Source organism: Carassius carassius, chromosome 33 (genome assembly GCF_963082965.1).
Source record: "Carassius carassius chromosome 33, fCarCar2.1, whole genome shotgun sequence".
In the NCBI taxonomy this organism is placed as follows: Eukaryota; Metazoa; Chordata; class Actinopteri; order Cypriniformes; family Cyprinidae; genus Carassius; species Carassius carassius.
The window spans coordinates 22,086,931-22,375,288 of record NC_081787.1 but is presented as its reverse complement, the minus strand read 5'-3'; the positions used below and the strand labels follow the sequence as shown (position 1 = coordinate 22,375,288).

Genomic DNA, 288,358 nt, shown 5'->3' with positions numbered 1-288,358 from the left:
GGTCCCCCTTCTTAAAAAGAGGGACCACCACCCCGGTCTGCCATTCCAGAGGCACCGTCCCCGACTGCCACGCGATGCTGCAGAGGCGTGTCAGCCAAGACAGCCCCACAACATCCAGAGACTTGAGGTACTCAGGGCGGATCTCATCCACCCCCGGTGCCTTGCCACCGAGGAGTTTCTTGACTACATCGGTGACTTCAGCTTGGGTGATGAACGAGTCCACATCTGAGCCCTCAGCCTCTGCTTCCTCAATGGAAGACGTGACAGCGGGATTGAGGAGATCCTCGAAGTATTCCTTCCACCGTCCAACGACATCCCCAGTTGAGGTCAACAGCTCCCCACCTTTACTGTAAACAGCGTTGGTAGGGCACTGCTTCCCTCTCCTGAGGCGCCGGACGGTTTGCCAGAATCTCTTCGAGGCTGACCGATAGTCCTTCTCCATGGCCTCACCGAACTCCTCCCAGGCCCGAGTTTTTGCCTCCACAACCACCCGGGCTGTAGTCCGCTTGGCCTGCCGGTACCTGTCAGCTGCCTCAGGAGTCCCACAAGCCAACCAGGCCCGATAGGACTCCTTCTTCAGCTTGACGGCATCCCTTACTTCCGGTGTCCACCACCGGGTTCGGGGATTGCCACCTCGACAGGCACCGGAAAGCTTACAGCCACAGCTCCGAGCGGCCGCTTCGACAATGGAGGTGGAGAACATGGTCCACTCGGACTCAATATCTCCAGCCTCCCTCGGGATCCGGTCGAAGCTCTGCCGGAGGTGGGAGTTGAAGATCTCTCTGACAGGAGACTCGGCCAAACGTTCCCAGCAGACCCTCACAGTACGTTTGGGTCTGCCTAGTCTGTCCAGCTTCCTCCCCCGCCATCGGATCCAACTCACCACCAGGTGGTGATCGGTTGACAGCTCCACCCCTCTCTTCACCCGAGTGTCCAAGACATACGGCCGGAGGTCGGATGAAACGACCACAAAGTCGATCATCGACCTACGGCCTAGGGTGTCCTGGTGCCACGTGTACTGATGGACACCCTTATGCTTGAACATGGTGTTCGTTATGGACAAGCTGTAACTAGCACAGAAGTCCAATAACTGAACACCGCTTGGGTGCAGATCAGGGGGGCCGTTCCTCCCAATCACGCCCCTCCAGGTGTCACTGTCGTTGCCCACGTGGGCGTTTAAGTCCCCCAGTAAAACGACGGAGTCCCCAGTCGGAGCACTTTCCAGCACCCCTCCCAGAGACTCCAAGAAGGCCGGGTTCTCTGCACTGCCGTTCGGCCCGTAGGGACAAACGACAGTGAGAGACCTATCCCCGACCCGAAGGCGCAGGGAAGCGACCCTCTCGTACACCGGGGTAAACTCCAACACATGGCAGCTGAGCTGGGGGGCTATAAGCAAACCCACACCAGCCCGCCGCCTCTCACCATGGGCAACTCCAGAGTGGTGAAGAGTCCATCCTCTCTCGAGGAGTGTGGTTCCAGAGCCCAAGCTGTGCGTAGAGGTGAGCCCGACTATCGCTAGTCGGAACCTCTCAACCTCACGCACAATCTCGGGCTCCTTCCCCGCCAGTGAGGTGACGTTCCACGTCCCTAGAGCTAGTTTCCGTGTCCAGGGATCGGGCTGTCGAGGCCCCCGCCTTCGACTGCCGCCCGATTGTCTAAGCACCGGCCCCTTACGGTCCCTCCTGTAGGTGGTGAGCCCACGGGAAGGCGGCCCCACGTCGCTCCTTCGGGCTGAGCCCGGCCGGACCCCGTGGGGAGAGGCCCGGCCACCAGGCGCTCGCATACGAGCCCCAACCCTGGGCCTGGCTCCAGGGTGGGGCCCCGGCTGCGCCATACCGGGCGACGTCACGGTCCTTAGATTTAGTCTTCTCATAAGGGGGTTCTGAACCGCTCTTAGTCTGACCCGTCGCCTAGGACCTGTTTGCCTTGGGAGACCCTACCAGGGGCATATAGCCCCGGACAACATAGCTCCTAGGGTCATTCGGGTACTCAAACCCCTCCACCACGTTAAGGTGGCAGTTCAAGGAGGGTTTTTTTTTTTTTTTTTTTTTTTTAAAGATCAATATTTTATTTTATTTTTTGTATTTGGTGTAACAGAATATGTTGACATGCTTTAATGTTAAAAAAAACACATTGTTTTTCAAATACTGTACATTATTGTAGGTCCTCTATGCCCAGCTTCTCTCAAACACATATTTTCTACAAAGTCCCTCCTTCTGACAAGCGCAGTCTGCTCTGATTGGCCAACTGACCCAGTGCACTGTAATTGGCTGTACACAGTAAGTGCTCATCGTTATGAGCTTTATCTTTCAAAATAAATTTAAAGACAGTTAATAATGTCCTACAGTTTTACCATCAGTTTAAGCCCGAAAGAGAAACAGAGTCGCATGACAGACACAAAGATGAAGCTTGTATGTGTTTGCAGTACACAGGCCACGGACGGTTGAAACAGCTGACTCCACTGTGTGACCATCACTCTCACACACACACACACACACACACACACACACACACACACACACACACACACACATTGGGCTTCATTACACAAATATTTCCACATAAGCCCCTTTCACACAGCACGTTGGACCCGGAAAATTGCTGGAGCATTGCCGGGTCGTCTTCAGTGTGAACGCAAACACGTCCCGGGATTGATTCCGGGATTTATCCCGGGTCGGGGACCTACTGTAGTAACATTGCCGGGTTCAGTTTCGGAACGAGCACTGTGTGAACAAAAGCCAGAACTAATGCCGTAAAGGGTGTGTCGTAGTGATGATGCGCATTATCTCGTGACTCTTTTAGCGAGCTTTTTGAAGTGAGAGATCAGCGTTCGCGAAAAAAAAGGTGCAAACTGTAATAAAGCAGAGATCAGTTAGTTCCTCACTATCCGTGCTGAATCTGAGATCGTTCGCCAGCTTAAGTGAAAGTTAACGTGCCTAGCATTTTCACCTCGTACAATACACGTAAAATCCTGATGTCGTATGTCTTTACAGGACCTTTACGGGTTGTTTGTGAACGCACGCACATATTCCGGGTAATTACTGGCAGTGTGAAAGAGGCAAATCTAGCAACCCTGGAACACATTACCTGTGTATTTTCCGGAATTACAGTGTGAAAGGGGCAATAGTTACATAGACATGTGGGGGGCGTGTTTAAACGAGCTGTTTTAGGGGGGTGTGGCAGAGTCTTAACTTTAATAAAGAATATCTCTTTGGATTTGAGACTTTAGTCTTTGCAATTTTACAGATCTTCTTCATGCACCAAGAGCTTGTAACTTGTAACTTGTTGAAAAATTGAAATTGCATCATATGACCCCTTTTATACACTACATTTCTTGGACATATATCAAGAAGTTGGGAGAAGGAGGATGCGGCTCTGTCTTTGAAGGGACCCACTGTGAGGACAGCCTTCAGGTGGCTGTGAAATTCCCAGCGAAGACAGAAAACAAGTCATACCTCAGCCTTGTAAGTAGACTGTGCTCTCTGTGTCATCTCCTCTCAGTCACTGTTCGCAATGTATAACATCTTAGATTAACGTAAAAGACAGAGTACAAATATTTCAATAAACAAACAAACTGAGCTAAATCCTTATTTGAGCAACCACTTCCATCTGACCATCATAAAAATTAGTCTTTCTTCTAGCCTGACCATCCCAGTCCAGTTCCTCTAGAGGTGGCTCTGACTGTCACGGCCAACCAAGACCCCCACTGTCACCACAACACAGAGCTGCTGGACGTGCAGGACCATCCTGACCACTATATCATGGTCTTTGGGTGGCCCTCGCCCTGCATGGACAATCATGATCATTGCAGGATCTTCAGTGAGGCATTGGTGCATCATTTAATGCAGCAGGTGATTGACGCTGCTGTTGTTTGCTGTTCCCGGGATCTTCCATCGGGACATCAAGATGTCCAACCTCCTGGTCAACACTGAGACTATGGAGGTCTTGTGGAACTACTCACCGAGGGATGTGAGTTAGTTTAGTCAAATTCTGCGCCATCCAATCATATTTTTAATAATGGAGTCACCCAGAGCGTTCCAGAGTTCCCTGTTATGCCCTCTTCACAAGTTCCTCTCTCTGCCCCTGGTGTCCTGTCATTGCTGCTCCAGAAGCTGCTGAGGCTAAACAAAGGTTCCTCACTTGAAAAATCCCAGGATGCCAATTTCACAACTTCTCTGGTCCCAGAGGTCCCTCACATTGCTGCTCCAAAAGTTCCTGCCATACTTTTTCTCAAAGATCCTGTCAGAGCAGCTCCAGGAATAAATGTGAATGGCCCTCTAAATGCTGCTGCTCCAGAAGCTGCTGAGTTCAAAGAGGTCAGTGTAACAGGCACCACAGATGTCACTCAACAGGGTTCCATATCACAGCCACTCCAGTGATCCACAAGTCCCAAATCTGAAGGTTCCTGCTGCCGCTGCTTCCCCAGGATCCACTATGGTTCCAGAGCTCATAGCAGCTCCAGTTGTAAAGCTTCCCAGAGGTTCCTGCCATGATTGTCTGGGTCACACGGATGCCCATCATGTCCAGGCAAAGTTTCCTGTCAGGATGGGAATGAAGCTGGTGTCCAAGGCAGCTTCAGTCCCAGAGCTCCTCTCTCATCCTCCCTGATCCCAGAGGTTCCTGCTAAAGCCGCTCTGGTCCAAGAGGATTCTAGACAAACCTCATTCTTTACATGGCTGTGAGAGCAGAAAATGCCATCTTCACTTATAACATCACCATAAGTATTGGCTTCTTTTTCTTCGTCTGGGGGTACCTATAATTCTCGTCGCTCACCCCATCTCAGTTAACGCACTGGGCGGACAACTCCTGTCATCGGTCACCCACTCCACCGGACCTGTGAGTCTGATCACATCAGGTAACCACGTTGAGGAGATTCAATTTCTCCTCATTGACTCAGCATTGGCTCCTGGCATAAGAAATCTGTCATGTCTTGGAGTAAGATCTTGTTCGGTGTCTGCATGTTCTTCTGTGTCTTGTTCTGTCTTGCAGGATGAGCAGACAGATCTGTCTAACCTACGCGGGGAGTACCTCGACCTGAAGGAAGTGTTCAGTAAGTCCTGAGCTGCTTCTCTTCCTCCGCACCGTCCTTATGACTGTGCTATAGACTTATTGCCAGGTACATCTCTGCCTAAGGGCAGATTATACTCTCTTTCCACTCCGGAGAGGGAGGCCATGGAGAAATATATTTCTGATTCTCTGGTAGCCAAACTCATCCGTCCTTCCTCTTCTCCTGCAAGGGCGGGATTCTTCTTTGTGGGCAAGAAGGATGGTTCCCTGCGTCCTTGTATTGATTACCGAGGGTTGAACAGCATCACTGTAAACAATACTTATTCTTTGCCACTGATGTCTTCAGCTTTCGAGAGGCTACAGGGTGCTTCTTGGTTCACCAAGTTAGATCTACCTAACGCCTTTCATTTGGTCCGCATTAGGAAGGGGGATGAGTGGAAAACCGCGTTTAAAACCCCCAGGGGGCACTTTGAATACTTGGTTATGCCTTTCGGTCTTTCCAACTCCCCCACGGTTTTCCAGGTACTCGTCAACGATGTGCTGAGAGACATGGTTGATCAGTTCGTATGTTTACCTGGATGACATATAGATTTTTTTCTGTGTCTTTCCAGGAACACGTTCAGCACGTCAGACGAATGCTTCAGAGGCTGTTGGAGAATGGGCTTGTTGTCAAGGCAGAGAAATGCGCTTTTCATGTACAGTCTGTTCCTTTTTTAGGATATATTGTGTTGTCTGAGGGGGTGCGCATGGATCCCAACAAGATTCAGGCAGTGCTTAATTGGCCAACTCCAGATTCCTGCAAGGCCCCTGCATAGGTTTCTGGGCTTTGCCAATTTTTACCGGCGTTTTATTCACAACTATAGCCAACTAGCCACGCCTCTGACAGCCTTGACCTCCACCATGACGATTTTCAGGTGGTCTAGTGCAGCTGATGTTGCATTCTCTAAACTCAAGAACTGCTTTGTTTCAGCCCCCATTCTTGTCACTCCTGATTCCTCTCGTCAGTTTGTGGTGGAGGTCGACGCGTCAGAGCTGGGGGTAGGTGCGGTTCTCTCCCAGTGCTCCTCTGTGGATGGCAAGGTTCATCCGTGCGCTTATTATTCTCATCGTTTGTCTTCTGCTGAACATAATGACGACATTGATAATAGAGAGTTGTTGGCAGTCAAGTTAGCCATGGAGGAGTTGGGTCATTGGTTGGAAGGTTTGAGGGTACCTTTCATTGTTTGGACCGACCACAAGAACTTTGAATATATCAGATCCGCCAAACGACTTAACTCTAGGCAGGCTCGGTGGGCACTTTTTTTCGGTCGGTTCGATTTTTCCATTTCCTATCGTCCAGGTTCCAAGAACATCAAACCTGATGCATTGTCCCGCATTTTTGATCAATCTGAATGCCCGGTTTCTCCCGAGTCCATCGTTCCACATAATTGTGTGCGGTCCAACGTCATCTGGTGGGGTCATTGTTCCAAGGTGGCGTGTCATACAAGATTCAATCGTTAATGGTTAAGACCTGTTTGTGTATATTAAAATAAATAAATAAATAAACCATTAAAAATAATCACACAGTGGTGATTTGGGCAACTTGGTGTCCTAGTAGGCCCATATGTTGGAATATATTGTGAAACAGAGCCAGTGACAAATTCTCACGTTTCCAACTTTACCTTCCTTCACTCCAGTCCTGCAGAGTGACAAATAAAGTACAAATATTCAGTGTAGTGTCTCAGCTGATGTGACATTATCTGATGTATGTCATCATCACAGGGCACTAGTGAAACTGAAGTTTCATTTCCTTGTAATGGTTAACGGAGGATCCAACACAGCCTTTCCTCCAGCCATTAGTTATTCTAACACGCACACACATACACACTCATGCACACTCATGCACAACCACACACTAGCTGACTTTACAGCGGAAGTCTTTGTCTAAGTTGTCTTCCCTTCCATCAGAGGACAACGGCACCTTTGAGTTTGACAGAAGCGTGAAGGTAACTTGCTCTACTGACCACTATCTCACAACTGATTGCGTTTTTCTGTAGTTATACTGTATCAAAGATGATTCTGTGGTTAATGTGCATCAGTAAATAGGGTTTAATTCCAAATCCAATACATACTTTAGGCTACACATCAGTAAATACTAAAGTGTCATGTACTGTATATTGTGTCATTCAAATGAATTTGCTTTTAAAATGGCACTTGTTTGGTAACAGAAACAGGATTGACATAGAAATACATTCGACATCAAACATGACATCATGTTTCTGGATGCATTTTTCTCTCACACATGCATAGATGTCTGTTAAATCAGACCATAGCAAGGATGAGGAGGGTAATCCTGTGCCGGAGGTCATGGTTGTGGAGACGAACCGCTTCGGCTTCATTATAGGGAATGGAGAAACTGACAGGTCAGTGTTGATGTCTGTTTGGGTGGAACCTGATTTAAGTGTTTTTGACTGTATTTGTAAGCCCTAGTTGAGCACAGTGCATGCTATTAAATATTTATTCTGTAGTCAAATCATTTTTGTAATGCGCTTCTAATACCGTATTACCAATATTTATAATTGTTAACTCACGATTATGTTACAGTTACCTTCCGCACCTCTTACTCTTATTCTCTCCTTCTCAACATCCTGTCATGTTACCATAGTGACTTCTAGCCTGTCAGAGTGTGGTTTCCTGTTTTTTTGCGTGTTTGCCTCTTGTGACACTCATGCTTTGCTCTGGTATAGGGTGCTTTAGTGAGTAATTTAGGAAGGAGGGTAAAGGTGTGTGATTTTCTGCTTCAGTGGAAAGTATCGTTCACACTGACTCTACAGTGATGGTAATAGTGAAGTTTGCTGCTGTACTGTATGTGTTGGGTTGCTGATTGTGTGTGTTGTTGACAGTGATGCTCCATGTCCTGAGTTAGTGAGACACAGAGAGTCCAAGTGGCTCAACCTCATCACTCAATGGGAGCAAGTGATGGAGAAAAAGAGCAACAAGGTGTGTCTATCATGCTATTGTATACTTGTGTGTAAAACTGTATATAAAATCAAATATACATCTGGCACATTTAAAATATTAACTTGTGGCCCCCATCCATATCGAGGGACCAGAATATCATTCAGACGTTTATTATTTATTCAAACATGGAGTCCCAGCAATATCTGAGCACTATAATCACACGGAACAGCATCTGTCAGGCCAACTCTAATGTTGTTGTGGCAAGATTGGCATGGACATACAACGCATTTCATTCAAAAATGCTAAATCTTTTTTTTTTTTTTCATCATGCAATGATAAAATTAGAAATGTTTTGCCAACCCCTTGTGGAAATGCAAGTACACTTCAGCATACTTTAAAGAAAAAAAGGTTCATTTTAAATCTATATTAAATGCAATTAGATGAAGTTTAGACTTCAATAAGACTTCTAAAATTTATGAATCAATAATCAGTTAATGAATTAGAGATGTGTAAATTACCCAGATGTTTCACAAGCTGCCATTGGCTCAAGCTGACCATAAAGAAAATAAAGTCCAAACCATCAAACTAGTTTTGAAAATAAATGTATTCAGCTGTTTATGATCCGGTTGTCTGCTGATTTTTGTGTGAGACCTCATATATCATTGTCAGTCGGCCTACATATGATACAGGATGTTGAATGTCAAACACCGCAGACTGAGTGCCAAATTCTTCTTTATGTACCTTGATCAATCATACATTTTTTTTTGGATCATTATATTTAATGCAAAGGTAATTAATAACAAAACGTTTTATCCAACATGCTAAAATTACCAATAATCTTCCAAAGGTCATCTGCAGGTCAAAACATCTTTCATAGTCTTAGAACAGCTGACTGCATCGCTCAGCTCTTTCTTTGTCTCAGGTCAAAGGTCAGTGTCAGAAGGGCATCCCAGCATCCGTCAGGGCAAAGGGCTGGCCACTGCTCTGTGGAGCTAAGGGTAGAAAAGAAAAAAGTCAAGGACTCTATAAAGTAAGTGATTGGGTCATATTTGTATCCTATTTTGAATATACTCTTATAAAAAGCCTGTGTTTCCTCTGCGACTCGTCTAGCGTTTTGTCACAGCTCCAGATCATCAGGGATGGACCGATATCATCAAAAGAGACACAGACAGACAATTTCCCTTCCATGAGATGTTCCAGTCCAAAGACGGTCATGGGTACTAATACTGCCTTTCCCTTCCTGTTCAATGCGCTCTGCAGCATTATAATTCACAAGATTAGTCATAAAGCTCCCGTTCTCATTCGGTGTCTGCTTGCTCTCTCAGTCAGAAGGACTTGCTGGAGGTCCTGAAAGCGTACACTCAGCATCGTCCAGACGAGGGCTACTGTCAGGCGCAGGGTCCAGTGGCTGCTGTCCTTCTGATGAACATGCCTGCCGAGGTACCGCTTCTGTCATTATTATTTACTTGGTTATACAGTAAATAACAAAGAGTTATTAAAGATTAAACAACCAAATAATATGCAAAACCTATGTTTATAATGTACACCACCATTCAAACATTTGGGGACATTTTTTGAAACGAAGTCTCTTATGCCCACCAACGCTGCATTATCTGAGAAATAATAGTAATATTGTGAAATATTTTTACAATTGTAAATTTTAAATGAGTAAATGTACAATATATTGTAAAATGTAATTTATTCCTGTGATCAAAGCTGAATTTTCTGCATCATTACTCCAGTCTTCAGTGTCACATGATTCTTCAGAAATCATTCTAATATGCTTATTTATTGCTCAAGAAAAATGTATTATTATTATTATTATTATTATTATCAATGTTGAAAAAAGCTACTTAATATATATATATTTCTTGAAAACCGTGATAATTTCTTTTCAGAATCCCTTGAATAGAAAAAAAAACATTTTCAAACCTTTTGAGCAATTTAATGCATCCTTGGTGTATTAAATTATTTTTTAAAAATTTACTGACCTCATACTTGAAACTTTTTACCTGTCGTTTTTTTTTAAATAGCATGTGAAACAAATTATGCAATTTCAGACAGTCATTTACTACCATTTATTGCCACATGACCTCAATATTATTATTTAAAGTCCAATATATTATATATTCTACCCAAAATATATAGTCCATATATATAGTCCACCCAAAAAGTCCATATATATAGTCCACCCAAAAATGAAATGTTAATCACAAAAGAACATATTTTGAAGAATGTTGGGAAACAGACAGTAGCCAGTGACTTTCATAGAAGAAGAAAAAACACTGCGGAAGCAGTAGCTACCTGCAGCTGTTAGTGTTACCAATATCAGAATATCTTCTTTTGTGTTCAACAGAAGAAAGAAATTCATACAGGTTTGAAACAAATAGAGGGTGAGTAAATGATGACAGAGTTTTCATCTTTGTGAGAACCGCCCCTTAAATATTTAATTCCACGAGTGGTGTCCAGCTATTATAGCTGAAACTGTTATGTATTGGCTACCGCAGGAATAGTTTGATTGCTCGTATCCTTGATGCTTAATATGGCCTAATTGCTTGCTTTGTTCAGGAGGCGTTCTGGTGTCTGGTGCAGATTAGTGAGCTCTACCTCCCTGGATACTACAGCCCTCTGCTGGTAGGGCATCTTTACAGTAACCATGAAAACAGCTGTTAAATATGTGTGAAAATGATAATAGGCTTTTATTTCTGTTCAGGAAGGTGTATTATTCGATGCTGCTGTTCTCTCAAGTGTGTTAAAAAAGCAGTGTCCTGCCGCACACAAACACCTACAGAATCAGGGGGTGGAGCCTCTCATGTTTGCCACAGATTGGCTGATGTGTCTGTACAGCCGTCACCTGCCCTTCGACACTCTGCTCAGAGTCTGGGATCTCTTTTTCTGCTGTGGTTTGTTTTTCAACTACATATTTGCATGATTTAAAGGTGCACTAAGTAACTGTTGGTTTGATTGTGGTCTTGGACGTTCTACTGACACCTATTGGCTTGGATGTCAAATCATGCAAAAATATTCAGATACTGGATGCCACTGTTGCAATATTTGTCACCATTTGTTAAGCAACAGTAAGTGTCCGATAGTGTTTGCTTACTTCCACTGAATAGTGTGAAACAGGCCTTGTGATTTCAGCAGGGTGGTAAGCACAGCACAACTTGCATTATGTAAAATAAAACATTTGCTAGGCCACTAATACTTAAGTCAAAAGTACCATCCCTTCTTAAGTTGTATGCTGAGTGCACCTTTATTACACCTCTTGCCATGTTGAGCTGTTGTTGAAGTCCATGCATTGACCACAGCTTGTGTGTGTTGCAGGTGTGCGTGTTTTGTTTCAGGTCGCTGTGGTGCTGGTGCGCCGCTGTCTGGGAGAAGGACGACTGCGGAAAGAGTGTGACGGACAGATGGAAACCCTGGAAAGACTGCGAGGTGTTAAACAGCGTGTTCAACATGAGCAGGCTGATGCCTTTATCCATGAGGTAATATTACTGATTATTTCAACTCATCTGAATGAAGGCCTGTTCACACCATAATGTATCTCTGTATGGTTCGATCGATGCATCTGTGTAAGAAAAATTTCCATCGCTGCTCTCTCATGAAAGCGAGTATGAATATGGATATTTTTCTTACTCAAACACAATGGGGCTCATTCATGAAACACGAGCAGAACTAATTTTTGTGTAAATCGTGTGTAAAGTGGTTCTGGCGTAAATTCTCGGATTCATTAAAATCTTTGAATTTTCCAAATGTTAGTTGGTACGAAAGAAATCTACACCTACTCCCAGCCACGCGTAAATAGACTGCAATTTTTGCAGTCAAGCTTCATGTCGTACCATTTTCTTTTCACTTCGGGAACTGTTCGATTAACAGATGAAACTCCATCGACAGCATCTGTAATATGCTGCCTTTTTTAGGACCTGATACGCCACTACGTATGCTTGAAAATACAATTTGGTGTTTTGAATTAACTTCTGATAATAAAACTTCAATTTCTGCATCTGAGAAATGTTTCTTTTTCATTCGCTTTTGAGAAGACATGTTGAAATCCTTCGTTTGGTGTCTTAACATAATGCCCATATATAGTTGTCAGTCGGATTTAATGGGCGGGACTTATGGTAATTGAGAATGAGCGTGCATGCGCGTCCTATTTACGACTGATTGGAATTCATTAACACACACATTTCACCCTCAAATCTGACGTTTACGAAGTATTTGTGAATCAGGAGAAGAGTTTTCAGGAAAATCACTCACATATTTACTCGTATATTTACGAATGTTTCATGAATGAGACCGATTGATTGTAGTTCGTCACATGTATTCAATTCATTGACCAACAGAAAACTGCTTGGTATGAAAGTGACTTCACATCACTACACTATTGACAATGGACCCACATCTAATTTTGCCAATGCAACCATGCAAAAGCTTTCATTGTGTTGGAGTGAACAGGCCTTAATTCCTGATAGACTTCTTTACTCTAAACCACTGTTATACCCTCAGGTATGCTCGGTGTCCCTGTCCTGGGCGGACCTGCAAAAACAAACTGAGAAAGAGCTGGAGAAATGGAAAAAAGAGAGACCAAACTCGACCTTTGACCCGCGAGGGCGCTGTCACGGATACCGAATGGCATGGGAGAGAGCGCAGGACAAACAAAAGGAACATGAAAAGAAGGAGCGACCGAAGGGGAGCCTGACTCTTCCTCTCGTGCGCTCACATTCTTCTCTTTCTCCTTCAATTCTGCGCAAGAAATGGAGGAAGAGGAGCAGTAAGACTGACACAGAGGAGTGGGACGGAGGGGGGAGAAAATTCTCGCAAAGTTTGATGGAGGAGAGCGACGAGGAGGAGGTGAGGAGGAGGAGTGTGTGCGGTATCGTTGGGGAGCAAAGGGCCAAAAGGGACAGGCTAGCAGACGAACTCTGCACACACAAAGATCACAGCACACATCCCAGCATCTCAGTGGTGGTGTCCTCCACTATTGACTGTGATGTTTTTGAGACAGAGCATACAGAAACATCTTTGAACCAACGACAAGATAATTCAGAAACAACACGAGGTGAAGAGAAAGACAGGACCACTGGGTGTGAGGTTGAGGAAAGCATACAGACACATCATCACATACAGGACACAAATCAAGATGTACAGTGTACAGAAATGCAAGGACATCAGGTTGAACAGAATATAGAAAAAGAGAAAATTCAAGATGATCAGAACACAAATCAAAATGAACAGAATACAGACAAACAGACGTGTCAGGATGAACAGACTGAGAGAAATTTAGAGACAGGTGGGGAAAGTACATCACAGGAAGAAGACCCACAGACTGACTCCAGTAAACAGGAAGAGGAAATACGAACAGAATACTGCAAACAAGAAGAAGAAACTGAAGATGTGTTGCCAAACATCATAGTGACTGAAGAAAATGAGGAAAATATCCCAGAGAAAGAGGTACAGATACATGCTGTCCAGGATCAAACATCTAAAGATCAACATGAACATTTGGAAAGGCCAGAAGACAGTTTGTTCATCCACACAGCTATAGAGGAAGCTGAGGAGACTCTGCATGTTTGTGAAAACCGTGCTGATGCAGACAAGGAGGAAGGGATTCAGCAAGAGTTTGATGTTCTCCCTGAGGAGACCGCAGAGATTTCAGACCCGTTAAAGATGTATGAGGAGAAAGATGACAAGATATTGGAGGATGACAGACAAGATATAAGCTTAGAAGAGAGTGACAATTCCTCTCATAGTGCTGGTAAAGAAACATTGCACCCATCTGAAGCAGCGCTAACATCAACCTCTTTAAAAATAGAACAAGAAAGTGAAACCGAGCATCTGGAAAGATCAGCAGATCCTCTACAGCAATCCCAATGCGACCTAGAGCACAGTGACATGGATGCTACTGTTACTTTCGAAGAGATGGAGCATTGTCCAACAGATTCCACAGTGGAGGATGCAGTAGGATCTGGCAACCCAGAGCAAAGTGAAGTGGATTCTGCTGATGGCACCATCATCCTTGAACCTCAGGAGGAGGATGTGTCAGTAGCATCTACACACTCTGTTGCCACATGTAGTAATAAAGAAATAATTGAGATCAATCCCAAAAATAGTGAAGTAAATGAATCACTTGAAGCTGAAAATACAGCATGTTGTGAAGCCAATACTGATGAATCATGCAATCGCACAAACAATGTAGAGGATGATATTTGTAGATCGGTTTATGCAGAAAGCAACCAAATACATGCTGCACCTGGATCAGGAAACCCTGAATGCAACAGAATAGACATCACTGCTCAATCTGGCAACCCAGAGAGTAACAGTGTGCCTGTTACAAGTGAATCTGGCAACCCAGAGAGCAACGATGTGCCTGATACAAGTGAATCTGGCAACCCAGAGAGCAACGATTTGTCCGTTTCAAGTGAATCTGGCAACCCAGAAAGCAACGATGTGTCCATTTCAAGAGAATCTGGCAACCCAGAGAACAACAACGTGCCTGAATCAAGTGAATATGGCAACCCAGAGAGCAACAATGTACCTGAATCAAGTGAATTTGGCAACCCAGAGAGCAACAATGTACCTGAATCAAGTGAATCTGGCAACCCAGAGAGCAACAATGTGCCTGATACAAGTGAATCTGGCAACCAAGACAGCAACGATGTGCCTGATACAAGTGAATCTGGCAACCCAGAGAGCAACAATGTGCCTGATACAAGTGAATCTGACAACCCAGAGAGCAACAATGTGTCCGTTTCATGTGAATCTGGCAACCCAGAGATCCACAATGTGTCAGTTTTAAGTGAATCTTGCAACCCAGATGATTCTGCTGTTGGCAACCTTGAAAACAATGATGTGCATGTTACAACTGGATCTGGCAACCCTGAATGCAAAATGACAGATGTTACTACTGAAACTGAAAAACCAGAAAGCTATGGCATGGAAATTGCTGTTGGATCTGACAATTCGGGGAGCAATATAGTTGGTTCTCCTGTTGAAAACCCAGAATATAATGATGTGAAAGTTACAACTGGATCTGGCAACACAGACAGCAATATTGTGGATTCTGCTGTTGAATCTGGCCACCCGGATCACAAAGAAGTGCATGTCACAACTGAATCAGACAACTCAGAGACCAGCAGAGAACATGTATCCACTGGATCTAGCAACCCAAAACACAATGAAGTTCCTTCTACAAGTGAATCTGGCAACCCTGAGAACAATATAGTAGATTCTGCTGTTGGATCTGGCAACCCAGATTACAAAGGTGATCATGTCACAACCGGATCTGACAACTTGGAGACCAGCAGAGAGTCCCTCTCTTCAATTCCATCTTCAAAATCCCCAAATGTCCCACCAGCTCACCTCTGTGTGCGCAGGACTTCCAGCTCGAGGGTTTTCTATCCCACAATCCTCTCTGAGGACACCTTCAAAGAGCCCCAGCAGCAAGAACTCACACATTCAGAACAGACAACAGACACACCAACACAAGACCCACACGCTCAGCCCAACCCACTGACAAAGGCAGGCACCCCAAAACGTCTGGGTCTGTTTCGCCGTCTCCGAGGGGAGACCAATAAAGCCCCAGTCCCCAAAATCCTCATCCAGGACTTCAGCGATAAAGAGGAGGGGCTGACCGCGAAAGAGAGGAGGAGGAAAAAGAGAGAGAAAGAGCGAAAAGAAAGAGAAGAGAAAGACAGAAAGAAACAAGAGAAGGAAATGGAAAAGGACAAAGATAAAGAAAGGAAGAAGCCTCAGACAAGAGGAAAGAGCTTCCAGGTGCTCAGCAGGAAGGGAGCTGATAATGCCGTGTCCCCCGGGAACAGTAACTCTCAGACATCTCACGGCAGGAGAAACTCTGCCCCTTTTTCTGATGGTTATTTTTAAATAATCAGAGACTCGATCACATGTTTGTATTTCGCAGTGGGAGTGAGATGTTTTAATGTGACTTGTGCAATGATCTGATGTGGCTTGTTATATTCACTGCTTCATCTATTAGTTTAAAACCATAATTATTTTCACAGAAAAATAAAATCAGGAGGAGACATCTGTGTGTACATGTATACAGCAGTCTTTGTGAGGTTAGATGTGGGAGTGTTTTTTCCACATCCTTTACGTCTGAGTTCAGTCGATGGGCGGTTATGATGTTTCTGTCTGATTTTCATCTTCACTGTCGCTTGCGAGCACTTCCTGGCTCTGCATCGTCTGATTGGGAAACTGAGAGGGAGTGGGCAGAACTGAACCGAAGAAAAGCGAACAAAACTGAAAGGAAAGAAAGCAGGGACTGAATATTGGGTTTTATAGTTTTAAACAAATGACTCATTTAAATAATTATTGCACCTTTTTGTTGGGAGGTCCGTCTGCAAGTGCTTGCTCGTCCTGCTCCTCCTCAATGAATGAGTGCTTTCTGTTATTGGTGGGCCGTGGTGGGGATGTGGGTACATGTGACGGTCCAGGAAGTTCACTGGTCTCCATGGCAATGAGAAACGAGTCCATGTCATCGCTCATAAAGTCATCAGGTGGTTGTTCTGTGTCAGGGCTATGAGAGAAGTAGTATAAAAGTAACAAATATAAGGTTTTTAAGATTATACTCCATATTTTATGATTTTTACTTACTGTTTTGTGTCGGAGTTGACGTGATTCTTTGGATGCGAGTCCTCTGACAGTGTAGCGAGGACAAAATTTGCCTCCAGAACACTGTCTGCTACACTCAGGATAACTGGACTTAAACACAACCACAGACACACACAAGTGAGAATACACCAATACACTGCGGTTTAAAAGTTCAGAGTAAATAAGATTAGTTTTTAATAAAGATGAGCTTTTATTTAGCAAGGATGCATTAAATTGATCAAAATTGACAGTGAAGACATGTTACTAAATATTGAAATGAATGCAGTTCTTTTGAAATTTCGATTCATTAAAGAAAGGAAAAAACATTACGCAGAAGGCTGTTTTCAACATGGATAACAATAAGAAATGTTTCCGCGTTGTTGGGGACGTTTTCGTCCACTAGGGGGTAAAGTTGAGTCTTATTTTGGCCACAACTTTCTCTGTGTTTGAGCTAATGGAATGATTTTTGGTGACAAATCTGAAATTTGAAATTTTTCAAAAACTCAACGGTATACAATGGAATAAATTCACTACCCTTTCGTTATGTTCGTGGATGAAAACATCCACTAAATTAAACCGCTGTAAAAATATTTCTTTCAATTTTTTTTGCATAAATCTATTAAATCAACCTCAGTCCTGATCAAAACTACCAAATGTTTAAAAAAAATCCAAGATTTTAATTCTTTAATTACCAAGTTCATAAATGATGTCACTGATTTGGGAAAAAAAACAAAATTACATATTTTCAATTTAAAAAGTGATTGTGGACTGGATATTTTTTTTACCTTTTATCACAGTCTTGGGTATGTCAAAGATTAGTAACAAGATTGGCTTTGATGCATTGTTAGTTTTTGTGCAGCATTAGATTTTAATTTTTTCTCCCTCATTTGTTGTTGGTGGCTGTTTTTGCCCCATTGTCTTCCATTATAACGACATTTTTTGATTGCAAAGCCATGGCACCATATAATCATGCATTCTTGATTGTTTGTGGTTTTCCCTTTTGGGAAGAGGTCAAATTTGTTATTTTTACAGTTGATCACTAGTTGGGACCATTAACCCTTTAGATAGGCCTGTGCAAAAAAAGGCTTAGTTTCTGGCTTGTATATGGAGTTTTATGGAGTATAACAGCAAATTATAGTGTTTGTGTGTGTCTGAAATTCTTGATTGTTGGTGGTTTTCCCTGTTGGGAACAGGTAACATTTGTTATTTTTTTACAGTTGATCACTAGGTGGGACCATTAACCCTTTAGATAGGCCTGTGCAAAAAAAGGCTTAGCTTCTGGCTTGTATATGGAGTTATATGGAGTATAACAGCAAATTATAGTGTGTGTGTGTGTGTGTGTGTGAGAGAGAGAGAGAGAGAGAGAAAGAGAGGGTGTGAGAGAGACCTTTTCGATTACCTTGATGTATCTGAAAAAATCTAAATATGCACCTCATGCTCTCAGAACTACATGGAGTAAACAATAAAAAAAGAAGTGTGTTTATGCACCTGCTGCCTTTTGATGGTGAAAAGTACGGATGGTCTATGTGTGAAATGCTTGTCTTTTCTTGATGGTAAAGCCAGTTTAAAACCTTAAAATCCTGTAAAAAAATCTACTTTGCATCAAATTTATGAACATAATGTATTATGAACCAAAATGCAATACCAACTTCAAATAAGCTGCAGCTCGCTGGAGGGGTCAAGCTGCATAATCATTTCTAAAACTTCAGTACAAGTCAAGCCCTTTCTCGTGTTGCCTGCTGCTCTTCTCATCATTAAATGACCAGCAGGATGGCATGCAAGTGTTTAAATCCACATACTTTGCTTTTGTTTAGTCTATACTTATCACCACCATCAAAAGGCAGCAGGTGCATAAATACACTTTTGTTTACTCCATGTAGTTCTGAGAGCTGAGGTGTACATTTAGATTTTCTCAAATACATCAAGGGAAGTGCGCAAAGGTCTCTCTCACGCACTCTCTCTCTCTTTCTCACACACACACATACATACACACACAATATAATATGCTGTTATACTCCATATAGCTTCATATACAAGTCAGAAACTAAGCTTTTTTTGCAAAAGGCCTATCTAAAGGGTTAATGGTCCCACCTAGTGATCAACTGTAAAAAATAACAAATGTTACCTGTTCCCAACAGGGAAAACCACCAACAATCAAGATTTTCACACACACACAAACACTATAATTTGCTGTTATACTCCATATAACTCCATATACAAGCCAGAAACTAAGCCTTTTTTGCACAGGCCTATCTAAAGGGTTAATGGTCCCACCTAGTGATCAACTGTAAAAAATAACAAATTTTACCTCTTCCCAAAAGGGAAAACAACAAACAATTAAGAATGCATGATTACATGGTGTCATGGCTTTGCAATCAAAAAATGTCGTTATAATGGAAGTCAATGGGGCAAAAGCAGCCACCAACAACAAATTAGGGAGAAAAAATTTAAATCTAATGCTGCACAAAAACAAAAAATGCATCTAAGCCAATGTTGCTACTAGGGTTGTGCCGATAGACGATAGTATCGTGTATCGACGATCGTCAGAGATATCGACATAAGCAGAATTCTCTGTCGATAATCAAGACGATATTAGGCTCATTTTCCTATTAATGTATTAAATTATAATAATAATAACTATTATTTTTATTAGGCTGCTTATTATAATTCGGCTTTTAAACTGCCCAGCTATTTCACTTAATTTCACTGCCCGCATTTCACACACACACAGGAGGATTAGAGCATGTAGTCGGTGAAGTTGTAACGCTTTGACTCGGATAATTCGTTAAATCCATGAAATGAAAGAGATAGAAAACGACGAGTTGGTGTCCCACACATTTAATGGCTGGTATACGGCAACGCGCTCTTCTCATACATGAGAGATTAACTCTTTCTTGGTGTCACAAATAAAGTAAAGACAAAATAATTAACAAGGCGGCAGAGCGAATTTATCATCCATAGTGGTTCTCACGTAGTCCTTTTCTTAAAGACTGATCACTTAACTTATAAAACACACTATGTGGTGATGACGTAGAAGGACTACGTGAGAATCACGGATAATAAGTTCAATCTGCCGCCTTGTTATTATTTTCATGCACACCGCACTATAATGTGATGCATGCAAAATACATAGTTTTGGCCGTTACAAAGTCTCCATCCTCAAACAGACGTACATCGTCTGCAGATATAAGGTATTTCATTGCACTTTAACAAGTAATCTAAACGGCCTATATACTGTATGTGCTTGTGCAATATATTAAACGAGCCCTCACTAACTGAGTTTAATGCCACTGTTATGTTAGAATGCATCACATTCTTGTTTCTGTGACGGTGCGTCAGACTCGTCATGAGGCGCGCGGACTGGAGCGCTGTATGACTGATGCATCAGTTCAATTCAACTTTACTACAAATATATCAACTTACCTGTTTTAAATACTTTATATTTAAATGTTCGTTTATGCCCAATATTAGTGATAAACTGTTGGACTTTAAATGAAATCTGCTCTTGATTTTCACCGTTGACTGATTTTGCAGAACATTTAGACTGATAACTTCCCTGCGCATGCGGACGTGCGATATGACAGTTGCGTCCGACTATGTATGAACTAGCTGTTTTAAATAGTATTTTTATATTTAACTTTAGTTAAATCAGTCAGTATGTTTGAAAGTATTTTTTTTTATTATTGGTGACTCCATAGGCTCTCTCTCGCGCACCTGCGCGGTTTAAAACACCAAATAGTTATGCTATGACAAGAACAAAGAGTCTCTCTCTTGCTCCACCCATGCTCGATAATATTGTGTATCGTCAATCTCACGGGCTGACGATATGACGATTTGAAAAATGACCATATCGCCCAACACTAGTTGCTACTAATCTTTGACATGCCCAAGACTGTTATAAAAAGTAAAAAAAAAAAAAAAAATCCAGCCACAATTACTTTTATATTGAAAATAAGTCATTTTGTGTGTTTATTCCCCCCAAATCAGTGACATCATTCATGAACTTGGCAATTAAAGAGTTAAAATCTTGGATTTTTAAAAAACATTTGGTAGTTTTGATCAGGACTGAAGTTGATTAACAGATTTATGCAAAAAAAATTGAGAAAAAATGAATCTGACACATTTTTACAGCAGTTTAAATTGATTGCATGTTTTCATCCCGAACATAACGAAAGGGTAGTGAATTTGAACAATGCACAAGGGTTAAGCAGCAAATCAGCATATCAGAATGATTTCTGAAGGATCATGTGAAACTGAAGACTGGAGCAATAATGCTGGAAATTCAGCTTTAAATAACATTTAAAATTGTAGTAATATTTAACAATATCACTGTTTTTACTGATCAAATTAATGCAGCCTTGCTGAGGCATCTTTCAAAAATATTTGCATATCCAAACTTTGAAAATAAGCTATGTGAACAAAAAGTTAACTTGGACTAGTTCATAAGCAAATAGAAACTAACCTGCCTGGCTCGTCAAAATACATAGAGACTGGAAGACCAGATGAGTCCGCAAATACAAGCAAACCCTGATGGAAAACCAGACAAAGAAGAGACAAAAACAGTAGTTTTAATGCTATAGCATTCTATGGTTATTTTCATAGCAAAATTAAGGTTAAAATATATTCACATATAAAACAGCTTATAACCTATTTAATATGTTTAAGATCCATTCTTATTCATTCTTTATTTTGCAACCCTCTACAGAAAATTAAATTAAATTTGACCCCATTTATGTTTTTACTGTAACAAATATCCTTTATTTTTTTAAACAAATGTTAAAAATCCTTAAAAAAAATTTGGCTCCAAAATAACATTTTGAAATAATTGTTGTACATAACACACACACAGACAGACAGACACACACACACACACACACACACACACACACACACACACACACACACACACACACACACACACACACACACACACACACACACACACATCAAGCAGAATAGCGAGCTGTTTTGTACAGATAAAAGTAACTGGATACAGATGAAACCGAAGTCTCAACACATTCAGCTTACAAATATATACTTTTACGGTAAACATAAGTTTGATGTTGGGGCCTTAAATGTCGTTTCAATCAGATATTTGTCAAATTGTGCTAGATTTGTTGTCTTTAAGGCCTGTCTTTGTTAGTGAATATGTGTGTGAGAACACACTCACCCTGAGCTCTTTGAGGCAGAAGGTGACACTGGTCTGAGAGCCGACGGAAAAATGATCAAACTCCTCCGAGCTCAAACACAGTTCAGTCATCATTGCTCTGAGAGAGTCTGAGAGAGGAAAACAGTTTTGACTTGATTCATTTCATGCACATCATAAGAATACAGACTGACATGACTGATACCTGCATCATCCTCCACGTGGTTCCTGAGCCACACGCGATCACTGCTCACTGACAGATTCACCTCCTCCAGAGACGGAGGGAAGTGCAGAACTGTGTCCACCATCAACCTACAGTGGACATCGAAGTACAACAGAAAAATGATTAAACAGACTCTGAATGGGAATGCAAATTGCTTGATATTAACATTGAGGTGTTAAAATGAATGTAAACCTGGGTTGAGCCTGCAGCACGTTTGCACAGCTCTCTTTATCAAACACAGCCTGCAAACTCTCACAATCCTGAAAGGACAAATTGTGTGTTTTCAAGAGCCCTGCAACAAACACACAAAGTTTAGGCGAAAATACTGTAAAAAATGTCATTTCAATGCAAGATTTTGAATCTATTTAGAAAAAAATAAATGTATTACTGACTGATTACTATGCCATAATAAAGGTTAATCAAGTCAATTTTATTTGTATAACACTTTCATAATTCTCACTTCAAAGCAGCTTTAGAAAAAAACATCATAATCATATTTAGCAGATAAGAACTGGCCGAAAACATAGTAACACTCTGTGATGATATAAACAATCAAGCATTTGAGATTTCTCGCTTTATGTGAGTATGCTGTATTCTTGCAGACAAAGTTGACCCCTTGCATATTCAACTTTATATAGAGAGCTGTGCGATAACATATATTTACATTTAATGCTACTAACAAAAGCTGTTTTTACCATGTTTACAGTGCAGAGTTATGGTCAGCCGACTCTTTTCACTGTTCAAATGAATACGGCATTTTTCTACAGAGCGATCCAGAGACGCCAGGGACTTGAACACAGCCTGAACGCTCTGAAGAACACAAAACAAACACAGACCAGCAGGAAAACAATCCCATCAAGACTTTGCCGTACATTAGTTTACAGTTTAGCCTGACTGAAAAAACAGCACAAGGAATATATAAACAACATTGTAGTCTATAAGTGATGCATGAACAGGTATTTAGCTTATTAAAAACATAAAGAGGAACTGCAGGGATGGAATGAACAGGACCAGGAAATGTCACCTTGATGGGCATCTTGCAGCGGAAGCTCTGATCTGCAGGAGCCTGATATCTCTGGAAGAAGAGAGGAGACAGCAAGAAGCAGGCGAAGGCTGATCGGGATGAGTTGACAGACCGCAGGGCCAACTGAAAACACAGGACACACACACATTACACATCATCTCAACACCTCACATCTGGCTACACAATCACAAACACGTACCCCATCCTCCCCAGACTCCAGATACAGCTCCTCTCCGATTCTTGACAGGGAATGTATGGCTTTGGCTAAAACTACAACAAGTGTGGATCAGTATTCTTCTATGCATAAATTCATTTGATAAACATGCACGAGAAGCCTATTTTACACCATTTTAAGTTTATAATGCAGCTTTGACGTCGGTTATTACCTTTCACGTTTCCTCCGGTAGCAACACAATCCATTATGTTTTGCTTGTGAACAATATTACTTTTAAACAGAGTTTACATAAAGTTTCCAGCGCCAGGAGCAGAAGTTTTAATGACGAACCACGGAATCGTCCACATTGCGCCAGTGGCCATTATAACGCAGGAAATTAATCGTGAAGAAAAGTTAAGAGCTGTTGTCTCTTATCGCGTAACTGATGGTACACCATTCAGACAAAAGTAAATTTATTAAAAGCGGATATTAATTCAAGGATTTGGCAGGTGTGCGCCACTGTTTACTTCGAATCCGACATGAGGCGCGTATTTTCTGCTCTGGCCAATCAGCGCGAGGGATCGGATAGACGGCGTTTGCGTCATAACGAAGCGCCCACGTACGAAAGTATACGTACATGAAACGAGCAGCATACAAATCTATGATAAAAATGCGTAAAGAAAGAGTTTAAATATGAGATAACAGGTTCTGCCTCTCAATTTTAATCATAATACAATTCATGTGAAAGCAGCACCATCTCACGATTCATATTGCTTATGTTAAAACATTAAATGAGGCGCTTTCTCACTTTACAATAAACACCCGTTCAAAATTTGCTTAGATTAAGGGTCTTTTACGCCAAATTATACTCTTGCATAGTACATAAAATTTTTTTTTTTTTTAAAGTAATAGTGTGTATTTTAGTTTAAGTTAACATGATATTGTTTGATGTGAATATGAATTGTTTGATACAACACCTGTTTATCTAACTTAAGGTTACATAATTTTACATCATGAATCTGATGTGTGATTTCAGATTACCATAATTATTTCATTGTAACTACACTTCATTCTTTTTTACTTTCTATAAATATGAAAGTAAATCTAGAGTGATCCACCTAAATACCATATTTACTACAATTAATTGGTGTACTAGTTTAGAATTTGCATTTGAGAATTGCAGTTCGTTGACTGCTTAAAAGAAAATGGGTGACCAATTAAATGAAATTACTTAACATTCTGAAGCAGTGACTTCATATTAAGATGTCAAAATGTTCTCAAGAAGACAGAGTGTCTCAGTCATTTAGCGGCTGGTCAGAGGGAATGACAAAAATACTAAATGTTTCATCCTGATACACTTGTCTTACCTGTCCATCTGGGTGTTGGACACACCTCTTTCTGGCTTTTGCACTTTTGTTTATGACACTCTTTCCTTCTGCAACACTCGGGAAAGGATCAAACAGTTTTGAGAGCTCACATGACGGATGGAAAACAAGAGGATCTGAATGACTGATGGACATAAATACTTGTGTGGACTAACATGAGGACATAAATAAAGGATATATGGAACTGTACAGCTCTACCAATAACTATCATGGGTGAAAGTCTGCTTGTCATGAGTGAGTCTGCTTGAATGCGTACACTTACCTAATATCTGTGAATTGTCTCTACTCATGGGTGCGCATGTGGTAGGCCTACCACAAAGCCCAATGGCAGTATTGAACCATGTCTCAGACTCTCATACCTTACTGGAATCTATGCTTCAGAAGTTACGACTGAACTCTCAGACCAACAGAAGCTCATTCATTGATATACAAACATGGAGTCCGTCTGGAGAATGTAATGCTAAACCAGTGGAAGATTCATCTAAGACAACTTATCAGTTTGGGTTTTCTTCCAACAGTAAAGAGCAGGATGAATTCACATCAGTCTGGAATAAATGGGAGAAGCCTTGGACTCAACAATCTTCTCATGCATTGACTTCTGTTCTTAAGCAACCTGTCAAAAGGATCAGTAAGCACAACTCAGGATTCTCTGGTAAACCTAAACGCCCACCATTGATTTGGGGGGAACACAATCGCTTCACATCAGAGAGGACAGGTGATGTCACTTCCTGGGTTGGAGACGATCAGATGCCCGGGCCAGAGAAGAAGCAACATTTTTCTCTAGAAGGGGAGACCAGCTCGAATGTGCCACCATTATACAAAACAGAATCCTTCCAAAACCCTCCTGATCTTTTAGCTCCAATGCTAACAGCACCATCTCCAGTGCAGGAAAAACCAGAGGTCAGAGGTCAAAGTGACACATGGAGTTGGGGTACTGGGACTGAGAGAAATGAAAGCACCAGATTTAATGAGCAATCAGGAAATACGCCAAAGACAAGTAGAAAGAAGTGGGGGGATGCTAAAAGGTGGGCTCAGAATGTGAAAGAGAGATGGAGAGAGAGACACAGAAACACACTGACCAGACAAAGAGATGATGGAGAAAGACAAGTGCAGAATGATGTACAAGTGAGTATTGGAGTCAGTCAAGCCAGTTTGGTACAAGTTCTTTGTCTATTAGTGGTGCTTACTTACATTAACATTAATACAGTGAGCCAAGCACTGCAAAAATATTAAATTAGCCTCATGTATCAAGACTATTAATGGGATGACCGAATGCTCAAAATCTGTTTGGCACATTGGTGTACGCTTACAAATTGCACTTGAGACTAATTAAACTCAATAATAGTGCCAGAGCCACAGTGGACTGATGTGCAATGGCTGGTGGGTAAATTTCCTTCTCCACTTCCTATGTAGTGATATATCAATGTAAGCTTATTCCCTATGGCCTTCAAACTAAACACATTTGCTCCCTTCAGACTGGAATCTCACTTAAGATGACAAAATACTCTAAGTCCACTTTGAAGTCCACTTACATTCAAATGGAACACACCTACTGTGCTAAAAACATCCAGAATACCTTAGGAACCACCTAGCAATACCCTAGCAATTAATGCTAAAACCACCATGAATGCTTTAGCAACCTTACAACAATGTGCCAGCATTCAGTCACTCAATCAGTTCAGCATAAGGGCAAGCACAAGTAAAATCTAGAATTGTTTTAAAAGTGATTGTCCTTTATGCTTATATTCAGTATAATCGCTCTTCTTTATTGGTGCCCATCCATGTGAACGACACACCTAGAGCACTCACTGAGATGACAGAAATCCATCATGAAGAGATGGGTGAAGATGCCCCCGGTTCACTAAGCTACATAAGGTAAACACATCAGCCAATGACATTAAAAATATGCATCAGACATAGTTATCATTCCACGTGTGTGATCCATTAATCACTTTCTATTTCATGAGAAACTGTCTCATCGAGAAAGAATGTATGACCCCCCTAGGGCTAAAAGAGTAAAACGAATTTTTGTAACTATCAAAGCCACGTACTGGTTCAGGTGGTTCTCATTGGTCGTATTTGGCATTCTGCTTACATGATCTTTCATTCTTCTTGTCAGTGTAAGTCTGTTCTCGTTTAGAACTACTTCTAATTTAATGGAGGAGATCTTCAGTGGGACGGAGTGGGCTCAGTTTCTCTCAGTTAACTGTGGCAAACCGGAGCAATCAAACGAGTTAACACACACTAATAACCAATCACACGAAGAAGAATTGCCAAGTAAACAGACTCATAAAGATGCAAATGATTCTCATTTAGGTTTGACACAACTGTCACTAGAGAGCTTTGCACAAGACATGGTCTCCGATAAACAGAGGCATCCCAAATGAGTGTTACTGATCTCCTCACAAATCCACTACAAACTTCTGACCTGTTACAAAAAAACAATCTGAACCCCAACAGATCTCATAACAATGAGCAATCAAATGGACAATCACAGTTTTCCCAGCTTGATCCGAATGAATCAAAGACAACTGATCATAGTGATCAACAGCCGACATCTAATCGCGTGTCCGGCCCCAGTCATAACCAGCCACTAGATGGGACAAAGGATTTTGTACCCCTCACTGACCCTTCAAATGTTAAGGTGAGAGTATAAGCATTATAAGCAGTAAAAATACTTTTTTTGTGTGTTATTAGTATTACAAATGTTCTTTCTTGTTTCCTTTCCTTCTTTTCCCTCAGTCAATGAAAAGTTTGTCCGTAACATCCCATGGATCTCTGATCCGAAAAAGAGAGCACTGGACAAAAAGGAGGGAACCGTTTGAACACACAACACAAGACATGGAGGACGAGGAGCAAGGCAGCTCTTTCACAGCTGCACAGCCTTCAAACCCTTCATCTGCAACTTCCCTCAACTCCTTCTCTCAAGACACTTTGGAGACTGCGGTCAAAAAGGTAGGATGTGCTTTATGTGCGTTCTGATAAACCAGTTTTAACAACTGACTTATCAATATTAAGATCAGGTTTTGGTTTTAAACATAAAGGGAGTTTGTTACTACAGACTACAGAGGTAATGTGTGTTACTACAGTATGTTAAGATGCTTGTGGTTTGTGCCTTTGTTGAATTAATTGTTGGGTGGTGTTGCATTTTCAGCTTGTCATGTGAATGAGGTTATTATGGTGTGCGTCACTAAAAAAATATGTTTTCGGACATGCCGGTCATACTGTGTGATTAAAATGTGACACAAGAACACTGATAATAATATTACATGTTTCTCAAGCAGCAAATCAGCACATTAGTATGATTTCTGAAGGATCATGTGACACGTAATGATACGTAAAATTCAGCAATCACAGGAATAAATTACATTTTATGTAAACAACTAATATATTGTTTCCAATAGAATAGTTTTTTTATTTGTGTGTGTGTAATAATATTTCACAGTGTTACTGTTTTTACTGTATCAAATAATTGCAGCCTTAATGAGAATAATAAGAAACTTGTTGAACAGCATGAACAGGCCTGCAACAGCTGGTCATTTCAAATGGCAATTCTATTCAGTTGATGCATCTGTTGTAAACACATTCTATCATTCATGAATCAATTATAATCATATCAATGTCCACAATTACAATCCATCAAGTCATTGTTTCTCCTCTTCTCCCAGAGGAGGATGGAAGATACTCGGCGCGTTCAATTCTCTGAGGAGGTTATCATCTTATCACCCAGCTATTTGCCAGAGCCTGATGATGATAATGTTGATGAAAACAATGAGAACGTCTGGGAAGAAAAGCGTTCTCCTCGGCCTGCTTTCCCTAAGTGGATTGGGTCTTTAAAATCCAGAAGAGGAAAGTACAAATTTTAACTCTCTTCACATCTGCCTCCACCTCTGAAATTCTGCAGCTCACACAAACAGAGACTGTACTTCCAGAGTTGAGAGCGACACAGAAAATGATCATTATTACATTCTGAAAAACTTTTCTTCTTTTTTTTTAACGAGACTGCCATATGCCAGCATCATTTTGATATGCCCTTACATTACACTATTATTATTTTGTTTTAAATAAAAATTAAGTAAAATGTAATAAGAATGCAAAGAGGTTGTGCAATTTATTTTACAAGATAACATCACTTACAATCTCAAGGGCATAGTTCAAGTAAATAAAGTCAAGAGAATGAAAAACAAGCTGATTTAGAGAAATATTTCACATGAGACACATAAAATATCCATATACTCCCATATCATTATTTTCTTTCTTCGTTCATTTTACATGCTCAAAAGATGAACTAGTACAGTATTTAATGAATGAATTGCTGTTCTTTCTATATGTAATTTAATTTACTCCTGCTGTTTGTGTATACACTTGTCAGTCAAAGGTTTGATTAAAGCTCTCACTTTTTACATGAAGCAATTTAAAATGAAATTTTGTAGACAAAAAAATAAATAAGTAAATCGTGAAAAGTTGTGTATTTCTTGTGAAAATGAGATGTAAAGCACTATCCATTATATATGGAAAATCAGTGTAAAGCTCAAGAGATAAGATGTTTTTATCGGTTAACGTTTTTGGTTACTATGTAACTCTCATACATTTCTGTTATTTCATAGTTTCGATGACTTGGTTATTATTCTAAAATCCAGAAAATAAGAATATTCTTTGACTGGTATTGTATTTGCATAGATGTGTGTTTTCTCATGTTCAGGGTTGACAAAACATTTTTATGATTTAAACTCTTAAACAAATCCAGCCCTAGGTTCACAGATTTAAAACAAACTATTGCTAAAAGAAAGTGCAAATAAGCACAAATCTCGAAGTAGGAATATTATTTGAAAGTCTCATTGAAATTACGGGTCCTGCCGTCCGAAAGAAAAGGTCCCGGAGTCGTTTGAGCGCTTCTCCAATGTTTTGATTGACATCTGGCTTCCTATATAGAGTCTGTTGTGTGCTGAATCGGACACAGCGCCTGATACCTGTCAGAGGATACAAAGATAAGACACCGCTCTGCTTATCTCTACATACTTACATCAGGAATCTCTGGCACCTCTTCAAATTTCTTTGCTTTGTACTTGTCCGCCCCTTTATGAAAGTTGAGAAGGATGATGTCACACAACACTGTAGCCTGCAAAAATATACATCAGTCAGATATTATGTGCCTAAAACCAGCAGTTTTGCCAGCATTAATGTGTCACAACTGTCTTACCAATCCCACTGAAGTGAAAGCTGCCACCAAATTAATCAGAAAGGGCACAGTGCTAAACTTGCCTGCCTGCGAATAAATAAGCAAAATGAGACACTCACAAGTCCATATGTCACATAAGCTGCTTTATAGCATTTAGGGCTATACAATCTACCCACATTGCCAGACACGATTATTACAAAGCGGATGGCTTTAGCTTTATGAAGTGTTCTATGCTCGGTCCCATCTTCGGACTGATAGTATTTAGCAAACCTGGAAAGGAGAAAAAGAAGATGCTGTTGCAGAAAAGAAGAATGATGTATGAGTATGTGTGTTAATGTGTTACCTGAAGTTATATCCTTTAGAGGCAACACTGTTCTCAAAAGCAGCATCCAAGCGTGTGAAGAAGTAATTGGGATTGCAGTACATCACATTATAATCCAGATTACAGTTCCAGTTGATGTTAATTCCAATGTCTCCCCCCTGACAGACAAAAAAACACACACATCAAACAACACAACAACATTGTTAACTTCATATATACATATCATATATATCTATATTTTTCATTTTCACCTTTGAAGACATGCTTGGGCATTTAAAAGGAGGTTTCATCAGATTTAACTCATGTCTGGGGACAATTCTGTCCCAGAAGTAAAACCTCCCCATATACAGTGTCATTGTGTGTGTCACAAAACCTGTGCTAATATAAAGAAGACAATATGGCAAAAATATTGAATCAAAGATTTAGTGATTAATATAGCATAATGAGAGATTTACAAACGATTTTTCAAAAGGTCGGTCATAATTAAGGTGTGTTAAAGCAAAGTCATACAGTATATCAGTAATAAACACAGTTTCAAAAGCAGAGCCATGCAGCGTAAACATGATTTTTGTGTGAAAGGCTTATTAACCTTCCAGTGGAAGATTAAAATTGCTGTCATGTCATTGATGGACATTAGAAAACAAAAAAGACATGAGCACTTGAGGGGGAAAGGAGGCTGTTTGTCTTGTAGCTGCAGCCCGGGACATGTGTGAATACAGACCTCTCCATGTAGTGTCTCTTCTTTAAATAGCTCATTTGTGGCTGTAGTTTTCGTTTACGGCCATACCACCCTGAACACGCCTGATCTCGTCCGATCTCGGAAGCTAAGCAGGGTCGGGCCTGGTTAGTACTTGGATGGGAGACCGCCTGGGAATACCAGGTGCTGTAAGCTTTTGCCTATCATCCACTCGTCAGCTAATACACTTCCTCATTGCTCAGTATTGTAGGTTGTTTCCTTTATCATATTAAACGGCCTGCTTCTTTTATTTTCTTTCATTATGTTTTCTCTGTGGCTTCTGTCTGCTCACAGTTTCTCTCTCGGCCGCTTCATTCTTTTTTCCTCCTCCAGGGGGCGATCGAGAGGCTTTCCCCCTCTACAGTAAATATCTAAGCACTACTTGTTTTTCAGTAACTGATGCTTCTCTGGTGTCATTTAATGGGCATGTACAATTTAAAATAAAATCTTTAGTTTTGTTTTTTAATTGATTACATTATTATTATTATTATTATTTCATTTTTTTATTTTAATTATTTTGCCTATTTCGATTTAAACAGCGACACAACATTTCTTTTCAAATATTCAAACCCCTTGGCATTTAATATGTTAAATCCTGTTTATAGCCTTAATTTTTGCTATTTTTTTCAAAATGTTGGAAACTGTACAACTGTGTGTATAAAGAAAGGTAACCTAGCACACATCGTGCTCCCAAAACACTGGGTGACACACTTGGTTTTTGAGGATTCAGCAGATTTTAGCTTCAACCCTTTTATTAAATGCACCTGATTGAATCAAGCAGCTCATCAAGGCCTTCGATTGTAAACTACATATCTGTTATTGGAGCATTTTTAACTTTGAAGACATACCTTGGCATTCAAAGGTAGATTTTTTTTATCAGATTTAGCTCACTTCTGTTTTGTCCCAGAAGTAAAACCTTCCATATAATAAAGCATCACTGTCTGTATCTCTGGAGAAAGTGAATGTGAAATACTGTAAAGTCTTATGAAGGTCAGTCATGTTTTGGATCCAATAGAAGACAATGGATATAGCAGTAAAATGAATCGTGCCTGTCGTCCTCTTTTAAAAAAGTAATAATCACCGTTTCAAAAATAGAGCCATGAGATGTAAACGATAGGCTTGTAAACATGATTTTTGTGTAAAAGGCTTATTCATTTTTCTGCCGTAGAATACGATTCCTAAGCTGTGTCTATGATGGGCATAAAAATAACTTGAAAAGTCAAATAAATAGACTAAGTAAATAAACAATTTATCAAAGGGTTTTACAATGTATTAATGCTTTTCTTTCTAGCTTTTGTTTTGTTTTTATTTTTATATTTGATTATACATTATAAAGAGCAACAACTCTGAACATGAAAGAAGTAGTAATACAAACAAATGTTAATGTTCCCCCCTCAGAACATGAGGGGGGAAAAAAGAGATGGTTCTCACTGCAGAATACAAGATCCAGAGGTCATGGTCGGATCAAGATCCAACTCCTCCTATTTTACATATACCTAAACCTACCAGACTCCACCCCCTGATCCCTAAATCCACCCATCTCCACCCCTAAACGTACCAGTCTCCACCCCCTGATCCCTAAATCCACCCATCTCCATGCCTAAACCTACCAGTCTCCACCCCCTGATCCCTAAATCCACCCATCTCCACCCCTAAACCTACCAGTCTCCACCCCCTGATCCCTAAACCCACCCATCTCCACCCCTAAACGTACCAGTCTCCACCCCCTGATCCCTAAATCCACCCATCTCCACCCCTAAACGTACCAGTCTCCACCCCCTGATCCCTAAATCCACCCATCTCCACCCCTAAACGTACCAGTCTCCACCCCCTGATCCCTAAACCCACCCATCTCCACCCCTAAACCTACCAGTCTCCACCCCCTGATCCCTAAACCCACCCATCTCCACCCCTAAACGTACCAGTCTCCACCCCCTGATCCCTAAACCCACCCATCTCCACCCCTAAACGTACCAGTCTCCACCCCCTGATCCCTAAATCCACCCATCTCCACCCCTAAACGTACCAGTCTCCACCCCCTGATCCCTAAACCCACCCATCTCCACCCCTAAACCTACCAGTCTCCACCCCCTGATCCCTAAACCCACCCATCTCCACCCCTAAACGTACCAGTCTCCACCCCCTGATCCCTAAACCCACCCATCTCCACCCCTAAACGTACCAGTCTCCACCCCCTGATCCCTAAATCCACCCATCTCCACCCCTAAACGTACCAGTCTCCACCCCCTGATCCCTAAACCCACCCATCTCCACCCCTAAACCTACCAGTCTCCACCCCCTGATCCCTAAACCCACCCATCTCCACCCCTAAACGTACCAGTCTCCACCCCCTGATCCCTAAACCCATCCATCTCCACCCCTAAACGTACCAGTCTCCACCCCCTGATCCCTAAATCCACCCATCTCCACCCCTAAACCTACCAGTCTCCACCCCCAGGGGTTGCTGTCGGTGTATCTTCTTTAAATAGTTCATTTGTGGCTGTAGTTTTCGTTTACGCCCATACCACCCTGAACACGCCCGATCTCGTCCGATCTCGGAAGCTAAGCAGGGTCGGGCCTGGTTAGTACTTGGATGGGAGACCGCCTGGGAATACCAGGTGCTGTAAGCTTTTGCCTATCATCCACTCGTCAGCTAATACACTTCCTCATTGCTCAGTATTGTAGGTTGTTTCCTTTATCATATTAAATGGCTTGCTTCTTTTATTTTCTTTCATTATGTTTTCTCTGTGGCTTCTGTCCACTCACAGTTTCTCTCTCAGCCGCTTCATTCTTCTTTCCTCCTCCAGGGGGCGATCGAGAGGCTTTTTTTTCACCTCTAGGTAAATCTCAGTTATTTTGTTATTATTTGTTTGGTTCTCAAACTGTTTTGTCAGCCAAACCCCTGAGATTTTTATTAAGTATTTTAATAATTTAACGATACATTTGCATATTCACGGTCACATGACATGCAAGTTAGATAACATATTGAATATTTTTTAGGTATTTTGTTGTGATCAATTACATTATTGTTATTATTATTTAGATTATCATATATGTATATGCGATCTTATTTAACCTTACATTCAAACCTTTTTGTTTATATGTTAAATCCTGTAGCATTTATTTTGGTTCACAAACCCCTATTTGAGAAGCCCTGCTCTAGGGGTTTCTTATGTTAAGCTGATCTTGATGGCTCTGCGATAACTACTTTTTGGTTACAGAACAGACTGTTGTTGTGTGACACCATGCCAATCACGACAAGACATTTTAACTTTGGCCGTCGATTAAATGAATGGTTGATTGTTTATCAAAAATAATGAAATGGATGTCTTTGTTAAACTGCAAATCTAATGAGTGATCAGATGAGAGGTAAAGCTGAATGGACCTACTTTGTTAGTAATGCTGTCCAAACTTTGATTGATTTGTCTCAGGATATCTCCCACTTTAAAAATCGGACAGAACGGATTGTTCACCGAGTCATAATGACAGCTCTGAATGTAAGACTTGTTTAGGCTTGAAGGGAAATTGCCTCTGTGAAGGGAAGAGAGGGAACCAGGACATCAGTATGAAGCAATATTATAAATAATAATAATAATAATATTTTAGTTATTATTATTCTGGCTATTTGAATTTCCTTTGTTTCAAAGGGAGAATATATTAATACAATTCAGGGGGCTTGTCCATTGATTAGATTACATTTAGAAAAAGAAAAAAAAATAAGAGAATGGCTTCTCACAACGGTAAGGTTTTTGATTCTAGTACAGATGAAACTCACCTAGTGACATTAAACAGAGGGAAGCGAATGCTGTTCTTGATGAAGAGGGTGAAGTTCTCCACCTCTTTCATTGGGTTTCTAAGAGTGAGCAGATGAATTAATGCATCTAGCATTAAACCATGCTTAATCCAGTTTATTCTGGTTTAAAAGATAACAGCAATTGTGTACAATATCTGAATTAGAAGTCCAAAAAAACATCTTACTCTAAAACTGTGTCATCTTCTGCAGGACACCAGCCTTCAATTTCACACCATCCCTTTGTGTTTCTCTCATAATTATTGTTCAAGCATGTGCCTGTTATAATACCTGTGATAAAGGAGAGAAGCATCTGAAGCATTGTTGAAGCATGTTTCACTGCTAATAATGCAAAAACTAATTTTAATAAGCATTAGTAGACTTGATAGTGATGTCAGCCTCTGAAGACTAGAAGACAATGAACTCACCATTTCCTAAATTTGAGCCCAGTTTTTTCATGCAGTCTTCATCAGTAGTGCATTTAAACTTAGGATCAGTCTGACAAACAAGAGAAGAGAAGAGAGTGAGTGTTTGTGTTAAAATACACAAGAGAGCATATCAAGTCAGCCGTGGTTTATGTGTCACCTCAGGGCATCGTCCTTGTGTCTGGTTGGCTGTGATGACCATGCTGGTGATGACAGAGAACGAAGAACCACCCTAAAAAAAATGTGCAGAAATGTTCACCTCCAAGACCAAGACTTTACAGAGAGACAGGGTGAATGGTTTCATAGTTCAGCATTGAGAAAAGTACATTTGCTGACCTGTGGGGGAGCTACATAGTCTGCTACGTCCATCACACGGTTGTTAAATCTGCCCAAACCTTTCACTTTGGACATGACCGCAGATTCGATTCCCGTATCCCGCTGCTGATATCCTTTTTCGTGCATAAACACCCAGCTGAAAATACAAACATGCACACATAACATGTCATCAAGCATGTTCATTATTATGGTCATAAAAAAAGAAGAAGAAAATACTTTTATGATTATTTGATTGGCTAAAAAGATAATCTTCATGAATAATAAGCAGGCTAATATCAATTAATCCCATAGTTATGAAAATCAAACAATTTATCATGACTATAATTTTATAGATAGATAGATAGATAGATAGATATCATGCTTGCCGTGATAAGATGTACTTTTTTCATATATTAATATTTTTTCATATAGATAGATAATTCTATTACATCATGATTGCCATGCATGAACACTTATTCATTTAGCAGATGCTTTTATCCAACGTGACACATATCGGTGATAAAATGTATAATGTACATACATTTTTCTTCATATTTTGTTAATTCTGGTGCACATACACCCATTTGCAACACAATATAAACACATTTCATCCGTTCTATTAATCTGTAAGTTCCAGCTCATTATTTAAAACATTTACATTCATCATAATCAAAGTTGAACTACATCTTTTGCTCTTCAATCTCAAACAGCCCTTCACTTCATTCATTCCCCAGTTAAACTGCAACTATAATGTTTAAAACGAGTTTAAATTTATATTAGCAATGAGGAAATAATCAAAGCTTACCAGATGAAATACAGAATAATTAACAGCTGGACCACACGGTTGATGATTCCAACAGACCAGCTCTTCACCACAACAGATTTGGCGGTTTCATAGACGAAGAAGTCAGCGATGAAGTGCGGGACTCTGTGAGCCATAGTAGAAGTGTGTTGTGTAGAAGTGCAAGCCGAAGAAGCTTTGAGCTGAGATCCGCTGCAGGATAAACCAGTGTTCCTCACTATTGTGCATCTGCTGAGTGAAAGAACTGGAATAAAACCTTGACCACATTTTCCCTCCCCTTTTCGTGTTCTTGCCTTTCCTCTGTGGCCCCCAGGGGCCTTGACTATCCATTTCCCTAATAGGCCGCTCATTTGCTAATCTCTCTCTCTCTTTTTTTTTTTTTTACAAACCAAACCTTTTATTAATATAAACACATTACTATGTGTAATTATAACAGATGATTTGTGAAAGTCAATGACTTTCGCCAATCCTTCAGCTCCACATGGGTCTTCCATCCCTCTGGCTCTGCCTTGGTCCTCATTCCCACTGGTCCTGGCTAAGTCTTCTGAATGCAACATATCTTCCAGGTCCACCTTGATCCTTCCATCTTTTGGCTTCACTCTGGTCTCTATTTTATCCGGATCCACCTCATTTTTTCAATATCTCCATTCTGCTGGCTCCACCATGGTCTCCTACTCCTTGTGCACACCTGTTTGTTATAGTTCTCATTATTATGTGTATTTATAGCCCTATATTTCAGTTCTCTTTTGCCTGATATTTTCTTGAAAATATCTTAAATATTGAAAATGAAATGAAAATGATAATGAAAATATTTAAAAAAATAAATTGTTAAAATAAATGTTGCATTTTAGATCCCCACTTCATCTACTTCTGTGCTCGCAAAACCCTGACATTAAACCAGGTAAAAATATCTCCTTAAGGTAACAGTTGCAGGTTACTACTTGTTACAGTGCATTTCAATGTAAGCATTTTAAAGGGAAAATGCTTGAAATGATATGCACTGTACAAACTTAACAGTCCCATTTTGTTCAGATGTTTTTGGGTCCCATAGAAATATATGTGTAGTGTTTAACACTCGTTCAAGTCGCACAAATACAAAATTGCAACCTCATTATTTAAACCCCGTGAGTTGTTTGCCATTACACTGCGTTCCATATTTACTGATTCACTGGTCTACTAGAACATTTCTGGAGTCATTTGCAAATTGTGTACGCTTAAAGTGAAGATCGCATTTCCTAATCACTAAAGTGAGCCCATTATGTTTGTGGTCAATTACGTCGTCGCGTCATCTCCAACTGGAAAGCTTTCAGAGAAGCGTCTTTAAGTGGACACAACTTCCCATAAATTAGAGATGCCAGAGTCATGAACATCTTTAGCACTGGCATTATCCACTCTCACACATGGCACAAAATGAATTATCCTTCAAAGAGGGCATACAGTGGCACCCAGGAGACAAAAGAGCAGCTTGACAGAGGATGGGTGGGATAAGATGGATTGTTTTCTGTTCGATTTTATGTATATTTATATTTACTTTTATACACGCGTATTGGTAAAGATATATTTTTTTACATATTATTTTAAATTGTTGAGATTATTTCAAGGAGGACAGAAATATTACATTTCACTTTACATCCCACAAGCTATGAGACTCCACTCATCTCTCTTACCCCTCTATCATATTAAAAACCACAACTTCTTTTCATCTTCCCTTTGCTTCTGACAGACCACATCTCTTGACCATGAAAGTCATACTGTATTAAAAGCCACAAGCTCTAATTGTAGGCCATTACTGGTACTTTATACCTCTGGTGGGGGTTATTTACTTGCCTTTTAGTGCTAACAAAGCCCTTTTGCTTGAATTTGGAAAGAAGGGGCAATTGGTTGACTCATCGTAGATGTTTGAGAGCAGGGCATGTGTCCAGACGATGCCTTAGGAATTTCTCAAGTGTGTTTATTAAGATCATAATGGGATTTAATTTCCCCCAATTACAGGAAAAGACACACTGAAAAGGGAGTAACAATCCTCAAACCTTTAAGCAGTTAAAAGATCTTCCTGGGTTCAATCTCTATCCACAGTTTATGTGACACTATTTTTTTAAATGAGTGTGATATATTTTTATAACTGCCCTCTCACAAGCTAACTCAGACTCGCAGGGAATATGTTTTGTTTTTTGAAGGAGTTGGTGATGTTGAAGGCATGTGACTGCGGTGTAGCAATATATGGAGCAATAAATAAGGGAAGCCATGAAAATATTTTGTGTACTACAGTTTTGTAAAGCTTAAATCACATGCTTCCACATAGTCATTTCTGCACCTGCCGCCATATTATCAAGTTTTTCTGTATGAGAAAATACAGAATATACATCTAAATGAGGCCAGTTTTTGTATACGTTTATCATTTTATAAAAGCATTTACATTAATTCCTCTAATAAAACTGTCAAATTATTTGAGCTGTAATTCTGTTTAAATAATTCTATTGTTAGATTTATGTTGTCTTAACGTTGTAGAAAGTTTCCATGACAACTTACTGATGTTGATAACATCTTGGAGTACAGATTGACCTTTCACTTCCAATTAATTTGCTTAATTGAAAATGAACTTGTCACGGTTGGTAAACCATGATCTCAGGGTGTTTACACTTTGTGGTGAATTCTGTGTGTTCCGCGTCTGCACTGATTAGTTGTGGGCGTCTCCGTTAATTGTATCAGCACCAGCTGCCACTCATTACTCCACTATCCCACTAAACTATAATCCACTATAATATGGCTTGTCTCACGTCTTGTGTTTGTGAGATCGTTGTCTTATGTTCGATGTGGTTCCCCTGTTCGTTGGCTCTCAGTGTTGTTTTGTGTTTGGATGTCTGTGTTTTCCCTAGAACCTCATCCACTCTCCGCACGTTCACTCAGCCACGGAAACTTACCTTCGGCTCTGTTCACTGCAGTTCCTGTGTCACTCTCTCCTGCTGCCTACACGCCGACGTCATCCGGATTACTCACCTTCTCTCCGTCCTCAACTGGATTCCTCACCTCTTCACCATCACCATGGATTATGGTTGTCTCATCGTCCCTGTTTGTTTGTGTACTCGGATTCATATCATATCATTAAACTTGTTAACTCGCATTTGCTTCCAGACTGTCCTTTCACCCACCATCACATAACGATCTCACCACCATGGAAGCAGCGAGCACCAATACCCTCACCGACTTCATGCACCACAGTATCAAGAGAATGGATCAGCAGCAGGAGAGCATCTCGAACACCGGACGTGTTGTCCAAGCGCTGGTGGCACAGGTGTCCGAGCTCACCCAGCAGATCGATCAGCTCACGTCTCCCACTGCGCCCATCGCACCGCCTGTGCCGTCCGTCCCCCGGGAGATTCCCCAGGACCACTTCCGGCAAGAGCCGCGACTTCCGGCACCGGAGAACTATGAGGGTGAGCCAGCGTTTTGTAGAACCTTTCTAACCAAGTGTTCGATGCATTTCGCCCTACAGCCCCGCACCTTGCTACTGAAGAGTCTAGAGTAGCGTTCACGCTCACACTATTATCTGGCAAGGCTGCCTTATGGGGGATGGCGGTGTGGGAGAATCAACACCTGTGTTGTGCCTTGTTCCACGCTCTATCAGAAGAGATGAGGAGAGTCTTCGACCGGGCTGCGACCGGCAGGGAGGCCGCCTATCGCCTCTCGGAACTCCGGCAAGGATCTTTCTTCCATCACCGACTACTCCATCGAGTTCCGCACCCTGGCGGCCGCGTGCCAGTGGAACGAGGCGGCGCACTGGGATAGATTCCTGCATGGGTTATCCGACCATGTTCAGCAGGAGATCTACCTCCTCGAGCTGCCCCCTACTCTCAATGGATTAATTGAACTGGCGTTGCGAGTTGACGCAAAGTTTAATCGCCTGGGCCGCCAAACCAGTCCTTCCAGATCTACCATCTCTCCTGTTAGGGGCGCTTGAGTCGAGAGAACACGGTCAGTCCTGTCGACGATCACAAGCCCATGCAGGTGGGTAGAGCTCGGCTGTCCCGGAGGGAGAGGGAACGGCGGAGGTCCCAAGGACTGTGCTTGTACTGTGGAGGCTCGGCTCATAACACTTACTCATGCCCAGTAAAAGAGCCAGCCTGATAGTAAATCTGAGGCTACTATCGGGTGGGATCTCCGCTGAGAAGTCCTCACCAACATCATCGACCCTCCTTCCGGTGAGACTGCGGTGGAGGAATCAACATCATGAGTGTCAAGCCCTTTTGGACTCCGGAGCCGAAGGTAATTTCATTGATTCTTCACTTGCACATCACCTGAACATTCCTGTGTCTCTCCCCATCCATGTCACCGCACTCAACTGCAAGGAACTGCCTCACGTCACGCACCATACAGAATCCGTCACACTGATCACATCTGGAAACCATCAAGAAACCATATCCTTTTTTCTCATGGACTCCCCTGTTGCTCCCATTGTTTTAGGTCACCCCTGGTTGTTCAAACATAATCCACGAGTGGAATGGGGTTCTAACACTGTCACATTGTGGCGTGAAAGCTGTCATGAGTCTTGTCTGGTTTCTACTTGTCCTGTTGTTCCTGTTTCTGTCTTTCAGAAGGAGACCATGGTTTTGCCAAATGTGCCCGTTGAGTATCTGGACCTGAAGGAAGTGTTCAGTAAGTCCCGTGCTGCTTCTCTTCCTCCGCATCGTCCCTACGACTGTGCCATAGACTTAGTGTCAGGTAAGTCTCCGTCTAAGGGCAAGTTATACTCTCTTTCTATTCCTGAGAGGGAGGCCATGGAGAAATATATTTCTGATTCCTTAGCCTCTGGGTTCATACGTCCTTCCTCTTCTCCAGCGAAGAAGGATGGTTCACTGCGACCTTGTATTGATTACCGAGAGTTGAACAACATTACTATTAAGAATACTTATCCTTTACCACTCATGTCTTCAGCTTTCGAGAGGCTGCAGGGAGCATCTATATTCACAAAATTGGATTAACATAATGCTTTTCATTTGGTCCGCATCAGGAAGGGGGTTGAATGGAAAACCGCCTTTAACACCCCTAGAGGGCACTTTGAGTACTTGGTGATGCCGTTCGGGCTCTCCAACTCGCCCGGGGTTTTCCAAGCACTGGTGAATGACGTGTTGAGAGATATGGTAGATCAGTTTATATATGTCTACCTGGATGACATACTGATTTTTTCTTCATCTCTCCAGGAACACGTTCAACGCGTCAGACGAGTGCTCCAGAGGTTACTAGAGAATGGGCTTTTTGTCAAGGCGGAGAAGTGCGTATTCCATGCACAGTCTGTTCCCTTCTTAGGGTATATCGTTTCGTCCGAGGGAATACGTATGGACCTTGACAAAGTTAAGGCTGTGATAGATTGGCCATCTCCAGACTCCCGTAAGGCCCTACAGTGGTTTCTGGGGTTCGCCAATTTCTATCGACGTTTCATTCGTAATTTCAGCCAACTAGCCTCACCTCTGACAGCCTTGACCTCCCCCAGTACTCCGTTCAGGTGGTCGGACGCAGCTGAGGCTGCGTTCACTAACCTCAAGAACCGCTTCATTTTGGCTCCCATCCTTGTGGCCCCTGATCCCACACGGCAGTTCGTGGTGGAGGTCGACGCGTCAGAGGTAGGGGTAGGAGCAGTGTTGTCCCAACGTGCTGCTTCGGACGATAAGGTACACCCTTGTGCGTTTTTTTCACATCGATTATATCCTGCCGAACTTAATTATGACATTGGCAATAGAGAGTTGTTGGCGGTCAAATTAGCATTAGAGGAGTGGCGCCACTGATTGGAGGGTTCAGGGGTTCCCTTTATTGTTTGGACCGATCACAAGAATTTAGAATACATTAGAACTGCCAAAAGACTCAATTCCAGACAGGCTCGGTAGGCACTTTTTTTCGGTCGTTTTGAATTTACCCTATCATACCGCCCGGGTTCCAAAAACGTCAAACCCAATTCTTTGTCACGTCTTTTTGATCCCTCCGCCCGTCCCGTTACTCCTGAGTGTATTTTGCCTGAGAAATTAGTGGTCTCAGCACTTGTATGGGAGGTCGAGTCGAAGGTCAAGACGGCCTTAGAAGGGGAACGCCACCGTCCGGTTGCCCACCGAACCGTTTATTTGTGCCGGAGGAGTTAAGGTCCGAAGTTGTCCAGTGGGGTCATTGTTCTAATGTGGCTTGTCACCCAGGAATAAGTAGAACTAATGGGTTGGTTAGACAACGATTCTGGTGGCCACGTATTGATCGCGATGTCCGCGATTTTGTTTTGGCTTGCTCAGTTTGTGCCAGTGGTAAGTCATCTAACCGACCTCCTGATGGGCTTCTTCAACCACTGTCTGTCCCTTCGAGACCCTGGTCGCTCTAGATTTTGTTACCGCCCTCCCGCCCTCTAATGGCATGACGGTCGTTTTGACCGTAGTGGACCAGTTCTCGAAGGCGGCACATTTCATTCCCTTGCCTAAATTACCGACAGCCAAGGAGACAGCGGTCACTGTTTTAGATCACGTCTTTCGGCTTCATGGCCTCCCAATAGACGTGGTTTCGGACAGGGAATCTCTGTTTATATCCAAATTTTGGAAAGAGTTTTGCAAATTGTTAGGGGCGTCAGTTAGTTTGTCGTCGGGTTATCACCCCAAAAGCAACGGACAATCTGAGCGAGCCAACCAAGATTTAGAGAGGACGTTGCGATGTTTGGTCTCCAAGAATCCTTCTTCCTGGAGTCAACAACTCTCTATGGTGGAGTAAAAGTGTGGCTTCAACCAGTAACATTCCTCTGCGATCCGTTTCTAATAAATTAGCTCCCAAATTTATCGGCCCGTTCACTATCACCAAAATCATTAGTCCAGTGACAGTCCGCCTCAAACTACCTCCTGCGTACAGGAAAATACACCCTGCCTTTCATGTGTCCAAAATTAAACCCGTGTTTTATGCACGTATTAATCCGCCTACTCCGGTTCCCCCGCCGCCGCGTCTCTTAGATTGGGAACCGACATATTCGGTTAATCGTATTCTGGACTCGAGACGGAGGGGACGAGGATTCCAGTATCTGGTGGACTGGGAAGGTTACGGTCCGGAGGAGAGGAGTTGGGTACCTGCAAGGGACATACTTGATCACTCCCTTATTGATGACTACAATCAGCAGGTAGGCCCTTCTGGGAACTCCAGGAGGAGTTCTTAGAGGGGGGGGGGGTACTGTCACGGTTGGTAAACCGTGATGTCAGGGTGTTTACACTTTGTGGTGAATTCAGTGTGTTCCGCGTCTGTACTGATTAGTTGTGGGCGTCTCCGTTACTTGTATCAGCAACAGCTGCCACTCATTACTCATCCACTATAATATGGCTTGTCTCACATCTTGTGTTTGTGAGATCGTTGTCTTATGTTCGATGTGGTTCCCCTGTTCGTTGGCTCTCAGTGTTGTTTTGCGTTTGGATGTCTGTGTTTTCCCTAGAACCTCATCCACTCTCCGCACGTTCACTCAGCCACGGAAACTTACCTTCGGCTCTGTTCACCGCAGTTCCTGTGCCACTCTCTCCTGCTGCCTACACGCCGACGTCATCCGGATTACTCACCTTCTCTCTGCCCTCAACTGGATTCCTCACCTCTTCACCATCACCATGGATTATCGTTGTCTCATCGTCCCTGTTTGTTTGTGTATTCAGATTCATATAATCTCATTAAACTTGTTAACTCGCATTTGCTTCCAGACTGTCCTTTCACCCACCGTCACAGAACTCCACTGGAGCCATCAAATGAGCATCAATTGTATTGCAAGCACTTCCTCACCGCTTGTTCTCTACAAGTATGTTTCATAATGTCTTCAGTCAAGTGACCATCACTGAGGGTCTGATTAAATTTAAATTTAAATGATTACTGATCACACACACACACACACACACACACACACTCACAATAGTAATCACTCACTGAAATTATATTGTAAAACAGTGATTAATATTTTGATAACCTGACGTACACCACACATTATCGAAATACCCAAAACATTCAGTGAAGTGCATTCTTTCCATTTAAAAAAAGGGCAAAACCCTCTACAAGTAGGTCTATCCACACTTCCCTGAATCATGCCGGTCTACCAAAACTGAAAAATGTCCAAAACAACAAATCAAACCAAAAGAGCTTTACTGATGTCGCTTGCAAAGGAGGGAAGAATATTACATGTTTTTTCTCAGTCTGAACGGAAAAATGCATGAAAATGTGTTCATGGCGAAAGTAGGTAGTCTTAGTCTGAGTAAAGATAAATTATTGACAGTGAAACCTGAGATGTGACATCAGAGAGTCCTGACTGCTGTGGACACAGCTTCCTCTTCTTTCTCCTCTTCATTATCAGAAGCCTGTGATAGATAAGCCAGGTTAAATGATTAAAACTGAAATAATAAGTTCAATAAACCCAGGAGGAAAGGCATCAGTCACACACCTTGCGTTTGCTGCCTCTGTCGTGGTCAGATTCAGATGAGCTCTTCTCGATGCAGATAAACTCTTTACTCTTAAAGCTGTTTTTCCACCTTATTTCTTTCTCTCCTTTTCTCCTCCAATCTTCTGCTAAACTTCCACCTTCCCTCCTTTCGTTTTCTTTTCTCCAAATGCAGAAGTCATGATTGTGTCTTTGTAAAGCAGGACTGCAAGTAACAACCATTGCATCATTCAGTGAAGTGTGAGAAAGAAAATCTGCAAGGATGCGTTTAAATTGATCAAAAGTGATAGTAAGGACATGTATAATGTTACAAAATTCTGTCATTCTGTTTCAAACAAATGGTGTTCTTTTCATTTCTATTCATCAAGGAATCCTGAAAAAAAGTAGGCTATCACAGTAGTCTTCAGCAACTCTTTCGAACATTCATTATAATCATAAAAGTATCTTGAGCAGCAAATCATCATATTAGAACGATTTCTGAAGAATCATGTGACACTGAAGACTGGAGTAATGATGCTGAAAATTCAGCTTCACATCACAGAAATAAATGACATTTTACAATATATTCAAATAAAAAAAAACAGTTCTCTTAAATTTTAATTATGTCACCATATTGCTGTTTTTACTGTGTCCTTAAGCAAATAAATTCAGACTTGATGAATATATTATAAACTGCATTGTATGATTATTTTGGTGACTTAATGATTTCTTTGATGTAATCTAATATATCTTACCCAGTAATATAATTGTAATATAAAGTATGTGTTTGATAGATCTGTTTGCTCACTTAGTAACAGATGCCACTTCTCCTCCACTTGCTCTGTACTCTTTCATGGCTTTCTCATATTGTTTTTTAGCCTGTTCTGCTTTTCCGTCCCCCTCCTGCGAAACACACAAGAGACATTAAGCTGAAAATACTGATGAATCAAATAAACAAATCTGTTGACTCAATAACAGCACAGCATCAGGAGTTTATGCTTTAGTCATCTGAGGCACAATAAAACAAACCACAGACAAATAATTCAGTACTTGGTTAATAAATGTATTCAGTGGTCCAGCAGACATTTGAAAGAAAAAAAAAAACTATATGCATAAAATATGACATTTGCCACAGAACTAATATCCATAAACAATATGTTTTTGATTCATGAAAGAGTCAAAATGACATATATTAAATTACAATCCCTCACAATTTCCTGCTATGAATTCAGTTCAAACATACAGACACAGTTTCAGTTGTGGATGTGCAATCATTGTTTACATTTTTTTGCCAACTTGTATGAAATGCATGTTTTAGTATGTCCACCAGTGATGTCACCGCGATAATTGCATACTGAATTGTGGCTTTTACTAACATCGAATCATGGGTTACTGATGGAAAGTCATTTGAATATCTGTTAATTAAGTGTGTTTTGTTTCGGGTTTCACTTTCTGGACTGTTGAACAGATGCCAGTAGATGTATTAAGGTATTACACTGTGTTGCTAATTTTATGCCATTTTAAGACAGTAACAAACAAGAATGATGTCAAAAGCACCAGTATGCATCTCTCTGATGCATTTATTCTAACAGATATTGATATGTAAATACTGAGAAGCATAAAAAAGTACAATACCTCTTTCTGTGGTTTTTTCTCTATGTTCTCCTTCACCACTTTCTTGGGCTTCTTTTCAGCTTTTTACCAAAGTTGTGATCTGGCCCTCTTCTTTCATTCTTTCCAGGTAAGCATCATGCTGGTCTTCATCAGAATCGCTGTAGTCATCTGCTTCTTTCATGCCCTAACACACACAAACAGTTCGATAACTATTGTCAGTGTAACCCATTACTGCGTATGCATCTGTGCTGTCCACAGAAAGTTAATGTAGTAAAAGTGTGTCGCAGTCTGGGGCACTTTAGTATAAACACACACAGAGTCTGGATCATAGAATTAGAGCGTCAAACGCTCTTCCTGCTTATTCCCATGAGCGCAGATCCATCAACAGAATGGGTTGTTTATTTAGTTAAAACCAGCTTCAGATTGTGTGACCATCCGTGCTTGAACACGACATGCATGTGCATTTGGGTGTGTCCGGAGAAAAAGCTCCTTACGTAATCTATTTGGTTATAAATCAGACAGCATTTGGAAAAAGACATGATAGTCCTCTGTGGGAAAGAGTAAGAGAAAGGATACAAGTGAAAGAAAATAAAATTATTATATGGACAATGGATACTGCACACATTAAGGCTGGGCCATGTGACATAATTTGACTTTATAATGTTATTAACCACCACAGCGAATAATGTGATCATTTTATGTTTTATGAGAGAAAAGACCATTATAATTTTATATATGTAATTTATTCCTGTGATCAAAGCTGATTTTCTGCATCATTACTCCAGTCTTCAGTGTCACATGATCCTTTAGAAATCATTCTGATATTCTGCTTAAGAAACATTTATTGTATTGTTAACGTTGAAAACAGATGAGCTGTTTAATATTTTATATATATATATATATATATATATTGTTTTCAGGATACTGCATTTACTTGAAATAAATTTTTTGTAACATCCTAAATGTTTTTTTTTGTTAAACTTTTGAACAATATAATCTATATAAAATATTTTTTTCTTGTGTTGACCTGGAACACACAATGGTAAGTTCACATGCACTAATTTACATTAAAATAAAATCCAACCTGATTTTACATTCAGAATGTTCTATGAATCCTGAATTGCAATTCGATTCACATATTTGTTCACATGTTCATTTCATGTAAATGAAACAAAACCCATCTTGCCGCAATGTCACCGAGCCCACAGCCGGACAGTAACGGAGTACATTTACTTGAGTACAGTACTTAAGTACAATTTTGAGGGATCTGTACTTTACTCGAGTATAATTTTTGGGTAGTACTCATGACTTTACTCAAGTACATTTCTATCCATAACCGTAAGTACCCATTACTTCTTCGGCCCCGTCCACACAGAGGACTAGCTTAATCTTTTTTTCCTCGTCTCTCAAGAAATATCCTTGTCCACACGAAACCACAAAGCGATGTAGTATACATGCCAGACCAGACCAGCATGTGGCGCTGTAATTCTGCACAGACATACACTTAAAACGGAGAAGAAGACATGGACTTGCTCATAAACCTTGCGCGTGGTGGGTTGTGTGTCGTCATATATATCACATACACAAACGATGTGTCGTCATATATAATATCACATACACAGACGCAAAGAAAAATGTAATTCATTTATTTGACAAATTCAATTCCTTGAGGCCTCTCCTCAGGAGGTTAGACCCTAATTTGTTAGCTACTGTAAATGAAGAGATATGAAATAGCTAGATCTTATCAATAAACATTTATTAATTCATAGCCTAATGCAACAATTACATAAGTAAACTCTCAAAACATTATAATTATGACATTTCATTTTTAAATTTTCATGTAACAGTCTAAAGCTAAATAAATAGCTGTTCTTGCCTTTCATTTCAGACGTCTGCTTCTAGGGGCCGTTCACATATCGCATCTTTTTCGCGCTCAAGGTCGTTATTTCAACCGTAGGTGCGCGGCCGCGGTGAGCACGCTCATAATGGAAGCAACGTGGTGCGCTACTTTTTCCAGGCGGGTTTTTCCTTCTCATCTCCAGAAATATATCTAGTAGTAAAGCTAATGCGAGCCGAGGTGAGGCTAGAAATCAATTAATCCTTTGCTGATACTTCTTCGTCTTCATCATGGAGAGCGCAGTTTGGTTGCATAGCAACGACAGACGCCATGGGAGCGCAAGCGTTTGGTCTAAAACGGCGCCCAGTGACGGATGGTGTAGCAATATTGTTGTCCGGGTGGAAATCGGGAGAAATTCGGGAGAAAGGTCGGTCCGGGAGATTTTCGGGAGGGGCTTTGAAATTCGGGAGTCTCCCGGAAAATTAGGGAGGGTTGGCATGTATGTGTCTGACTAGGGGCGAGACGTGGGCTGATGACGTCACCGTTTCAGAAAATGTATGGATTCTCCGTCCAAACAAAAACGCAAAGGCGGCGTTTTCAAATGTATCCACTCTGGGACCCGGTTTCAAAAAACATCGCTTTCACTATTCCAAAACGGCGGATCCGTGTGGACGAAACGCCTATCCGATAAACAATTTGTGCGTATCCACAGAAACGCGTCTCCGTGTGGACTGGAAAAAATAAAAAACTCGGAAACCCTATCAAACGTGGATTGTGCAGACCCCACTGATTGGGACAGCCTATCAGCAATCACCTTCAGCTTTCCTCCAAAGACTTCATGACATTTGATTGAATTGAAGTACAGTACACACACACACACTGACAACACAGAGAGTTGTCACACATAGATTGTGTATGTGAGAATGGTGTTATTCAGCTGAAACCATTTTCTTTTGCCTTTGCCTGTATGTCATTGCTTAATACTGTCACGCAAATTAGCTGAATTTAATTTTTCCTTTGTACGCTGACCTAAACACAGCTAATTAGCAGATTTTCTTCAATCATTATTATTCTCTCTTTTTCTATGCTGCGTGTGTATAACATGGTTAGGTTCAGAGATGTGTCAGAACATTGCTATATTGCCTTCTTTGCTGATTTAGGTTTATTGATTTGATTTTTGAAAAAAACAGAGAAACTCACATGTACCCCCAATTGTTTGCTGAATTTTCTGAAATTATACATTAATGTAAGCTGAGAATTTGCATTGATGTTCTTGAGTATGCGGTGTGTTTAACAGTCAGGTTCAAATGTGGGAGCAAAAATCCATTAAAACTCTAGCAGAGGTTTGTCAGAGCGTTGCCATTCATTGTGCCATTGCCTTGTGGGCAAGTGAGAAATGTTAAATACAGCAACATGGTAAAAAGATGAAAATGACTTGATTTTACTTTCAATTCCTTTTACATTCTCCAAGGTATTAACATTAACATTTTTCATAACTCCATGTAGGACGACTCTGTACATAAATGTAAGCACTAGAGCCTGACCGATATATCGGCCGGCCGATATTATCGGCCGATATAAGCTAATTGCATTTAAATCGGCATCGGCATTTATAACGGCCGATGAAACATGAGAAACAGAGTCTCATGCTTCACTCATGTTATGAGTGTTGCAAAGTGTGCCCACCAGAGGGAGCTCTGCAGCTCCAGAGTTAACAACAGTGCCAGAAGTCCACTACAGAAGAAAGCGATCAGCCAAGCCACGGAGATGTAACTTACTGTTTTGACGGTGAGTCTGTCGTTCGTCATGTGAAATGATTGTAGATTTAGTTCATACCCTGTATATAAAAACTGTGTGGTAGTTCTAGCTAACGGTCCTATCATTATCACTTCTAAATATTCTGTAACATCACTTACAGCCGCTAATGCATTGCTATATTAGATTAGCCACACAGCTAATACCATGTTTATCAGTGGAAGAGCGCGAACGTTAATAGGAGGTCAAACTATAACGTTAGCGTTTAACTTATTCTTATTCTATTGCGGTGTGTTTCCCACATAATGACCGCGTAATTGGGCCTTTCACACAGGACGCGGTATGCACGGCGCTTGCCGCTGGGTTCAGTGTTGCCCTTCAGATACAACGCGATTTGCGCTGCGCTATGGCGTAGGCGGAGTTTTAAAAACGTTTAGCGGGAGCTCTTTCATATTCTGTTGTTCCTCCTTTCAGTCAGCAGCAAACATGTATCTGTCCCGTTGTAAGAAGCGAGTGATAGCGCTAGTCCTGCTGATGAGAATTAAGAGAGAAGCAAGGAAGAAGAGGCTACCCTCAGGTCCAGAGAACAATTTGGTGAATTCAGGCTGGTTACGTTACTCTAACGCTAATAGCTTCCTTTTTAGCAGGCCCCTTAAATGCTTGCTATTAACTTGTTTGAAGGTGGTTCTTCTCCAAATTGACAGCGGTGTGTTCATGACACTAACGTTAACCATTCAACTTCGAATTGATTCCGTAATCTTCCGGTAATAGAAGGCAAGACTATGTTCTGTGAGAGCAAATATAGTGTAGTTACAGTAACTACAGTAGGTGCGTCAGGAATGATGAAATGTGAGCTGAACTAGCGCTTTTTTTTATTTTTTTTTTACATATTGTTTCAAAGCAGCTTTACAGACATAACAGGAAAATGTTGAAATAATATTGTTAAATATAAGTAGGTAATACCTATTGCTTGACAAATAAAAAAAATATATATATTTCTCATTTTTGCCTATGTAGGAGATCCCAGTTTATTATTATTATAATTCTAATGATGACATGAGTAATGATACATGGTGATATTATTAATACACATGCTTATTCTTTCTCTGTCTCTCTTTCTGCCTACAGATGGCTGGAAAAGGTGAATGCTGTAGCAGCAAAGTGTGGGACTACTTCTGCAAATACTTTAACTTTAGTATTATAATTTATTTACAGTACACACATAGACTGTTAAAACCAGCTTCAACTGGAAGAAAGTAAAAGTGTTAAATGTTTAAAACCAGACTGTTTTTTGATCATTAAAAATATATACTTTTGATGTGCAATTGTTTAGTCATTGAGACTGTAATCTAAGGCTTTTTTTTTTAACAGAATCCATTCTGGAAAATGGTTTATACAGCCCACATACATAGAACAGGCAGATATTTTGCTATTGAATGTTGTGTAAATGCAGTTTATAGGAAATGGGTCTAATATCCAGATTATTTTTTTAAATCAAAATATCGTCTTATAAATCGGCTCTTTTCGAGTTAATATCGGCATCGGCCCCCAAAAATCCATATCGGTCGGGCTCTAGTAAGCACTGTGGCAGTAGTAATGCAATATTCAGAAAATTTACTCTTGTACTCTTGATACTCAAGTACTTTTAAAAACAAGTACTTCAGTACTTTAACTTAAGTAGACGTCTGACTGTAGTACTTTTACTTGTACTTGAGTAAAATTTAGCTAGGGGTATCTGTACTTTTATTAAAGTATTGAAGCTGTGTACTCTGTCCGCCTCTGCTGAGCTAGCATTCGTTTTATTCGTTAAGTTATAAAAATCTGGTTCTGGTCCTTGTGTGACAGCAGAAATAGATGTACACCGCATGGTGATGTAAGAAGGGATCTTACAGTCTAAAGGTAAACGTGCAGGTGCAGGAAGGTGGGCTATGTACGGATATCATACCTGAAAAATAAATAAATAAAATACTTACTCATTCAAACATGATGAGTCTTAAATATAAACCGTGTGTATGTAAGATTTTGAGAGAAAAAACACTGTATTACTTGATGTGAAACGATTTCTTTCTCTTTCTTTTTGAACAGATTGACAGACTTGTGCTGATAGAGACCTCGTGTGGTGATCTAGAGTAATGACAGAGGTTTCATCATTTCAGCACAAACTGAGCTTCTTTATCAGGAAAAATGTTTTTACAAACTGCAATAATGAGTGAGAGCTTATTTTAAAAGCACGTACTATGTTTAAAACTGACATCATAAATATCCTTATTACAACTGGTTATTTTTTTTCCCCTCTATATTTGTCTCACACTGAAAGGCAATTTGTCTCTCATATATTTCATTCTGTGGTGTAAAGTGAGGAATATAATAATAATAATAATAATAATAATAATAATAATAATAATAATAATAATAATAATAATAATAATACAATACTTTAGATATCCGATTATCTTCTGATGGTCAATTTTCCAGTCGAATTAACAGGGAACATCATCGATTATGATTTTGTACCAGAACTGGTGGATTTAAACTTGAGTGAAAATTGATAGAAGATGTGCAAAACATGGTAGACATTTTCTTCAGTAGATGTTTGTTAGTCAGCAATTAATTATAGCCAAATTTCACCTGTGGTCGATGCATGTTGAGTATTCATTATGAGCCTTGCCGCTGTAACAGAAACAGCTTATTAACCTACTAAATAATGTCTTTGTAAACATTTAAACTTTATTCATGTAAATAGAATGTGTATACGTTTGGTCTTGGCGGACTAGATCTGCTATGCTACTGCTGCTGCTGCAGAGTGAGTAAAATTGCTTCTGCTAAATGCTCAGGTCATGGAATTAAAAGAAAACATGCTGCTGTTGCTAGAAACAGGAGGATTCCTGCAGTGGATCTAGGCACTTGGTGCTGGGGAGGTGTGTAGACATAGCATTCATTGAATATGTCCTGGTTATATTGGTAAACAGTAATGAGTACTGATTGACTGATTGATGTGTTTTTGTTGTTGTTTTCAGTGTGTTCAGTGTCTGTGGTGTTTGTGCTTGTCTGGTGTTTTCAGCTGATGGTTCTATTTGGTCTTTTAGGAGGGTTTCACATCTACATAAGACACGTCCGGTGAGTGACACTTAAGATCATCATTGTGCATTTGACATGCAAATATTAAGAGAGTTAATGATAATGTGGTTTAGGAAAGAAACTGAGAATGGGAAGATTTAGAGAATGACATGAACACACATCAGAAGATTCATTAGACCAGCAGCAGATCATTACATCACAAATGACTTCGTAATCTCACAGATTCTTACCTGTACACAGCCGGAGATCAGTATAAAGCCAGAAGACATTTTCTACAGTTTAAGTAATGAAGCTCTTCTTTAATTTCAGAGTTTTAGAAAAAGCCCTAGGGTTATGCACGCATGGCCCATTTATGACGGCCTTCAAAGCTACTACTTTCAGTGTGGCAGGTTGGCCCGATTGGGCGATTGGACAACTTCCTGTCACAGAGGTTCCTGCCACTCACGTTCCTCAGTACCCTATGCAGGAGGGTCTTTCACATCCATATCGTCAAGATACACAGGAAGCTCTTTAGGGTCGCTTTAGAGGGCGAAGCTTACCAATACCGTGTTCTTCCGTTTGTACTGTCTCTAGCTCCTCAAACGTTCACAAAGAGGCTGGATATTTTAATGAATATAGACAGAATCTGTATCTTCCATTCCAACCTCTCCCACCACCATGGACAAGACCAAAGAACTGTCAAAGGATGCTACAAGATTGTAGATCTGCACAAGGCTGGAATGGGCTACAAGACCATCAGCAAGAACCTTGGTGAGAAGGAGACAACTGTTGGTGCGATTATTCAGAAATGGAAGAAATACAAAAAAAAAAAAAAAAATCAATCTGCCTTGGTGGGAAAACTTGCAAAATCAGCAGGGGATCAAATAAATATTTTCATCTTGGATATTTAGGGAACAAGATAATGCGATGCTGGCCATTCCCGTACCTGCGATAGCACTTCCTTCGTAATTGTGGAAATCTGATGAATTTTGAGCATATGAGCCTACGTGACGTACAGTCGTGGCCAAAAGTTTTGAGAATTACAAATATTAGTTTTCAAAAAGTTTGCTGCTAAACTGCTATTAGATCTTTGTTTCAGTTGTTTCTGTGATGTACTGAAATATAATTACAAGCATTTCATACGTTTCAAAGGCTTTTATCGACAATTACATGACATTTATACAAAGAGTGAGTATTTGCAGTGTTGGCCCTTCTTTTTCAGGACCTCTGCAGTTCGACTGGGCATGCTCTCAATCAACTTCTGGGCCAAATCCTGACTGATAGCAACCCATTCTTTCATAATCACTTCTTGGAGTTTGTCAGAATTAGTGGGTTTTTGTTTGTCCACTCGCCTCTTGAGGATTGACCACAAGTTCTCAATGGGATTAAGATCTGGCGAGTTTCCAGGCCATGGACCCAAAATTTCAACATTCTGGTCCCCTAGCCACTTAGTTATCACTTTTGCCTTATGGCACGGTGCTCCATCGTGCTGGATAATGCATTGTTCTTCACCAAACTGTTGTTGGATTGTTGGAAGAAGTTGCTGTTGGAGAGTGTTTTGGTACCATTCTTTATTCATGGCTGTGTTTTTGGGCAGAATTGTGAGTGAGCCCACTCCCTTGGATGAGAAGCAACCCCACACATGAATGGTGCCAGGATGCTTTACTGTTGGCATGACACAGGACTGATGGTAGCGCTCACCTTTTCTTCTCCGGACAGGCCTTTTTCCAGATGCTCCAAACAATCGGAAAGGGGCTTCATCGGAGAATATGACTTTGCCCCCAGTCCTCAGCAGTCCATTCACTATACTTTCTGCAGAAGATCAATCTGTCCCTGATGTTTTTTTTTTTTGAGAGAAGTGGCTTCTTTGCTGCCCTTCTTGACACCAGGCCATCTTCCAAAAGTCTTCGCCTTACTGTGCGTGCAGATGAACTCACACCTGCCTGCTGCCATTTGAAGCTGCTGGACAGGCAGCCCCTGCCCTGCATGCCATGGCCCTCCTGCAGGTCTACCAGGCCAAGGCATTAAAGCAGCTGCACGAGGGTAGTTCTGACCCAGGTGTAATGCAGGAACTGCGCACCATGACCTTGCCCTATGGGCGACGAAAGTCACGGCGCGGTCCCTGGGTCAGACAATGTCCGCCTTGGTTGTCAAGGAACGCCACCTTTGGCTTACCATGGCAGATATGAGAGATGGCGCTCCCCAGACCATCTTGCTGGCTCACGAGAACCATCAGACTCGGCTATGCGATTCAGTTCACCTGGCATCCTCCCAAGTTCAGGGGCATATGGTTCACCTCTGTGCTGGACAAGGATACTCCCGTCTTGTGAAATCGCTGTCCTTCTGGCAAAGGATGCGATAGAGCTGGTCCCTCCAGCCAATATGAAGTCGGGGTTTTACAGCCCGTACTTCATTGTACCGAAGAAAGGCAGTGGGTTACGCATTCTCAACTACCTTGATGACTGACTCATACTGGCCCAGTCCCGAGCTCTGTTGTGCGCACACAGGGACGTGGTGCTCAACCACCTCAGCCAGTTGGGGCTTCGGGTCAACTGGGAAAAGAGCAAACTCTCCACTGTGCAGATGCCCAGACCTGTGGAATCTCCACGTATGGTCTTTGGACAGGACGCGGAGGTTTTAGGTGGTTTACCTCCAGCGGTAGTAAACACCATCACTTCAGCTAGAGCACCCTCTACTAGGCACACCTACGCGCTGAAGTGGAACCTGTTCGTCGATTGGTGTACTTCCCACTGGGAAGACCCCCGTAGATGCCCGATCGTGGTTGTGCTCTCCTTTCTGCAAGATGGGCTGGAGCGAAGGCTGTTTCCCTCCACTATCAAAGTGTATGTTGCCGCTATTGCCGCACATCACGAAGCAGTAGAGGGCAAGTCCGTTGGGAGGCACGACCTGGTCATCAGGTTCCTTACGGGGGCAAGGAGTCTGAACCCTCCGCGCCCTCACCTGGTACCCTCTTGGGATCTCCACTTGGTCCTGATGGCCTTTTTAGCAGGAGCCCTCCGAGCTTCTGCAGTCAGTAGAGTTTAAGTTTCTGTTGCTGAAGACAGTGCTCCTCACTGGATTTGCTTCGGTCAAGAGGGTTGGGGACCTGCAGGCATTTTCAGTCGACGATACGTGCCCCAGATATGTGCCCAAATTTCCCAACATGCCCTTCCGGGATCAGGTGGTGAACTTGCAAGTGCTGCCCCGGGAAGAGGCAGACCCAGCCTCCACTTTGCTTTGTCCCGTTCGTGCCCTCAGCATTTACGTGGACCACACACAGAGCTTCAGGACCTCATACCAGCTCACAGACTGATCCCTGTTATGCAGCTTTGGGACACAAACTCAATCTGCTGATGGTGCTGGACGCTAGTAAATATGACATGAAGATAAAAAAGAGAATAAACAACAACAGCAGAAATGATCCAGTTTGTAGAGTTAAATATGGAAGGATGAAGGATTGTGATCTTTATAGTAAGAGACCTGAAGTTGCAGTAATTAATGGCACTCTGATAATAAACCGTGTGATCAGAGCAGATTCAGGGAATTACACATTAACACTCTCTCGCTCAGACGGCACAGAAACATCTACAGATCTTCAATTGAATGTTGAAGGTACAGAAACTCATGCTCTCCAAAGACCTCACTGTCATGTACATGAATCACTTCCATAAGATAAGATTATTTTTAGAGTGAAATATCAGCATGTTACTTATTGTACACTGCATACTGATGACATATGAAAGCATTTCAAACAGTCATTTGATACATTGTTGTCACATGACTAACCTATTGTACGCTGCATGTTTAATTAAGTCGCGCTTTCATCTCAGCAATACATTTATGTTTAGTAATGTCTTGACATGACGTTGACTCCTAATGAGTCGAGAACGAGTCATGTGACTGTCACGTGTCCCTCCCTCCAGCTCCTGTTGGCTCAGTGGAAGTGTTCATCAGCTGCTCCTCCAGTGGGGCGAGGAGGGTGTCCTGCTCCTCGGAGGGCGATCAGCTCCTCTACAGCTGGACTTTGAATGGAGATCCACTGATGGATGGCAACTCCAGCATTGATCTGGATGAGGGAACTGATGGAAACATCACCTGCGGTGTGAAGAACCACGTCAGTCACAGACAGATGACCATTAGTCTGAAACCCTGTTCTGGTGACCTTTAAATACATGAATGTCAATGAATTTATAAAAACAACAGCAACAGCAACAGCAACAAGAGTGATGAAGATGAGTGAATCTCACAAAACCTGTCAAGAACATGCCAAACTCACACTTCACCATAAAATCCTCTTATGCCAGAGTGCAATATCTGAGTGCAATGTGTATTCTGATGGACTGTAATGGTTTTACCTCCTCTGGGACTGTTTACTTTTTAGTTGATTCGATTTAATTTTTTTATTTGATTCAAATTTAATAATTATCTCTGCAGTAATTTATATTGAGGGAGAAAAGGGGTGATTCTGCAATGAATGCAGCCTTGCCCACAAAGCCCTGCCGCCTGGTGGGGTTATCCACGCCTCCCGTCAAGGGCCTGTAAGTTCTCGTCGGCACTGACGGCCAAGGCTTATGAAGCTGCTGGACAGGCAGCCCCTGCCCTGCATGCCATGGCCCTCCTGCAGGTCTACCAGGCCAAGGCATTAAAGCAGCTGCACGAGGGTAGTTCTGACCCAGGTGTAATGAAGGAACTGCGCACCATGACCTTGCCCTATGGGCGACGAAAGTCACGGCGCGGTCCCTGGGTCAGACGATGTCCGCCTTGGTTGTCCAGGAACGCCACCTTTGGCTTACCCTGGCAGATATGAGAGATAGCGCTCCCCAGACCATCTTGCTGGCTCACGAGAACCATCAGACTCGGCTATGCGATTCAGTTCACCTGGCATCCTCCCAAGTTCAGGGGCATATGGTTCACCTCTGTGCTGGACAAGGATGCTCCCGTCTTGTGAAATCGCTGTCCTTCTGGCAAAGGATGCGATAGAGCTGGTCCCTCCAGCCAATATGAAGTCGGGGTTTTACAGCCCGTACTTCATTGTACCCAAGAAAGGCAGTGGGTTACGCATTCTTAACTACCTCGATGACTGACTTATATTGGCCCAGTCCCAAGCTCTGTTGTGCGCACACAGGGACGTGGTGCTCAACCACCTCAGCCAGTTGGGGCTTCGGGTCAACTGGGAAAAGAGCAAACTCTCCCCTGTGCAGATGCCCAGACCTGTGGAATCTCCACGTATGGTCTCTGGACAGGACGCAGAGGTTCTAGGTGGTTTACCTCCAGCGGTAGTAAACACCATCACTTCAGCTAGAGCGCCCTCTACTAGGCACACCTACGCGCTGAAGTGGAACCTGTTCGTTGATTGGTGTACTTCCCACTGGGAAGACCCCCGTAGATGCCCGATCGTGGTTGTGCTCTCCTTTCTGCAAGATGGGCTGGAGCGAAGGCTGTCTCCCTCCACTATCAAAGTGTATGTTGCCGCTATTGCCGCACATCACGATGCAGTAGAGGGCAAGTCCGTTGGGAAGCACGACCTGGTCATCAGGTTCCTTACGGGGGCAAGGAGTCTGAACCCTCCGCGCCCTCACCTGGTACCCTCTTGGGATCTCCACTTGGTCCTGATGGCTTTTTTAGCAGGAGCCCTCCGAGCTTCTGCAGTCAGTAGAGTTTAAGTTTCTGTTGCTGAAGACAGTGCTCCTCACTGGATTTGCTTCGGTCAAGAGGGTTGGGGACCTGCAGGCATTTTCAGTCGACGATACGTGCCCCAGATATGTGCCCAAAGTTCCCAACACGCCCTTCCGGGATCAGGTGGTGAACTTGCAAGTGCTGCCCCGGGAAGAGGCAGACCCAGCCTCCACTTTGCTTTGTCCCGTTCGTGCCCTCAGCATTTACGTGGACCACACACAGAGCTTCAGGACCTCATACCAGCTCTTTGTCTGCTTCGGTGGACACCAGAAGGGAAAGGCTGTCTCCAAACAAAGACTTGCTCACTGGATAGTGGAGGCTATAGTCTTAGCATATCAGGCCATCGTTTACCATGCCCCCTTGGAGTGAGAGCACACTCTACAGTACAAGAGCTGTGGCCTCCTCCTGGGCTTTGGCATGGGGCGCCTCGATAGCAGACATCTGTAGAGCTGCCAGCTGGGCGACACCTTACACGTTTGCGAGATTCTATAATCTCCGTGTAGAGCCTGTGTCCTCTCGCGTACTCGCCCCAGATGGCCTGTAATGCTGGACCAGCTCGGTGTCAATCAGGCTTGCTGCACCATTCCCCTCCAAGGACCGGATAAGTGTGCCTAAGTGCTTCTCAGTTCAGTTTCCCTTTTGGCGAACCCTGTTGAAGTTCCTCCTGCACCCTCGGCAGTTAGGCGTGGTGGAGCGCCAGATGCCAGGTCCAGCACTTGTGCGTATGCCCAAGGTCAGCCCTTGTGCTGGGCTAGGTGCCTGTGTATAGTGATTCCCCCTTTTTTTGGGTGATCCCACATGTGTATTCTTCCACGGTACGGCTTCCTTCACGGTGAACCCGTGTCTTTCCCTGGCAGAGGTCTCCATATGTAGCACTGCCCTACAGCCAGTCCATATGCGTAATTCCACATGTGACCTCCTATGCGCAGGATGTGGTTCCGCAGTGTCCCCCTATTTGGGTACGCTTTCCCAGTGTTATCCAATTCTCACTGTACGGAACAGCATTGCGGGTTCCTCTGCCTAAACCCTGGCCATTCTTCCACCCCAACAGTGGGGGAATTCATCAGTCACTGACGCAACGTCAGTGACTTGAACGTGACTGACTGAAAGGGAATGTCTTGGTTACATTTGTAACCCTCATTCCCTAAAGGAGGGAACGGAGACGTTACGTTCCGTCGTCACAGTTGCTGTACCACCGCTGTACGGCCGGGACACACCGTCTCGGCTCCTCAGCGAAAAACTGTTTGTGCGACTGTACGCGCTCTCCTTTTATACGCGCTGCATTGGCTCGTTTTGTTAACACTCGGAGGCGATTCATCTCTCTGGCGAGATCCCCAATTTCGTCAGCCACTGAGGTAACGTTTCCATTCCCTCCTTCAGGGAATGAGGGATACATACGTAACCGAGACGTTTCTTTTCAGACTGCAGTTTCTTTTCACATTCACATTGGTTGGCATAGTAATGACACTAATGTGTAAAGATTCAGTTCATTGTGAGTCCAACAAATCTGATTTATAAATTGACTGTTAAGATATACATTTTGCACCATTTATCATTTGTAATACCATGCATGTATAGCCCTATATAAAATATATAAACAGGTTTGTGCAGTCCCTAGTTCCTAAGAAATTATCATCACACATAAATTCATTTGATTACATTTGGATACATGTTTAGATATTATCAATGGCTGCTTCTTGTCTTTATCTGTTTTTGTTTAGTTGTTTAAATTTTTTTGTGTGTCAGTTTTTGCATTATAATTTCAGTTAAACGTATAAAACTCTTTGTTAACCCAAACTACATATAAAAGCTTGATCAGTCACATAAACGTAATCAGAATCCAGCTACGTATTCCTTTGTTACTCATTGTCAAGTAATTTACACAATTAGTCATTTAACAACCCTTTCCCACTTGCTTCTTCTAAAACAAGATTTTTTTTTTTACTTTTCTGAAAATGTGCCTGAAAAGTACTTATTTTTCAATCTTTCTCTTAGTTTCACTCACTTGTTTTAGATGTAAGATCATCTGCCTTCCCCTATAAAAGGAAGCTTCCTCTTTCTTCGGTGAAGGGTTCAGATATTTTCTCATGTGTCAGTCCAGTCTGAGTATCGCTGTGAACAGAGACGAACAGAAGTCCAGACACTGGTGTCACGATCTGAAGCAGCATTTCACTCTTCTGCTGGGATTGGGCTCTTCTGGAAACTAGAGAAATGATGCTCCTCTTTGCACTGATGCTGCTGCTGCTGCAAACTGCTGAATGTGAGTCACTTTCACATCAAACTCTTTTATGATGCTGTTTAGTCAGATGAATCTCTATTTTAAAATATTTGTGTTTTGTAAAAGTAAATTCTGTCAAGCGCAAGGTTGGGGGTTTGATTCCCCAGGAACACATGATAGGTAAAAAATGATAGCCTGAATGCACTGTAAGTCGCTTTGGATAAAAGCCTCTGCTAAATGCATAAATTTAATTTTAATTTAATTTAATTATATAGAGGACTCATCAAATAATGTCTGTCCATTAAACATTATGTCAGAAAGACAAAACATTATTAATAAAGAGAGAAATGTCACAGATTAATGGAACTGAACAGAAAGTGCACGACAAAGACAAAAAATTGTGCATTATCAGAATGCCATGTGTTAAAATGCATAAACTGTTTTTATAAAGTTAAAGCATGGTAGTTTGTTTTAATAAAATCAACATTTAGATTCGCTTTTTGACTTTTGGCATACAGACTAGCTGATATTATAATGCTTTAAATCAAAATAAAAAAAATGTTTATTACACAAAATTTTAGTAAATCTGTCAAGTGATATGACTTTATTTAGTGTATAAGTTATAAGTCAGGAGAGACACATATTACACTTTCCTTACAGAAAAGAGTTAAGCATCTCTTTATAACGAAGATGAGCATTATTTAGATCATATGTGTGAGATCATATCAAGAGTCTGTCAGATGTTTCTTCTGTTGAACTTTAAATCTGTAAATCTTTGTGTCATTTATGTCTGATTTTATTTCATAAAGGAAGACATATTTATATACTATTATCTGTGTGTGTGTTGTTCTTCAGGTTTCTGCTGGTTAAATCAGACTGATCCCTGTTATGCAGTTTTGGGACACAAACTCAATCTGCTGATGGTGCTGGACGCTAGTAAATATGACATGAAGATAAAAAAGAGAATAAACAACAACAGCAGAAATGATCCAGTTTGTAGAGTTAAATATGGAAGGATGAAGGATTGTGATCTTTATAGTAAGAGACCTGAAGTTGCAGTAATTAATGGCACTCTGATAATAAACCGTGTGATCAGAGCAGATTCAGGGAATTACACATTAACACTCTCTCGCTCAGACGGCACAGAAACATCTACAGATCTTCAATTGAATGTTGAAGGTACAGAAACTCATGCTCTCCAAAGACCTCACTGTCATGTACATGAATCACTTCCATAAGATAAGATTATTTTTAGAGTGAAACATCAGCATGTTACTTATTGTACACTGCATACTGATGACATATGAAAGCATTTCAAACAGTCATTTGATACATTGTTGTCACATGACTAACCTATTGTACGCTGCATGTTTAATTAAGTCGCGCTTTCATCTCAGCAATACATTTATGTTTAGTAATGTCTTGACATGACGTTGACTCCTAATGAGTCGAGATCGAGTCATGTGACTGTCACGTATCCCTCCCTCCAGCTCCTGTTGGCTCAGTGGAAGTGTTCATCAGCTGCTCCTCCAGTGGGGCGAGGAGGGTGTCCTGCTCCTCGGAGGGCGATCAGCTCCTCTACAGCTGGACTTTGAATGGAGATCCACTGATGGATGGCAACTCCAGCATTGATCTGGATGAGGGAACTGATGGAAACATCACCTGCGGTGTGAAGAACCACGTCAGTCACAGACAGATGACCATTAGTCTGAAACCCTGTTCTGGTGAGCTTTTAATACATGAATGTCAATGAATTTATAAAAACAACAGCAACAGCAACAAGAGTGATGAAGATGAGCGAATCTCACAAAACCTGTCAAGAACATGCCAAACTCACACTTCACCATAAAATCCTCTTATGCCAGAGTGCAATATCTGAGTGCAATGTGTATTCTGATGGACTGTAATGGTTTTACCTCCTCTGGGACTGTTTACTTTTTAGTTGATTCGATTTAATTTTTTTATTTAATTCAAATTTAATAATTATCTCTGCAGTAATTTATATTGAGGGAGAAAAGGGGTGATTCTGCAATGATGTTTTATTACAGGGCCATCTACTGCATCTGAGACCTCAACAGTAAAGGATTCAAAATATGGTATGAGTTTCTCAAAAGCTGGTGAATCTCACCCATGGAGTGTTTCTTTCATCAATGTGTGTTAAAGCAACAGAAAACACTGCAAATTACAAATAAACCTAATAATGCTGGTTTTGAGAGATCTACAAGGTCTTTTAACTAATTTACTGTGCTATTAATTGTATGTTTTTGTTAAAGTTGTTCTTGTTGCTGCACCAATACGAATGAACTTTTCTAAGCAGTTTTGTAGTTTGATTTAAATGAGCTTGTGTTTCTTTCTTCCATAGTTTTACATTCCTCTCTGATTGCTTTGGGCTGCGTTGCGCTGATCCTGATTCTGCTGTTCATACCTGCATATCACACTTACAAGAAAAAACAGGTCAAGTCGACAGGTCAGTTCATTTTGAATCTGTAGTTCATATACGTACTTATAAAAGTTCAAATTTACAGTAGTACTACTCGATACCAAGCCAAAACACTGGTTAATACACATTCAAATCTTGAGTGGATTTGTGGCTTATTTGTTATATATTCTGAATGGATTTGTTTAGTCATTGCAATCCCTTACAGACAGTTTTAAAGGCAACTGCACCAAAAGCCAAAAGCAAAAACATTATATATGTGGTGATGAAGATGATCCAAGCCAATTTTAGTTCAAATAAAATAAAATACAAATTGCTGGGATTAACCAATGCAAACTGGTGTAAATTTTGAGAAATGCTCTGAAACAACATTGTTCTTCGAATCCCACGAATATGTAGAAAAACAAAATCTTGAGTATAAGCCAGTTTGATTGATTAAAAAAAACATTTTAACCATTAATTTTATAATTTCATTATATAGTTTAACTATGTTATTTTGGAAGGCACCTTTTATGCGTAGTTTACTTAGAATTTACTCATATTTTTAATTTCAATAAATCTAAGATTAGAGAAGATGTGATCTCACTTCCTGTGTTCTGTATTCACTTTTTTCTTGATTTTTCGCATGCAAACAGTTCGATATAAAAACATGAATCAGCATGATCTGAGGATTATCTGTTATAGACCTAGTTTTGAAGCCAATACTTTAATGATTGAAATTAGATTCTAGTTTATCTGTTGCTAATGTCAGTGTTTTCCCATCAGCCACTGCTGCCAGTGCGGACATCATATATGCTGATATCTCTCATAAGAAAAAGGGTGCAAAGAAGAAAACAGGTAGGAAACTCAGTGAAGCTCAGAGGTCTGCTGTACTCTTTAAAAGCACACAAGACTCTATCAGTTTGTGGTCTATTAGTCTCAATCATTGAATTAGTGATGGTACTTCCTAAACTCAAAGTCATACGGTCACTATCACACACTGAATACAAAAGCCTTTTTCACTTTAGATTCAGACAGTAGTTTAAAAATCACATACTTAACATTTGAACACTGCATTTTTGATTAAGATAATGTTTGCAAACTCTGAATCAAATGGAACAGCTTTAAATGTCCATTCATCATTTCTTCTTTCTGTTCAGAATTACTCCCGGCTGCTGATGTGGAATATGTCGAGGTCAAATGGCAGAAAAAGAGGAAGGAGAGAAAAGAGAAGAAGGAGGAAGAGATTACGTACGGCGAGGTGATGTTCACTCTGAACCGCTCAAACGCTCTCCTGCAGCCTCAGCATGAGTGTGTTTATTCTCAGGTACACACACAACAAGAGCTGTGCAACATCGCACTTTCCCTGGGAAATTAAGTGTGTATGTTCAGTTATGTTCACTTTGGGAGATGTACAGTTTACATAAAGCACATATCTCTTTGCATATGCACTGTGAATTATTTTGTGTAATAAGTTAATGATGTTACTGTAGGAAGGTAGAGCTTGAGCTTTAAAGGGATAATTCACCCAAAAAAAGGAGCTTACGCTACTTCTACGTCACCCGCAGGAACGCATGTAAGAGATTACGGTTTATAAAGTTTTAAATATGGATATTTGTCTTACACGGATGCATCGATTCACTTCAGAAGGCCTTTATTAACCCCCCGGAGCCGTGTGGGGCAATTATTATGATGGATGGATGCACTTTATTGGGCTTCAAAATCTCAACATGGGATGGGAAGAGCCAGGAGATTTTTTTTACTTAACTCCTACTGTATTTGTCTGAAAAAGAAAGCCAAATAGGATGAATTGAGGATTGATTAAATCATGGGGTAATTTTCATTTTTGGGTGAACTATCCCTTTAATGTTTGTGTGTCTGGGGCTGAACTGTGAGATGTTGAGTAAGCGAGACAATGGAAAAAAGGAAACCAAATGCATGTTATTTTCCATCAGACAAGCACTACTGTTTTTAATGCTTCTCGTGTTGTTCTGCTGGCGGCTCAGATCATATGACGGCGAGAAAAAGCTTTAGTGAAAGTCAGCTTTTAATCATGAAGAAATTCATGCTCAAAAGTCATGAAAACACAGTAATCGGGGGATTTTGAATTTTTTAAAAACATTTACAGAATGTTTCTGTTAACAGAAAAATATAGCTGTAATCATATCTTAAATTTCATAATTTCCACAAGTACAGGGAACAGCCTGAAAAAAGTCAAAGAAATATATATGCAGTCATCTTTGTTGCATCTCTGCTGCTTTCATTAAAAATGAAATGTATTCATCAAAAGGAATTAATTTATATTATCCCCCAGTTCTATATTTAAGTATATCCAACTTTATTTGCATGCATACAGAATACTCACATAAAGTGATATATACTATATAGCAAATCTCCACTGTTTTAAGTATATAGTTAATATAGTTAAGTAAAGTATATAGTATATAAGTACATAGTTAGTATAGTTAAAATATAACTATATTATCATCCAGCTCTAATCTTGTAAATGCGACATGAAGATGTTGAGCTATTATAAACATTAACATCATGGTTTTTTGTAAAACGGTTTTGTAACAATGTGTATGGTCAAAAGTGCTATATAAATGAATTTGACTTAATAAATAAAGTTTTTAGAGTGAATATTATTGAGGCTTATTATCTGGGCTGATTGAGCATGTGTTTCTCAGTCTGTAAGAGTTGAGTTACATCACTTCCTTCAGCTTGAGTTATGTTAATAAATGTGAATTTGTTTTTGAGTTTTTAACCCTTTGACATGGTGGATTGGGAAATTGATACTAGTGCTTTAGAGAGTCGGTGGTCCCAGGTGACCACACACACACATACACACACACACACACACACACACACACACACAAACACACACAGACACACATTTTGGTGTCTGTATCACATACATAGAAAGCATATTAAATGCAAATGTAAACTTTAATGTTTTAATTCAATTTTGTGAAAATAAAATGTCAAAATATGGGTGAAATAATGTTCCAACGTCTTTCTGCATAACCGATATATTTATGTTAAAATGAAACAACATACTTATTTTGACTTAAAAAAGAGTGCTTATACAAAATTCTATTTTAAGTATTCAAAACTTATTTGACAAATTCTTGTTCTAAATAAGCCTGACAAGATTTGTGGTATACATATTGTTACACTGAATAACACTTCTTCTGTAACTCATGGTAAAAATATATGATAGTCATCATCTTTGCTCATTAAAAATATTATTGAAAAGGCACATTTTGTTTTTTTATTTATTTATAAAAAGTCATAAATATAAATATAATTTCAAGTGACTGGTTTTTCCTAAATAGCCTATAGATTTTTGGGGCTTTACAATAATAAATAAACAGATTTAAATTAATTAATTTAGTATTGTAAAAATATCTCTAATAAGATGGATATGTCTTATTAATGTCTTTTTTTGTTTTTGTTTTTATATTAAAAACCCATATTTGTTTTAATTTTAGTTAAATTTTAGTAAACTTTAGTTTAAACTTTTTTTTGTAATTTTAGTAATTTTTAATTATTATTTCTATATAGTTTTTATGATATATTTTTATTTAACTTTTTTAGTTCTTTAACTTCTAATCATGGGAATTAGAATTCTTCTTTTCAGGCAACTGGCTGAATTAATTTTTTAACAAGAGAGTAATCTCTTTATGGCTGAATATGTTCAAAACAGCAGAAAACTGAAGTGAGGATCTATTTTTAAAGCATGATCCATGCAGGTGCAGTTATATGTGGATGTATGAAATTTACAGTTTTTCTTCTCTATTTTATTAAAAACCCCGACATGTGTTTGCATATATTTATATATTTTTTACTCAAATGCTCTTGAAACTGAATACTATCTCAGTACTCAACTATGTTTCTGAGGTGTGTTCCACTGAATAACAAGAGTTATTTTGTGTTGTCGTGTTAAATATCTTATTTAAATACTTACTCAATAAATAATGTAATATTTCTGAGTTATAAGATTTTTTAATAATACTGCTATGTCATAATTATTCAACCCCTGTTCAACATTGCTGTTTTTAAATCACTTATTTGCATGGTGGGGAATAAAACAGTCTCAAAACACAACTTTAGAAACTCTATTAAAAACAGAATTAGCTTGAGCTGTTACACACACATACAGTTTGGCCCATGCATGTGCTGAAGTTGAGTAGCAAAAATGTCAACAGAGATCTCACAAAAGCTAAAGAGAATAAATATCGTAGTACTTTAGAAAGTCTAAGGCTATATGAAGACTTCCAAGACATTGAAAGTTCCTAGACACAGCTCTCAGCCTTATTTCTTAGCTTAAAGTGTGTTTTACCAGAAAACCTTTGAGGGTGTTGAAGAAAAAGCACAATATCATAAAATGTTTAATCAGAGCAACTGAGAAAAACCTGCAATGTACAGCCAAAGACTTGCAAGATGACGCGATGAAAGAAGGAAAACCATTTCATGACTGTATGATCTACAGTAAATTGTGTTTCACAGAAGAAGAATAGTATTGTTTTGTTTAATATCTTAAAACTAACTTAGTACTTGATTATGTTTTCAAAGCAGAATTGTATTGTTCCATAATAATTTACTTATACTTTTTTAAGCTCCCCAAAATTTGACTTTCACTTAAAACAGCGTTGAAATTATATAGGTAAAATATAATAGGACATTATTGAATTATAGTACTTTATCCCTGCATCACAACAGTTTTTTCTTCACTGTATAAACAAATACAGTTGAAACATTCTTATTTGTGTTCCACAGAAGAAGAATAGTATTATTTTGTTGAATATCTTACTTAAATACTCCAAACTGAAGACCAGCTCTTGATAATATTTCAGAGGCAGAATCACACTGTTCCTTATCATTTCCTTGTAAGCCAATGAAATTAAATTCAGCGTCAAATATAATAAGACATGACATAATGACAGTAAAGCAATTTTATTTAGAACTATTTCTGAAGATGGAATTTTATTTGACTGAAGTGTGACTTCTGACACACATTTTGACCCGGTCGTCAAACTCAAACGTATACTTTTGATAAATGTGCTTGCATTCCTTCAGATGAGGTCAACGGTGACATTGTGAAACCGATCAAACATTAACAGTTCAGACGCATGATCTTGAAGGACAGGAGATGAATGTTACTGGCATCAGGTCTTTATTGGCTCTTTAATTGACACAAATCATCTGACCGAGCTGCAGAAACAGACCCCATCCGATGGCGTCCGTGCGGCCCGCCGCTTCTCCTCGACCTCTGGCTTCTCTGTCAATGATCGACTTCACTGAACACACACTCCAGCTTCTGTTTTTATCAATAAGCTGCGTTTGTTTCCTTGTGTTATCACGACTTATGATCCACAGGGCTCATTGTGATCGGTAAACACTCACACACAAACTGGTTTCCACCCTCTCAAAGTACAGCGGGATTTAGAGCTTGTCACTGAATGATTGAGTTTAATCTGATCAGCATGTCAAGGTCATATTTGCCAAAAAAAGAGCATTGTTTTCCCAAATAAAATATATAAACAAAGGAACACTTTTATTAAAGCATTTATATATATATAATACATAATAAAAATATTTTTAATGCATTAAGTATAGCTTGTAATGCAGCTTGTATGATCCTATATAAAATCGAAATTTGCATTATAATGCATTGCACTTATGGATTCATATTAGATCTTTTGAACATATAATGCACGAAAACACACGACAAACAAGGAATCTGCAAATATTGCATTTTAATTCTGTTTATAATTACTTACGAAAAGATATAATGTATTATAATGTAAATTATGAATACCTTTATAATGCATTATACAAAAAAGCTTCAAGTGTTACCAAACTCTAAAAGGTGCAAAAAATATTTTAATAGATATTATTAACATATATTAATTAAATTGTGAAGTATTTATACAACTCTATTGTATTTTATTTGTACTGAAAAAAAAACAAAATATTTTATGAAAAATGAATTACTGTGCTGAGAATCGTCATTGAGAATAACGGCACCTAAATAAAACTCAAAAGTAATAATTCTCATCACAATATAGAGAATTTGGAGGAAAATGTTATTAATTGTTGTGAAAATAGTCAAAATGCAAAATGCAAAAAAAAAAAAAAAGATAATTTTTCTCCTCAAATATTATTTTTTTTATTAAAATTATGCACTGTTTACAAATGAATGATTACACAGAGGCACCAGTTCAAAAAAGAAGTAATTTTTCCATCATCCCGCGGGTGTAAAATATTTAACATAGTAAAGCAAAGCAGTAGTGATACAAATATAGTCATCAGATCATCATTAGTAGCTTGTGAGGTCATATCAAAAGTAGTTTAGACATTTAGAAACCATTATGACGCGTATCTTCAGTCGTTCAACATACTCTGAGATTTTTTACAAAAATTGAAATACTGTGCGCGTTATTCACAATAAAACGTGTTTGCGTGTCTTTCATGTAGTGCAATATGAACGCTCCACTCAGTGTCACTGAAACAGTGTAAACATGTCCTGTTTATCCTTCTGTCTGGAAGAGTTTTCAGTATTCCTCTTTGATGCTGGTCGATATATTGTCTGTCATCAAGCTGTTATTGGTGCTGCTGACCATGGCGGTGTTGGCGTGGCCGGACAGACTGACCGGTGTAGACGTGGAGCTCAGCTGAGACTGCTGGAGTCGCTTCTTGTTCATTTTCCTTTCTTTGGCTCGTCTGTTTTGAAACCAGATCTTCACCTGTGAATCACAGAGATTCAAAATGATTTACAACTGATGAGGCTTCTAGCTCTACCAGACACATCCTGTATGAGAGAATTTTTTCATATATTCATACATTTTTTCAATATTCAGCATATTGCAATACATGCATCTAATTCTGTACAGGGACATCATGTCCTTTCACAAGAAACTCTGGTATAATTAGACGAATATCACCGCATAATCTCACAGGTTTGTTTAACGTCCTCTTTGCATGCTTAATGAACCTACCTGGCGTTCTGATAGGCTCAGGGCCCCGGCGAGCTCCGCCTTCCGTCTGATGGTGATGTAGCGGCTGAAATGAAATTCCTTCTCCAGCTCCAGACGCTGTACGTCACTGTACACCACTCTGTACTTGTCCTTCGTCCGTGTCTTTCCTCCTGCCGTCACAACAGGGTTACTTTTCATTTCCATATTTTTAATAGTATTTAAGACAAGACACCTCAGGGCAATAGGCTAAAGAAATTTAAAATTTAAGAATTGAAAATAATAAGAATTCCATGCATTTTTTTGCAGTGTTATGTTTGTTTTTTCTAAATAAATATGCCCAATGTCCATACATCTGCAGAGTAGAAATGGATAAAAGTTAAAGGTTTTTATAAAGGGGATTTTGGATCTCTCCTTGTATCACTCCAAAAATCAGAAAACACCATCAAGAGACATAAAAACAAAATTTTCACCATGTTTTTAGGAATAAAATGTTATATAAATCAGGGTGAATGATATAAGAACAAACGCCTCAGTAAAAATCTTCAGAATATAGATAGGAATAAAACTAAGTTTGGTGCGTGTGCGTTCTGCTGGTGAAAAACTGAAATTTTTACTGTGCACAAAGAGCAATATTTGAATGTCCGATAGAAAAATGCACAAAGCAATTCCCATGACTTTTAATAAGCTGACGATCCCTTGATATTTTCAGAATTTGCACAACATTTGAATCCTTGGATTTTAGTTATAGTTAAGATTTGTGCAGCTTGGATTTTAAATCCCATCTAAATCATTAATAATTTCAATAAAAAGGGCACTTATACACTTATAAAATAGAAATAGAAAGAAAGATGTGTATCATTTGTGACGTCGTTTTTATAACCACCATGCAGAACAGGCCTTGTGCTAATATTAACATGAATATTCCTCTACAGAGGCTGTGTGGTAAACCTCTTTCTTAGTCGTCTCACACTTTTGGTTTATCTTGAGATGTTCTGTTTGCCTGAACAGATGAGCGTTTACCACATGACCTCATCTGAACCCGCTAAATAAAACTCAGAATTGTAAGTCAATGAACATGTGTATTGCATTACAGTTACAAAGCAAGTGTCTGAATCTGCTCAACAACTGCAGGAGCTTTTTTTAGATCAACTTCACTTTTCCGAGCCTTTCTTTGCAATGACCTTTAAATTAAAGCAAACATTTAGTGGGTGAACAAAGCATTCAAATGAGTCCATTTTGTACTTCTGTCCTTTTACTTTTAAAATGTATTTAATGTTGTGGCACAGAAAGATTAAATTCACTCATTAAAAAACTCATCCCAGCATGGTTTTTTCTGAGTTTCAGACAGGTATCAAAAACCTCTAAAGTAAAAGTATGAAATGTTGTGCAAAAAACTTTTTTTTTTTAGCTTTACAGATGTTTTTTTATGCAATTCACATGCCTCACAGAATATCCTCTTTTTTATTAAAATTATCCATTTTAAATTAATATTTACATATATACATACACATATATATATATATATATATATACATACATATATATATATATATATATATATATATATACACATACATATATATATATATATATATATATATATGTATGTATACAGTATATCAGCTAGATGCCCAAACAATATTTCTCACTTTGACTTAGTTTAACTAAATAAATCTACTACAATTATGGAAGTCTGTTTCTGCCATGAAAAAAAAAAAAGGTTATGACTTTATGATTCTCAAAATTATGAAATTATATCTCACAATTCTAAAATTCAGAAATGTGAAAAAAATCTTTTTTTTAATTTATTTTTTTCATTCTGTGCTAATTTTTTTTTTATTTATTATAATATTCGATATGGATATTCAATATATTTTATTAGATACGTAAAAAATAATAATGAATAAAACGTAAAATGTAAAATTAAAACATAATTTTACTATTTAAATACTACAAAATCTATAATGGTATTACTGAAACTTTAACTAAAATTAAACTGTAAAATACAAAAATATTTAACGTTACTTTTTAAATGCATATATATATATATATATATATATATATATATATATATATATATATATATATATATATATATATATATATATATATATATATAGCATCTCAGTGATACTAAAATAACACTGAGGCACAGACAGACACACACACACTGTCTGGGTTGTCTTTCCTGTAAAGACCCTGAATGCAGTTTTCATAGACTGAATCTCTTTCTCAAGTTTTCTTCCCTTTTCTTCAGCAGCTTAGCTGACTTGTGTAAACACACACACACACGTTTGTTTTTGTGAAAAGTAGGCGTAGGCGTAATGGTTTTTATACTGTACAAACTGTATATTCTATCGCCCTTCACCAGCCATACACTTAACCCTAACCCTCACAGGAAACTTTGTGCATTTCTACTTTCTCAAAAAAACTCATTTTGTATGATTTATAAGCATTTTGAAAAATGGGGACATGGGTTATGTCCTCATAAGTCACCCTCTCCTTGTAATACCTGTGTCATACCCATGTCATTATACAGAGTTGTGTCCTGATGACACAAAAACAAGAGCACACACACACACACACACACACAGAGTCTCGTCCCCTTATCAGTGCGCTCTGGTCCTCCCACACAGCAGGGTGCGGCGCTGCCTCAGACTCGCTGGCCTCTGCTACTGTTAGCTTTTCACAAAATCTTTCACTTAGTTCGACTCTTAAGACGCCTTGTGTTTGGAAATGAGGACAAATGATCGAGCGGTGAACATTAGGCAACACCTTCACACACTGTTTCATCCGGTGTCACACACGGCTGACTCGCTGTGCCTCTCTATGATGGCGCCCTCGTTTATCTCTTTCCCTAAACTAATACATACGTCTGTGACATTACTAATGTGTTACATGTTTGGTAAAAGTCCTGGCAAGAGCGATTATTTGTCCAGCGATTGCAGAACCACTGTCTTGAACTAACAGAAGTTCATGTTAAGAGGGTTAGTTGAGTAGTTCTGTATTAAATGGGTTTTAAATGGATAACTGATTTTAACTGTGGTTTATCTCTTCAAAGCTGTTCTGAGAAGGCAAAAAAAAACAATTGTATGCACTCATTAAATCAGGGTTTACAGTGTTTAACCTCATCACACACACACACACACACACACACACACAAAATCAACACAGTCATATGATGGGTTGTAATAAACACAACATAAAGAGATAAAGACAGAATGTGTATCAGCAGATGCCTGTCCAAACTTTAGTGTGCTGCCTAACTAGACTGCATTTCACAGCATCGCAGCCCAGTTATTTTAGTGTCACTGAGATATTTAGATTTTTATTAATATTTTCAATTAGTTTTTTTTATAATATTTACATTATTTTTGTGTTCATGTTTTAGTTCATTTAGTTATTTTAGTTTCTGTTAATTAGTTTCTGTTTTTTTATATAATGTTTATATAGTTTACACATTTTGGTTTTAAATTTCGTTATTTTAGTAGTTCAAGTTAAACTAAATGGAAATTAGAAATGCTTCCTTTACATCTAAGCGAAATAAAATGTTTACATTTTCCTTAATATTTTATTTTTAATATTTTAAATTAGTTTTTATTTTTGTATGTTCTGTTTTAATTTTCTTTACAGTTTTAATTTGGTTCTTTTTTTACTTTTAATTCATTTTGTATTGTTTATATAGTTTTTATTCATTTATTTAAGTTTGAGTTATTTTATTACATCAAGTTAAACTAAATGCAAATGAGAAATGTAGCTGATATAAAATAAGTTTAAATTCTATTGTTTAATTTTTTTTATTTACATTAATTTCATTTCAAGAAACTTTTTTTAAAGGTTTTAGTTTTATTTATTTTAGTACATCAAATTAAACAAAATTAAATTACAAATGTTGCCTTTGGAACTAGCTGAAATACAAAAGCTACTTTTTTTTTCAGTTCATGCTTATTGCATTTCAAGTAATGAGAACGTGTTTATGGTTTTAGATGTACTTTACTGTAATAATAGACTATTCAATTTGTGCATGTGTTTTTTTTTTTGCCATAAATGTAGGATCATGATTAATCATCATTAATTGCATCCGAAATTAAACTTTGTGTTTACATAATATATATGTGTATATATGTAATATATGTTTAAATTTATATATAATATAACTCATATATAAATATAAACACACACATGTATGTATTTAAGAAATATTTACATGTATATTATTTTTACACACACACACACACACAAACACACACACACACACACACATACACACCCACCCACCCACCCACATGGATACATCTATTTATTAGCAACATCAAACTCTATTGATCTAAAAAAAAATAAGGTTTGTAAGGTTCGATTTCAGTAGAGATGCTCCCTTAGTAGCTGACTGTAGACAGTAAGAAGCTCACTAGTGTGTTTTGTCGGCAAAATACAGCACTGAGTGAAAGAGATCTGATTCAGTCATAGCAGGGACTTTGATTCAACAATAAACAGAACATTTAATGAAGTAAATGTGCACATTTGAATTGTCTCCAGTGTTTAATGTATCCATTATTAAATATATATCAAAATGAAGTCATATTTATCACAAACACTGGTTGTATGTCACTGTTTTCCAGTAGGGGGCAGCAGTGGATTGCATTTAAAAGAGTGAAAATTACTCATTTATAAAATAAAGCTAATAATGTAAATAAATCATGTGTTTTCTAATGCATTCTTTCAAGGTAAGGTATGGATCTGGATTAGTTTGTTGTCAAAATTAGTTCTATATAAAAACAATAGATACTGTACTTTCCTATAGAGATAAGTAGGCCATTCAGATAAGTTAGGTGAGCCAGGTACTCGTGCGTTTCTCAAGGAAATTGAACAGCGTTTCATATTTTCAGCAGTATTTCCTGAACATTCTCATCTATGTTTGTTTTAGTCACATGATGCATAATCGCCGCTCATGTGATGATATCAGAGCGTTTGAACAGTCAAACACAGTGACCGCATTTGCATCTTGACCAACTGTGTTAGACAACGGTCCTTTGAGAGCTTCAGTTCCTCCCTTGGGACTGTTTAGGATATACGTCCAATTATTACTAAAAAAATATCTGATGAGTTTGAAATTAATTGAATCAAACGACAACAACAAAAGCAACAAATCATTAAAAAATATCAAAAAAAGAAACTAAGATGCTTCTGGAACTAAATCTCCTTGTTTCTGTCTGAGCTTTATAACTTCACCGGCCTGACTGTGTGTGACATATTTACCCAAATATTCCCTGAAGAGATTAGTTTATCACTCGGTAAACTATTAGCCACAATGCACTTCCGATAAGGCCACAAATATCTATTATCGGCTGTTCAGCTGCATGCTCCTTCATATCTCTGTAGATCATCAAAGATCAAACTGCTGAATTCTGCTCGTATTTTGATCTCTCAGATGTAACGACTGATTCATAAACTGATCTGTGTGTCGAATTACAAAACGCTGAATATTTTCCACAACAGAAACAGAACTCTTAAATATTCTAAACATTTTTCAAGTGTAACATTCACTTTCTGCACTTTTGAAATGGTTCATTGAATGTTATCAGTTGATTATACTGGGCAATACTGTCTGATATAACCCATAGTGTATGATTTCCATATTGATATACCATGGCTTTTAGCTGGTACTCCAGTGGTTTTACATGTTTGTTACGGTATTACCAATCTTTTTGTCCAATTAACTTATTACTATTTAAAAAAAGCTTATAATAACATGGTACATAAAAAACAAAATGTATTACATGATCCATGTCCAAAACATGGCAGTTCCATTTGTATTGTGCAAACAAACAAACAACAAAAAAACTCCAACAGCATCAATGTACTGCTATTATATATTTCCAAAAAGCATGAAATCACATGGAACATGTCTAAAAAAACATGGTATTACCAATCTTACTACTATGGTATATTATATAAAAACATCAAATTACATGGTATCACCACAGTGTCTGTCTAAGAAACATGGTATTACCAATGATATTGCCAAACAAACAAAACTACTACTATAGTTCATTTCATAAAATCATTACATGGTATGTCTAAAAACATGGTATTACTGATGGTATTATCCAAAAGTGCAATGCTACTATGGTATATTTGATAAAAGCATCAAATTATTACCATGATGCATGTCCAAAAAACATGGTATCGTATAAGAAACGTGGTATTACTATAAAAAATGTCTAAAACGTTATTACAAATGGTACTTTCTTAAACTGTACTTTTATGGGGTATTATGGGGTAAGTATCAAGTTACACGGTGCATAAAAAACCCTCAGTGGTGTTACCATGATGCATGTCCAAATAACATGATTACCATAATTCTTTTTTGCTAGTGTGGAGTAAGTGAAAGCGTGTGCTGTGCGTCATTAGAGGGCTCAGAGAGGTGCTGATGTCTCACCCAGGTTCACTGGAGCCGTGGTGCGTCTCATCCAGTCCAGCGGCTCTTCTCTGTCCACCGGCGCGCTCGGAGCGCCGCTCAGCAGACCCTGGTCCACGGGCGGAATGACGCTGACCTCCACGCCGTTCGCCGGGAGCGAGTGGCCCGTGCCGTGACCATATAGCGGCGGCCAGTCCTCGCGCGAAATCGGGTCGAACCCGGGACTCCACGAGCTGCCGGTGTGATGCAGGTCATTCCCGAGGGCCGGACCCGGGTGGTATCCGCTGTAGTCCGGGTACGGGGCAGAAGGGTAGACGTTCAGGTGAGGCTGGCTGAGGTTCAGGTGTCTCGCGGGGTTGCCGTACATGGCCGCGTCCAGCAGGAAGCTCACGGACATTTTCCTCGCGAGCTGAAAAGTTTTACTTTAACTGAACTTCACCTTACCGGAGCGCTCGCGTTTGTTTGCCCAGCGCTGACGTCACGCCTGGGACACCCACCTGAGCCGATTTATGACACGCGCACAGGTGCCGCTGTCAGACCGGAAGGGCGCCAGATCACCGATGAGATCAACCGAGAGGCCGCGATCGAGGCTCGGCTTCATGCCTTTATCTTTGGCGCGTCTGTCACGTTAAGAACATTTACAACAAAACTTTGCATTAAGGTCGAAAAACTGACCTTTTATATGATGATGATTACGATGAACATGATATGATATGAAGTGATGAAGATCATTATGATGATGGTAGGCTATGTCAAGGAACGTTTACACTGATGAAGATGATCGCATCTAGTATGATGCTCTAAGAGCCAGTTTAAAGTGGTTGATGAAGTTCATGATGATGATGTTTGAGGTGATGAAGGCCGTGATGATGATGATATCTAGCAGTGATGAAGTTCATGATGATGATGTTTGAGGTGATGAAGGCCGTGATGATGATGATGATGATGATATCTAGCAGTGATGAAGTTCATGATGATGATGTTTGAGGTGATGAAGGCCGTGATGATGATATCTAGCAGTGATGAAGTTCATGATGATGATGTTTGAGGTGATGAAGGCCGTGATGATGGTGTGGTGTTGGTTGGTTTTCAGGGAGCCAGAGCGGCGCTCGTGGCTCTTTACATCAGAAAGCGCTCGTGCATTTCAAAGGGTCTCGCGCGCCGCACATCAAAGAGCCGCAATAAAAGCGACAAATGAACGCCACTGTAAATCAAGGCCAATGTATTCAAATGATGATGACACGCGTGACAGGCGTGAGAAACAGAGGACACGATCAGTGCGCTAGAGCCGCTCGTACTGCAGTAATGCTGCTGCTTTACATTAACACTTCAATGCCTTCTGTCACTCACGTACAGCACATTACTACACTATTTATTATCCTGCTGTATTATCTACACCTTATATTGATTTTATTGGAAAAATATTACAATAGCTATATCATGATTTACAATATTGCATTGATTACCTACTAATAAACACCTAGACTATTATATTTAAAATAATTGATGGTTTTAATTACTCTTCGGGTTTAGTTCTTCTTATCATAAAATGTAAAGATTATTAAATATATTGATTATTAAAAATAGCTTTTAATTGTATTCTTACTTAGGGGTGAAGATGTTTTACATATACAGTCACAGTTTTGTGACTCTTCATGTGCTTAATGGGTTTTTACTGTATAATCGTTATTTTCAACTCCCTTACCCTAACCCTCACACAATACTTTCTGCATTTTAACATTTTTAATAAAAAATGATTTAGTAGTCCGTTTTAAATGATGAGTATTCAGGAAATGTCCTTATAGTAATAGTAGTAGTAGTAGCCCTTTATTGTCACTAGTCACAAGTACCAGCGAAAATTAGCCATCAACCTGTCCATACATACATACATACATACAATATGACAAGGGGGTAGACAAGGACAGGAAGACAGGAGATTGAGGAAGAAATACAGCATAACACCAGGAGAGAGGAGGAGTAAAAAAAACAACCCCCAGACTATGCTCCTTTGGGAGTACAGTGTGAGAACAGGAAAAACGCCTCAGCAACACAAGCACAGAATCAGTACACTTAACAAAAAACACGTAAATGTTATTAAACCAGTTAATAACCTTTTCATTATACAGATGTGTTACTTTTATTACTTCTACTGTATTTAACTTTTGAATCAGATGCTAATTATACAACAATAAATCATCGTTAAACAATTTTTTAATAATTGTAATTAATTTAATTGTATTAGTTCGTTTTTAATCAGTTTATTTATTTTTTTCCCTCATTATTATGATATATGCTTATATATAACTTAACTGTTTATATACAGTACAGACCAAAAGTTTGGAAACATTACTATTTTAAATGTTTTTGAAAGAAGTGTCTTTTGCTAATCAAGCCTGCATTTATTTGATCAAAAATACAGAAAAAACAGGAATATTATGAAATATTATTTAACTTAAAATAATAGTTTTCTATTTGAATATACTTTAAAAAAATAATTTATTCCTGTGATGCAAAGCTGAATTTTCAGCATCATTACTCCAGCCTTCAGTGTCACATGTAACATCCAGTCTATCACATGATCATTTAGAAATCATTCTAATATTCTGATTTATTATGAGTGTTGGAAACAGTTCTGCTGTCTAATATATTTGATGAATAAAAGGTTAAAAAGAACTGTATTTATTCAAAATAAAAATAAAAATAATAATAATATATATTCTAATAATATATTTTATATATAAATAAACAAACCACTTCCTGTGTGTCTGTGTTTGTCCTCTAGGGGGCAGTAATCAACTGTCAGACATACACTAAGGGAATTTTTTTTCTCATTGCCACAATCACTTCCCAGTCACTCTCAGGACAGAAGCTTTATCATGTAATGACACCGAAATATGACTCATCCTTTTACCAGTTTAATTATAAAATTATTATATATAGTTATTTAATATGCCATGAATTATTAAGCGAATCGTGACATTCATTAATGATAGATAAAATACTACAAATTACACTGAAGTGAACAAACACTTAACTATTTCTCTAACCCATCTGCAAGAAATAGTCGGTCATTTAAAGCCGTCTTAAATGTTATGGACAATTATAGACCAGTTTCAAATATGCCTTTTATTTCTAAGATTTTGGAGAAGATAGTTCTGAAACAATTGCAGAGTTTCCTGGATGAAAATAAGGTTTTTGAGCTTTTTCAATCAGGTTTTAAAAAATTCCACTCAACAGAGACTGCACTTTTGAAAGTCCTAAACGATGTTTTAATAGCTGCCGACACTGGGGTTTCTACTGTATTATTACTACTAGATCTGAGTGCGGCCTTTGATACGGTGGATCATTCTATTCTTCTTGCTCGTCTGGAGCATTGGGTGGGTTTTTAAAGGTCCTGCCTTAGAATGGTTTAGGTCTTATTCGTCAAATAGGAAGTTTAGCGTTAACATTGGGGAATATTCGTCAAAGGCTGCTTTTCTGTCTTGTGGTGTTCCGCAGGGATCCATTTTAGCTCCAATTCTTTTTTCGCTATACATGCTTCCATTAGGGTCTATTTTTTAGGAAACATGGGTTGTCGTTCCACTGCTATGCGGACGACACTCAAGTTTATTTACCCCTAAAATCAAATTGTGATGGACTGGAAAAAATTAGGGCCTGTATATCTGATGTGAAAGCTTGGTTATCTCTAAATTTTCTTAATTTTAATGAAAATAAAACCGAAATGATAGTGTTTGGCTCATCAAATACTCTTACTCAAATAACCCTAGGTAATGTAACACTGTCTGCAAAGACTTGTGTAAAGAACTTGGGTGTTGTGTTTGATGATGGTTTGAAATTTGACAAGCAGATAAGCTCAGTGGTCAAATCCTGCTTTTTCCAGCTCCGTCTTTTAGCCAGAGTAAAAACAATTATATCTTTTAATAACTTTGAAAGACTAATTCATGCATTTCTGACATCGAGACTTGACTATTGCAACTCATTGTATTATGGGATCAGCCAATCAGCTTTATCCCGGTTGCAGATGGTACAAAATGCGGCGACGAGACTTCTAACAGGTACTAAAAAACGGGACCATATTACTCCAGTATTACGTCATTTGCACTGGTTACCTGTACGATACCGTGTGGATTTTAAATCTTTAAATGGTGTGGCCCCTACTTATCTTTCGGATCTACTGGTAGAACATCGTCCAGCTATGTCTCTCCGGTCGTCAAACCAGAGATTATTGTGTATACCGAAATCAAAGCTGAAAAGCAGGGGTGATCGTGCATTTTCAGTGGCCGCTCCAAGACTGTGGAATGCGTTACCTTTTAGTATTAGATTTGCTCCATCCTTGTCTGTTTTTAAATCTAGGCTAAAAACCTATCTTTTTGATTTAGCATATGGCTAAAGATGAAATGTACTGTTTTTGTATTGTTTTTATATTTGTATTTTGTATTGATGTAAAGCACACTGGTCAACTGGTGTTGTGTTTAGTAGTGCTATAGAAATAAAATTGACATTGACATACAGTATTAACAAAATAGTGCATGTCATGAGCTCTTTATTTCAGAAAAAAAAGACAAGAAATATTTATACCTTTACAAAACATTTTATTTCTTCAGAGGACAATGAAAGTTATACAGAATGTTATTCTAAACTTTATATTTATGCCAGATGATAAAATAACACTACTTTCTATAAAAGTAACACAACTAGTTACTCTTCTAGGGAGTAAGACAGTATTGTAATGCATTACTTTTAAAGTAACTTTCCCAAACACTAGGAGAGTGCTCCAAATCTAATGGTCAACAGCCTTACAAGACAGCTGCCCATGTAGACAGCTAAAATAAGTCTAGTTTGTGTGTGTCTGTTTCTGACAGTGTGTGACAAAGACATTCTACGTTTTACAGACTTTAAAAGGAAGCACCTCCTTCTCCCAAAGGACTATCTCTCTCTTTCTCTCTCTCACACACACACACACACACACACACACACAGAATCTGACCTGAGGTCAGCTCGCAGATGCTTAAACGAGCCAATGAAACGAGTCAGAGACACATGAAAACTGATCCTGGTTCAGTGTTTACGTGTGACGGATGTAAGAATCATGATGTAAGAATGTCTTGGACAAACATGCTGCCAAACACTCATTTTATGCTCATATTATGGACATCAAATAGTGTTTTATGTTAATTTCTTCAGCATAATTTTTTTTACAGAGACAAAAGTGAGCTGATAACTAAAGTTTTGAATGACAAAAACTATGAATAACTTGTTAATTCACTCTGGTTTTTGCATTAAAGTGACCGCAGCTTCATAAACCTGCTGCTGTCTGTGCAATTAATGTTAATCAAACAACATAAGAAAAATAAAAAAATCACTCAGTGCTCTTGACTAAATTACTTTAGTTGCTTTAATAAAGATTAACCTATAGGCTATGTAGTTTATACACTTAAATGCTTGAAAGAATGAAGAATGTGGTATGAAAATTGTAAAAAAAATAAAAATAAAAAAACAATAAAATAAAATAAATGCATATATAAACACTGGTCTTTTATTGAAAAGAATATCGATAATGTTGTTGTTTCTTTATGAGAAATGGGTTTATTTCATTTTAAGATAATAAAGAGATTTTATGTCACAACAGTCCAATCTGTGATGGTGTTGCATGTTGCAACCTTAATATCATTCCTATTAACAGGTTAATAGATGTTTTCTCCAGTAATGCTATATTTTGGAGAAATGCTTAATACGTTACAGTTACAATGATACTTTATTTAATAAAATATGAATATAATAAAATATAAAGATAATTTAAAAAAATACAATATACACAGACACATAGCCTATACATACTGTATATAGTGCTTAGCAAAACAAAAGACTAGCTAAAACTAAAAAAAGTTCAATAAATGTCCAGTTCGTGGGTCACAAACATCATAAACACAGACCGTATGTGTCACACCCCTGGACTCCTCCTGTCTCCTCCCTCCCTCCGTCCTCTCCTCCCTCCGTGGTCCCTGTCTGATGGCCCCCTCCCGGGAGTCCGTTCTCTACCGAAATCTCCTCCCAAGTTCCCACCCATTCCCCCTCCCCTGTTGTTCCACGATGCGAGGTCTCACCTTCCGGGAGGGGGGAGTAATGTCACACCCCATTATGGTGTGTTTTCCATTCCCCATTTTGTCTGTGCAGATAAATCGATGTTATTACTAATGTTTATGTACTTGTTCATCATTGTGTCAGTGTTTTATTCGCAAGAACAACAAAAGTTACGAAATGTGCTCAGTGGAACAGTTTGTCCATTTAGGGCTACTGTAGAAACATGGAGGCTACTTCTGTGTAAGGGGACCCGTGGTGTATATAGATATAAATTTCTCAATCTAAGGTAATAAACACATGACGGCTCATTAAGTAAGGTCTTTATACACCTCAGAAAACATAGTTATGTATATTGACTGAATTGCCTAGGCTAATTTATAATTTTCATTCAGTTATAATTTAATTTAAAATGTATTTGTTTATAATTTATTTGATTTATTTTAAGTTTGTTGAATGCTATTCCTGGCAGGTTGAGAAAACGCACTTCAACTACCATCTCTGACAAGCATCTGTGGGTTAAACACTAGTTTCTTAGATTATTTATAATACAGCTGTCAAGCTGTCAGTTCGTCTTTCTATACGTAGCTACCATGATGTACGGAAATGATCGAAACACGACATCGTTGAAAATCCACATCAGCATTTATGCAAATGTCGACAGTTTATGCGCATATCAAGCGTTGTCTTTATTGATTTCTTAAGTGCAAATATAAGAAATCACAAAAATGGTTGGATGGAAACTATGCAATAGGCCAACAGCTGCAGGACTGAGCAGCCATGAATAAATCTTGATGTGGATTTGAGATGTCAGACAGAAGAACTGGGACAGTGACAGAGGATAGTTTTCATTCAGATGTGAAGATGAGAAACACAGGAAACTGCAGTTTAACCCAGATGAGGGGAAACCAGATGTTTAGAGAGCATTTAAAAACATCTTCACTATCTATCTATCTATCTATCTATCTATAGTTTTTTGAACTACTAACCACTGTATTGAACTATACTCAGGCAATATCAGTCAATATACATCCTGATGGTCCTTGTTCCATATTTCTCCCAATGCTATACAGACTCTGATGAGTTTATTAATATTACTACTATCATTATCATAATCATCATTTGAAGTAATTGTGCATCATTTGTCTGTCAACTTTGTCACATAAATTGTAAGGAATTTTTGGGGCATTTTTAGGTAGCCTACTTCCTCTCATTTTACGTAGCTAGTTCTCATTAGTAGCAACAATAAAAGAACAACGAAATAACTGCAGCATTTATTACAAATGTCATTTGGTACTCATATTTTTACAAGCCTATGCTGAAAAAAAAAAAAAAACCTAACCCCAGGAATGTACACTCAAAAAAATGGATTTGTGGCACTGTTCGTTTTACACAGATGTTTTGTTAAAACAACACAAGTATATTTAGTTTTCTGCCAAAACACAATTGTATTGTGCTTAATCAACTTAAAATGTTTCATTTTCAATTTTACTTAATTATCAATCGTTAAACTAACGTAAAGTGTTTAATTTTGTAATTAAAAAAAAAACCCGGAAGTGACGATTTCCAACGCATTTGATGACGGTGTGAAGGAGAGCAAGAGGTACCAGTCAGGTAAGAAAATCTAAAGTTTTTCTTGTGTTAAGTCAAAAGTCTTTAATTTCTCTTAGAGTTTCTGTTTTGGGGTGCTTTTGTTTTGCAGTCTAGTATTGTGTAATCGGTTTACTCCACCATTAATAGATGATTTTGAGCAGTTGGGAGATGTGAAAGCGCACGACTCTCTGTAAGGTATTGACTTGAGTATATATATATATATATACTTGAAACAATTAGTCGACATTATCGACAACGTCGACGATAAAAAAAATTGTCGGCAAATGTTTTTGAGTAACGTTAGTTGTTTGATCTCGTATGCCTAATGTGAAAGCCTCCAATAATGCAGTTTGACCAGTGTGGCGCTGTAGCGCAAGATTGTAATACACTCTCCTGATTCAATTCAAAAGAAGAAGATAGCACTTCAGTTTGAGCAAACCGAGCCGATCCGAACCTTGGATGAATATTTAAATATATACTGCACGCCTTGCTCTCAATAACTGCATAAACACAACAAAAACTGACCGCGATGTAAAAGCAGCTCTTAAGAACATATTTGATTACAGCGATGTGGATGTTTGCACGAACTCTGAGGTTCTCCAGCCACTCCAGTAAAGAAATGTCCAGTCACGTTTATTTATATAACAGTCCTTATGCAATAGATAGCTTTTCAATATTAAACATGAAAATACAGAGTCAGTGTCGCTAGAATTATAACTTGATTTCATGTTATAAAGCAGCTCTCCAGTGTGGAGCCAGCTAATCATTTATTTTATAATTGTGGGAAATATTTCATTAAAGTTTTAGTTCTGCGCTAGATCAAACCAAACTGTTTTAAAAATCATAACCCAATAAGGTATTTTAAGAGAGATTGTATTTATTAGTAAAATGTTTATCCAAAAATAAAACGTCCTATCACTTACCTTTACTTTTATTAAACATATGGCTTACAATAAGAGATGTTAAGAGGCAGAATGATTTGTCTTTCAGCTACTTCCTCCTATAGCTAATCAAATGGCGAATAGGAGTTTCTGTCTTCTCATTTTGTGTGCAAAATATATTTATTTGTATAAATTAATTGTATACTAGTAATACATAATGACTTTCAAAAGCGGAAGTAATTCCCTTTATTTGTTAGAATATGTATATTTTAACTAATTGCAAAAAGCTAAATAATAAATAAATGTCTAACCATGTAATGTGACCGAGTTTGGAGAGCCCTGGCTCAGCACAGTGAAAGTATTTGAAGCTTTGTTTATGAACATGGCGGTGTGGTCATACAATGACTTTAAACCGGACACTACTCTGAGCTATTCACATTATACAAATGCTCCAGATATGTAATCAGGTTCACCCTTTTGGAATGGTAAACATGACACTATTCATCACTCGCACAAATAAATCACTTAATATTTTGATAATTGAATTGGTTTTTGCTGTTAAACCGTTTTTTTTTTGTTTTTTTTTGTAACACATTGCACTTCATGTGTTTACAGATTTGTGCAAAATTTGAGACATACAGAATTGCCATAGGCCCATTAGAATCAACAGTCTTTGCCAAACTGGATCCGCACTACAGAACTTGAAGATGAAGATGTTTGCATACTGAAGAAGAGTGCTTGGACAAATACTGAAACCCTCTTGGTGCCCACTACACTGGTAATTACAACTGCACTCAACACAACCTCGTATTAAAACATTCTCTCACTGGCCACTGACAAAAAGGGACAGATAGATTAAGATTAGGTTTATTAATACAATAAATACAAAATATGTGGTATTACTATAAACTGACAGATTATGAATGAATTTGCCTCCCAAAAACAATTCATTTTGAGTCAAGGCAGGGGTGTCCAGACCTGCTCTAGGAAAGCCAGTGTTCTGTGGAGTTTAGCTCTAACTCACCTGCCTGGAACTTCTAGTAATACTTTATTGTTTTAAAATTCCCAAGAACCTTGATTAGCTGGTTCAGGTGTGTTTAACTGGCTAGGTCACCCAAAAATAAACATGTCATTAATTACTAGGGCTTTCACTTTTAGTTCGAAAATCGATTGCACAATCGATCGGACCAACCAAAAAAAGTTTTGAAAATGAAAATAGGGAATCGATTTTAACCAAATATGTACACTATTCATTTTAAAATAATTAAACAATTAAAAATATAGATGTAACAAAACTCACAAACAAGCAGAAAAAGAAAATAAAGAATTCCGAAAGTGCAGTATGCGTTGCGAAAGCTAGACAAAAAATACCAGCAATTTTACGCGCCTATAAGACCCAGTGACGTCGAAAGCGACCTCTTATGCTGTGTTCACACCAAACGCGAATAGAGCGTCTGGAGGTCTCGCGGCGCGGTAGACGCGAACTCGCCTCATTCGCGCTTCTAGTTACAGGAGATTCTGAGTTATGATATAGCAAGCTGACAGTGACCAGCTTCTGTGGTGGAGAATTGCGCAGCTGTACCTGAGTGTCCCTGGGACATCAGTGCGGTCGGAGCGCGTCTTCTCAACAGCTGGACATATAGTGAATAAAACTATAAAACTATAAAACAGCCGTCCCCTCTGCACATATATTTTTTGCTGTTTGTTATTCTGCACGAAACTTCATGCCAATAAATAAGAAATATTGCTGCCTTGTGCGTTTCCAGCACTCTCTTTACGTTCGTCTGTTATTTGACGTTGAAAAAGGAAACGTCTTATTTTTTTGACATGGAAAATCGATTTTACAAACGATTCAATGAACACTTATGTCTTAAAAATCGAAAATGATTTTTTTCACAAAAGTGACAGCCCTATTAATTACTCACCCTCATGTAGATGTAGTCTGAGCACGCGGACGCACTTCCGGAAAAATCGGCCGAAAAAAAGGCCAAAGACCGGCCGATTACCAATCGTGTATTTTAAGCAAAAACCGTCCGGTTTCCGATTGATGGCGGGTCAATCGGTGCATCCCTAATATTTTTATGAAAATGCGAGAGATTTCTGAACCTCCATAAAGGCTGCAATGCTACTGAAATGTTCCCAGAGTCATAGTAAGGACATCAGTAAAACAGTTCATGTGACATCAATGCTTCAACCACACTTTTACAAAGCTACAAGAATACGTTTTTGTGCAGAAAAAACAAAAATAGCGATTTTATTCAACAATTCTTCTTCAAATCAAATATGCCGCCATTATGGAGAGTAACAAGAGGCATGAACATTGCTTTCTTCTGCGTGTAATCAAGGTTCAGCGCATGCGTGTTCTAGGTCAGCAGCACCATGCCCATGCATTATTTACGTGCTGTTGATAATGGTGGAAGATGCGATTTGGAGAAGAATTGTTGAATAAAGTCGCTGTTTTGCTTTTGTTTGCACAAAAAAGTATTCTTGTAGCTTTGTAAAATTATGGTTGAACCACTGATGTCACATGACTGTTTTACTAATGTCTTTACTATGTTTCTGGGTCTGGGAACATTCCAGTTCTGTTGCTTACCGTGCAGGGTCCAGATGTGTGTACCATTTTCTGCTTGCCTGTATTTCCCATAAGGAGATGAATGACTGACTTTTTTTTCATGTAATTTTAGGGGGAAAAAAACAAAGGCTAAATTTTGTTGTTTTCATCTTCAGACTAATGAAATTGAAGTATCCAAATGAAGACCCTAGCAGTATGGAGTATATGGTGAGTTTTTTTTTTTTCAAGGTTAATAAATGATTTGTTAAAGTTAATACACAAGAATTTGAGTTCTCCATGCTTTTAAATACTTCTAGGATACAGACGTTGGCAGCAATCAGGAGGTGATCCAGAAGACTCGTTGGAATCTATTTGAAGCTGCAGTCATTGAAGACAGTTCAGCAGAAGTTGGAGTTTTAAAGGATAAAGTTCTTCAGGACCTACCAGTTTACAGTCTGCAAAACCATGTTGCTGGGACTGATATATGGACTGAACTTGAGCAACCCTCCTGAACTCAGGTACACATTTGGAGTACTGAAGAAGTTATTTCTGGAGCCAGTTCCTGTTCCTGGAATAAGGTTTAATTGGTTACCCATGAATGTCAGTTAGAAAATGAGTAGTTTGATATTTCTGCTATTTTGTGTAATTTTTTTGTAATTCTGTAATGTGGTTTAAACTGTATTTACTGTAACTGTGTGTAATTATTTGTTGCTTGTTTAACAAATACACTTTGATAATTTGTGAAATCTTGTCTTTTGACTCATTACAAGACAAATCACACAAAAAATGCTTTGTTGAAGTGAGTAACTTTAAATAGAAAATATTTAGTTAAAGTAACTAGAACTAATTGTGTGGAACCACTGTCCATAATTGAAATGAGTAATTTGAAACAAACAAATATATTCAACAAATTCCATTAATGTTATCAAAACACAATTTGGTTGTGTGGAACCACTGTCCATAATTGACTTAAGTAAGTTTAAAGATTAATTTTTTTGAGTGTACAATAACAAACTCTCTGTGAAAGTTCTTTGGCACAGAACATTTTATTCCTGCACCTTTCTTTTTCATTCAGCTCTTGTGTGTCTGTTCAAGGCCTCTAATGAGTCTCTGTTGATCTGGACATTTTGTGTTCATTCACACAATTACAGAGCGTATGCCAACAACTTTGTGGCGTGTTGGAGTTAGGGATGGCGTCTCACACACTGCTGATCCAGCATGGGATCAGGTGTGTCACTCAGGCAGGTGTGCCTGTAGAGGATGTGTTACTGGACGTGGCAGAATGCGTGGGCCATAAGAATCAGTCTCAGCGTCTAGGATGAACAAGGACGTAGTGATATTTTTGAATGAAGAAAATCTGGTTCATGCTTTGATCAAGAGTGGGATTTCGGTAAGTGGCTCATTTGTTCCTGTTCAAGCTTTAGCTTCAATCACAATGAAGGTGACGGGTTTTGCTTTAAAACATGTGTTGTCGTTTAGGTGACAGGTGTACATGTCTTTAAATAAACCAACGCTGAATATTTCCTTTCGATGTGTTTTTGAAAGCAAGTCGTACATGTTGTACGCGAGCACGGGAGAGATGCGGTGTTATGATTGCAGGTCTATTGGACATGTTCGGCTGTCTTGTCCTCATAGAGTTGAATCTGAGAATGAAGCAGGCCCTAGCAATACTTCAGACAAGATGGAGGAAAATGAAGTGCAAAAGAGTATTGTACCAAAAGAAGCAGCAGCAGTGAACAATGAGGATCAGAATGTGGATTCAAATTTAAAGGAAGGAATGATAATAAAAGATTTGTTCGCTAATAATGAAAAAGATACAGAGGAAGCTCCTGGTAGTTAGACAAAATGGGGAAAAATGAAGAAAGTTAATGTTGTAACTGATGCAACTGTTGAGAGCATTATTGTGGTACAGGGGTCTGAGCAGGGTGAAAGTGGGGAGAGTTCAGACTCAGTGAATACAGGCCAGACGGAGGATGATGCAATCAGTTTGAAAGGTGAAGTTTTGGAAAGAGGAAGGATAGTATCTTTGATTAAGAAGGTGCAATCAGAAATGGTTAATGAGGAAATGGATGATGATGATGATGATGATAATGGTGGTGGGTTGTCTGATTTTCCAAATGTGTCAGATGTTTAAAAAAATGCTGCGAGCAGGTTTATTCACTAGATGAAAAATAAATTCTTGGATGAACCCTTTGGAAAATCTGTTGATGTGCGGAATTATTTTTCTGATCTGAAGAGGTTTGAGACTTCTGTACGTTATTGGCAGAGGAAGGTTGGAGAAGATGAATTCAGTCAGAGAAAGAGATTGTTTAAAAAAGTTTGTTGCAAAACTGCGAAGGGATAAAACCCCTATAAGACGTAAATTCAAGTAATTGAATCATTGGTTTATACATCACTCAGAATGACTTTACTATACTCTTTATTTCTTTCTGTCTCTCTTTTCTATCTCTTTATATTTTCTATGGAGATGAGAAGGGTTGCCTCTTTAAATACAAACTCGATTCCAAAAAAGTTGGGACACTTTACAAATTGTGAATAAAAACAGAATACAATGATGTGGAAGTTTCAAATTACAATACTTTATTCAGAATACAACATAGATGACATATCAAATGTTTAAACTGAGAAAATGTAAAATTTTAAGAGAAAAAAAAGTTGAATTGAAATTTCATGGCATCAACACATCTCAAAAAAGTTGGGACAAGGCCATGTTTACCACTGTGTGGCATCCCCTCTTCCTTTTAACAGCAGTCTGCAAACGTCTGGGGACTGAGGAGACAAGTTGCTTAAGTTTAGGAATAGGAATGTTGTCCCATTCTTGTCTAATAAAGGTTTCTAGTTGCTCAACTGTCTTAGGTCTTATTTGTTGCATCTTCCTCTTTATGATGTGCCAAATGTTTTCTATGGGTGAAAGATCTGGACTGCAGGCTGGCCATTTCAGTACCCGGATCTTTCTTCTACACAGCCATGATGTTGTAATTGATGCAGTATGTGGTCTGGCATTGTCATGTTGGAAAATACAAGGTCTTCCCTGAAATAGACGACTTCTGGATGGGAGCATATGTTGTTCTAGAACTTGGATATACCTTTCAGCATTGATGGTGCCTTTCCAGATGTGTAAGCTGCCCATGCCACACACACACACACTCATGCAACCCCATACCATCAGAGATGCAGGCTTCTGAACTGAGCTCTGATAACAACTTGGGTTGTCCTTGTCCTCTTTAGTCCGGATGATATGGCGTCCCAGTTTTCCAAAAAGAACTTCAAATTTTGATTCGTCTGACTACAGAACAGTTTTCCACTTTGCCACAGTCAATTTTAAATAAGCCTTGGCCCAGAGAAAACCGGCAACGGTGAATGGCACGGTGGATTGTGTTCACTGACAATGTTCTCTGGAAGTATTCCTGAACCCATATTGTGATTTCCATTACGAAGATCACGGGCATCCAGTATGGTTTTCCGGCCTTGATCCTTACGCACAGAGATTTTTCCAGATTCTCTGAATCTTTGAATTATATTATGCACTGTAGATGATGATAACATCAAACATTTTGCAATTTTTCTCTGAGAAACTCCTTTCTGTTATTGCTCCACTATTTTTCACCGCAGCATTGGGGGAATTGGTGATCCTCTGCCCATCTTGACTTCTGAGAGACACTGCCACTCTGAGAGATTCTTTTTATACCCAATCATGTTGCCAGTTGACCTAATAAGTTGCAAATTGGTCCTCCAGCTGTTCCTTATCCTTATACATGTAACTTTTTTGGCCTCTTATTGCTACCTGTCCCAACTTTTTTGGAATGTGTAGCTCTCATGAAATCCAAAATGAGCCAATATTTGGCATGACATTTCAAAATGTCTCACTTTCAACATTTGATATGTTATCTATATTGTATTGAGAATAAAATATAAGTTTATGAGATTTGAAAATTATTCCATTCCTTTTTTACTCACCATTTGCACAGTGTCCCCAACTTTTTTGGAATTGGGTTTGTATTAACGGAGGGAGAGACAAGAGCAAGAGTGCTTTGGTGGCTGAATTAATTAAAATTAAGAATGTAAATGTTTCTTTTTTGCAAGAAACATACAGATTGTAAAAATGAAGTACAGTGGTGTAAATGGTGGGAGGGGGAGAGCGTCTTCAGTCACGGTTCAAATTTGAGTGCTGGAGTAATCTTTTTTCAAAGAATTTGAACTTAAAATTTGTTAAATTAACTGAAGAAATAGAAAAGGGTAGAGTTTTAATGGTTGCTGGAGAAATAAATGATTTAAAATGTATTTTCATAAATGTTTATGCTCCGAACAATGGATCAGATCATGTGGAATTGTGGAAAAGTTGCAGAGTGCATTAAGAAAATGTGATTATGATTCTTGCATAATAATGGGTGGGGATTTGAATTGCACCATAACTTTTCTTTTAGACAGGAACAGAGAAGAGTCTCATCCACTGTCTAGTAATGCTCTTCAGAATATTATTAAATAGCTTGAGTTGATGGATGAGTGGAGGAATATGAATAAGAGAAATAGACATTATACATGGGTTAAAATACTGGACTCTAATGTAACTGGAGCAAGATTAGATAAAATATATATATATATATATATAAGTAAAACAAGTATGAATAGAGTATCTAATGCTAATATTTTCCCTAGTGTTTTTTCGGATCATCATATTACAACCATAGATTTTCAACATTACTACTTTAGAACGCCCCAGGTTTTATTGGCATTTCAATCCTAAATTGCTGCAGGATAGGTCTTTTTGTGAAATATTGGAAATATTGCAACCTGGGGATAAGAAAAAGCTTGACACCATGATCAACCTTAATGAACTTTCAGAAGCAGTTCAGCAACTGTCCACAGGGTGTGCGCCAGGAATAGATGGTTTACCTGCTGAATTTTATAAGACTTTTTGGACTGTTTTAGGTGAAGATTTTTATGAAGTGTGTTGCAAATGTTTTGAAAAGGGAATGTTACCAACTAGCTGTCAGAGGGCTGTGATCTCTCTTTTACCAAAAAATGGAGACCTAGGTTTTAAAAAAAAAAAATTGGCGCTGTGTTTGTTTGATGTGCTTGGACTTTAAAATATTGGCAAAAGTTATAGCCAATAGGTTAAAAACATATTTACATATTGTGGTCAAAGGAGTGCAAACATATTGTATTCCAGGTCGCTCAATTATGGACAATCTGTTTTTAATAAGAGATGTTATTGATGTGTCTTGTGATGAAAATTGTGACGTTGGATTTATGTCTGTTGATCAGGAGAAAGCTTTTGACCCGGTGGGCCGTGAGTATATTTTTAAAGTCTTGGAATCATTTGGGTTTGGGAATTGTTTTATTTCATGGATCCAATTGTTGTACAAAGGGGCTTCAATAATGCCTAAGATGGGGAATGGTTTGACTTATCCTTTGCCGGTGAAAAGAGACATTCGACAGGGATGTCCTCTCTCAGGGCAACTTTACAGCCTAGCAATTGAGCCCCTGTAATGCACATTAAGAAATGGATTAAAGGGTTTCCTTACCTTTCGACTTCATTCCACCAATCCATGCTAAAAGTGTGGGACATTACTTTTTCTATGACTAGAGAGACTTTGCGACCACAGGACTGGATTATGGGAGAACCACTGTTTCATAATTCTTTGATACAAACAAACATTTTGTCTTCAAGCAGTGTGAGGAACTGTTTGGTCAGAGCGGGATGTAAGAAGATCAAACATCTAAGGGATGACAATGGGTGGAAAACGGCAGATTCAATTCAGCACAAGACAGGAATATGTTCTTTACGTCTCTTGGATCAGATGTTGGAGGAAGTACTCTCAGCGCTGCCTTGAGCCTGCAGAGAAGCATTGGGAATGCCTTCGCAGGGATGGAGCTATAGTTTTCCAACAATTCGGGTCTCTGCTGCATAGGAAAGTTCGGATAATGAAGATACTTTTGTGACCTTTAAAACTCCAGAGTTGGGATTATTTCAAGACATTGGCAAAAGGGCATTATACATTGTGTGTGATTTTGAGAAGAGTTAAAGCATAGAGGTGGAGAGAAGTGTTCGGGCCAGACTTCAGAGGATGCTGGAGATCTCTGTACAAGCCTCCTATTGACGTACAGCAGATTAACAGTGGAGACTGATGTATGGTATAATAGCTGAACAGACACGTGGTGCACCTGAATCCAGAGGTAGGGAGGGAATGTCTTTTTTGCGAAACCATGTTTCTTCCATGTTGAACATTTGTTTATCCAGTGTGAGAGGTTAAGAGGTCTTTTTTATTTTTTAGAGGTTTGTTTTGAAAGTATGGGTGAGGAATTTTCCTATGAAGTTTTTATTAGTGGTCCAAAGTACAAAGTCAGTAATCGAAAAAATAAATGGTTTTGTTAAATTAACTTTTGGGAACAGCCAAGATGGCAAATTGGAAAACACGGAAAAATAGGATCTCGGGAACTGGTTCAATTGATGCAGAGAGAGCTCTGAAGGGGATGGTGGCTGCTCGAATTAAAATTAAGTTTGCTTATTTCAATTTGGTTAATCATATTATAGATTTTTCTGCAATGTGTCCAGTGGGGAGTTATGAGATGAAAGGGCTGTAATCTGTATTGTATTTTTTTTTTTATTATCACTATTTATAGTTTTGTAGATTTTTGGATGACATATTGGAATGAAATATGATAAATGATCAAATAAATATGATTTAAGCCTCTCTCTCTCTCTCTCCCTGTAATAAAGAGAAAAAGGTCTTACTCAGCTCTTGGACGTTTTATGAATTTGCAAGCTGTTTATGTGTATGTGTTGAGCTCTCAGCACTATATGCCACTATAGACACACCTTCCCTTCACCAAAACCACACTTTATTCCATTACATTTTCCATTTCTTCACTTTGGCTCGAGCAATTCTCTGCTCTGAAAACAGCTTTCTCTCTTGTTTCTCTCTTTTGTTTTTCCTTCTTTTCTTCTCTTCAGCTGGGCGCCTCATTGTGAGAGCTGCCAAAGTCCTTCTCATTTCCCTGTGGCTCGTGTTTTCAGCGAAATAGAAACAGGCGACTGTTGCTGAGGAGTTCTGGCTGGGCTCGTGTTTTTGTGTTTCTTCAGGTCTGGTGAACCTCTGGAAGACAGACACCGCTGCGTTGAGCCTCGTCCTCAAGAGTTCTCCACACGGTACGGCTGCTTTTATTTTCAGGAAACTGTCATTGCTCTTTCATAGTTCAGCAACTGCCATTTAAAGTTTTGGGGTCGGTAAGGATGCATTAAATTTAACAAAGGGCAAGATCGCAAATCTGAGCACAGTTTGAGACATTGTTGAAATTCTTCTGAAACTCTAGTAGAGATACATGCGAGATAACCAGGAGACATCTATATAAGCTTGTTTCTGGAGAAAAAAATTAATTGTGGGAATCGTCAGAATTGTGGGATAAAATGTTGCTTTTATCGTTTTTATTCTCTGGCAAAAAAAAAGAAGAAAAAAAGAAAAAGAAAATGAAAGTCAGATAATTTGTGAAAAAAGTTGCAATTACATGTATTTTATTTATTTATTATTCTGGAAATTGGCTTTTATAGACTTTAGTCTCCCTTAGCAGAAATAATTGAGACAGTATAATATTTTACTTACACCATCTTTTAGATCGTTCTTGCACATTCTGTCACTAAGTTGCTTGTTTTCATCCAGATGTTGGCGAAGATAGACGTACGTTTGATGTTTTGAGAGGGATTAATTTGATCTGAGGGAGGCCTTATGTCTTTTCTGTTAGCTTTTGTTTAGGAAGGGATGATTTCTGTTGTTTGTTTCTGTGAGCTTTTGTTTAGGAAGGGACGATTTCTGTTGTTTGTTTGTGTTGCATTTAAACGAAAATGAAACAAGAACAAATGAATCTGTGATTTACAGTCTGTGTTTGAACACCACATGGTCAAGACTGTAGAATTGTTTGCTTTCTTGTTTTGCAAGACTTGTGTTTGAATGTCTCTCCTGTCATTTAAACACTGACAGCATTCTTGAATCCATTTGTTTATGATTGTGATTTTTATCATTTGCTGATTACAAACATTGTGGTAAAATCGTAAAAGCAAATGTCAAAGAGTTTAGATCACTATGACAATCCTTTGTCCCCAAATAAGCCCAAATAAGGGTATACAAATATGACAGTATGTACCTCGGTTTTGACGCCATGGTTCGGTATGGCTTCCATACAGCAGGGGAAAAAAATATATTTCGATCAGTCTGGTCTGTAAGTCACACAGATGTTCAGCAGCTGATCTCTGTTTCTCTCGTATGTGAATGTGCTGGTACAGAAAGTCCCGTTACTCATGAGTTTCTCCTGCAGCTCATTGTTGTGTCTTGAGGAGTTTTTTGTGCCGTTCATCTAGAACATGCGGTTATTAGTCACACATGAGTAAGACATGAGCGATATCTGTGATGGGACTGTCAGGAGTTAAATCGAGTGGTTCTCGTTGGGACGGACGGAGCCCCTGCTGCATCACCAGCTGTTTCCTGATCCCCTCATCTGGCCCCCCTCATCATACCAGTCCCCTGAAAAAATCTGCTCCCCATTAGCAGTGGAGGAGTGGAGCTCATGAACAGCGTCAGACAGAAACGCAGAGACCCACAACATCACAAACACCTTAAAGAAAGCATGGTTTAGAACGGTTGGTTACTTAAAGCTATCTTGTGCAATTTATTTATTTTAATCATTTAATTCGGTTATTGTTTATTTGAAAGGGACAGTACAGAATAACTTATAAATTAATCACATTTTTTTTTAAATTTTCCTTGGTTAGACTTTTACTAAGAACTTAAGAAATATAACAACCTACAAATAGTCTCTCTCACAACAAACACAGAAGAGAAGACAATGCTGAATAAAGTCGTAGTGTTTGCTATTTTTGAACCAAAATGTATTTTCGATGCTTCAGAATATTCTAACTGACCCTCTGATGTCACATGGACTACTTGAAGATGTTTTTCTTACCTTTCTGGACATGGACAGTATACTGTACACACAGCTTCAATGGAGGGACTGAGAGCTCTCGGACTAAATCTAAAATATCTTAAACTGTGTTTGGAACGACATGAGGGTGAGTTATTAATGACATAATTTTCATTTTTGGGTGAACTAACACTTTAAGGTTGAACGACTGCAGTCAAATTCTCTATTTATATAATATTTTTCTACCTTTCTGGACCTCAAAAGGTGCACTGTCGTTGCTGCCTTTTTGTGGATCAGAAACCCTTGGATTTGACCAAAAATATCTTAATTTGTGTTCTGAAGATGAACGAAGGTCTTATTGGTTTAAAATGGCATGAGGGTGAGTAATTAATGACAAAAAATTCATGTTTGGGTGAACTAACCTTTTAAATCAGTTTTTGGACAAGGTACACTTGTTATAGTTCTTAAGGTAACTTTGCATGCAAGTTTATTTTAAGAATTTTGCAGATATTGCCATAGTTTTTCTTGATTTAGGCGGTCTCAGTTTTATCTCCAGGGGTGTGATTCTTCTGGCAAAATCTGGAAATCCGTCTTTTCTGACCTGGAAATTATGCTCTCATAAATCATGCAAAAAAAAAAAAAAATGTTTGGGGGCTTGTTGCTGGTGGGGTCGGGGTGGCGATGGGTAGTGTATTGGTAAACATAACGACCGCTCGACCGCTCACCGTCAACGTTTTTTGTGCCTCTGGACTACTTGCGGAGTGACATGACGAAATGAATCAATCATTTGTCACGATTGAAGTTCAAAGTGTACGTGCACCGTTATGAATGTGCAAACAGCCAACCGAGCCCAACCATCTACTCACGTGAACAGCTTCAGTTGACTGACGAAGACAGTGAACAAGGATGATTCAGGTAAGCAAATCCAATATATTGTCTTTAATTTTTATATGCAGGTCTAGTAAAATTTTACCAAATCTATTGATCATTTTTGATCATTCCATAACATGTTAATAATGTTAAACAATTCTGGGCTAACTTAGCAAAGTAACGCCATGTTGTTTATTGCTTACTTCTAGCAAGAAAGCTTAGCAGCATCTACAAGGCTCGAAATTGCCAACATTTTTGTCTCATATGCTCCTGAAATTTAATCGGTGCGACCTAAAAATATATTTGGGATTAACGTTATGGCTGCATCCGAAAACTTAGGCAGGTGACTTGCTGTCTAATCAGGCATTGACTTTGCAGGCAGTGTTTTTGCCCGAGGGCACCTCATGAAACTGATTTCAGACAGGCTTCTGAGGCGGAGTAATGGTTTAATGATCTACAGCAAAATATAGAGAGCTTTGGTGATAACTAAGTGGATATTTCATTACTGCAATATTAATTTCTCACTAGAAATTACATAAAAAGTGGAAAACGTTGTTCAGAAACATACAACTACACACAAACTGACCACCGACCGCAACTTTCAGATGGCATCTTTATTTTTTGGCTTAACTGTCACAAAATGGAACGCACAGGATTGTGGGATATCAAAGGCAGCGAAGGATACATCTATGCTGCCTTCAAAAACAGGCCAGATGAAGGAATCTCAGGAGACAGGAAATGAAGCGGACATTGATTTCGGACGTGCCTTGATGCCTTCCTACCTTGGAATCTGACCTCCGACGGTAGCATTTTTCAGTTTTCGGATACAGCCTATATGTACGGAGCATATGAGCATATCTGTCCACTAATGACACGTCCGATTTGCGAACTAACGACTCCTTTGAACGATTCACTTTAATGAATGCTTAAAACTGATCTGGGTCGAGTTTCCCGATAACGATGTATCTTAGAGCGCTCTCTACGTGCAAGGTTACAAATGCTCGCCACAATTCCACGTGCTTTTCCCAAAAAGTTTACTTGACATGCACGCGTTCTACGTGCTACTTAAGAGTCACTGTCCATTCGTGAAATTCGTGCTGAAATATAACCTATGGAATCGTATTCTGAATGTTCAACCTAATAATCGTCATCTGTGGTGGATAAGCAATCATAGAAGTCTATAATAAAGCATATACCTACAGGCGGAGGCACTGACAAAATGGCTGAACAAAAACACAAGAAATCATGCAGGCCAAACCAATTAAGCAGCCTTAAATGTGGAGAACTATGAGGCCTGTGAAGTTGTAAAATATCAGCTGAAGGCCATGCAGGTCTCAGCAATTCAGCACTACACCAGGCCGTCAAGGGACAGCCCTATCAACCCATCACTCGTACAAAATCTCAAACTGTTAAGACGCAGATACAGGGCAGAGAACAAAAGGAGGGCAGAACTTCATGCTCCCAATCCAGCCCGAAAGAAGGGAGCCAAAGAGCGGAAAGACTTATCAAAAGCTGCAGCTGAAAGCATTGCAAAAGCTTGCTGCCAAGAAACAGAAGTAGTCTAATTCAATGTGCGCTGTTTTGCACTGTTTTCAATGTTTTCATTAAATGTATATAAGTTATGTCACTGTGTGTGTGCGTTTGTACATGGGGGGGTGGGCTGTCGCCACATCATGGTAAGTGCACCATATAGTTTCCTGCTTTTTTGTCCTTTGCCAATCACACCTGTGTATCTCTTTCTTCGTGTTATAATAGACAGACTCAGTGAAATGTGAGACCAGAACTTCTGTGGAGCACCAACTGTATGACTCCATGTGCATACAAAAATCTCACTTGAATATTACAAATAATGGCAGAATGAATGTTTTTCAAAAATGTTTTTTTTTAGGATGAAAATACTAATGTGCCTTACTGTACACATAAGAAGTCAAAAATAAATTAGAATTTATCTATTAATGTACCTGGTAGGCTTCAATGAACTCCTCAGATGATTCTCTCAGGTAGGAAAGCAGGCACTGAATCACAGCATCTCTCTTATCTTCAACTTGCTGTTAAAACAAAAGAAAATTGCAGCGAACATTAAAAGTGTACAGTTCCAAAAAAATATCTATAAGGTCAGGAAGCAGCAGTATATCAAATGTGTATTATATATATTTACCTGGCAGAGTGAATCTAGCACACTTCTAATTTTTATGCCTGTATGCGAGAGGTAGCGGGATCGGTGCCTGCATTCTCCACCACTGTGACGGGAGGAGCACAAGACAGACACAGTGGGCGTGGCGTCAGGCCTCGGAGAGGCTTTTATTAACAGAAATCAAATAAAACAGGGGATAAAAGTGGCTAAAAAGGGGAAGAGTGTCCAAAATAAACAGGGAATCTGGTGTCCTCGTCGTGCTGCGGGGCTCGTGTGGGTCGGGCAGTGTTCATGGAGGAAGGGTCCAGGTAAGGGGCGAAGTCCGGCGGCCGCACGCGCTCCCCTCTTCGGTCCGGGGCGCGAGGGGCGGCGGCTTCCTCTAGCGGCCGCATCTCTCTCGTTGGCCGCGGCGCTGGCGCTGGAAGGGGATGGACGGCCTGGCATCCTGGCCCAACGGCCGTGTAAACGGGTGCGGTTCCCATCCGGATCGCGGGTCCGGCAGCTCACGTCTCCAGTGGCGCGGGAGTCCCCTCAACGCACCCTTCCTGGACCCACGAGGACACCAGTGTGCATGCACGGGGAAGAAACCGGTCTCCCGAGGAGAGGCGCGTTGGGCTTTTAAACAGCGGCGGTGATGAGGCTACATTTCCTTCAGGTGTGCCCCATCACACGCCCCCAGCCCTGACTCGTCCAGCGCCCCTCCTCTCACACACCCACTGCAGTCGGGAGCCTGGTGAAGGGCGGCGATTTAGGACGGGGTGCTCGACTGCTGACTCGTCACACCCACCCTTAATTTTAAACAAATCCAGTAGCATAGAGGTCCAGTTTTTGTGGAAAGATTGGCTCCAGGGAACTGTGGTTATCCTTCTGAACTCATTCTTAATCTAGGACAAAGAAAATAAAATGTAACATATATAAGATTTAGTTATAATAAACACAATTTTGTTTTGCCAAAAACTCACACACACACACACACACACACACACACACACACACACACACACACACACACACATCATGCTATATTAATGAAATTAAAATATTTTATTGTTTTTAATTAATGAAATATGGGTTACACTTTATTTTACAGTACATGTACTTGTGCATTACCTCCTACAGATCTTTTTATGGAAAAATGAGCAGGTATCAAATGTGGACGATTTGTTTGGTCCCTCCACTTATGAGGGAACTTTTGAATGCAATAATTGAGCTCCTCAAGAGAAAAATATTTCTTCTTGATAAAGGCTTGCAATGACAGTGATGGTTCTACTTGAACAAGACCTTCAAGGTCATGTAATGCATCTGGTGGATAACCAGATGTTACATGAAAATTATTTACTATTATTGTTAAGCTTGTGCATTGTCCCGCAAGACTGGTTTCTCAAATTACTCTTTTCTCAAATTTAATTTAATTTAATTTAAATTATTATTATTATTATTATTTTATTTTTTTGTATTTATGTTCTCTTGCATGCTGTTGTTTTGTTGGGATGCTCACCGTGAGTAGATGCCAGTGAAGATTGCTGTTTTCTGTGGCTTTGAGGCGAATCAATCCTGTGTGTTTTTTTTTTTTTTTCGTCTGTAGAGTCTAAACGTGTCCTGCTCTGGACGGCAGCATGAAGAGTTTCAGCATTTCCCAACTGACTGCCATGACAACAGGTAACAGACTAAACAAACCTCAAAATAATGTTACATTCAAAATCAAATAAACTCAAACCTAAAGCTCAGTATTTTCAGCACTTGACTTGTTTAATGTAACTCAAAAGACTTTAATCTATGGCTTATTTCACACATTCTGTTATTAAAAACAAACAGCCAGGAGATAAAATTTTCTTAAAATTTTGTTCAGTTGTAATTTAAATCTACAGATGCATATAGATGAAATGTGGTAAGATAAAACACTTAAATGTGTATTTTTAATGTTTTCTTTCCACTGTTTTGAACGAAGACATGTTATAGAAGCAAAATAGTTCCAAAACTTGAAATTAAACAATGCATGCAAAAAAACTAGTGTCTCACCTTAAATATCTTAAAAATATATGAGAATAAGGTTTTAATTAAAACCAAAAAAGCTAAATGTTCTTCCCAAAATTCTCTGGGTGGGAACCTGCATTTGTTTTCCCCAAATTATTTTGCACATCTTGAGTTATTGTAGAGCAGTATTGTTTGAGTGCGTGGTATTAATCTCAGTGCTGGTTTGTTTGCAGGTTTGCTCCTGCTCTGTCTGGGTAGTTCAGGTCTGGAGCTCAATCCCGGCGTCATTCAGGTCGTCCTCTCCATCAACTCCTCCTTCAGCATCACCTGCTCCGGCGGGAGTAATGTCACCTGGCGCTTCAAGCGGGAGGAGAAAGTTCCGGAGTTCCACACCGAGAAGCAAAGTCCCTCCTCCAGCGTTCTCCGTCTGGAGCAGGTGACGTGGAGACACACAGGAGTCTATGTGTGTTCAGAGAGCGGGACAAACAAGTCCAGAGAGGTGGCTGTGTTTGTGCCTGGTAAGAACTCATACAAATATGGTCACACTTTATTTTAGGGTCCAAATCTCACTATTAACTAACCATTAACTATGACTTTTGCCTCATTTAACTCCTTATTTGCTGGTTATTAATAGTTTATAAGGTAGTTGTTAAGTTTAGGGTACTGGGTAGGATTATGGATGTCATGCATTATATGTACTTTATAAGGACTTATAAACAGCCAATATGTTAATAATAGACATGCTAATAAGCAACTAGTTATTAGTGTGAATTGGATTCTGTACTAAAGTGTTACCGCAAATATTCAAAACTAATTAACTTATACATTTCTTAATTAATTGCTTAATTACTAGTAGGGTGAGTTTTAAAAAATGCATGTAAAAACAACAGATATTCTATATCTGTAAATTTTAACAATTTAATGTTTTGTGAATTTTATTTTGATCCATTTTCTCACTTCCATGTTCATTCATTTGTTCTTTCATTCACTTGTGCATTCAGTTATTGGTCTTCACATTGATTCTTTTGTTCATTCACTCGTACATTCATTACTTTATTGATTCTCACATTATTTGTGCATTCGTTCATTTATTATTTCTTATATTAATTTATTTTTGTTCATGCACTTATGCATTTATTTATTTAATTCTCACAGTGATTTCTATGTTCCTTCACTAATGCATTCATTTATTTGTTGATTCTCACATTCATTTGTTTGTTTATTCCATCATGCATTCATTTATTTTATTCTCACTGTGATTAATTGGTTCATGTACTCATGTATTCATTCATTTATTGATTATCACATTGAAAAATGTATTTATACATTTTCTCACACATTAATTCATTAATTCTCACATTAATTTCTTTCAGTTGTTTCTTGCTTCTTACATGAATTCATTCATTCACTTATGCAGTCATTTATTTATTCACACATTCATTCATTTGTTGATTCTCACATTATTTCCTTCATCCACTTGTATAGCGAATGTAGATTCTACAGCGTCTAACACTTCAGTTTCATCCATCGCACCCAAAGATAAACTGCAGTGCTTTACAACTATAGGACAGGAAGAGCTAAATAAACTTATCACTGTATCTAAACCAACAACATGTTTATTAGATCCTGTACCCACTAAATTACTAAAAGAGCTGTTACCTGTAGCCGAAAAACCGCTTCTCAATATCATTAACTCGTCGTTATCTTTAGGTCACGTCCCAAAACCATTCAAGCTGGCGGTTATCAAGCCTCTTATTAAGAAACCAAAACTAGATCCTAGTGTACTGGCAAATTATAGGCCTATTTCAAATCTTCCATTTATGTCTAAAATTTTAGAAAAAGTTGTGTCTACTCAACTGAGCACCTTCCTGCACAAAAATGATCTGTATGAAGAATTTCAGTAAGATTATACATGTTGCCCCTTGGCAATATTATTAGAAAATACGGAATTAGCTTCCACTGTTATGCTGATGATACTCAGCTATATATCTCAACGAGACCAGATGAAACTTCCCAATTATCTAAGCTAACAGAGTGTGTTAAAAATGTAAAAGATTGGATGACAAATAATTTTCTCCAATTAAATTCGGATAAGACAGAGATATTAATTATTGGACCAAAAAACACCACACAGAATCTTGTAGATTACAATCTGCAACTAGACGGATATACTGTTACTTCCTCTACAGTCAGAAATCTGGGTGTTATATTAGACAGCAATTTGTCTTTTGAAAATCATATTTCCAATGTTACAAAAACTGCATTCTTCCATCTTAGAAACATTGCCAAGCTACGAAACATGTTATCTGTTTCTGATGCAGAAAAGCTAGTTCATGCATTCATGACCTCTAGACTGGACTATTGTAATGCACTTCTAGGTGGTTGTCCTGCTTCGTCAATAAACAAGCTACAAGTAGTCCAAAATGCAGCAGCTAGAGTCCTTACCAGGTCAAGAAAATAAGATCATATTACCCCAATTTTACAGTCTCTGCACTGGCTACCTATTAAGTTCCGTATCAGTTACAAATTATCATTACTTACCTATAAGGCCCTCCTGCGTACCTAACTAGCCTTCTACCACGCTACAACCCATCACGCATCCTAAGGTCACAAAACGCTGGACTTTTGGTAGTTCCTAGGATAGCAAAGTCCACTAAAGGAGGTAGAGCTTTTTCACATTTGGCTTCCAAACTCTGGAATAGCCTTCCTGATAATGTTTGGGGTTCAGACACACTCTCTCTGTTTAAATCTAGATTAAAAACGCATCTCTTTCGCCAAGCATTCGAATAATGTATCTCTTAAATTGTGAGTGTAGTTGCATCTGATCAAATGATTAGTGATTCTTATTCTTTAGCTTGGGTTAAACTAATTAATTTTACTTTGTTGGATCAGCAGCTATGCTAATGATGTCTCTATTTGTTTCTATGTTTTCCGTGGTAACTAGGATTTACACAAGCTCCAGTCTGGATCCAGAACACCTGAGAAGAGATGATGGTGACCCTCAGAGGACCTCAGATGATGCTAACCCTGAATCAACAACAGAACTAACAAATATTGCTACAAGTGTGACTGCATCATATAATAATTAATAATTAATAATATTAATAATGTTCATCGTCTGGCTGACTACGTCTTGTATTAAGTTTTCTAAAAATCCTGTCATACGTGCACAAACTGACAGTCACCACTTATAAGCTATTACTAAATATTGTAGAAACATAATTTTCTGTAAAGTTGCTTTGTAACGATTTGTATTGTAAAAAGCGCTATACAAATAAACTTGAATTGAACTTGTGCATTTATTCTTTCATTATTATCAAACTTTTTTGAATTTATAGATTTTTTTTATTCATTCGCTCACTCTCTCATGCATTCATTAATTTATTAACACCTTACCTTATTTATTCATTCACTGAATTGTTGTGACATTGATTCATTCGTTCATTTGCTCATGCAATCATTCACTTATTGATTAATTCGCGCACACACTGATTCACTGATTCTGTTCTCCTCAGATCCTGAGGTGTGGTTCCTTGAGAACGATCTTGTCATGGTGACTAAGACGCGAGTGGAAGGCACCATCCCATGTCTGGTAACGGATCCCTTGATAAACGTCAAGCTGTATGAGATAGACGCAGAGATAAAGGTGGAGGGGTCGTACAACCCCAGCATGGGCTACACCGCCGCCCTGGAGGACAAAACCTACAAATGCAAAGGAGAGCTGAACGGAGAGGAGAAAGAGTCCATCCCCTTCTACGTCTTCAGTATATTTGGTACTTTTGAATTTTGATCCAATGCTCTTTTTATACCATAAGAAGATGTCTTCTATTGCTCGGTAGACTTGCTGGGATTTCCAATTGTGCTTTATTTACAGTTTTATTTTTCAATTGCTAGCAAGTGTTTACCAATACTTAAAGTACTTTAACAGAACAATACACCTACATCACACAATTAGCAAATAGTTAATTTACATGCTAATTACCTTTTCCTACATATACAAACTCTATCAAAACACACCAAACCCCCAAACATTTGCACTAATTTTCTGTCCAACTGGAAAATGTAGTCAGTCATATAGCACAGTGACTGAATTGAATTGCTAACAGTTGATGGCTTTACAAAAACTGCATTACTTCAGTTCTACCTCGTGAGCAACAAAGAACCAGCTCAAACCAGCTGCCATGCTTCAAAACATACCGAACCAGCATATGCTAGTTTTTTAGCCAACAGAGCAGTGGGTATAGAAAAGAATCAACTCCTTTAAAACAATCACATTTTATTGTTTTGTAGCCTGAAAACTTATAACATCCAAGTGAAAGATAAAACACTAACATGTCCAAAAAAATAAAATAAAATAAAAACATTAAAAAAAAGTTGGAAAAAGGATCAACCCCTCCTAAAAAGGACTTGTAAACTAAATCAGGTGCAGCTAATCACCTTCTCAACTGTGATCAGCTGTGGTGATTTTGATTATCTCAGCATGAAAAGAGATTTCCTGGAGCATTTCAGTCTTGGTAGTGCAACTGAAGCAAACAATCAACTATATGGGTGGCAAGACACTGTCAAAAGATCTCCGAGATAAAGTTGTGGACAGGCACAAATCAGGAGACAAAAAAAAAATCATCAATTCCTAGAAGTCTATTATTAAGAAGTGGTAGGTACTTGGTATAACTCAGAGCCTCCCTGAACAGGACATCACTCCAAACTGGATGAAAGAGTCAAGAGGAAACTGGTCAGAGAGGCAACTAAAGGGCCTACAGCAACTCTGAAGCAGTTGCAAGAATTTATGACAGAGTGGTTATTGTGGTCAATTCTCCACTAATGTGGCTTGTATGGGAGGGTTGCAAGAAAAAAGCCACTCCTCAAAAAAGGATGCAGTCAGACTGAGCTTTGCCAACAATCCTCCAGTAAAGCATGGAGGTGGTAATATCCTGTTATGGGTTTTGTCTGCAGCAGGGACTGGAGCACTTGTCAGGATAGAAGGGAAAATGGATGCGTAAGCTTTGGTGAGAAGTGACGGACGCGACTTTAGTTATGTTGAAGCATTCCAGATATACACACGAACACACAATTTTAGGACTAATAAAACATAGAGTATGGCTAAATCAATTCACCTCTTCACATGGTATTTATGTGCAGTAAACAAAACTTGGTTCTTGCGAGACTAGCATATTCTGTCCAGAGCTACGTCCCATTTCATAAGCTGGAATGCCTCTCTCTTGTGAACGTGAATGTTTTAAATATGTTTTTTTTTCTTACACAAATTCATCACTTCGCTTCAGAAGCCCTTTATTTACCACACAGAGCCATGTAGAGCACTTTTTATGATGGGTGGATGCAATTTTTTGGGCTTCAAAATCAAATCATTATGAAACTTGGAAGAGACAGGATATTTTTTCTATAACTCAGATTGTATTGTCTGAAAGAAGAAAGTCATATAGACCTAGGATGGGTTGAGGGTGAGTAAATCATGGGGTAATGTACATTTTGGGGTAAAATATCCATTTAAGGACACCAGTTTTTATTTATTTATTTATTTTTTGACCCCATTGGAAGATATTTGTTTTTGAATATATTTTTGCAATGTAGTAGAAATGATTTTCATATTTGTCCTAATACTTTTAAGATATTTATTATAAGATATTTATAATATTTCAGATATTTATGACTGTATTTACCATTCATGTTTCAACATTAGAGGCAATTATTTGCTGTTTTGAGTTAAAATGCTCACCATTTTTAATTTGTGTTTGTAAGATGGTTAAATTTTAGAGAGAGTCCATGTGTTACACATCTGTCATCATTTACCTGACTGAGTCTCAGATGATTTTTTTTTTTACTGTATATCAACCGATAGCCGTTTTTGTTCTTTTTCACACACATGACTTTAGCTCCCGAGGCTCTGGATCCATACATCAACGCCTCCAAAACGGTCCTGAAACAGGGCGAGATGCTGAACATCAACTGCACCGTTCATGCCGCGGTTCTCGTCTTATTCCTTTGGGACTTTCCCAACAAAGACGTGAGTAGGCTGATAATAAAACTCTTTGTTTTCATTATTTCTCGATCAAGCACTGAGAGCTCCCATGAGATGCTCTGCATGTTGAAATGAGCTCACGATGTGTGACCACACCTTCACGAGGAACATGTGTTTTTATTAGGAGATAAATCAAAAAAGATTGTAGTTCTAATTTATGCACATTAGCAAAATAAATATATTCTCTTTTTTGTTGTTAATATCTGAAAAACAGATTAAATCAGCCTGAGGTGGTTTGCTGGTTTTCACATCAATCAAAGGTGCTAGCAACGATAAAATCATGGATTTGAATTCCTTCTTGAAGTCTTGTTTTCCAGTAAAAATATCTAAAAGTTCCTAAATCAAGATGCATTTACTTGAGAAGTAAAATTAGTTAGGGTGAAGTCTTGTCCTCTGAATTTTTTATTATTGTTTTTTAATCTTAATCTTAATATCTGAAGTCATGTTGCTTTTCAATGAAATGTCACTAATAGAAAAGTTCATTTCTAACACCGAAAACCCCAAACCTTTTGCCCATCAGGCAGGGGACATTGAGCCCTTTACTGATGTCCTGTCGTCCATGAGCATGCGATCCTCTCTCAGCATCACAGACGTATCTCTGGCCGGATCAGGACAGTACGTTTGTCAGGTGCATGAGGGTGTGGAGAATCATAAAGCTTCAGCTAGTATTAACATCACTGTACTGGGTAAGAGCTGCAGATGCATCACATTTACAAGAAGTATAGAATAAAGCCTGGCTACTCAAATCAGTGACAGTCAACACCAGGGTTATTAGAGTTAATTAAAAACATGAAATCCTAGAAACTTTGTAATTAAATTTATTTCCGCAAACTGCCAAGTCAGGATTTCACAGTTTCATTTACCTTAACTTAACAGATTAAAATAACTGAAATACAAATGTATAAAAACTCTATATAAAAAAGGGTTATTATGGTAAAAAGAGAAAACTTATATCACATAAAATTAATCTTTAATTTTATCCCAATGATTCTAAAATAAAACTAGTAAGGACATTTTTTGCAGCTTTCTGGTAAAACCGGAGCTGTATGAAGTGCGGCCTTCATCATCTGTGCTCTAAGATCTGCATGATGTGTTTTCAATGATGCTTTGATGCAAACCTTAATTAAGTCCCCATCGTCCCTTTAAAACAAGAGCTCAGTCTCACAGCATCTCCTGTGATGGTGTTAGCTCTCTTAGCTGGGGAAATGCTGCGTGTGAATGAAATCTTCTGCTGAAGGGAACGAGTTGTGTTTATGTTTAACATGATGAAACCACAGCCGTACACAGAAACCCTGGAGTAGGGCATACAAGAGTCACAGGAGCTGACTGTAGATCACTGTGGTCTGCAGCACTTACACACACAGGATACAGTGACTGCAGGCAATCCTTTATGAAGAAAGCTTTTAGCACCTGAACGTTTTGATTATGGTCTATCGCTCACTTATGGAATATTAAATAGATTGAGCAAGATGAGGAAGCAAAACTCACTCTGCAAATAATTTTATACATTAGCTTTCAAATAATTGGGGTCGTGAGATTTTTAATGCTTTTAAAGTCTTTTATGATCATAGAGACTGCATTTTTTTGATACAAAAAACAAACAAACAAAACAAAACAAAAATGGTAAAAATGATAAAAATGTGAAATATCATTATTAAATTAGCTGTTTTCTATGTGAATTTATTGTAATATGTAATTTATTCCTGTGATCAGAGCTGAATTCTCAGCATCATTACTCCAATCTTCAGTGTCACATGATCAGTGTAGAAAACAGTTGTGGTGCTTATTATCAGGGTTGCCAACTCTCACGCATCTGACGTGACACTCACGCTTTCAGCATCAATCTCACGCTGAAGTCCAAGCGTGAGTGTCACACCAGATGCGTGAGAGTTGGCAACCCTGTTATTATTTTTGTGGAAACCCTAATATACTTCAGTGTAACCCATCTTGACTGTTTGTAAGCATGATATTTTCATCTGTCTGTCTGTAGAGAAAGGATTCGTGGCTCTTTCTTCTGATCAGGAGGACGTCTCGGCGCAGCTTGGCGAAAACGTGGAGCTGAAGGTGGAGATCCAGGCGTATCCCAAACCCACCATCCATTGGAGTAAAGACGGCACTGCTATTAGAGGACACAACACAATACAGGAAAATGAGACCTGGTAAAGATTCTCTCAGTACATGAGCTCAATTAAACAACATTAAACCTTTCCACAAGATGTCAGACGTGTGCTCTGAATCTGCTTCAGGTTTGTCAGCACGTTGACCCTGGTCAGGATCCGACTGGAGCAGATGGGTCTCTACACCGTCAGTGTCCAAAACGAAGATGACTTTAAAGACTTGACCTTTGAGGTGAAAGTTCAGACAGTTTGACATCTATTTACACACTGCCCAATTTCCTGAAAACAGACACCTTTTTAAGTCTGGGCCAAGAATAACACCAGCTGTTGGGATTACTGTGAAACCCTGCATGTAATTTAATGTAATGCAATTTAATTTAGTTTGGTATCTGAGATTTTTAATGCTTTTAAAGTATTTTATGCTCATAGATACTGCATTTATCTGATTAAAAATACAATAATTAAAGTAGTTGTTTTCTATGTGAATTTATTGTAAAATGTAATTTATTCCTGTGATGCAAAGCTGAATTTTCAGCATCATTACTCTTATCTTCAGTGTCACATAATCATGTTGGGATTACTGTGAAACATAACATTTTTTGTATGACATGCCTTTTTTTTTGCGTTTTTACAAAAAACGCCGAAAACCCCCACACCTTACCCCAGACAGGTTAAAAATAAAATGTTTATATATATGTATAAATGTATATATATATATATATATATATATATATATATATATATATATATATATATATATATATAATAGGGGTGTAACGGTACGTGTATTTGTACCGGACCGTTTCGGTACAGGGCTTTCGGTACGGTGCACGTGCGAAAAATGATTTTTTGTGCGGAACATAGGTACATTTTCGTGTGTCCAAACGAACATATTAATTGGCGGAAGTCTCCGCGTTCAGCGCAAACCCCGCCCTGCAGCTGATTCAAAGGCCGGTGACACACTGGCTGCGTGGCGTGAGCGACGAGCGTGGCGTTTCTGCTGCGTGTCAGTTGCGTGACGGCTACTTCGCGTTTTCTGTGTCTTTACACACCAGAATCATGCCTGACGTGGCGCTGGCGCGCTGCTGCTACTGTTGGTGACATAGAGGGAGGCCGCCGACAGACCAGGATCTTGTCTTCACGACAACAATATCTATACTTCATGTTGAGCATAAATATAAAGCCTACTGATAAAGGACACCATTGAAACTGAAACTGTTGATGCTGGAAAAGTGATATATATTTTTTAAATATGAGCAGGCATACAAGCTGGGATTGTTAATGCTGCACTGTAATCATAGTTCCCTTTCAGTTGGTCACTCTCGACGCCACGTCGGTGACCGACGAATATGGGATATCGCTTCGATAGACCAATCTACTTCGAGTGTAAACTAAATGAGCCAATGCACATTGTCATGCAATTATTGCATCCAGCTGCCGCTGATCACTGCGTGAGTATAAGAAGGCAGCAGGTGCAATGCATTCCAGCTTTTCGCTTCGGAGCCGAGCATTAGTACCGCTCTGCTCAATTGTGTCTGCTGTGAACTACGAGTTCAGCACGCTCTCGGAAGCTTCGTGTGTTGGCGAGACGGCGCTTCAGCGGCAGTCGTTCCTGTGTCGAGTGGATTGCACACTTCAGGCTGCACTACCCCTGTCGTGTTGCAAGCGGCCAATTCCCCTGTGCGCCTGAGCACTAAAAGAGCATTTCCTAAAGAGCAAATTTCTCTAAAAGAGCTTCACGGGTGCGTCTTTGTAAAGACGATGGATCGTCCTTATAAGGATGCTGTTTCACCCGTGCGTTTCTGGGTGCGGTCGTTACCTGGCAACGGGTGATGGTCACGATTGCTACCTCACGTGTCTGGGCGTCGAGCACGCTGAGGTGGCTTTCGTGGATGAGTCATGTTCTTACTGCGGGGACATGCAGCTGCTTCCGCCTTACACGCTATGTCGTTACTGCAGGTGCACCAGGCTGAGGCACTGAAGGACCTGCATGAGGGTGGTCACGATCCAGCGCTTCTGGAAGAACTCCGAACCGCCACTGACCTTGCGCTTCAGACATGAGGGACACCGACAAGGTCCGGTTTCTCAATGCCCCTGTGTCCCAGACCGGCCTCTTCGGCGACGCAGTCGAGAAATTGGCCCAGCAAGTCTCGGCTGCCCAGAAGCAGACTGAGGCGATCCAACACATCCTTCCCCGGCGGGCAGCTGCTGCCTCCACCCGCCGGCCGCAGTGCCCCAGCCTTCTCGTCGCCGAGGGCAGCCCCCTGCATCCGCCCCCCGCTCACGCGCCGCATCTGCAGCAGCCTCCAAGTGGTGCCGTGGAGCTGGGCACAGGCAGGATAGGTGACCCAGAGAGAGGTAGCTGCTTTCTTGGGGATGGTGAAGGCACCTCTCCTTCCCCTGGAGGAGGGCCAGGCGGAGAATTAGGAAATCTCGACAGGAGAGCAGTTTTCTCCCTCTCTGGGTCCCAGGAGGGCACGGAGAGTTGCGGACGGCCAAGCACCGGACCTCACTCAACCTCCTCCTTCGCCAGGTGGCAGCAGTGGGCGGTTCGAGAGCGTCAACAAAGGCCCTAATCACGCACCCTCTGCCAACCCGTGGAACCAGGTGAGCCCTGCACCCCACACTCGCACCACACTCCGGCCTGCTCACAAGCTGCCCGAGTTGGGTCCCTGTGTTCCACCTCGCTGCCCCACTGCGGGTACGGCTGTGGTTTCGCTGGTCCCACTTGTATGGTTTTTAAGCGCCTGGTCAGCGCTGCCCAGCCCGTCTCGCTCGCTTCAGCGAACCATCAGCCTCGGCTATGCGATTCAGATCGCCTGGCATCCCCCCAAGCTCTGCGGTGTCCGCTTCACTACAGTGAAAGCGTCCGATGCCCCTAACGGGGTTTTACAGCCCGTACTTCATTGTACCCAAGAAAGGCGGTGGGTTACGACCGATCTTGGATCTGCAAGTTTTGAATCGGGCCCTCCATCGGCTACCGTTCAAAATGTTGACACAGAAACGCATTTTCAGGTGCGTCCGTCCCCAAGATTGGTTTGCAGCGATCGACCTGAAGGACCTGTACTTTCATGTGTCCATCCTTACGCGCCACAGACCTTTTCTGTTGAAACCCAAGATGGAATCCAAGATGGCGCCAGGATGTGTGTTGGCTTGCCGTCGCTCCACATTTAGAATGTCTGTTTTTAGTTTATTTGTTTTACTTTTATGTTTTATCAATTATTTGGACTGCTCACAGTTGATCTATGATCGCCTTTCGCTGCTAAGTCTTCGTTCTACGGCCTTGAATATGTGCAGCCGTGATTTGAACTTGAAATTGTTTGCTGAACAGCCGTGCATGTTCCAGCTGCCGTTTAAAGTCTGTCAGGTAACTGGATGCGCGTGCTGGAAGAGGAGACGCCGCAGGAGACGAGGCATACGGGCTGGAGTCTTGGTGAAACTTAAGAAATTGAGGATCCTGAATAGTTGAGCTAGACCAACAGTGGAGTCGCGGCCTTCCTATTTGTTACATGTTCTGCCTCCCACATCAACATCATTGCGTTGGACTACTACACAGAGAGAGACCAGACGCGGACGCGTGGTGCACTCAAATTTGCGCTCCGTGAGACGAGCTGGGGCAATGAAGCTAAGTGCTGTTTCTTTCCCCCAATCGGCCCATTGAGTCGACCACAGTGCTCATGGCTTTGATAAACGCACGCTCAGTTGTCAACAAAACATTCATCTTGAATGACTATTATGTAAAGTATGGTCTGGACTTTCTTTTTATCACTGAAACTTGGCTAAATGACGCTGATATGAGTCCTCTTGTTGAGCTTTTACCAAGGGGATGTAGCTATTAAAGTACTTCGAGAAGTAATCGTCGAGGTGGAGGCTTGGCTGTTATTTTTAATAACATGATGAAGTGAAAGTTACTGCCTGTTGAAAGTTCAAAGAGTTTTGAAGTTCAATTAATGAAGATTGACTTGCCCTCGCCAGTGATTTGTGCCTTGATATATAGGCCTCCTGGTTATAATAATAATTTTCTTGATGAATTTTGTGAGTTTTTATCTGTGGTTGTTCCATCTGCTGACAGGATTTTGATTATGGGTGATTTTAACATTCATGTTTGTTGTCCTGGTAAACCCATGACCAAGGAATTCTTGAATTTAGTTGATTCTTTTAACTTATATCAATGTGTTTCCGGACCTACACACGATCATGGCCACACACTTGACTTGGTCTTTTCTTTGGGGATAACGATAGAAAATATTTGTGTTCAAGAAATCTCGGATCATATGCTTATTAGGTTTAATTTTACCTCTACAACAAATGACTGTCATCAGCCTCCATCATTTTTGTCCAGGGTTATCACTACTTCTACATCTAGTGTGTTCTCAACTGCTTTTACTGAATTAGCCCCTCATATTGAGCCTACCATACTGTCAGTTGTAGGAACTGATGAATTGGTGGACTCTTTTAATCATGTTTGCTCTGAAATTTTGGATAATGTTGCGCCTTTTAAAATGAGATGTCAAAAAGTTAAAAAACGACCGTGATTAAATGATGTAACGCGTAATTTGAGGCGGGTTTGTCGGCTTGCAGAGCGTAAGTGGCTGAAAGATAAATTGCAGATATCTTATGATATTCTTAGAGAATCTTTATCAAACTATCAAAACGCTGTTAGAGCCGCTAGATCTTCATATTTTTCGCGAATTATATCACATAATGCAAATAATCCGAAGGTACTATTTTCAACTATAGATAAATTATTGAGGCCGTCTATCAACTATTTTCCATCCCCGTCTAAGGATCTGTGTGATAGTTTTTTAAATTATTTTATTGATAAGGTTGTTCTTAATCGGTCGAATATTGTGCCTGTAGGCAATGTTGTAGCCGATATAATTAATCCTTCTCGTTGTTTAAGTAAATTTGCATCTATTACATTAGTTGAGTTGGAAAAGATAATAATGCATTTAAAGCCGACTACCTCACTTTATGACGTTCTCCCGTCGCGATTGTTTAAAGAGGTTGTAGACACTATTGGTCCTAATATACTTCTGATTATCAATAGTAGTTTATATCATGGAACTGTACCTTCAGGGTTTAAGCATGCTGTTATTGAGCCGGTATTAAAAAAACATAACTTGGATTCACATGAGTTAAAAAATTTCAGACCTATTTCGAAATTGCCTTTTATGAATAAGATTTTAGAGAAAGTTGTCCATAATCAACTTACAGATTTCTTGATTGTAAATAACATAATGGATATTCTTCAGTCTGGATTTAGGACCAAACATAGCACAGAATCAGCACTATTGAAGGTTACAAACGATATTTTGTTAAGTATTGACTCCGGGAAAAGTGTTGCCTTGATGATGCTAGATTTAAGTGCAGCCTTTGATACTTTAGATCACGCAGTTTTAATAGACCGCCTTAGAGATTATGTAGGGATCAATGGTGTAGCCCTTAAGTGGCTTTCCTCTTATTTGCATGACAGGACATGCTCTGTTAAAATTGGAAATTATGTCTCTGCATCTGCTGCTATTTCTTGGGGGGTTCCTCAGGGATCAATCCTTGGTCCGACTCTGTTTTCTCTGTATATGTTACCCCTGGGGTCTATTTTTAAGCTGCATAATATTAACTATCACTTGTATGCTGATGATTTACAATTGTACCTTCCTTTGGAGTGTGATGGTTGTGCATCTTTTACTAATCTTTATAAGTGCTTGACTGAGGTAAAGGGATGGCTAGCTAGTAATTTTTTACAATTAAATGAGGATAAGACTGAGTTTATTATGTTTGGGAACAAGGAGTTTGGGAATGCTCCGGCTGGAAATAATAGACTACTGTCCAACAATATGCAAAGTTATGTAAAGGACCTTGGAGTATTTTTCGATTCGGAACTGCGCTTTGATCGTCAAGTTAATAGCGTTGTGAAATCATCTTTCTTTCATTTAAGAAAATTGTCTAAATTGAAACCAATTCTTTCGTACAAGGACTTGGAGATTGTTGTGCATGCCTTTGTTTCAACCCGGCTGGATTATTGTAATGCTCTTTATCTGGGCATAAGTGAATCACTGGTTACTCGTCTTCAGTGTGTCCAGAATGCTGCAGTGAGATTTTTAACAAATACCAGAAAACGGGATCACATAACAACTTTATTGATATCCCTTCACTGGCTACCTGTTAAATACAGAATACAATATAAGGTGTTGATGTTTGTTTTTTGTAAGCGCTACATGACCAAGCTCCTGAGTACATAAAAGACATGTTAATTCCTTATCAGTCTCAACATCACCTTCGCTCCTCTCGGAATATGCTCCTAACCGTCCCACGGTCTCGCTTGAGGCGTAGTGGAGACCGCGCTTTTTCTGTGGCGGCTCCTGCACTTTGGAATGAGTTGCCACTATCCCTAAAAATCTCATCAGGCATGGATATTTTTAAAAAGGAATTGAAGACTTATTTATTTAATCAAGCCTTTGGCGTTTGATTAGGTCTGAGAACTGTGAGTGATTTTCTGTTCCATTTTCTTGTGTCTTGTTTTTAATGTAACTTAATGTTGGTATATATTGTAGAGTTAGTGATCATACTTATGGACAGCACTTTGGTCCATTCTAATGGTTTTGAAAGTGCTTTATAAATAAAAGTTGAGTTGACCGGCACCTGAGCCTGCTGGGCCTTCAGGTCAGCTGGGAAAAGAGCAAACTCTCGGCGTGGCAGAGGATCTTTTTTCTTTCGGAGTTGGATTCGGTCGAACAGAGGAACGTGCGCAGTCTGTGCTAGCCTGCTTGAATACATTCAAGAGCAGGACAGCGGTCCCACTGAAACTCTTTCAGAGGCTCCTGGGGCATATGGTGGCTGTGGCGGTACTTACACCGCTCGGCCTATTACATATGAGAACGCTCCAGCACTGGCTTTATGGCTGAGTACACGGATGCCTCCACCACCGGCTGGGGGGCCACATACAACGGGCATGCAGTCTCAGGAGTTTGAACGGGCCCGCAGCTGCAGTGACACATCAATTGCCTAGAGTTGTTAGCAGCGCACCTTGCCTTGAACCATCTCAAAGGTCTCTCACGAGGCAAGCATGTGCTGGTCCAAATGGACAACACTGTGACTGTTGCGTACATCAACCGACCAGGTGGTCTGTGTTCTCGTCGCATGTCGCAACTCGCCCCCCACCTCCTCCGTTGGAGTCAGAAGGTTCTGAGGTCACTTCCTGCTTTTCACATTCCAGGCCTGTTCAGTCGTACAGCCGACCTGCTGTCTCGAGCAATGCTCCCGGGAGAATGGCGACTCCATCCCATGAAGGTCCAGCTGATTTGGAGGCGGTTCAGAGCCACTCAGGTAGACCTGTTTGCTTCTCCAGAGACCTCTCACTGCCAGTTGTTCTACTTCCTGACCGAGGGAACTCTCGGCACAGACGTACTCGCACACAGCTGGCCGCGGGACCTACGCAAGTATGCGTTTCCCCCAGTGAGCCTTCTCGCACAGACACTGTGCAAAGTCTGGGAGGACCAGGAGCAAGTCTCGCTAGTAGCGCCGTATTGGCCCACGTAGACCTGGTTCCCCGAACTTGTGCTCCTTGCGACAGCACTCCTTGGCCAATTCCTCTGACGAAAGATCTACTGACTCAGAGATGGGGCACTATTTGGCACCCGCGTCCAGACCTTTGGAAACTCCATGTCTGTCCCTGGACGGGACGCGGAGGTTCTTGTTGACCTACCCCAAGAGGTAGTGAACAGCATCACTTTGGCAAGAGCACCGTCTACGAGACACGCTTAAGCCTTGAAGTGGAACCTGTTCGAAGAGTGTAGTTCTTCTCGCCGAGAAGACCCCCGAAGATGCCCAATTGCGGTCGTGCTGTCCTTTCTGCAGCAAGGGCTGGAGCAAAGGCTGTCTCCCTCCACCCTCAAAGTCCAGGTTGCTGCTATTGCTGCGTACCATGACCCTGTGAATGGGAAGTCTTTGGGTAAGCATGACCTCATCGTCAGGTTCCTTAGAGGGGCCAGGAGGTTAAATCCATCCCGGCCCCCCTGTATACCCTCTTGGGACCTGTCTCTAGTGCTTAAATCACTAAAGCAGGGCCCATTTGAGCCTTTGCATTCAGTTGAGCTAAAGTTTCTTTCATTGAAAACTCTGCTCCTGCTTGCACTGGCCTCCATCAAGAGGGTAGGGGACCTGCATGCATTTTCGGTCAACGATTCGTGCCTAGAGTTCGGGCCGGCTGATTCCCAGGTAATCCTGAGGCCCCGGCCTGGCTACATGCCCAAGGTTCCCACTACACCCTTCAAAAACCAAGTGGTGAACCTGCAAGCACTGCCCCTGGAGGAGGCAGACCCAGCCCTGGCTTTGCTTGTCCCGTCCGAGCATTAAGACCGTAGACCGGACACAAAGTTTCAGGACCTCAGAGCAGCTCTTTGTCTGTTACAGAGGCCGGCAGAAGGGGAGTGCTGGCTCTAAGCCGAGGATGGCCCACTGGATTGTGGATGCCATAACCCTGGCTTATCAGGCTCAGGATGTGCCCTGCCCGTTCAGGTTGCGAGCTCACTCAACTAGAAGCGTTGCATCCTCCTGGGCGCTGGCTCGTGGCGCCTCGCTAACAGATATTTGTAGAGCTGCGGGCTGGGCGACCCCTAACACGTTCGCTAGGTTCTATAGCCTTCGTGTAGAGCCGGTATCCTCCTGTGTTCTCACCTCAAACGGGTAGTGTCACTGAGAGGCCCCGGTTAGTGTTGCCAGGCCTTCATGATGTATCCGTAAGAACCATGGAAGGGTGGGTTCTATATTGAGACCTAAGCGGTACTTGTATGTGTAAAGTCCATGGTATAGCCTTAGAGCCCGTGTTTCCCTGGCAGACTTCTGCCTTCCCAAGAGGGTTTTTAATCACCTCAAATTTCTCTGTATACTCCTAAACGGATGCTATATGTGTATTTGCCTCCGAGACCTCCTTCCGGAAGGATGGGGCTTCCGCAGCGTCCCGGTTCCAAGCTGCCGGGTCCCCGGCTCGGCTCCCTAGTGAAAAACATGAATGCACGCAGTGATCAGCGGCAGCTGGATGCAATAATTGCATGCCAATGTGCATTGGCTCGTTTAGTTTACACTCGAAGTAGATTGGTCTATCGAAGCGATATCCCATATTCGCCGGTCACCGATGTGGTATCTCCGTTCCCTCCTTCAGGGAACGAGGTTTACCATACGTAACCGAGACATTATTTATATAAATTTATATTTTTTTTATTATATTTTATTATATGTTATTGGTTTGATACTGAGAGTATTTTATTTAGTGGAGAACTTTGCAGCAGTATTTTATTTCTTATTCTTTTTTTATTTTATATATATTTTATTAAAAAGTATTTTAAAAATTTTTAAACAAATTGTAAAAAAAAGTTTATAGTAATAAACAACCTGCAGTTTAATGTTTGCATTTCTTTCCCTTACTGTACCTAAAATGAACCGAACCGTGACTTTAAAACCGAGGTACGTACCGAACCGTGATTTTTGCGTATCGTTACACCCCTAATATATATACATATATATACTGTATATATATATATATATATATATATATATATATATACTCGTAGAGGCCCCGATCTGTCTGCAGAACTCTTTCTAAAAACGGGAGATGAATTGTGGTTCTCTGTCGGAGACCACATCAACTGGAAGACCATGGACCCCCCCAAACCACCCCCCCGGCACAGCCTCCCCCACCCGCCGCTCGACATCCCAGGAAAGGGAGCCTACTACCACCTCTTGTCCGAACGGATGTACTCTAAATTCTTGTGATCCATCCAGACCAAGAAGGGCCATGCTGCTCCCTCCAACCAGTGACGCCACTTCCCCAAAGCCAGCCTGACTGCCAGCAGCTCCCTGTTATCTATGTCATAATTCTGCTCAGCAGGGCTCTGACAATGAGAAAAGGCACAGGGATGCACTTTCCCATCTTTGGGGAACTTTTGGGGACTGCGCCTACCCCAACATCAGAGGCATCCACCTCAACAGTTAATTGTCATTCAGGATCTGGGAGACAAAGAACAGGAGCAGAGATGAAATGGGACTTAAGAACATCAACGGCCTCCTTAGCCTGTACATTTCCTCTGAACGATACTTTAAGTGAGGTGAGGGCTGTTAAGAGTGCAGCAACCAGGCTAAAGCTCTGGATGAATCGCCTATAGAAATTGGCGAACCCCAGGAACCGCTGCAATGGCATCCGCAATTCCGGGGTTTTCCACTCAGGAATGGCCCTTACTCAGGGGCATCGCACCCTTGGGGGATGTGGGTGTTTTAACACCCACACTTTTCCTGGTGAGAGTGTTCAACACCCGCACGTTTTCTGCAGTTTTTCCGGAGTTTTGCACAAACGCCTTACTACAGTCGCTCCTCCGTTTTTCTGGCCGCTATGTGTCTGCGCTTGCTGTGGCTGCCTCCTCTCCCCCTCCCTCTCAAACATGACACTGGCTTTGAGTGTGACCTGCTAATGATTGGCGCTAATGATTGGAGAGTCCCGCCTCTCTTGGGGTGTTATCGGTCAGCTTGTGCTGAGGAGGCGGGAACTTATGGTTATGTTTATTTACATCTCCCTTTTCCAGGTACTTTGAATGAGTGTTTGTGCTTTCGAGGTTTTTAAATAAGCTTGATATGTGTTTGGGTAGATGTTTTGTTGACATCTCGAGTCTTTTCAGTATTATATTTCGTTTTTTTAGACTTATGCTAATTGCTATTATTGGGATATTGTTCAGCAGCTAGCTAAATTCGGTTATGTAACGTTATGTGGCATGCAATGTATAACATAACATAACTGTGATGAAGAAGGCAGGGAATTGACGAGGAGGGGGGACAAACTGCCATTGTTAAGCAGTGTATTTATGGGTTCATTGCCAGTGCAACTGATTTTGATATTTTGAGCATTGTTTGTTGATTAGCTGAATACTTTTGTGGATACTTACCTGTTGAGGAGAAAAAAGTGAGAAATGATGACATTGTTTGCATACCTGTTGAAGAACTATGAAAGAAAAAAACAGTAAATTGTTACATTATTTATACCACCAGAGAAAAAGCTTTTAGTGTGCGTTTTTTTCTCCCCTTTTCTCCCCTTTTCAGGGTGCAAGTAAGCAAAATTTAGCAGTCTCAGTCACAGTCCTGTCAGACCCATGTCACTATCAAGCTTACCACTGTCTTTTTGTCACGCAGTATCATTAAAATGCAAAAAAGAAAGAGGCAGGAGAAGATTGACACCTTTTTCAAGAGAAATCCTGTAAGTGAAGTTGAAAGCTGAAAGTTGAAAAATTTTGACATTAAACAACAGTAGCCTATTCCCATTAGATATTGTTTGCGTTTATTTCATGATATTACTTTTCAATATTCACTGAGGTTTGCCAGTGCCACAGCTGTAACTGTTTGTCCCTATTCCTTTACCACTGCCCATTATTACCACTTTATGAGAGGAAGTTGCTGGAGGCATCAGTTTCAGAGAGAGCACAGGAAGGTTCACAGGTGAGCAATGAAATGAATGTTACAGTTTCTGAAAGAGGTCTATCAAGGAAAAGAGGCCATGTGTGTGTGTGTGTCAGAACTTTAAGCCCTGCATTTTGTACCCCTCTGTCACTGTATTCATCGTTTTTATTGTTTATAAACAAACCACATCCATCCCCCGCACTTTTGAAAAGTTTGCTACGCCCCTGCCCTTACCTTAGCTGGATCAGCTTTGATCCCCTTCGTCGAGATAATATGCCCCAAGAATGAAACAGACGTGCCATGGAACATGTACTTCTCCGCCTTGATGTACAGCTGGTTCTCCCACAGCCGTTGTAGCAACTGATGGATGTTGAGTGACAAAGATCGGTGTATCCCTCTGGGACCCCGGCAAGATCGACCTCCTCAACCTAAAAAACTAAGACTTACGAAGTGGAATGGGGGATGGAGGAGATGATGAGACCATTAAGGGAGCAGACAGAGATTGTCAAAGGAAGAGGAATGGCAGAAATACCCCACAGAGCAGCAACAGAAGCATCTAGGAGTCGACCAGTGCAGAACAGGAATGGAAGGTATCCTTAGTCTGAACAGAGACCTTCAGCAGGGTATTTGAGATGAGTCGAGATAAGGAGTAGCGCCCAATAGGATCCCCCGGATTACTGATGGGCTCCAGCTTTTAAAGGACATTGTATTGCCTGATGACCTGGCCTCCCACAGTACAGGCAGAGACCTCGAGTCAAACGATCCTGCTTCTCCTTAGGGGTCAGGCAAAGACGCTCCACTTGCATGGGCTCTGGGTCTGTTGAAGGAGATAAGGAGATGGAAGCAGCACTCGAGGCACCCTCCTCCAACATCCAGGAGGATTGAGCTGTCCACCGCTGATGTTGACGTTGAAGACGCCCCTCCACTAGGTTGTCAAAATCATGAGGCAGCCTGTGAGTTATGATCTCATCCTAGATGTTGTCATCCAACCCCTCCCAAAACGTTGCTCATAGAGCCACCTCATTCCAATCACAGGCAGCCGCCATAGTTCTGAACTGGATAGAGTATTCCATAACTAAATATATCTGCCCTGACTCAATTGCAACAACTGGGAGGCTGCCTCATTGCCCTGAGCAGAGCGGTCAAATAGATTGATCATCTCCACTCTGAAGTCCTTGAAAGAGAATTAAGGATATCGTGTGGGAGGTGGAAATGCCACACTGACAGCTGAGCTCATGGTGAGCTGTCAAAACAAAACCCATGTGCAAAACTTTCCTGGCTTTAAAATAAGAGTTATAAGGGCACTTCTCATTGAAGGAGGGAGATGACCTTGTTGAAAAGCTTCCACATACGTATCCAATGAAGGAGATATTAATTTATTTTTAAATTCCTTATAAATGTCAATTTGAAGTAGGCATGGGCCGATTACCCGTTCCATGGTATACTGTACCTAGAAAAGTTTCAAAATACTAATATTTTCCATTACACCGTACCTGCGATATGCCCTGTTTTCCATGTCTCTTCAATGACTTAAGAGTAGGAATCCCTCAGGCTGAGTGCAATGTACAGAGTAAAACTGACCCCTCCTCCTCCTGTTGGTACGAGTGAGTGGTCAGTCACCTGTGTGTAGGATGGCTGAACTTAAAGGCCCGAGTACACAATTCAGCGTTCCTTTCCGTTTCCGCAAAGCTTTCAAAAGCATACTCAACCGCAGATGAGCACGGACAGATGAGCTCGACACATGCACAGTACCACAGGGTGTGCGCCTGTCCACAAGCCCTCTTGATGACAAAAAAATTATGTGATGCCGATGGTGTGCGGATGGCCGAAAAAAACTTTGGCCTTTAAGCAATTAAGGCCCGTTTTTTGCCTTATTGCAACTCTCTGTTTTGGACTTGCACAAACTGTGTTGCAATACAATCATTTTCCAAAATATCATTCCTGCCATTCAGAGGGCGAAGGGCAAATGGCTGACCGAGAGAGCCCATGAAGCCTCCGACTGGAGATTAACACTCATGACGATGGATGTCTGGGTCCGCTCGGTTTGGCAGATAAAAAGGTTTTTGGGCTGACAGACAAGGAGACTCTTGCGACATCCGACGGGAGGTCAATACTCACGACATCGGATGGATGAGAATCGCTTGCGGCGTATGGAACCCGACCGGGAGAACTCTCGCCGACGTCTGACGGGAGCACACGCATCAGACGGGTAAGCCTCGCCAGATGGGGAGAGGAAAAGAAAACCCGAGCTGGGAGGCTCTCGCTGCATCCGATGGGGTATGAACTCAGAACATGGAAGGGGAAAGCCTCGCCAGGCGGGGAGGAGGGAAAGATGTGAGGGTAGCGGAGGTTTTTTTTTTTTTTTGGATTGTATTTGATGGGAGGTTGAGATTCGTGGCGTTGGACGGTTAAGCCTCGCCTATCGTCAAATGGAAAGCTAAAGTCATGTGGCCGGGAGACTCTCGCTGATATCCGACGGGGGCTCACACGATCGAATGGGTAAGTCTCGCTGACCATAGATTGGAAAGTAAGGTTGTCGCTCTGCGCCGCTAGAGGAGGCAGCCTCCAACTGCGCCCGGAAAAGCAGCGGTGAAAAGGCTGAGCTTTTTACAAAATCATTCACTTTGTGTTCAGACCTGAGTATAAATAACTGAACAGTGAACATTAGGCAAAACCTTAACACAGGGGTAGATTTAGTGAATTGGTGGCCAAAGGCAAAATATAGGAATGGTACCCTATACCTTTCTTAGATCAACCATTTTCTTAGATCAACCATGAGGTTACTTTTTTGTTTTTATGCTTGCTGGTGCACAATGATGCCCCATAGTTGTTTCCAATGTTTCTAAAATTTTCATGCATGTTAAATTGCTTTAAATATCAACTAACTTAAGCACTCATTATTCTAATTCTATTCTTAAAAGAAAATCTAACTACCTTTTAATCTTTTTGTATTCTATTTTCATTTAATTTATTATGCAATTATGTGTGTGTGTGTGTATATATATATATATATATATATATATATATATATGTATATATATATATATATATATATATATATATATATATATATATATATATTAGGGATGGGCGTTTTCCTTAAATATCACATTCAAATGTTTGAGCTCACAAAAAAACGATATTCGAATATTTGTTTATTTGAAGTAAGTTTAATGAGACAGACGTTATTTTTCAGCAACATGTATGGTTTCCGTCATTTTTGAACAAGCTTACACACAATAAGCTTGAACATTACACGTCGTGTTTTGTAGCTGAAAACATTTAACAATGCGTGCAAACAAACAAAAGTACAGATTAAAAGCAAAAAAAAAAATGAAAAAAGAAAAAAAAAGTGAAAAAAGAAAAAACGTAAACCAGCCTGCAGCAATTAGAACGTAGCCTTTACACTTAACTTTGAAACTTTTAAACTGTCAGCAAATCTTTTTTGATTGTTTTTCTATTGTTTTAAATGTTCTTTGTTAAGAAATACGGGCATGTAAACATGATCGGAGGAAAGTCGGCTCCTTAGTCTGTTAACAATAAGGCCGGCCGCGGAGAAAACGCGCTCTGACGGCACAGACGTTGGCGGGACTCACAAATAACGCTGTGCTAAGCGAATAAGTTTTGTTAAGCGCTTCGTGTTTTCGTTTCACCACTGAATGGGATCCTCATCTGGTGGAATACATGGCTCCAGCAAGAACTGTTCCCACTCGTCTCGGCTGGACTCTCTGTAATCATCGCTGAAGAACTGGCTCAGCCTTTTCCGACTAGTGGGCATTGCATCCTCTTCATCGTTGCGGCTGCATCCGCTCCACTCGCATCAAGGAAAATAATGTTCTGATAATGTTCAAAAAAGGTTTTTTTTTCTCACTTCTCTCATGTTTTCATCGAGAAACCGGAGATGTTTGTGCCGAGGGTCTAGGGCAGACGCGAGAAGAGGAGTTTTCACTGCATTCTCCAAGTTATCGGTGTTAATTCGTTGCTTGAGAGATGCCGCAACAATGTTCTTGAATTCGGTCACTTTCTGTGATTCTCCACGGCATATTTGAATTACTGTAGAAGACTGCAGTTCTTAGGGGCCGTTCACATATCGCGTCTTTTGCGCGCTCAAGTTCGTTATTTCCAATGTAGGCGTGCGGTATGCACGCTCATAATGGAAGTGATGCGGTCGCGATGCGCACGCGGTGTGACGCGCCCGTTTTTTCCAGGAGCATCCGCACAGCATCGAGTTAAAAACATCACAACTTTTCAGAATGCCGCAAGCGCACCTCAGGTCATGTGACAAGAACTAAACATTCAGCTTCATCCTTTCCCGTAACAACGTTGAAAGCTCAGCCAAGATGAAGGAACAGCTGATCATAGCTGTATATGGATTGCCATTTTGAAATAAATTTAGTAGCAGAGCTACTGAAAGCGATTTTTGTGCTGCAAATCCATTTATCCTTTGCTGAAATTTCCGTGTCTTCATGGAGAGAGCGCGTCATTGTTGCTTAGCAACGGCAGACACCTCAGGAGCGCTTCTGCCTGAGCGCTTTGGAAAGAAGGAGAAAGCGGCGCGCCTAGCGTTTTCCACGCGTTTTTAGGCGCGATATGTGAACGGCCCCTTATTCATTAATTAATTATTTTTTGCTTGCATGCATCTTCAAATATGCCGTGGAGAATCACAGAGAGTGACCAAATTAGGTTTTATTGTGAACTTTATTTTTTTTTTTTTAATTTGCGAAATTTGAATATCATTTTTATTTATCGAATAATTAGAGCAGAACGAATATTCGAATGTTCGACTATCCGTGCACACCCCTAATATATATACCGATATGCAAACTAGAAGTGGTCCAGGGAGGGCAGACTAGATGTGGTGCATGACTAGACGTTCAAAGCACTTCATGAGGATGGGAGTAAGTGCAACAGGACGGTAGTCATTGAAGCAGGATGAAGATGGCTTCTTCGGGACTGGAATAATGGTGGTAGTTTTGAAGCATGTGGGAACAACAGCCTGACTAAGTGAGATGTTGAAAATGTCTGTGAAGACATCAGTGAGTTCTGCTGCACAGTCTCTCAGTACACGCCATGGGATGTTGTCAGGACCCGGAGCTTTGCGTGCATTGATCCTGCTGAAGGATCTCCTCAAACTGTCTGAGGTCAGCGTCATCACCTGGTCGCCAGGAGGAGGTGGAGTCTTCTGTGCAGTGGTGCTGTTCTGTTGGTCAAAGCGAGCGAAGAAGGTGTTCAGCTCGTTCAGCAGAAAGATGTTGTTGTCACAGTTCCGTGGTGGGGGCTTGTAGTCCGTAATGGTCTGTATCCCCGCCACAGGCGCCTAGTGTCTCTGCTGTCACTGAATTGATGAGCTATCCTCCTGGAGTACTGTCTCTTAGCCTCTCTGATGCTGCGGGACAGGTTGGCCCTGGCTGTTCTCAGGCCCACCTCATCTCCAGCTCTGAAGGCAGCGTTCTGTGTCTTCAGGAGTCTGTAGACCTCCGCTGTCATCCACGGTTTCTGGTTGGCCCGGACAGTGATGGTTTTTGTGACTGTTACATCATCAATACACTTGGTTATGTAGGCAGTGACAGTCTCTGAGTACTCCTAGAGGTCAGTGGAGTTATTTTATGTGGCAGCCTGCTTAAACATATTCCAGTGAGTTGTGTTAAAGCAGTTTTGAAGAGCCCCTGATGATCCTTCCGGCCACACTTGACTCTGTTTTTGAACTGGTTTGACGACTTTAATGAGCGGTCTGTATGCAGGCATTAGCATGACAGTGATGTGATCTGAGGCTCCGAGGTGGGGGAGGGCTTTGTAAGCTCCTCTCTGTGTGGTTTAAACCAAGTCTAAAATGTTATTACCTCGTGTTGAAACGTTAATTTGTTGGTGTATTTTTGGAAACACACTCTTTAAGTCAGCATGGTTGAAATCCCCAGCTATGATGAGAAAAGCGTCTGCAGTGTCGCGGCACCGCGCGTCATTGATGTAAACACAAAGCCCGCCACCGTGGGTTTTTCCTCCCGCGACGAGATCTCTGTCCGCTAGATTCTAATTTGTTGAGACTTAATTGGTGGGTTTTTGTTAAACGTAAGCCAAAATCATTACAATCATTACACAAGTTTCACAATTTGAATTGAATTACTGAAATAAATGAACTTTTCCATGACATTTTAATTTATTGAGATGCATTTGTATATAAAAAAATAGAAAATCATCTTCCTGTGTGTCTGTGTTTGTCCTCTAGGGGGCAGTAATCAACTTTCAGACATGCACTAAGGAAATTCTTTCTCATTACCACATTCATTCACTTCCCAGTCATTCTCAGGAAACAAACCTTATCATGAAATGACACTGAAATATGACTCATCCTTTTCCCAGTTTAATTATAAAATTATATATTATATATATATTAGTTATTTAATATGCCATGAATTACTATGTGAATTGTGACATTCATTAATTATACATAAAATACTAATACACTGAAGTGAACAAACAGTATTATCAAAAATAGTGCATGTCATGAGCTCTGTGTTTCAGATTAAACATGAAATATTTGTACCTTTACAAAAATCATTTTATTTCTTCACTGGACAATGAAAGTTCTATAGTGGTTCTAAAATATACATGTTTCCTTAATGATTCATGTTTTTTTGTTTTGTTTTTATTTTTGTTTTTAAATCCTAAAATCTTAATGTTGATATAAAAAAAAAAACCCATAGACATGTTGTTCCTCAACTCATATGTACAATGGCTATTGAAATAGAATAAAATACATTTAAATTGAACATTACTTCACATGTTCAACAGTGGATCCTGGAGAAAGCAATATTATTGACTATTTTTGCTGGATGCTATGGTTTGAAGATAAAAACATCTTGATGGATTGATTCTGACAAACAAACAGCTTTTGTCTTTACAAGACAATAACTGATGGACCAGAGTCGTGTGGATCCCTTGTGGATTATTGTTATGTTATTATCAGCTGTTTGGACTTTAATTCTGATGGCACCCATTTACTGCAGAATGAAGAAACAAACTCATCTACATCTTCGATGGGCTAAGTGTGAGGTCAATTTCAGAAAAGTTTCATTTTTAGGTGAAATGTTCCCTTAAGCTGCGCTCTGTAAAATAAACATACATTCTCCCATACATTTCATTTCTCATTCTCCCTCTCTTCCACTTAAAATAAGCACTCTCAAGCATACAAACACACTAAGTGAATGCTTGAGCAGTGTTTAGGATCTCTTGTCATCTCTCCTCCTCCATTTCCTGTCTCAGTCTGAGCTCAGAAGTCCTATTTGAAAAGGTCCAGCCATATATACTCAGAGCGACCCAAACCTCTGACCTCCAGCTGTGAAGGCTCAAGTCTGCTTTATGGAGAAACTAACTCATGGAGAAACACTGTGGAGTAAAACAATGAATCACAAATTATTTTATCATGAAAACCTTTTATTCTAGATCTTTTTTATTCTCGATATCTTTCAGTTGCATGCATGTCCTGTGTAAATATGTATATAACGACTAATTCCTAAATCCACAGTAATTGAGTTTCTGCAATATTTATGCAACAAATACACTCAATATTCATATATTAACTTTCACTGTTACACAAAAACTCTCATCTCATTTCGTAAACAAAAATAAACAGCTCTTCAGATGTATTTACTGGAAAAGGTGATCCCACCCGCAGTAACATTTTCCCCATAATTCACCAGATGTTCATCTTAAAATAGATAAATATAAGATTATAAAAGCAGAAGAATTTTTTTGTTAGTTTTGCTCTTTCTGGGCCAGGTATAGAGATTTAGTTTCACACTCAGCATTTCTCAGACTTCTGTTAGTGCGATCCAAACCACTGTGTGGGGTGCTGCAGTTATCCATCATATAACTGGATATTTCACTCTCTGAAATCATATTTAACAGTTTATTACACAACTAGTTACTCTTTTAGGGAGTAAGACAGTATTGTAATGCATTACTTTTAAAGTAACTTTCCCAAACACTAGGAGAGTGCTCCAAATCTAATGGTCAACAGCCTTACAAGACAGCTGCCCATGTAGACAGCTAAAATAAGTCTAGTTTGTGTGTGTCTGTTTCTGACAGTGTGTGACAAAGACATTCTACGTTTTACAGACTTTAAAAGGAAGCACCTCCTTCTCCCAAAGGACTATCTCTCTCTCTCACACACACACACACACACAGACACACATTTACTGACAGAAGCCTGACCAATTAGTTCCTTCAGTGGCTCTTTATGAGACAGGTCGCAGATAAAGCTTGCTGTGAGAGACAAAGCTCTGAGATACACATGCTCCGTTGCTTCTGTTCTGTCCTCAACTCACACTGACTAATGAGAGCAATTACTGATGATGAACCACAGAATCTGACCTGAGATCAGCTCGCAGATGCTTAACCGAGCCAATGAAACGAGTCAGAGACACATGAAAACTGATCATGGGTCAGTTTTTATGTGCAACAGATGTAAGAATCACTGTTTTGGACAAAAATGCTTCCAAACACTCGTTTAATGCTCATATTATGGACATCAAATAGTGTTTTATGTTAATTTCGTCAGCATAATTTTTTACACAGAAAAAAGTGAGCCGATAACTAAATAAGAAGCAGTTTTGAATGACAAAATCTATGAATAAATTGTCAATTCACTCTGGTTTCCTGTGCATTAAAGTGACCGCAGCTTCATAAACCTGCTGCTGTCTGTGCCATTAATGTTAAACAAACAACATAAGAAAAATAAAAAAATCACTCAGTGCTCTTGACTAAATTACTTTAGTTGCTTTAAAAAAGATTAACCTATAGGCTATGTAGTTTATACACATATACAGCTATATGCTTGAAAGAATGAAGAATGTGGTCTTTTATTGAAAAGAAGATAATGTTGTTGTTTCTTTATGAGAAGTGGTTTTATTCCATTTTTAAGATAATAAAGAGATTTTATGTCACAACAGTCCAATCTGTGATGGTGTTGCATGTTGCAACCTTAATATCATTCCTATTAACAGGTTAATAGATGTTTTTTTTCCAGTAATGCTATATTTTAGAGAAATGCTTAATTAATACGTTGCAGTTCAACTAAAGCCATGAGATTTTAGTTGATATTTTGTCAGATATCTAAAACATGACTTGGTCAAAAGAATCTGACTAAAACTAAATCAAATTATCTTACTAAGATACTTTATTTAATAAAATATGAATATAACAAAATATAAAGATAATAAAAAAATACATAGCCTATATATAGTGCTTAGCAAAAAAAAAAAGTAGATAAAACTAAAACAAGTTAAATAAATGTCACAAACATCATAAACACAGACTGTATGTTTGTGTGTGTGTTGAGAACGGCTGCATGTTTTGCACATGCTTGTGTGTAGTTTCTGATATATAAATGTGTGGGACGTGCTGTCAGGCACACGAGGATGAATAGCTAATGTTACCGTATCTGGGTCCATCTGCATTCTCTGCTTGTGTGTGGTCAGAGAGTTTAATCAAACTGATCTCATAACAGTCTCGTTCACATTGTTTGTAATTAGAGGATGTTTGCTGAACGATAAAGATGAATATTTCAGGCCCCTCACAGATGGATGGAAACTTGCAGCAAACATTTCACAGATGATCCTGCATTGTGTTGACGTCTTTGATTAAACTGTTATTTAATAAAGAGTAATTTGTGTATTCGAACAGTTTGTTCCTTCCTGAAACAAAACAATATCAATGAGCATGACAAACGTTTTAAATAAAAACATGACTCACTTTTATTAGTTTTATTCCAATTTATTGCGAGTTAGACTCAACCAAATTAGGCAATGTCTAGGCATCTGGATTTCCAATCTCTTTCTTATAAATTAATGCTGCATGTAAAGCTAAAATGAACTTGCATTTGTCTGAGAAAAGAGTTTAAAATTAAGTTTCAACTGAACTAGCCTATTTCAGAAATGAATCAAAGCTACATTACATTAAGCGATAAATTATATGGATAGGCCTAAAAAAATTCAGTGATGTGGAGCATGCTTCTATATGCTTATTTATTATTATTTACTTAATTAGCATATTGCGCAGCTTATTGGAATATCTGATTGAGATCGTGCATCATTTATATATAACTGAATTGCCTAGGCTAATTTCTAATTTTCATTCAGTTATAATTTTATTTAAAATGTATTTGTTTATAATTTATTTTAAATTTGTTGAATGCTGTTCCTCTTAAAGGTACAGTAAGCGATTTCTGAGAAATGCTGTTGATATTTGAAATCACCAAAACAAACACGCCCTCTTCCCAAAAGAATCACACCCCTATCTTGATAGCTCCTCCCCCAAATTTACGAACATGTTATTCAACACAGGCACCTCCCCCATCTCTACTGGACATGTCCCTTATGGTGATTGGCTACAAGTGTGTTTTGGTGCTCGGTCTGATCCACTTTGAAGTTTCTCAGAAATTGCTTACTGCACCTTTAAGTTGTAACCGATTTCCTATATAGGCTACATCTCAAAACACTGATCTGAATCAAAGGGTTCTTGAGATGTGATCATGTAAGTGCCGATTTGAATAAACAAATCTAAGCTCTAAATCTAAGATCTAAATCTAGATCTGAAGATTTGTATGAGCCCAGAGCTCAGATCTGAACCAAAAGATTCACGGTAGGTGCTCTAAAGTCCCAATTCAAATAAAAAGAATCACTATACAAGCTTCAAAGCGCTGATCTGAATCAAACGATTCACACGCCTTCCAAAGAATCATTTCGAATTAAAAAATTTAAAAAAGTTGCAGAAACTTTGTGAAGCCATGTTTCAGGATGTATTCAACAATACACAGGAGAGCTCAGAGTATTTGCGTGTCATGGAACAGATGAATGACCTATTTGCCTTAGGGAGAGTTTTATTTGCTGTAATGAAGCAATTATGTTATTAATTGACGTCAGCCAGTTGAAGTGCAGATTGAGGGCAGTAGGGTACATTAGTTCACGTATATAAACGCCGCAATTCTGGTAGGTTGAGAAAACATACTTCAACTACCATCTCTGACAAGCATCTGTGGGTTAAACACTAGTTTCTTAGATTATTTATAATACAGCTGTCAAGCTGTCAGTTCGTCTTTCTATACGTAGCTACCATGATGTACGGAAATGATCGAAACACGACATCGTTGAAAATCCACATCAGCATTTATGCAAATGTCGACAGTTTATGCGCATATCAAGCGTTGTCTTTATTGATTTCTTAAGTGCAAATATAAGAAATCACAAAAATGGTTGGATGGAAACTATGCAATAGGCCAACAGCTGCAGGACTGAGCAGCCATGAATAAATCTTGATGTGGATTTGAGATGTCAGACAGAAGAACTGGGACAGTGACAGAGGATAGTTTTCATTCAGATGTGAAGATGAGAAACACAGGAAACTGCAGTTTAACCCAGATGAGGGGAAACCAGATGTTTAGAGAGCATACATATATATACATTGTTTTTTTAACTACTAACTACTATATTGAACTATATACTCAGGCAATATCAGTCAATATACATCCTGATGGTACTTGTTCCATATTTCCCTTGCTGTGATTCAACAATGCTATGCAGACTAGTTTATTAATATTACTACTACTACTTTCATTATCATAATCATCATTTGAAGTAATTGTACGTCATTTGTCAACTTTTTCACATAAGTTGTAAAGAATTGTTTTTTGCATTTTAAGGTAGCCTACTTCCTCTCATTTTATGTAGCTACTTCTCATTAGTTGCAACAATAAAAAAACAACGAAATGACTGCAGCATTTACTACAAATGTCATTTGTTACTCTTTTTTTTTCTTTCAAGCCTATGCTGAAAAAAAAAAACTAACCCCAGGAATGTACAATAACAAACTCTCTGTGACAGTTCTTTGGCACAGAACATTTTATTCCTAATCCTTTTTTTTTCCATTCAGCTCTTGTGTGTCTGTTGAAGGCCTCTAATGAGTCTCTGTTGATCAAGACATTTTGTGTTCATTCACACAATTACAGAGCGTATGCCAACAACTTCCCTCTCCCTCTCCCTGTAATAAAGAGAAAAAGGTCTTACTCAGCTCTTGGACATTGTTATGAATTTGCAAGCTACTCCTCTTGCTGCCTGGGAGAGAGAGAGAGCCAAGACTGAAACAGATCCTCATACTCTGTGTTTATGTGTATGTGTTGAGCTCTCAGCACTATATGCCACTATAGACACACCTTCCCTTCACCAAAACCACACTTTATTCCATTACATTTTCCATTTCTTCACTTTGGCTCGAGCACTTTTCTGCCCTCAAAACAGCTTTCTCTCGTTTCTCTCTTTTGTTTTTCCTTCTTTTCTTCTCTTCAGCTGGGCGCCTCATTGTGAGAGCTGCCAAAGTCCTTCTCATTTCCCTGTGGCTCGTGTTTTCAGCGAAATAGAAACAGGCGACTGTTGCTGAGGAGTTCTGGCTGGGCTCGTGTTTTTGTGTTTCTTCAGGTCTGGTGAACCTCTGGAAGACAGACACCGCTGCGTTGAGCCTCGTCCTCAAGAGTTCTCCACACGGTACGGCTGCTTTTATTTTCAGGAAACTGTCATTGCTCTTTCATAGTTCAGCAACTGCCATTTAAAGTTTTGGGGTCGGTAAGGATGCATTAAATTTAACAAAGGGCACAGTAAAGACATTTCTAATGTTGAAAAAGAATTCTATTTCAAACAAATGCTGTTCTTTTGAAGTTTTTATTCATCAAAGAATCCTGACAAATAAAATGTACCATATTTTCCACAAAAATATGCAGCAGCACAACTGTTTTCAACACTGATAATAATCAGAAATGTTTTCTTGAGCAGTAAATCAGCGTATTAGAATGATTTCTGAAGGATCACGTGACACTGAAGACTGGAGTTATGATGGAAATTCAGCTTTGATCACAGGAATAAATTACATTCGAAAATATACTCAAATAGAGAAGAGTTATTTTAAATTGTAATAATATTTCAATGTTTTTACTGTATTTTTAATCAAATAAGAAGAGACGTCTTTCAAAACCATTAAAAATCTTACTTATTTAAGTAAATAAAGTAAGAAATATAGATGTTTCTGCTACAATTAGTCATTAAGAGTATAGAGCAATAAAATGAATGTCAAGAGCAGCTCAGATCATTTGATGAGAAAAAAATTACTTCCTGTTGACGTTTGATTACAGATCATAAATCTGAGTTTGAGATGTTGTTGAGATTCCTCAGAAAAAAGTAAGATAATTTGTGATATAAAAGGTTGTAATTACCTTTACCTAATTATTTATTTCTTTTTTATTCTGGAAATTGGCTTTTATAGACTTTAGTCTCCCTTAGCAGACAATATAATATTTTCGTATTTATATGTAACTGATGTAACTGCACTGGGATTAATCTGTGCTACCTTTGTAGGGATGTTAGTTTTACCATCGAGTGAGTGAACCCTGCTGTGGTCATTAGACTAAATAAACAGATCTGCTGCCCAACCTCCTCTCCTCTCTCTATCTGTCTGAGACCCTGGAGACCCGAGCTTTAGCTCCATCCTCCCTCCAGCAGCTGTATGAGCGACCGCTACACAGATCTCAGACAGAGAGAGAGAGAGAGAGAGAGAGAAGTTAGCAAGAACGGAGGCTTTTCCTAGACATGCTTTTGCTCTGACGTCCAGGCGTCTGCTGAAGGTAAGAGACGTGATCAGATTCGATTACAAAGCTTTCGCTTCTGTCTGCTCTCCTGTAAGTCCTGAGTGTTTTACTTCATGAGGTTTTGGTAAAATCCTGCTTTAAATATCTGAAGTCCAGGAGTAACAGCGAAAAAGAAAGTAGCTGGAATGTGACCCTTCCAGAAGTTAGATTGTTTCAGTCTTAGACAGAACTTGGTTTGGAGAACTTCACCTCATTTGTGCCCCTCTCACATCATCTTTTAGATAGTTTTTGCACATTCTGTCACTAGGTGGCTTGATTTCATCCAGATGTTGGTGATGATAGATAGCCGTTCGATGTTCTGAGAGGGATTTATTTGATCTGAGAGATGCCTTATGTCTTTTCTGTGAGCTTTTGATTAGGAAGGGATGATTTCTGCTTATTTACACACACACACACACACACACACAAACATATATATAATCAATATAGTACTATATTAGTGAAATAAGATGTCAAATATAATAAGAAATTAGTCAGAGGTGGCTGTATGTTTATCTGAATCAGCTCTTTGTATATATTTCGATCAGTCTGGTCTGTAAGTCACACAGATGTTCAGCAGCTGATCTCTGTTTCTCTCGTATGTGAATGTGCTGGTACAGAAAATCCCGTTACTCATGAGTTTCTCCTGCAGCTCATTGTTGTGTCTTGAGGAGTTTTTTGTGCCGTTCTTCTAGAACATGCTGTTATTAGTCACACATGAGTAAGACATGAGCGATATCTGTGATGGGACTGTCAGGAGTTAAATCGAGTGGTTCTCGTTGGGACGGACGGAGCCCCTGCTGCGTCACCAGCTGTTTCCTGATCCCCTCATCTGGCCCCCCTCATCATACCAGTCCCCTGAAAAAATCTGCTCCCCATTAGCAGTGGAGGAGTGGAGCTCATGAACAGCGTCAGACACAAACGCAGAGACCCACAACATCACAAACACCTTAAAGAAAGCATGGTTTAGAACGGTTGGTTTCTTAAAGTTTGTAATTTATTTATTTATTTATTTTAATTATTCAACTCGTCTATTATTTATTTGAAAGGGACAGTACAGAATAACTGTTATTATTAATCACATTTTTGTTTTTGTTTTTAATTGTCCTTGGTTAGACTTTTACCAAGAACTTAAGAAATATAACAACTAACAAATAGTCTAAAATGTAAAACAAATGTTAAAAATGTATTTATTCAACAAAATACAATAGAAAATAATTAATTATTTGTGAATTAGTTAATTATATGTAAAAATTTATATTTTTTTTATTTAGTTTAGTTCTTTAATTCTGACTTTTGCAGTACAGTTCATTAGCTCTGTATTTGAACTCTGTAAAATGACAACAAAAAACCCTATTTAAAAACAAAACAAAACATGATATTATGACATTACCACGATAAATAAAACAGAGTCATAGTATCACCAAAGCATCAGTCCAAGATTTCAGTCTCCTTCACCACTCGAGCAGAAGTTATTCTTCTTTCATCAGGCTGAAGCTCATTCACTTTTACACTCAAGAGTGTGTTTAATCGTCTGCATCCTGCGGTTAATGACCACTAAGATTGCAGCATAATGACTATTATACAAGAATGCAGAAAGAAAGAGAGATGATGCTGTCTTCATCAATCTCAATGAGCTGCATTTCTGCTGTCTCTCTGCACTCCGGCCAAGTCAAACAGAGAAACAAGGAGACAGTGTTGGGTTTGACTGAGAAACCAGGCTTAGGAGACCAAAAAAATATTATTAGACCTTATTTAGTTAACCAGTTCTCAATAGGAAAGACAGAACGCTCTGTGTGCGTGTGTGTTTGCATTGGAATGCATATAAGAGTATTTGTGTTGTGTTTCAGTCATTTCACGGCAATGCAACGTGTTTCTGCTTCCAACTCTTCTGATTATAGAGATGAATCTGTCATTCTTGTTTGGGACATGTGTCCTTTCCTTAAGGCAAGGCCTGAAGTGCTCTGGATCCAAACGGTCGTAGTTTGATTTCATACATCGCTAGATTAATTAATGCATCAGACCAAGTTGCACTCTCAGTGTTGAATCGCTATAGACATTTGTAAACTACAGTAATGGCAAAACTGAAGTTAGATAAACTGTTGATATGTTTATATCAAGCTACCTGTACTGTGACAGCAATGCAACAGCCGTGTTTTTTCTGAAATACTAAATGACTAAAAGTGTGCAGATGCAATAACAAAAAGCGTTATTTTAGTATTGACAAGATACTAGTTTTTTATTAATTTTATTTTAATGTATTAATTTGTATTATTATTATTATAGTTTTTATTAATATTTTGAACCCATTTTTATTAGTTATTTATTTTTCTTAAATATGTCTATACTTTATATAAGTATACTAGTTAAAGACCTCAAGTTAAAGTAAATTAAAATGAGAAATGTAACGTTGGAAGGTTTTTTTGTGCATCAGTGAGTTTCCATCATAGTTTATGTGCATGTTTTCTTACAAAATAAAAACAAAACAATCCACCTTAATACGAGTGCACACGTTTTTATGGACATTTTATGTACATCTTATTTTATTTTTTATTTTTTATGTGAAATCACAAAATCTGTAAAAGTTGGATTGGATGGAAGCAGCTGATACTGCATGTGAAGTGTATAATGAGACTAACGGTGTGACGAGTGTGTTTCTGGTCTTACGCTCTTCATCTCTCCAGCACCTCACGGATGTCACTTCCTCATCCTCATCCCCCCTTCTTTCTCTCTCTCTCTGTCACTCTGTCAGCAGCTGGTTTAAGCTGTAATCATTTAAAGCCCTCTCTCAGATGTGGGGGTGTTAGACAGGTTGTTTAGAGAGGATGGGGTTTGGTTTGATGAGTTGGTGTTTTTGACTGGGTAAGTTGATGACATTGTCTTTCAGAGTCATTCTGGCTTTTTGAGTCATTGTTTATATGCTGTTTACTGAGGCAAAATACACTTTCTGTTGCTCATAGTTACAGTTGGTGTTTTAAGGAATTATAATTGTTCTTTTTATTTTTTTGAGTAATATAAGCATTTTTAACCTGATTTGAGCAGAAATGAATGTGCAAGACTGAAATATCAGGCACAACAATAAGAGTATGTTTACACTACAACAACTTACTAAAAAATGTTTTCATTTGCATTTTTGAAAGGTTTTGCATACAGACCACAACACTGTCAAAACGATCGCTGATCACACGGATCCATGAAAAAGCTGCATTATTCATCTGGCAGTTGGCAATGTCTTTCTAAAGAAGAAACACTACTGCACAAATTCACGTTTTTGTAGCTTACACAGAGACCATAATGGTACTGTTTTCAAAGACCTCCGGGTGACACAAGTGCTGAGGACACTTGTGTCACCCTGAAACGCATAAAAAGTTTTTAGTTTTTAGTCGAAAACATTGTCCTGTAAACACCCCCTTAGAAACTGTCTAATAACCACTGAGAACGCCATAACAACTCCATAGCAACCACCCACAACACTGGAGCATCACGCGGTGTTTTGCAAGATGAGCATCACTCCTAAATGTTGATATTTTTCTTCAGAAAATTTTATTTTCTAAATTTTATATATAACAGGGTTGTGTGTCATGTAAAATGAGAATGTCTTTTACATTATATTTTAAATTCTGATTTTGAATTTGAATTGAGGAACTAAACTGAATTGAATTTAATGGAAAACAGTGCGGAATATCAATTCAAATTTGGGAAGTAGAATTACTATAGAATATCACATTAATAGTTTTTTTTTACTAGATAAGCAAAGTTTTTCAAGACAGATTTACTGTTTATTATTATTATTATTATTATTGCCTGAACTGTCGTATTTACTTCACCACAGAATCATGGATAGATAGATAGATAGATAGATAGATAGATAGATAGATAGATAGATAGATAGATAGATAGATAGATAGATAGATAGATAGATAGATAGATAGATAGATAGATAGATAGATAGATAGATAGCGCTTCATCACTTCATCTTAATGTCTTCCACGGCTGTGTTTGGGACAGGGTCTGAAACTCCAGATGTGGCCAATAGCTTCAGGCTGCAGTTTTTCCCGCTTTATCTGCATCCGGAGCGGAACTTTCTAACATTCTCTGGTGACGTTTCTCTGGCTCAGAGTCTGCCAAACAGTTATAAACAACACAATAAAGTCAGAATTGTACAGCACTTTGGAAAATTATGAGAATCTGGGAGAAAAACTAGATGAACTTTAACTTGTGGAGTCCCCTGTTAAATGTGGGATCTTTCCAAATGCTTTTTTCCTATAACGATTAATCCCTAATGATTTGAGGAGAGTAGGGTTAATGTGAGTGATGCTGGCCTCCCACATTTCAAACACACACACACACACACACATGTATATGTATAGTTTTGGTTTCAGTTTCTGTTAATGATAAAAAACATACTTTTATAGTCTTTGTTAATATTTTGTAGAAATATTTTCTATTTTATTTTTAGATTTTCTGTCATCACTGTAATTTTAGTAATTTTGCATATAATGTTTTTATTGATTTGTTTGTTATTTTAGTACTCCAAGTTAAACTAATTTCAGTTAATGTTTATTTTATTTCAAGTATCTTATTTTTCCTCTTGCAATTTTAAGTTAGAAACTCATAATAACTGTAATTCTTACATACGTAGGCGGAAATCGCGGGGGGGTCGGGGGCGTCCGGACCCCCGCTATCTGAGGGTTGTCCCCCCCTAAAATATAATTGAAATATGTGTATTGTAAATAATATAATGATAAATAGTTAAACTAATTGTGTAAGTAGTAAAACAATACAAATGCAAACTGAGCAACAACAAAAAAAGTTTTAAACATCTCGAGTTCCCCCTGCTTTGCCCCACAGTGCTTTGGTCCACAGCGTGCTCCCCTTTTACCTCACCACCACCGTGACCGTCAAACAGATAGTCCAGTGCGGTAAAACAACGTGTTTCAGTTGTTGTGGAACTCCATAAATCTAGCTTACTTTATTCACATTAAACATCGGATGACGTGATTATTTTCTCTTTAATATAGATGATGCTGAGTCATTAATAAGTCGTATCCAAAAAATATTATTGTGTACTTTTGTCACCGATGTAGTCTGCGCTGTTAGCGATTATAACAGGCGTTTTATACAGGCGTTTACCTAGCTTGTTTAATAACGTCTTACACACCCATAGTGTACGCATATACAAGTCTTGTATGTTATATTAGACTAGTGAATATCAACCAACCATCACAGAGACATAAATTAGATGCTATTAGTTTGAACCTGTTTTTATACAGTCTATGGTTTCTCCCGGAGTGGCTGGGCTGATAATTTACCAAGTATTTATAATGAGTAGCGATATTGAATATATTTTCTTTACGGTGCTGACTAAAAGCCGCCAAAAAGCCATTTTAAAATTGTTAAGCAAATAATAATAATAATAACAATTGGCAGGGATCCCCAGACCAATACAATTAGTTTGCCTCCTCTATTTTAAAATTCACGAGCCCCCACTGGTCGGTTAATTTCATTTAATATAGTTAATCTAATATAACATCATACTAAGAGTGCAGTTGTTCTCCAGATATTAGCATAACAAATGTGATTTAGATTTTTATAAAAATTGAATAAACAAGTTAATATTAAGTGCATTTTAGGCACCATATTGCCTGTTTTAGCTCTATTTCACCAACGAAAAAAGTTGAAAACTAAGCTACAGCAGTAACAGCACTAATTGCGTCTTTGGGAAACACACTGAGGAGGTGTTTCCTAACTGAATGAATCCACCTTTTGAACAAATCAGTCATTGACGTAATAAATTATTATTTTTTGTTTTTTTCCAGTCTTTCACGTGTAAGAGTGTATGCCTTCATTTTGCTAGGCATGGCAAATGTTTTTATATATGCATGTTTTAATTATAACTGTGAAGCAACAACATTGCTATTAAATGTGCTATACAAATAAATAAAAGTTGAAGTTAAGTTCAAATTCCATTGTATTTTGGTGGCTTGATTGTGTAAACAACTTCAAAAACATTGTTTTGAAGAATGTTTTCATCAATTTAGTCAGCTTTTTCATTGAACCAGAAAGAAACTTTGAGAAGAAGGATAATGGAATGGTCTCCATGTAATAGTAAGGCTTTCCTCTCTGTACACATATCCTTAAGTACAATTTTGCCTGTTTTATTGGTGTCTCCTTCAAAACTTGCTCGTAAGAAATGTTATGTTTATTGTCCCCCCCAACATTTAGATGAGATTTTCGCCCCTGCTTACATACATGTAACAGTAGTCTTAGTATTTTTCATTTTGCTTAATTCTCTATTCGTTTATTCACTTTCATTTTATCCCAGTATCATTAAAATCATCACACCTATGAAAAAGTAGCAGATTATTACTATTGTTTTTATCATTTGAAATACTTATAAGTGCATAATGGTACACAAATATGCTAATAATTTACTACCATGGTATATCTCAATGTACTGTACCTTCTCAACACTGAGCATTTAGCCACATTCATTTTTAAGTGAAGTATCAGTATAAAGAGACAAAATCTAAAATCATAAAAAAAAACTTTTTTGTTACTTGAAATAAAATAAACATTAATTAAAATTGTAACGAAGTGGCTGAGGAAGAATGTGAATCCATTTGCAGGAGTTTATTAAAGGAAGATTGTACAATCAGAGTCGTGTTATCAGGCAATGTGTTAATACCGTAAGGGCAGTCCGATCTTTCAACATACACAGGGGTTATCCGATAGGCGAGTAGGCAGGCGAACAGGTCAAACACAAACATCAGTCCAATCAAGCAATATATCAAGCAATGGGGTGGTATTGGCGCAGTGGATAAGAGACCCGGGTTCGAATCCACTGTGAGACACCAATGTGTCCCTGAGCAAGACACTTAACCCCTAGTTGCTCCAGAGGTGTGCGACCTCTGACATATATATAGCAATTGTAAGTCGCTTTGGATAAAAGCGTCAGCTAAATGAATAAATGTAAATGTAAATGTAAATATCCAAAGGGGCAATCCAAGAGACGTGAACCAGATAACAGGCAGAATCGTGATCAAACAGGCAGTCAGAATACTCACAAGGAAAACGCTCGGTAAGGCAGGTTAACTGGCAATACTTCGCTGTGAAGTGACATGCTAGCACATCTTAAATAGTCCCAAACAGGAAATGACTGTAGAAGCAGAGGGAGTGGTGAACAGTCAATACTCTGGTGAGGGCTCCCTCTGCTGGCGTGGCGTTACAGAATCCCCCTCCCTAGGAGTGCCTCCTGGCACTTTCGACGCGGACGTCCCCATGGTTGTGGCGCTGGATTGATCGGGTCTGGCTCGATGGAAGTCCTCCGTGAGAGACGGATCCAGAATGTCGCTGGTGGCTACCCATGACCTCTCCTCAGGTCCATAGCCCTCCCAGTCCACAAAATATTGGAGCTGACCCCCTCTCCTTCTCGAGTCGAGTAATTCCTTGACCATGTAAGCCGGTGCTCCATCAATGTCCAGTGGTGGTGGTGGCTCTTGAGCCTCATGATTGGGGTCAGTATCCGTGTGGACCGGTTTCAGTAGTGAGACATGGAAGGAGGGAGAGATACGGTAGTTAGCAGGAAGCTCTAATTGGTACGTGACTTCATTGATTCTTCTTAGAATTTTGAAAGGGCCAACGTACCTTGGGCTGAGCTTCCTGCTCTGTAGCCGCAACTTGAGATCCCTTGTTGAGAGCCAGACCCGTTGTACTGGTTGGTAGGATGGATGGGGTTGACGTAGCTTGTTAGCCTGGAGTTCCTCTACTCTGACAGCTCGTTGTAGGCGGACATGAGCACTGTCCCACACCCTCTGGCTCCGACGAATCCAGTCATCCACAGCGGGGACTGATGATGGTTCGCCAGACCACGGGAACATAGGGGGTTGGTATCCGAGGACACACTGGAAAGGGGTTAGGCCTGTTGACGAATGAGTCAGCGAGTTCTGTGCATACTCTGCCCATGGTAGAAATTCTGACCAACGATGCTGTTCTCTGCTGCAATAGGACCGTAGGTATCTGCCTAGTTCCTGATTAAACCATTCCACCTGACCATTGGCTCGGGATGATAACCAGAAGTGAGACTGACGTTGATATCCAGCTGTTTGCAGAATGCTCTCCATACTTGAGATGTAAACTGGGTACCTCTGTCACTGACTATATCTTGTTCCTGAACACATGGTGGAACATAGCCTGAGCCGTCTCCATGGCGGTGGGGAGTCCTTTCAAGGGGCCTAACCGGCAGGACTTGGAGAATCTGTCAATAATAACAAGGATTGCCGTGAAACCATGGGACAGCGGTAAGTCAGTAACAAAATCAATTGAGAGATGAGACCAGGGACGTTGTGGAATGGGCAGAGGTTGCAGGAGTCCAGAGGGTAATTCCTTGGGGGTCTTAGATTGAGCACAAACCTGACAAGCTTTGACATGATTAGTGATGTCCTTGGACATTGAAGGCCACCAGAATGAGATACGTACCAGGTGTAGAGTGCAGGAGCTACCTGGGTGGCCAGAGCTGACTGAGGAGTGGACCCACTGAATGACTCTGGGGCGCAGACTTTGTGGAACATAATGGAGGTTAGGAGGGCAATTGGTTGGAGCCGGTTCTTGGATCTGTTCCCGTTGGATCTCCTCCATAATATCCCAAGTAATTGGGGCAATGATTACTGATGGAGGAAGAATGTATTCGGGTGTTTTGTTGTCCATGAGGAGATCATACTGCCTGGATAGAGCATCTGCCTTACTGTTTTTGATTCCTGGGCGATAAGTTACTGAGAATTGGAAACGTGTGAAGAAGAGGGACCATCGAGCTTGGAGAGGGTTGAGTCGTTTTGCACTTTTAATTTACTCTAAGTTTTTATGATCTGTAATCACCTGAAAGGGGTGGACTGCTCCCTCGAGCCAGTGCCTCATTTGCTCTATTGCTGCTTTCATAGACAGGATTTCCTTATTCCCCACATCATAGTTTTGTTCAGCTGCCATTAACTTTCTGGAAAAGAATGCACAAGGGTACAGTTTACTCGGTTGTCCATAGCGCCGGGAGAGTACGGCTCCATCTTAACACCCTGATGACTAATGTGATAACCCAGGAATGATGTCTGCTTGACGTGAAACTCACATTTCTCTGCTTTGACGTACAGGTGATTCTTCAGGAGCCGAGTGAGGACGGTCTTGACATGGTCAACGTGTTCTGCTTCAGACTTGGAGTAGATGAGAATGTCATCAATGTAGGCAATTACTTACTGGTTCAGAAAGTCATGGAAGATTTCATTTATAAAGGACTGGAATACAGCGGGTGCATTGGCAAGTCCATACGGCATGACCTGATACTCATAGTGCCCCCTAGTGGAGAGGAAGGCAGTCTTCCACTCATTGCCCTCTTTGATGCGAATAAGGTTGTATGCACTTCGTAGGTCCAATTTGGTGTAAATCCTTGCTTTGTGGAGCTGTTCCAGAGCTGAAGGGACCAATGGCAAAGGGTAGCGCAATTTGATTGTGACATTGTTTAATCCCCGATAATCAATACATGGCCTGAGTCCTCCGTCCTTTTTCTCCACAAAGAAGAACCCTGCTGCAGCTGGAGAAGTGGAAGGTTGGATGAGTCCTGAACTCAAGGCCTCCTCAATATAATCCTCCATGACCTGGGATTCTGTACGAGACAAGGGATACACACGACTCTTGGGAGGCATGGCATTGGGGAGTAAATCGATACTACAGTCCCATGGACGATGAGGTGGTAGCTGTGTTGCCTTAGTTTTCCTAAAGACCTCTGCCAGGTCATCATAACAGGGGGGAATATTTACAGTCTTGGTACTCCAGGGACTTTCAACACTGGTGATACAGCAAGGTCGGGGAACTGACGAGAAGCAATGACTTTCACAGAAGGCTGACCACTTGGTCAACTCACCCTGATGCCAGGACAGGACGGGGTCATGAATGGACAGCCATGGGAATCCTAGGATGACTTCATGCTAAGGTGAATTAACGACATAGAAGGATATGGACTCCTGATGAAATAAACCCACTTGCAAGGTAAGTGCTTTAGTTTGTTGAGTTATTCCAGTTCCAATTGCTGTGTCGTTGATGGCTTTGATCTTGATGGGTGGGTTACATGGTTGGACGGGTAAGTTATACTTCGTGACGATATCTTCATGAATGAGATTTAATGCAGCTCCGGAATCGATCATTACTGTTAATGAGATGGACAGCTCTTCAGTTTTCAAGGTAAGGGGAAGTTTGAAGGATTGATTATTGGGTATAGACAAGTGTTCCATATTTACCAGAATGGGTTTCAGGGCCTTGTGTGGACACTTAAAATATCCAGTGTAACTTAAATATCCAACTTAACTAACCTAAAGTTAACTAAACTTAGCGTTTTAAGTGCTGTCAAACGATTAATCGTAATTAATCACATCTAAAATAAAAGTTTTTGTTTATATATTGTATGTGTGTGTGTAAATTTATATATTGAGATATAATTTATATTATATATAAATATTTTAAATATAAACAAAACATTTTTCTTAAATATATACATGCATGTGTAAGTATTTATATATACTTAAAAATATACACAGTACGCACGTATATACTTTGTAAAAAATGTATTATTATTTTGTATACTATGAATTGCGATTAATCATCTGACAGCACTAAAAACTGTATATATATATATATATATATATATATATATATATATATATATATATATATATATATATATATATTTCAATATAACTTTTTAATTATATAATTTGGCTTCTATCCAATTCTAAAATTTTAAATCTAAAATGTTAACATCTAAACAATGGTTCTTATGTAATTTGGTTTTCATTAAATATGTATTCAACATACATTAAATAATGAAGCCATCAATCACAGGCTAATTAAAATGAATACATATATATGAATACATGTATATTTAGCAAAATTTATTTTCTAGAAATGTTTTTTTTCAGTTGAACATTCTTGGTGTGTCCCTAGTAAAGTCTTTGCTTTATATGATAGTTCCTAACAAGATTCTTCTAAGATTGCAAATGGATGTTTTAGCCTTGGTTTTCCATTGTAAAGTTGTATTAAGTCTGCAAACTGCAAAAAGTGTTTTCTTGTTCCCTGAGGGAGTTGACAAGGGTTTGGGGATCGACTGTCTCATCATCCCAGGGGAAAACTGGGATAGCAGTGACGCATTGGATTGGTTTTCCCACAGCCTGTGCCAGAAGTTCAGCTCTAGGAGGACTGATCCTAAAGCAGTGCTTACCTTTAATAAATGCTAATCGAGAACTGGAAGACAAAATGAGAGTTATGAGTGTGTGTTTGCATGTGTAGGAGCTAGACGTCCTCCAGACAATAACCATCTTCGTGTTTGGCCCCAGACCATGCTGCGTTTTCATAACTAGAGATAACAGCCTGTGAACCTTTTGTACTGTGAGATTAGCTGTGACGAATGGTTCAGGGTCAGTCCTCTTGCTGAGGGATTTACCATTGTCCCAGAGCAGGAAGTGCTCTTGAAGAGCATTAGAGCTCCAAACGCTTATGTGCTGCTCATCGAAGCTGCTGACTCCGTCTGAAAGGTGTTTGCACAGAGGAAAATGTTGTTGCTCTGAAGATGTAAAGAGATTGTTCTACCAAAACATTATATATTTTTTCCATCATTTACTCCAAACTTAAAGACTTTCGTTCTTTTGTGGAAAAACCTCTCTGTTTTTTGGTCAATGGCGTCCAGTGTTGTCTGAACCCCAGCTGTCTTCAAAATTTAAGCTGTCTTTAAAATTCCACAGAAAAAAATTTAATACAAGTTTGTAATAACATGAGAGTGAGTAAACGAGAGTGAGATGTTTCTACTAAAACACCCTAGCAACAACCTGGAACACCATAGCAACACCCTAGCAACTGCTCAGCGTCATGATATCAACCCAAAACACATAGAAACTGCCAAGCAATGCCCTAGCAACATCAAACAACCACTTAACCACTCTAGCAACAACAACAAATACTATAGCAACACCCTAACAACTGTTCAGATGCATGCAAAAAACTTAAATACCATGACTTAGGTGTCCTTGAGCAAGGCATCGAACCCCCAACTGCTCCCCGGGCGCCGCAGCATAAATGGCTGCCCACTGCTCCGGGTGTGTGCTCACAGTGTGTGTGTGTGTGTTCACTGCTCTGTGTGTGTGCATTTCGGATGGGTTAAATGCAGAGCACAAATTCTGAGTATGGGTCACCATACTTGGCTGAATGTCACTTCACTTTTTCACTTTCACTTAAAACACCATTGGAATGGCAAATCAATGCCCTAGCAGCCACCTAGCAATGACAAATGACCACTTGGAAAACCCTAGCAACAAACCAAAACACCACAGCAATATTATAGCAAATCCTAGCACCCTAGCAACAACCCAGAACTGTTCAGCATCATGCTATTAGCCCAAAATACCATAGGAATGGCCAAGCAGTGGCACATGTTTTTTCCCCAATTGGTGGATATTCCCATAATGTGGTCCTGTTGTACTGGGAATGTGATGTCTCATCACCATATGGGGGACAGCAGCGGACACACAGTGTGTTTTGCAACATTTAAGGAGCTCTGGCTTTCCGAGGCGAGGGGGAATTTGGGATGGTTTTATTCATATGTGTGTGTGTGTGTGTGTGTGTGTGTGTGTGTTATTCCTGGCCTTGGAGGTCTGCGTGTCATTCATACACCCACGCTGAATCTCTACACATGTTCCCAAACACACACAGGAAGCAGGAGGCCCTGCAGCTGAATGCAAACAACAACATCGAAAATAGTTTCTTCTTCCAGTGCCTTTCTTTTTCTTTTTCAACTTTACTTTCAAGACTTTGCATGTTTCCCAGGGGCCTGCACAGAAGAACAGACAACAGGTTTGGTGCTGAAGCGATCACCCCCTGGTGAGGCTCCTTCTTCATCAGCACGGCTCTGGCAGATGTTTAAGGAAAAAAATCTCCTGTATAAAGATAATCCCAGTGGAGACAAGCAGCTCAGGGCTAGTTTATATGTGTGCAAGAGTGACGGTCCTTGTGGAAGCCGTGTTACATCTGGTGGGAATTCTGGGATTTAGATGTTGTATCACGAACTGACACATCTGAGAATGTTAACAGGAGTCCAGGATGCTGGGAAGGGTCAGACGAGCACGCCATTCCCATCCCATCCCAACACTCTCTTTCTCTCTCTCCCTCTCTCTCGCTCTCTCTCTCTCACACACAGACACACACACACACACACACACACACACACACACACACACACTACATACTCAATAGACGCCACATCTGTTTACATAAACGCAAACCACCACATCATGTAGTAGAATGACACAGCTATTAGACTCCCTCTGAGTAGTTCACTCTGTCCACTATGACTAGACTCTTGACTTGAAGCAGCCACTCAGAACAGTATAGCAACCCCCAATCATCTATTCAACACATCTTGGAACTGCGTACAGCATTCTAAACTCTCACAACACCCTGGCATCGGCATAGCAAAATCCTACACTCTAAAATGCTTAGAACATGTAATGCAACCAACCAAAACACCTTATAAACCACATAACTACTGTATACTCTTACATGTTTAAAATGCCTTAGCATTGGCATCACAACATCCTGGCACCCACCCAGGTCACTTTGAAAAAACATTCCAGTGCTTAAAATTCTAAAAACATCTTAACTGTATAGCAACACCCTGCCAACCACCACAAACATCTTAAAAACCACACAGCTACTCTCTTAAATGTTTAAAACACCTTAACAACTGCATTGAACATCCTCGGGTATGGTGTGATCCCAGCTGCATTCATCAATGATTTCGGCCTTTTTGAAGCTGCTTTAGCTGCTGTCTCCGCTAATGTTGAAGTCAACAGTGCCAGACGTGGGTTTATGGCGATGGCAGCATTAGATTTTCCTTGTATCTGTAACATAATTGTTTTGGGTTCCTTTCAGCGATCTGATGGCTTCTGCTCTCTCTGACGCAGATTGTATGCAGTGAAGCTTTTCTAAAGCCCAGAGAGATGTTAGCATGAAAAAGAGCCCGTTCTGACATGGACTTCAACCTCATTCTGGCCTCTCTCTTTCCTTCAGAGCTACCGCTCTTTCATGTTCTTCTTTTTCTGTGTTTTTAGCCAGTCTCTTTCTCTGAAAGGGTTTAGTTCAGAGCTCTTTTCACTGCTGGGCTGCTTGGCAGCGAAATATTCCACAGTATTCATCTGGCCTTTTTTCAGACATTATGTTGTTTTCCCTAGTGCTCTTGGTTTCATGGCAGCTTTCAGAGGATTCAGCACATTATAAAACTAGGAAACTAGCTGGAGCTCACAGACCTGATGTTTCTCATTTCAAAATTGCATGTTTTTATTTGCATTGACTGTTTGATTCTTTCATAGTGGTTTTATGCATCTTTAGATGGTGTAAATGGTTCGTTCGTTTATTTACCTGACTGACATCCTGCAGCATTTAAGCTCTGTGTCTAGAGGAGAAGAGTGCTGGTTATTTTATTTGATTATTTCATCTTACTTTAAGATATTTTCTTCACATTGGTTTTATGCGTCTTTTATGCATTTCAATGGCTAGTTCATTTACCCACAAATGTTGTTCCACACCTGTATATACAGTAACTTGCTTTATTTAATGGAAATATAACCTGTCTATAACTTGCTTTATTTAATGGAAAAGGAGCATGTTATTCTTCCTGATGCCAATTTGCATGAGACTGAAAGTTGCATTGTTTGGAATGACATATATGAATGAGTACTAAAACAGTAGGTGTTTGAATGAGTGTACTGAAGTGTGGTTTTACACTGTAAGAACAAATGCTGGGAAAACATAAAAGGTAATGGTAATTTTCTGATAACATAAAATGCTACGCGTAACTCAAAATACAGATACAACACCTGTGAAAAATCAATACAGGAAATGATATTAACACAGTATTGTGATTAAGAGAAAGTATCCAAGTCTTTTCTGGGAATATACACTGGACAAACTCCTCCTAAAGCAACTATAACAGCACTGGAGGCTCCTTGTTCTCTTCTGTACATCACTCCTGAGGGACCGGCACTTTACGAAGTGCAATTTTCCTCTGGCAGTATATTAGGCACGAGAGAGATGCAGGATTTGTGTGGGATGCTTGATTTTGATTGCTTCGGTGAGATAGTGACGACATTTTTAAAACACATTATCGCTTACTTTTTATTGCCTTGTCGGAAAATGTTTTCAGTGTGATGCGTCTGTGTTAAAGTGCATCAGATCTAACAGTTAACCAGTGGAGTACATACACTCTGAAAAACAATTTGTTAAGGCAAGACACCCCAGGTGGAAAGAGAACATTAGTATTCTGAAAAGTTATGTTTAAATATGAAAATGATGCATTATCTAATTAAATATGCACTCATTTGTATTCCTACTTTCTTTCTCGACATTGTTGACATAAAAGAGTTTAATAAAGGGGTTCTATAATAAAGATCTCTTCTTTTAATCACTCCATAAATCAGAAAATATTGTCAACATACAGGAAAATACATTTTTTTTGGAATAAAATGTTATTGTGTCATTGTGAATGATATATCTATATATATCTAATCTCTCTATATATGAGTAAAAATCTTCAGATAGCAACAAAACTGCTAAGTGTAGTGTCTGTAAGTGCTACTCAAGTAGAGAAAAAAAAACTCAATTTGAGAAAAACCCCTTTCATTGAAATCTACAGATGCAGATAGTTAAGTACAATAATAAAATTAAGCGAATGAAATGATCAAACAGCTCTGTAAAAACTTTCAGAATATACAAAGGAATAAAACTGTGAAGTGTGTTGCATGTAAGTGCTGCTGAAGTGGAGAACAAACTCACAGAAAATCTTTTTTATTGTTATTGAAATCTACACGTGCAGATAGGTAAAGTGCATTAACATAAACACTTATAAGTGTATTTTAGATGTAGTTTTTGAAAGTCTGAAAGAAGACAAGCTGTGGAAGCAATATAGACCAAAATCTCAAAACTGGATGTTTCCTATTGAAAGTTGTCTGCTTTATTTCATGAAGCAAGTCTTGAATTTAATTCTGTGGTTAAAAATAGTCATGATTAGATCACCCTAACAAACATCTTTTATGAGTTAAGACATTTCTCCAGCTACGCATTTCACTCTTTTTCCAAAGACTCCCTTGAAGCATTTCTCCTGTTTTTTTTTTTTTCTCCGTTTCTTCTCTGCGATATGTTCTTCTGACCTCTCTGGTTTTCCCACCCTGGTTTAGCACCCGGTTATCCAGCTTTAAATGTTTCCAGACCTCTAAAACACCCAACCACCCCCACTCCATCCATCCATCCATCCCTCCATTTCCACCCCCAATAACCCTGTCCGATTATCCCTGGTGTTTACCAAAAAATGCAACAATGGCAACATTTGTGAAACATGCTACTGTTTGTGTGCAGTCAGGCATGTACAGTGTGTGTCTCTCTGAAGCCTGTGTGAGAAACAACCCATGTGTTATTCCACAGTGCTGGACACACAAGAGACACATCCAGTCATCTGAATGCAGAAGAAAGTTAAAGATCCTTTCATGGAAATACAGTCATGAAGTCTTTGTATATTATTTTGTGTGCATGAGTTTTTAAAAGGACTTCAATAGAGGAATAACTCACACTGAGAGAATTTTCTCTTTTGTAAAAATAAATGTTGAGGTAAGTTTGGTAAGATTGCTGTTTCCTTTGGCTTTGAGGCGAATCAATCCTGAGTTGTTTTTCCTCTGTCTGTAGAGTCTAAATGTGTCCTGCTCTGGACGGCAGCATGAAGAGTTTCAGTAGGTCCCAACTGACTGCCATGACAACAGGTAACAGACTAAACAAACCTCAAAATAATGTTACATTCAAAACCTAACCAAATAAACTCTATTTAAGGTTCTATCTAGAATAAGATTTTAATAAACACAAAAATCTTAATGTTCTTCCTGAAATTCTCAAGGAGGAAACGTTTCTTTTCCCCAAATTATTTTTGAGTTATTGTAGAGCAGTATTGTTTGAGTGCGTGGTATTAATCTCAGTGCTGGTTTGTTTGCAGGTTTGCTCCTGCTCTGTCTGGGTAGTTCAGGTCTGGAGCTCAATCCCAGCGTCACTCAGGTCGTCCTCTCCATCAACTCCTCCTTCAGCATCACCTGCTCCGGCGGGAGTAATGTCACCTGGCGCTTCAAGCGGGAGGAGAAAGTTCCGGAGTTCCACACTGAGAAGCAAAGTCCCTCTTCCAGCGTTCTCCGTCTGGAGCAGGTGACGTGGAGACACACGGGCATCTATGTGTGTTCAGAGAGCGGGACAAACGAGTCCAGAGAGGTGGCTGTGTTTGTGCCTGGTAAGAACTCAGGCAAATATTCAAAACTATTCAATTTATAAAAATGTTTAATTAATTGCTAGTTTTCAAAAGTGCATGTAAAAACAACAGACATTGTACTGTATATTTGAACCTTTTAACATTAGAATGTTTGTGTGATTTTTTCCCCCATTGATTTTATGTTCTGTGAATTTTATTTGATCCATTTTCTCACTTCCATATTCATTCATTTGTTCTTTCATTAATTTGTTAATTCCTTCACTCATTAGTTCATTTATTGATTGATTCTCACATTATTTGTGCATTCATTTATTTGGTAATTCTCACATTGATTTAAGTCATGAATTCATTCATTTATTATTTCTCATATTATTATTATTATTTTTGTTCATGCACTCTTGCATTTATTTCATTGTCACAGTGATTTCTCTGTTCATTCACTAATGCATTCATTAATTTATTGATTCTCACACTGATTTGTGTGTAGCATTTATTCCCTTGTGCATTCATTCATTTGATTCTCACACTGAAAATTTATTTATACATTTTCTCACACATTAATTCATTAATTCTCACATTAATTTATTTTACTTATTTTTTTGATTCCTACATTAATTCATTCACTTATGCAGTCATTTATTTACTCACTGTAATGAATTACAACCTTTGTAATCGTCGGGAAGAAGGAGGCGGGAACCGGCGGACAATCAAAACGAAACTTTAATAATTCAAAATAAAACCAAAACATAAAATAAAGCCCAGGCCTGGTCCTCTCTCGTCCTTCACTGTCGTCGCTCCAGTTTTATATCCTTCCATCTCCTCCGTGGGCCTCGAGACCGGCGGGTCGAACAGGTGTAGCTCATCTCCAATCACTCCCCCGGCCTCGCTCCCATGTCCCTCGGCCCCGCCCCACTCGTCACATACCCCCATCGCCCCTTGCAGGCCGGGGGGTACTCCTGAGACTGCGCTCTACTCCCCCCACCCCCCCCCTCCCTCCCTCCGGGGGGGACCGCTCACGGGGACCTGCGGGAACCTGGGGGTAGGACAGACGAGGCGAGAGAAAAGGAGATGGAAGGAGGAGCGACAGAGACGAGAGAGGGGAGAGAGAAAAAAAAAAAAATTCCGGTTCCCAGACGCACTGCTGCTCGGCCCTCCACCAGCTGGGCGATCTCCTCCGCGGTGCCTGGCGGTGGCACTGGACGGCCCTCGGCGTACGGCATGACACTCCTCCGCTGCCTGGTGGACGGCGATGGCTCCTCCGGTTTTGGGCAGCCGGCAGGAGTCCCCCGTTCCCTGCTCCTCCCCGTTCCGGCGGATGGCAGTAGGCTCCGGCCCCATGGCGAACGGCGCCGACTCCTCCGCTCCCTCACGGACGGCCGTCCCCGGCAACTCGCTCCAGTCCACCGCCTCGAGCGTCCATGGCGGCACACTCCTCGCCTGCTCGACGGCACCGCAGACTCACCACAGCGGCGAGGGATCTTCAGCAGCGCGTCCCTCCTTCTCCCAGGTTTCGGCACCACTGTAATGAATTACAACCTTTGTAATCGTCGGGAAGAAGGAGGCGGGAACCGGTGGACAATCAAAACGAAACTTTAATAATTAAAAATAAACACAAAACAGCGCACCAGCCCCTCACGGACGACTGATGCGCACAAAATAAAACCTAAACATAAAATAAAGCCCAGGCCTGGTCTTCTCTCGTCCTTCACTGTCGTTGGTTCCAGTTTTATATCTATTATATCTAATATTTATATATTTTATTATAGCTCATCTCCAATCACTCCACCGGCCTCGCTCCCACGTCCCTCGGCCCCGCCCCACTCGTCACACTCACACATTCATTTGTTCATTTGCTCATGCAATCATTCACTTATTGATTAATTTGCGCACACACTGATTCACTGATTCTGTTCTCCTCAGATCCTGAGGTGTGGTTCCTTGAGAACGATCATGTCATGGTGACTAAGACGCGAGTGGAAGGCACCATCCCATGTCTGGTAACGGATCCCTTGATAAACGTCATGCTGTATGAGAGAGACGCAGACATAAAGGTGGAGGGGTCGTACAACCCCAGCATGGGCTACACTGCCGCCCTGGAGGACAAAACCTACAAATGCAAAGGAGAGCTGAACGGAGAGGAGAAAGAGTCCATCCCCTTCTACGTCTTCAGTATATTTGGTACTTTTGAATTTTGATACCAAAGTTTTTTTCCAAACTTTGAACACAGCAATACACATGCTACAACCACATTTTGTTAAATAAATACAACAGTCATTGAAGAAGAAAAAGGTAAATGTCCTTGCATGGCCTAGGTAGGGTCCAGACTTAAACCCCAATGAAAATTTGTGGAATGACTTGAAGACAGCAGTCCGCTGTCATCATCAAATTTAACTGAACTTGAGCAGTTCTGCAAAGAAGAGTGGGCAAATATCGCAAAGCCTAGATGTGCAAAGTTAGTAGAGACAAATCGCCAAAGACTGTAATTAACGCAAAAGGTGCTTCAACAAAATACTTACACAAGGAGGGTATTCTTTTTCCCTCAGTGATTTAATCTATCACTTGGATGTTATAAGTTGCACTGTGTAAATACAGCTGGATAAAAAACAAAGTTCCTTCTTTCAGACAAATGCAATCAGAGAAAAAAAAAAAAATATATATATATATATATATATATATATATATATGTGTGTATATATGTATATATATATTCCTCTAGCGGCCACATCACTTTCGTTGGCCGCAGCACTGGAAGGGGATGGACGGCCCGGCATCCTGGCCCGTCGGCCGTGCAAACGGGTGCGGTTCCCATCCGGATCGCGGGTCCGGCAGCTCACGTCTCTAGTGGCGCGGGCAGGGCCGTAACTGGGGTTAGCGGGGCCCCCGGTGCAGGCTGTACCAGTGGGCCCTGTTTGAAATTGTTTAATTTATATGTTTATTCTATTTATTTATTTAATATTTTATATTAATTAAATATAAAATAGAACTGCATAGTCTTCACTGTAAAAATTAAATTAACAGTCAAACCAAAATGTATTCAGACACCTTCAACATTTCTAACATTATCACAGTTTATTTGCTCTAGTTTATAAAATGGTAATAAAATATGACAAGAACTCAGAGTTGAACTGTCAGAACAAATTCATCTTGATAATGTCAGATAACTTTGATAGAAAGATATGTAATGGATCAACCAAAACTTCAGACAACTCTTAGTACAATATTTGCACAACAATCAATACTTTGTTGAACAATTACCAAGCAATGCTTAATTTTGTTCAGTCTGTGGTGTGAAAAGGTTGCATTAGCAATTCAGGAAAAAAAAAACACGTGAAAAAACATGGTGAGGTCAAAGTGTCTGAATAATTTTTGGTCCCATTTTTTTTTCTATCAATTTCACTAGTAGTCCAATGTATGAAGATTTTTTGGGTATAATATGTCACAGCTTGCTTTATCTTGCTTTTATTTTTACTCTCTTACCTAAATTAATTATAGTGTCCTGCACCTACTATTAAAACTTAAAAAAAAAAAATCTTTCTTTCATTTTCTTGGACTAACATTACAGCAGCTAGTAGCTAAATTAGGCACGGTCACTTTAAGAGACGATGAAGCATCCAGTATAATACACATCCGAAATTTTTCCCAACTGTTTACTTTCACTTAAGACATAACCGACAGTTTTTTCGAACATACTTTCCAAGACGGGTATTTTGACATATTTTGTATGTTTTTGTCGGTACAAGAGCAAAAAGAGGCAAATTTCTGTGTTAAAAAAGTGTTTTGAGACGCCTCTCTCTGCGGGAGCCCTGAACACCAGAACACTGTGGTGCTGAAATTGACTTTTTCACATCCTTTTCGGTTTGTTTAAACTGCGATTTGTATGTGTTCGTTCAGGTGCAGGAGGAAGTTCAAGGAGAACTTTGCAAAGGAGAGCTCGGTTTAGTGTCGCTGTCTGTCAGACGTGGCTCTGAGACTGAGATGCGTGCGCCCCGAACACAGCGCGCGAGTTGAGATTTTCCGCGTCTTGTGTTTGAATGATTTAAACTCTTTTGAATGTTTAAATTGGAAAGTGGTCAGGCTTAAAAACACATGAAAATGATAAGCTTTCGTGACGACACGTAGCAGTGGCCTGTCAACTGTCCTGATCGTCTTTTAGGCTGGCCTCAGCCAGACGGTTGAGATCGCTGGGGACCCCCCTCGGCCGTGGGCCCCCCTCGGCCGTGGGCCCCTATAATCGTCAGCACCTTTCACCCCACTTGCGACGGCCCTGGGCTCGGGAGTCCCCTCAACGCACCCTTCCTGGACCCACAAGGACACCAGTGTGCATGCACGGGGAAGAGACCGGTCTCCCGAGGAGAGGTGCGTTGGGCTTTTAAGCAACAGCGGTGATGAGGCTCCATTTCCTTCAGGTGTGCCCCATCACACGCCGCCAACACTGACTCATCCAGCGCCCCTCTTCTCACACACCCACTCCAGTTGGGAGCCTGGTGAAGGGCGGCGATTTAGGACGGGGTGCCGGTGACAATCAGGGAGGAGGCAGCTTACTCGTCACATTATATATATATATATATATATATATATATATATATAATCGCAGTGATTGGGGGGGGTTGCGATTTTGAAGCCCAAAAAAGTGCATCCATCTATTATAAAAAGTGCTCCATATGGCTTCGGGGGGTTAATAAAGTGCTGAAGTGATTCTGAAGTGAATTCAAGAGTTCACCCTTTACATCTAATCTGATAGCAAATAGTAAGCATATTTTGGCGCGTTATCCTGGGGGAGGGCCCATGCCCGGAACATGGCCTGGACCCAAAGAACTCCCCAAAAGAAGCTTAAAGGCATAGGACAGCAGCCAGAGAGCTAAATTTATTTGTCCCACCAAAATATGCGTGCTGTGAAGAGAGAAGGTGCAGCGTGACCGGGAGAGCCTGTGCAGTGTTCAACGAGAACTGCGGCTCGCAAAGTCGGGCTGTTGAGCCATCCATGCCGCTATAAGAGGAGCACAATGACAGATATCAAATGAGCGACTCTTGCTACATCCAAAGGGAGCTGCGGCTCAACATAACTCAGACGGGGGATTCACCCTGCAACCGAAGGGAGCCTTGGGTCTGCTGTACCGGAAGGGAGAGCCCCATCAGATGCTGAATAGTCAAGGAGAGTCGAGGTGTGGTTTGACGCGTAGGATGGAGGGTACTACTGTAACCGAAGAGAGCCAGCGGCTCCCTGATCCCTGACCCCCATTGAGCATGCAACATAACTCAGACGGGGGGTTCACCCTGCAATCGAAGGGAGCCATGGGTCTGCTGCACCGGAAGGGGAGCCCTTGTCCAATGCTGAAAAAGCAAAGAGACGAAACTGATGGAGGGACTCCAGCTGCATCAATAGGGAGCTACGAGTCCCCTGTTGCGGCTGGATGTGAGATGCAATTTTATGCCTCGGAGGGCTCTCAAAGCATCCGAAGGGAGCCTGCGACTCTGCTGCACTGGAGGGGAGAGCCCTCTTTTATACTGAATAAGCAATGAAACGCGACTGATGGAGGGACTCTCGCTGTGTCCGAAAGGGAGCTCCGGCTCTGCTGCACCAGAAGCGGGAATCCACCTTGAGACTGGATATGAGGTGTGATTTGATGCATCAGATGGAGGGCTGTCACAATGACCGAAGGGGGCCTGCAGCCCTGCTGCACTGGGAGGGAGAACCCCGTCCACGATTGAGCATGCAGCGCAACTCAACGACAGACGGAAGGCTCACACTGTGACCAAAGGGAGGCACGGCCCTGCTGCACTGGAAGGGAGAGCCCTGTCCGATGCTGAATAGGTGAGGAGATTTGTGACGACAGCTGGAAGGCCCTTACTTTGACCAAATGAGCGGTGATTGACTGCATTGCAAGCCTCTGATTAATCAAGTAAACAACATGACTTAAAACGCTGAATTTTTTTTGGGCTGCATTTATGTGGCTTTGATTGTACCTAATGTAACTTTTAAAAGTGTCTGATGACTAACGACCGAGGGCCTGTATCTGATTCTGAGAGAGGCCCTTTTGAGCTGCTGTAGTTGCTGACCCGATGAGAAATGAGTGACTGGATAATTTTCTGCAGGTAAGCCTAATTGTGCAAGGATCAGTTTTAAGTGTTTTTGGAACCAAAAACATGTAATGGGATGGTTACAGTCGTCAACAAAGAGAGGGTCCAGTGCGGATTTAGATTGAGCATTCCTGAGCTGGATATAAGAAAAGAGCCTGATAAGGTTGAATTGGAGATGGGAGATTAAAAATGTATATGTAGTGGCCTTTCCTTTTTTGGTCCATCTTACTATGTTTAATGGAGTAAGTGATAGTTTGCTATCAAGTATGAACAAATCAGAGATTGCTGGATGGAGTTTGGGGTTAAAATTAGAGGTTATTGCAATTTCTTCAATCTCGAAAAACCAAAACACCCAATAAAAACATGGCACCTAGAAATTTCTGCGAGAATCTGAGATTTGATGGTATTAGGCACAAGAGATGGATCCAAAGTGGCAGCATTCAGTGGAGTAGGTAGAGGGGCCATAAATTTTAGTTTGGGTAGAAATTAGAAGATAAGGAGGGGCCGTAACTGTTTGTGGAGGCAGCCTCATGCATGGATTAGCCCCTGATGCTTGGGGAAGCCCATAGGAAGAGGAAGAGAAAGATGGAAATTAGGTAGAAGGCCAGTATGCTTGCTTTGGCATCTGCAGCGGGGGCTGCTGGCCATTGATGGGGAAAAGGAAAAGTGGAATGTTAAAAGGTGGCTGAGCTTGAGCGGCTAGCGGAGGCAGCCTCATGTTAGCATCTACAACCGAAGGTAGAGTGGAAAGAAATGGAGGTTGAGAAGCCACGCCAGTTGCATGCGGCATGGCAGCTGAAGGTGCTGCAATGATTGGCTGAGAGGAGGAGGGAGGCAGTGCAGTCTGAGAAGCATCTGAATCTGGGGATGACCTAAACTTGCTGCATCTTGAAGCTTGAGGAGAGCCAGAACTTGATCTGGAAGACAGTGTCATTTTAAATGAAGTGGGGAGCTTTGAGGAAGAGGATCATGGGCTGCAATTATCAGCAGAGGCAGCCTGACATTTAAATAATCTTCTGGGAGCAGGAGGCCAATAAAAAGAAAAATGTCATTAGAAACGAGAGGAAAAGCCTGCGAGCAAGCGAAGATACCCTCACGCTTGCTTCAGCAGCTGTAGGGCAAGGGGAGGGAGTGGGGTTTTTGACATCCTGAAGAGGCTGTGCAGCCTGCATGGCTAGCAGAAGAAGCCTCATGCTAGCATATGCTATGCAAGCTGAATGCCGCTGAAAAGGAAAAGGTTTAGAAGTAGCAGGAGGAAAAGACTGAGATGTGAGGGCCTGCATTGCCAGCATAAGCAGCTTTCCACTAGTTTTAGCTGCTGTAGCTGTAGTCCACTTGGGCTTGGGATATTTGGGGGGAAAATGCTTAAGAGCCTTTGCAGCCTGCACAGCTAGCAGAAACAGCCTCACAGATATGTGTTATGGGAGCTGGAGACCACTGAAAAGAAAGAGATGTTAGAAGTAGTGGGAGAAATTACTTTCTTTGACAATATATATATATATATATATATATATATAAAAGAAAAAGATAAAAATGAAAGACGACATGCTTTTGCAGTATGTATTGAAACAGCTACCCAGCCTAGCAGCACATCAGCTGGTAGAGACTTGGAGAGAAGTGCCTACCAGTATGCACAATGCATACAAATAAGGTTGCCAGTTGTATTTGTTCAATAATTTTGATGGTTTCTTTGATACGCCTTAGTTATTAGTTTGTTATTAGTTTTTGGGTACAGCCTTGAACTTAATTTGTCAAATCCATCTTATCTGTCTATCTGAGTACGATGTGGGATTTAAAATACAGATAAAATGATAGTGAAAATTAATACAGAAAATGTGAGTAATTGCATTGTGTTCTACGCAGTTTTTTTGTTTTTTTTGGTCATGTTACAAAAATGACATCAAAATCCATGATGTTATCAAGTTATTTAAGAACTTTTAGCAACAAACAACCTACTTTTACCTACCTAGCATCTTTACCTAAAAACTTAATTTGCAACATGGCCTATGCTATCAGCGGAGGCAGCCTCGCGCTAGTGACTGCTACAAGCATAGACATAAGTAATTATAGTATCCATTTCTATGGCTACAAGAGCTCAAGCCCTGGCTACATGCAGCGCTGTGGATGGAAGAGCCGCAGTGAAAAAGTTGAGCTGAAGCGGGAAGCAAATGAGGTTTTGCTGCGGTGAGAACCGGGGCACGGCCCAGTCTATTTGAGTCCTGCCGCTGCGACCCAAAGCTCGAGGAGATCCGGGTCTTGTGTGGGACGATGGTGATGACGACAGAGGTCAGTTCAGGGCTTTGCTTGATCTATTGGCCGACTTGGATAATTTGCAGGATGAAGAATAGATTGTACAGATCCGCTTTGTTTACCCTCCGTGAGAATGATTTGTCTGAATAAATCATCGTTTGCTTCAAGCTTAAACACTATCCACTTTCCGATCAGATGATATATTTGCATGGCTAAATACCAGGATGTCAGGTAGGAAAGTCGTGACATTTGCCAAGTATGGTAACCCATACTAGGAATTGGTGCTCTGAATTTAATCAATCAAAGTTCACGCACACAGCAATGAGAAGTGAACACACCGTGAACACACCCGGAGCAGTGGGCAGCTATATATCCAGCGCCTGGGGAGCAACTGGGGGTTCACTGCCTTGCTCAAGGGCACTTCAGCCATGGGTATTGAGGGTGGAAGAGAGCGCTGTTTCATTTACTCCCTCCCACCTACATCTCCTGCCAGCACCAAGACTCAAACCTGCAACCTTCCGGTTACAGGTCCAAATCTCTAACCATTAGGCCACAGCTGCCCAAGAAGTTGGCAGTCTCACCGGTGGAGGCGAGGATAAGCCTCTGCATTGTGGAGAGCATGTGGCTAGTCGAGCAGAGCGGCGGCTGTGATGATGAAGCCTGGAGCTAAAGTGTACAGGCGTAAGCTTAGGGCTGGTAGGTTGCGACGGAGTATACGAGAAATCCCCATACCAGTCTCGTCGTTGTACAAAAAAAATTGAGTCTGATATTAAGGCCAAAGGAGCAAAACCGAAAGCTGATAAACTGTTGTAGGACAGAGGTAGGAAGGCTGCATATTTATACACGTGTTGTGCTAGTTAAGATGGTTAGCTTAACGAGATGCACCTGTGCCAAATTGGATGATTATCTAATCGTGCTCTTCCCGAACTTTGTTAATAAAACATCATATAAATTCTGAAGTGGAGAGATGCATTTGTGTAAGCCATAATCTTTAGATTCCACTAACTGTTGTACACAGTTCACTAGAGAGTGACATTAAAGGTGCTCTGAGCGATGCCAGGAGTCGTAACTTCTTGTTGACGTTCAAATTGTTGTCAAACAAAATGGAGGCTAGCTAGACCCTCCCTCCTCCTCATCCGTGCACTAACCCCCCAAACCCCACCCCCAAATCTTTCTTGTCGGTTATTGGCTGGAACAGTTTGTTATGTTTTGTGGTGCGGGTGAGCCCAGTTTGTTTTTCTTGTTGTTTGTGGAGCCTGTGGTGTCTAGAGAGACCCCGTTTTTTTTACAGTGTGTTCAGGGGACAAGCAGCTAGCGGATAGTGAGGAGATGTGACTGGATTGCTGGATGTGACAAAAAATACCCGGAGCCATCTGGAGCACTTTATATGATGTATGGATGCACTTTTTTGGGCTTCAAAATCAAAGTCAACATAAAACTTGGTTGATTTAGTTTTTTCCGTTGTTTATTTTTTTCTGACCCCGTTGGAAAATTATTTTTTCTTGTCTCAAGCATAAACAAGCATATTTTTGCGGTGTAGAAGAAATGATTTTCGTAACTGTCCTATACATATGGTCTGCTAATGCTTTAATATTACAGATATTTATGACTCTGTATTTACCATTCATGTATCAACATTAGAGGCAATTATTTACTGTTTTGAGTTAAAATACTCACCATTTTCTTTTAATTTGTGTTTGTAAGATGGTTAAATCATAGAGAGAGTCCATGTGTTGCACATCTGTTATCATTAACCGGACCGAGTCTCTCATGAACTCATCAGATGATTTGTTTTTCTGTATATCAACCGATAGCCGTTTTTGTTCTTTCTTTCACACACGTGACTTCAGCTCCCGAGGCTCTGGATCCATACATCAACGCCTCCAAAACGGTCCTGAAACAGGGCGAGATGCTGAACGTCAACTGCACCGTTCATGGCGCGGAGCTCGTCTTCTTCCTTTGGGACTTTCCCAACCAAGACGTGAGTAGGCTGATAATAAAACTCTTTGTTTCCATTATTTTCATTATTTTCTCGATCGAGCACTGAGAGCTCCCATGAGAAGCTCTGCATGTTGAAATGAGCTTGAGATGTATGACCACACCTTCACGAGGAACATGTTTTTTTTATTAAGAGGAAAAAAAAATGATAAAGACACCAGAGGCAAGATTGTAGTTCTAGTTTATGCACATTAGCATAATGAATATCGCCTAATTTTTGTTGTTAATTTCTGAAAAACAGATTACAGTAAATAAGCCTGAGGTCGTTTGCTGGTTTTGACTCCACTGAACTTGTCTCCACTGCTCAGGTTTGCTGGTTTTAGAGGGGTCAGTTAAATTGTTAACACAATCATGGTGCTAGCAACGACATAATCATGGGTTTGAATTCTCAGGAAATATGGTTTTGATTCCACTGAACAATTTCCTCCTCTGTATTTGTGTCTTTTTTTTCCAGAACAAATATCTAAACATTCCTAAATCAGGATGCATTTACTTGAGAAGCAAAGTAATTTTGCTTTTAAAGGAAATATATCTTATTTTGAAGGACTTTTAGAATTTTGAACAGGAAAACAAGTTAAAAATACAGTTTTTTTTTTTTTTTGCAGTGAATGCAATGCAATCGCTTTGGATAAAAGTGCCTGCCAAATAAATACATGTAAATGTACACCAGTCAAAAATTAAGCTGCTTTTGGGGCAAAAATGCAACAAAAATACACCTAAAATTCAAATTGTGGAGTTTGTTTGAACAACTTAGTGTGTTTTTGAATGTTATATTTTTGTGGTAATTGGTAATAGATATTCTAATTATTGGACATTTGCTTTGAAAAAATGGAAAAATATGTTACATTTTATTTATTTATATTATATGACTATATGTATATATATATATATATATATATATAGAGAGAGAGAGAGAGAGAGAGAGAGAAAGAGAGAGAGAGAGAGAGAGAAAGAGAGAGAGATAATGGAAAAATTATATATATTTTTTAATAATGTTTTTGTATGATAAATAAAAGAAAGAAAAGAAATACCCCTGAAAATCATTTTCTGGGAGCAAATATTACATGCTAATGGAAAAGTTAATTTCTAACACTGAAAACCCCAAACCTTTTTCCCCTCAGGCAGGGAGCGTTGAGCTCTTGACTGATGTCCTGTCGGCCATGAGCATGCGATCATGTATCAACATCACAAATGTATCTCTGGCTGGATCAGGACAGTACGTTTGTCGGGTGCATGAGGGTGTGGAGAATCATAAAGCTTCAGCCAGTATCAACATCACTGTACTGGGTAAAAGTTGCAGATGCATCACATTTACAAGAAGTATAGAATAAAGCCTGGCTACTCAAATCAGTGACAGTCAACACCAGGGTTATTAGAGTTAATTAAAAACATGAAAACTTGGGAAAAAAATGGAAAAAAACACTGAGGGAAGCAAAACTTTTTTTTTTCATCTGAATGCGACCTTCTGCTGAAGGGAATGAGTTTATGTTTAACATGATGAAACCACAGCCGTACACAGAAACCCTGGAGAAGGGCATACAAGAGTCACAGGAGCTGACTGTAGATCACTGTGGTCTGCAGCACTTACACACACAGGATACAGTGACTGCAGGCAATCCTTTATGAAGAAAGCTTTTAGCACGATCAGCTGCGATCATGAGCTCACTTATGGAATATTAAATAGATTATATAGAAAGATGAGCAAGCAAAATTCACCCTGTCTTGCTTAAAAGGCATCATAATTTGATACACCAGCTTTCAAAAGTTTGGGGTCGGTGAGATTTTTAATAATAAAGTCTTTCATGCTCACAGAGACTGCATTTATTTGATGAAAAGATTAAAACAACAACAAAATTTATTTTATTCCTGTGATCAGAGCTGAATTTTCAGCATCATTACTCCAGTCTTCAGTGTCACATCATCCTTCAGAAATCATATTAATATACTGATTTGCTGCTCAAGAAACATTTCTGATTATCATCATTGTTTAAAACAGTTGTGGTGCTTATTATTTTTGTGGAAACCCTAATATACTTCAGTGTAACCCATCTTGACTGTTTGTAAGCATGATATTTTCGTCTGTCTGTCTGTAGAGAAAGGATTCGTGGCTCTTTCTTCTGATCAGGAGGACGTCTCGGCGCAGCTTGGCGAAAACGTGGAGCTGAAGGTGGAGATCCAGGCGTATCCCAAACCCACCATCCATTGGAGTAAAGACGGCACTGCTATTAGAGGACACAACACAATACAGGAAAATGAGACCCGGTAAAGATTCTCTCAGTACATGAGCTCAATTAAACAACATTAAACCTTTCCACAAGATGTCAGACGTGTGCTCTGAATCTGCTTCAGGTTTGTCAGCACGTTGACCCTGGTCAGGATCCGACTGGAGCAGATGGGTCTCTACACCGTCAGTGTCCAAAACGAAGATGACTTTAAAAACTTGACCTTTGACCTAGAGGTGAAAGGTGAGACAGTTTGACATCTATTTACACACCGCCCCATTTCCTGAAAACAGACACCTTTTTAAGTCTGGGCCAAGAATAACACCAGCTGTTGGGATTACTGTGAAACCCTGCATGTAATGTAATGTAATGCAATTTAATTTAGTTTGGTGTCGGTGAGATTTTGAATGGTTTTAAAGTCTTTTATGCTCATAGATGCTGCATTTATTTGATAAAAAATACAGTAAAACTAATAAAATGTGAAATATCATTATTAAAGTAGCTGTTGTCTATGTGATCTTATTATAAAATGTAATTTATTCCTGTGATGCAAAGCTGAATTTTCAACATCATTACTCCAGTCTTCAGTGTCACATGATCATGTTAGGATTACTAGGAAACCATGAATTTAATTACATTTCATTTAATTTCATGTACTTAAATATTTAACAAAATATTAATTTGTTTAATTTAATTACATATGTTATTTAAAATGTAAATTGTTTAGTTAAATGATTAATATGTTATGTTAATCAATATGTTATTTGTTTAATTTAAAATGTAAGTTGAATTTAAATTTTTTTAAATTTATTTGATAATTTTACTTTGTTTCATATTTTAATAGTTTATTTTATTTTAATATTTCATTTGTTTAATGTCATTAAAATATAATATAACATTTAATTATTTTAACCAATTTTAATTCATTTATTTGATAATTAACTTCACTTCATTTCATATTTTAATAGTTTAATTTAATATTTAATGTATTATGTAAATAATGTAATATTTTTAAATATGTAATTTAATATTTAATTGAACCTGAGTACATGTAATTTAATATTTAATTCTGTTAATTTAATTTAATATTTAATGCAAATTTTAATTGATTTAATTCAATTAATAAACAAATAAATTACTCATTACTTGTAGTTTAAAAAAGACTATTCACCTTTAAGCTTCTTGATCAGTTATTTTCTGTTTGGTTTTTGTGTGTATTAATGTTGTTGTCTGATGTCATTTCCTGTCTTTGTAGTTCCTCCACAGATAACTGAACTCTCTGACCATCAGCTTCCTGGTAAGAAGCATGCAGTCACCTGTGTGGCGGAGGGAGTACCGTCTCCCAGCATTCAATGGTTCAGCTGTGACAGCATACCCAAGTAATGACAAACCTTCAGCATCATCATCATTACAAATACATCGGACTGTATATAAGTCTGGCTCCCACCAAATCGAGCAGTACATAGCGTGAGATGCTATACTAGATTATCAGCCAACATTTTTTAAATAGTTCCCCTTTAATGACTCTCATTCATATTCAATATAAGCTGTTTGCGAGATGAGTAAATATGGGGCTAATGAGTTTGCAGAGCACTCAGAAAGCATTACATAAACACACACATCAGCTTAATGAAGGTTGATCAAAACACCAAAGAGTTGCACAGAAACACTTCTATATGAATAATATATAGCACATATGCTGTAACGGCCATTAGTGCACACCTCTCCTATCACAGCTCACTTCCTTTGTGGGTGCAGCACACTTATGAGGGCACTGCATTAAGTGTGTGAGCAGATATAATGCATGTATATTATTGGGTGTGTTTGTTCTGGTTTGTAAATTACCTTTGTGCATTTTGTTAAAGTACATATTATATAAAGTATTCAGATTTACATTTTTTACATGTTTGGGAAGATGTATAAGATGTTTGGGACCTACTATATTTGCTATATAGTGATTATTTGCTAAAATGTGCAAAATACAAATATGATTATAAAAAAATATTATATATAAATACACACACACACACACACACATAAAGCATATACTTAATGTAAAACGTAATGTAATAATATACATTTTCCTACAAAAAATATGAAAAAAATTATATATATATATATACACACACTTACATTTTTGGATAATTTATGTAACTTTTTTATATTTAATTTACTTACTTTTATATTTTATTTGATTAACTTAATGTAATTGAATAAAATATTAAATACATAAATATTAAATGAAATACCAAATATTTAATAATTAAAATATTACATAGAGTAAAATTAATTATCAAATAAGGAATAATTTTTTTTGCTTAATTTGCTAATAAATTTACGGTTTAAAATTAAGTACATTTATTAGCAAATAAATATTTGTACAATTTAATTGATTTAATTTGTTTAACTTTTTAATTAGTTTAATAAAGTTTAATTTAATCATTTGACTTCATACTTAGTTTAACTTTTTAGTTTAATAAAATATGATATTAAATATAATAAATATATATATTTTTTACAGAACATTGGATTATGTAATAATAACTAATATAAAACACAACTAATATATTTAACCAATATGTATATACTGTACGTACAGTATGCAGTAATCAGTACACTAATATTCCCGTCTGTTTTCATCAGGTGCAGTAACAGAAGTGTGGCGTGGAGCCCTCTAGAGGAGGATCCTGAGAAAGTCACCATCCAGACTAACTTCAGCTACAACGTCAAGCGCAAGATCCACCAGGTGCACAGTCAGCTGACTCTCCTGCGGCCGCAGCTGCTCTCCATCCGCTGCGAGGCCCGCAACGAGAGAGGAGCCCGAGCCCGAGACATCAGACTGGTCCACAGCAGTGAGTAACGTGTGTGTGTGTGTGTGTGTCGAGAGGGAGGGAGGGTGTTAAAGCCTCTTTGTGAATGTGTGAAATGAGGATCTACTGAGTGGAGCAGCACACGTGGAGATCAAACACAGAAGGACTTTCATTAGCTCCGTGAACGTGGTGTGAAACCCGTTGAGCTCTTTGAGGACCTGATACTGGTTCAGCCGTGAGAAAACCCAGAGCTGCTGGAAACGCTTCTTATTGACTCTATATATGAGCCCACAGTCTTATATATGAGCAAGACTGCTTTGATTTAAAGTCAACACGAGTCTTCGTTTTTGTACCATTTTGACATATTTTAATGTGTAAGGGTTATTCACTGAGAAAAATGTAGCACAGGAAGTGATTGATTGGATAGTGAAACCTATCCAGTCTCTGTTTTACACTATTTAGTTTGTTTTTGGAGTTGATAAAGACTGTGTTTTCTCTCCAGCGTTGTTTTCTCAGGTGGCCGTTCTGGCTGCTGTCTTAGCTCTGGTGATCATCGCCATCATCTCCATCATCATCCTCGTCGCTGTGTGGAGGAAGGTCAGTGACCTCACTTCCTGTCTCTCGGACTCAGACTTAGCATTTAGGTTTAACATTGCTGAACTGGAACTCTGCAGAAGCCGCGCTATGAAATCAGGTGGAAGGTGATCGAATCGGTCAGTTTGGATGGACACGAGTACATCTACGTCGACCCCATTCACCTGCCCTACGACCTGGCCTGGGAGATGCCCCGGGACACTCTGGTGCTGGGTGAGAGCAGGACACACTTACTATAGTCTCCACTTAATACTCAGCTTTTCCTGTACATGGACACTGAACACATGCCTAGCAACCACTCACAGTTGGTAAATCCAGGTGTTTATGTACTGAAATGCATGTGTTTCTTCAGGTCGGACGCTGGGATCTGGAGCCTTCGGGCGTGTTGTGGAGGCAACGGCGTACGGTTTCGGCCACTCCCAGTCCGCCACTAAAGTGGCAGTGAAAATGCTGAAATGTGCGTGTGAAACTGGTTTACACACACATATGTGAGTGTGGTTGATGATTATAGTTAATCGTGTTGTCTGCTCACTGCAGCGACGGCGCGGAGGAGCGAGACTCAAGCTCTGATGTCTGAACTCAAGATCATGAGTCACCTGGGTCCTCACCTCAACATCGTCAACCTGCTGGGAGCCTGCACCAAACACGGTGAGCAGACAGCAGCCGAGCCGTCCGACACATTTAAACCAGCTGAACTGTCAGATCAGACTTTTTTCAGGTTTGTTGTGTCTTTAATCGTTGTTCTGTAGGTCCGCTATATCTGGTGACAGAATACTGCCGCTATGGGGATCTGGTGGACTATCTGCACAGGAACAAGAATAGCTTCCTCCAGTACTACGCCGACAAGAATCACATTAACAACGGCAACCAGATGTGTAACGACAGCGATGTGTCGACCAGGAAAGAGTAAGACAATTGAACATGTGATTTCATTCTTCTTTTGCACATATCAATAAAAGTTTGGAATTAATCTTTTTTTATGTTTTTGAAAGAAGTCTCTTCAGTTCACCAAGGCTATTAATATTATTGCAATTCAAAGTAGCGGTTTTCTATGCGAATATATATGCGAATTGTAAAATGTAATTTATTCTTGCAAAAGTGAATTTTCAGCATTGTTACTCCAGGCTTCAGTGTCACATGATCCTTCAGAAATCATTCTATTATTCTGATTTGATGCTGCTTTATGTTTTTGTGGAAACCATGATACATTACTGTTTAAAAGTTTGGAGATATATACTTTTATTCAAGGATGCATTCAATTAATCAAAAGTGGCAGTAGGGACAATTATGACGTTAAAAAAGATTTCTATTTTCTATTTCAAATAAAATATTGATTTCTTTGAAATAAATTGTAAAGATTTCGAATAAAATTCTTTTGCACTTTCTATTCATCAAAGAATCCTGAAAAATAAAATGCATCACAGTTTCCACAAAAATGTTAACCAGCACAACAGTTTTCAACATTGATAATGATCAGAAATGTTTCTTGAGCAAATCAGCATATTAGAATGATTTCTGAAGGATCATGTGACACTGAAGACTGGAGCAATGATGCTGAAAATTCAGCTTTGATCACAGGAATAAATTACATTTTTAAATATTTAAAATGGTAATAATATTTTGCTGTTTTTAGCAAATAAATGCAGCCTTGGTGAGCAGAGGAAACAAAAACTTTAAAATATTAGTTATTCCATTTTTTTTTACCGGTAGTGTACGTTTATAAATAACACAAAATGCCATGTTAAATATCAGTCATGCTCAAGTGTAGCATTTGATCAAGTAAACCAAATGTAATTAGTTTATAAATCTGTGCTTCGCAGATACGTGTCGTTCGGCAGCGAGTGTGATGGAGGATACATGGACATGACCAAAGATGAGCAGACTCAATACGTGCCAATGCAGGAGCTCTCAGACTCCATCAAGTACGCAGATATCCAGCCATCACCCTACGAGTCTCCTTACCAGCAAGACATCTATCAGGAGCAAGGTATAGTACATACTCATCCCGCCGTCTGCAGACCAGATCAGATCAGCTGCAGCTACAAGCCTCTCAAAGCTCTGCATTACTGTGATTTGACCACATTTAGTCAGTCTTCTTAATACAGCATCTATAGCAAGCACCCAGAAAACCTTAAGTGCCTCTGTAAAATGAAATATGAAATATATAAATTTAAAATATTCATTATAAAACATAAAATTGTGCATTTTAATTGCATTGCATTTATTAATAAATATATTTTATGCGAATAAAAAAATATGATTTATTTAAAAGTGTGTTTTCTATAATTTATTTAAAATTGAGCATTTTGATTGCATGCATTAATAATTATCTATCACAGTTATTTCAGTAAACAATTATTATTCAAATTTTTCTGAATTGCATTGCATTTGTTATTAATAATTAATAGCACAGTAAATTCAGAAAAGTAAATATATGAATTAAAAATTATAATTATTAATAATAATCACAATTAACGATTATAAGAAACATTTCTGATTATTATCAGTGCTGAAAACAGTTGTGCTTTTTGTAGATACTGATACACAACAATTCAAAAGTTTGGGGTCAATAAAAAAACAGTTTTCAGAGGTGCTTCAGAAAATACCATGGTATTGCATGTTTTTTGTGTTTGCAATCAGATGTTGTGTGTGTGTGTGTGTGTGTGTGTGTGTGTTTATCCCAGGTCACAGTGTGGATCACTCTCTGGTCATCAGTGATTCTCCGGTTCTGAGCTACACTGATCTCGTGGGTTTCAGTTATCAGGTGGCCAAAGGCATGGAGTTCCTGGCTTCAAAGAATGTGAGTGTCTGTCTCTCTCTCACACACACACACACACACACACACACACGTTTGTTTTGTGAAAAGTGGGGACATCCCATAGGCGTAATGGTTTTAATACTGTACAAACTGTATATTCTATGGCCCTTCACCAACCCTAACCCTCACAGGAAACTTTGTGCATTTTTTACTTTCTCAAAAAAACTCATTCTGTATGATTTATAAGCGTTTTGAAAAATGGGGACATGGTTATGTCCTCATAAGTCACCCTCTCCTTGTAATACCTGTGTCATACCCATGTCATTATACAGAGTTGTGTCCTGATAAGTCACAAAAACAAGAGCACACACACACACATACACACACATCTAAATGAACACATGTCAGCTCTGTTGTTTAATATTAAGTCTACAGACAAACTGAGACCCTAAATCTTTATCTAACACTTCCAGTTTTGTCCCCGAGGTTAAACCAAACACACACATACTTTGAGATATGAGAATGTCATTATTAAAATGTTTAAATTGCAAAAAAATGTTCTTCTGCAGTATTTCTGTCTCGTTTTTCCAGTACAAATATCTAAACATTCTTAAATCAAGATACATTTACTTAAGACACGAAATGACTTAAAATATTAAGTGATTTTATGACTTTAACGAGAGCAAATATTTGACAATGGGTTCAAAATAAACTTGTTTTCCTTTTACATTTGGGAAAAAAAAACAGAAAAAAAAACTTAACATGTGAAGTCATTTTTAAGTTAACTTACTTAGTCAATTCACTTTTACAGTTAACTTTACTTTAGACAATGTAAAAATACAACGTGATTCACATAAAATGAACGGTAAAACAGAAAGTAGTTAAAACTGAATTAACTACAAAAAGTTTTTTTTTTATTTTTTTTATGAACTTCTTGACTATAGTTGTATTTATACACTTTCAATGTTCCATGAGGAATTAAGATTTAAATTTAAATTTGTGAACCTATTTCAGCAATCGGTCTCCACAAATATTATCTTTATTCCATATTAGTCCAGGATAAGTCATATAAAACACGTTTTTCTTGGCTACTTGCAATGCTGAAGATAAAATCTGTAACATATGATAATATAAATGTGTTGTGTTCTGACTATAAATAATGGCAATAGCTAATAAAACTGCTGACCTGGCATTTCTGAACATAAGACCGAAAATGATCACATTAATCCAATTGCTCACCTTTGACCCACCCAAAAGTGTCCGTCATGCATGTCTTAATATAAACTCACATCACCATCTACTGACGTAAATGTGTACTGCACCAGTAAGTTGACTAACCTTCTTTGAAATAATAAGAGAAACTACTAAGTAAAACGTCTTTCTGTCTGTCTGTCAGTGTGTGCATCGGGATCTTGCAGCAAGAAACGTTTTGATCTGTGAGGGCAAACTGGTCAAGATCTGTGACTTTGGACTGGCCAGAGACATCATGCATGACAACAACTACATCTCCAAAGGCAGCGTACGTACATCCTGTGGTTTTACTGTCTCTACGACTGTAATAAAGCACAATAAAACCAACACATTCAATCAAACAAACTCTGATTGCTGATTAAAGGGACTGTGTGTTTGTCTGCAGACGTTTCTTCCTCTGAAGTGGATGGCGCCGGAGAGCATCTTTCACAACCTGTACACCACGCTGAGTGACGTCTGGTCCTACGGCATCTTACTGTGGGAGATTTTCACTCTGGGTCAGTCTGTTCGCTTATTCTTTCTCCACACGGTCTATGCATTTATGCTTTTTGTGAAAATAAATGTTACATTTTAGTCTCCCAAATAGAAATGAACAATAAAGTATGTTTTAGCTGAAATGTGTGTTCTGAGCAAGCATGGGTTTGATTTCCAGGGGAATGCACGCTTTGAAAACATTTATAGATTGAATGCAATGAAAGTCGCTCTTTATTTTTGATAACTAAAATTAAAAATAAACCCATAGAACATTTTTGTTACTTAAAATAGAAAACTGATTTCATTTTGGCAACATTTTCTCATTTTCATTTAGTGTAAATTAAAGTACTAAAATAACAAAAATTAGGAAATAAAAAATTAAGAAATACCATAGAGATGTTATTTTTTTTAATGACAAAAGCTGTAACTAAAATATATAGAAAATATAAAATTCAAATCTTATTCAAAATATGTACAAAAAATAGTATATCACTGATACTAATATAATGCTGGTATAAATGGAATGTAATGGAAATGACTTTTACTTTTGGGCAGCTGAAGTTGTACAAATGTAATATTATAATTTAATTTAACTTAAAAAAAATCTATATAGACATTAAAAAACACAATTACTTAAACTTCAAGATTAAGATATAAACATAAAAATAAAAACATTCAAAATATTAATACAAGTTATCATAGTATCTCAGTTACACTAAAATAACACTATTAATCTTTGTTAGCATTAATACAAATATAACTGTTAATTGTTATAGTTTGTGTTAGCTCAGGTCCATTAAATAATATAACAGACACAATTTTTTGGTTTTAATAATGTAATGTTAAAATGATCATTAACGAAGATTAAAATATGATTAGGAAGGGGTTTTTTTTTTTTTTTTTTTTTAGCTCATAGAAATGTAGTTAACTATTTTAACAACTGAAACCTAATAGTAAAGCATTACCAATTCTTTCACAAGTCATGTTTATTCATTTATTTATTTTTGTCTATAAGAGATTTAAAACAATTAATTTTAAGCATGTACTGTTAGTACTCACTTCCTGTTCTTTCACTCCCAGCGTTTCTGCTTTTTGAAATGTGAAAATCTGTCTTTATTGGTGATTTTTGTGTGTGATTTTGCAGGAGGAACCCCGTATCCAGACCTGCCCATGAATGAGTTGTTTTACAGCGCTCTGAAGAGAGGATACCGCATGGCCAAACCCTCGTACGCCTCCGAAGACATGTATGTCTGAATGAAAAATACATAAACAAGCATGCTACATGCTTATTATTGCACATATGCTCGAGTTATACAGTCATACAGTAAATAACGTCTAAGTGCATAGTAACAAGCAGGTTTGTTTTAAAAAAGAAATCCTGGAAATTTCTTGTGGTTTTTGTGAATGAGTGACAGCGGATTTGGTGTGAATGCTGGTGGTTTTGTTCCTCTGCAGTTATGAGGTCATGAGGAAATGTTGGGATGAGAAGTTCGAGAAGCGTCCGGAGTTCTCCTTTTTGGTGCACACAATGGGGAACATGCTGTCAGACGGATATAAAAAGGTTTCCTTTATGTTCCCTCTTTCATTAGCTGATGCTTACTGCATAGATTTGCAAAGAAATTCTAATTGGAATATTCATTTTCTCAGTAATTCTGTGGTGATGATTTTTGCTACTTCAGAGAGATGCAGAACTCAAATTTACATTTGAATGGGAAGGAATTTAAATATACAATTGAGAAACGTTTACACATTTTAAACAGACCTTCTGTCATGAAATGTATAAACTATAAGAATGAAAAGTCACAAAGCAATTATATTGATAAATTGAAAAAAATGTTACTTGAAATAACATAAATGTTAAATGAATATTTTTTTTTTTACTTACATTTTTTCAATTATTTTCTATGAAAGTATTTCTTATTTCCATTTAGTTTAACTTAAGGTACTAAAATAACTGCAACTAAATATATATATATATATATATATATATATATATATATATATTTAAGCTGATAAAAAAGACAAAAACATATCAAAATTACTTAGGCAATAAATAAATTTAGGACAGAAAAAAACTATAATAGTATATTAATGATATGATCTTACAGTAGGTGCCAAACTCTTTAACTTTAACCAATCAAAATATTGATTGAGATTAGGCAACCTCTCTGAGGTATCAAAATCGTGTCCCTGCGTGTCATATGCACTCAAATGCCATCTGTTGAATTCATCTTAAGTGTGGATTATGTGGTTTTATTTGAAAAACAGAAGTGCACAGCTCTGATAAGTTATAAACATTGAATGCGTTTACATGCGCCCTCATAATGCAATTCTAATGGGATTTTGGAAATATTGCAATTTAACTTTGCCTCATTTAAATGTAATACTTCATTCAAAATAATGCAGTTAAGCTCATAATTGTATTAACTAGGGATGCACCGATAACAATACTGGTGTGTGTAAATATAATTTTTTTTTTTACTAGTGGGTGCAGGACACTATAGTTCATTTATGTAAGTGAGGATAGCAAAATAAAGTAAACTGTGACAAATTATACCCAAAAATTCTTCAAACAGTAGACTACCAGTAAAACTGATACAAATTTGGGACCAAAAATTATTCAGACCAAGTCTGGGGAAAAAACTGAAGTTCAGGTTTGCATGAAGCTGGATGACAGCATGCCCAGGAGACTACAGACAGTCATAAGGCTAAGGGTTGCCCGACTAAATACTGTCATACAGTTGTCTGAATAATTTTTGGTTGATTGTAATCCATTTCATACCTTTCTATCAAAGTTATCTTACATTATCATATTATATTACCATCTTCTAAACCAGTGGTTTTTAACCTGTGGTCTGCGGCGTGGTATTGCAGGTGGGCTGCCAATTATTTTCTGTTAATTTCCAGTCCATTCTAGGGCTGTGCGATTAAAAGAAATCGTCATAAAATCACGATTTGAGCGTGCGCGATTTCTAAATCGCTTTATAGCACGATTTTCCACGGCCCTGACCTCCCGTAGTATGCTATCCGATCCAATCAGAATGCATTGCGCCTAGCGCGAGAACAGACTGGGCATATGCCTATTTCCAGGTTCACACACTGTCTGTGATGTGCCTTTTTTCCGAACCCATGTTAACGGATCAGAGCGTTCACACGGCACGCGGTAAAAGGCTAGAAATAAAAACGTGCGAAAATAATTTATATCTAACACATGAGCAAAGAGAGAATTGTGAGTGCACAGGACGCAGTTTAAGTGAGAAGAGACACGTTTTAAGTGCGCACACTCTCTCCGCGCAGAGCAGCGTGTATCTGAGCAAGCACGTCTGGTTTTGTGACAGAGCAAAGGAAATCTTCGTGGGAACAGAGAGATTCGTGCTCGTGCATTATTTTAATGTGCTTTCACGTTATTTTTATGCGCTTTCGCTGCTGACCGCATACACATACTCTATACACACTGCAAACACCTGAGGCACCACTACAATTAATGAGCTCTATGAACAATGCATGGCAAAAAAGAAAAAAAAGTCCCTGTACATGGGATTTTTTTTTTTTGCCATAAGTACATTTTGTTACATCTTTACTATAGTGATAATTTTGACTTATGTCTGTTCTAGAGACGTTACAACTTTTTGATAAAGCTCTAATTGGTTTTCTTTTGGAAATATGTTTCAAATTAATCCAGAATGCATTTATGACTGTAAAAGCATATTGGTGTGTGTCACAATCGCAAAATTGATCAAAGAAATCCCGATAGTTTTTTTTTTGTCCAAATCGCACAGCACAGTTCATTCAATAAATACGGTTAACAATCTAGCTTCTGAGTACTAAGTTATTAACCCAACAATAGCGGGGTCAGTTAATTTTTTTGAAGTGGGCCGCGCAAACATACGTGTTTGGTTGTGTGGGCCGCGAGTTGAAAAAGGTTGGGAACCACTGTTCTAAACTATAGAGAATAAACTGTGATAATGTGAAATGTTGAAGGTGTCTGAATAAATTTTGGATGGATTGTATCTATTTACATTACATTACATTTAGCTGACGCTTTTATCCAAAGCGACTTACAATTGCTATATATGTCAGAGGTCGCAATGCTCTGGAGCAACTAGAGGTTAAGTGTCTTGCTCAGGGACACATTGGTGTCTCACAGTGTATTCGAACCCGGGTCTCTCACACCAAAGACATGTGTCTTATCCACTGTGCCAGTACCACCCCATAATTTATTTTATAAATTAAGTTAGCCAGCTAACATAATACATACTCTTTTGGTTTATGTACACAATATTAATTTTTTTTTTTTTACAAATGCATTAAAAATACCGGTACTCAGTATCGGCAAGTACCAAAAATTTAAGTATCGGTATGGTGCATATACTGAAAAAAGTGGTATCGGTGCATCCCAATTAATAACCACAATTGCATCATACTATGTGGTGTTTGTGAGATTGTGATGTTACGATGTTCATCATGGAGCCAAATTACCTTCCAGGACATCAGTAGTATTATTTAGCATTTGACTTAAGTGGACAGTGGCCAGTAAAACGCCTAATGTATTAGTTTATCATTTGTGCTGTGAAGTATGCGAATAATGACAATAAAAAAAAAGCTCAAAGCTCAGTAACATACGAAGCTCAGGTCCCATACACAGAGATTTACTTTAAATTTCACCAAGCTGATTACTCACTAAAAACTCCCACACAGGGGATTTCAGAACATGGGACAGAAATGTCTATATGTATATATATAGGTTATATTATTATTGTTGTTATTTTTTTCTTATCTCTGCCTTTTAATTGCTGCTGAACAATAATAAATAATTAGTATTCTATAAGATTTTTCCTATATTTTCCTAATGACTAACACCTTTTTTTGTTGTTGCCATTTTTATAACAGAATAAATTATTAATATAATTATTACACCGGAATGAGAGTATAGTTCCTAGCCATTCTGGCCTAGAAAATCGCAAATTTAAATTTTCCGTCGGCCTTAGCACACGATGTAAGTATTAAATAGGAAAAAAATGTGAAAAATATTGAAACTCTTTGGTCATTTTTGAGGGAGATGCTAACGGTCTAATCAGATTCAATGATCTATGCTAAGCTAAGCTAAAAGTTCTACCGCCAGAACTGGAGATCAGCTGAATGGATTCGAAAATGGTAAAACTAAAATGTTTACTGTAACTCTAGGGGAGTTGGAAAATGAGCCTTTTCAAAAATAGTGGAGTTTTAAACACATCGCAAGTTACAATTATGATGCATTCATTTCCACGGTTACTCAAACAGTGTATAAATGATATGCAGAAAGCAAGAACATTTAGATTATCACAGAACATTATATTATCAGTGATGAGAACATGTGAGAGTGCAGAATTCAGTCAGTACACACACACTCAACAAAACTCATGCATTTCAGCCATGACTCATCTGAACGCCTCTGATTGCTGTAAAAACTTGTACAAAGAAATCTGATGCAACAAATTTAATGACCCAATTAACACTTTTCATTTTCATTTTCACTTTATTCACCAGTATATTTAGTTTAATTGTGCAAGGGAAACTTTGTCCCAAACTGTTGTAATGGAGGGTGGGCAGCAACCGGCAGAAACATAAATCGGAGCCTATGGATTCAAATATATGATTTTCACTTAAGTACTTTATAAAATCACACAATCAAAAGGAAACTTCAGAGAAACACCGAACTTTAACATTCAGTGAAACTCAAATGCATCAATACTCTGTTTAAATAGGAGCAATCTTTTATTTAAGAATGACAGCGAACCATCTTTTATGGTATAAATATAAACTATAAACCTCATATGTTGTAAGTAAATTCAAATGATAATATTCCTAAACCTTTTGGGTCCGTCTTTTGCTAAAGTACTTTCACTTTCAACCAAACAAAGCTTGCACCCTTGGTGAGAAGAGAGATTTCTTTTATTCTAAACTTTTGAGCAATAGTGTACACTAATAAGGGAAGAAATTGGAAGCAAAACATGCATAAAAAACACCTTTTACAAACCAACTGGAAAACAAATCGGTGGTTTAAATGTTCACAAATGTATAAAACTGATCAGAGATCAGTTAAAAACCATCGATTAAGCATCATCCTCATCATGTCCCCCCTCAGAGATACTCTCAGGTCAGCGACAGCTTTCTGAAGAGTGATCACCCTGCAGTGGCCCGTGTGAAGCCACGTGTCCCGTCTCCATTCCCGGGAACCTTCCCTCCTCAGTCTCCCTCCTCAGATCTGAGCCCGAACCCTATCCCGCACCTGCAGGCTGATGGAGACACCGCTGACGCTCCACATAACGAGTACATCATCCCCATCCCCGACCCCAAACCGGAGGAGACCCAGGACGGGACGGTGCTGACGGAAATCCCCTCGAGGTAACGCTGACTTCATGTGTGCTCAAAAATAAATTAGATGACCGCAGAGGATGAAGGGAAGATGAGACATCACCTCTTCCTTACACAGGGGGACCACTTCTCCTTTTTATTCAAGAACCGCATGATTAATCTGTTCATCTGTGCAAATGGAAGTAATTTTAACATGAGAATGAGAGCATGTACTTAAACTGTGATTGATGGATTGATTGACTGATTTAAAGTTAATTTATATGGTCAAGCAACATATGCATCCATGGTATAAATTTGTTTGTCATGTGTGTTCAGTATTTTTTTATAATTAATATTTAGACATTTTGAACATTTAATATGATAAAATATAAATAATATAAAAATATATAATATTAAAGTGATGAATTATCAGTATCAGTATGTGTTTGTGTGTGTGCTGTATATACATATATCAGATATACTGCAAGTATAATTTATATAATAGAAAATATAACAAAGGCTATATATACAGTATATTTTTTACATGTACTCATTTGATCAAGAGACATAGGCATATATGTTATAAAATATTTATTTATTGATTTATTTATGAATATAAAAAATATAAATTCAGTATGATCAAATTGAGTATATAATATAAATAATATATAATACAAATGTTATTAATATTATTAGATTTAGATATAATATAATATAATATAAATACTGTATTTATAACAAATAATTTATCACATGAATGAATATGTTCCTCTGATTTTTGACAATGACAAAGTGTTGCAATACTTGGTCTCAGTTTTCAATACTATTCGTACTGTTTTTTCAAGTTCTTGTCTTTTTTATGGATGTAAAATGACTTACAGTAATGCAGTAACCCAGAAATCCTCTTTTAAATGATGTGCTCTTTGTTAACGGCTCCTCCTGGAGGTTCAGACTTTTTAACAGTGTGTGTGTGTTATTGTGATGCTAAAGGTGCTCTTTATTTCTCTTCTAAAGCTTGTTAAGTTCTGATGAGGAGACGGTCTCCATGGAAACCCCGAGCACCGAACCCGAGCACGAGGAGCTGCTGCCAGATCATTCTGGAAGTCCAGAAGTGGAGGAGAGCTTCCTGTGACATATTTCGGCTTCCTGTCATCATGAAGTAATTTTAATGTACACTAGATTTCCTCATATGCCCTTAAAGACCATCTGGGGAGGTTGAGGTTGTATTCTTTTTTACTAAAGTGGTACAATGCAGTATTAAAAACTGCAGAAGGCAAAGCTACAATCGATTGATACGTACATTAGTTGTGTTAGGTTTAAAATCAAACTTCAGACTGTCAATCAGCAAACAAATATGATGTGCTATATTGTAATTTTTGTGTTAAAATCAATCTCAGCATTTTTAAATTGAGTGCATATTTCATTTTTATGTTCAGACAGCTGTCTGTGACTAGATTTTAACATCAGATTTTTTGTCAAGATTCTTGTAGCAAACTTGCACTTTAATGTTTATGAGTGATTGGAGCAAATAGATTATACACATGCATGTGATTATTTGTGATTTAATTTTCTATTTTTACATTCCACAAATGGATCCAACAGAACCATGGAAGCCTGTTTCCACCATGGACAAAAATAAATAAATAAAGGTAATTGTGAATTTTATCTCAAAATCCCTTTTTTTTCATGCAACTCTGAGAAAATGTCAGAATTATGAGATATAAACTCAGAATTGCGAGAAGTAATCTGGCAGTTCTGAGAAAAATAAAATTGTGAGATATAAAACTAAGAGTTGCGAGATGTATAATATAAAATAAAAAAGGTAATTGCAAGTTTATATTTCACAATTCTGACTCTTTCTCACAAATATGAGTTTGTCTAACAATTCATATTTTTTTAATGCAACTATGAGTTTATATCTCATAATTCCGACTTTTGTCTTTCGGAAATGTTAGTCTATATCACAAATCTGAATTTTTTCTTCACAGTTAGGAGTTTATATCTCATAATTCAGACTTTTCCCCCAGCAATTACAAGTTTGTCTCACAATTCTGACTTTTTTTCCTACAATTATGAGTTTATATCTCATAATTCAGACTTTTTTCTTTCGCAAAGTATGTCACAAATCTGAATTTTTTCTTCACAGTTAGGAGTTTATATCTCGTAATACAGACTTTTCCCCCAGCAATTACAAGTTTGTCTCACAATTCTGACTTTTTTTCCCACAATTATGAGTTTATATTTCATAATTCAGACTTTTTTCTCTCAAATGTTAGTTTATATCACAAATCTGACTTTTTTCTTCACAGTTAGGCGTTTATATCTCATAATTCAGACTTTTTCACTGCAATTACAATTTTGTCTTACAATTCAGACTTTTTTTCCTCAATTATGAGTTTATATTTCATAATTCCAACTTTTTTCGTTCGCAAATTTTTGTTTATATCACAAATCTGACTTTTTTTCTTCACAGTTAGGAGTTTATATCTCATAATACAGACTTTTCCCCCAGCAATTACAAGTTTGTCTCACAATTCTGACTTTTTTCCCACAATTATGAGTTTATATCTCATAATTCAGACTTTTTACTTTTGCAAAGTATGTCACAAATCTGACTTTTCTTCACAGTCAGCAGTTTATATCTCATAATTCTGACTTTTGTATTTCACAAATTTTAGTTTATATCACAAATCTGATTTTTTCAGACTTTTTTTATTCTCACAATAAAAAATCTTTTTTTATTTTTATTCTCACAAATCTGACTTTTTTTTTCTTCACAGTTAGGAGTTTATATCTCATAATTCAGACTTTTCCCCCAGCAGTTACAAGTTTGTCTCACAATTCTGACTTTCCCCCCACAATTTAGAGTTTGTCACATAATTCAGTAATCTCTTTTTTTCATCCCATGTTGGAAACAAGCTTCCATTCAGAACACAAGGCAGATTACAGAGTCATACTTACAGCATATCTGAACTGACTCTGTCTCTGCACATTAGAAAGTATATCTAAATGACTCATGGTACATCAGAAAAACATAATTTAGCAGATGTTTTCCATCCAAAACATTTTATATTGGAGATCATTTGACATGCTCTCTTTCACTGAGATGAAACTTTACATACAGCCCAGGCCCATCCTCAAATGATTATTTCAGTATCATCCACACAGTGTATGAGTACTTAACATTGAACTTTATCTCATGCAAACATTTAATATATCCAAACACAGTTTGAGAAGGTGATCATAAAGGCTTCGTCTTGTCTGCTTGTCTTGTTTATTATTGATTTTAACTCTAGGCATTCATATGTGTGCCTTAATAAATTGCACATGTCAGTACTTATATCACATAGTAAAGTTACACACTCTAAGGTACCAAAGCATTATGTATGTTTACAAGTATATTTTTGTATAGATATTTTGTACATTGCTCTTTTACACATTCTATGTATGATCAAAAATAAATTTGTGATACATTCTTTAATCATCTTTCAGTGGTTGTTCTTTCATGGTTTTGGAGATTTAATGGAGGGGTAAGTTATGCTCTACGGTATCAACTTTGCCCCAGAAACAACAGACTTTAGCAAAAGGCTCAGTTTGCTCCTAATTTAGTTGTTAGTATCTCTAAGAAACAACTGAGATTAACAAGAGCTGTGCAGTTTTCATTTCTCATGGGTTTATCATAACTTAACCATAACACTAAAACTGAAAAATAAATTAGACAAACATAGTAAAAATAGTGAAAATGAATAAAAACGTCTGACAGTGACAAAAGTGCAAATCAAAATTACAAAATTAAAGAAAAGTCTGAAAAAGCTCATTCAAAATATTAATAAAAACTGTAATGGTATATAAATAAAACTTAAATAACACTGCTCAATATTGCCATTTTGAAGAAAAAAAAACTCTATCAAACTAATACTGTAATGTTTTAGGCAAAGAAAATCCTGGTTTGTCTTCAGGATCTGATTTCAGTACATCTCACTGAAGACCTTTGAGATGTCCGTTTAATGGATTATACTGGAAATAATGTATTTCCTTCTGCAGACAAAAGCAACAGAAAAGCCTTAAAATGAACAAAACTGATTATAGCTGGAGTCTTTCTTCATGTGATATTAAAGAAGCTGTTGATGGCCTGTTGTTCACATGTAAACACTGGTCATGGGGCTGAATGAACACAGGAGTGTTTTGTTCAGGAGGTCATGGAGAGACTGATCAGTGATCAGGGACTCATTCGTTTCACTTGAGTACAGCGGTTTAGATGGAAAACCCAACATGGACCTACTGAGGCCTGTTCAACCTCAGATTGAGCTTCAGATCTGAGATCATCGACACGCAGCAGGAGCTTTGATGAAGATCTTCTCGTCTCAATCTTGAGATTCACTGACACTCAGGTAAACCTTTTTTTTTCTTACAAAAATGATCACATTTAAATGAATTTATGCTTATGACAAGCACAAATATTTGTTCATTCATTGATTTTTCTTACCACATTTTTTTAAGCATAAACAGATTTTTAATTAACTGATTTGAAACTAAAGCTATTAAAAACATTTTTGTTCATTGAAACAAAGCTTAAAATATTAATACCAGATGAAAAACTTTCAAAAACAAAACCTTTACATACGTTCATATTAAAACTGAAATTACTAACTAAAAACTAAACACAAAAACTGAAAAAAAGGTTGCTAGTATTTTTTCTTTTGTCTTTTCCAGTACAAATATCTAAAAATCAAGATACCTTCACTTGAGAAAGCACTAGACAGAGGTGCGTACATAATTATTAAGTACAATGTTATTCTGATCATTTTTTTTCTTCCATGCTAATTTTACCAATTCCAAACCACATATTAATTTTGTATTTGATCATATATATATATATATATATATATATATCATATATAGATAGATAGATAGATAGATACATAGATAGATTCTAGATCATGCACAATCATATATCACTTACAAATTATCAAATACTAAATAAATATTAGTTATTAAGATTGATATTGTTTGGAATTGGCAAAATGTGCTTGGAAAATATTCAGTTCAATTCAAATTTATTTGTACAGTACATTGCTTTTTACAATACACATTTCAAAGCAGCTTTAAAGAAAATGCATGTGTCTAAATTACAAAGCAGAAGTGAAAGTGTCCAGGTAATGTTCATTTCACAAATGAACAGTTCAAGATAATAGAATCATACAGTTAGCTAACATGAATTAATTTTAGGCAGAAGCTCATTAAAGTGATTATTACAAGTGTGATCATAATGATTACAATATAGAGAAGATTTGGCAGCTGTGCATATAGATTCAAGTTGAAAGAAAAGGCTCTCCATCCTTTATTGGACATAGGTATCCTAGGTATTACTAAAAGTCCAGAGTTTCTTGACCTTAAAGTGCGTGATGGATTATAGGGCATAAAAAATCAGTTAAATATACAGGAGCTAAACCATTTGGTGCCTTGTAGGTCAGTAGCAATATTCTGAAATCAATATGGAATTTAATAGGTAACCAGTGTGGAGATGATAAAATTGGGGTAATATGATCATATTTTTTGACCTGGTAATACAGACAGCAACATAGTGTTGGCCAAGATCCGGCCCACATCTGGCTCATGTGAAATCCATGTTGGCCAGATGTGGGCCAGATTTGCTGTCTGGGAAGAATTCTAGCAGCTGCATTTTGGACTAACTGTTGCTTGTTTATTGAAGATGAAGGACAAACATCTAGCAGTGCATGACAGTAATCCAGTCGAGAGGTCATGAATGCATGAACTAGCTTTTCTGCGTCAGAAAGAGATAACGTTCCATAGCTTAGCAGTATTTAATACCTCAGTCTTGCCTGAATTTAATAGAAGAAAATTACTGGTCATTCGTTTTATATCTTTAACACATTCTGTCAACTTGGATAGTTTAGAAATTTCATCTGGTCTTGACGAAATATATAACTGAGTATCATCGGCATGGCATTTGAAAGTAATTCTATGTTTCCTAATAATGTTGCCAAGTGACAGGATGTATGTTGAAAATAACAGAAGGCCTGACACAGATCCCTGTGGCACCCCTTAATTTTTTTATGTTAACTTGGATTTTTCACTATTTAAGTAGACAAAATGGTAACGGTCTGCTAAGTACGATCTTACCATATCTCCTCTTTTTCCCGAACATGTCCTCTTTTTTCGGGCCTAAAAAAATGCTTTAGAGCCCTGTGAGGAACAGTTTGCTCCCGCCGAATTTCTGACCATTATCGCCTGTTCCCGCAAACATTCTATCGCATATTATTTTGGCGCATTAGGGAGCAGCCATCAATATGCGGAGTAGGCTATTTACATTTTTTGAATGAAGTTCACTTTCGATTTTGCGATCACACACTCTTTGTAAAGGAAGATCAGATATTTGTCAATGAGCTCAGGATCTTTGAGCAGCAAATCCTCCAGCATGATCTGTCGGTCATCTCTCCTTTCATCTAGCGATCAGTCAAATCTGACTCCTGTAGCTCGTGTTGAATGCAAGCAGGGCTGTCATGTCCAAGTTTTTCCTTTCCTTGGAATTGTGCTGCTTTTAAACTCTTGCCATGGATTGATTTTTTCCCTATGGGTCAAAGGTTTAAAATGTTGCATACATTTGATTGAAATGTTTCTATTGAAACATTTTATATTCTAAATATGATGAAACTGTACTAGATGTTAAGTTTTAACAGTGAAGGAGGGCCACTGGTAGGATGCTTTTTAGCTGTGTTTATGATCAATATGCACACTATTGACTGTAAAATAAGTATTTTATGTATGGAAATCACATATTTTTTTGTATAATGTTTATATTTGGGACATGGTCATTGCACTACTTTAGGCACTACTTTTAACCACCAACCAACCACACCCCAGCCCCTCGCCCACACACACCCACTATCCTCTTTTTGGAAAACTAAAATATGGTCACTCTTCACGATCTTAACCACTGTAATGCCAATCTGCCCAAGAGTATGTCAAGGTCTATATTGTTGAATGCAGCACTAAAATCAAGTAACATATTTTAAATATGGTCAGAATATCAACATGCCTTATAATTATGCACGCACTGTACAAGTCTCGTTTTCTGATAAAAATTATCAGATTTAGGTGAGTTTATGCTCAAGACAAGAAAAAAAAATGTCCATAGGTAAGAAAAATAATCTTGATTTTTCTGACCCAGTTTTTCATGTTTTAAATGTAAATTTCATTTTGATCTGTCTACCTAAAAACAAGATTTATAAACAGTCATTTAGCAGCAAATAATTCTTGATTTAAAGATGTTTAGATATTTGTACTAGAAAATATAAAATAATAATAATAAATGAGTGTGCTTGTTATTTTCATTTTGCTTAATTTTGATGAATGATTTACATGATTTCTGGACACACTAATAGACTTAATCTTCACAGAACGTTTATTTTTGATGCAGTTTCTAGGATTGTTGCACGGTCAGCTGATTTGCCACGCACTGTTGTCATATCCTGTCAGACAGAAATGAGAAGTCTGCATTGAAGGAACGAAAGGATCAGTCCTTATTTCCTCTTAAACGCTGATGAACTATTGAACAGGAGCCGCTCAGAGATGTTTGCGCTCCTGCTCCTCTGCGGGATCCTGTTCGCTCAAGCTCAGGGTGAGAAAATCAGCATTTACCTTACTGTAAAATCAAAAATAACAGATGAGATCTAATTCATTTTTTGTAACATTTAAAACTTTTTAATTATGACAGGACAACGTTTTAGGAACATTTCAAAACAATGTTCCCACAAAGTTCTAAAAATATATTCTAAGAACATTATTTTTGAATGTTCCCCGAACTTAAATGGATTTTTTTTTAAAATTATTTATTCTTCCATTTGATCATTTTGCGAATGTTACTTTTAAAATTTCTTTGATAATTTGGAAACGAGTAGTAACATTAGACAAAAAAATGTGTGCATTTGCTTCTGATTTGAATTCTTTTAAGGCTAGACACTGCAGGTGAATAGGGTAAAAAAAAACTCATTTTGAGAAAACGGCCTTTATAAATATGTACTGTAATTGACATCTATTGACACAAACAGATAAAGTGCTATAAAAGAAACACTTAACAGTGTCTTTTGGATGTATTCCTTCCACTAGTTTGAAAAAGCCCAAAATCTCCAAATTGACAGGTGCTTGAAAAAACAGTGTTTTTGCCTGCAGTGTCTCACCTTAATAGAAACATCTGAAACAAATTTGATACTTAAATGAGACGTTACTCTGCTTTAAGTCTTCAGAAGTATGAAAAGATCAATTTCTTTTCCAAAATGTTTGCCTGCACATGAAGAATCATATGTCCTTTTTGATTGTTTTTATATGGATGTGAAGCGGTTCTTGATCTGCTTCTTGTCTCTGCAGACGTTTGTTTCTCAATGTTTCTGAAATCGGTTCTGAGGCAGATTTGACATGTCGGCTTTTGTCCCACAAGATCAGAAAATGATTACAGTGATTATGTTGCTGATATTAATGTTGAATTATTGTTCAATATACTTTTGCATTTATGTTTGATATGAATGAAAACTCAGTTTAGTCAGTTATTGACATGTGAGCAGCACTGTTGGATTTGGATTTACTTCAGTTCTTCTGCGCATTATAGGTTTGAGAGTTTATATTCAACTACATAATTGATACTCTGAACATAGTAAGAATTTCTTTCCTATAAAATATGAAGACTAGTTATACTGTGCATGACTCAATTTGGGGGGATTTTTTTTAACACATGATTCCAGCCCTTTTTAGATGTCTGTGAGCACAGTGTGCGTTTAAATATTCTGATATATATATATATATATATATATATATATATATATATATATATATATATATATATATGGAAACATTCTGAATTACAGAAACATTGCATAAAAATGGTGTCGTTCCTCAGTATTTCTGTCTTGTTTTCCAGTACAAATACCTAAACATTATTAAAACTAGATACATACTTGAGTTGTACATTTTTTTAATCTTTTTTTAACAGTTAAAAAAAAATTCAACAATAACATCTTCCAAATTGTGCCAACGAAATCAGAAAAATATACCGGTACTTATTTTCAGTTTGAATTAAGTTAATTTTTTTAACCCCCGTTGTCAGATATTTGTTCTTGTTTAAATAATAAACGTACTTCTAATTCTGTAGTTTTACATCTCAAGTAAATGCATCCAATTTTTGCAATAGAAAGTGACAAAAATACTGAGGAAGAACATCAGTTTTTGCAATGTACTCAACTGACTTTGGGGAACTTTGTATATTGTAAATTGGTTGATTAATTAATGTTAAATTCTCAGCATGGCTTGATGAAAAGCTTTTGAATATGATGGGGAAAAAAGTCTTAATGATTCCGGTTTGTGCATCAGATGGGAAGCAGAAGTGAGAGAAGTATCAGGATGTTTGGGTTCATTGCGCAGTGCAGATCACTGGCTCCACATGTTCTCTCACCACACACACAGACACAAACACACACACACACACACACACACAAACAGCTTTAATTTCTCTTCTCATTATTCACATTAGACCAATCTACCTTTTTGTAACTGACTTTAAAAAGTTAAGACCAGTCATGCAGAAACTAGATGACTAACCTTTTAAGAAGAGTTTATGCAATGAGCCCCATGATGTAAAAAAGCCTAAATGTCGCTGAGTGTTTCCATTATAAGGGGAAATTTTTCCCAAAAATACTTTTTGCTGAACATGTTTTCACCCTCTGCCATCCGAGATGTAAATGAGTTTGTTTCTTCATCAGAACAGATCTGGAGAAATGTAGCATCCTCTGCAGTGAATGGGCGCCGTCAGAATGAGAGTCCAAACAGCTGATAAAAAAAAAAAAATCACTATAATCCACAAGTAATCCACATGACTCCATTGCATCAATTAATGTCTTGTGAAATGAAAAAGCTGTGAGTTTGTAATAAATCCATAATCAAGACTTTTAAGCTTTAAGATCTAAGAGTCTATAAAAATAAAAATAAAAGCTGCCTGTTGAGTCTCACATCAAAATCCACCACCATATTTGTCTAAAACCGTTTTGGCTTGTAAACGGTGCTTGATATGTGCATATTTCTCTCCTAATTCAGAAAAGACAACTTTTTACCTGGAGAAAACTTTATTATGAAATGAGGACTCATATTTTAGCAACTATTTGAAGTTAAAAACTTGTTTCTTACAAACACACAGCATTTCGTTTCATGAGATATTAGCTGTTGGGCTGGAGCCATGAGGATTACTTATGGATTATAGTGATGTTTTAATCAGCTATTTCGACTCTCATTCTGACGGCACCCATTCACTGCAGAGGATCCATTGGTGAGCAAGTGATGGAATGCTACATTTCACCAAATCTGTTCTGATGAAAAAATCAAACACATTCATCTACATCTTGGATAGCCTGAGGGTGAATACATTTTTTCTCAAACACAAATCTGAAAGAGTACTTTGTAAACTGAGATAGAGGTGGTCAGATTTCTTGTGAAAACCAAGGGAATTAGTTGACCAAACACTATTCACTATAAAGTGTGCTGTATGCAGTACAAACAGCTTCAAACAGCTCATGTGCTGAATTCAAGTCATGACTTCAGCTGTAAAAACAGCTCTGCAAAAAACAATAGTGTCAATATTCAGGTCAATGAGTGACTTCTGGGGAAATCCAGACAGATTGTGGAGCTGGACATGTGAGGATTTTCAGTAACCTATTGGTTAAAGTGAGGAAATGTATGGATGTCTGGGTAAATGAGAGGTCAAGAAAGTGTTCAAAATGTCCTTACTGTGAGTCATAAAGCATTCATTGTTGCAAAATAAAGAGAAATTCTCATTTTGATCTACTTTTACAGAATTGACATGTTTTCTCTATAAGAATATGGAGTAACATCTTATTAACTATACTGGATCATTTTTGAAAGACAAATGTCTAATTGATCAATTCTGCTGCTAAACCTGTCACACACAATCTATCACATGCCTTCTGTTGTCTGATTGATAGTCAAGACTTTTTTTAGCAAGTGAAATGTCTTTGAGTTTAGCTTGACTTCAGCTTGTGCTTCATGTATCTTTTTGCTGTGAAATGTTTACCCATTTTTTTAAATAAGCATAAATTAAATATCTCTGTGGAGATAGAAGATTTGTTTGAGGATTGTTTTAATGTAAAAGGTTTACACTTTGTTCATTTAAATATATATGGAGTTTAAAGAAGAAAGATCAATTGGGGATACTTTGTTTTAAAGAAACTTGGTTAGATTTGTCAATAACAGATGATGAGATTAGGGTAAATAGGTATAGATTAATTAAATATGATTGAAAAGGTGGGGGCATACATGTTTTTATTCATGATGAAGACATTAATTTTAACGTGATCGACATGAGTGTAGGGGGTGAGATGTTATTTCTGGATGTACGAATTCCTGCATTGTTTGGAGTATGTTATTGACCACCGAATCAGATTTCTATGAGGTCCTTGAAGATGTTTTGAGTAATTTGAATGGATTTATGTTTAAGAAATGGATTATTATGGGTGATTTAAACACAGATGTACGTAAGTAAGAAAGCTGGAGAGAACTATAATGCTCTTAGATCAGTTTGTAATGAATTTAGTTTAACACAGATTATTAATTAGGCGATCAACATTTGGGGAAATGGGGAGAGTACAATTGACCTTATTTTAGTTTCTGAGTAAATGAATATTGCTCAGCAAGGAGTGATTGAATATGGGGTTAGTGATCATTATATTATATATTGTACAAGAAAAAGTTATAAACCAGAGTTTAAGGGTCATAAAACTAGATTGTTGAAACACTGATGCTAAAGTTTTTAAAGAAAAGCGTAGAACAATCAATTGGGAGAATATTCAGAATATTACAGATGTAGAAAAGGTTTGGGGGAAATTGAAAGATTGTTTTCTCAATGTTGAATGAGTTAATAAAATGTAGAAATAAGGCATCCCAGGTGATTTTGATAACTATAAAGTATTTAGAAACTCAATGCAGAATAGGATAAAAGTAGCAATTATTTTAATTAAAGATAAGTTAAAGGGGTCATATTATGATTTTTTTAAAGATCATTATTTTGTGTATTTGGTGAATATGCTGACATCCTTTAATGGTCAAATAACACATTCTTTTTCAAATACTGTACATAATTTTAGGTCCTCTATGGCCATCCTCTCTCAAATGTGTCCTTTTTGGTAACAGTGTACAGTGTAAGTAATCTTAAAGATTCCTAAATGCATGTACTTTCAGAAGGCCAAATAAAGTGCTTTTGATTTAGCCTAGATACACACAGCATCTCCCTGACATGACTGCTTCAACAGTGACTGCGGTTACTGAAACCATGTCTTCTTTCTTTGCGTAAACATTTGGGTGGCATTACGTTAATATTTTCACATAGTGACATAGACATGTGGGGGCGTGTTTGAATGAGGCGTTTTAGGGGGGCGTAGCAGAGTCTAAACTTTTATAAAGGATATCTCTTTGGGTTTGAGACTTTAGTCTTTGCAACTTTACAGATCTTCTTTATGTACCAAGAGCTTGTAACACTCCAAAGAGAAATGCAATTTTTAAATCGCATCATATGACCCTTTAAAATATAAGACTGAGGATCCTAAATAATTATGGAAGGTTTTAAAGAAGATTGTGCCATTGGGAAAATCTGAGTTTGGTATTGCCAAACTCTTTTTCTTTTCTTACGGTTTCGGTAGATGAGATTTTGGGCATGATAGAGCAATTACAAATGTCCAAGGCAACTGGCTTGGATGGTATCCCAGCAAAGTTTTATGGGATACAGCTACGATTATTGCACCTACTCTTGCATATATTGTGAATCTTTCTTTTGTGAAAGGAATAGTACCAGTGGATATGAAGATAGCTAAAGTAATTCCACTATATAAGAAGGGAAGTAGACCGGATCCTGGTAATTATAGACCAGTTTAAATTTTTAGTGTTGTTTCAAAAATAATAAAAAAAGTTGTGAATAAACAAATGCATGATTATGTCAGCAAGAATAGATTAATTAACGATTTCCAATCTGGTTTTAGGAGGTCATATTCAACCGACGCTTATTGTTTTTGACAGATTGTATAAGAAAAGTGCTAGTAAAGGTAATTTGTGTGGAATGGACCTGCTGGATCTACAAAAAGCTTTATACAGTGAACCATTTAATATTACTGAACAAAGTAGGAGCTATGGGTTTTACGGATATACTGTAGTTAAATCATGGCTGGCCTCGTATTTATCAGAGAGAGAGCAAAAGGTTGAAGTTGGAGGGATGCTTTCCAAGAGTAAAACGGTTTACAACAGAGTCCCACAGGGAAGAGTATTAGGTCCCCTTTTGTTTTATTATACTGTATATCAATGATATCCAGGCTGCTTGTGAGTGTAAGATGTTATTATATGCTGGTGATGCTGCTTTACTGGCTTCTGAGAAGGAGACTAATAAAATTCGAGAAAAGTTAGGTGAAGAGTCAGTTAAGGTGAAGGATCCCATAAGAACGAAAAATCAAAAGTGATATCTTTTTAAAATTTCAAATATTTCTCCTAGACAGAAATGTGGTTACTTTAAGATCGAATGCAGATTTTTGCTTGAGTCCCCTGCATCTCAAACCTGTCTCCTCCTGAGACGAAAACAATGGTCTCCTTTAAAGCTTTAAAAGAGATCTCAACAACATCACAAACTGGGCTCAGATTTTTCTCCTCAGCTACATAATCTGGGGGTGTCATATTTGTCTCCTGTAATATTTTAGAAAAGATCTCAACAACTTTACAAAGTGTGCATCAAGTCAAATGCCTCAATATAAACTCAGACATTTCTTCCATATAATATGTATTAATAATCAATGCTGATAATAGTGCTGAAAGGCAAATAAAGTCATAAAGAATCTATATGCCTTTCAGCAAAGAAAGCTCCAGGGTTACATTTTCTTTAGACCAGTTTTGATTAAGGCATCGGGGACATTACTATTCCCAACAACAAATTAGGTGCCTAAGTACATAAACATTGTCCTATAAAAAGCTATAAAATGTCTGCATAATTTCTCCATCAATCAATCTATTAACTCTGAATTTATGATTTCCCCTCCTTTATTTAGTGCCTTTCAAATACTTGACTTGATGCACTCTTCGTGAAGTTGTTGAGATCTCTTCTTAAATGAGAGATATATGAGAATCTCATCTCAAGCCTCCTTAGCTTAGGAAAATCAACCACTGAGCAAAACATTTTTCCTATGGGATTGGCTGTCGGAAAATGATATTTTATTACATTTAGAAAGACAGAATCTATTCATTTTGGGTCCAATTATAAAAGAAAGAAAATAAGATGATTTGGAAGTCATCGCTCATCGTTGATGGGTATAAACTAATTAATAAAACATCTGTCAATTATCTTGGATGTGTTCTGGATAATAATTTATGAGGGGCTAGTGTGGCCAGGAAATTATTTGTAAAAGTGAATGCCAGAGTTAAGTTTATAGCTAGATATGCTGTTTTTTGGATAGAGATAGTTTAATTGTATTTGCCACAGGCTTAGTTCAGTGGCATTTTGATTTTGAGTGTTATTTGTGGATGACTGATTTATCCAGAACTTGGATGATAAAGTTAGAAGAATCATAGAATATACTGATAAGATTAGTTTTAGGATTACATTGGTTGGTTACCAATTATAAGAAGATCTTAGATAGGATGTCTTAAAATATATAAGGAATTGTTGATCTGTTTGTTATTTTATACAATTTTGGACTGGGATTTCTTCTCTCTTTTTAAAGCAAGAAGCACAATGTCAGGTTTTACAGGTTTATCTCTCTGTCTGGGTTGTTATTGGCAGGTTGGTCTGAGCCACGGATCAGACCGAACTCTGGAGCTCTGCTCGGTACGTATCTGATTCTCGACTCTGGTTCTCCTCTTCATCTGATCTGTGAAGGTGATGGTCCAGTCACATGGCTTCCCCGACTGGCCAAACACAAGAAATTCATCTCCAAGGAAATCGGAAATGTCCGGAGTTTCCACGTGGAAAAAGCCACGGCCGATTTTACAGGAACTTACAAGTGCGTCTATATAAACAAAAATGATTCAAACGAGTCATCTTGGGTTCATGTGTTTGTCAGGGGTGAGTGAACAAACACTTTCATTTATGCTTCTGAATTTAACACATTTTATAAATGCAGCAACACATTGAATGTTGAATCTGTGTTGGTTATAGATCCCCAAATTCTCTTCGTCTCCCCGGGTACGTCTCACCGTTATGTACGGAAAGAAGGTGAAGATCTAATGATCCCGTGTCTTCTGACCGACCCCGATGCCACAGACTTCACCTTCTGCATGGATAACGGTTCAGCGGTGCCCTACGGCATGAACGTGACCTTTGACCCCAGAAAGGGCGTCTTGATTCACAATGTTCAGCCTGGATTTAACGCTGATTACATTTGCAGAGCTAGAATCAAAGGAGTTGAGAAAGCGTCACAGATATTCTCAATAAACATCATTCAACGTGAGTTTTATTGAAACCCATGTTTGCTTTCATATGAATCAAAGGAGAAAAAGCTTTGAAAAGAAATTTTCAAAATGTTGCAATTTATTATTATTACTGAATGAAAAATACACAAAAGGGTTTGCCAAACTGGAGTTGATGAATGCTAATAATCAAAAAAAAAAAAAAAAAATCAAATTGAAATAATTAATTTTAAAAGTTAAAAACCAACCAAAATAAATAAATAAATAATGACATCAGAGAATTGTGCAAACCTTGTGTTGTTTAATAAATGAAAATTAATTATATTTATATTAATTATGTATTTATTTATTTATTATTTATGATTTGGCTGCCAAAAAAGGTTTGGGAATCCCTGATGTACAAGATTCACTGCATCAAAAGAAGCTATTTAAGTTAATAAAAGTTACTAATTTATGAACTCAATAAATAAATGTCTAATCAAATTACAAGCAGTTACATATTTTAAGAATAAGAATAAATTGAAACATTTACAAATAAAAAAAAAAAGGTTCTCAATTTATTCTTACGCTGAATAAATAATGTACAACAGGATTTCCCAAAATAGAGGTGCTGAAAAACTAACTATAAACTAAATTGTAAAATAAGTAAATAAATAGTTTTCAAATAAAAACAAATTCAAATGTAAGTAAACACCTACTTTAAAAAAATCTATATCTTTTTTATGTGTTTGCCTGCCATCAACCAACATCAAAGAACCATGAACATTTGAATGTGTTATTGAAATACTGACTTAAAATTTCAAGGGAATACATGGGATGAATTCATTATAATAATATATGAATATTTAATTAATATTATCATTAAATGTACAATTATATGTGCCATAATAAAAGCTACCCATTTAATAACTCCTCTATACTTTCTTTATTCAGGATTACGTTCTCCACCGTACGTGTTTCTGAAGAGAAGCGAGTATGTTAAACTGGTGGGAGAGAAATTTCAGATCAGCTGCACCACAAACAACCCCAATTTTAACTATAATGTCACATGGACGCACTCCTCTAGAAAGGTACGACCTTTGACCTCTGGGCTCAGTATCACATCTGATTCTGGATAAAGTATTTTAAAATTTAAAGTATAAGAACTCCAACAATTGATTCAAATGTCAATGGTATCTTATTTAATTGTCCTTTAAACTCAATTAACAATTCTTGATTTATGAAATAATAATAATAATAATAATAAACATTACAATATACAATATGTGACCCTGGACCACAAAACCAGTCTTTTTATCTTTGATGTGTAGTTTATTAAGATCGGACAATATTTGGAAGAAATGTAACTATTAGAAAATCTGAGGGTTCAAAAAATCTAAATATTTAGAAAATCGGCTTTGAAATTGTCCAAATGAATTCTTAGCAATGCATATTGCTGATCAAAAATTATGTTTTGATATATAAACGGTAGGAAATTTACAAAATATCTTCATGGAACATGTTCTTTACTTAATATCCTAATGATTTTTGGCATAAAAAAAATGTATAATTTTGATACATAAAATTTTATTTTGGCTATTGCTTCAAATATACGCCAACGACTTAAGACTGCTTTTGTGCTCCAGGGCACATATAGTGTACAATATACAATGTAAAGTTCAGGATCACTATGATTTTCTCTTTATATACTTTTATTAATTAAGGATGCATTAAATTGATCAAAAGTGGCATTTATAAATTAATTTGTAAATAATTCTTTTTCAAATCAATGCTGTTCTTTTGAACTTCCTATTCAACAAATCCTGAAAAAATACATCACCATTTCCACAAAAATATGAAGCAGTACAACTGTTTTTAAGACTGATATCAATCAGAAATGTTTCTTAAGCAGCAAATCAGTATATCAGAATGATTTCTGAAGGATCATGTTACACTGAAGACTGGAGGAATGATGCTGAAAATACAGCTTTGATCACAGGAATAAATTGGATTTTATAATATATCCATATAGAAAAAACACTAACCTCAACTAGTAATAATATGTCATTATATTTAAATTTTTACTGTATTTTTCATCAAATAAATGCAGCCTTCTTGAGCTGAAGAGACTTGTTTTTCTCTGTTCATCTCCAGTTGCCCCAAGCAAAAGAGAACTCGATGATGGTATGGGATCGGCTGGCCATCGAGAGCATCCTGATCATACCGGCTGTCCAGCTGTCTGATTCGGGGAGCATCACCTGTACGGGTCAGAACGAGGCCGGAGCCAACAGCTCCACCACACACCTGATGGTCGTGGGTGAGAAACGCAGAGCAATTACACTGTTAATCCATGCTGTTAAATAAATAAATAAATGAATAGATTTAGAATATATATATATATATCCATGTTGTAGTTCATTTCCATTTAGACTATTAAAACACTTTGATTTGTTACAGACGAACCATACATTCGACTCTTCCCGAAGATCTCTTCTGAGCTCACTCATCACGGTCTGTCCATCGAGGTGAAAGAAGGCGATAATGTGGATCTCAGTGTTTTGATCGAAGCATATCCACCGCTGATCTCACACCAGTGGGAGACCCCAACATCCCACAATGCCTCACTCCCAGAGAACCGGTTTTACAACTATAACGACAGGTCAGTCTAAAACACACATTTAGGCAGGCATTACTTTTATTCAATACGTATGGCAAGCAAGATGAATATAACACTTGCCTGATAGACATAGCCGTAAGCCGAATGTAATTGTTTTTGCTTGTTTGACGGGATATGTTGAGGTCACTGTGAGGGTTTGTGGAACTGTAGGTACCAGGCGCTGCTGTTCCTCAAGAGACTGAACTTCCAGGAAAGCGGCCGCTACACACTCCACGTCAATAGCGGCAACAAAAATGCCTCCATTACTTTTGATATTAAAATGTACAGTAAGTACAGTTGCAAATCATTCCAAAACCTACATATTTTTATGTTTCAGTTTACATATGTTTAGTAAATTTCAATGATTTTTCTTTTTTATTTATTTCTATATTTATTATATTTGTTTAATTTAATATTTTTAAATAATCCAAAATTCCAAATTAAGCTTCACCAGCAGCACTTATTATGATTATGACACTTCAGTTGTAAAAAAGCAGAAGTTAAATTAACCTTAACATTAAAATCAAAACTGTTAATATTATTTAATGAACTTCCGATAACATAAACTAACAATCAACAGTTGCATTTATAATTTATAATAAATATTTCATATTTAATAAGTGTATGCATTTTAACATGTATTCAGTATGTTTTTTATTTTATTTATTTGGTATATATATATATATATTTATACATTAAAATCAAAAGCTGTATTGGTTAATATTATTCAATGAACCTGAGATAAATGTATTTAATCACTGTATTGCTTGTTGTTAATGTTAAGGCAATAACTAGGACCTTATTGTGGTTTTACCAATTCAGTTTTACCAATCATTACTAAAAAAATTGCTCTAATTTGATCTAAATCATCTTTTTTCTTGTGTCCATTCATTTAAAAAAAAAAAAAACTCAGAAAATGGCAGGTTCATAACAAGAGTTAATATATATTCCGTATCATACAGTATAGTCTGTATTTTCAGTTGGGCCTGTTTCCATTGGAAGTTCATTACTAGAGTTAAATCAGTGCTGCTGATAGAGCTGAACTTTCTGAACCCAGAACCTGTAAAGAAATCAAGTCAAAGATGCAACAACAATTCCTTCTGCAACATTAAATCTGATATTGTTTCACAGGAAAACCTGTAGCGACGGTGAGATGGGAGAACGTCACGACTCTGTCATGCAGGTCTTATGGATATCCAGCTCCCAGCATCCTCTGGTATCAGTGCACAGGAATCAGAACCAGGTACGTCATTATTAGACATCTGACACTGAGCACCTGCTATGAGCTCAAAGCCAACATGAGATCAAAATCCAAACCATTTTACATTCAAAATGAACATTTTTTACTTTTATTGTGAATGATTCATCAGTGCACATTATTCTAGTCAGAATATAAAAACACTTTTCACCATCCAGTCAATTCCTCAGGTCATTCCCTACATATTTTTCAATCAGAAACTCGATTTTCACTTCTGTAATCGAATGCAACTTTTAGAGAACTTTAGAGAACCTTCAACTTTTTTCCCCCTATTTTAAATAATGAATCATTCAGACTCATTATTATTGGGGAAGGTTAGATATTTTAACCTGCCAAAAGTTTTGAATTGACTAATTTCACTCCATAGACACAGATGCTGTGCAACATTTAACAAATAACCAGGAAAATGGAGCGAAATTACACAAAACAACACATAAAAACAACCAATTTAACAACACAGACAACTCTGGTTGTGGTCTAATTTGATCAAATGTGTCAATAAAAAACTCTTTATCAGCTTTAATGCGCTAAAAAAATACCAAAAGCCATCAGAAACCAAAAATGTTCAAATACACCATTTTAATGCACTTTACACTTTGCTAAATCAGCTTTTGTTTTCACAAAATCTGCCTTTACTCTGGCTGTATGGATGCAGTTAAACAACCACAGGTGCAGCAGAAAACATCTGACTCATTTGCGCTTTCTTCTGTCAGGATGAGGCATAAAATAATGTCATACATGTGGAAATGGGCTGAGAATTGAATGTGTAGTTGTAATCCGGCTCAGAGGATCCAGGAATTACAGTATGTGTTTGTGGTGTTCTTCCACTGATAAGAGAGAATACAAAACTTCTTCACTTTACAAATGCTTTAGTGAGAAAGTGCGACATGCTCCAGCATAACAGACACTATATTTGGAATCAGCATCTCAAAATTAGTCAGAAATAAGTATTGGATTTATTTGAGAGATAAAATGCAGACCAGTGTAATTTCGTTCATATTCTAGATCATCTGAAAGACTTTGATTATTGTCATATATGAGCAGTATAATGTGTTCATCAGCTGTCCAGAAAACTCCACGGGACTTCAGCCCCTCCAGACGCAGACGCTGGTGTTACAGGAGAAACCGTACGGGTCAGTGGGTGTGGAGAGCGTCCTGACCGTGGGACCGTCCAACCAGAGAATGACCGTGGTGTGTGTGGCCTTCAATCTGGCCGGACAAGACAGCGACACCTTCACTATGGACGTCTCAGGTAAACAAACGCTTCAGACTTTAAAAAGATGAGCTCATCTCTCTGGGTTATTGATCATGTGAGTGTGTTTTTGTCTCAGATCAGCTCTTCTCCAGCGCTATGTGTGGAGCTACGGTCGCGATGGTGGTTCTAGCGCTGCTGCTCATCTTTATGATCTACAAGTACAGACAGGTGAGTTCATCACAGCTGCTTCTAACTTCAGCCAAACTTCATTTAAAACGAATCCACACCTCTTGTTTTCCACACTAGCTAGCTACACATCAAATTTCAATTTAAAAGTAATCTTTAAATCACATTGCTGTGTTTTTTTGTGAAGGACTCATAAAGCAGGTTATGCTTATATATATATATATATATATATATATATATATATATATATATATATATATATATATATATATATATATATTATATATAAGGGTTCTTTATTGGTATAGATGGTATGTTTAACATCCATGGAACCGCTGAAGGATCTTTACACTCTTAAAAGTAAAAGAAAAATTCTTTGAGGAACATAAAATAGTTCTCAGAAGAAAAAACACCATTTTGGAACCTTTATTTATAGGAGCGCATAAATCTCAGTTCCTTATTCCTGCTCAATTCATTAGGCATCCAGTTGAGGTCTGCCTTTTATTTTAAATATTATTTCTCTGTAAAGTATTTTTGGAAAATCTTTGTCACATCCCCCACACCCTTCTGTCTTCTGGAGGTAAATGATCATGAGAAATGAGGAACAGACTGAAATTAAACAGTTTTACACAGAATTTGACTTCTGATTCATCACTGCTCTCAAATTTCATGTCACAGAGCTTCTCAAGGCAAATTTATATGTAAACAAAATTGCACCATTGCTGTTGATACACATGTCCCTAAACTCAACAAGTCATTTTTGCACTAAATTTTGAATATTTCAAATCTGTTGATTTCACACACAGTGAATTTCTCCTCTGTATTGTGTTGATGTGTGTGTAAGGCCTTTACACTCTACTTTACTGAAACTGTCTACTTTACTGAAACTGTCTACTTCACAATTACTGAAATTGTGTCTTTTGGTAGAAACCCAGATATGAGATCCGCTGGAAAATCATTGAAGCCACAAATGGAAACGACTACATCTTTATAGACCCAACAAAACTGCCATACAATGAGAAATGGGAGTTTCCTCGAGACAAACTAAAGCTCGGTTTGTACTGCATCACTGATGCTTCACTGACACTCACAAATGACAGATTTCTGAATCATGAATACCATGAGGTTTTGTTTGACACCATTAACCTGAACTAACTTTGCGAGCTCATAAAAGTTCAATAATCGGGTATTTTCCAACCAGTCATGAGGATCTGCAGGGTATATAGGGATGGCCAGATAATGATACATCAATGCTGATGTTGTTTCCAAAGCATTGATACTCTAAACCACAACAATCATAAGGTGTTTTAACAAATTATTCTTTCATTTAGCAAGAAAATACTGCAAATGCTACAAGACAGGACTAATCAATCAGAGTGCTGACTAATGACACAGCGCTCACACAGCAATCAAACAGCACTGCATTTCCCAAAAGCATCATAAAAACCCATTGCCATCTTTGGGAAGCATAGCCCAGAACATTGCTTATCAGAGGACAGAAGAACATAATATGGATCCATTAGATATTTATTTCACAACAAACATTGAAATTTTACATAGTTTGTGCTATTAAATTTATTTAAAAGTCTGCATGCCAAAAGTCTAAATTGATCATGTCTGTAATTGTTGTTAATATAAATCATACACTATCAGAAAAATTGGCAAATGTTGTACTGCATTCCCATATGAGAATGCCCCATCGTTTTATGACAGTGACAGTAATTCAACTATAATATTAGCAGTAAAACTGCAGTACAGTAACCATATTGTAACCATGTATAAACTAAAAAAATGTATACTATTTTTTTGTTTTTATTAAAGGCCTATTGAATGATAAAATGCCTTTCAAATATAATGTAAAAGTGGGTATTTTGCACTTAGAAATGATTTAAACGTTCGGTTTAGAGGAATTGGTATCAATATTGATGATACTGGCCTTTTTTTATTTTCTTTAAGTATTATTGTATTGAATCACCTATCCCTACTCCAGTCATGTCATTTTAATTTATTTATTATTATTATTATTATTATTACTATTTACAATTTATTAAGATTTAATCCTATCAGTTGCACTTTAATTAATTTGTTTTGAGATTGATTGATAAATATAATAAAAAAAACTGCATTTTACCTTTTAAAAAACAATGATAATACAAGATTATGCACTTCTAAACAAATTTCTGATTTGTTTCACTTCTTTATGTTCACAGAACTATATTTGAGCATTTTAGACTTTAAGCCCCACAAATATCACTATGAATTTTAATTCTACAATGCAAAGCAAGCTGATCTCAGAAGCGGTTTGTGCATTTGCATACGGTCTCTGATGAAGTGATTCTGCTGCTTGTGTATGTAGGAAAGACTCTGGGAGCAGGAGCCTTTGGGAAGGTGGTGGAGGCCAGGGCGTACGGCCTGGGCGAAGAAGACAACGTCACACGTGTAGCTGTCAAAATGCTGAAAGGTCAGAAAAGATGACAATTATAAAGAGTAAAACAGTATTACCATTACCTTTTTTAAAGATATGTAATATGGTAATATTATGGCATGGTTATTAGTAGTGTGAAACATCATGTAAATTTCACATTTTTCACAATTATTTTGTGTATTTTCCAGCTAACAAAATAAATTCTAAGAACATTTCTTAAACATTCAAATAAACATTATTACCTAATATATTTGAAACATTCAAAATGTCAATTTTCTTCTAGGTTATGTGAACGTTAGCAGAACATTCCATTCTATCATTTTGAAAGCGTTTTAAGAATGTTACTGTCAGGACAGATAAGGACCCAAGAGCGGATGAGGCTGAAAATGGTAACTTTATTAACAGAAGGAAGGCGAATGCCTAACGTCCAAAAAACAAAAAAACCCAACTAGGGAAAAAGGCTCAGTCTCAACTTCCAACTGCACAGCGGGCAGGTGTTGCGTTCAGCCTCCGTGAGCGCCAGGAGAGGAGGGGCAACGAATCCAAAACAGTAGGCAGGAGGGTGGTCGAACAGACAGGGGGGTCAAGCGAGGTGCAGACAGGGCTGAGAACGGCGGGCAGCAACAAGGTCAAAAACAGTCCAGGTCGAGAACCAGAAGAGCAGTCCGAAATTCTCTGAGGGCAAAGCACATGTTACACCAACCGGGCAGACAAACCAACGAGCATACTGACCAGAAAGGAGGAACAGGACAGAACCGAAGCCAAACGCCCAAACATCACAGAACACACTGACAAGGAGGAGTGAAATCAAGCAGAATAAATAGGGTGAGTAACTAGATAGAGGGAACAGGTGCATCAGACAAGCCACGGCCTAGATTGCGGAGCGAGATCAGCTGGCGCTAGCGCGAAGGGAAGAAAATAGATTAAAAATAGATTAAAAGTCAAAGAGAGAGAAAAAATGGAGTAAAAAAATTAGCAGAAACAAACAAAAAAATAAACAAAGTAAAAAAAAAAGAAAGGACAGATCATACCCGAGTCCTGACAGTACCCCCTCCCCCAGGAGCACCTCCCGGCACCCCCGAGGAAGAAGGACCGCGTTGGTGAAACTGGCCGATGAGCGAGCGGTCCAGGACGTCTCGAGCTGGGAACCAACATCTCTCCTCCGGACTGTACCCCTCCCAGTCTACTAGGTACTGATGTGCCCGCCCACGACGTCTGGAGTCTAAGATTCTCCTAACCCTATACACAGGAGATCCGTCAACCATAACAGGGGGGGGGGGGGGGGGCGACAGGGGAATACACAGTAGGGGAATGGGGAAAACGCAAGACATGTTTAACTTTGGACACATGGAAGACAGGGTGCACACGACGAAGATCACCGGGTTGACGACCTTGGAAATACGATATGGTCCAATGAACTTAGGTGCCAACTTTCACGATGGGACCTTCAGTGGCAAATCCTTGGTGGAGAGCCATACGCATTGTCCACAGACATAATGAGGCGTCAACCTACGGTGGCAGTCTGCGGCAGTCTTAACGCGTCCCCTAGCTCGGATAAGCACCTCCCTGGCCCTCCTCCAGGTGCGGCGACAGCGCTGAACAAAAGCCTGAACTGAGGGGACAGCTGCCTTGGAGCCCTGGGAAGAAAACAGAGGAGGCTGATAACCCAGACTACACATGAACGGGGACATAACTGTAGACGACACCGGTAACGAGTTGTGAGCATATTCTGCCCACGTGAGTTGATCACTCCAGGAGGAGGGGTTATGGGATGCCAGGCAGCGAAGCATCCGACCGAGTTCCTGGTTGGCACGCTCATTCTGGCCGTTGGTATGTGGATGAAAGCCTGACGACAGACTCGCGGAGGCTCCAATCTGTCGACAGAACTCCCTCCAAAAATGCGAAACGAACTGGAGCCCCCTGTCAGAAACCACGTCCTCCGGAAGGCCGTGAATCCGGAAGATGTGATCAATGACTCCCCGGGCCGTTTCTTTAGCCGAGGGGAGTTTAGGAAGGGGAACGAAAGTGGACCGCTTTGGAAAATCACTCCACTATGGTGAGAATCACAGTATTGCCACTGGATGGAGGGAGTCCAACCACGAAATCCAGGGCAATATGGAACCAGGGGCGGGATGGGATGGGAAGCGGCATTAACAGACCAGCGGGAGGAGAATTAGAAGATTTATTCTGAGCACAGACCGGACACACCCCACAAACCCGGCGTACGTCCTCCGCCATGGCAGGCCACCAAAACCGCTGGTGGATGGCAGCCAGCAACCTCCTCACTCCTGGATGGCACATGATTTTGGAGGAGTGACCCCACTGGAGAACGGGGGAATCGAACTGACTTGGGCACGAAGAACAGACCCTTGGGACACCCCGCGGGCACCCCGACTCCCTCCTGTGCTCGTCTGACGAGCTTCTCGATTCCCCAGGTAAGCGCCCCCAGCACGCACCTCGGAGGTATTATAGTGTCGGGGGCGGATCGCATGGAGAAGCAAAAAGACACGACAGCGTGTCGGGTTTAACATTCTTGGACCCGGGTCGGTAAGAGAGGGTGAAGTCGAAGCGCCCAAAGAAGAGCACCCACCGAGCCTGTCTGGCGTTAAGCTGGCGTGCAGACCAAATGTACTCTACTGTAGGGTTTTGTGGTCAGTCCACACCAGAAATGGAACGGCCACTCCCTCCAGCCAACAACTCGCGATAACCGATGTCGTGCCACCTGCCCGAAGTTTCTGATGAATCACCTATAAAAATTGGCGAAACCCAGGAAATGCTGTAACGCCTTGCGAGAATCAGGCGCCGGCCATTCGGAGACAGCCCTCACCTTCGCAGGGTCCATGCGAATCCCCCCCACTGAGATGATGTGTCCCAAGAACGAAACTGAATGAACGTGGAACTCGCACTTCTCCGCCTTAACAAACAGCTGATTCTCTAACAGCCACTGAAGCACCTGACGGACGTGCTGGACATGATCCTGAAAAGAAGAGAAAATTAAGATGTCATCCAAATAAACGAAAAAAAGATCTGTCGATCATGTCCCTCAGCACATCCTTGACAAGTGCTTGAAAGACAGCTGGGGCGTTGGATAAGCTGAAGGGAAGAACCCGATATTCAAAGTGCCCACGAGGCGTGTTAAACGCGGTCTTCCATTCGTCCCCCTCCCTGATCCGCACTAGATGGTAAGCATTGCGAAGATCCAATTTTGTGAAGAACTCGGCCCCCTGCAAGAGATTGAAGGCCGAAGACATCAACGGCAGAAGGTACCGGTTCTTAACTGTGATGTCATTCAACCCTCGATAGTCTATGCAGGGGCGCAGAGAGCCATCCTTCTTTTCATGAAAAAGAACCCCGCTCCGGCCGGAGAAGAAGATGGACGAATAATACCGGCTACCAGAGAATCACTTAAATACTTCTCCATTGCTTCGCCCTCAGGCGCGGAGAGAGAGTACAGCCGTCAGCGAGGCGTAGAAGCACCAGGGAGGAGATCGATGGCACAATCATACGGTCGGTGGGGACGAAGAGATACAGCCCGGGACCTGCTGAAGACCGCCCGCAGATCATGGTAACAAGGAGGAACTCGAGAAAGATCCGCCTCCTCCTCCTGTAGGGAAACAGAAACCGGGGAGAGAGCAGACAGAAGGCAATGTGTATGGCAATATTGACTCCATGACAAAACTAAATTGTCTGCCCAGTTAATGTTCGGCCCGTGACGAACGAGCCAAGGATGACCCAATACCAAAGGGGCAGACGGAGATTTACAGATTAGGAATGTGAGGTCCTCACGGTGGTTCCCAGACATAAGAACACTCACCGAATCAGTGATCTGCATAAGTGGCTGGCCATCGAGTCCATGAGCGAATATAGGTGACTGCAGGGATTGGATGGGTATATCCTGAGCGCGTGCCCATTCCTCATCAATGAAGTTGCCCTCTGCTCCTGAATCAACGAGTGCTGAAGCCTTAAACAAAGAGTGTTTAGTGAACAGAGACACAGATAGATGAGTGCGTGACCTGTGAGTGGGGGAAATGGTACCACTCAAATTAACTCGCTGTGGCGAACGAGCAGCCTTAGCAGGACAGGAGTGAGCTCGGTGTCCTTGAGCCACGCAATACAGGCAAAGGCCCTCCAACAGGCGGCTCTGTTTCTCCTTGGGCGTGAGGCGCAAGAGATCCACTTGCATAGGCTCACACTCCTCGGCACTTTGGGATGGAGGGGCGAATGTGACAGGCTCAGAGTCTGCTCGAACTCGGCGGCGTAGCTCTCTCCTGGCGTCTATGCGGAGGGACAGACTGATTACGTCATCCAACCATTCAGGAACCTCGCAGGCATATAGTTCATCTTTGAGTCATTGAGACCCTCTAAAAAATTAGCGATAAGGGCCTCGGTGTTCCACACACAAGTAGCGGCCAGGGTGCGGAACTGCACTGAGTAATCTGCCACTGAATGTCTGCCCTGTTGAAGACACGCTAACAGTCGGGACGCCTCCTTGCCAAAAACAGACTGATCAAAAGTTTTAACCATCTGCGCCTTAAAAGAGCTGAAGTCAGAACAGCACCTGGCCTGTGATCCCCATACAGCAGTCCCCAATCACGTGCTCTACCTGAGAGCAGGGAGATGACATACGCCACCTTGGAGACTTCTGATGTGTAGGTTCGGGCTTGTAGAGAAAACACCACCTCGCACTGAATAAGGAATGATTTACAACTAGTGGGCTCACCCGCATACGTGGGGGGGTTATTCACTCTCGGCTCAGAGGAGAAAGCGGATGGGAGAGGCCCGGGGGGCGGTGAAGCAAAATCCTCCCGATTGAGACGATTGAGTCTACCCACCAACTCCGTAATTTGAGCCGACAAGGCGTCTACAGAGTGACGGGTGGAAGACAGTTTCATCTCGTCATGGCCCAACATCACTCCTTGATGCTCCAAAGCCGACTGCCAAGTTGAGCCTTCCGCTGGGTCCATTCTTGGTCAGTGTGTGGTGTCAGGACAGATAAGGACCCAAGAGCGGATGAAGCTGAAAATGGTAACTTTATTAACAGAAGGAAGGTGAAGGCCTAACGTCCAAAAAACAAAAAAACCCAACTAGGGAAAAAGGCTCAGTCTCATCTCAGTGGGCAGGTAGTGCGTTCAGCCTCCGTGAGCACCAGGAGAGGAGGGGCAACGAATCCAAAACGGTAGGCAGAAGAGTGGTCGAACAGACAGGGGGTCAAGCGAGGTGCAGACAGGGCTGAGAACGGCGGGCAGCAACAAGGTCAAAAACAGTCCAGGTCGAGAACCAGAAGAGCAGTCCGAAATTCTCTGAGGGCAAAGCACACGTTACACCAACCGGGCAGACAAACCAACGAGCATACTGACCAGAAAGGAGGAACAGGACAGAACCGAAGCCAAACGCCCAAACATCACAGAACACACTGACAAGGAGGAGTGAAATCAAGCAGAATAAATAGGGTGAGTAACGAGATAGAGGGAACAGGTGCGTCAGACAAGCCGCAGCGTAGATTGCTGTGCGAGATCAGCTGGCGCTAGCGCGAAGGGAAGAAAACCAGAAAAAAATAGATTAAAAGTCAAAGAGAGAGAAAAAAATGGAAAACAAAACTAATACAAGAGTAAAAAAAAATTAGAAGAAACGAAAAAAAAATAAACAAAGTAAAAAAAAAAAAATAAAGGACAGATCATACCCGCGTCCTGACAGTTACATTTTGAATGTTCTCTCAACTTTTACATCACCCTTTTTATATATATATATTAAGAACATTTCCTCTCAACATTATGAGAACATTTAGCAAATATTAAAAATATTATAAGAATGTTCCATAAACTTTTATTTCAAGAATGTTTTTTCCTGACATTTACAGTACACAACCTTTAAAAATGTGTTAGCGTGTTAGCTGGCACAGCGCTTTATACAATACAGATTGACTCAGCGCTGCATTAAAGGAATAAACAACTTACAAAATTCATCAGTTATGAGATAAATTTTATTTCAGGTGTAGAGAGATCAGTCCAGTAAATACAGTTAACGTCTTCATATTATCTGCACTGAAAATGTCACTTAGGTCTTTTAATGTTTCTCTGACAAAACTACTTTACAAAGCCAGTGAGTGAATTGTGTTGTGTTGTGTTGCATGCTGGGAGCAGCCAGCGCTCATCCAGACGAGCGAGAGGCTCTGATGTCGGAGCTGAAGATCCTCAGTCATCTCGGGCAGCACAAGAACATTGTAAACCTGCTGGGAGCCTGTACACACAGCGGTAAGACCGTCCAGCTGATAAAACCAGCTCAGACTGGTTTTAAAAGATGGTTTTTCGAGCACTACTCAACTTACCAACAAGCTAATCAACTCTCCAAGCCAGTTTGTACCAGCTATAGCAACCATGTCAAAGCATCAGAAACTGGTCATAGCTGGATTTCCCTGTAGGATTTGCTAAATTTAGAATTTTTTTCTGGCTTGTTTCCAGGTCCTGTGCTGGTGATCACAGAATACTGCTGTCATGGTGATCTTCTGAATTTCCTGCGCAACTTCGTCATGATGATTCCGTCTCCGGTGACGGATTATAAGAACGTTGACACGGAACGAATGTTTTTCAGAAGGTCCGTTCAACAAACAAATATAATAATAGTCAAATAAAGTATTATACAGTTTTAAAAAATTTCAGCAGATTGAAAGAAAAACATAGTTTTCAAACCAGACAGAATGATTTGTTTAGACTCACTAGTCTTTGCCAGTTAATGTCACATTCACAGAAATCTGGTGAAGCTTTGCTGACAAAAAATGTTCACTAAATGTCCAAAATTTCCATTGTCAATAGTGTAACAACGTAAAAAGCACTGCTTTTACAAAGAACTCACTTTATCAATGCTAAGAATCTGCAAAGTCCATTTGACAAACTTTGTGGGGAAACCATTCGCTCTCAAGCGAAATTCCTGACCATGTGGATTCGTATTAAAATGACTGGATTTTAGCAGTGAAAATCTGTAAATGTGACCATACCTTTTGAGTTTATATTAATAATATATATGTTTGATGTTTGATTGTGTTTAACTGAAAGTGCATGTCCAAATACCGTTTTTTTTTCTCATTATTTGTTATACAGTGACAGTGGGATTTCCAGCACCTGCTCTGATCATTATCTGGACATGAGACCAGCCTCCTCCAGACCCACTAACTCAGCTCAGAGTGAGTCACAAACCGCTTTCCTCAGACACACATCATCATAAAACCACACGCTACATATATGAACACCATATTTTGCTCAGTACATTGCCGAAGTGAAATGAGTTGAGGATCGGGTTATTCCAGTTAACTAAAACTAAAAACTATTTTAAAAAAGTTACAAGAAATTAAATGTTTTTTTATCTCATCACATATAAGAGTTTATTATCTTATTGCTAGACTTCAGCTGCTAGCATTCAACTGCTTCTTCTTGTGCTGCAGGTTCTTCTTTGGATTGCGAGGCTGAAGGTTCGTGGCTGCTGGACATGGACGACTTACTCCGATTCTCATATCAGGTCGCGCAGGGACTCGAATTCCTCACTGCTAAAAATGTGAGTCCCTAAAATAAGCAGCCTTCACCAAAAACAATGAGATCTGTGTGAGATAACTCAATTCAAACCTCATCTTCAGTAAATCCAAAGCTGATCATAAGTGTACTGCTGTCATATATCTCGGCAGTGCATCCACAGAGACGTGGCGGCCAGAAACGTGCTCCTCACCAACAGCCGAGTGGCTAAGATCTGTGATTTCGGTCTGGCGCGAGACATCATGAACGACTCCAACTATGTAGTCAAAGGAAACGTGAGCGAACAAACATCACAAACACTCTACGGAGATCCCAGCTGACAAAACCATTTGGCTAATGTTCTTGTTACATTGATATCGTTATTATACCTGAATGTTCGAAACATCCAGGTTTATTTGAAATTTTTTCATGTTTTTTATTTTATTTTATTTATCTCGGTTACATGTTAAGGATTTTCAATTCAATTTTAAAATTCAATTTCTACTAAATTTTATAGTTTGGTTAACAGTATGGGAACATTAGATTTGAATGTTCTCTGAACGTTCTTAATAGTTACATGTTAAAAATATTTCAGAAAAAAAAGGGGAAAAAAAGGAAATATATATATAAAAATGTTTTTGTGCTAATGTTTTCGGAACATTATAAAATAGCAGATAAATTTGATTGAACGTTCTATTAATGTTACTGGAAGAGCATATACAGTATATAAAGTGTGTGTGTGTGTGTGTGTGTGTGTAGGCACGTCTTCCAGTGAAGTGGATGGCTCCAGAGAGTATTTTCGACTGCGTTTATACGGTTCAGAGTGACGTCTGGTCTTACGGGATCCTGCTGTGGGAGATTTTCTCACTGGGTGAGATTGAAACCCTTATACTACATTGTGGGTCATTTAACCAGCATTTTGAACCCGGTTTTTACGTTTCTGGAAATATTGGTTAACCTGTGATTTCTTTTTCTTGATATTTTGGGTAAGATCATTTTTCTCATTTGGAGTCATGAACATGCATGCAGAGTTTCAAAACTTGTGCTTACACAATTTCTATTTTGATTGTGATTTTCGTGGGTCAATTTTACCCAATAAAGCGGTCACAAACAGCTTTTTTATTATTCTGTACTGTTCTTATACTGTTATCAAGATTTTTACATACAACAAACCTTAATTTAGAAGTAACATGCTATTTTCTAGCTGTGATTAAATTAAACGTAAAAATACTCAGTACATATCTGTAATAACAGACAAAGCAATAGTGACCACATAAAACAGTTGCTCACACTTGTGTGGTGTGACATTACTATCAGATCCAATATAGTCGCACAGCATCGCCTTTTAGTTTCAATCTTCTGAAAATCCTTCGCCAAATTGTGCCTTGTTTGCAAACAAATCTGTGGTAAAATGAAGTGATCAAAGGACGATTACTTACTGACATTGTCTGGAACTTCATTAAAAATAAGCTTTATCCGGTCTTTCCTAATATTGGGATCAGAAGGAAGGCAATGCACTTTACAGTGTCTTTTTGTCTCCGGAGCATCTTTATCGTTTGATTTCTGTGTTTGCCTCTCTCGTTGTTTACACGACACGCGTGAATCCGTGGGCGGGGCTAAACAGGCAGTGATGTCAAAGCAGGCGTTGATGATCTTTTGCATTGGCTGGGTTTAGCCACACTGTTACATCATAAATTGGAAGAGATAAACATAAATTGGCACATTCCACAACCTGTCGTTTTGGCAGATTGGCTTCAACATAAGCTGTTTTAGACTAATGAGAAAGTTTTGAGTTCTGAAAGGGAATTTTTAATCTTTTATGACCCCTTTAATTTCATGACTAAAGGCGTCTGCACAAAAAAATGGCATTCATATTTATGCATTCGCTTTTATTCAAAGACAGTTACACTGCATTGATGGTGTACATCTTTATCAGTTCGTGCATGTTAAATTTGCTGGGAATCTAACCCATGATATTGGTGTTGCAAGCGGCATGTGCTTATACTGTTCAAGCTTCAAAAAACACAGAAAAAGTGATATTCCACACACTTCTGTTTAAAATGTATTTATGTTTAAATACTTATAACAGTGTTTATAATTGTATAAACAGGAACCATATATATCTTGTAATACTGTATATTGTATTTCGTTTGATTTATTTTATGCTGAATTACACTGAATCCAACTGGGGTCAGTTTGACTCAGAACATCACAGTCATACCCAGATTTTTAAAATACTGTAAAACATGTATATATATACTGTATACCAAGTGAGATTTATTGTAAGATGCACAAGCACACTTTTCAATAAAAACTTCTGACAACAAGAAGTTTGTATGGTTTGAAATGTGGTTTCTCTGCTGAACCCACAACCTTTATTTTAATAAAAAATATATTAAATAATTTCCAGTCTCACTGAATGCTGGGTTCTGATTTGAAGCCTCTGTAACAATTACGTGATTTTCTCTTATTGGAGTAAATGTGTGTTTCTGCAGGTAAGAGCCCATATCCCAACATACTGGTGGACTCCAAGTTTTATAAAATGATCAAATGTGGCTATCAGATGTCCAGACCTGACTTTGCACCTCCAGAGATGTGAGTGAGATGAACAGCATCACAGACACATAATCATTCTTTCACATTGTTATGGTGAAGTCAACAAAACGAAGAAATTGCAAGTGCTTTTGGGCTCGTTGAAGATCAGTCATGCTGCTGCATTCTGAATTATTTGTAGAGGTTTGATTGGGCATGATGGAAGTCCAACCAAAAGAGCATTGCACTAGTCCAGCCTATAAATGACAAGGGCCTGGACAAGAAGCTATGCAGCATGCTATGTTAGGAAGGGCCTGATCTTTCTGATGTTGTGCAGTGCAAACCTGCATGATTGAGTGGATTTTGCAATGTGGTCTTTGAAAGTAAGTTGGTCATCAAAGATTACACCAAGATTTCTGACCAAAATTGATGGGGTAATTGTTAATGAACCTAGCTGGATGGTGAAATCATGCTGTAGAGCTGGAGTGGCAGGAAAGACGAGACACTCAGTATTTGCCAGGTTGAGCTGCAAGTGATGTTCTTTCATCCAAGCCGAGATGTTTGCCAGTCGGCCTGAAATCCATGCAGCTACCATTGGATCGTTGGGTTGAAATGAAAGACAGAGCTGTGTGTCATCAGCACACCAACTGAAGGAGAAACCATGTGCCTGTATTATGGGACCTAGTGATGTAGTATATATGGAGAAGAGGTGGGGTCGAAGAACCGATCCCTGAGGAACCCCAGTGACCAGCTGATGTGCTTTGAATAGCTCTCCTCCCCAGGCAACCCTGAAAGACCTCCCTGTGATGCCCAGTAATGCGAGGGTGGACAGTCTGTAGCTATCTACAAGTGAAGTTTTCAGTGTAGGTTTTTTAAACAGTGGGATTACACAAGCCTGCTTGAATGCGTTGGGGAAAATGCCTGTGAGAGGAGATGTGTTGATATGTGTGAGTGAAGGCAGGAGTGTAGGAGAGATTGCTTGGAGAAGGTGTGAGGTGACTGGGTCTGGAGGGCAAGTTGTAGGACGGCTGGACAGAAGTTTAGATACGTCTGCCTCAGTGAGGGGACAGAAGGAGGAGAGGAGAGCTTTAGCAGTGGATGTGACTGGTTTGAGTTCCTGTGTGTGTGGAGCTGAGAACTGACTGCTGATGGTTTTAGTTTTGTCTATGAAGAAGGTGGGCAAGGAGACAGAGGAGTTTAAAACATTTAATGTTTTAAAGAGATAATGTGTAAATGAAGTGCTGTTGATCTTGTTGTGGAGATTTGAAGATTTGGCAGTATGGACTTCAACAGATAAAGATGGAAGCAAAGATTGATACATACGGTGACCGGGAGGGGACATGTTCATTTCACTTAGTTTTGTTAAGGCCACAAGACATTCATTTGTGGGAACGTGATGAAATGTTGTGGCCACAAGATCATTTTGTTGAGGTAGCAAAATCTTTATGTCACGGCCATGTGATGTGAAGTTGTGGCCTCGAGATCCTATGTTGTGGAAACAAAATATTTTTCTCATGGCCACAAGTTTAATACGTAAACAAACCTGCATGATAGCAACCTGCGATTATCAGAGATGGATAAACTTTTTATCTATCCCACGGTCTTGTAAATTTGTTAACTGATTGTGTCTTTCTATTATATAGTTTTTTATTTTTATTTCATTTTGTGCTATTTTTGTCATTTCTATCAGTTTGTATAGTTATTATATATTTTTATTTCAGTTTAGGTTTTAGATATTTTAGTACAACAATTAAATTGAAAATGAATAATGTGGCCTTGGCAACTATAGTTGAAATAAAACAAGATTGTTTACAAATATTTTATTTCATTTCAGTTTGCTTTAGTGTGTTTTCTTTTTTATCTGTATATTTAATTTTTAGTAAAGGCATTTATAACCACAATGTATTTGTCTCCAAATCTAAATTCAAGCATTTAAGCAGGAACTTTTGGAAGAAAAGGCTTTGAAATGGTTTTGAGTTTGTCCTATTCTTTGATCATGTACAACATGTAGTGTGTAGTTTTATTCTCATGATATCATGATGCATATGAACCTTTCTAGAGACTAAGCACTAAACAAATCACACAAATAGAAAAATAGCATGAGATTATGAGTTCCCATACAAGTCAACAGTGACTGATATTGACATTTCCATGGGCGGCTTTTTTTTTACCCAAGTTGTTCCAAAGTCAAATTAAAAATATCGTAAGATATATATATATATATATATATATATATATATATATATATATATATATATATATAAAAAAGCAGTTAGGTGCTTCAATGCTTTAAAACAACTAATACAACTATAAAGACTGAATTTGAAACAGGTGGTAATACTGTATATTTAGAAATAATTTTAAATGTAAATATTTTGTTTATATTTTGATTTTTTATATTTAATTTAGTAATTACTTTTTTTTCGAGTAATTTACTCATTTTTGTTTTAAATTTTATTTGTATTCTTTTTTTTAAAAGTCAATATAGTTTTTATTCATTTTTATTTCAGTTTTAATTATTTTAGTACATCAAGTTAAACTGAATCAAAATGAGAAATGAAAAGGTTTTTTAATGGTTTAAGTTTTTAGTTTATAGTAATTCTGTTTGCACCATTAAGGGGGAGAGTCAATAATAAAAAAAAAAAAGTTATTTAATCATAATAAATCAAGGCTATAAAACACAGTTTGTCTATTAGGAAACGTGCTTAACATGATGTCTTAATGATAACATTTAATGCAACAACTCATAATGCTTGATACAGAGGCTTTATTGTCCATATACAGTATATTCCTAATTCTTTCTTTTGGTTTTACGGTGAATGCGATTAAGATTTTGTGATAGTAAAGCACATGATGTTGTGTCCAGGTACACCATCATGAAGATGTGCTGGAACCTGGAAGCTGCTGAGAGACCAACATTCAGTAAGATCAGTCAGCTGATCGAGAGGATGCTGGGAGACACGGCTGATACACAGGTACATCACTCATGAGATTTCATGCAGTCAGACCTGAAGACATGAACATCCAACCATCTGTATCTACCCTACTTTTTCAAAGCAGAATTCAAATATTTCCAGTTAACGTGTAATAATTCCGATGCATTCGCCACTATAGGTAAACACATTTTTGTGCTACAAACCATTGTTTATTGCTGACATTCAAATTTTGCTATTTATATATTTTCTTAGTTTTGCATTTTTCATTTAAATGTTTGCATTTTAATAAAAATTTTGCATATTTTAAATTTTCATTTTTTCATTTTTCAATTTCCATTGCAGGCAACTATTTGCGTGCGCTCTGATCAGATCATGAGATGAGATGTTAAAAATGTATTTGATATCATTTTAAGTGCATTGCATTATGGGATATGGTATCTCACACAGTGTGCATGCTGTACTTTTTGAAAAATGTAGTTTGTCTTCCATATATTCCTTCCATGCATATAGAAAAACAGTGAACATACTGTAGGATTATTTATTAATATGCGTTATTTTGGACACAATCTAGTCTGAGTGAGTAAAGAATGAGTCATATTCATGAAATATTTCCACAGGAGACACAGTACCAAAATTTCCAGTCCAGCGCAGAAGGTGACGAACAGCTAGAGTCATCTGACCCAGTGAAGCAAGAAGATGAATCATTTGAGACGTCACGTGACCAGAAAGAAGAGGACGAGCCGCTCATGAAACCCAACAACTACCAGTTCTGCTGAAGGCCTAACTAACCAGCTGATTAACTAATGCGCGATCTTCTGTCTGAACATCAACAATAGTTGCACAATCTGTCCACAATCACATGCATGTGAACAAAGATCTGATCTGTCACCAAACACACTCACTTTGGGATTTTGCACGCTCTGCTTTTGCAGTTCTGCTCTCTTGAAAATGTCTTGAACTCGTGTGCAGAGTTGAAGCGTGTTTAAATGAACCGGTTTCATTTCTCAGCAAAGTCGAAAACCTCCAAACCTCGGATTTGTTTGTCGTCTGATGTGCCTTTTTTGATAACCGTGCATCTTTCTTGTTACTTGAACTTCTCTGTTGCCCAGGTTGGAAAGCAGTTTGTTCTGCGTTTTAAATGCAAACGCTACATGTTCCACTTCCACTTCATCCTTGATCTGCCTGTCAGTCGTGCTTCTTCCTTTAAAGTAACTGAAAATGACCACAGATACACGTAACTCTTTTTGTGCAGCTAAAATAACTGGAATGACACCGGTCAGGGGCGCTGCTATGGTTTCTGGGCCCCCTGAACAGCATATTGATTCGGGGCCCCCTCCACGATCGTGTTCTGGTAGGGGAGCAGTGACCCCTGACTCTGCCACATTCAACTTATAAATGGCCACATTCTTATGTTAAAAATAAAGTGAATATGCCAGATACAGCATAATATTCTGCAATTTGATTATTTATTTATGTATTTATTTATTTTTTGCATACATTTTTTTTTTTTTTCATTTTAATTTCGCATTTGCAAGTTACAAATGGCCATGGTCTTACATAAACATAGTGTATACATCATATATGGCTTGGTCAATGCAACTACACAATAACTTTTCACATTTTGCATTAAAACTTTTTCTTTCCAAACTTTGCATTTAATTTTTTTTTGTTGCACTTTTAATTTAGCATTTAAATTGTTATATATATATTTTTTGCATATTTTTATTTATTTGCATTTTAGTTTTAACTCCCCTCGCATATAACACCTGTACCCGACATGACAACACGGGTCGAGTTTCACGCAGGATCTCAACACTGCGTGGCTGGAGGTAATCACTGCAGGTGAGAGGACAGATATGAAAACATTCTGTCATTTTGTCTCCTGCTCTAGTTCTTAGTCAATCCTTGTAGGCAAACACAACGTTTTATTGCTTCCCGAAGTGATTACGGTCATCTGGAGTGATAGCGTGAGGTCAGCACAGGCTTGGAGGACAGATTCACGTCTCCAACGGGTGAAATATTGACATGCTGTTGATGCAATAATGTCTCAGCTGATCGTGGTCTTATTTTTTTAGATAACTTGAGAGTCAAAGGTTAAATGCGTTATCATTTATGACTGAAGCATTAGAAAAGTGGATCCCAAGGACAATGACTGACACAGAAACCATTTCAGGAAGAAAAACGAACCATTTGTTTTTCCTTTAATGTCAAATGAAAAGTAAACTGCTTAATTTCATTTTCATATATGCATATTTACACTCGATTATGTTGATGTGCAGGAAATGTTTATGTAAGCTGAATGTCACATTTTGTTTTCAACGAGTCAAACTCTCAAACGGAAAAATCTGTAATTTTCTCTGTAGTTTATGAACCGTTTGAAATGGGTAAATCTTTGATTTTATACTCCAAACTGTTTGCTTTCATCAAAGTTTATTTAAACAGACACACTTTAGTTTGCTTAAAACGTGATTAACCTGATGTTTTTTTTCTCAAAGCACAAATTTTCATGTTTATGTTTATATTATATTCTTATTTACATTTTTTCCTCATGCAATAATTGTATTTTTCATAGTTCAATTATGTGAGATTTAATCATTATAGGGAAGTCTTTTCTTAGTGTTTATCTGTGTTAATAGAGTCTTGAGTTCAGCACCTTAGACAGCTTCACATCTGTATATTTTAGTTTTGCTACTGAAAGCTACTAATAAACCATGGAAATGTCACGTGATCGTGTTTCTTATCAGTGAAAATGCAGTTTATTGGGAGCGACTGTGATGGCAGTCCATGTCAAACACAAACCTATGTTTGAGTTTGAGCACATGTCATGAACCAGATCTCTTAGAATAAACACTTCAAGTCAAAAAGATTTTCTATGCATGAAAAAGCCATCAAAATATGTAATTCAAATAAATACTGTCAGTTTCCCACCAGTAGCAGGTTGCTACTGTTTTTTTTGTGGGCAATAAAATGCTTCTTATTTACAATCATAAATATGTCAGATACAACATCAGACACACAAGGCAAGTTCTTTTTTTAAGAAACATGAATCTGCAGGCATCATTTACTCACTCTCATATCATTCCAAACCTTTAAACTGTACACAAAACTAGACGTTACATGTAAGTGAATGGGGATTTAAGCAGGCTTTAAAGCTCCAAAAAGCACAATACACTGATTTTTAGGACAAAATATAAGATTTATGTATTTGAAATGCACACACACATATATATATATATATATATATATATATATATATATATATATATATATATATATAAACAAAAATATAAAATAAAAAACGGAATCACACTCTGTCTTCCCAAGCACATTTTGTCTTTTTTGTTTTTAAAATGTTGAGTAAACCCGAGTCAGATGAGCATGACCTCCTCGAACACGACTCCATCTGAGTGTTTGTCCAGTCCTCCGTCTGCTGTTTCCTGCGGGTCCGAGTTGATCTGTGCGACTCCCAGCCTGTAGAGGGCGTCTCTGATCATCACCACCTCTCCTGGCTGACAGGTGCTCAGCGCCTCCGCGATCTGCTGGTTCACGATGTCCCTGCTGCTCAGGAAGTCCAGCAGGCGGTTATAGAGGTAGTAATACGCTGCGTTATCGAACGTGAGAGCTTTACGCCGAACTGCCGTCGCGCTGCTGTCGTTGATGCTGGTTTCACCCTCGGGGTCATCACAGATCTCTGCGACGGCGCCGGTGTACGGCTCCAGCTCTCTGCAGAGGCTGATGGCGTGGTGGGCGTCGTGGAGGGCGTTCGGTGCGTCGGGTCGCACGATCCAGCGAGAGGTGGATTTGGTGAGCGGGTGCAGATGAGGGTTGGACTCAGTCGCTGTCAGATCCAAACTGTACGGCTGGTCCTGAAGCTCCGAGCAGGAGACGTACTGAAAGAGGGGAGGAGACAGATGTGATTGACACATTCAACGGCCAATCAGGCGTTTTAAAATCTGTGCACATGTTCACTGCTCTGAGGTGTACAACTCAACAAAAACCTCTTTTTTGAAGGAAAGTTTGATCAGTTTGATTTTTTTATATACAGCACTTTTCACAGTGTTGAGTATGGCATCTCAAAGTAGCTTTTCAGAAATAAATGAACTTTAACCTTACAATCTTTTCATTTCCTGGAGTAGCCACTATAAATGTGTTGTACAGAAAGAGATTCTTAAAAATGTAGCTAAAAGCCTCACTAAAATGGCATTTTATTTGTATATTCGCAAGATTATTACAGGTAACTAAAACTAAAGCCGTAAAATAATACATTTAATAAATTAAACTTTAAAAGAAATTTAAAAAACCTTAACCTTATTTTATTTCATGTGGTTTACTAAGGGTCTGTCTACTCCTGTGGTTTCTTTTTTTTTTTTTAAAGGACAGGTTTAAAAAAACATGTTTTTAATTATATATTATGATGTTGAATATTATTGTCAAAATTATTTTATAATATAACTCATTTTTTAAATATATTATTATTAATTTTTAACAATAATTATTATTTTATAATTTAAAGTAAAGATTTATCTGCCTTTAATAATTAATTAAGTAATATTATATTTTTGTATAACTGAGATACTATTATAGCTTTTATTATAATTATTTTTCATTTTTTATATTTTCTGTTTTCATTTTAATTTTAAATGGTGTTTTTGTCATTTGTTTATGTTTTTGTCTTTAAACGTTTCAATATAATTTTTTATTTTATTTTTCGTTTAGATTTTTTATTACATGAAGTTAAACTAAATGAAAACAAGAAATGTTGTCTTGGCTAGTTGAAGTAGTAGAAGAATAATTTGTTCCTCAATATTTTTTATTTTATTTCAGTTAAGGTTCATTTTATTTCAAGTAAAGTTTTTAGTTTTAGTTTCTGTTCAGCAGTACTGAAAGAGTATGATAAGCTATGATTGCTTTGGAGCAATTTATAAGTGGACTTCTGTGAAATATGTAAATGCAACAGAAGCATTATAATTAACAATAAAATATTAATGATCTATTCTTGTCGATCTCTCACCTGTGGCGGTGTCGTAGGGTCAGAGAAACATCCCTGATTTTTCCCCCACATCTGTGAGGCCAGTTCAGGATATAATACATCAGTGCAGAGCGCCACCTTCTGGGCACAATCTGCCACATACACCGGCGGCCAAAACCTGGACGAAACCAGCAGGTCCAGATGATCTCGAGCGCTTTCTCTGCGGACGATGTACTTGGATCCGCACACCACCTGCAGAGATCAGACTCCCACATCAGCTCATCTGATCAAATCAAAGAATCCCCAGAGAGCTGAGCCTCAGTGAGTCTGGTACCTGATGAGGACACACTTTACTGACTCGGCCTGCCGTCAGGAGCGCGCCGGGCTGCTGTGCCGTCCACAGGCCGTTCTGTGAGTGTGAATACAACAAAGACACAGACGCCAGCAGCTCGTCCTGCCAAACGAGACCAGCGTGATTACTACAGTACAGGAATATTTAGAGTCATCTGACTTACTGTCTAGAAGTGGCATGTGAAAGGAGGAGAAAGGTGCTTTGTGTTACTGAATAACAAATATTAGTGATCGCTTTAACTGCAGCGACTCATAAAGATACTGGATGAGAACAAACTCTGAATAATGACACTCTGGTGCTCTGTACGGCTGTTCTGTAGATTTCATTACCTTAAATATAATCAACTTTAACTGAATGAAAATATCAAAAATGTAACTTATTTTATTTCAGCAAGTTGCCAAGGCAAAACTGAAATAAAAATGAACAGAAAAAAAGAATCACAAAATTAATTAAATTAAATTAAAAGAGATAATATAAACTAATTTTAAAAAAGTACCTCAGGGATACTAAAATAACTCTCCTTTAAATTAAACAGCATTTTATGTATATATTTATATATATATATTAGTGCAGTCAACGTTAACGCGTTAACGCATGCGATTAATTTTTGTCTGGTTTAACGTGTCAAAATATTTAACGCAATTAACACAGCATCCGTATTTTCTGCCATCCGTTGGCTAGCTTTACATTATATGATCACGCTCTTTTAATTTAAATGCTTTTAAACATTTCAAGCGCGGCAAGACAAAAGAGAATGCGCTGTCTGTGAATGCCCTTATGTGACACATACACACGTACACTACACATACACACACACACACACACAATGCATAGTCAGGGCGCCAGAATCCAGTTCTCTTAAGCGCTTGAACTAACAATAAACATCCCAAAGTGCCAGTTTTGTCGATTATCCTCATAAGAGCAATCTTAAATGATTTATATAGTCTAAAATGAACAAAAAGAGTTGTGAGAGATTGAGGCGAGATCCATAGACAGTATATAAACGGTGAGATCCGCGTGTCTGTCTGCTCTTAAAGGGACAGCAGCCAATAAAGCTTCCTGTCAGTAAAGTTAAAGAACAAAGGGAACAGAGAAAATGACTCGCTGCTCTTGACTAAATAACTTTTGTAGCTTTAATAAGGATTAACTATTTAATTTATAGTTTATACAGTGCAGACTGCATATAACTTTGATAACTTTATTACATTTCTGTATATTTCCTAACTGTTAAGACAGGAAGGGCAGGAGTAAACATGACATTTATTATGGGTTTATGTTAGCATTGTTTTAAGTTTACTTAAATTTAAAACTGTTATATTTTTGAAGCCTAATAATACAACCCAAATTCCGGAAAAGTTGGGACATTTTTTAAATTTGAATAAAATGAAAACTAAAAGACTTTCAAATCACATGAGCCAATATTTTATTCACAATAGAACATAGATAACATAGCAAATGTTTAAACTGAGAAAGTTTACAATTTTATGCACAAAATGAGCTCATTTCAATTTTGATTTCTGTTACAGGTCTCAAAATAGTTGGGACGGGGCATGTTTACCATGGTGTAGCATCTCCTTTTCTTTTCAAAACAGTTTGAAGACGTCTGGGCATTGAGGCTATGAGTTGCTGGAGTTTTGCTGTTGGAATTTGGTCCCATTCTTGCCTTATATAGATTTCCAGCTGCTGAAGAGTTCGTGGTCGTCTTTGACGTATTTTTCGTTTAATGATGCGCCAAATGTTCTCTACAGGTGAAAGATCTGGACTGCAGGCAGGCCAGGTTAGCACCCGGACTCTTCTACGACGAAGCCATGCTGTTGTTATAGCTGCAGTATGTGGTTTTGCATTGTCCTGCTGAAATAAACAAGGCCTTCCCTGAAATAGACGTTGTTTGGAGGGAAGCATATGTTGCTCTAAAACCTTTATATACCTTTCAGCGTTCACAGAGCCTTCCAAAACATGCAAGCTGCCCATACCGTATGCACTTATGCACCCCCATACCATCAGAGATGCTGGCTTTTGAACTGAACGCTGATAACATGCTGGAAGGTCTCCCTCCTCTTTAGCCCGGAGGACACGGCGTCCGTGATTTCCAACAAGAATGTCAAATTTGGACTCGTCTGACCATAAAACACTATTCCACTTTGAAATAGTCCGTTTTAAATGAGCCTTGGCCCACAGGACACGACGGCGCTTCTGGACCATGTTCACATATGGCTTCCTTTTTGCATGATAGAGCTTTAGTTGGCATCTGCTGATGGCACGGCGGATTGTGTTTACCGACAGTGGTTTCTGAAAGTATTCCTGGGCCCATTTAGTAATGTCATTGACACAATCATGCCGATGAGTGATGCAGTGTCGTCTGAGAGCCCGAAGACCACGGGCATCCAATAAAGGTCTCCGGCCTTGTCCCTTACGCACAGAGATTTCTCCAGTTTCTCTGAATCTTTTGATGATGTTATGCACTGTAGATGATGAGATTTGCAAAGCCTTTGCAATTTGACGTTGAGGAACATTGTTTTTAAAGTTTTCCACAATTTTTTTACGCAGTCTTTCACAGATTGGAGAGCCTCTGCCTCTCTTTACTTCTGAGAAACTCTGCTTCTCTAAGACAAAGCTTTTATAGCTAATCATGTTACAGACCTGATATCAATTAACTTAATTAATCACTAGATGTTCTCCCAGCTGAATCTTTTCAAAACTGCTTGCTTTTTTAGCCATTTGTTGCCCCCGTGCCAACTTTTTTGAGACCTGTAGCAGGCATTAAATTTTAAATGAGCTAATTAAGTGGATAAAAGTGTAAAATTTCTCAGTTTAAACATTTGCAACGTTATCTATGTTCTATTGTGAATAAAATATTGGCTCATGTGATTTGAAATTCCTTTAGTTTTCATTTTATTAAAATTTAAAAAACGTCCCAACTTTTCCGGAATTCGGGTTGTAAATGTAAAAAATAAAATAAATCAGTAGCTGTATTAATATCAGTAATACTGGCCTTCATTCATAAAAAGATGTCATTTAGACAAGTATTTAAAATATACTGTCTTTGTTGTTTCTACATTAATTTGATTAATTGTGAAATGATTACATAAAAAAATATATTAAAAACGTACAAAAACATTTCTTTTTTTATTGCGATTAATTGCGATTAATCACAGAAAAAATTTGTCTAGTTAAAGTTTTTAATCGATTGACAGCACTAATATATATATATATATATATATATACATATACATATATATATATATATATATATATAAATTCTGTTAATATTAGGTTATAGTATGTTCCCATTTAGATAGCTGAGTTAAGGTGTGTGTGTGTTTGTGTGTGTGTCACAGTGTACTTTATCAGCGTCTGCAGCAGCAGGAGTCCCACACTTCTCCAGAACGTCTCTGAGCTCTTGTTCACTGTGAACATCCATCTGATTTGGAATCAGACGACCCTCATGAATCAGACGCACCAGAACAGATGAGTCCCCTGAAACACACACACGTATTATATCATATTTGATATAATTTTAGATTTTTTTCTTTTACTTAAATATCTTTACTTTCTAAAAAAGTCGAAACAATTGGACGCTAGAAGGTTTGGATCAGGCTGATCCTTTAGAGGTCTTAGTTAAACACGTCACTCAGTCGTCTCAGTACCTCTGAGCTGCGTGTCAGACGTGACTTTGTCTTTCTCCGTGTTGATGACGGTGGTGTTTCTCATGAGAGGAGGGATGAACGGGGCGATGATAGAGGCGTCGAAGCGCGTGATGGGAAAGCTGGAGGGAAACGCTGCCTGTTCCAGCGCCTCGTTCTCCATCGTCAACCAAAACTCATCGACGTGAACCTCATCCGTCGCCTGGAAATCAGGCCATGTGAACTACAGAGAGAGAGAAGAACAGTCATTCATCTAAATGTCTTGAGTTACTGTGCTACAGCTGACCTAATATTTACTATTGTTTACACTACTCCGACGTTTTCCACATTCGAAAATGGAGACTTTTGAAAACACTGCTGACCCCGTTTTAGTTTAAAACTCTGGGGTTGCGTTTCTGTGTAAACGGACCGAATTGGAGACTTGTTTACTAGTGATGTCCGATTCGTGAACGAATCGTTCAATTTAACCGGCTCTTCTTAGTGAACCGGTTGAACCAGTTCACCAAATCGAACTGAATCGTTTGAAACGGTTCACGTCTCCAGTAAGCATTAATCCACAAATTACTTAAGATGTTAACTTTTTAACGTGACTGACACTCCCTCTGAGTCAGAATAAACCAATATCCCGGAGTAATTAATTTACTCAAACAGTACACTGACTGAACTGCTGTGAAGACCGAACTGAAGATGAACACCGAGCCGAGCCAGAAAACGAACGAACACGCCCACTGCTGGAGCAGTTCTCCTTCTCGAGTCAAGAACCGGTTGCATCGGTTTTCGGATCACCAGTACACTGAACTGAGAATCGTTTCTGTCGGACGCGTCCGATTCTAGAACCGATGAGCTGATTCTCGTTCTCGAGTCAAGAACCGGTTGCATCGGTTTTCGGATCACCAGTACACTGAACGAAAACCGTTTCTTTCGGACGCGTCCGATTTGAGAACCGATGAACTGATGCTACTGCGCATGCGTGTAAAGTATTTCGGAAAGTGTGATAAAAGATCTATATACATTTTTATTATTATTATTATTTTTAAGATGAATGTTTCTAATCTGTATATTGTAGATTATGTATAGGCCAGAGGGGGTTTCAGGGAAGTTGGACAATAATTAAGAACTCTAAAGACTCTATGTTTAATAGGAATACGGGATGATTTATGAAATATGTGTACTGTATTTATAGTTAATGATGACACATTCACAAATTGAGTTTGTAGTAAACAGAACATGAACCTTTTACAGTCTATGACATGAACACGAGTAGAGCAGCTGATTGGACTGAACTGCAGCACGTGCCGGTTTATAGTGATTCTCGTTCTCGAGTAGACTCGATTCTCGAGTCAAGAACCGGTTGCATCGGTTTTCGGATCATCAGTACACTGAACCAAAACCGTTTCTTTCGGACGTGTCCGTTTTGAGAACAGAGGAGCTGATGATACTGCGCATGTGTGATTCAGCGTGAAGCCGACTGACTCACAGCGCGTCTGAACCGAACTGATTCTTTTGGTATTTGATTCTGAACTGATTCTGTGCTAATGTTATGAGCGCGGGTAAACCGAGGGCTTGAATGAAGGGGCAATCTGGCGAAACGTAAGTTCATTTAATAACAAATACATCGCAATGGTTTATGTATAGTGGTTTCTGCGCTGATGACACCTAATTTATTTACTTTATATCTTCAAGATTTAAATCCTCATATGCACATTATTGCTGTTACTGTATTTGGGTGCGTTGTTGCAAAACTTAATTGTAAACTTTTCATGATTATGAGGTTTTTAACTGACTAAAGTTATGTATGATTACTGACTTTATATATTTGAATGTTTGATAGATGTGACGCCATTACGTCATCGCCAATGACGTCATTACGTTGAGCGTAAAAGAACCGGTGAACCGGTTTTTTCAACCGGTTTATTGAATCGAACCGTCCGAAAGAACCGGTTCGCGGAAAAGAGTCGAACTTCCCATCACTATTGTTTACACTTTTACGCGCATGCCCAGTGTGCATGAATGGTCACGTGACACACGTTTTCTGCTATGTAGTGTAGACTGAGATCGTTTCTGAAACGCAGCTAAAACGCCAGTGTAAACGCAGATTGTTTTAATTCTAAAACGCCGTTTTAAAACGAAAACGCACTAGTGTAAACGGGGCCTGAGGAACTACATTGCTTGGTGGAAGGATACGGTTTTTATTAATATCATTACACTTTATTTGCGGTTTTATTTCGTGAAACCTTACCACGTATGTGGAATAACCGTTTTATAAAAACAATAAGCCCCAAGAAGCCATGGTTTACAGTGATTTTATAACAGCTAAGGGCTTCGCTTCCTGTCGCACCTTAGCTGTTATAAATTCACTGTAAATCATGGCTTTTTGGGGCTTATTGCTATATTTTACTTTTTTAAATATATAATAATTGTAGTATTTCAGCATATTTCATTTACTGTAGTTACCAACAAGCGACTTAAGTTTTTCATCAACCATTTATATATTAATTGAAATTTACATTTCAATAAGTAATATTCTTTATATGTAATTTTATTTCAGTTAACCTATACTTTATTTCAAGTAATGAATTTTTTTTTTTAGGGTTCTGATACTATAATAGTGTCTTATTAATACTTATATAAGATTGGCGTTACCTCCACGTTTTTGAGCAGTAGCACGTTGCTGGAGTTGCGTTGTGCGATCTCCAGTTTGGGAGCGATGCCACACACGCCACAGATCATGTCGTTATAGTCTCGAACCGTCAGACACTCAAACGCCCAGTAACCGCTGCAGAACAGGTCCTGAACACGCGACAGCTGATCCGAGCTCAGCGTGCAGTCTGAGACACACACAGAGACACGGTAACCTCACGCACACACACACGCTCAGCAGATGAGAGATGAGGATAATGAGGAAGAAGCACCTGTGAGCGTCAGTGAGTGTTTGATTATACTGAGAGCAGCGTGTGCGGGTTCATCGCCCAGTCTGATCTGATGTCTCATCTTAAAGAACAGATCCAGTGTCACCAGCAGCTTATTACCCACGTTAAACAGACCTGAGAGAAACAAACACACTGAAACATGAACTGCAGTAATACACATCAACATGGTGCATTATCAGTGCTGGATTTTAGCACTGAAATGAGATTAGTTTGCTTGTTTTTTTTGTTTTGTTTTTCTGGTGAATTTGTTGTGATTTTAAATTTTTTGTATTTTCTGTTTTCGTTTTAATTTGACTTTTTGTTGTTTTATCATTTTTATTTGTTTTTTTTTTTATGTCATTTTAATTTTAGTTAAAGGTTAGTAGTTTTTGTTGTGTGTTTTTAATGGTTTTTATTTTGTTTGTTTTATTATTTTTTATATTTTGTTTTGAGTGCATTTTTATTTTCATGTTTTCAGTTTTTTTTTTTTTTCTTTGTTGTGTTTTTGGCATTTAAAATATTTTCTTTTAAATATGGCTATATATTTGTTTATTTTAATTTTAATTTCAGCTAAAGTTTTAGTAATTTCGTTGTGTTTTTATAATTTTTATTATTATTATTTTATATATGTCTATGGATAAAATTGTATTCATTTTTTTATATACGTTACAGTTATCTTTCAGTAACATCAAGTTAAATGAAATGAAATGAAAAATGCTGCCATAAAAATAAAATAAGTTATTTATTCGTTTTTTTATTTATATATTTACTCAGTTTATATTATTTAACATTCAGTCATATTTATTTACTAGTTTTAGTCATTTTGTTATATGCTTTTTGTCATTTATATTATTATTGGTAGTATTTTTGTTACTATTATTATTTTAAATACATCTATAGAATTTTTTATAACAGTTATATTTTTTATAATTTTGTACTTCAAGTTAAACTAAACTTAAAAATGTTGCCTGGGCAAATAATTGAAATTAAATAAGTTTAAGCTTTGTTTGTTTTTTTACTTTTACATTTATATAAAAGCATTTGAAGAAATTATACACAAAGTATATTTAACATCTGATTTAATGACAAATGAACATATTTTAGTGTGTGTGTGTGTGTGTGTGTGTGTGTGTGTGTGTGTGTGTGTGTGTGTGTGTGTGTGTGTTTACCCGGGTGCAGGTCTGTGAAACTGTGTATGGCCAGACACTGGAGATTCGTACAGACTTTCAGCTGTAGAGTGACGAGACGAATCAAGCACTCCGTCAACAACCAGCATTCCTCCAACCCCGCAAGCGAACTATAAAATACAAAACAGCACATACAACATGTAAATCTCCATCTGAGAAGATGTGAGTTTCGTCTGATTCATCTGCTCTCTCACCTCTGGTCTCCTTTGAGCAGCGGGTCCTGACACAGACTGCAGTGTGTGGCCGCCGGCTCGAAGAAGTTTGGCCATCCACTGCTGTCCTCGCTGTGCTTCTGCTGGCCGTTGAGCTGCTGTATGAGGCTGAAGACGTCCTGCAGCTCGCTCTCGCTCTCGCTCTCGGGGAACTGCAGACAGGAGCGCAGCAGACTGACGGTGGAGTGACGCTGCTGCTCTTTCTGAGCGCTGCTCAGAGGCTGAGACGCATCCAACAGAAGCGCAGAAGCACACACATCCTCAGCGGACGGCTGGAGAAAACACACACACACACACACACACACAACCAGAGGAAACACAATTTCAGTTCAGCTTAAACAAATAATAACAATGCAAAACTCCCAATGAGACTAGAGCTGAATCCAGTTATTATAATTAAAGCTAAAACCATTATAAAATATGGTCATAAAACCATTGCATTATTAGAAATCAAATTATCTGGAATAAAATTAAATTAAACTTATTTTATTTCAGTTGGTTTCCAATATTTTTACTTTTGTTTAGTGACAAACTGACATTAAAAATGTAAAAAAAAACTATAGTTCAGTTAGTTCAAGGCAACATTGTCCATTTTGTTTAGGCTCTCTTAATTTAAAACTGTTAGTAAAAACTACATGGATATATTAAAAGAAAAAACATTACTATAAAATCACAAAAAAAAAAAAAAATTGCTTAAACTTCAAATAAAATAAATGTACACTGAAATAACAAAAAATATAAAAAATATTTCATTTCGATTATTTGCTAAAATATTAAAAACTGCATAGACATATGTAAAAATAAACTAATAAAATACAAATGACAAATACACCACAAAATTACAAAATACAAAAAATGACCAAAATGAAAATTATATATATATATACAATATATACAAAATTGGGTAGCACTTTATTTTACAGTCCTGTTCCTCATGTATATACTATGTTCTTATTATAGTAATTACAATAACTATGTAATAACTAGGTAAATAACTAACCCTGAACCTACCCCTAAACCTAACCTTACCCCATGTAGTTTCCTTGTATTACTAGAACCTTCTTAGATAAATACACTAGGGATGTCCAGATCCGATCACGTGATCGGAAATCGGGCCCGATCGCGTGGTTTCAGACTCGATCGGAATCGGACGTTACCTCCCGATCAGGACTCGGATATATATATATTCTCATTAATTTTTAACACTCCACACAGAAACAGCAACGCGTGCGGCATGACATCACTTTGATTTCAAGAGCTGGTGTGAATAAATATAGATTCAAACTCAAAGAGACATGATAGTTTGCGCATGACCTGATATTTCATTCGGACCCAGGATACAGCGAGATGAACATCACAGAGCGCTAAACTCTCATGCAGTGTGTGTTTCATTCATACTCGAAGCCGGAGCGCGCTCTCGCGCTGATATCAGGATATTCCTAATATGGACAAAAGCGTCCAGCTGTGCTGTGGTGCGCACAGGAAAACAGAAACTTATGCAAACACGAAGACATTAATATACGATCACGACAATAAATTGTTCTTCAAGTCATCTCCAGCAGGTGATAAATAAAGTATGAACAATGCAGTGCTGATTGACATAGTATTTATTACAGTATAGAAACTATTCTGCATTATTATGTGATAAACAGTGTTTGTAGTATATAAATAAATCATTATTGTTTGTTATTCTCCAGCATTTATAGATTTCTAAGCCAATTAAAAGCTAGAAATTAGAGAAAAAATAAAGTTGCCTATACTACCAGTCAGAAGTTTTTGAACAGTAAGCTTGTTAGGGTTGTTTTTTTTTTTTTTTTTTTAAGAAGTCCCTTCTATTCACCAAGCCTGCATTTATTTGATCCAAAGTACAGCAAAACAGTAAGATTTTGAAATATTTTTACTAGCCTATTTAAAATAGCTGCTTTATATTTGAATATATTTCAAAATGTAATTTATTGAAGATCCTGGATCTGTTTTTTCGCTCTTCTTGATTCTTTTTTTATGTATTATAGAAGTATCGGATCGGGACTCGGTATCGGCAGATACTCAAAATCAAATGACTCGGACTCGAGGACAAAAAAACCTGATCGGGACATCCCTAAAATACACTGTAAGTACACTATAAGTACATGTTAGTACACGTACCACAAAATTACTAAAACTTTTATCAAAATGAAAATCTAAAAATAAAAACTAATTAAAAATACTAAAGCAAACAATAATAGTCTATTGATGACACTAAAATGACAGTATTCAGGTGGGATTTCTGAAGCTGATTTGAGTCAGTTTTGGTTTAAGTCGAGTGTCGGCTGTGCAGTGAGTGCTGGAACTAACTGTGAGTTTGTTCTTCTTGGTGGGTTTGTTGGCGAGTTCACAGCCGCAGGTCGGACAGCGTTGAGGTTTGTGTCTGTTCTTATAGACGTAATCACACGCGGGATTCTTACATCGACCACGACCTCTCGCTGTAGACAAACCCAGAGCCTGAGGAACAGAAAACACACTCAATCCTGATCCTGTACATATAGAGACAGACAAACACAAATCTGCTCAAACGTTTGCTGTCTCAGCAGTGAGCACTCACTAGGGAGGATCCAGCTGTTTTCTTGAAGGGCAGCATGGAGAGGATCTTGACGCCGTTGTCTGTGATGATGTACTGGTTACTGCTGACTGTGATGGGCTTCTGAAATCACAGTTAAACAGCTTTTACCATGTTTCACACACACCAGCCTCAAATTATTCTTATAATCATCACCTCAGATTATTATTAGTATTACTATCTCCGATTATTTTAATCATTATTATTATTGTCAATTATCTTTAGATTATTTTTGTTGTTGTTGTTGTTTTTATTAATTTATTATTGTTGTTTTTATTACTTTATTATAACAGATTATTACTGTAATTATTATTTTTTTTTATTATTATTATTATCATTATTGTGACAGTTATTTTTATTTTTAAAATATTTTTCTTCTTGTTGTTGTTATTATTATTGTTATACTTATTACTTTATTATTCCCTCAAATAATTTTTTACTCTTCTCTGATTATTATTATTATTATTATGTATTATTACTATTGTTATTTTTATTGTTCTCTCTGATTATTGAATTGTTCACTTTCAGATTATTTTTCTTCTTGTTGTTTTTAATCACTTTTTTTTATTTTAGCAGATTAATTTTGTACTCTTCTCTCAGATTATTATAATTATTATATTTATTATTATCATCATTATTATGTATTATTCAATATATCATTGCTACTATTATTATTATTAGCACCTTTATTCTCTCAGGGTGAAATGAGGGTGAAGTCACCTGTTGTAAGGCACTGGGTGTGATCATGTGACCCAGCTGTTTGAGGGTGCTGGGTTTCAGTCCAGCGATCTGTTCAGTAGCTGATGGTTTCACTGGAAACAATAACACAACACATTTCACCTCGAGAGTCAACAGTTAATCTGAAGCCTGATGCATTTAAACACAAGAATAACAGATCATTAGATGTTTCTCACCAGCTTTGATGACAGTAGCGTCTGATTTGACTTTCTCAGGAGGAACCGTGATCCACTGCACAACTGCAGACTGAGCAGCCGCATCTGTCAACATCAGACGCATTTCATTTACATTCGCACTTTCTGCACATGTGCATGGGTTCAGGGACTGGTTTAGTGTTTTTAAATAAAGCTTGACTCACTATTATGTGCTGGAGCTGGAAGAATAGCTCGTATCCGGCGTTTCTGTAAAGCACTGCTGGCTTTTTCTCTTGTGACAACCTGAATTTGACCAGCACCCAATGATCTGAAACGAGCAAAACACACAGCCAAAAGAAGAAGATTATGACAACAAAATATTCGTTACTCTATGCATATTGTGCAGTACACACTGTGTGCCGTCCACTAATAAAAAAATTACTATGTGAAACAGTACAAAGTGTGCAATAATAGACATCTCATACAGCAATACAGGCTACACTTTAGTCACATGATCTCATTACGCTGCATATTTAATTCAGCAAGTGCCACCAGTTTATCATTTTTTCACTTTTTTGATTTTTTACCCAATTTTGTGTTAAAAAAAATTCTAGTTGTAGGAAATTTTTGCCGTCGGATCAACTATTAAAAATAATTTTCAGTAATTGAAAGCTGAAATCAAATCAAATATAAATATTAGATTTAAAAAAAATACAAATAAAAACTTGCTAAAATAAATACGTACTAAAATGACTAAGACTGAAATTAATTAAAAGCTAAAGAAAATAATTTTTAAAATGTAAAAAGAAATGAAAGGACCAAAAAAATACTAAACCTTCAAGTAAAATGAAAACTAGACATTTAGAAATAACAATAAATACCATAATTGTATATAAATAATACGACAAATGGACGGTCGAGTCAGTGCATTGCATTGTGGGACACTATAGAAAGTCATCCAGGTATTACAAGCATAACAGAGAATAATGTTCACAGTATGCATACTACAGAAAGACATTGGCGTATGCATACTGTTGTGTTTCTTACAGCACAGCTGTGCATTCGGCGCTCTGCGCTCCAGCAGATGTTTTGACAGCAGCTCCATCAGGTGTTTGTTGGGCTGACGCTGCATTCACCCGCTCTCTCTTTCTACGGGCCGCCCTGCGAGCAGCCGCAGTCCCGCCGTCCGGAGCTTTATCTGAAGAGGGTTTCTGAGGAATAACAGAAGCGCTTGTCTGCTCTTCTGTCCGTTCTGTGTCTTTTGATGACGTCTCATTAGGGTCTGACGGATGAGGCTTGGAGTCGACACACTGTTTTCCTGAAGACGGGTCAGAGCTTTTGACCGAGCTTCTCTTACCCTGTAACAGACAGAAATATAGTTTGTTTTATATTAATATATTTTTAGGATTATAATCAGGAATGCAAATTTAAAAGCCACATTTTCAGTTCAGGAAGCATAGCACAGGTTTGAGGACTCACAGGTGCCACCCATTTCCCCCCGAGGTGTTGTCCGCAGTCAGGGCACTGGGGCGGTTTGTGACGGGTGACGTATGAAAACACACACCCGGGTGTGGTGCAGCTGCCCCGTCCTCGCCGTGTGTATTTGATGGACTGAAAACAGAACAGATGTGTGAGTTACACATATCTGATGCATTATTTGAACAGAAACCTGTACTTATTATAGTTAACTATAACTATCCCTAAAAGTATTAATAAAAAATAAAAAAATTTAAATACTTGATTTTTTTTTTTTTTAACAAAATAAAAAAATCTCTCTATTTTTTGTTGTTGTTGTTGATTTCTCAATTTAATTTAGTTTAACATGATGTCAATTAAATACATTTTTTAAAATAATAATAATAATAATGACAAAACCAAACAACAAAATTAATAAAACTTTAACTAAAATAATTTAGACTTTTTTTTTTTTTTTAAACTAATAATAATTAATAGAAACTATAATAGTAATTAATTGAGACTAAAATAACACTGGTGCAATGTTTTATTTTATTATTTTTTTTAAGTCACTGTGCTGATAAAGTTTGCCTGGTTCATGCTTTCAAAGAAACTACATAAATAATCTCCCGTCTTTTCACTATTTTGGAAAACAGTTTCATCTAAGTTAGTAGGTTGTGGTCAGAAGGAAATGACTCTCATTACGTACAAATATCTGTACATGCTGTTTATGTCTTTCACAGATGATTTACTGACCAGTTTAAATGAGGGTTTGGGTTCTGGTTTCACACTGCTCACTAATGGAAACATCATTATCGGACTTGCTGTGTTAATCACTTTATTTTCCAAGACACCCTGAAAAACACAAAACATACAGTAAATATGAATCACTCATTTACCATTTCTAAAAACCTGTACATTTATTCACTCACTTCATGTTTTAATGTGGATGATTGACAGCTCACCTGATTGGGTATTATAGCGACTAGATGAGTGGCATCTGCTTTGATCTGCGGCATCAAAGCCCCGCCCTCCATTCCACTCTCTATCGCCATGCCAACGTCACCATACGACACCCGAGACTCCTCCCTCTTCACAAGCAGAGCTGGTAGTGTTTCAGTGGCGCTCTGGGTCGGTGCGTCCTCACTGAGCGCCTCGATGGCAATGCACTGCTCCGTCAGCTCCACCTCACTGCCCAGAGTCATGGGGGACACCAGCGTCTCCGGGGCCCGAGGGGCTCCATCCACCAGCGCCTCCGGCTCGCCGTCTCCCTCCACCTGTTCAGCTCCCGCTGAACTCTTGGGCAGAAGCACGTAATTGGCCCTCGGGAGGATCTTGCGGAAACCTGGTACGTCCTGAGAGGACGCAGCTGCTGATTGGCTGCTCTGTGAAAAGAGATGCAAGATTGACAGTCATGAGACATTAGGAGGTGCTTTACTGCACCGAAAATAATGCAACATTTGCCTCATTTTCTTTCAACTAAACATAATATTTCAAAGGGAAATAGACATGTTGTTTACAGTTTTGTGAGGATTAAACTATACAGTCGAAAATAAATTTTTTGATCATATATTACAAAAATATATACACTAATATATGTAATATTGATTCATTTAATAAAATTGATAATTTATATACTATTTGTTTTTGTTAATATTTTCAATTAGATTTTATTTTATATATATTTCCTGTTTTCACTTTTATTTTAAAATGTTCAGCAATTAGCTGAAATATTGTGAGCTCAAGTTTCTTTCTTTTTTTCTTTCTTTAATATTTTATCTCAGTTAATGTTTATTTAAAGTAAGAATAATGTTTTTTATGGTTGTAGTTTTGGTCAACTATAATAACACAGATAATAATAATAATAATTATTATTATTACATAACATTTTTAAATATTTTAAAATATATTATTATTGTAATAAAAATAGTATTTAAGAAAAATAATATAAGAAAGTTTTACTGTACAGGGCTGTAAATTTACATTAGTAATATTTCTGGTTGTCTTTATTTCTTCATTATCAAATGTTAAACCATCGATCTTTTTATTTTGTGACCATAAAGCTTTGTGTGTGTGTGTGTGTGTGTGTGTGTGTGTGTGTGTGTGTGTGTGGATAGCAGCCAGTTTATAAGCACTTCTCATCACTAATTTGGGAAGAAAAACAAACAGTGCCATGCTTCACTCTGAAATCGTATTTATTTAATTAAACACAGCCGTTGAACACTAATAATCCCACTAAGCCAGATCACAATTTCGGTTTTATTACAATTAATCGCACAGACCTACCATATACTTTTCATAACTTTCAAAATGTAAACAGTTTTGATGAATAAAATCAAAAGTTGTCTTCTAATCCATAAGAATTTTTCATGTCAATTCAGGAAAATGCATCTCCACAAGTACATGGAGCTCCATATTTAGTTCCTCAGTGAACAGGCTCACCGGGTCGATGCCGTCTTTCTCCATGCGCGCTCTCTCCAGGTAATAACCTCGATCCGCCACGTTCAGCCTCTTCCAGCTGTCGCTGATGCATTTGTTGATCTCAGACTGTGGCAGGTCCGGGTGCTCCTGCTGGACGCTCTGATGTACGTCAAAGTAATACAGCAGATACGCTGACCTGAGACAGCAGACAATACACATATTAATACACATCACCTGCCTGTGTGTTCATGTTTCAGGGAAGATCTACCTGGGCTTCTTGGGTTTGTCTGCGCTCTCCACGCTGCCTTTGCTCTTGCGTTTCTTCTTGGGTGAAGGAAGTTCCAGAAGCGTGTAGCAGCTCTCCACCTCCATCTCTCCATAGATGGCCTCCATCTGTGAAGAAACAGAGGAAGAGAATCAGTGAGCCTGGATTGAGGATAGAGCCCTTACTATGATGCATTACCAATAAAATTAGAGAGGCATCATTCAACATCGCTCGGGTTAAAAACGGGCGATTAAGGATTTGGAAATACTTTTTTAATGAGAGAAAATAGAGAATTGCTTTTTCATAAGTACAAAAATTATAATGAATGCAATGTGTTATGTCAGTGATGCTGAATTTTAAATATGAAATTTTATAAATCGAAAATTCAGTAACACTGTACAATACGGTTCCATTAGTTAATTAACATGAACAAATAATGAACAATACATTTATTACACTATTGATTAATCTTTGTTAAGGTTAATTAATGAAAATACAGTCAATCATTGTTTGTTCGTATTAATTCACAGTGCATTAACTAATGATAACAAGCACAAGTTTTGATTTTAATAACGCGTCAACAAATATTGATATTAACTTTAACTAAGGTTTATAATTGATGTAGAAGTATTGTGCATTTGTAGTTCATGGTAACTAATGTTAACTAATGCATCTTGCTATATCCACAAATGTAAATGGGCACCACAAAAAAAAATAAAAAATACTTTTGAACTTTTTTTTGCTTAACAGCAAAAAGAAACAACAAAGCAGCAAAAATGACTGTAAATTACTGCAAAGCCATTATTAAATTATTATTAAATTAAATAATATATATTTGCAAATCTATTTTTCTCTATTTAATTTTGTTAAGAAATATCGATGTGGATCTGCTCTTGGCATGATTCGTTACGTTACTCACATGATACTAATGTACTTCAGGGAACTACTGTACAAACACAAAACATGGTAACGTTACTACTTTATAAACAAGGTAATATTTGTTATTATTAGTTAACATTGTGCTGCTGGAGCAGATGCAGGTAAACAACAGCAACATTATTTGGACCGCATCACGTGACACTCCATAACCGCCTTCACACACACAAATATACACATATATATGACTTCAACTGCAGCTTATGTACATAAACGCGTGGTTTAAGAGGTAAAAGCAGGTGTCGGAGTGTTAGCGGGCTCGTCCGAGTGTGTTTTATTCGCTCATTGTTGAGCGCTGATACTGACTGTCCGCGGCCAATGAGCGCGGCTCTTATTGAAGCCTTACCTGAGCGAGCGCGGGATCGGTCCAAACCTGGGCGAATCTCTCCTCACACCGGCGCTAAAGCCGCGGGACCGGCGCTCCGGATCATGTGTGTATGCGGCGTGAGGGCTCAGTCGCTGTTTTAGCGTGTGTTTCCTGCAGTATACTGCTGTAAAATGGCGGAGGAGCGATCAGATGAACGACCGGAGGCCCAATGAGAGTTTGCTCTGCAGCGGCTGCGACTAAATAGTACGACTTTTATTTTCATTTATTTATTTTTACACGAATTTGTTTTATTTTATATGTAGTTAAAGCCATGTAGTGACACATATTTGTTAATAACTTTCCCAGGATAAATATAACTGTCCTTCCCGATGTGGTCGCTTGGTGGCGTCGCGAGCCGATTCCTCCGTTGAGTCGTGTTCAAAACTCTGCATGTTTTCCTAATGCTGGCTTTTGTATCTGAGAGAAATTAGTATCATATAAATATTTTAATTACAGGCATCTTTTCCTGACACGCAAACAGAAATAGTCCTCTTCGGTCTCTATAGAATGAAAGCACCAAACTGTAATGATGAACGACATGGATTGGCCAAAACGCGTAGAGCGATGAGAAAAGTAACGGGTATCACGTGACATCGTCGTCTACTTTAGTATTGTAATGTAATGACACTGAAAAACTTTAATAGATATTACATTGAAAAATATAGATTTATAATGTGATTTTTATTATTTTTACTATCGAGCCGTCATACCTGACAAATTACAGGGACATTTCGAGTCACTAGGCTTTGTCTATTTTGAGAAGTTCATGTATTTATTATTGTAATTTATACATAACGCTTCTTTTTTGGCTTATATTGTTAATTCTTACGAAAACGTAATAAAATAAGATCAAATATATCTACAAGAGTCAGGCGTAATGTGTGGTGTTCGAGCGAGTCGTCATGATTCAGTCCAGGCGAGTCGAGCGCAGATTGAATCGTTTGTCATTTCTGCAGTATGGCGGAGGACAAGGTGAGAGAAAGTCTGGCTGTCTGTAAAACAAACCCTGTTTAAAAAATAATTACGGTAAATTTAATAGCAAAACGGTTATGTCGTGTATATTTAAGCGCTGTACTATCAATGGCACCTGCTGTTTGTTAAATAGCGCTGTTGTAAAGCTTTAATGGAGTTATGTAAAGTCACTGGCATTTGACAGCTCTCATGGAAAAAAAAATCTCAAACATAAGATCTCATCATCTAGAAAGTGCCTTGAAATCAAGTCAAATGGATCACTGTAGTCAATCTGTCTCACGTGGTCTGCTCTGGTCTCACGTGATCTGCTGTGGTCTCACGTGGTCTGCTGTGGTCTCACGTGGTCTGATGTGACATCACTGTGACATCACTTACTACACAGAGCCGTAATTCGCTGACAAGCTACGCAATACCTTGTAATAATTGTAGATGAATCGCATGCGGTTATGAATGCGATATTGCATAGCTTGTCAGTGAATTACTACTCTGTATATTAAGTGCTGCTCCATTTGAAAGCAGGTGATGGACATTTAATCACAGAACTGGCTTTACTGACGAGACACGCTTGACAATCACATGCAATTAATAGTGCAGCCCTAGTCTGATGTGGTCTCAGACGGTGTGCTGTGGTCTCAGACGGTGTGCTGTGGTCTCAGACGGTGTGCTGTGGTCTCAGACGGTGTGCTGTGGTCTCATATGGTCTGCTGTGGTCTCATATGGTCTGCTGTGGTCTCAGACGGTCTGCTGTGGTCTCAGACGGTCTGCTGTGGTCTCATATGGTCTGCTGTGGTCTCATATGGGCTGCTGTGGTCTCATATGGTCTGCTGTGGTCTCATATGGTCTGCTGTGGTCTCAGACGGTCTGCTGTGGTCTCAGACGGTCTGCTGTGGTCTCATATGGTCTGATGTGTGTTGGTTCTGTTTCAGGATCCGGTGACCCGACTGAAGGATCTGGCTCAGCTCAAAGACCAGCTCGAGGAGATCCAGAAGAAGGTGGAGAATGAGGTTCAAGCTGGAATCCCTCAGGTACCACAGAACCAGATCCACGACCGATCCGGATCGGTCCGGTCCCAGCTAATACTAAAGACCACACACAGAGAGTGTGGTGCTGTACTGATGAATAGTTTTGTTTTGTAATGGTCCCCTTGTGAGGGACCCCATTGATAAACTTAAAGGTAGCTGTACGTTTTTGTGTATGAAATCAAATTATACTGTGTGAGGATATTATAATTATTATTTTTCCTGTTTTTGGTTATTTTTATCAGTTTTTAAATTTTTCATTTTATCTACATAGTTTGTATTTTCATTTATATTTTCTGTTTTCATTTTAATTTTAGTTAAAATAACAAGTTTAGTAATTTTGTTGTGTTTAAGTTTGTTAATATAAGTTTTATTAATGTTTATTTCAGTTTTAGTTTTATTAGTACATTAGTATGAACTAAATGAATATGAGAGATGTTGCCTTGCTTAAAACAGTTGTGTGTGTTTGTGTTTGTGTGTTTTATTTCATTTTTAATGGTTTTAGTTAACTGTAACAACCCTGATTGACAACGAAATTCAATAATTGTTTCCCAATTAAATATTTAAATAAAACAAATTGTTAAAATATTTTCTTGGGAAAAAAAAAGATTTTTGACTTGGCTTGGCATTTGACATGTTTATGAATATCATTGTTTTTGTATGTATTGTTGTAATTATATTTAATAATTTTATGCATAAATGCATATTTAATATCTTAAGTGTATTACATTTAAAAAAAAAAAAAATTAAGAACCCCTTACCACCCTCTAAACATCCCCAGACTCCAGTCCGCAAACTCCTGTGTTTACAAGTAAAAATAAGAAAAATCAGTGTTTTCTAAACATTTGAAAACACTGTTTTCAAGTTGCACTTCATATACATTAAGATTCCCAGCAGCTGAAACTGTGTGTGTCTGCCTGTGTTTCTCAGGGTGGCTCAGTTTTACAGTCTCCTTTGCTGAAAGGATTCCTGGCCGGATATGTGATTTCCAAACTGCGTTCCTCAGCCGTCCTGGGAGTGGCTTTGGGAACCTTGACGGGAATCTACGCCGCTCAGAGTTATCAGGTGCCCAACATTGAGACGAGCCTACGAGACTTCCTCAACTCTCTGAAGAAAGGACCAAGTGATTAACAGTGCCTCAGGAGTGAGGAGGAGAACATGTGTCATTGCTGATTGGTTTGTGTCCTTCAGCATCACAGCGGAGCTCCTTCCCTCCTGAACCAAACTCTTGAGTTAGATCAAACCGTGTTTCGAGGTCTGTATGTGAGGGTGGATTTGGACCGTTTTGATGAAAAGTGGGCGTTATCTAGGACTGCAAAATTAATTGAAACAATATCTAAATTACAATAGAGCTTAGTATGATTATCAAATTGCAGTGGCTGCTTATTAATTTTATTAAATATATGTGATGCGTGTTTCAGAGTGAAATGTGGCACTGTGCTCAGTCCGTTTAACATTTAATGAACAAAATTAAGACATTCTTAAATATGAATATTGTAATTTTACAGTTATAAAATCTTGCGTGATATTTTTCTTATTAAATACTCTCTTTTTTTAAAGTGCAATTACAGTAATAATAGTTTTTGTTTCATATTTTTATTTAGTAGTGATAATTTAGTTAAAAAAAATTGTACAGCTGTACTTTGATGAATTTATTATATTATAATATTTTTACAATTTTTTTATTTTACATTGAAATTACAGAAGTAATATTTCTTTTTTGTATATTTATTTAATTGTAATAACAATTAAGTAAAAAAAAATGTCGTTTTACAGCTGTATTATAAAATACAATTCTTATAAACACACATACATATATAGAGTATTATAATATAATTTTTAATAGAAATCATAGATTAATATTTAATATCAATTTTCTTGAATACTTGAATACTTTTTTTTATATATATACAGTGAAATTACAATATTATTATTTTTGTTTAGTAGTAGTAAAACTATACATTTTTATTGTTTTTGTTATTATTTTAGAATCATATGGATATATAATCACAAAATCTTTGGCCAAATTGTGCATCCCTACACACTAGCACAGCAAACCTCAAAATAATTAAATTAAAAAAAAAAAAAATGTCTACAAAAATTTCTATCAGATTTTAGCCCCAAATCCTGCAGCTCTAGCATCCTGTCCGTTTGTTTGGTGCTGCACCGTTGAAGACTTCTGTTTCTACCAGTGCTTTGTGTCAGTCTTTTGCACTTCTTCCTGTACTCTCAGAAGCAGCTGTTGCTGGCAGACGCTGAGCGTGATTGGGATAGATAACCTCCTCGCAGGAGACGCTGGGTTTGTCTCCTTCTTCTTCATCTATTGTTTCATCTCAGGATTGGCAGCCTTTGAGTCTCCAGAACTTGTTGCTGTATGTCTTCTGCGTGGGAATCAATCTCGCAATCAGCAGTGGTTTCTCCACTCTCGCTGGGCTCATTATTGTGGGACAGGCTGCTAACAGGCTGTTCCTCATCTCTTCTTCTATGCTGGTGAATGACGTGATTCTGGGAACACAGCTGACACCTTACTTCCTGTTTCCTGTGCTGCTGCTGATTGGATGGGCCTGTATTACAGGTAGATGGGACGCCACCAAAGATGACTTTATTGATTTATTATGACTCTTTATCTGTAGTGAACCATTTATTTTTTCAGCATGTGCCCTCAGATATCTAGAAGTGCATCTTACTGTGAATGAACATCCTCTCATCGAGACTGAATGTCTGCCAATGTATTGTTTTTACTCATATGCAGTATTTTATTTTCAAAATAAATGTTGAAATGAATGGTACAGCACCTTTATGCAAATTGTAACTGACTTACCAGGTTAAATAAAGGTAACAAATAAATATAATGGATCATTCAGTGGCCTGGTGAAGTGTTTTATTAATTTTTTATTTTTTATAATCTTTCTGATCGTTGTTTTATTTGAATATTTATATTGTTTATTAATACTTTGAAGTTTTTATATATTTTTATATATATATATATATATATATAGGCTAATATATATTATTTATATATATATTTTTTTTTTTTTTAGGTTTCCTTTTAGGTCTAGGTTTTAATTATTATTATTTTTTTTTTTTTTTGGCCATTTAATTTAATTTGCAATCATTATTTAGCTTTATTTTTATTTCCATATTTGTAATTTTACTTGAACTAATCTTTTGAAAATGTATATTTTATTTCTGGATTATTTCAATTAACAAAAAGATGAATGGATTTGTAATAGTCTTAGTATTAGTTAACAGTAACAACACTGTCTCTGATGTGTTTTGTGATTATTGAGGTTTATCATACTTGCAAAGTTGTTTTGAGAAAAATCATAAACTCACGTTATTCTGTTCACTTTCTCAGAAAACAAGATCATATTGTTCAGTTTGTAAATGTATTGTGATTATGTTTAGATATTTGTATTGAAAAAAAATATACTGTGGAAGATATTCCTTTGCATTGCATGCAATATTTAATACCATGGCTAAACAAATTTCTATAAAGTTTCTGCTTTTTATTTAAAGGGGTGGTTCGGGATTTTTGACATCGGACCTCATTTTTAGGTCAGCCTGGTTGTTATTCATCAGTGGAGACATTTTTTTTTTTTTTTAAATTATCCAGTCCTTATATTTGGATAGTTGGCCGATGCTAGGCTAGCGCGAGTCAATGGGTATATGTTAGCCAGCCATTAAAAACCGTTTTACCCACTCCACAGTGCACCAAACGCAAATCAATTATAACACTAGACTATCGATGCAAATGTCCGTTGAGAGAATAATGTTAGAAATCAAACTTACCTTTCATCTCAATGATCCTAAAGGAACTAGTTTCTCAGCCGCTGCGGAATTTTACTTTGCTCCGGTTAGTAATGCGGCAAAAAGTAAACACAGAACAGAAGCGCACTACAGTCGTTACATCCAGCTAACCGGCTCACTCGGTTGCCTAGGTAATCAATACCAGGCTGACTTAAAAATGAGGTCCGATGTCAAAAATCCCGAACCACCCCTTTAAGACATTTGTAGGTCTATGGAAGGGCAAATTAAGACTTTAAGACCCACGGATGAATCAATCTGTTTTGGATCAGATGCATCAAGTGGGACCGAGCTCTTTCCAGAGCTGCTGGATCTCCTCCTGGAGCTGCAGGTTTTGTGAGGACAGATGAACAGCATCCTGAATGGCGTCTAGCAGCAGATTCCTGTACCTCCTCTCAGACAGGCATCTCTGTTCCTCCAGAACCTCACGAAACGCCCTGAACACCTACAAACACAACCAGCACAAAAAACACTCCACTAGATGACAGTATTGTGATATATCAGAATCAGAATGAGCTTTATTGCCAGGTATGTTTACACATACGAGGAATTTGTTTTCGTGACAGAAGCTCCGCAGTACAACAGAATGACAGCGACAGAACATAAAACACATAATAAAAGAATATAAAAATACAAATAAGTAGATAAGGAATGACAATATACAAATTGACAATTGTAGGCAGGTATATTACAAAAATGCAGTTATGTATGTACATGTATATTATGTGCAAAATGTAAGTGTATACTAAGTATGTGTGTTAGATAAATTAAGTGTATGTGTATATAAATATAAAGTGTAGTGTGTTCAGTGTGTATCAGCTGTTCATAAGATGGATTGCCTGAGGGAAGAAACTGTTCCTGTGTCTGGTCGTTCTGGTGCTCAGTGCTCTGTAGCGTCGACCAGATGGCAACAGTTCAAAGAGGGAGTGTGCTGGATGTGAGGGGTCCAGAGTGATTTTAACAGCCCTTTTGCTCACTCTGGATAAGTACAGTTCTTGAATAGATGGGAGAGTTGAACCGATGATTCGCTCAGCAGTCCGGACTACCCTCTGTAGTCTTCTGAGGTCTGATTTAGAAGCTGAGCTGAACCAGACAGTTACTGAAGTGCAGAGGATGGATTCAATGATGGTGGAGTAGAACTGTTTCAGCAGATCCTGTGGCAGGTTAAACTTCCTCAGCTGGCGAAGGAAGTACAACCTCTGCTGGGCCTTTTTCACAATGGAGTCAATGTGAATGTCCCACTTCAGGTCCTGAGAGATAGTGGTGCCCAGGAACCTGAATGACTCCACTGCAGTCACAGTGCTGTTCATGATGGTGAGTGCGGGGAGTGCAGGGGGGTTTCTCCTGAAGTCCACGATCATCTCCACTGTTTTGAGCGTGTTAAGCTCCAGGTTGTTGAGAGTGCACCAGACAGCCAGCTCTTTAACCTCCTGCCTGTAAGCAGACTCGTCACCGTCCTGAATGAGGCCGATGAGTGTGGTGTCATCTGCAAACTTCAGGAGCTTGACAGAGGGGTCCTTAGATGTGCAATCGTTAGTGTACAGGGAGAAGAGCAGTGGGGAGAGAACGCAGCCCTGGGGAGCTCCGGTGCTGATTGTACGGGTGCTGGATGTGTATTTTCCCAGCCTCACTAGCTGCTGCCTGTCTGTCAGGAAGCTGTTGATCCACTGACAGACGGAGGTGGGCACGGAGAGCTGAGTTAGTTTGGGCAGGAGGAGGTTTGGCATGATCGTGTTAAAAGCCGAGCTGAAGTCCACAAACAGGATCCTCACATAGGTCCCCGGTCTGTCTAGGTGTTGCAGAACATAATGCAGTCCAATGTTTACTGCATCGTCCACAGACCTGTTTGCTCTGTAGGCAAACTGAAGAGGATCTAGCAAGGGTCCAGTGATGTCCTTCAGGTGGGCCAGCACCAGTTTTTCAAATGACTTCATGACTACGGATGTTACAAGCCACAGGCCTGTAGTCATTTAGTCCTGTAATTTTGGGTTTCTTGGGGATGGTGATGATGGTGGAGCGTTTTAAGCATGAAGGGACTTCGCACAGCTCCAGCGATCTGTTGAAGATCTTTGTGAAGATGGGGGCCAGCTGGTCAGCACAGGATTTCAGACAGGCTGGTGTAACGCAATCTGGGCCTGGTGCTTTTTTCCTTTTCTGCTTCCGGAAGACCTGGCGCACCGCATCCTCGCTGATCTGTATTGCAGGTGTGGGGGAGAGGGGGGATGCAGGAGGTGTGAATGGTGAGAGTGCATGATTGGAGAGGTGTTCAGGATGGGTTGCAGGAGCTGTTAATGGTGTGAACGGTTGTTTGGAGAGGCATTCAGGGTTGGTTGCAGGAGTTGTTATTGGTGTGAATGGTTGTGTGGAGAGGTGTTCAGGGCAGGTGATGGGTGTTCTTTCAAACCTGCAGTAAAACTCGTTCAGATCGTCTGCCAGTCGTTGATTCTCCACAGTGGTGGTGGAAATATATTAAAGGAAATGCAGCTACACAGTGTGTGTGTGTGTGTGTGTGTGTTTATAAACTATATTCTATATTCCTTTTCATGCTTTCAGTTTGCATTAGCATAAATGTGTCTCGTTTCAGAACTGGAAAAGGTGCCACTATAATGTTTAGTTAATGCTAAATAATAGCAAATTAAACACAATAAAAGACACAATTATTCAACAACAAAAATTTAATTACAAATAAAAAATACAATAAAGTCGCCTCTTTAATATATATATATATATATATATATATATATATATATATATAAATAAGCAAATATTTATTACATATTGCATGCATGTTTGCATGGGCGTCAGTTTGGTTTGAAATGTGGTGGGGACAGAGACGCATTCAGAAGTGCATTTTCAGAAGTGCTGGGTACAATGATGCATTTTTTTTTTCTCTTTCGCGCAGGTCATGTTTTGAAAGACGTCCTGTATCTTATTAATGTAAATAAATAAAAATGTATACAAAAATGTGATGATGTCCGACTCGTTTTATGAAGAAGAAAGCCGTACAAAGCATTAGACATATGATATATGACCCACTAATCTGCTTCATATCATCATATAAGTACCATGTTGACAATATGACATGGCCATGACGTGGTTTAATGTACCTAAACAATGATTACCAAATTTCTCTTTCATGTTGCTTTGTTATAACCACTGAAAACGGGGAAAAAAATCTAACCCAAAATCGGGCCTCGCTCTACATTATCCCGCTTATTACATGGCTACCCACCAAATAAATCAATAATTTGACACAAAATATTGATTTAAAAAAGAGTTTATTGATTTAAACACGATTGTATTGCTTCCGCTAAAGAAAATAGTTCCGTCTCTACGATTAGAATCCTGCCGCGTCCATAGCAACGCTCTGTTTTTCATGGCAACGGTGTTATTATCAAGAAATAACAGACTTCATTCTACAGTGGAATTCAACCAAGCCATGTAATAATTTGATTTAATTCCCAGTACAATTTACCATATCTACACACAACACAACTTAAGCACTACAAATTTTATCAAGATTGAAAAAGCAAAAATACGTGTAGCACATGAACACTATTGACTATCACACCATGATCTGACTGCTCTCAATTCACAACAACATGCATCCATCCAATCTACATCAGGCATTTTGACTAAAACTTGATCCATTCCTCATCATCATCATCATCATCATCATCACAACTATTCCAGAATTCAGCAATAGATTCAAGCAATAATTAAACAAGATACTGACTACTCAACAATCATCTCCCCCAACACTTGCTGTATGAACGCAAACCGTAACTAGCTAATTAAGTTGGTGGCTAAGGAAGTCTAACGTAACATTAATTACAAGAGAAGAATTAAAACAGCCGATCCCTTGTGTGCAAATGCACAAGACCTAGCCATAATACCAGCAAATCTTAAAAGTTATCGCGTCTTACCTTTGTGTCAATGGTCTGCAGACCCTTGCTGTGTGTACAACAACATCCATTTGTTCTACAAGTTATCACTTTGATATGTTATAGTCCATGGCACTAGGATGCAACCTTGTGATATTGTATGAAGGCTAAATGACTTGCTCGTCTTTGATACATTCGCCAGAAATTCTGGCCAATCCCAGCAAAGACTAGGTAGCCTCGTTCCCGCTCGTTCACTGTCCATTCCAAACTGTCAACTCATTTGAAAAACATTCTTTAAAAAAAAGAAGCGCGATAGTCATATAGACGGTTTCATCGGGCGCACGCGCCTGGACCTAAGTTAACTTCCGGTCTGTGTTGTGTATATCGGTCTGGCTGCGGTACCTTCTACAAACGCGGTTAAAGTCAAGGCGATGAGTAGACTGATGGCTCAGGTGGTTGTGCTGCGGGATGTGTTTCCCATACATTTATTTATTTTTGGAAACTCACCACAATTTTAAAACTGATCGATTTTCAAAAAGGCTTCGCTGAATAAACATGAGTAACGTTATGTACTGCACGTTTAATAATAATAATCCCTTACATTTACATGTTTAAATATCAAAACGAGGCACAGGTGTTTTTTATATCGCTGTATTTCTGAAGGAAGACTTGCATGTTATATGCCTGATAAAGCAGCGTGTGTGAGCGTACTTTGTTTACAGCTGTTACTGGGGAAACCTCCATTTCTCGCGCTTTATGTCTATGCTTTAAAACATCTCCTATTGGCAAAGAATGGATTTGCATTCTCATTAAGTCCGCCTGATCCATGCAGCAAACATATTTTGTTTGTTATCAAAAAATATCTACTCTAGAGGGACTTGGCTGATGTTATTGATTCTATTTGGAAGTCTACCGGAAGTTAAGTTAGGTCCGCAAAAGCGCGCATTCGCTGTAACGTTTGTTTATGTTGTTGCCGTTGAAACCGGCATATAGAGAAAATAATAACAGTGACAAGATGACTCCCCCTCCCCCAACCTAGAACGTATCCCAATGTTACAGTTGTTGCAGTTTTAATGAACAGAAAAGCGTGTAGCCAGCGCAGCAGCAGAACTCGAGGTTTAAAAAAAAAAAAAAAGTGGTGGGTACAAAATGACTCATGACGAAATCTGGTGGGGACACGTCCCCCCCGTCCCCCCCGAAATCGACGCCTATGCATGTTTGTAGTTTTCAACAAATATTTCATACATCTAAAAGCCTTCCCTAACTCTAAAAAGTTCCCTAAATTTAAGAATTAAAAGCTGGGATTTTGTTGATTTAGATTTTTTTATTATTATTAATTTGTTATATAATTGTGTTAATATAATACACCTGGGATAATTTTGTGCTCTTTGATATTCCTGTTTTTGTGTTGAATCCTTTATTTCTTCATATATTTATATTGGAATAAAAGTCCTTTCTTAAAATGTTCTAAGGACACTAAGGATAAGAATGGTTCTGTGAAGAACTGCTCACTGAAAGCTCACTTTAAGGAACCAAAGATGGTTTTCTATGGCATCTCCCCTTACGAAACTTTTTTTTTTTTTTATAACTGATTGTAGTTTGAGTACCATCTTTTTTTACCATCATAGAAAAGCAGACTCGGTGTAGATGTTCACCTGCAGACTCTCTTCTCTGAGGCTGCTGATCTGCTGCTGGTGCTGTCTGCTCTGGGTCTCCAGGTCTGCAGACGCCTGCTGGTTCTCTCTGCGCAGCGCCTCCATCTGAAGGACCAGGATGTGTCTCTCTCTGCGCAGGTACCACATCTCGCCCTCCACACCACCCATCTGCAGACGGGACAGAGTCAGTCACGTGTTTGAGCTCTGCTTGTTTAACTCAACCAGAACTCACTCGAAAGCCACAATGATGACAACAATTTATAAACCAATTGACCAATCAGAAGCCAGGACTGGACATATCAGTTTTACAGCACACACAGCGGTGAATAGGGAGAACATTTTGATGTAAATACATGACTGTATTTTTTGGATGTACTGTTTTTTGTTCTTTTTCATGTGTCCTCCGCTCTCACCTGCTCCTCCTGTAACTCTCTCTCCATCTTCATCAGTTCATTCTCGATCAGTCTCTCGTGACTCTCTCTCAGTCTAGTTCTGCGCTCCAGGAGTTTCTCGTAATCCGCCTGAAACACACACACCAGTGCTTAAGAAATCATGAAGTAGAGTATTTTTTCATAAATAAGAGATTATTTTAATGTGTGCATTTTGTATTATTTCTAAACAATCATAATTTCACATTGATTCATAAAGACGAGTCATCTGTAGTTTATGTTTCACTGGTTGATCACATTATGCACACACTGTAAGTGCTGATACTTTCAGTTTTCTAATTTAATTCAACTTCTTCATTACAAATGATTTAAGCATCCAGTGTTGGTATCGTTAGCTTAAACTATCGTTTATTTAAATAAGACTGAAATCAAATCTATCAAATAGAAGAAAAATAGAAATGTTGCCTTGGTAACTAACTGAAATAAAAACAACCATTGTTAATGCTAAAATTACAAATAAAAATAATAATTTAAATAATAAAAATTAAAAAAGGTTGATTAAATAAAGACAATATAAAATAAAATATAAAGATTATACAAAAATCTACAAATAAAAATGTTGCCTTGGAAACTAACTGAAATAAATATGATTAATTAAAGGACAAAAACTACAAATAAAAATAAGAAATAAAGCTGAATAGACATATAACAGCTTAAAATTCATAAAACAAAATTACTAAAACTATTTAAAATCATTTTTGGTAATTTACATAAAGCTAAATTTAAACAAAATACAAATATTACATGAACAACGGCAAATAGAAATGTTAAATAAAAGCGATAGATAGATAGATAGATAGATAGATAGATAGATAGATAGATAGATAGATAGATAGATAGATAGATAGATAGATAGATAGATAGATAGATAGATAGATAGATAGATAGATAGATAGATGACCTAATAATAAATAAATAAATAAAGTTAATAAAACTCAAACAGACATTAAAATATAAACTGAAAATATTTACTTTACTTTGACTAGTAAAAGCACTAAGGGTAGAGGAGGCAGAAGTCAAATGATTAACTGTTATCAGGTGTCAGTAGTGGACTGAGTTTCTCCGCAGTGTCTCCTGATTGGTCACTCACTGTGCTGGTGGCGTGTGATTGGTCGGATTCTCTGTGCGTCTCCTGTAACCTGATCTCCTCTTTCAGCTGTGTGATGCGGTTCACTCTCTCCTGATTCCTCTGGATGCTGGCCCTGCCCTCTGACATCATCACCATCATCATAATCATCATCGTCACCATCATCATCATCCGAAAGACTGAAGTGAGTCTCCTCATGCCTACCAGTAAGATGCATGTCCATTTCCTGTCTGAGGAGGTCCTGCAGATTCCTCTTCCTGTCTGCTGTCTCACACTCTTCTTCAGCTCTTCCTCCGTCAACTGCCTACAACACACAAACACACAAGCTTCAAATCATCCGCGTTAAACTCATGTCTCACACAAAACACCAGCAGAAATGCATTAAATAGATGAGATTATAAGTGTGTGTTACTCACAGAAGAGTCCATGTTCGTGTGTCCACCGGCTCTGAACTGAAGATAAGTGTGTGCGTGCTTGCGTGTGTGTGTGTGTGTGCTTGTGTTTCACTCTCTTCAAATATTCATTAGTGTTCACTTTCACCTGAGTGTGTCTAAATGTGTTGCATTCAGGGTTAATAAAGTTGACTAAAACTATAATATATGTAACTATATATATATATATATGTGTGTGTGTGTGTGTGTGTGTTTTAAAATAAATAAAGTTGCAAAGTATTTATAATATTTCAAAACAATTGTAATAATAAAAACAGTTTCAAACTTAGGCATAAAAAGGGAAAGTTACCCAAATAGCAAAATTATGTCATTAATATCTCACCCTCATGTCGTTCCAACCCCGTAAGACCTCCGTTTATCTTCGGAAAACAGTTTAAGATATTTTAGATTTAGTCCGAGAGCTCTCAGTCCCTCCATTGAAACTGTGTGTATGGTCTACTGTCCATGTCCAGAAAGGTAAGAAAAACATCATCAAAGTAGTCCATGTGACATCAGAGGGTCAGTCATTTTTTGAAGCATCGAAAATACATTTTGGTCCAAAAATAGCAAAAACTACAACTTTATTCAGCATTGTCTTCTCTTCCATGTCTGTTTTGAGAGAGTTTAAAACAAAGCAGTTTGTGATATTATGGAATTACATTTGTTTCAATAATAACGAACGAAACTTTAAAAAACTGAACGTAACTTTTTCAGAAACTATCAAAAATATGCCATTACAAAAGAAGAAAAACACAATGAAAATAGGGAAGTCGTGGCCTAATGGTTAGAGAGTCGGACTCACAAGTGAAAGGTTGTGAGTTCGAGTCTCGGGCCGGCAGGAGTTGTAGATGGGGGGAGTGCATGTGCAATGCTCTCTCCACCTTCAATACCACGACTTAGGTGCCCTTGAGCAAGACACTGAACCCCCAACTGCTCCCCGGGCGCCGCAACATAAATGGCTGCCCACTGCTCCGGGTGTGTGTTCACAGTGTGTGTGTTATCACTGCTCTGTGTGTGTGCACTTAAATGGGTTAAAAGCAGAGCACGATTTCCTAGTATGGGTCACCATACTTGACGTATGTCACGTCACATTTTTAAAATGAAAATATGGAGTCAATTTAACGCTGTGTATATATATGCAAAAATTTTACGTTTTGCAAAAGAAAATAAAGCTTTGCAAACGAAAATGAAAGTTTTGAGGAAAATAAATTAGCTTTTTGCAAACAAAAATTAACAATTGCAAAACATAAATGAAACAGCGCGAAAGCAAAGATTTTGCAATACATATTTTCCATGGTCATATCTATTAATTTATTTGCAACGCTGCTTTTATTTTGCGTGTCAGTCTAGTTTGAGCATGCGTCATCGGCCCGAGACGCAGCTCACACTGATCCAGGTCCTGTCATGATGAGCAGAGACTTTCGAGTGGAGCGTTTCTTTTTATTCAATAGCATTAAAACATTCATGTTTTTGTTTCATTTACTTTTTTAACAAATGTATATGTGTATTAGCAGCGTTTGCTCAAGTTAAAGAAGTTGTTAACATGAACATCTGCTGTTTATTTCTCTCGATGTGCACACTTTTATAGCATTAAAATGTGTATTGTTTCATTTGGTTAACTGCAAATGTTTGTTTAAATTCTCTTAACTTGTGGGAGGACGCCAGCGCACAGAAGCGTCCTTTGCTCACATTTCTATATGGCTCTGGGTGTTTTGACACAAACTTCTTGTGGGGGCGGGCTTAACAGTGATCTACTCTGATTGGATAGTGAGCTTTTGATGGACAGGTGCTCTCTTACCGGGAAGTACAGACGTCACTCAGTGGTGGTGCACATATTGGAAAGCTCTCGTGGTGATTAAATCTGGTCTCTACCGCAAAAATTATTTCTCACAGACAAACTGAAAGACATTTATTTTAAGCTCATACACAGGTTCTACCCTGTAAAGAAGTTTATACAAAGATTTGAATCTGACATTGATCTTACATGCTCTTTTTGTTCGAGTTCTGAAGAAACTGTACACTTATTTTGGTCATGTCACTACACTCAGAAACTTTGGGATGATATTGGTGTGTTTGTCAAGTGTAATATTTTGCCAGGCTTCTCAGTACATATGAAAAACATTATATTTGGGTATTATGACTCTGACCCCACAAATTAAAATATCAGTTTTGTTATTAATTTAAACTTTTTCCTAAACAAATTTCACATTCACAAATTCAAATTCTCCAACTGTAAACCTGTCTTCTCTGTTTTCCTAAAAGAAATGGAAAACTATTTGAATGTAATTTCAGTGTCTACTCATAAGAAAGCTATAAGGACTGTTAGATTTGCTCTGCCTTTGATCTCCTTGTGTCATTTTGTTTAGATTTTGGCCCTCTTTTCTTTAGTTCTATTTTTTTTTTGTGGTTGATATTATGTGATGTATGTTTATACTTTTGTATGTTTTTGTTCTCTGCATTAATAAAAAAAAAAAAAAAAAGCTCTCGCGGTGATTTGTATGCAATACGTCGTGCCTTGTATTACTTAATATGTAAATAATATTTGACCTTCAATCGTCTCAGTCTGTAAAGATGAGCTCTTGTCCTTCAAGGCAGCTTGAAGTAAGCTTGTGTTACTGAAGTAACCAATAACATCGATACAAGTTTTTCATGTTACAGTGTGCTACGGTTTGTTGCGGGTTATTATTGTCATTCAGTAACACAAGCTTACTTCAGGCTGCCTTGAAGGACAGGAGCTCATCTTTACAGGCTGAGACGATCAAAGCTCAAATATTATTTACATATTTAGTAATACAAATCACCGCAAGAGGTTTGTGTCAAAACACCAAACGAAAAACTGGGAAACGTAAGCGAAATCTGTGGCAATGAATTCAGAATCCACGATTAGCGAAAACAAATCTTTGAAAAACATTAACAAAGAATGAAACATATTTGAAGAGCCTGTTAAATTTGTGCGACTGAGTTCATTTTTTCATTGTGTTTTTCTTCTTTTGTAATGGCATATTTTTGATAGTTTCGGAAAAAGTTACGTTCAATTTTATAAAGTTTCGTTCATTATTATTGAAACAAATGTAATTCCATATGATATCCGGTTCGCGAACGAATCATTCGATGTAACCGGATCTTTTTGAACCAGTTCACCAAATCAAACTGAATCATTTTAAATGGTTCGCGTCTCCAATACGCATTAATCCACAAATGACTTAAGCTGTTAAATTTTTTAATGTGGCTGACACTCCCTCTGAGTTCAAACAAACCAATATCCCGGAGTAATTCATTTACTCAAACAGTACACTGACTGAACTGCTGTGAAGAGAGAACTGAAGATAACAAACAAAAGATTGACTCTTTCACGAGTTCAGAACCGGTTGCATTGGTTTTCGGATCACCAGTAGTTCTTTCGGACAGTTTGATTCAATAAACTGGTTGAAGAAAACGGTTCACCGGTTCTTTTGCGCTCGACGTAATGGCGTCATTGGCGATGATTGCAAGCCTTCGGTTTACCCGCGCTCATAACATTAGCACAGAATCAATCACCAAAAGAATCAGCTCGGTTCAGACGCTCTGTGTGTCAGTCTGCTTCACGCTGAATCACACATGCACAGTTATCATCAGCTCCTCGGTTCTCGAATCCGACGCGTCTGACAGAAACGGTTCTTGACTCGAGAACGAGTCAATCATTCGTTTGTTATCTTCAGTTCTCTCTTCACAGCAGTTCAGTCAGTGTACTGTTTGAGTAAATGAATTACTCCGGGATATTGGTTTGTTTGAACTCAGTGTCAGCCACATTAAAAAAAGTTAACAGCTTAAGTCATTTGTGGATTAATGCTTATCTGAATTGCGAACTGGATATCACAAACTGCTTTGTTTTGAACTCTCTCTCACAACAGACACGGAAGAGAAGACAATGCTGAATAAAGTCATAGTTTTTGCTATTTTTGAACCAAAATGTATTTTTGATGTTTCAACAAATTCTAACTGACCCTCTGATGTCACATGAACTACTTTGATAATGTTTTTCTTACCTTAGACAGCAAACAGTTTCGGCCCAGAACCGGCCCAAATCTGGCCCGTGTGATATCCATGTGGGCCAAATGTGGGCCAGATCTGGGCCGAAACTGCTTGCTGTCTGACAGTATACCGTACACACAGCTTCAATGGAGGGACTGAGAGCTCTCGGACTAAATCTAAAATATCTTAAACTGTTTTCCGAAGATAAACGGAGGTCTTACTGGTTTGGAACGACATGAGGGGAAGTTATTAATGACATAATTTTGCTATTTGGGTGAACTATCCCTTTAATAGAAGCTATAATATTTATACTCTTTTGCAGGGAACTAGACATTATAGAGTGAAAATGATCTGAAAGTGCACGAGTCATGCATGAGCTGTATTTCACAGCACACTTCATGTTCACATCTGTATGTGCAGCTGCTCTGCTCTATGAGTAGTTTTGCAAGATTCATTGAAATTTAGTACTCTTATCAAAATGATCTTCTAATGATGCATCTGATGTTTTGAGTCATGTTTAGTGCAGACTGAATAGCACTTACATGATTTTTTCCTGTTATTTTCAATTATTGTTTCTTATTATAATGGTATAAAAGTATTAAAATGGTTTATATGGGGTGGTGTTGGCACAGTGGATAAGACACATGGCTTTGGTGTGAGAGAACCGGGTTCGAATCCACTGTGAGACACCAATGTGTCCCTGAGCAAGACACTTAACCCCTAGTTGCTCCAGAGGCGTGCGACCTCTGACATATATAGCAATTGTAAGTCGCTTTGGATAAAAGCGTCAGCTAAATGAATAAATGTAATGTAAATGTAAATGTTTATAAACTGTTAGCAGCATAACATTTCAGTAAGTTCAGATTTAATATTGAGATTATTCTTTCACACAAACACACACACACACACACAAAACAACATGATAAAAAACTTAACATTGAAAGCTGTAATAAAACAAAATAAAAATATTAAATTATAAAATGTATCTAAAAGTTAAATAATTATTAGAAATGTAGCTGAAATAAGGAAGTAAGATTAAGTATTGAAAAATAGTTAAACGGAAATACACACACTTCTCCGTTTATCTTTGTTTTTATCCTTATATTTTTCTTATCTATTTTATTTAGTTATATTTGTCTTGAATAAAAAAAATAACTGTAAAATTAAATAAATATATAAAAAGTAAAGCTAATTATAGCTAAACAGAAATATTAAGAATTTTTTAGTTTTTAATCTTTTCTAAATAATAATAAAAAAACTATCAAATTAATTAAAAAGTTATAAATAAATGTTAAAAATATACTTTTCTGCAGATTAAACATTTTTTTAAATGAATTTCAACAATACACGGATCAAAATTCTGTTGATTTATGATATTTTGAATCATTTAATTCAATATGAAAAGCACTTATATAATATTTCTTAGTATTTTGTGCCTTATTTAATTGCCACTTTAACATGTTTATCTTTAACATGTTTACACAATAAATGTAATACTGTTAATTTCATATGATCATATGATCTTCTCTTCTTTAAACCACACTGAGATCGGTCAGACAGAATTGAAAATATTCAGGTTTAATAAATAACATATTTTCACTTTTTATGGATAGTGTAAATCATTTTTAAATCAAACAGCGACAATAAACCCACACAGTCTTATTTGGAAACAGCATGTGTTTATTTACAGTCATAATCATTCATGCTACCTCTAACATCACGCTGTGAGTTCAAATTAAAACAGAGAAATGGTATCACACAGAAGATATTAATAGAATAAGGGTTAGCCCAGTGCTAATATGCTGCGAATGTTAATCTATTCTGAATACGAATCAGGAAAAGAGATCTTTAGTAGAAAAGTTATTGGATTTTTCCATCGAATATCATCCATGATGACTGATTGAGCCTCTGGAGCTGAAAGAGGAGAGTTTTTCTCTTTACTGCTGGACGTGCTGATTCACACTGGAGAAACAGAGACACAAATACATCAGAAAATGATTTCAGTCTTTATACTTTAAAATGTTATGTTTAATTCATTTAATTTGTCATTTAATTTATTCTCAAGTTAGCCCAATTTGTAGGTCTATTCAAAGTTCAGTTCATCAAAGAAAGTGTTGATGCACCTTGACTGCAATCGGGTCTTCTTCCACGAACTCTTGTGTCGGAGATCTCGTTGCCGTTTTTATCCACACACCAGCAGTATCCGGTGCTGTGCCAGCACTGCATGGGCTGATAGTTGCCCTGCTCGTCACACTGAGGCTTGAAGAAGCCGGGTTTCATCTGCTTCTGAGACTCCAGCTGACACTTACTCTGAACCTCAACAGCTGTGGGAAGACACACACACGTGTGAGATCTGAGCAGATCAGTGCGTGTGTGTGTGTGTGCGTGTCTCACCTGATTCAGGAGTGCTTTTCACCTCCTCATCCGCGTCCACCAGCAGTGGCAGGCTCGCCATTGGCAGCTGCATCTTCTTTCTGGCAGCTTTCACAGAACATGGAGATTTAGATCAACATTAATGGACGAGACCATGTCATAGATTCAGAATGTTTATCATAAACAGAAGTTTATAGTTTATACATAGTTTATAGTTATAACTTACGATGCAAAACTTTTTACTTATTTTTGTATTTATTTCTATTCTATAATAATATAGTGTATTTACATATTAACTAAAATTATGCATATATATATATATATATATATATAAACATATATATATTCATATTTCAGATTGCTTTCAATCACTGAAAACATATATGATTTATTTATTTATTTGTATTATATATAAATTGGTGATGTACCATCCAGTTGTCCGGTGCCCTCTTTCTGGTTTGTGAAAATTGGTTGCAGTTTCTAAAAAAAGAGAGAAAAAAAAAGAATAAGAATCAGATATTGAAAATGAAGTGTATTGCAGCTGTATTGATGATTGTTTTTAGATCTTTATTCTCACAGTGAGAGGAACGCTGCTCTTCTTGGAGGTCTGGTCAGAGGACTCGTCAGAGAAATCCTTCAGCAGTGGCATGCTCTTCATGGGAAGATGCATCGCCTTTGGAGGAGCACCTGTTAGACCAAACACAGACAATATGGACATTATACAATCAGCAGCAGTGCCAGTTTATTTTTTGAGAACTGCATTTAATTATAGGCCTTGAATGATATGCATGATGTTTTGGTGAAATGGCTGTTTGTATTTTTGCAATGAATGGTGCATGTTGAATCTGTGTTTGATGGTTAGTTCATGTAATTCATTCGGCTGTGTTTCTCACCGGACATCTTTCTGGTGAGCTCCGTCTTCAGCTTCTCCTGGCCGGTGGTCAGAGCGCTGATGTGTTCCTTCTGACCCCAGACGAGGTATGCGGTCAGCCCCTGTCCTGCCAGCAGAAGACAGGCCAGGACCGTCAGTCCGGTCACCTTCAGTGCCTTTGCATTGGAGCTCCTGCAAGAGGATGTAGAACAACATCTGAGACCTGTGCGCTTCTCAAGTGTTTGTATCTGTGTGTGGGTGATGGTTAGCTTTAATCAGATTGTCATCTGTCTAGCACAGAAAGTGAAATTCCCCTTAAAATGGAACTTTGCAATGATTCACAACGTGTCTGTTTTAAATCGTTTGAGATCCTGGGGAATTTTTTTATGTTATTTAAAACAGAGAGAAATTAATTTAGGGAATTTTCATGATCCTCGTTTGTAAGTTGCTCTGGATAAAAGCATCTTCTATATGAATAAATGAAAGCATAAATTAAATGGTTTCAGTTTTTACAAATATTCATCATAGATTATGTTGGCTGGTTGGGTTTTCAGGAGAATTGAGAATGAGAAAAGAAAATGTATGTTTGATTTTAGTTTGTTGTCAAGCATTTATTTTATTTAGATCGTTATTTAGTTAACTTGTAGCCTACTAAAAAAACTAATACTGAAACTAAAATAATAATAGTAATTAATAATTATATAGACATATTTAAAAAGACAAAACACAGCATAATACTTTCAAATAAACAGAAGATACTGAAAATTATGAAATGTATAAAATAATTATGCGATATATATAAAGCATAAAAACAAATCAAACTTGTAAATATTTGTCAATAGCTCACTTAAATTTTAAGTCTATTTGATTTTATCGTATTAAATCTAAATCACTTATAACTGAATATATTAAAATCATTCTGTACAAAAACTTCAAAACAGTCTTGACGCGCTACTGTCTATTTAATAAAAACAACCAATCAATAACATCAGCGACGGTGACGTCACCGGTAGCGAGGCAGAGTTAGTTTTCCTTCTTTCAGGTTTTCGCCTTATTAGATTGGAATTTCACACTAAATAACCCAAACAAGCTATGCACTAATATGAGTTCAATATTTATTCGTGATCATTATCAATGAATGTTTTAATCGCACAATACTGTATTTGAGCAGGCTACCGAAATACAGTAAAAAAATAATGACATAAAAACGTTCCACAGATCATTTCAAAGCATGAATTCTTGAACATTATTGTAATATTAATTACTGCCATGCACTAAATGACTGCAATATATAGTTACTATTTTATGTGCAATGTAAAAATTATGTACCACAAACTTTGCGATCGCAAAAATATAATAAAATAAAATAATTTACCCTGTGCCACCGCGGTTCACGACGGTTTCTTGGCTTGGCACACGTTGAATCAGCCCCTGGTTCTGATACTCATCCATCACTGTCTTTATGTGTGTTTATGTCTCCAGTACTGAAAGGTTTTATGCACCTCTAGAACCCACTTTTCAGGACGTCTGCAGTTATGAAGGTCCCGGATGTGAAGGTAAACCAAAATGTGATTGGCTGATGAGAAGAGCGTCATTTGTTGATAGAGAGACGAATACTTCAAGCTGTAAACATGAGAAATAACACTGAAAACAAATATCCCAATTCCTCTTTCAAATACAGAATAAATCCATATTAAAAATACGGATTTGACACCCATAAGGTTAATCTTTCAACTCTCATTAATAGTGAGTTAAATCACTATAAAAGTATGCTAGAAAATATGCATTCATATATATATATATATATATATATATATTAATCAATCTGACATTTGTAATGCTTATATGTTTCAATCATGCATTTCTGAAGCCTTTTTAAATTATATTAATGATATGTGCTTGAGTTTTATGAGTTCTAGCATACAGTTTACACTGCTGTAAAATATTGTAAATGGCATTACTGTGTATTAAAAACATAAAGATGATGAAATGTGAGGGAATTAGTTCAGGTTCTGCCAAGATACAACTGATCCACGCGTCCATTCATTGGTTTTCCTTTACAAAAATGTTTTGGTTTTTCATGAAAGGCAGAACTGAGAAATGAAGAATCCACAAAGAAGAAATGAAGCTGTGTCAAAACTGTGACATGCCATCTTTTCCAAATATCAAACGTGAAGTGAAATCAGTAGGCTACATGATCTTTGATTTATGGCTTTATTTCCCGGAAAGTCTCTGACGTATTTATCAGAAATAGTGAAGCCAGTTAAAGTCTACAAAAATGGCATTTACTATAAAAACAATGAATATTTGTAAATTATTTTCTGTTGCTGCTGCAAAAACAATCACTGAAGGTCTGTATTCTACGTAATCAAATGATGAGATTTTTTTTTCAGACACAATTCAGTCAAATCTTAGTTTGAGGACTACTATGAAATGAGAAGAAGAGATACAAGATAACTAATCACAACAGGTTTATGTTCTTGCAGTTTGAAGAATGGAATAAAAAACTGATCTAAATAAATTTTTGTGTTTTGTAAAACTATAGGACACAGTGTACTGTATTATTTTTATTTATTTAATTCAGGGAATTTTTCATATAATTGTTTTTCTTTTTACAGTGTAACCTGCTCTATTTACCTTAAATTTATTCATCTTCATGTTTTATTTCACAATAATGCCACTTATTGTATGTAAAGTATTTTTTATGTTAAAGTTACTTAAGTAATGAAAGTAAAAGTACAAGCAAATGCAAAATTGGAAAGGAGTAAATAAATATTCTAATTAGTTTCTATACACAGTTTGAGCAGGAAGACTGTTCAGTTATACTGTAGCTATATCTTCTATTTTGTGTTTTTGGGTTAGCATTCATCTGGTATGAAGATTCTTTCATTCCAACATAAGAAAACATTTCTCACGAATAGACCTATGGAATCTGGATCTGAAGTGGTATTTTTTTTTACACAGACTGTTTAATGAAGCTCATAGGGGACATGGGTGCATTTAACCTGCAGGTATTACAAATGCATAAATAATGCTTAGTTTTAAACATACAATGTTGAAAACTGGAATTTGAAATTATTTAAAACTCATTGTGATTCAACCGATTCATTCAAACAGCTGATTCAATCTCGAATGAAGCATTTGACTGTTTTAAAGAGTTTAAAGAGTCGCTGAATCATTAATTCACTGCTGATTCAAAGCTGATTAATTCAGTAAGGAAACAACATCCTGCATGTTGCTCTGCATGAAGCCAACCTCATACGTAATTCTCCTGGAACTGCTTCCGTGAACAACAATGAGCTCAAGATAGATTAAACTGATTATTACGGTTTAAAAATTTTTTTTTTTTTTACAAAAATGCATCGATTCACTACAGGAGGCCTTTGTTCACCCCCTCATAAGTCATAAACACCTAGGAAGACCTAAGGGTAAGTCATTTATGGGCTAAATTTCATTTTTGGGTGAACTTAAACTTTCAACTGTATTTGTCTTTGAATAATACAAGAGATTTGTTCAAGAACGCTGATTCATTCAGTAATGAAACAAATACATCTTGAGCAAGTCATTGAATCATTCATTCATAAATTACATGTGATTTTGTTTAGTTGTGCATTGTTATTTTCTCCAGAATCAAGAGAGAATCACAACTTCCACTGGGGAGAAAAAATAAATAAATAAATGAATAAAATAACCCAGAATCATGAAGTTCTATTTTCTACACAAACAGCTCTTAAAGAGGTAAGTTTTTACATAGCATGTTGATTTTTGTTCATGGTATTCAGCTCCAATAAATGGTTTCCAAAAAAGAAAAAAAATAACTATGTTATTATGTTGTATTTTATATTTTAGATAAATATATTAGACTATGTTTGTTTTATTATATTACATTACATTACATTATTATATTATATTATTTTATTATATATATATTTTTTTTTCAGATTTGCTGTTGTCACATGACAACTAGAGGCCAAATTCTGAAGAACTTGACCTCTGAAGAAATACATTTTATAAATTTAAAGACAACTGAAAAGCACATAAACACAAAGTAGACAGAGTGTTTTGTGTTCTGGAACTCTTACTGTATATGCTCATACAGTGCTTCATACAACTCATACAGTAGATGCTCATGTTGATGAACTGCATTCAAAACCCCACACCTAAACAAAGAAACAAACAAACATTTCTCAGATATTCTTTCCCTCATGCAACAACGAAAGAAATATAACTGGTCAGTCACATCTTCTAATTTATTTTTGCATTCAATGTTATCATCATCATCATAACTGTAGTGATGTTAAAGATATATACAGGGTCCTTCACTTCCCTCAGCAGATCCTCTGACAGCAGACATGTGAATCACCGGTCTGAAGCGTCCCTCATCGCTTCCTCTTCTGAATTACACGGGAAAACAGATCGAAATAACATCTTCGACATTTTTGGTGTGTTAAAGGATTGTTGAAATTTGGACAAATTATCAATTACAATATATGTTGGCCAGAATAATAATATGATATCTTTATAGGTAGGTTTAGGATTAGGATTTGGTTAAGGAGTTGGTCGGATTAGCCTAATACAGTGCCTACTATGGTCACATAATTTTGTGGCCACGGTTGAATGAGAATTTCACAGCATCCTCGCAGGTTGTGGGAAGCGCAGGGGTTATAGAAGCACTAAGAATGCACAAGGCCATGTACATACGGCAGTGACGTCTCTTGCTGACTAAATGACCTAGTTGAGACAGAAAAGGGGCGTGGCTTCAAGCGACTTAGTCGTCCAATGGCTGCTCAGCCTTCCCCTCCTGCACAGAGAGAACGTGCGGTGCAAACAATGGCGGCTCCAGACAATTTTGATTGGGGGGGCAATGGGGGGTCCTGGTCATTTCAAGGGGAGTCTCATGAAAACCAACAAAAAATACAGTGGACACGGCTAATAACTGCATCGAAAATACATTTTGGTCCAAAAATAGCAAAAACTATGACTTTATTCAGCATTGTCTTCTCTTCAGTGTCTGTTGTGAGAGATTTCAAAACACTGTCGTGTAGTGATATCCGGTTCACGAACGAATCATTCGATGTAACCGGATCTTTTTGAACTAGTTCACCAAATCGAACGGAATCATTTGAAATCTTCTAATTTAATAATTAAGAACAGCGGGTAAAAACTATAGAAAACGATTGTGCCTCTTCATGTTCCTCTTTCTAACCAGCCTCTGTCTCCTGGCTTGCTGTTCCCTGCTCTCTTTCTGTCACTTGTGCCTCTACATTTCCCTCTTTTTCTTCCTCTATCTCCATCTCCTCATCTGATCTATTACTTTCCAATCTCTGTCCATCTAGGAACAAGGCACAATTTACTATTTCAGCATTAATATATTATTTTAACCATCACTACTACTTTTGCACCTAATCAATAAGTCCACCTTAAATATTGATACAAAACATTAAAAAACTGATACACTGGAATATAGTTATTAATATTATTATTACTGTAGCCTATCAACACTTCCGAAACGGTTGAAGCCGGTCCGCTGGGCAGTGGAGTTGCCAACTTGGCCACTTTGTCACTAGATTTAGCGATTTTGTTTCCCAAAAAAGCGACTAGCGACAAATCTAGCGACTTTTTGGACAATCATTAGTTCTCTGAGACTCTCTGCTGCTCGACGAGCGCGAGGTCTTTCTTTTCCAGCGCGAGCCTCTCTCTCTCTGTATCTGCTGTGTCCAGCGAGCGCAGAGAAGAGCAGCATTTTCAGTAAAAAAAAATATATATATATTCTGTTGCTTCTAACTCTTTCACAAGCAAGTATAGCCGACATCAGTCACAGCACAACCACTGACTTTATCGTATGTGTATTTGATTTAATTAGTGCAGATTAATGTTTGAGAGCTGGTTATAGTCTTAATGGACTGCGTTTCAGTCATTATAATATTCTTTCCTTTGTCTGACAACAGAAACATTAAAATATAGTAATAAAAACAGTTTTATTGAGAATTAAATTAAATGGCTGAATTAAATGCAGTATGTGAGCATAGGGAGGCAATATAATACGACGCACTTACGTCATAAATATGCTAATTAGCATGACGTCACAAATTAAAATGTTTCAAAACACCCCCCCCTCTGTTTTTTTCACAAATCGCACCCTGTATATATATATATATATATATATATATATATATATATATATATATATATTAATCAGGAAGAGGGTGGGGGGGTCAAATGGGGGGTCAAAGCGTTTGAGACCCCCCAAGACCCCCCCTGTGTAATGACTGGGTGAAGGAGTGGCAGGAAGTAAGTGCGAGATTAATGAGATTTAATGTAGACAACGAGACAATACAAAAAACTGAGAACAACTAACGCTGGGAGCAGAGCCGGCCCTAGACATTTGGGGGCCCTAAGCAAAATTCGGTTGGAGGCCCCTTTGACCGTTTTAAGTAAGGCCTAAAGAAAAGCAATGACTACCTTATAACTATACTGTACATATTATATCTACTATGTTATTTTTAACATTTAGTCTATTAAATTATGTTTAAATTATTCTATGTATGCTGTATGTAAATTATCTTTTTTATGCTGCTGGTCCTGAGTAAGTATTTTGTTCTTATGTGGCAACATGTACAGAATGACAATATAAGACCTTGAGTTCTTGAGTTGAGTTCCATGTTTGATGTCTAAAAGGAAAATTATGATACCACTAAGCTGAATGGCAGTGCAGTTCAACGAACACACACTGATGAACTTGCTGAATAAGACTGATAAAGTGATTTTCACTGACCTTCAAAGAAACATTTTTAATTGACACCAGAGTTTAAGAGGCACAAACAACAGCCTATATATAATTTAAATGAAATCGAGCAAATAGAATAACATTTAAATAAAATATTATATATAATAATAAATAGAACATTTAAATGTTTGAATTTTTCAAATAAACAAAATTAACAATAACATAAAACACCACAAACAAGATTAATAGTAACAACAATAAGAATTAGGTAATATTTCAATAGAACTATTAAAATCCATATTTGTGCAGAATGATGTGCTCAAAGCAACATGGAGTCACAGTGTGCAGCGCTGCGCTGCTCAAGTGGGCATTTAAAAGTTCACGGCACAAAGCGAAGAAATGTCGAGCGCACAAATCCTAATGTATATCTGTCCAACAGTTTATTGATCATTTGTTTCTTCACAGTTTTAAATTCCAGTTATTGTGCGTTCAATGCCGATACATAGTCCTTGTGATGTGTGTGATCTAACAGGCAGATAGCGAGTCGTTTAAAAACAGCAACAAACATAAAATACAAATACACAAAATAAGTCATTTTATGCAAATCCACAGCCTTTTATCTAGAGATCAAGCATTATAATGTAAATATATCATATGATATATTGGAGAGAGTTTTACCGTGCACGAGACGCGCCCTTTTTGAAAAACGTTTATGAATGGAGAATGATTGACGAGGAAAAACTTGTTTCCGTAAACTTTATTTTAATGATGTAAATAGTAGGCCTGTAGTGATAGTCGATAAATCAATTAATCGCACTATAAAAAAAAAATGAGCTCGATAATTTCTTTTTTCAATTTTTATTTAAGAAATGTAACATGTCACGATGTGTGGTCAGTCTGGAGCGCAGCCTGTGGACAGCCCGTGGCAGACACACCCTTTCCGATGGCAAAGTTGTCCCGGGAATAAAGAGATAACGACTTCACTTGTCTCCATTGAATCCAATGGGGTCGCTGTGTCCATTTCTTTTACTGTCTATGGTGTCAACGCGCCCAGTGAGTTCACACACACACTTTCTTTCCAAAGTGCTCGGGCAGTTGCTCTCAGGGGCGGACTGGACATCTGGATGAGTGAGTCGATCCCGCGGCCGATATGTTTTGTTTGCAAGAGTGTTTTGTCCTCCCTCCCTGTTTAGTTTGGTCTACTCCATTGCGTATCGAGAGAGAGAGAGAGAGAGATCGAGAGAGAGAGAGAGAGATCGAGAGATTTATCCGGTACAGCGAATTTCTGAGCAGCAGGCCATTGTATACGTTCACTTAAAACATAACCGACTGTGTTTACGAGAATACTTGCAGAAACAATTATTTTAGAGTGACTCTAGGGGGCCCTTTGCAATTGCAAGGGTCGCTTATGGCTTGGCCGGCTCTGCTGGTAGGAATGCACAGTCCAAAATGGTGGTGAGGAATGACGAATCCGGAAGGCGGAGGTGAGTTGGCAGCAGGAGAGGGTGACACAGGAACTGCGGGGAAGCGAGCCGAAGGTAAGTGGTGTTGCTTGGTGGTGGGTTGCGTAGAGTGGACGGGGTTCCGGGGAGACACGGACATCCAACGCAGAAACACACAAGAAAGCAAGGCATAGGGTACAAACATGAAACAACGCTCTCACGAACACAAGACGCTAGACAAGCCAATATATAGAGATGAGTAATGAGTGACAGCTGTTGCTGATGACAATTAACGGAGACGCCCACAAACTAATCAGTGCTGACGCGTAACACACAGACTTCACCCACAAAGTGCAAAACCCAGAGATCACGGTTTACCAACCGTGACACCCTGGCGCTGCCGGTGTGTGCAAAAAAGAGAATATTTAGTTTGAAAGAACTCGGGAAAGTGTTCTGGGATGATCAGCCCACTGTGAGGAAGATGTCCTAAAAAGACATGTCTTAACCCAAGCCCATGAAGAAGCCAGACTCCCAATGAATTGGAAGCATAAGCTAGGCAAACAGCTTTTCCAATTCAGTGTAACAGCCTCTGCTTTGACAGTGGGTTGCCTTCTTTGCGCCCACAAAGCAGACGAAAAAACTGCTCCCAAATTCGAAACTGGCAAGTTCTTTCTACATAAGCATGCAGTGCACGCACGGGGCAGGGGAGGGATTCAGCTGTCTCATGCCCCAGAGAAAGTTTGTTATTAGAGGGAGTTTACCCAATTAGAGATCCTCAAACATGACATAAGAGGCAATGATAGCAGCCACATAGACTTTTAGCATTAAAAGGAGAGCTGCATGCATCTCTGCATTCTTGCAGGAAGTTCAAAATTGTGGGGATATCGCAACTCGACGGGCTCTCATGTCTGCTGACACTTTCCTCTTCAAAGTGCATAGAGACCTTGTCGAAGGGGCTCTAGCATCTGTTATCATGTACAGCACTCACTGTGAAACAGTCAACTGGTTCACTCTGCAATGACTTGCCATACATGCAGGTAGTGTCTGAATAGCCCATACTTCCATCTGCTCTTCAGGTACTATTTCTACTGCCTCTTTGGCTAAGAGAGGAGATTTCTGCTTGTAACAGCAGAGCACTCTCTTCTATAGTCACACTTTATAGTGTTCATCACCCAAACCAGCATTCAGGTGGTTTGATAAAGGTCGACAGCAGTGTTTGTGGCAGCAATGGCTGCATACCAGATGCTGACAAATCATTATCACCTAAGTGATGGTGACTGGTGACAGGTGACAGGTCTGTGGCTTGCCCCATGGGGAGCAAGACACCTCTGACAGCTTGAGTTGAGTCGAGTCTCTGGTCTGCCAAACGACTCCTGGGGGACAGGTTTCACTTATATTGCTGACCAATTCACAGCTGACCAATTGCTTGTGCTGCGTGAGTTCATGGGTGGCCAAAGTGCTCATGTGCACTGTACACGGCTGACCACTGCTCCAAGGCAGAATTTGCTTATAACATGTGAACGACTGAGTGACTGGAACTCCTCTGTGTTACATACATGGCTGAACGCTGTACTGAAATAGGTGGCTGTGCCACACAAGGCAGTGCAAGCAGTTGAAAACTGCTCTGTACTCTGCAGGGCTGAGGCAGGGTACTGCTTATGAATAAACGAGCAATTGGAACTTTTCTATGCTTAGTTCATGAATGGTCGATAGAGTGACTGGAACTTCTCCAGGCTCTGCACACTGCTGGCCACTGCTCTAAAGCAAGGGGTTGCTGACATCCGGCCAGTTATTGAGCCCCTGGAATTTTTCTGTGCTCTGCACATGTGCAGGTATTGTGAGAATAAGCAATCGCAGGTATTGTGAGAATAATATGCATTCTGAAGGAGTCATGGGAGGTTTAGGTGAACAAGGGGGATGCGGGAATTGTCATATCGCAATCCCGTCATCTAAACTTTCTATCCAAAGCTGCCGTGCCTTCCGCCCTTTCCACAGGAAAACCGTGGACTTTGCAACACTGAATATGAGGTAAATTGGATGCCATTGGCTATTGTGGAGCAATAGAGTGATTCAGTCAGTTTTCAGCATCTAGGAGTAAAAGAGTTTCACCATACTGTCAAGAGACCGACTCGATATGGGAACCATATAGTTGCAAACTCTCGCGAGACAAATAATTTTATTTCATTTATACATTAAGCAGCGACTTACATCGCATTCAGGCTAACAATTTTCTCTTAACATGTATTCCCTGGGATTTTTTTTTGGAATCCCCAACTTTGTGTTGTCAACGCAATGCTCTACCACTTGAGCTACAGGAACACTTATAAGCAACAGCAGCTTCAAAAACAAGCCCAATATGTTTTGATAATTTATTATCATCAATATTATTTATTATCAATTATGTATTACAAATAACTGAGCCTGAAACATATTAAACTGAAACTACCCTTTTATCCGAAAAACAAAAACATAAGTTATTTTACAAAAATCAGCAAACTGCAACAAAGCAGGATCAAAACTCATCTCCAGTCACCTGTGATTGAAGAGATGGAAAAGGAGAAAATACAAAAGCTTCAAAGGGGAGCTGTAACATACTCTTAGTATTAGTAGGCTATAGGTCTACTTGTTACAAAAACATTGTAAATATAATACAAAAATAGGCTACCATATAAAGGATAAAACTCATCCCACTGCTCTACATCTAATACTTTCATCTCTTGGATTACCGCGTCACGCGCCCTCTTTTAGAATGTGATTTTTTTCCCCAAGACCCCACTGAAAAAAAAATGAAAAAAAGGCGCGTGAGGAGGGGACGGAATATTCGGCAAATTACGCTACAGTGCTTATATTTTTGCAGACTTGCTATTAACTGTACGCAGACAGAATGTATTATCGTCTTCTGACCATTAGTCGTCGCCCTCTAACTCTTTAATAACACGCTGTGTGTGTTGTATCTGTCTCTGTCAGGGCACGTGTGCTTCACTCAGCTGGTGTCTCACCGCAGCAGATGCAAGCAGAACGAAACGGACAGCAGGATTTATCTGAATACAGTCGAAACAGTATCACAGGGTGAGCGTTTCTCCGGATGAGCGGTGAAGGAGTGACCAAGGGCACGCGCACGGGCGCGCTCAGCCCGGTTCTGATGTGAATCAGGTAAGTGAAAACACACTGCATGCTCTGACACTAAACTACAGTCTTGAGGTCGTATTATTTTCTGTGTTTTTTTTTACACAGTACTGTACCAATGATGGGGTCAGAAGTCCCAAAGCTGTTGCACCTGTTGTTACTGTATGACTCAATGTTTAGGATGTTCTGATGTGTTTACAGATGAATGAAGTATGAGTTGGTGTGTTTTTACACATTTTCTTTGAATTTAGCTCATGTTTTAGTAACTTATAGTGGATGCATGAAGCCAGTTCCCCTTACTTTCTGTAAATGCATGCATGCATACATATATATATATATATGTGTGTGTGTGTGTGTGTGTGTGTGTGTGTGTGTGTGTGTGTATGCCAAATGCAGTCACTAAAGTTGAATTATGTACTGTACTGTAACTGAATAAAGTATCGCATGATGGGTAGATTGCATTATTGGCGTTAATTAAATGAACTGTGTGTAAAACCTGATTTAGATTATCTGCACACAGTCACATCATTGACAGACATGTATGCACTGTATTCTCCAGCTCAGATCTTGATTTTTCAAAGCTCAGGAGAGTCTTAAGTTTACATTCTTTAAGCAGAATATGGAAAAAAAAGACCAATAAGACAATGTTTCTCAGTAGATAAATGTATAGTTATGTAAACTTTTGAATGGGGTCACTTGTGTAAATGCAGTTATTTTTTATAAAAAAAAAATTATGCTCCCTTTTTCTGCAAGAAGGCTCTTGTTAGCAAACGGAACTTGAACTGTATGAAGATTTTTTGTATTTTCATGTTAGTTACACAATTGTACAAGTCAGTGTCCTCTTTATTATGATTCTTTTCCGCATGTAAGAATAACAAAGTTTTCATAAAACTTTGTTTTCAATGTTTCATAAATTTGTTTCATACATGTAGAGCATTGCAGATGCAAAGTATTTCTGTCTACAGCTTTTCATTTTAAGCATGTAAACAGAAGCCTCAATTTCCCTCCCAAATACTGATTGCATTCACAGACTCTGTATCAAAAAAGTGCGCCCATATTTTGAGAACTGTGATACTATTTAGGATACATTTTTATTTTCTACAGTGGACTGGTAAATGTCCACTTCATATAGTGCTGTTTTTGTTTTCAGGATAATACAATTTCCAGAAGTTTCTGTAAACGGTACAGTAAAGTGAGAATCAAAAGGAATCGAACAGAATCCTGAGCAGTTTCAGACTTTTTTGCAAAGCTCTTTGACTGATAAGATCAAAACCATTAAGTGAGTATCTTCATTAATGCATGTGTGTGTGTGTGTGTGTTTGCACGTGACTCGTGAACTTCATCCACTTTACAACTGTCGTGTGTGTAAAGTTTATTTGTAGCAGAACTGATGCCTGTAGTATGTTTTCCGGGTCTTTAGGGCGGCAGTGAAGAGTTTATTGGTTGATATGTCTCTTTAAGTGCTAATTGTTTGATAGATTTGATAGATGATTGTGTTTCGGATTCAGTCTGAATCAGATACTTTCCTGTAGGGCTGCATGATTAATTAACATAAAACCGAAATCATTTGAAAATTAAAAAATGAAGACTGTAGATTTTTTTCATTTGTAATGGAAAGTAAAATGAGTATATTGTATATATATATATATATATATATATATATATATATTACAACTGTAAAAGCAATAGTTAATAGTTATTATTATTATTTTTTAAATACCACAGTTTTTATTTTACAGTTATATATTACAATAGTAAAAAACAATTTTTATTGTAATTTTTATATTTTAGTTGTACTAATAGTATTATTAATAATAATTATTATTACTATATTCTTTTTTAATTACTATATTTCTTTATTTTACTTTTTTTAAGTTTAATAGCAGTGATTAATAGTTATTGTTGCTGTTGGTTAATAGCAATGTTGGTGTTTAATCACAAAATAATGGGGAAAAAAAAATTGAATTCTTTGTTTAAATTGCAGTCGCAATTATAAAAAAAAAAGGACAAAATCACATTTGTTTTTTTTCTTTCAAATTCAGTCGTGCTTTTCTGTAACATTAAACTGACATCATTTTGTAAATTAGGAATCATTTTTATTAAATTACAAAATTTTTGTGAGTTGGTATTTTAATTTATAACAGTTACATTCCATTGTTTTGCCTCTTTTTAAAATAAATTGACATAAAACAAACACGGATGTGATTATTACTGAAACTTTTTCTTTAGGTCCGCTCTGTCTTTGAATTCACGTCTTTACATCCGAACATTGAGTTCAGGATTATTATCGTCCTGACAGACTCTGAGCTGCTTTAACCCTTAAATATGCACAATGAGTTACAGTCTGTGTAGAAACACAAACACTGGCAACTCTCAGGAAACTACAAACCTTTATTTATTCTATTCTGAGGAAAGGCAGGTTGGCAAAGAGTGATGGATTGTGGGTAATTTGACATGGAAATCTTCATCTGTTCAGTGGTGTCTAATTTTGGATGATTTTATCACTCAAATCGTTTGCCCTTAAGGTGTACACACACACTCACACATTGACAAAATGTACTATGCACAATAAACACTATATACTATTAAAATATATTCATATGTATTAGTATTTGTCTTGTTTTCCAGTATAAATATCGAAACATCAGTTTTGATCATATTCCTTCCCAATTAAATGGATCTGAATTTTAAGAATGTTTATAGATATTTGTACTGGAAACCAGACAGAACACTGAGTTGGGCTCGGTGTAATGTGTCTTTGTGTCGAGCAGCCTAGAACAGACATTAATCCCTCTGTCGGGCAGGTGGAGAGAGAGGAAGTGAAGCAGAGAGGATCATGGGAGATGTGTGTTGGAGGACAGCAGCTTGTGCGGCGCTCATTTATCATGCAGTGCATTGTGGGGGATATGTGAGGTCAGCGTGAGTTGAGCAGGACGTTACACGCTCGCTTACACAAGGAGGGCTGATGTCTCTCTTCTGATAGATTCCCAACAGTGTCGTAATGAATCTGTTGTTTTCTTGTTATTGATGCTAATTAATGTAAAAATATTTCAAATAACTTTGTTAAAGGCTTTTGCATTTAAATACCACTCAAAATGGCTTGATAAGTGCAGGTCTGTTTTTTCTTTTTTTTGGCTTGATAAGTGCAGGAGGGTTTTTTGTTTTTTAAGCGATCGCTGAATACTGTACACTGCCTACTAATTTGAAGCCATCAGTGTTTAGGTCTTTTACTATTTCTGGAAAAATTCTAATTGCATTTTGAATTTTATTAACGATTTTAGGCTGTTTATATTATTAAGGGATTATTATTATTAGCAGCTTACGCAAACTCTCTATCTTTATATCACAATACAAAAGAGACCGTCTTTGAAAGCAAAATACATTGGCTGTCTCTGATAGGTCTTGTGTTGTGACGGTGGCCCTCCTCTATATGACAAAACAATTGTTAAATTGCACGAGCTTGAATACTACTCACCGTTTTTTCAGGATTCTGTTTTAGTTTATTATTATTAATTATTATTAGTAATTATTTCTTTTCTTGAACTCAACTACATTTTCATAACTTCTACTGTGAGCTTGACAGCAAGCTTTATTTAATTCATTTATTCGATTCTTTATGTATATCCACAATACCATGGTTACAGTTGTTGGTGATTTGTGGATTGAAAGTATTCTAACTGGATTGTTATCGCACAGTGTTTGCACGGTTTCTCCGTGTTGTTGAGAATATCAGTCCTGTTTCATTTTCCTTTAAACTAGCAATATGTGGTTTGTATCGGAGACTTTATGGAATTAAATTTGTTTCAATAATAATGAATTAAACTTTATTAAACTGAACGTAACTTTTTCAGAAACTATCAAAAATATGCCATTACAAAAGAAGAAAAACACAATGAAAATGAAAAAAAAAAATGCACTCAGTCGCACAAATTTAACAGGCTCTTCAAATATGCTTCATTCTTTGTTAATGTTTTTCAAAGATTCGTTTTGACACAAACTTCTCGCGGGGGCGGGCTTAACAGTGATCTACTCTGATTGGATAGTGAGCTTTTGATGGACAGGTGTTCTCTGACCGGGATGTACAGACGCCACCCAGTGGCGCACATATTGGAAAGCTCTCGTGGTGATTAAATCTGGTCTCTACCGCAAACAAATTCTTTTTCACAGACAAAGTGAAAGACATTTATTTTAAGCTCATACACAGGTTCTAGGGGTGCAACGGTACGCAAAAATCACGGTTCGGTACATACCTCATTTTAAAGTCACGGTTCGGTTCATTTTCGGTACAGTAAGGGAAAGAAATGCAAACATTAAACTGCAGGTTGTTTATTACTATAAACTTTTTTAAACAATTTGTTTACACTTTTTTAAAATACTTTTTAATAAAATATATATTAAAATAAAAAAAAGAATAAGAAATAAAATACTGCTGCAAAGTTCTCCACTAAATAAAATACTCTCAGTCTCAAACCAATATCATATAATAAAATATAATGAAAAATATAAATAAATATGATTACAGTGCAGCATTACCAATCCCAGCTTGTAGGCCTGCTCATATTTAAAAAAAATTATATATAACTTTTCCAAAGTGTAAAGTGCAGCATCAACCGTTTCAGTTTTTAGACCTGCTCAGATTTTGTTATTGCGTTGGACAAAAGGTCTGTTTAAATGCCAAAGGGAGCTGCGTTTGAATTACAATCGTTTTTTTCCTACTTGTAGTGATGTTCACACTCGTGTGATGCCTCAAACATAGTCTATTTTGCCGTCAATACTGTTGACGGTGTCCTTTATCAGTAGGCTTTATATTTATGCTCAACATGAAGTATAGATATTGTTGTCGTGAAGACAAGATCCTGGTCTGTCGGCGGTCTCCCTCTATGTCACCTACAGTAGCAGCAGCGCGCCAGCGCCGTGACAGGCACGCTTCTGGTATGTAAAGACCATAGACTGTATAAAAACATGGACGTAGTGTCCGTGACGTAGTCTCCTGAAGTGTGTTTTTGAAGCCTAAAGTGTGTAGAGCGGGCCGTCGCCACCTTGGCAGCGCGTCACCGCACAACTCTGCCGGAAAATCAAAAATGGGCAAAAGGCGGGAGCTAGTTGCTGTAGCCACACCCACCTAGCACGACGGCAGTGTCAGCAGCGGCAATCCACCTGTCACTCAAGTGGCTACGCCCTTAATTATGCAGAACTTTAAGTCTTAATATAATTTAAACGGATGAGTTATAAAAAAAATTCACCCCCCTCACAGTTGTCATGAAGGGCAAAATTAGCTATTTAGACTAAAATCATTTTTTGAACCAGGCTGTAAACATGTTTTTTCCTGCTGTAAAGTTGGGCATTTTAACATGGGGAGTCTATGGAACTGACTCCCTTTTGCAGCCAGCCTCAAGCGGCCAGTCGATGAATTGCAGTTTTAGTCACTTCCTTATTGGCCTCACGAGAGAGAGCGGGAGGTTGGCGCTCGGTAAAGACACAGAAAACGCGAAGCAGCCGTCACGCAACTGACACGCAGCAGAAACGCCATGCTGCCAGTGCATCACCGGCCTTAGAATCATCTGCAGGGCGGGATTTGCTCTGAACGCGGAGACTTCCACCACTTAATATGTTCGTTTGGAAACACAGAAATGTCAAGTGTAAGATTTTGCCAGGCTTCTCAGTACATATGAAAAACATTATATTTGGGTATTATGACTTTGACCCCACAAACGAAAATAAGTTTTGTTATTAATTAAAACAAATTTCACAATCACAAATTCAAATTCTCCAAATTGTTAACCTGTCTTTTCTGTTTTCCTAAAAGAAATGGAAAACTATTTGAATGTAATCTCAGTGTCTAATAAGAAAGCTATAAGGACTGCTAGATTTGCTCTGCCTTTGATCTCCTAGTGTAATTTTGTTTAGATTTGGCCCTCTTTTTTTTATGGTGGATAGTGATTGTATGCAATACGTCGTGCCTTGTTTTACTAAATATATAAATAATATTTGACCTTCGATCGTCTCAGTAAAGATGAGCTTTCAGGAGACAGAGACACGGAGCGGCATCATCTTCCTCCTCCTCTTGTCCTTCAAGGCAGCTTGAAGTAAGCTTGTGTTACTGAAGTAACCAATAACATCGATACAAGTTTTTCATGTTACAGTGTGCTACAGTTTGTTGCGGGTTATTATTGTCATTCAGTAACACAAGCTTACTTCAGGCTGCCTTGAAGGACAGGAGCTCATCTTTACAGAATGAGATGATCAAAGGTCAAATATTATTTACATATTTAGTAATACAAACAATAGCAAGAAGTTTCCAATATGCGCGTCACTGAGTGGCGTCTGTACTTCCCGGTCAGAGAGCACCTGTCCATCAAAAGCTGACTATCCAATCAGAGTAGATCACTGTTAACCCCGCCCCCACGAGAAGTTTGTGTCAAAACACCAAGCGAAAAACTGCGAACCATAAGCGAAATCTGTGGCAATGCATTCAGAATCCACGAAAAAACATTAACAAAGAATGAAGCATATTTGAAGAGCCTGTTAAATTTGTGTGACTGAGTTCATTTTTTTCATTTTCATTGTGTTTTTCTTCTTTTGTAATGGCATATTTTTGATAGTTTCTGAAAAAGTTACGTTCAGTTTTATAAAGTTTCGTTCATTATTATTGAAACAAATGTAATTCCATAAGACTTCTGCTTCAAACTCGAATGTTTTTCACTGGATCTCACAGCGCTGTTTAGTTGTCGGGTGAGAAAAACACATTTGTTCTGAGCTCGGGCTGCACTGTCTTTTGGCAGAGCTAATAAATAATATAAAATATATATTTTTTCCCCTCAGGGAGACCCCTAAGTCAAATTACTTAAGGACTTTAATGCAACCGGGCACTGGTCTATACAGATCATGGATCAACTGCAGTTCGTTGCAGCCGTACTCATTACTGCCACTTACTGTAATGATGCATTACTTATGTTTAGTCAGTCATGAGTATTAAAAGAAATTCAAACACCACAGGTCAGAGGTCACCAAAATTGATCTTTAGGACTCAGTGGAAGACATAAGCAAATATGTTTCATGGAGAAACTATGGCTGGATTGTCATTTAAAAACAATTGAAATTTGATGTTTTAAAAGCAAGGTTTATGTGATGATAGATAGGCTAGTTATATACGATATAGATAGATGGATAGATAGATAGATAAATAGATATAGATAGTATAATGTATAGTATAACGACAGCATCACACCTGCACAGAGCAACTGCAGTGATTATTGACTTTGAGTTTTGGTTGCATATAAATGTTGATTGAACACGGCACTGAATGAGCTGCTCTCTCCAACATGTCATTTTGTTCAGAACAAACCCACAAACCCCAGAGCTGTCAAAAGTAATAAATGAGCGGCCGCTCTGCCCTTCAGGTCTCTATTGGCTGTCTCAAGGCAATCTGCACAGTTTGATCCTCTAGCTTATTCAATAACATAAACGTGTGTGCTGGTTGGTTCGTGTGGGTCGATGGGGTGCAGTAAAGTGTGTGAGGTGTCGTACATGGCCTGAGGTGTTACTGATAATTTTCTCATCATGGATCTGTCACTCATGATTGTGATTCTGACGACCTCGTCCTCTTGTGCTGCTCTCTGGGTTTCTGTTTCAATCATTTACCCACTTTGCGAGGTTTATTTGAGATTCAATTAAAAAGAAAAAAAAAATGAAAAAGTTCACAATGCCCTTTTTTATGAGCTGACCTATATCTGTTGAACACAATGTCCAAACTTAAAGACACTTGACACACGTAAATAAAGGGACATTCTGAGCAGGCACACCAAATTAAAAACAACTGTACTATAACTCTGCAACCATATGATCCATGAAGATCCCAGAAAATTGGTATGCATCATCTTTGTTGGACATCCTAACATCTGCTCTAATATAACTGCTACACATAAATAAATAAAAATAAGGCATCAGCAGACTGCAGTAAAATTGCAGTGCCCAATAAAGGAAAATCTGAAAAAAACTTCTACTAAAAATTCTTGTTTTTAAAAGACTAAATATTAGGAGTGTAACAATACATGAGATTCCCATATTTTTTGGGATTGAACCATATGGGGACCGAACACGTTTTTTCCTCAATGTATTTTGCCAATTATTTTTCACCATTGCGCAAATTAAATAGCCAAAATGTGCTTTTTACTGTTTTGTCTTGCTCTTCAAAGAAAAAATCTTATATAATAAAATATTATATAATAACATATAATGAAATGCATAAAGTATATGCTGCGGTTAGTGAGATGCAGGTGTCCAATCGGATGTGCTGCATTTATAAAAAAATCTTTGGATCAAAACTATGAGTGTGAGGTGACTATTATCCAATAAAATGTATTGCTTTAAGTAGTATTTCTTAAAGTTATGAAGTGGGAAGCAATTATTTTAATTATTTTATATTTGACTATTCTTCCATAATTATTTTACAGTTAATTTATATTTTATAATTACTGCATATAATTTCTGAATTAAGCAATTATGAAGTTTAATATTTTTATTAATTTAAATATATATTATTAATTATAAAATAACTATATATTTACTATCATAATTTAACGTAATTATAAAAAAATATTAAATATATAATTATTTTGTATTTTATAATTTTGTCAATTATTTCAATTCTGAATTATTACAATCAAAAATAATAATTGCTGCGTTAACGGGAGACTCTTGTCAGGCGATAAAAAAAAATATTGCCGTTAATCTATTCTCAAAGTTGGGTTGAGAGCTAGGCGAGCTATGATGACTTACACCTTGAAATTTAAGCGTGGCTGTATACCTAGCCGAATTGCACTGTAGGGGGCGAGAACGAGTCTTCGAACCTGTGTGTATGCGTACTGTGAAATAAATTACCACATCAAACGTGATGTGCTAACATGGATGCAGCTGAAGCCGCCGGGTTTGCTTCAGGGAAATTTTTTTTTCCCAATGGAAACCTCAACAAGACGCATGCCTGTTTCGCACTGCAGTCCGTGTGCGTTATGTATGTGGTGCTGAAGCAGCACGGACTCATACTCCTTGTGCACACAGGATACGTTTGCAGTCGGCTACTCGGTACGTGAACAATCGCTGCACTGCTGCAGACGCAACGCTCCTGAAACGCACTGATTGACCGCAAACGCGTGAACGTTGCAATCCGTTAGAATAGGTGCGTAAAAAAATACAAAACGCATACGCACTGCAGACGGATTATGTGTGAAACAGGCATAAGGTTGTTTGCACCTTGTGCAATGTGGAATTAGTTTACCGCTTTCTCAAGCAGTTTGTGATGCATTTTGGAAACAGGAAACAGCCCCTGGTCTAATGCACCACCTGTCTTGAGAAACCCGTTCTAAAAGACTTACTTTTAGTCATTATTTTATTTGGGTAGCACACATCTGAATGCCTTTGGCAGAATTCAAATGAGCCATTTTAATCTAGATTAATTCCAAGATTACAGTGAGATTAATCTATATTAAAAAAATTAATCTATGCCCACCACTAATATATATATGTATATATATATATATATATATATATATATATATATATATATATATATATATATATATATATATATATTTATATATCTCAATATGTGTGAAGTATTTAGAAGTATATCTTTCCTTATTTTAAATATTTATATAATATAGAATTATATTTAATATTTATTAAACTATATAATTGTATTTAATCTTCAAAGAAACATCAGTGTAGGCTAATAGATTCATATTCTAGATTTAAAAATTTAGTTAATAAATCAAAAGACAAGTTGAAATCCAGAAAGAATTATATTTTTACCACTCACTTGCATTAAAATGCAAGTAGGTAAATAATGTGTCTTATTTATACTTGTTTCATTGGTCTATAAATAATATGAAATGATTATGAATAATAATAAAAAAATATTGTTTTAATATTTTATAATTAACATTTATTAATTATGAAATTATCTAAAATATAAATAATTATTACATATAAAATAATTATGAAATAATATTAAATATAAAGTAATAAGGATATAATTGTTTCACACTTTATTATTATTCATAACTGGCCACCGACAGAGAAATCAGCTTTGAAAAATGTTGATGTTGTAATCAAAACATGTTTTTAATAAATGAGCTCAAGGAAGAATATTTGATAATTTTATTAAAAACGATCATATTAATAATCAACATTAATCACCTACAATGAGTTAATGAATTAAGTACGAGTGCATAATTAATTCATATTTATCCAGATAAGACAAATGAACTGCAAAATCGTCGAAGGAAAAAAAATGTTGGGTCTTATCAATGTAATTAGTTATTTCATGAATATGAATATATTATAGATATATATTTTTATATATATACAGTACAGACCAAAAGTTTGGACACACCTTCTCATTCAAAGAGTTTTCTTTATTTTCATGACTATGCAAATTGTAGAGTCACACTGAAGGCATCAAGGGCTATTTGACCAAGAAGGAGAGTGATGGGGTGCTGCGCCAGATGACCTGGCCTCCACAGTCACCGGACCTGAACCCAATCGAGATGGTTTAGGGGTGAGCTGGACCGCAGACAGAAGGCAAAAGGGCCAACAAGTGCTAAGCATCTCTCGGGGAACTCCTTCAAGACTGTTGGAAGACCATTTCAGGCCATTTGAAGCTCATCAAGAGAATGCCAAGAGTGTGCAAAGCAGTAATCAAAGCAAAAGGTGACTACTTTGAAGAACCTAGAATATGACATATTTTCAGTTGTTTCACACTTTTTTGTTATGTATATAATTCCATATATATTTCCACATGTGTTAATTCATAGTTTTGATGCCTTCAGTGTAAATCTACAATTTTCATAGTCATGAAAATAAAGAAAACTCTTTGAATGAGAAGGTGTGTCCAAACTTTTGGTCTGTACTGTATATATTATTATATATATATATATTTTTTTTTATATGTAATAATACTTTTTTTATGAAAAAAAAAAAATATATATATATTTTAAATTAATAAATAATTACAAAATAATGTAAATCAATATACAATTATAAAAATAACTATTTTAATGGTAACTTTTTTGTATTTGTCATAATTTTATATCATTTCATATTTATAAAATTTTAAATAATTATGAAATAATAGTAAATATAAAACAATTACAAAATAATTGTTTCATGCTTATTTGTATCTATAACTTTTAACTATACGTTTTATTTAAATTTGTTGTTGTTGTTGTACTCATTTACCTATTTGTATTTTTGCTAAACCATTTTTAATATATGATTAATACATGACATCTGAATTTGCTGAATACAGTCCTGAATTGTGTTTCAAGTGAAATGTTTTTGGCTGACGTGTGGTTCCCTTTCATAGGTCACTTCGATGCTGCGGTGACGTCACCGGCTATGGGAACACCCCTCGGTGTGACGAATGTCTGAAGCCCTATACCATCCCGCCAATCCTATTGGCCAAATAGCGATTGGCACCGGCCTACGCATGTGTACGCATCGTATACCTGAGTGCAGCGCGCTATTTCGCTCAGATTTAATTCCTTAAGGGAAGCGAATCATCTGTGCCCTATGAAAACCATCTCGCGTTCTCAGCGGTTTTTTCTTCGAGCAGTGTGTAACTCCTCTTCGCGGACGCTTTGAGTCAACGAAAGGTAAGAGCCGTATAATGGGTTTATCACCAGGAGGCACTCATGAGAGGTTCGTTAGCAGCCTCTCTACATGTTCTCTCCGTGATAGCCTACGGCTACAGTAAAAAAAATAAATAAATAAAAAGAATCCGCGCTCTGGAGTGTAATTCTATAAGTCGCCTCGCGTCTAACCCCCACCGTTTCGCTTCTGCAGTCGCCGAGGCCCCACACGAGGTGGTGGTTTGGGGCAATATGTGCGGCTTGACTATGAATACAGTGATGCACTGGAGTTTTTCCACTTGCTCGCTCTCCCCCACTCGAGCGTGTTAATCAGCAGATTTGCTTTTTCAAACTATGTTTGTCCAACCGCTGCTTCGAACTCAGAGTAGGCTCTGGCCGGCACATGCGGTTCTCTCCCTCCGAACGGACAGGAGAAACGCGCCTCCCCTTCTTCAGTGAGCTATTTATTGTGTTTACCCGCATGGTGGATTCCCCCCCCCCCCCCCCCCCGTGACCCAGTCAAGAAAGGCGCGGGTTTCGCCACCATTGCTGACATGGCGGACTGCTGTTATACAGCGATGCCGCTTTTTAACTAACTCTCTAGCCAAATGGATCGCGCAAAACTCTGCCGCAGCCTAAAGTCTCGTCGAAGGCGTGTCGAGTCGTGTCTAATCTCTGCAAATTTACTTCACTTTATGGCGGTTCTTAACGAGAAAGCCTCTCGTCCTCAACTCCCACGCTCTAACATTGACCGTCTCGCAGCAAAGGCACCTCGAGCGTCATTGGAATGAGCTATCATTTGAGCGCCCCCTCAGACACTCTGCACAATCCAGCTTTCAGAGTTTGAGGGACGGCACAAGAGGCTGGCAAAGAAGGCCAGTTTATAATGGCTCACACAGCTGCCGCGTTCTCGCTAGCGGCGTGGCCCGATGTTTATCTTGTTGGATTAAATCCTGCCGTGGATACGCTTCAGGATTATACACAACAAAACGCAGCGAGTTTGATGCATGCGCTTCCCTTCCTGTTCGCCAGGCACTGTGCCCTCCACTAGAGAGTGCTGTTGGACTGCTAATGCACATCCAACCCTCTCACTTGCAGTCCCCACGCTCTAACATTGACTGGCTCGCAGCAAAGGCACCTCAAGCATCATTGGATTGAGGTATCATTTGAGCGCCCCCTCAGACACTCTGCACAATCCAGCCTTCAGAGTTTGAGGGACGGCGCAAGAGGCTGACAAAGACAGCCAGTTTATAACGGCTCACACAGCTGCCGCGTTCTCGCTAGCGGCGTGGCCGATGTTTATCTTGTTGGTTTAAATCCTGCCGTGGATACGCATCAGGATTATACACAACGAAACGCAGCAACTTTGACGCATGCGCTTCCTTTCTGTTCGCCAGGGACTGTGCCTCCATTAGAGAGCGCTGTTGGACCGCTAATGCACATCCAACCCTCTCACTTGCAGTCTCCACGCTCTAACACTGACTGCCTCGCAGCATCATTGGATCGAGCTATCACTTGAGCGCCCCCTCAGACACTCTGCACAATCCAGCCTTCAGAGATGAGGGACGGCACAAGAGGCGGACTAAGACAGCCTGTTTATGACGGCTCACACAGCTGCTGTAATCATGCTAGAGGCGTGGCCCGATATTCATTTTGTTGAATTTAATTCTGCCGCGGACACGCTTCAGGATTAGACACAACGAAACGTAGTGACTTTTACATATGCGCTTTCCTTGCTTACGGACGCTGTGAGCTTTCCGTGCTCGGATGTTAATGCATGTGGAAATGCTGCAGGCTGGAGGCTTTGAAACCACTACGTTCTATGGGCCGCAAGGTAGCGCTTGCCGTCACGGATACACCATTCAGTTATTCTTTCGGCTTAGCCTTGGCTCATCGAGTATTTTCGAAATGCATGGACGCAATTCTGGCCCTGTTGTGGCTCCAGGGCGTTCGTGTATTGAATTGCCTGGACGATTGGCTGGTGTTAAGCACAATCGCAGACTCAAGCACACTCCCATCGGGATCTTGTGCTGAATCATGTAAACAGCCAGGGCTCATGCACGAATTTCTAGAAGAATGTTTTAATTCCCTCTCGGCGGATAACCTTCTGGAATAAACTTGACTCTCGCGAGATGACAGCAAGACTATCTCTCTCGCGCGCTCAGTCTCTCGCTTCATGCGTACGTCACTTCAAAGTTGGTCGCACAGTGACGGTGAGTTTGTGCCTCAGACTTTTAGGTCTAATGGCAGCATCCCCTGTAATCCATCTGGGCTTAAATCATATGCACCCTTTCAGTGGTAGACGACAAGCCGGAACATTTCACCCCGTTGTCTTCCGCATCGGACGATTTCGGTGACACGGAGGTGTGTTATGTCAATAAGACAATGGATGTCAACCGAATTCCTTCTAGCTGGAGTTCGGCTGGGGATTTGTGCTTCCCGAGAGACTGTCACGACGGACGCGTCTTTGACCGGTTGGGGAGCTGTTTGTCAAGGGCGCTCAGCTCACGGAGTATGGACGGCGACACAACGCAGTTGGCATATAAACAGGTTGGAATTACTGGCGGTTTTTCTAGCTCTCCAGTATTTCTCGAATCTGCTGATCGGCCGTCATGTACTACTCAGATCAGACAACATAGTGGTTGTGTCGTATCTGTATTATCAAGGAGGATTACGCTCTCGCTTGGAGAAGCAAGGGTGGACTTATTCGCGTCGAGCATGACTACGCATTGTCCGCTGTGATTCTCCTTATGCCCTCCATCGCTCCTGGGCTTGGATGCGTTAGCTCACAATTGGCCCAGAACCAGCTTGTATGCTTTTCTCCGATTCGTTAATTACAGCGGTGTTATCGAAAAGGACGAGACGCTTTCTACGAGACGCTTTCAAATGGAAACTGTTTACGACCTGGTGTGGAATTCGTAATTGGATCCGGTTTACTGCCCAGTGGCTTCAGTACTGGAGTTCCTTCAAGACCGTTTCTCTATGGAGTAACGCCAGCCACTCTGAAAGTTTACGTGGCAGCCATTTCAGCTAACCACGTATATATATATATATATATATATATAAGATGGTGCTTCAGTGGGCCGTCACCCGCTGGTCTCTCATTTTATACAAGGTGCACGACGGCTGAGGCCTTTCCGCCCTGTGCGAGTTCCTTCATGGGATTTATCCATTGTGTTGCAAGGTTTTTTTAGGGCATTTGTTAGCCCTTTGAAACTATACCGGATAAAATCCTGACTTAAAGAAAGTTTTTCTTGTGGCTTTATCCTCCCTCAAAAGAGTTGGGGATTTACAGGCTTTTTCTGTTTTGCCCTCGTGCATGGATTTTGCACCAGGCATTGCTGCGACCGAGGCCTAATTATGTCCCTAGGTCGCTTCGAACCCTTTCACTTTCAACAAGTGGTCTTGGAGGCTTTACCCCCTGCAGAGGTGGGGTCATGAGATCTGAGTCTTTGCTCTGTCTTTGCTCTGTTAAAGCGCTGAAGACTTATGTTGACCGAACAGCTCCATGACGTGAGTCCAACCAGCTTGGTCTGTTAGGACACAAAATAGAGGCCATGCTGTCACAAAGCATCGCATGTCACATTGGCTGATGGAGACTATATCTTTAGCCTATGAGGCGCGCGGACTCGCTTCGCCCTTAGGAATTAGAGCTTATTCCATGAGAGCAGTGGTTTCATCACAAGCTTTCTCAGTGGTTCTTCTATATGATCTATATGGTCTGTGCTGCGGCAGGATGTTCCTCACCGAGCACTTTTGTCAAGATTTATAGTCTGGATGTGAGGATGGCTCCTGGCTCCCGGGTTCTGTCCGCTTGAGCAGATGCTTTCCTTGGATTCCAACTATCAGGTACGTCAGGCGTTATGGTATAGCGTTCCCATAGCCGGTGACGTCACCGCAGCATCGAAGTGACCTATGAAAGGGAACATCTCGGTTACGTATGTAACCATGGTTCCCTGAATAGGGAACGAGATGCTGCGGTCCCGGCCGTTCCATACCTTGATAGCATTTCTTCAGTTTATAAAATCTGAGGGAAATACATTCGTCACACCGAGGGGTGTTCCCATAGCCGGTGACGTCACCGCAGCATCTCGTTCCCTATTCAGGGAACCGTGGTTACATACGTAACCGAGATGTTGTTGGGAACCGTGGTTACATACGTAACCGAGTTACTTGTCTTGCGTAGGGCGGTGCCAAGAGCTATTTGGCCAATAGGATTGGCGGGATGGTATAGGGCTTCAGACATTCGTCACACCGAGGGGTGTTCCCATAGCCGGTGACGTCACCGCAGCATCTCGTTCCCTATTCAGGGAACCGTGGAACCGTGGTTACATACGTAACCGAGATGTTGTTTCTCAGATTAGCATCTTCATGACGCACCTATCCAACTACGGGAACGACCGGCTGGGTTTGTTCACCTTCAAACGGCTGCTCAGCTTCCTGCTCTCCTGGACCTGAAACTCCAGGCACTTCCTGCGCTGCAGCTCGCCGACAAATACTTCCAGCTGTTTCCGTCGGACGCCGAGCCCGAGCCGCTCTGGCAGGTCTTTTTGACGACGCCAGTTTAGTGTGATTTAAAACTGTAGAGGAACAAAACAGAAATCTGCATTTGAAATCTGAATGAAATGACTCACCATGTGATCAAAAGCAGGACCTCCAGCACATTCTCTGTGATTGGCTGCTGCTCAGCGTACATTTGCATAAAGCCCAGCATTTCCCAAACTTTTTCTCGGTTCTCCTGTGTGTAACACACTCTCTCTGTCTCAGGCAAATCTCTCAGCGGTGTGATCTTGTGTTTAGGACCCCTGTGAGGATAAAAAACACAAGGACATTTGGTCGAAAGATAAAACCTGTGACCGTTTCCCAAAACTGCTGCTCATTGGGCCTCAGAAAACCGGTGAGGAGCAACAGCACCACCTGATAGACGCATACAGTACTGCACACACTCTTTATGTTACTGTTATTAAATATATTTTTAAATGTTTTTTTTTAATAACCATAAAAACATCTTCATTGATTGAAATAAACATTAACAAAAATAGTGTAAAATACTTATTTTATTAAAACTATACAAGTATTGTTATTTAAACATTTTATTTCAGCTTGTTGCAAAGGCAACATTTTTCCTTTAGTTTAACATTTAATTTTAAAGGATATTAGAAAGCATATTAGAATGATTTCTGATGGATCATGTGACACTGAAGCCTGGAGTAATGATTATGCAAAAAATTCAGCTTTGTATCACAGGAATAAATTACATTTTACAGTATATTCAAATTGAAAACAGCTATGTTAAATAGTAATAATATGTCACAATATTACGGTTTTACTGCATTTTTGAGCAAATAAATGCAGCTTTGAGCAATAGAGACTTCTTTCAATAGCAATCTAGATTTAGTAGTGACGTGCAAACTGAGTTTAATAATTGGCCTCTATCAGCATCTAGAACCTTTCATTACAAATATCAGGAATTTTTGCAAGCTACAGCATTTTGATCTCCTTCCTTCACTTTTTCCACATTATGTTTTGCAGGTTTGACCCGACCCAAAGAAAGGCTTCTGGTGTCAGCTGCTGGATGGAGGAAGAACCAAGTGTTTATGGAAGAGTAAAGGACAGAGATACCCAGACATGGACAGACAAGTAACTCTTTTCACTCATTGAATTTAAAAACAATACAAGTAGAGGAAATGCACGTTCACAGACTGTCTCTTTTCATCAGTCTCGGGTGTTTTTGAGGAACTACAACAGAGATGCTAACATCCAGCTCTCTAAACTGCTGTATAAAAGGGGTCAGGTTCTGCCAGGCTGGCTCAGAGAGGATCTGCTCAACGTCAGGTAACAGAGGCTCTCGATTGGTCAACACCACACACATCTGGAGTCCATTGATGGACCTACAGGAGGAACAAACCTCCTCTGACTGGAGTGTGTTCTTACCTAGATGAGTTTGAACTAAAAGCTAATTCAAAGAACTGGTTTAGTACTTTTAAAATGTGCTGCTGATACTAATTTTGTAATGATTTAAAGTCCAGTATTTATGACTTTTGTCTGTCTTATTGACACTGGATCAGATTCAAACAGACTGTGCTGAAATAATATAAAGATCCTCAAACATATTGCTGCTGAAACAGAGATGCTGGACATTGCACCTTTCTTACTCAAATTTGATGCAGACTCTATTTGATTTTATGAAGTCAAAAATCAAGCCAATGACCTGTGACATCTGATACAGACTTTTTTACATTTACATTTTTCACTAGTTCTCTGTTGTTGTTTTTGTGTGTTCGTGGCAGTTTTACATTTTCTAACGTGGATGTTTACAGTCAATTTACTCTTTCTTCCTGCCGCTTCAAACAGAGGACTTTCTTCTTCTGTGAAGCTTTGTTGAGCGCCAGCAATGACAGACAAGTACTATCAAACATTACTGCGCTATATTCCATCTTTTAGAAATCATGTAAGTGACAAACACAGCGAGCTGTCGTAATGTTATTCATGTTCATTGTATAAAATATCATCTTTCGTGCTTCACAGAAGAACTTCATAGAGGTTTGAACGACTTGAGTGTTAGCTAATCATTGTTTTTGGGTGAATTATCCATTTAAAGTGGCATCTCATTAACTAAGTAATACATTAGAGCAAAATAATACATTTCGTGTACTGTGACTCTTATAACATGAATTTAGAGTTTAAAGTGCCATTTAAGTGTTAATGTAATTTTATTTGTTTTATTTTCTCATTGTGGTTGAAAAACAAAACTGGTGATTTTTTTTAAAGGTAAATGTGTTATTAAACCAATAGTTCACCCAAAATCTAAAATGTAATTTTGTATGCCCTCAATGTAATTTGAAACTCATATAACTTAAGTAGAACACAAAATGTCATCATGTTTAATGTCAGAGAAATCAAACAAACTACTGGCTCTCATAACTGCATTTTCCTTTACTGTTCCTGGCATTTTTATTTATATATATTTAATTTTTTTCGTAAAGGTCACCTGTCATTTGTGTTCACTGGAACCGCTGTGAATTTCTGTCATGCATGAAGGTGAAATTTATTATACATTAAGGAATTGAATATTGGGCAGATGATAAAAAAAAAAAAATCACTCGTGACCTTTGGAAAACCATCACTGTTTTATTACTGCAGGGTTTATATGGTAGTGCCCAAAACCCACTGTATTAACAGTTTCTATGGATTATTGATATGGTAATATGAATATATTTGCGCAGATTGAAGTGTCTCTCACTACATGATTCAGAAATTAATTCTCATGTTTTCTTCTTTAATATTTGACCTGGTCAATCACATGAAGATTAGTGCAAAATAAACCACACTGTTACTAATGCTGCTGGAGGTGTGCGTGTGTGTGTGTGTGTGTGTAGTGGAATATATGGTTTATGAGGACACAAATGTGTATAATGACATGGGTACTACAAACGTAAACATGGTTTATATGGACATTTCCTGTGTCCGTGTAAAACAAAAGGCTTATAACAAAACAGTGTTTTATGAAATTAAAAAATTGGTAGTAGTTTTCTGTAAGGGGTATGTTTACGTGTAGGGCGATATAAAATAGTTTTATTTTCATTACGCCTATGTAGAGTCCCTGTAAACCACAAATGCAAGTATTTATGTGTGTAATTTTTCGATTTTGTATTGTTGTTGCTATAGTTACACCTTTCCCATCTCTTAAGTGTTTTTTTATGAGTTTAAATCACTGATCTATAATAGAGAATATATGTATAGATCAGTGGTTAAATACATTCACATTATGTTTTGACTCCAGAGTTTTAGATTTT

At 38.5% G+C, this 288,358-nt stretch overlaps 13 protein-coding genes, 2 long non-coding RNA genes and 2 other non-coding genes across 22 annotated transcripts; 9 read left to right on the top strand and 8 right to left on the bottom strand.

Annotated features, from left to right (window-relative positions):
- The first annotated feature begins 6,851 nt into the window (after positions 1-6,851).
- Positions 6,852-15,986, top strand: LOC132113981 (uncharacterized). Its single transcript, XM_059522079.1, has 10 exons — positions 6,852-6,992; positions 7,297-7,409; positions 7,890-7,986; positions 8,870-8,977; positions 9,058-9,164; positions 9,273-9,387; positions 10,516-10,581; positions 10,661-10,850; positions 11,272-11,432; positions 12,454-15,986. Exons 2-10 carry the CDS (start codon positions 7,297-7,299, stop codon positions 15,826-15,828), a joined length of 4,332 nt encoding a protein of 1,443 aa, XP_059378062.1. The 5' UTR covers positions 6,852-6,992; the 3' UTR covers positions 15,829-15,986.
- Positions 15,852-23,689, bottom strand: LOC132113982 (cell cycle checkpoint control protein RAD9A-like). The gene is made up of 11 exons (XM_059522080.1): positions 23,334-23,689; positions 23,147-23,217; positions 22,948-23,070; positions 22,619-22,733; positions 22,116-22,215; positions 21,906-22,012; positions 21,725-21,831; positions 21,017-21,081; positions 16,558-16,665; positions 16,282-16,480; positions 15,852-16,203 (listed from the first exon to the last, which is right to left on the bottom strand). Exons 1-11 carry the CDS (start codon positions 23,365-23,367, stop codon positions 16,081-16,083), a joined length of 1,152 nt encoding a protein of 383 aa, XP_059378063.1. The 5' UTR covers positions 23,368-23,689; the 3' UTR covers positions 15,852-16,080.
- A 755-nt stretch (positions 23,690-24,444) lies between these two features.
- Positions 24,445-28,429, top strand: LOC132113978 (uncharacterized). Of its 2 annotated transcripts, none has more exons than XM_059522077.1 (5): positions 24,445-25,611; positions 26,237-26,361; positions 26,947-27,130; positions 27,229-27,441; positions 28,155-28,429. In XM_059522077.1, exons 1-5 carry the CDS (start codon positions 24,775-24,777, stop codon positions 28,350-28,352), a joined length of 1,557 nt encoding a protein of 518 aa, XP_059378060.1. In that variant the 5' UTR covers positions 24,445-24,774; the 3' UTR covers positions 28,353-28,429. The 2 variants fall into 2 exon arrangements, with proteins under 2 accessions (XP_059378060.1, XP_059378059.1); XM_059522076.1 differs by having other exon boundaries at positions 24,445-25,623.
- A 149-nt stretch (positions 28,430-28,578) lies between these two features.
- On the bottom strand, positions 28,579-36,814 carry LOC132113979 (P2X purinoceptor 3-like). Its single transcript, XM_059522078.1, has 12 exons — positions 36,059-36,814; positions 35,275-35,410; positions 35,099-35,170; positions 34,942-35,011; positions 34,702-34,804; positions 34,499-34,576; positions 34,113-34,254; positions 30,009-30,145; positions 29,842-29,935; positions 29,687-29,752; positions 29,528-29,605; positions 28,579-29,456 (listed from the first exon to the last, which is right to left on the bottom strand). The coding sequence occupies exons 1-12, from the start codon at positions 36,403-36,405 to the stop codon at positions 29,331-29,333; spliced, it is 1,449 nt and encodes a 482-aa protein (XP_059378061.1). The 5' UTR covers positions 36,406-36,814; the 3' UTR covers positions 28,579-29,330.
- LOC132114382 (5S ribosomal RNA) lies at positions 30,761-30,879 on the top strand. Its single transcript, XR_009425304.1, has one exon. It is a non-coding gene; the product is annotated as a 5S ribosomal RNA (ribosomal RNA).
- Positions 33,235-33,353, top strand: LOC132114383 (5S ribosomal RNA). The gene has a single exon (XR_009425305.1). It is a non-coding gene; the product is annotated as a 5S ribosomal RNA (ribosomal RNA).
- A 7,661-nt stretch (positions 36,815-44,475) lies between the features above and the next one.
- LOC132113980 (uncharacterized) lies at positions 44,476-46,305 on the bottom strand. Its single transcript, XR_009425235.1, has 3 exons — positions 46,089-46,305; positions 45,262-45,356; positions 44,476-44,679 (listed from the first exon to the last, which is right to left on the bottom strand). It is a non-coding gene; the product is annotated as an uncharacterized LOC132113980 (long non-coding RNA).
- Positions 46,306-60,481: 14,176 nt separating this feature from the next.
- Positions 60,482-64,404, top strand: LOC132114162 (uncharacterized). The gene is made up of 7 exons (XM_059522275.1): positions 60,482-60,652; positions 61,466-61,789; positions 62,101-62,334; positions 62,659-62,706; positions 62,973-63,077; positions 63,813-63,884; positions 64,187-64,404. Exons 1-7 carry the CDS (start codon positions 60,604-60,606, stop codon positions 64,402-64,404), a joined length of 1,050 nt encoding a protein of 349 aa, XP_059378258.1. The 5' UTR covers positions 60,482-60,603.
- A 4,775-nt stretch (positions 64,405-69,179) lies between these two features.
- cdx1a (caudal type homeobox 1a) lies at positions 69,180-77,049 on the bottom strand. The gene is made up of 3 exons (XM_059522430.1): positions 76,446-77,049; positions 70,028-70,176; positions 69,180-69,775 (listed from the first exon to the last, which is right to left on the bottom strand). The coding sequence occupies exons 1-3, from the start codon at positions 76,819-76,821 to the stop codon at positions 69,584-69,586; spliced, it is 717 nt and encodes a 238-aa protein (XP_059378413.1). The 5' UTR covers positions 76,822-77,049; the 3' UTR covers positions 69,180-69,583.
- Positions 77,050-94,387: 17,338 nt separating this feature from the next.
- LOC132114321 (platelet-derived growth factor receptor beta-like) lies at positions 94,388-110,034 on the top strand. The gene is made up of 8 exons (XM_059522428.1): positions 94,388-94,677; positions 101,030-101,103; positions 101,652-101,936; positions 104,934-105,191; positions 107,310-107,440; positions 107,976-108,141; positions 109,446-109,614; positions 109,702-110,034. The coding sequence occupies exons 2-8, from the start codon at positions 101,061-101,063 to the stop codon at positions 109,823-109,825; spliced, it is 1,176 nt and encodes a 391-aa protein (XP_059378411.1). The 5' UTR covers positions 94,388-94,677; positions 101,030-101,060; the 3' UTR covers positions 109,826-110,034.
- Positions 110,035-134,496: 24,462 nt separating this feature from the next.
- LOC132113975 (platelet-derived growth factor receptor beta-like) lies at positions 134,497-179,942 on the top strand. The gene is made up of 23 exons (XM_059522075.1): positions 134,497-134,674; positions 151,439-151,512; positions 151,740-152,024; positions 153,924-154,181; positions 162,182-162,312; positions 163,451-163,616; positions 164,423-164,591; positions 164,679-164,794; positions 165,807-165,930; positions 167,195-167,403; positions 167,864-167,958; positions 168,036-168,168; positions 168,308-168,412; positions 168,493-168,603; positions 168,705-168,861; positions 169,776-169,942; positions 170,640-170,755; positions 172,110-172,232; positions 172,350-172,461; positions 173,583-173,682; positions 173,894-173,999; positions 178,563-178,822; positions 179,786-179,942. The coding sequence occupies exons 2-23, from the start codon at positions 151,446-151,448 to the stop codon at positions 179,901-179,903; spliced, it is 3,228 nt and encodes a 1,075-aa protein (XP_059378058.1). The 5' UTR covers positions 134,497-134,674; positions 151,439-151,445; the 3' UTR covers positions 179,904-179,942.
- A 757-nt stretch (positions 179,943-180,699) lies between these two features.
- On the bottom strand, positions 180,700-181,641 carry LOC132113977 (uncharacterized). Of its 2 annotated transcripts, XR_009425233.1 has the most exons (4): positions 181,535-181,641; positions 181,230-181,382; positions 180,986-181,065; positions 180,700-180,826 (listed from the first exon to the last, which is right to left on the bottom strand). It is a non-coding gene; the product is annotated as an uncharacterized LOC132113977 (long non-coding RNA). The 2 variants fall into 2 exon arrangements; XR_009425232.1 differs by lacking the exon at positions 180,700-180,826 and having other exon boundaries at positions 180,947-181,065.
- A 1,254-nt stretch (positions 181,642-182,895) lies between these two features.
- On the top strand, positions 182,896-216,547 carry LOC132113974 (macrophage colony-stimulating factor 1 receptor-like). The gene is made up of 22 exons (XM_059522074.1): positions 182,896-183,162; positions 186,213-186,413; positions 193,605-193,886; positions 193,980-194,267; positions 195,164-195,300; positions 196,364-196,526; positions 196,667-196,868; positions 197,037-197,152; positions 197,997-198,108; positions 199,185-199,375; positions 199,455-199,546; positions 200,432-200,558; positions 201,861-201,965; positions 208,070-208,180; positions 208,388-208,520; positions 209,024-209,106; positions 209,365-209,474; positions 209,602-209,724; positions 210,188-210,299; positions 211,924-212,023; positions 214,827-214,935; positions 215,514-216,547. Exons 2-22 carry the CDS (start codon positions 186,365-186,367, stop codon positions 215,670-215,672), a joined length of 2,904 nt encoding a protein of 967 aa, XP_059378057.1. The 5' UTR covers positions 182,896-183,162; positions 186,213-186,364; the 3' UTR covers positions 215,673-216,547.
- Positions 216,548-218,218: 1,671 nt separating this feature from the next.
- On the bottom strand, positions 218,219-237,298 carry hmgxb3 (HMG box domain containing 3). Its single transcript, XM_059522070.1, has 21 exons — positions 237,061-237,298; positions 235,782-235,906; positions 235,535-235,709; positions 234,058-234,477; positions 233,849-233,947; positions 233,117-233,248; positions 232,685-232,995; positions 231,862-231,965; positions 231,680-231,763; positions 231,486-231,577; positions 230,751-230,849; positions 230,504-230,650; positions 228,152-228,441; positions 227,940-228,067; positions 226,774-226,905; positions 226,505-226,689; positions 223,865-224,084; positions 223,561-223,694; positions 220,200-220,319; positions 219,908-220,117; positions 218,219-218,786 (listed from the first exon to the last, which is right to left on the bottom strand). Exons 2-21 carry the CDS (start codon positions 235,904-235,906, stop codon positions 218,265-218,267), a joined length of 3,729 nt encoding a protein of 1,242 aa, XP_059378053.1. The 5' UTR covers positions 237,061-237,298; the 3' UTR covers positions 218,219-218,264.
- A 158-nt stretch (positions 237,299-237,456) lies between these two features.
- LOC132113973 (SLC35A4 upstream open reading frame protein-like) lies at positions 237,457-241,633 on the top strand. 4 transcript variants are annotated; one of them, XM_059522072.1, is made up of 5 exons: positions 237,457-238,053; positions 238,980-239,078; positions 240,003-240,137; positions 240,264-240,327; positions 241,306-241,633. In XM_059522072.1, exons 1-5 carry the CDS (start codon positions 238,039-238,041, stop codon positions 241,329-241,331), a joined length of 339 nt encoding a protein of 112 aa, XP_059378055.1. In that variant the 5' UTR covers positions 237,457-238,038; the 3' UTR covers positions 241,332-241,633. The 4 variants fall into 4 exon arrangements, 3 of the variants coding, with proteins under 3 accessions (XP_059378055.1, XP_059378054.1, XP_059378056.1); XM_059522071.1 differs by lacking the exon at positions 241,306-241,633 and having other exon boundaries at positions 240,264-240,717; XR_009425231.1 differs by having other exon boundaries at positions 237,908-238,053; positions 240,003-240,327.
- Positions 241,634-243,131: 1,498 nt separating this feature from the next.
- Positions 243,132-250,433, bottom strand: si:dkey-201i24.3 (polyamine-modulated factor 1-binding protein 1). Its single transcript, XM_059522427.1, has 6 exons — positions 250,371-250,433; positions 250,159-250,258; positions 249,958-250,076; positions 248,832-248,939; positions 248,419-248,586; positions 243,132-243,324 (listed from the first exon to the last, which is right to left on the bottom strand). Exons 1-6 carry the CDS (start codon positions 250,380-250,382, stop codon positions 243,157-243,159), a joined length of 675 nt encoding a protein of 224 aa, XP_059378410.1. The 5' UTR covers positions 250,383-250,433; the 3' UTR covers positions 243,132-243,156.
- A 5,875-nt stretch (positions 250,434-256,308) lies between these two features.
- On the bottom strand, positions 256,309-259,174 carry LOC132114319 (H-2 class II histocompatibility antigen gamma chain-like). Its single transcript, XM_059522426.1, has 7 exons — positions 259,016-259,174; positions 257,663-257,832; positions 257,347-257,456; positions 257,198-257,249; positions 256,791-256,877; positions 256,520-256,720; positions 256,309-256,358 (listed from the first exon to the last, which is right to left on the bottom strand). Exons 1-7 carry the CDS (start codon positions 259,090-259,092, stop codon positions 256,354-256,356), a joined length of 702 nt encoding a protein of 233 aa, XP_059378409.1. The 5' UTR covers positions 259,093-259,174; the 3' UTR covers positions 256,309-256,353.
- Positions 259,175-288,358: the final 29,184 nt, after the last annotated feature.

Excerpts from the sequence above, each read along its gene's own strand:
- LOC132113981 (XM_059522079.1), top strand. The coding sequence starts at position 7,297 with ATGTCTGTTAAATCAGACCATAGCAAGGATGAGGAGGGTAATCCTGTG. Across the intron at positions 9,165-9,272 it reads CAGTCCAAAGACGGTCATGG|TCAGAAGGACTTGCTGGAGG; the intron begins GTACTAATACTG and ends TTGCTCTCTCAG. Across the intron at positions 10,582-10,660 it reads GATACTACAGCCCTCTGCTG|GAAGGTGTATTATTCGATGC; the intron begins GTAGGGCATCTT and ends ATTTCTGTTCAG.
- si:dkey-201i24.3 (XM_059522427.1), bottom strand. Across the intron at positions 250,077-250,158 it reads AATGGACATGCATCTTACTG|AGGGCAGGGCCAGCATCCAG; the intron begins GTAGGCATGAGG and ends TGATGATGTCAG. Across the intron at positions 248,587-248,831 it reads GAGAGTTACAGGAGGAGCAG|ATGGGTGGTGTGGAGGGCGA; the intron begins GTGAGAGCGGAG and ends TCCCGTCTGCAG.
- LOC132114321 (XM_059522428.1), top strand. The coding sequence starts at position 101,061 with ATGAAGAGTTTCAGCATTTCCCAACTGACTGCCATGACAACAG. Across the intron at positions 101,937-104,933 it reads GGTGGCTGTGTTTGTGCCTG|ATCCTGAGGTGTGGTTCCTT; the intron begins GTAAGAACTCAT and ends TGTTCTCCTCAG. Across the intron at positions 105,192-107,309 it reads CTACGTCTTCAGTATATTTG|CTCCCGAGGCTCTGGATCCA; the intron begins GTACTTTTGAAT and ends ACATGACTTTAG.
- LOC132113973 (XM_059522071.1), top strand. Across the intron at positions 239,079-240,002 it reads TTCAAGCTGGAATCCCTCAG|GGTGGCTCAGTTTTACAGTC; the intron begins GTACCACAGAAC and ends TGTGTTTCTCAG. Across the intron at positions 240,138-240,263 it reads ACGCCGCTCAGAGTTATCAG|CATCACAGCGGAGCTCCTTC; the intron begins GTGCCCAACATT and ends TGTGTCCTTCAG.
- LOC132114319 (XM_059522426.1), bottom strand. The coding sequence starts at position 259,092 with ATGGATGAGTATCAGAACCAGGGGCTGATTCAACGTGTGCCAAGCCAA. Across the intron at positions 257,457-257,662 it reads GCTCACCAGAAAGATGTCCG|GTGCTCCTCCAAAGGCGATG; the intron begins GTGAGAAACACA and ends TTGGTCTAACAG. Across the intron at positions 257,250-257,346 it reads AGAGCAGCGTTCCTCTCACT|AAACTGCAACCAATTTTCAC; the intron begins GTGAGAATAAAG and ends CTCTTTTTTTAG.
- cdx1a (XM_059522430.1), bottom strand. The coding sequence starts at position 76,821 with ATGTCCGTGAGCTTCCTGCTGGACGCGGCCATGTACGGCAACCCCGCG. Across the intron at positions 70,177-76,445 it reads CACGGCTCCAGTGAACCTGG|GAGGAAAGACACGGACGAAG; the intron begins GTGAGACATCAG and ends TTGTGACGGCAG. Across the intron at positions 69,776-70,027 it reads TGAGCCTATCAGAACGCCAG|GTGAAGATCTGGTTTCAAAA; the intron begins GTAGGTTCATTA and ends TGTGATTCACAG.
- LOC132113982 (XM_059522080.1), bottom strand. The coding sequence starts at position 23,367 with ATGGATTGTGTTGCTACCGGAGGAAACGTGAAAG. Across the intron at positions 23,218-23,333 it reads TACCGGAGGAAACGTGAAAG|TTTTAGCCAAAGCCATACAT; the intron begins GTAATAACCGAC and ends CACTTGTTGTAG. Across the intron at positions 21,832-21,905 it reads CCACGTGGAGGATGATGCAG|ACTCTCTCAGAGCAATGATG; the intron begins GTATCAGTCATG and ends TTCCTCTCTCAG.
- LOC132113978 (XM_059522076.1), top strand. The coding sequence starts at position 24,775 with ATGGGTGCGCATGTGGTAGGCCTACCACAAAGCCCAATGGCAGTATTG. Across the intron at positions 25,624-26,236 it reads ATGTACAAGTGAGTATTGGA|TATAATCGCTCTTCTTTATT; the intron begins GTCAGTCAAGCC and ends GCTTATATTCAG. Across the intron at positions 27,442-28,154 it reads TGGAGACTGCGGTCAAAAAG|AGGAGGATGGAAGATACTCG; the intron begins GTAGGATGTGCT and ends CTCTTCTCCCAG.
- LOC132113979 (XM_059522078.1), bottom strand. The coding sequence starts at position 36,405 with ATGAGCGGCCTATTAGGGAAATGGATAGTCAAGGCCCCTGGGGGCCAC. Across the intron at positions 34,255-34,498 it reads CCTCTGTTTAATGTCACTAG|AGGCAATTTCCCTTCAAGCC; the intron begins GTGAGTTTCATC and ends TTCCCTTCACAG. Across the intron at positions 29,457-29,527 it reads AAGCAAAGAAATTTGAAGAG|GTATCAGGCGCTGTGTCCGA; the intron begins GTGCCAGAGATT and ends ATCCTCTGACAG.
- LOC132113974 (XM_059522074.1), top strand. The coding sequence starts at position 186,365 with ATGTTTGCGCTCCTGCTCCTCTGCGGGATCCTGTTCGCTCAAGCTCAG. Across the intron at positions 201,966-208,069 it reads AGCTGTCAAAATGCTGAAAG|CCAGCGCTCATCCAGACGAG; the intron begins GTCAGAAAAGAT and ends TGCTGGGAGCAG. Across the intron at positions 209,475-209,601 it reads AATTCCTCACTGCTAAAAAT|TGCATCCACAGAGACGTGGC; the intron begins GTGAGTCCCTAA and ends ATATCTCGGCAG.
- hmgxb3 (XM_059522070.1), bottom strand. The coding sequence starts at position 235,906 with ATGGAGGCCATCTATGGAGAGATGGAGGTGGAGAGCTGCTACACGCTT. Across the intron at positions 233,249-233,848 it reads CCAAACCCTCATTTAAACTG|TCCATCAAATACACACGGCG; the intron begins GTCAGTAAATCA and ends TTCTGTTTTCAG. Across the intron at positions 223,695-223,864 it reads GTCTGACACGCAGCTCAGAG|GGGACTCATCTGTTCTGGTG; the intron begins GTACTGAGACGA and ends TGTGTGTTTCAG.
- LOC132114162 (XM_059522275.1), top strand. The coding sequence starts at position 60,604 with ATGATGCTCCTCTTTGCACTGATGCTGCTGCTGCTGCAAACTGCTGAA. Across the intron at positions 63,078-63,812 it reads AAAACAGGTCAAGTCGACAG|CCACTGCTGCCAGTGCGGAC; the intron begins GTCAGTTCATTT and ends TTTTCCCATCAG. Across the intron at positions 63,885-64,186 it reads GGGTGCAAAGAAGAAAACAG|AATTACTCCCGGCTGCTGAT; the intron begins GTAGGAAACTCA and ends CTTTCTGTTCAG.
- LOC132113975 (XM_059522075.1), top strand. The coding sequence starts at position 151,446 with ATGTGTCCTGCTCTGGACGGCAGCATGAAGAGTTTCAGTAGGTCCCAA. Across the intron at positions 170,756-172,109 it reads AGTTCCTGGCTTCAAAGAAT|TGTGTGCATCGGGATCTTGC; the intron begins GTGAGTGTCTGT and ends TCTGTCTGTCAG. Across the intron at positions 172,233-172,349 it reads ACTACATCTCCAAAGGCAGC|ACGTTTCTTCCTCTGAAGTG; the intron begins GTACGTACATCC and ends GTTTGTCTGCAG.